General features: G+C 42.0%; 3 protein-coding genes across 12 annotated transcripts in view; all 3 read right to left on the bottom strand.

Annotated features, from left to right (window-relative positions):
- Positions 1-497: 497 nt before the first annotated feature.
- On the bottom strand, positions 498-157350 carry SPATA13 (spermatogenesis associated 13). 5 transcript variants are annotated; one of them, XM_086481825.1, is made up of 13 exons: positions 157273-157350; positions 42402-44192; positions 29213-29575; positions 25970-26114; positions 14615-14751; positions 14039-14218; positions 12792-12977; positions 9919-10098; positions 9026-9258; positions 6570-6699; positions 5662-6034; positions 2259-2333; positions 498-679 (listed from the first exon to the last, which is right to left on the bottom strand). In XM_086481825.1, exons 1-13 carry the CDS (start codon positions 157348-157350, stop codon positions 498-500), a joined length of 4053 nt encoding a protein of 1350 aa, XP_086337951.1. The 5 variants fall into 5 exon arrangements, with proteins under 5 accessions (XP_086337951.1, XP_009958115.1, XP_086337952.1 ...); XM_009959813.2 differs by lacking the exon at positions 157273-157350 and having other exon boundaries at positions 498-672; positions 2255-2333; positions 42402-43913; XM_086481826.1 differs by lacking the exons at positions 29213-29575; positions 42402-44192; positions 157273-157350 and having other exon boundaries at positions 498-636; positions 2255-2333; positions 25970-26030.
- Positions 157351-249193: 91843 nt separating this feature from the next.
- AMER2 (APC membrane recruitment protein 2) lies at positions 249194-251080 on the bottom strand. The gene has a single exon (XM_009952162.2). The coding sequence runs from the start codon at positions 251075-251077 to the stop codon at positions 249194-249196; it is 1884 nt and encodes a 627-aa protein (XP_009950464.2). The 5' UTR covers positions 251078-251080.
- A 34661-nt stretch (positions 251081-285741) lies between these two features.
- The window catches only part of MTMR6 (myotubularin related protein 6), a 23771-nt gene continuing 21154 nt past the window's right edge, over positions 285742-288358 (bottom strand). For all 6 annotated transcript variants that reach the window (XM_086476191.1, XM_086476205.1, XM_086476211.1 and 3 more), the window contains 3 exons: positions 288338-288358; positions 288132-288258; positions 285742-286171 (listed from right to left, as the gene is read on the bottom strand). The exon at positions 288338-288358 is cut by the window's right edge and continues 114 nt beyond it. In XM_086476191.1, the coding sequence (XP_086332317.1) occupies positions 285911-286171; positions 288132-288258; positions 288338-288358 (409 nt within the window). In that variant the 3' untranslated portion in view covers positions 285742-285910. The remainder of the gene's footprint in view (positions 286172-288131; positions 288259-288337) is intronic.

Raw genomic sequence — 288358 nt, forward strand, 5'->3', positions numbered from 1 at the left:
AGCTGGTTAATCACATAGGATGGCTCAATCTGATTTTAATGGGTAGTCTCTGCTCAGTGCTCCAAAAGGAAGGAGAAAACTCTCCTAAGATTCCTTGCTGATACACCCCTAAGGAAAAATTCCTTCCTATCCTAAATTTGGCCATCAATATAAGGTTAAGAAAAATGAAATGTTACAATGACCTGCACGATTCCATCACTACTTCAACATAACTGAGAAACAGAGATCAAATACTGCTGCTTCAGAGCAACAGCAAGTTGTCTTTGTCAGAAGGGAAACTGCTCTTCATCAGGAAATGCTGACACTTGGCAACATTGACTTCAGAGCAGTCTTGAGGAACTTCTTCTACACAAGGGTTGTATTTCTGGCTCAAGGGAGCCCAAGGTTTTCCCTCCAAAACTGGAGATTCACTGAGCTCAAATAAGCTTAACCATATCTCCAAGGTCCTTCCCTGGAGTAAGTCTCCACACCGATGTCCTTCCCAGGTCCACGGCCTCTCACTTTTTAAAGGGGGTGAGTTTGTTGAAGGTATGCCAAAAAAGGGATGGCTTCCGCTTGGGTTCTGCCAGGGCAAAAACCTGCTGCTGCGGGATGCTGGTAGGCACAGTGATGTGGCGCTGATGGATAGGATGCAGGCTTTGGTGTGGAGGAGGCACAGGACACCCGTTATAGCTTACACCTGCAAAAGGAACAGTTTAAGAAAGCGTATGGGTCAGCTAGCAGAGCGACCAATACCAGGAAAATTTAAGCACAGGACCATGAGACAAATTCCATGGGCAATAAAGCCGGTATGAATTTTGCCATGATCTTCAATGGAAGCACTACTAAAGGTTACCTTTTCTGATGTTCCAACTTTTTAACTGCTGCATTGATTTGGCTTAAGAAGAGATTAATACCAGTAAAAACATTACAGAATTTCCAAAAATAAGCAGCAGTTTCACATAGCCTGGCTATATTGTTTGCACAAGTAAATTCTGCTTTTTCAAAGGAATGACTTAACACAGTAGATATTCGTATTCTAGTCAACTCTCAGAATAAGGCTGGGTAAAATATTGCTACCACAAAAATATTACTTCTTGAATTTGGAAAATATTTTTCCAGGCTAATGTTCTCAGACTTTGACCTTTGTGCACTCTGAACAGAATCTCCTGATCACAATTTTCATCCACTGCCCTGAAAATCTGGACAGGTTTTATAGGTATCTAGTGATTGATAAAAAGAAAATGCTTTAATAATACTAATCTCAGGGAGCAGAGGACTACCTAGCATCAGCTCCTTCACTCCTAAATTCAGACTTAATCTGGTCCCACTTTCTCAATTTATTCTCTCAACACAATAGAGATTTACCCAAAATTGACTCTACGATGGAAAAGAACAAACTCACAACATATTCTGTGAGAGAGTTAAGGAATAAAAAAGCTGTTTCTGGAGATACACGTTTCTAGTCCATCCTGCCTTCTAGTCTAGGACAGAAGGAAGCCACTTTGAGTGTGTTATCATAAACAGAGCAAAAAGATCTTTAGGATATTTTAAACAAAGCACACAATTGCTAAAGAACAAGATGTTTGAGTAAAAGCAAAGGAAGGAATCAGTATCCCTCATTTCTAACTTAATCTCTGCATGCACTTTCTTACATCCTTAAATAAACCACTTGCCTCACCTCTTGAGTTTCTTCTCTAATACAGAGAATACTGACTTGCCTGCCTGAAGGAGACTGGAGAGCTGATTTAGCAGACAGTTTACAAAGGCATTGGAATTTCACAGAATCATAGAATCACAGAATGGTTTGGGTTGGAAAGGACCTCAAAGATCATCTAGTTCCGACCCCCCCGCCATGGGCAGGGACACCTCCCACCAGACCAGGTTGCTCAAAGCCCCATCCAGCCCGGCCTTGAACACTGCCAGGGAGGGGGCAGCCACAGCTTCTCTGGGCAACCTGTTCCTGTGCCTCACCACCCTCAGGGTGAAGAACTGCTTCCTTATATCTAGTCTAAGCCTACCCTCTCCCAGCTTCCAACCATTACACCTCGTCCCATCACTGCAGACCCTTGCAAAAAGTCCCTCCCCAGCCTTCTTGTAGGCCCCCTACAATATGATTTGGTATTAAAGTACAGGTTAATGGAAATCATCTGAACTCCGTGTAAACCATGAAAATTTTTTAGAAGCTTGAAGAACTCAACCATAGCCACATTGTGCTATTTCCTAACACAAAGAACACTGGAACACAGTAAGAATGTAAAGCAATTCTGAACACCTACCTTTAATTTTTCCATGCCTTGACTTACGGGCATTCTGCATGGCTTGTTTCTTCTGGGTTTCTGAGATTTCCATTCCTATATTAAAGTGTAAATTAGGGCACTGGTATAAAAACACCATATCTAATACCTGATTACATTAAATTAAAACAACTAAGCAAACTATATTTTAAACAATTTTTAGTAAATCTTAATTGTAATATACCTGAAGTTTTTAGAAGTATGTTTTATTTTGTCATTGTAAATTTAAAGACAGTTTTTCACTGGACTCACAGCAGGAACATTAATTTGCCTGTAGATTACTGGAAAAAGCTGCTTTTGAGTTCCTGCAAATGGCAATCACTGGGGAACTAACCACATAAAACGTACTCTTTATAGATAAGTCCAGATAACAAGAGATTAAAAAAAAATAAAAAAGTAAATTAACACTTGTGAAAGCTACAAGCCGCCAAGTAACATCACAAATACAGAATGTTTCTTTTTTCACTCACTCTGAGCTAACTTGGGGTAACAAATTGAAGTCCCTGATATTGCACTAGTCCAAATTCGGGTATCCTTCCCTCCACTCGGAGGAGACAGTATCACATAATCTGCCAGACACCAAAGCAGGCTGTGATGTGGTTGTGGCTGCATCAGACTGGGGCTGGATCCCTCGCTCTGGTTTCTCATGTACTTGTTTGCATACTTACATGATGCTATAGTATGTGGTCATCCCTACGCCATTTACTGCACATGAGAGGTGTGTGACTGATCTGTGCTGAGTACAGAGGTGCCAGACATCTGCTATGAAAGGTGACACCAGTGGCTGGCACTCCAGTTTCCTCTCCCTGTGTACATGACAGCTGAGTTACATGGATATGCTACGTTTGCACAAGGTGACAACAGGGTGCACATGCCATCGTCACTCATTTCACTCATGCACATAAAGCGCACAGAAGTTGTGTTTCAAAGTCAGAATGAAGTGTCTGGTTTGGTTCCATTTTGCATCTTCCTGCACTTCTCTATACTTTTAAAATTCCATTTACTTTTTTAGCTTGAACTTATGAAGAAGTTATTACAAATCAGCCTATTAACTTACAATACAACAGCAGTTAGCTATAACTTGAGAGGGCAGCAGAAATTTATTTTATTCTGCAGGGGTTTTTTCCTTTATAGAAACAAGGAAACAGATTAAAAAAAAAAGGGAAGTAATTTAATCAACAGAGATCAGACCACTTCTCTTAGAGTTACTATTATGGTTTGGAGAAGGATTTTCTGGATGTGGCCTTTTCTTCCCATATATTCAAAAAAGCTAAGAAAAGCTAGATTTGGTTTGGGAGACAGAGACTTGCACCAAAGTGTCTTTGAAAATAGAAATAAAATGCCATTTGCTGTTCTGAATCATAAGTGTATGTATTTGTTCTCTGAGTGGTTAGATTAGAGGCTTTGTGTGAAGTCCAGCAAGATAGCTTACAAAATCAACAAGATAAATTTAAACCTGAGGTTGAGAATACTGGCGCCTTTCCACTGGTTTTGGCTAAAGGAAATGTTCAATTATGCCCCCCAAAAAAAGAAATTTTAGAAAAGAAGCAGTCTTCTGGGTAATGGACAAAACATCCAAGCCACTGTGACTCACAAGACCAGATAGACATTAGCTATTACAACTCAACTATTGTTCTTCTAGCTCATGATACCTGTGCCAAAACAGTTGCATCAGAATAATGAGCTGTGACATTTGAAAAGCAAGTTTCCAGAAGGCTGGATGTTACATGGGCAAAAAAGACTGCATGTGCCTATGTGCCATTATCAAAAATACAGTTTCTTGTTATACAGAATTTTCTTTGCTCTGTTGCACAGTGCCTAAAGAGCAGCAAGTAGGATGGACCCTCCCTTGCAGTCCTTCTGCTCAGCACCATGGGAATTTGTGACCCAGCCCTTAATAAGGGTTAGTGCTATTACAAGTCTCATCGTTCACTGCCACTGCCACCACTGTTGAATGGTTACCCTTTTGGATATCATATGTTGATTTTCATGAGGTCCCAGTAGAATAAATAATGACATTTGGGGCTGTAGCTGCTACATCATTGCAGTTTCCTCATGCTTGGGGATTTCTGCGGCAGTGACACTCAGAAGGAATGGTAACACCCCACTGCCTGCGCAAGACAGACCTGCTGCTGCCCAGGTAAAGCACTAGTGTGAGCCTCAGAAGCATCCTGATATACAGCATTTAGCCTGCTCAACATACTCTCCCAGTGGTCTATAAAAGCAACCACTGCAGAAGGAGGTGTAGGTAGAGATTTGAAGAGCTCAAGAATGCTCCTCAGAAAGGGTGGGAATGGTAAATGTTCACATTTTATCTTCTTTTGCTCAGTTTTGCTCATAAAAGTGCAGGAGCTGTGATTTATTCCATATCATCCTTCCGTATGACTGTACGACGGTTCTTGTCACATGCTGGAGTGGAGGCTTGCTGTAACTTTGTAAGAGGGATTGTTTGGACATTCATCATCAGATCCTCTGCATTGTTTTATTACCTTCTGATTGCCTTCACCCTTCTGCGATATCGACTTTATTTTAGAGTTCTCTTTAGGTGAATTAGGAAAGGCAGCCACATAGATGGCTGTATAACAAATTCTGTATAACAATATTTTCACTACTTCTTTAGGAATATTAAAAAGTTTTATTTTCCTTGTTAGTGTTGCTATCTTCTTTGTGTATGTTTTGCCAACGAAATTTTGCTGGAGCCTTTGTCACTGATCTTAAAGGAAGCGTGAAACTTTAAAAAAAAAAATTAAATAACCATCCTAAATGTACATTCACAAATAAGACACTGTCCTTAGAGTGTCCCACAGGCTGTGGATCCAAATCTGATCCTAGGATTTGCTGCCTTTTTCCCTACTCACTCAAGGTTCAGCTTCATTTCTCTGTAAACTCCCCAGTGGTGCTATTGTTGAGTCTGTAACTAATGATACCATTATCATTAGCAACTGCACAGGTCTCCTGGATGCAGGAGGTGCCATTATATGACATAGACAGTATAAATCAACAATTATTGTTGCTTAGCTTCATAATAAAGTGTCCTTTATGAACAGATGTCTTGGGCCAATGATTCGCACAAAAGTGCTAGGCCTCTGTCAATTGCATCTTGTCATATCTCATATCTCATTCTGCTCCGTAATGCACCAGAATCACATGGGTTGCGCTGTGACACAATTGTCACAGTTAACTGCCCTGGACCTTTGGCCCACAATGACAGGGTAAACACACCTGAATAGGCTTCACTTACACAGCTAAAGGTCATGTCAGGTAAGAAAGAGACACCAGTCCCAGAAGGCAGAGTGCACATCTGCACAAAGCATAAACAAGTGCAAAAGCAAGAACATTTCCCTTTGTTTTTACCACCTTTTAGAGAGGAAATCCTTCCACTCACCCATTTCCTTGTCTTCCTGAACTCTTCTCCTTTCACTTTCGCATGCCTCCATCCATCTCTTTTTATCCTCCTGTTTTTTCGCACAGAACAAATGAATCTCTTCTGTTGCTCTGTTAATTATCTTAAAAGCATTCTTTACATTAATGTTAAAGTCTTTGTCTCTGCCATCTTCAGAGTCCACAATTTCCATCTCATCCATGTCAATACGATCTTTATAATACAAGATGTCCCTCCGCAGTAAGTCCTTCTTACAGAACACAAGCTGATGGTCAAAAAGGAAGAAAGTCCTCTGCTGGCTTTTGCCTTGCTTTGATATTTTGGTCAGTTCTCCTGAGTGGATCAGTTCTGAGCTTCTGGCTAACACATCTGGTCCCTAAGAAGATACATATAAATGCAGAAAGTAAATAATATTTTAAGATCTTACTGTGTGCCTAACCAGTCTCATTTCATAACGAAGTCTTAAGGTCATTAAGTTCATTAGATTTGAAAATGTCAAAGAATGTAGATAATCTCATGCAAGCAAACTCAATGGATGCAGTGCTGCTCTACTTTATCTCTGCATAAATCATTAAAGTCAGTGAAGTAGGTTCAAGTTCTGACAGAACTAATAGAAATCCAAAGGAGGTTCTATAGGTCTAACATTTTTAAAAAAATCCATTTTGTCATCTCAATCCAGTGTCATCTCAAAGACAAGTGTCCATGTTAACACACACTGCTCTTCCTGATTTACAAACAAGGTAATCAGTAACAGAATCACTGCAAATGAAGCAACTGGACTTTTAACTGAGCAATGACCAGTTGGAAATTAGACACCATAAACTCCCTACTATGCAGAAAGCCATCCTGTCGAGGACATGAAGTACTGTACACAGTACCTTTGCTCAGGAAAGGGACAGGCTGACACTTACCTCCCAATCTACGATAGAGACTTGCCAACGTGCAATCTTGTCTATGCTTTCTAGTCTTCGTTTTCGCTCATTGATCAGGCACGCTACGTTCTTCATAGCCTCATATGCAGCTTTTATGTTGTTATAATCACTGTGAAATGTAGACATGTTTCAAAGATCACTTATGCAATGGATATGATGCAATCACAAACTGTGACACAGTGCTTGAAGTATTAGCCCCCATCACCCATTTATCCCTCAGGGTACTTAAATGAGAGAAACCCTATTCTCAGCTATTCTGACCCTGTCACAGTGGTCAGTACAACTCAGTGCTGCTGTACTGCTAGGCTTTGTCCAGGAGCAAATTATTAAACTGATGGAAGGAGGCAGAGGAGGTAGATTAAAGAATTGCAGTACTGCCTACTGAAAACAGTGGTAGAACTCCCATTGACCTCAGTGATACCTACATTTCAACAAAGGAATTTGTTTTTAAGCAAGGCTATAGAGGGATTTTATTGGGAAGGGCATTCCTTTAATCATGTTTAACAACTGTACTTTCTCCTTCTTGCTCCCAATGGCTGGGGTCAATGAACGCAAACAGAGAATGCTACATGGGCAGAAAAAATACCAAAAGCAACCTCAAATAGGGCGAGCGAGGGACCCATGAACATGGGCACCGAAGAGAGGAACGAAAGGACACAATGCTGACAAAGTGGCCTGTTTTCATGGAACAAGCGTGTGATAGCCAAGATGGTCACCTTTGCCTGCCTACTCCAGGTCAAATGCAAGCCACCAGTCCTTCTTCCATTGCTCTGCTCCCCTCCTTCTTTCCCTGAGCTACCCACAAGCTTATGAATCTCCCCAACCTGTACGCAAGTTTTCATTCCCCTTTGAACAGCATCCCTCACTCCTTCACCCTTCTCAAATGGAGTCTCTGAGAAGAGAGAAGGGAAGAGAGGTATTTCTTGCCTTAAAAGTCCCAGCAGAGCAGCTGCCTTCCCTCCTTTATCAGAATGCCTCTTGCAGAAAAGGGAGCCAGAGGTAGAAAACAGCAGGAGCCAGAAATAAATCCTGCAAAGGGGTCAGCCTTGCTGTCCTTTTTATCTGCTTCTGTCTCAGTTCCTATTTTCATCAGCTGCTGCTGATGGATGCACTTGCTTCTAAACCTGCACATTACTCTCCTCCTTCTATTCATATCTACAGAAACTCTTTTCTGCCACACTGTATACAAAAAGTGACATTAACAATAACAGGATCCTACAAACATCAGGGAGATGTCCCACAGGGTGACTGCATGATATCCACGTTGCTGCTCTCGCCCTTCCTTATCTCACTTCCTTCTTTCTCTGTTGCTGTGTACATTACTCCACACTTGCTACATAACCTGTGGCCTTCACAGCAGGCTGTGCACATCAGATCTTCAGACTTTTTATGAAAAAACCCCCAAAAATCTACCAAACCAGTTGGCTGGAGCTTTACCGAGGCTCCATATGGGTGTAGGCCTGCCTGTTCGTGAGCATCTCTGAACCGGCAAGACCTTGCTGTCACTTCATCTGCAGGTTTAATAGCTCACAGAATAATCTTTCTAAAATTAGTAGCAGTGAAAGAGTTACCCATAATAGTAATTGCAGGACTTCCCAGGTAGCCACAGAACTGAACAGAGGCATTTCACACCTCCTGGTGTCAGTACTTCACCTTTATATTGTGCCCCTGGCAAAAATCCCATGGTCTCCGAGTGGAGTTTTCTCAGGGTTAAAGAAGTGCAGACCTTGACCAAGGAAGCATTGCCTCAGGCTGCATTTGGATTTTGAGCACAGCGGTCAGAATGGAACATTTTCCTTGCAGTTGTACAAGGTAAAAAGTCAGACATTTAAAGATAAAATCTTAATTTAGTCAAAGATTTAATCAGCTCAAGTGTATACTAGAAAGGCTAATAACCTGCAACTTCAATTCTTATTTATCCCAGCTGAAAATACAATATCCAGACTTCATTGCAAACAAAGGCAATGTTTATTACTAATAAGATTCTAAAAAACATTACCTCCAAACTTCCTCAGATTGTGTCTTTCTCTAAGGCCCTCTTTACCTTTTCTTGTGTCACATCATTTATGCAGATTCCCCCTTTCTCCTGTGGATTTCCTTCTCCTTCATTTCTTTGACACATTGGCTGTTTTTCACTCTGATTTACACATCCCTCCCTGCATTCTATTTCACCACCTTCTTCCCTTCCTTCTCCCTCTTTCACTTATTCCTTGTTCTGTCTTGCATCCTGTCAGTCCCCTGTGCTGCATTTTCAGATACTGGTTTTGTCAGTATTTGTGATCGTTCCAAGATGCCCATCTAGTAAGGAGCTCCTGCCTGTAGCGGTCAATGGGAGTTTTGTTCCTGATCTCAAAAGCTTCAGCGTTGTGTCACCGAGAAAGCTTCAGTATTAGGTGTTACTACTGTTACAAGATTTGTTTATTCCATTCTCTCACCTGTGCTCCTGAGTGGTGTATTTGAGCAATTCTGCAAGCTGCAGAGGGTATTTGCAGATTTTCTGAACAGGCGTGAGAAGAAAACCGTCAATGGCGATATCAATCATCTGCTGGAGCAAGCGACAGGCCTCGAAGAAGTGACGGTATTTGCCCTGTTTCATTAGTTTGGAAAGTTCAATGCAGGCACTGGGATGATTGTTACAGTACTCTGAATAAATAGCAAAGCCTTCTTGCTATTAAAAAAAAACAAAACAAAACACAAAAAAAAAAGTCAAAGCTTTAACTGAAGTATTTGTCTATAAAGGAGGAAAGATATTTCCGTAACATCTATTATATGTAACTAGATTAATTAATCCATTTCCTATATTGTTTCCAGGCTGATCAGACATGAAACTACGCAGAAATGTACTTTTTAACTGTCAAAACTATGTACGTTCTTTGTAAGAACACAGAAATAGAGGCCTCCATTGAGTCAGGATAATCAAACCCACTTTAAGAAGTACTCTTCTTTGGGGAAGACCGCCATAGGCTTAGTAAGTGTCTATCATGAAATCACAGCCTCTTTCCCCACCACCTTCATTCCTTATTTTCTTTAGGAAGTTTTTGCATGATCAATAGGAGATCACTGCAAATAGTCCAGCTCATCTGTGATCATTACAGTTTTGAAAGGAAACTTAAAACTGTGTACAAAGTTACATGCTTGCTAAAGATGAGGAGAAATCTAAAACATTTAAATAATTCTTAAATTGTAAATTATTTTATATTCTAAAATGCTATCTATACATAGTTTAGTATTTGATAGGCTCTTTTACTAAAATCCCCTCCTAACACAGTAACTTAGCATTTTCTTATTGCATTTTAATTCATAAATAAAATCAACTTTTGCAACATACATGTTGAAGAAAACATGACCCTATTTCACTTAGATGAGGTTCCTCTTTGTTGTACTGTTTCTCAAGATCCTTCAGAAACTTCCTTTGGAATTTGTAAATATCTTCAATATTTCCAAAAATGGTGCTTAACTGAGCTGCGGTGAACATTCCTGTATGTTTGCGACACTGCCGAATATAACCCTGGAAATGAAATAAAAACCTCTTCAGTTTGAAGTTGTGAAAACAGGTTCTACCCTGAACGAGCCCATCTGAGGTGGCAAATGCCCTGTGATCTATGGACAGGTGAGTGAGACCACCAGCCACACACACACAGGGACATGCATTTTCAGATTTGCATCTGAAATGTTTAAACATTGATTCTTGCAGTCCAACTTCTGTCTCACCATACCATAAATGAATCAGGGAACTAGAAACCTGCAGAGTGTGTAAAGCCCACATGTATCTCCTTGTTCAACAACTACCTGCCAAGCTTGAGGTGAGCCCAGTGTAAGGCCCCATGCATGCTACTACTTCAGCTGCCGCGCTTTTTCATCACCATTTTTCTGTGCTGCAACAGTTCTCCTCTATGCGGACAAGAACAAACCCTAAAACACTTAATAGAAAGACAATTTCCACCAGGGCTAAGTACTGGCTCCTTAATCAGTAGGTAAGTAAGGTACAGTCTAAGCCAGAGAATCAAAATTAAGAACATATTATAACACATTCAGAATGCTGCTGTTTGGTAAAATCCATGTGGTATTGGCACAAGGTCATAGCATTGACAAGACCGCACATAAAAATACAATCACTTTTCCAGTTTTTTTCTCTTTACTTGTAAGAACATCACAGGGGTCCAGTTCACTTTATTCTTATCCAGTGTTAAGTAGATACACAACTGAGTACTCCAGTTGTAAAACGCCCTCGGAGCAAATTCTGCTCTGCGTCAGTAACCAGCATTAGGTCGCATGGGCAGTCACATAGCTAAGAAACAAAGGTACGACCAGGGGCCTCTTAGGGCTGAAACACACAGCAGCAGCTGCCACGCACAGCCGGCACATCCTCAGGTACCTGGTCCACAAAGCCGAGCATGGCAAGGAGGATACAGTGCAGGGGCTGAATATCCAGGAATAGCTGCTGTGCTCATATCTTCTATCAGTTATGGCGCCGGGGTACAGATGAGTGTGAAGGTTAAATGGTGTGAGTGACAAGGGTTATCTGCCAGGCTCCTCCAATTGGCTGCTTTCAGGCAGGTTTCCCCCAAATCACTTTAGGAGCAGACAGCTGCAAAAAACTGTAAAAGGCCTTGCGATTGCTCCGGTGAGGTTTACCAGGAAGCAACCTTGGAACATTACTGGCACTGTTATGAATATTCCTGTCTCCTCCAGCCATCTGTTCTGAGAGCTGTGCAATGGCTACGCTGCAAGCCAGCTACCACATTTACTACTGTCAGGAGGATAACTCCAAAACTAATTCCTGTGCAGCTCTTGTAATGTGGACTGCAGGCACTTCTTGAATGTAAAACGTTTTTCTGGGCATACTCCAGCTTCACGATCCTGACTGCACCAGCCCTAGTGATTCATTCTGGCTTAGTCTTACTTGAGTATATTTTCAGCCTTATGTGCTGTTTGCACTACCCTACAGGTTCACTCTGAGGAAAGCAGACCATCTCTACCCCACATGTTGAACATGAAGCAACACTTCTCAACTTGGAAAATGTGTGTTTGTTCTCTTGTACTAAACTCACAGACATGTCAGATTTAAAAAAAGATGTATAGAACATATGTATTAGAGAGAATTAATTATTAATATCAGTCTAAGAATGAATAGGTCCGTAAAATATGAAAGTCATGTCCTAGAACTCAGCTAACCATGGCAGAGACACAGCTGCCTGTACAAATTTCCCCCTGATCTCTTAGGAACACAGTCAAGCTTACTAGCTTAAGTAAATAGTGAATCTAAATGACAAAACTTAGATTTAATGTTTTTTAAATTAACCTATTAGCAACTATTTTATTCCTTTTTCTTTCTTCAAAATGCATTAAAAAGGCCTGATGTAAAAAATAAATAAACAAAAAAATACTGCTGTCTTGTCTACTTAGTTGTCCATGAAAGAATTTAATGATGAGTGGTGGACTAAAGGGTGACAACACAACAAATACAGAGAGAGATCTAGCAAACTAAAAAGGAATATTTTGGTAGGTTGCTTAGCACCCTTCCAGATGCTGACCACAAATACAAGTCAAATACAGGTCAAATGCGTCACATTCCACGTCAGAAGAGGCAAACTTCAGTAAATTAAGCAGCTTTTTGTCCAAGCACGGGCCTCCAACAAAATCTGAACAAAAAGCAGAAACACACACACACCCCCACACACCCATTTTATGGTTAAAATAAGCAAGGTAGTTCTAAAATACCTTTAAAGACTTCTTTGTAGCTTCTAAGCATCCAGCAAAAATCTCTTTGTTGGAGAAAACAAACAAAAAAAAATCTCATCCAGCAAACGTTCTCTTTGCAAGTTACTTTCAAAAAGTTTTCTCCCCGAACTGTAACTGATTTTATTAAAGTTAGTGAAAGTTTTCTATCTAAACCAAGTGGTAAAAAGCTCTAAATAAACTGGATTTCCTTCTCTCATTATTATGGAAATAGCTGTTTAATAAGCAAAGCACTTTTTCCGTGTCAAAAGTGGAATTTTTTTTTTTTTTTTAAAAGGAAGCTGTGCCCTGTGGCAGTCGGCAGAGAGGAAAGCCATGAGAGTACAGAAGAAGGGTCTGACTGAGCGCCTCAGAAGTGCAATTGGGAATGTTTTGATATGAGAAAACACTCCGGTTCTCAACTTATATGGGATGTTTTGTTCACCTTAGGTCAGCAGAATGCCCTCAGGTTATAGCATGTACCTCACAGATGTCCTTGAGATGCTTGATATAGACGCGTTCTGTGTTCATAATTTCCTGTATAACATTGGTTCTCATTTGATCCTTGTTTTCAGCTATTTTCTGACGATGCTTGCTAATATCTGCATCTTGTTCTTCATCCTGGTTACTGCTACAATTTTCTGGCACTTCTTCCTGATTAACTCGCAGCTGCAGCCAGAACAAACAAAGCAAACTAGAGTAAAGCAGCAAACTTTTACAAAATGTGATAAAACTGTTACAAACTTCTTACAATTAAGAGAGGACTTGCTACAGAAATGTTCCCATTCTTACCTTACAGAGAGGGTTCCACAACAGGATTTATCTCATCATACCCACTGCATATTCAAATAAAGCGTTGAGATTTCTGTGTGGTTAAATACAGGGCTTTCTACTCACAGTATCCGAGAGATACCATGTTGTGTTGCCTGTGTATTTTTCAGACTTAAGCTTATTTCTGACCCTTACTAATAGTTTATGTGTTACTTTGGCCAAGCCAGCATATGGGTAAAAATTACAGAAGTAGACAACTCAAACACTTTTAAATAGTTTCCCTTTTCCCCAGTTCCCCATCTGTACGATGTGGGTAACAGCACCTTCTTTTTCAACTTTTGTCTGATGGCCCACATTGTCTGGAGATCTAGAAAGGGCAAAGGCAGGAACCATCTCTTGCACTTTGCGTAGTACTTCAGATGGTGTGGCCCAAGCTCTCAAAAAGTACTTTAATTTCTAAAACACAGTTCAATTTTATACCATTCAAGAGTTATACTGTCATTAATCTGGCTGAGTTCTGACTGGCGAGTTCATATTACGAACCAGACTCCTACACAATGTTGAGCTAATAAATTAAGCCTTATTTTACCAAGAAATCCCTGCAACATAGCTTTCCCCACTCCCTCACAAAAACTGCTGCGTACTCTCCATATACACAGGTTGCTCCTGGCTGAGCTTTCTGCTGCCCTCATTTCTGCTTGAGAAATTCCTTTGGTTACAAAAAGACCACACAAAGCAAGAAGCCAGAGTAAAAGGTGTCAGAGGAGCTAAGGGATCTTGGGGTGTGATTCTCTATTACTTTTTTCCTTGTGCAGTCATTGGGAGTTACACTGCTGATGTTCAGACACAAAGACACTGAGGAGGAGGCCCTTCACTTAAATGTAACGCCATGACAGCTGCTGTTGCACTCTGCTAGGAATCTTGCGGGACAATGGTGCAAAAGCAAGAGAGTTACTCACCCTGACAAAGCTAGCTGGAAACCAAGCTTCCTTGTCCTCGTTTCTTCCCCACCACCAGTCTTTGTTGGAAGCTTCTAGAACTCTAATGACATCTCCAGCTTTGAAGCCCAGCTCTTGATCATCCATAGTCACATGGTCCCAGAGAGCTTCTGCATAGACAATACTGCCATCGCTTATCAGCTGAGATGGGAAGAAAATGAGGTTGTGAAGGACAAAAGATAAACAATTAACTGTTTATAAAGTACTAAAAGATCAAAATACCACACTAGAGTGCCCATGATTACTCCTATTACAGGATAAAACTAAAATTCCGGATTTTCAGAAATCTATGTGTATATTTATTAGTGAGAACAATTAAGAGTTCTACTCCAGAGCAGTTACACACGCTAACGAGTTCCACTCCCAGTGAAGTACTAGTCACTGTCCTCTTCCCTTGGCATCTGCTCGTGGGCCCTGTCAGAGACAGGACACCATGGCTGGATTCTTCGCTACGCTGCCGTTGCACTTTTTATTAATATGAAACCTGTGGTAAATACACCCCCCGTCATAACAGCAATGCAAAGCCCAGGACGTTACCTCATTAATTGCTAGCTGTTCCCCTCCGGGCTGCAGGTACCTGGGAGTGGCTTGGCAGAGCTCCTCGTAACTGTAATCTTCCTCACTGCCATTGTCGTCCACTAAGGCCGAAGATTCAGTCCCACCATCTGCAGCAACTAAAACAAAGGTGCAACAGCTGTTTGCTTCATCACTTTTATGATTCCCAAAAAAAAACAATGCAAGAGGAATCACTGAGAAGTTGCTTTTGTTGTCACTAATACAACAATAACAGAAGTGGAGGGCAGCAGAGCCCTCAGGAAAACCGCTTTTCCGCCCTTAAATACTTTTTACTCTTCTTTGGAATTTTCTCATTTAGCAGCTGATGAAACTGAGAAATTCTCCTTTTTTGTGCACGAAAAATAGAACTACAACCACTATTCATTTATTTTTTATCCAGAGGAAATCTCAAATGACCTGAATCAGAAAGGAGGTCTCAATGCCATTTCCCAGATGGCAGATGAGAGAGCTCCAACGGGCCCCTGGCAGTCAGAGGGGTCCTCTGTCAGTTCCACACTGGGTGCCGTCACATCGTCACATCCCCTGCAGGGAAGTAACAACCCAACACCTCCGTGCCCACTCACGCAAGAGCACATGCCAGGGGAGGCACTGGCTGCACTGCAGTACCTATGGGGAGGGCCGAGGGAACAGGGAGTCTCGACTGAGCACGGTGTAACTGCCTGGGAAAAAACTTGTTCTTTCCCCAAATCACAAAAAATTCCTGGTCTGACAATTGTACATTTTCTGACCAGAGAGGCAGCTCTGCAAAGAAATAAGAGGCCAGAACTAAGATGGGCTTCATCTTATTACACAGCCACATAAACCCAGAGAAACATCGTGTGAGTGACTCATGATGCACATGTGAATCTGCAGTTATTGTATAAAACTGTAAAACCCATTTGGGGTACATCACTGGGTGGTAGATCCTTTTGGCGATCATCTCCGTCCTGGCAGATGAAGAGGAGTGGGGACTGATCTCAGGACCAAGTCATACTGACTGACTCACAACTGCACTGCTCAGTGCTAGGTCCTTTCAGAGTAGGTTTGCCTTTGAAAGCCAGTTGTAATGTTCAAACAGATCAGGGGATGAGCTAGTGACCAGGAAGTGTTCATCACCAGTGGCCCACTGCTTGAGGGCACTCTCTGGTCCTTGTTGATTTATCATTAAAGATCTATTTCTATGGCAGGCCCAAGCTGTGAATAACTAAAGAGTCTGAAGATCACACAGCGCTCAAAAATCCAATAAAAAATTAAAATAAAATAAATCTCCAATTCAGAATGGGCTGCTGGCAGCGAACTCCTCTTCTAACAGTCTCTGTGTCCCAGATAAGTTGACACACAGCCTGCAGAGCATCTCTCTCACTCCTGAGTGCCTGGGAAGGGACCTTTAAGTGGAGTTATTGAACCTGCCACTTCCACCTAGCAGCAAGGCTGAGCAGCAAGGCCCTGACCCCGCCTCTTCTCTGCCCTGCTTCAAGCTGGGTATCGCCTCCCTGCCGAGCTCTGGGCTCCAGATGGGCGAGAGTCACAAAAAGATGACTCCTGGCTTTGCTCCACACACCTACACAACTAACAGGCACGCCATTGCCTACCCGTTATCCACCTTACAGGGAGAAACACCCCAAGCCCCTCCTTATGGGCACGCATACCATCACTAGCATCGTCAGTCATTTCGGTATTCATTTGCAACAGAGATCAAAGCTGGTTACTGCACAGATTCACCAGAGAACTTGTGACACTTTTCTGTCCTTTAAAAGTGGAAAAATATGCCATAGTCTTGATGTAACAGAAGATGGCTATTCATCTGTTCTGTTCTACTCCTCAGCATTTTAAATATACACTCACATTAATGGTATAACCTGCCTAACAAGGGAGGATGCAGAATCTCTATTTAAAAAAACAAGATTTTTTCCCCTATAGACTCATAAATCTGAGCACTGATAGACTTTTAAAATACATCTTGTGAAAGTTACTGAAACTTCTTTATTAAAAAAATCTGCAAATAAATGATTCATTAAATCAATTTTCAGCTTACAAAGCAACACGAAAAAAATTATTCCCAGTGATCCTTTATACATCTCCACTGTACTATCAGTACTGCCTGTTGGTTTGTTCCAGTAACAACAGCAAATCAAAATAACCTAATTCATTTGGCTCCAGATGAAAAATGACTGCAATTTTGGGACCGATAACTGCTTATTATTCTGTACAAAATCAACAAGCTTACATTGTCTTTGCAGTTACACTCGAGCGAAAATCAGTCACTTGCATTCCGCACCTATTCGCCTATTGTTTACAGACTGAAATATCAGAGGTAGGGGTGGGTTTTCCCGATCGCACCGACGGGATGCAAAAACTTAAGCGACAGCCTGGGACTGCTTCTGATCTCCTGGCAGCTTTGTCACCAGTGTAAGGCAGCAGGCTCCCGTGGGTGACATGGTCTAAGTGTGATCAGAATCAGGCCTCCTGACTGCCACAGTTTATCAGTTCAATCTAAAAACAATATAAAAGAGAGAGAGAGAGAGAAAGAGAGAGAGAGCATGTTCTACTCACACATACCCATCTGAAGGCTCTCCAGACTCCAAAATCGTGCCATTCCCCCCCTGGCTACCATGCTGCCGTCAGACTCGACCCCAGGGGAAGGGTTTGACCTCTACCAGGTGATGCTCGGTCCCGAAGGGCTGGCGGAGGATCACAAAAGGCTCTGAGCTACGCACGGCACGGACAAACAGCCTGTTCACTGCCTTCAGCTCCCGGCTGCGCCTCCGAGGCTGAGCCCGGCTGGAAGCTGCCAGCGGCGGGCGAGCTCCCGGCTTGCTGACATCATGGGGTGCCCTTAGGGAGGAAGTTCCAGAAAAGAAACAAAAACCTGGCTGCCTGGCCCTGGCCACGCTGCGCCTGCCACTGCCACCCAGACTGCTCCCAAAGTGCCCGAGCGTGAGAACACAGCAAGCCAAGGAGCACATTTGTTTCTCATTAAAGCAGCTTAATGCGATTTCAATCTATATTCAAATGACTGCAATTCAAAGGAAAGACTATGTGGATGGGAGCTGGGAGTTCCTTGTATTACAACACTGTTCGGAATATTGGTCTATCTTTGTTATATTATACCTGTTAAAATTCCAGTAGAAGTAAACATTGATGGTATTTTTATTATGAAAACTTCTCTTGCTTCACAGGCAGATGCTGTTATCATTATTTAGGGCACAAGCACCCGAAGTGTTAAGGCTGCAGCAGACTGCTCCCAGGAAAGGAGCGGTGAATTGTGAAATTTTCTCACTGAAACTACAAACTTAATTCAGCTGCTTGAGAAAACAGAGAATGAAGCAGGAAAGCACCCAAACAGTCCAGCTTTCACTGGGATGGACCCAGCCAAAGCACAATCTCATCCATTCACCACATGCCAGCATTTAGCACCCTTACATCTGCGTTGTTCTGCAGGGAAGCTGGATCAGATTATGCACTGGAAGCAAAGGCAGAAGCTGCTCCCATCAGCAGAGCACACAGCCTGCTGCAACCTGCGCTTGTACGCAGCACTGCATATGGAAAGCAGCACTACATTTACCGTTTGGAAAGCTCTGTAATCACTATGGCTCATTCTTCACCTGCAAACTGCATTGCTCAGCTGAGCCTGTCCTGTAACTGGGGACTGCCTTCTCCAGCGATATGTTCACAAAACCCTGGAGGCACCTCTCAACACCCACTGAAATCACATGGTTTCCCCTAGCGCTGCCTCAGACAGAGAAGGAAAGGCCAAACATCGCCCTGCAATATTAATGCCATCTTCCTACAAAAATCCAGACTGTGCTGCTCTGCACAGAACACTGATAGGAATTCTCTTCTGAATCCCCAAATTTCCCTATTATTTCTTGCTACAAGGACACTTGTTGGACAGCACAGTAAAAAGAAATTACTACATATTATAAGATGTTTATACAGAGCCCCACACATTTTTCTTGGCACAAATCATTAAAGAAAAAACAACCCAGCAAACAGAACTGACACTGAAGCGCTGATGATCCTGGGACCCGCAAGTGAAGGCTTCACACTTTTCATCAGCCACAGCACAAGCTCTCTGCCCTGTCAAACCCCTACCGGCAGGGGAGAAACAGCCAAACTGCCAAAGGAAAATGAGATCAAACCCCACACAGCTCTTGTAGAACATATATTAAAAATGATCTCAAAAACAGTCATTTGGTTTGACTTTCACAGAACAGAATGGACTGTATGCTTTCGCCCGATGACTAACCCAGTGCCACCACAGGATGCTGCTGGTGGGGGAATCTGTTCTCTGCACAGGCACATCTAGCAACGGTGCAGCCACAAACTGAACCACCACAAAAGTACTCGTTGGGGGTGAGCTGATGGCGGGTTCCTTTCCTCGCAGGATCAGCTGGGGACAGGAGGAGGCACAGGCTGTCCTTTGCAGTGGCAGTCCACAGTGACCCTGTCCAAATGCATGCTGAGCCGGCCTACCCACTGCGCAGGGCACTCTGAAAGGGCTGTGGGTAGCACATACTAAAATACTAAAACTAAAAGCTAGTTTATCAGCCTTGAGAATATCCAGTTCTAGATACCCTTCTGGTATCATAGGACCCTCCACCCTGGGGCAGACCAAAGGTCCTCCCCACCCATGGCTCTGACAGCAGCCAGTAGCAGATGCCCAGGGAAGAACATAAAAATAGATGAGGCATGTAATGGCATCTTTGTGATGTACTTTCCTGAATTCCAGCTATCTGCAGGTCAGAGTCAGATCCCTCCTGGGTCAGAAGTGATATCTTCGTGTTTAATGAACGGAATTTTTCAAACCACTTCCCGAATTTCTGTAAACTTTGGGGATGTGAAATATCATGTGCAGCAATTAGTTTCATCGTTTAATTTTATAGAGTGTGAAAACTATCTTTTACGTTGAACTTGCTATCTGACGATTTCATTTGGTGCTCTTTCATTCTTTCATTACTGGAAACAATAACTATTATCTGTTCACTCTTCCTATGCCAGTCAGACTATTCCCCTATTGTCCTTTTTTCCAAGTTGCAGAGCCCTAGCCACATTAATTGTTCCTTACAGAGAGACATTGAGTAGGTTTTCTTGTCCTTTTGCCTTTCACTGTATTGTCCCCTGCAAAAAATGCCTTTTGAGGTGGAAAGGAACAGGGGATGGCCCCCACACGCCACACCAGTGGCACAATTGGGCTTTCTGTTTTGTTCTCTATTCCCTTCCTACAAATTCCTGCCCTCTTATTTACTGTTTTGACTGTTACTATGTACTGAACTGACACTTCAATTATCTGTCTGGATTCTTCCTGAATGGCTGTATCCAGCTCAAAGTCCATTCTTCTGCAAGCATACCAGGCTCGTGGTCCTCCACGTGCACTGCCTTGCCTTTATCAACAATGAATCCACCTGCTGCCAGTTTCAGTATTGTGAAATCCTCCTGCAACTCTGTTCAAGCAGCTTGTGCTTTTACTTCCGTAAATAATTTAGCAAGCAAGCAACAATTATAATTTCATTCTATACCTCCCTTCCCATGTTATTTGTGAAGACACATGTGACTCCACCGGTGATCTCTCTCCTTAAGAAAACCAGCTGCTTTCCTCCTCTCCGTTACCTAGTGCTTACTCACTTGTTAAAGCATGGGAGGATCTTCCCTCTTATCCCAGGCCTCTATTAAGAGACATCTGTAAGCGATCTCCTCAGAGGCCTTTTGGAGATCCAAGTACTCTATGCCTACTGAATCCCCTTGGTCACATCCTCAGTGATTTTGCTGAGAAAACCTAGTCCATTTGTGGGGCACAGCTTTCCTCTACTTAGGGCACACAGACTCTTCTTCATTATAAGGGTCCACCAGTCTGTTGATGTTACTCCCTGTTATAGTTTCTAAGTCCTAAATACATTCTTTATATATTCTACATACTGTTACGTCAGACTCGCTGATCTACTGCTCACTGGATGCCTCCTGATAGTTCTTTATAAATGGTTATCCCATGGCTGCCTTCTTCCCTATACTGAGGCAATTTTTGAGGAACGAATTCCATGCTGAGGCAGTAGCTCAGCAATTTCATTCTTAAATCCCTTCAGAAGTCTCGGTTCTGGCAATTTGTTACTATTCATTTAGTTACTCTAAAACTTTTACTGACATTTTGAGACAGATCCTCATCTAGTTTGAGCTCAGGTTTTATTTCTCAGTCACTTCTTACAAGGCCTACAAACTGTCTGGTAGTCTACCAGGTGCTCATACTTTTTAAAAAGGATGTTGTTTTTATATGTTTAGCAAATTGTTTCTATGCTTCCTGCAATTTAACAATCTGAAGGATGTCTTTTTTTTTTTTTTTTTTTTTTCTTCCTTCTGATAGGTTCTTTTCCCTTGTGTTTAATGACAAAACGCTTTTTGGTGTTTCCACATTCTAACATGAACTTGCTCTAAAAGTCTAACATGCTGTCCTTGAACACTCTCTGCTGCCTGTAAGCATTCAACACCTTTTTCTGCTCCTTTATATTCCTTCATTACATAAATGACTTCTCACTTTTATTTACTTTCCCTCTTAAATTTACTTTCCCTAAATTAAAACACATACTGTATTGGACTTTTTTTACTCTTCTCACCTCTGCAAGGATATTGGCTCAGCGTGTGTTATGGACACAGAGGGTAAGATTCATTATCTGTCTGTATTTGGTCAATGAACAGCACCCTAAATTATCTGTTTCTTCCAGTCAAGGTCATCTGGCTTAGCTAAGAAGTCTATAGAGTCAGATGAGACACATCCCACCCTTACAGAGTAGCTCTTACATGTGACCCTGCACACACCTCAGGAACGGTTCAAAAATTGTTCCCCTTCCTGTAGGTCTCCTGATTAGCTGCACCAAGGAGTTACTTATGGTGCACCTGAAAACGTAGCACGGTACCCCATTACAACGCTTAACCCACACGACAGCAATTTACGTCTGCGTTTATGACTGTGATTGCTGCCCTTGAAACTTCTCTGGTTTCCTTGGTTTGTCATATTTACTGTTACCATCCTGGTGATCTCAGGTGGTTCGTAATTTAACCTGTCACTACACTTTTTCACATTTAGGCATGGCATTCCAGTCCATGGATCAAGTGACACTTGATGATACAGTCCATTTGTTTACCTGATTAGGCTCTTAGTTTTTCTTTAGTACATTAGAGACCCTCTTCCACTGGTACAATCGTTTCTGTTATTCCTATACAGCTTGCTGTATAATATGCTGGTTATGCTCCACTGGTTATCTTCCTTCGACCAAGTTCCTGACATATGTCATCTAGCTTCTTTAAAAGTGCGTTTATTTCTTCACTTTACTTTTTAAACTTTCACTATTACCGGCAGGGTTGCCTGTTTTTCTAAATCCTCCTTAAACAACGTTTGTCCAACTGTTCCTGACTACTGCTTGCTTGAGTTTTGTCAGTTTGTGCCCCATCCTTCATTTGAGGATGCAGTGATCATTGTCATAACCTGTAAAGGATGTCTGGTCCTATACTGTATAGTATTTCACTTTGTTAGCTTTCTCCTAATTCTTTGTTTAGAAACTACTCCATAATCTCTTGATTTGCATGTCAGCAGCCTGCTTTTGTTTTGGTTTAGAAAACAAAGGATCTTTTTTATTTCAAACATTTCTCAGTTCATAAATAATCTAAATCTCCCTCTTTTTAATACAACTTTCTGGATGAAGGTGCCTGGAGGTAAAAAGGCCTCTTTGTCTGACACTGAGCGTGGTATTAGCAGCACTTTGGACAATTTTACCATTGGTAATTGGATCCTGGTCTTTAGCTTCTACCCGACAGCTTCAATTTTGCCTACAGTGCTTGCCTCCTGTCCATCTCACTCTCCTTGGCACCCACCTGCCCCACCAGCTATCACCTCCCCTCCAGAGTCCCTAGGACTGCCTAGGTGCTTCACCTGATGCACCAGCTGCTCCCAACACACTGCTAGGTCCTCTTTGCATCATCAAACCCAGCTATCTATGTGACTAACAATCCCATTATCCACCAGCACAGTTTTTGTTTTTTCCCATGAGTTGAGAGTCCTATCCTTCAAAGTGTCACATAGCCATCATCCTCGGGTCCAGAGGCTTTTCTTTCTGTCCCCAGCAACACTGGGACTGCTTAGCCTGCAGTAGTGGATTTCATGATGCCCTTTCAAGTCCTGTCCATGAGTCTTTCTGCCTCCCTGGTCTTTTCAGGCACTGGCTGCAGAATACAGTAAACACTATGGAGCTGCTTGCAACATCAGACACATTCCACCCACCTCCTAGTAATCACAAATATGGCACTCAGTGCAGTAACCCAGGAATTTGCGTTTCCTGCATATTGTCCTACTTACATCCTCACTCTTTTGGGGTGGGGGAGCCAGGACAGGGTAGCAAGGAGATGGTAGCAAGTAGGGAACTGTTTTCTCTCACAGAGTGATTAATGACTTCTGTTTGTTCATTTCCATGGCCAATAACCTATTTGGGGCAGGGTTTGTTTACTTGATCGGCGATAGGGATGGAGAACCCGAAAATCTCCACTCCCCAACAGCCAGTTTGTTTGCCCCTCAGTTCCTGAGCTGTGGTCCACACAGGCTGAAACCTACCCAGTTACCCAACCTTGATGAACTGGGAAAAGCTTGACAGTAGTTCAACACCGTATGTGAACATCCAGGACAAGCTACTACTTGAATTAAAGACATTTAAATTTATTAACCTAAATGCTGGAATCCACATTTGAGTGATCATCTAAATCAGCAGGTATTGGACAGAATTAAAAAGCTGAGAGAGTAATCCACCCCATCCAAAGGCAGTTCCTACTCTAACCTTCATTGACTACAATGGCTGGGGCCTCAGATCAGTTGATTAAACTTAGATACTTAGTGCCACTTTAAGTATTTTGAATATCCTGCTGGCCTCACGCTGCCACTGAAGAAAGGAATAGGTCTCCCATAGGTCCTCTGCCATATCTGTCAGATGCAGGCAGATGCTCAGGTACCCCACACAGCACTGGACCCTGGGGTGGGTAACTGAATGAAGCCCCAGTCCTCCACTGCCTGGAATGGGTGTTCTAATGTTTAACTCTTACATAGGTACCTACATTTAGACTAAATTTAGGTGACTTCAACTTGAGCTGAATCCCACCCCACCTACTCAGAGCTGAGCCTATCTAAAGAACTTCACCAATTAATTTAGCTAAATTAAATCCCACACTGCCATATGAAAAAAAAGATGGGTCAGTTTAAGATACTTATAAAAATTGCTCTACTGAGATAAATAGGTAACCTCTTTAATATAATTTAAAACTTGTAACCCTTCAAGCACAAGAGTATCAACATGAGTCTCAAGGGAAGTTTCCCTTACGTGTTGGCTGGTTGTTATTCTGTCTCCTACAGTATGATGATTTACTGTCTTGTAACAGATGTTTTTCTAAAAATTTGTATCTCCAATTCTATCTCCCACCGTTATAGAAGTAGACATGCAATGCACTAGGCTTTAGCAAGTAACTAAAATAAGACACCACTGATTTTCAGTGCTTGGGTTTAGAATTTCTTTCTATAATAAAGGGCTTTTGTGCTACCAAATTTCACTGTACATGAGCAAACAAAAAACTCTCACATGTTCAAAGACAAGGAAATGCCTTGTGAATTTAAGAGAAAAAGGAAAGAGAGCAGAATGTGTGACACTAGTCACTTTATTATTTTCTGCCGGAGTCACTTAACAGATCTCTGCAACTGTTCTCAATCTGCAAAGTCCATGATATTCCCCACTTGCCTTCAGGGCTTTGATTTCAGAAGCTTTTCATGCTCAACTTCTATGTTTATTGCAATGAGTCACAGAAGTCACATCTAGCATAATCGATATTGCTTTGGCTTCATTGTCTTGAAAAGTGTTAGAAGTCTTGCTTTACATATTCGTCATCCTAATGCTTATATTTAGGAGACCAGTTATTCGAAAGCTACATACCTGGAAAGATACTATTCTCAGGCAGTTGCCTAAGTAACTATTATTTCATGTGGTTTCCAAACATGAAATGGAAAGGATAACTAAAAACAGAAAAAGATTTGCCACTCTGTGATACTTAAACAGTCTCTTTTTATTTTTTTCCAAATTCATGGCAAACCTGATACATACAGCAAAGACACAATCCAGACATGGGTTTTGAAGTAGTTCCCAATATTTTACTACAATATAAATTAAAAGGAAAATACTAATATAGTATTTATAATGTATCTCAATGCTATAGTTAGAAATTCTCAAGTCTGTTCCTTGGAGAGCACCTTCTGAAGAAAACTGTCATGCTCTATTGAAGACTGAAAAATGCAGTTTTAACATGTTTTTACATAAATTAATTTGTAGTTGAGAGATTTCTTGAGCAGAATTTGGACATCATTGCAACTAAAACTTATCTTAGAACCATAAAAGCCAAGTGCTGACTAGTAAACATGTATAATTTTAACAAAGAAACATTGAAAATGCTCATGGCAAGCCCAGACACCTTTACTTACTCTCTCCACAGAGAGACAGTAAAGGTTCCCAACAGTGTTTTGTTCACTATTAGCAGTGAAGGATATAAAGTGAAAATTTTGCTTTTATTTCCAACCCTTGCCAGTGAAACATGAATAACTGTTCAGATTATGCTCAGTGATCTGAAAGAACACAAATGGCATTAACCTAAGTTCTTCTGGTCCCACCTGCCAAGAAACGTTCCACTAATACTAGATATGACTTTCTATTAACTCAAGATAGCATTGCATGCTAATAATAAACAATTACAGCAAAAATACGCACATCCAAGAGTCTGATAACGGCAATGCCTCCAAAAAGACAATCTTTTCCAAGAACCTGCCCGTCATGTACCAAAACCCTGGTTGGGCTACACTCACCATGGAGTAGGCAACTGCATACAGTTCTCTGAAACAAGCTGCTTAATTATTTAAGGCTTGCCTATCTAGGTAGTTAAGCTGAACGCATGGCAAACAGAAAATTAAAAATACATGTGTGGTATGGTTATGGTTCGGCTATGACCTCAAGCATATTAGACCTTACTTCCTTCATATTCCACTACTATCTTCAGGCAAGCATGTGAATAGAGAGTGCAAAATACAGGAGCGTAAGTGATACAGAAGAATAAACCATAGCAATGTCAAACAGTAGATTTGAAAAACAAGTTTCACATGAACACAGCAGCTACTAATGAGAAACTCACAAAACAAAGCAACTTAGCCGGGTACTACTTTGTCACTGAGCTGGTTTGCACCCTCTTGTGTTCCACATTATAATCTACTTCTTGATCAAGCTGGGGTATGAAGTTGAGATCTAGAAAGTTAAAAAGACTTGCCTGTCTTACCGTTTGATGTTCTCATCTGCTGCCTTCGTCCAACCCGGTCCAGGCCGATGGGAGTACTTTGTGAAAAGGTGAGCGGCCGGAACCTGGCTGAAACAGCTTTGTAAGGGGGCACCTGGTGCGCTGGAATGGGTGGCCGTGTTACAGGCTACAGAGAAAACAGGAAAATCCAGTATTAGTAAAGCTACCAGCAAGTCCAACTGAGCAAAACTCAGGTATGAAGTAAGGTTTCTTCAGATAGTCCAGCTAATTACAGGGGCAGTAAAACACCCTACTTTGAAGTGACATTGCTTAAACACTGCATGCCATATCCACCAGCATCACAGGCAATATTTTATTATACTCATTTACATTAGAAACTCCTTAGCCTTCTGTTATGATCAGACATGCTCTGTAATTTTCATCTGGTACTACTCCGTGCCCAAATGCTCTGGGATCTAACCACTTTGGGAACAGCCCACACAATGCCAGCTGGTGTTGTAAACACACATCTGAAGGGAAACCTGAGGTGAAAGAATGACCAGAAAAGCTACAGCTGGAAATCGTGTTCATTTCCTGGGACACTTGCTTTCTTCACATAAACGTATTGCTTTTAAGTAAAATAAACGTATTTTACAAGACAAAAATAATTGTCTAAATAATCCTCTGCTCTGAAGTTCCCAAGAGTCTCATTAAAAAGAGGTAATATTAAGTTTACTCATAACTTTATCTAGAAGCTGTTTTCTTTAGTTAAATCATTCATTTGCTTAATTATGATTATAGAACATACCCAGTTCATCTGCAAATTGAGTCTAATTTTATGTCATCTCTGAACAATTCCACATTAGCCAGGCTGAATGACCTTACATAAACATGCAATACTAAACAGCCAGACCTCATCACATGAGCTTCAGAGAAACTCATCTTTAGATCTTATTTTTCAGTTATTACTGTTCATAGGCCCTTCTATCAATTAATGTGAAACATCACGGACGTTTTTTTAATGACCTATCTCTTGACACTGTTATGAAACCAATGATTTAGTATTGTTTGAAAACATCTCACACCTAAGCTGTTAGACCAAAATAAAACACAACAAAGAAGGAATTAGCATTATACTTTTCAAATATTCCCAAGGGGTTTCAAAGCTTTTAAGAAAAAAAATCACCAATGTGAAGATCAGTCTTTGAAAGACTTCTTCACATAAAATACTTTTAGCATATGTATTCCTGCTTCATTAGTCCTTTTTTTACATTCCAGCTACAAATTTACTTTCTAATATGACTGCCAAAACCCTCAATGTATATTGAATACAATTTAACTACAACCTATCTTTAAACCTCATTTCCTCGGTGCTTTAGCAATATACCAGGATCCTATCGCTGAATAATACCACAAAGACTAAGTCCGATATATTGCATCAAATAGCTAACAGAAGTGATGGCAATCACTTTATGCAAATAACTAGCTGATTAAGCAACAAAGCTATTGGTTTCCAAGCAAATAAAATTTTCTTGTAAGGCTTCAGACCAGATCCCTTCCCCAGACAGACAAGGATGTGCTGTTACTCAGTGTCAGGCCTGGGATGGCCACCATTTGGGTTAAAAACGTGCCCTCGCTGGCAATGCTCCATAGCATTGGACCACAGTGATCCAGCAATGTGCTTGTTTAACCCCAGCCAGCCCTCATGGCAGCACTGCAGCACAGAAAGAGTCAACTCAAATAGCTGCCTTCATGCATGTTCCTTCATTAATAAACTGATGTGAGCAAGGTTTGAAGAGAGATCAGTTTGTTTTCAGCAGTAAATGAAGGGCTTGGAGAGTGTTAAATCACTTCCATGGTACAGCAAGGATTATTTGGGTTGCCAATACTTAGTGTCCCTTGAAATCCATCTATTATTCTTGAGTAAGATGGTCTAGAATTTACAACAATAATTTTCCTCCTTTTTTTTTCCTCCAAGCTAAGCAGTGATTAAATTAATTGTAAAATATCCAAATTACATAGGGTTTGAAACTATGGCCTGTGCCTGAGGAAGAAGTTCATTGGCTTCAGCTGGAGTTTTACTTCAAGATGCATTTTTTCATCAGGTAATGAGAAAAAATGTGCAATATACAATAACAATGTTCAAGTTAAAAATTGCTTTTCACAAGAGACTGAAGTCCTGCCATTGTTTCAGCATTTGATTTCAGTCAGAGGAGTACCACTAAACTTCCCAGCAGGAGATCAAGTGGCATGAAAAAGATTAAGAGCATTCAAATTCCATTAATAACCACTAGAATCACATTTTTTGAGGATGTAAATACTATTCCTTTTTTTCTGTGGCTTTACCAGCTTGGTAATCGCTTTAGGTAGGAGTCCTCCAGCTTTTCTGGAAAGCAGAAAACACCTGATCAGTGCAGTGTTACAAAAGCCCGTGAGCCTCAAGCTCTGTAAGCAACTGCAAGACAACTGGGGCCACCACTACCAATGCAACAGTACATTCCTCTACACATTGTACCCACTCAGGACTACCTCCAGGGGAAAAGGAGCTATTTTTATCTCTCAGAAGTTTTTTTATTTCTCAGTCTCATACCTAAGCCAACAAAGATGGCAAATAAATAAGTATATAGGTGCAGCTCAAGTGCTAACTCAACTGCAGGCTTCCTACGTTCGTTCCATCAGGTCAATTTAGTAGTACATAAGCAGACATTTTATTCATATTGACAGTTTTCTTAGATTCTTTATTTATTTCATTTATTTTTCAATTTATTACCAATTTTCTTAAGCAATGTCCTTATTAGCTTTAAGTATCTTCACTATGCCAATACCAAGATTTTGAACACCACAGAGAATGCCACAGGTTTTGAACAGGCCTGTTTTTGGAGAATTTGAAATGATCAATAAATAATGTGCTATGATTTGTACCCCTCTGTTCCTCAGGCCCTACACCCTGTAAGGAGACTGAACACACAGCTGTATTAAACACAAATGAGCTCTTATATACCAATTCGAGACATAATGACCATTCCAAGAAAGAAATACAGTTAATTTACAATACAGAAAAGCCTATCCCAAAGGCAGTATCAGTTTTACTCCATGCTGGTTTGTTTTTTAACAACAAGACAAAGTAATTAGTGACCAGGAAAGCAGATTTGTAAGTACACGATGTCAGCTTGACAAAAGGGAAGGAAGAGAAGGAAGCATCCATTCTATTTTCTAGGCTGAAGACAGAGACAAGGAAGTGAAAGGGTCTTTTGCAGTTTGCAGAGAGCACATCTCTTATCTTACTTGTGTCAGCAGACCTTCTATCTCTTCTGCCGGATTGCTTCCATAGAAATTGACCCCACCTATTACAGAGATGGGTCGTCTTTTTCGCCCTCTGTGGTAGCCTACTGTATTGCTTTGGATCACAGACCCGATGGAAGCCAGTCCTGGCTGATTTTCTCCATCCATGCAGTCTGTCTTCTGAGACTCTACCACAACTGCATCTTCTGGTATAGAGAAACTTCTGATCGACATCTGGCCATAGTCTGAGAGAGGTCTGGGACGTGATCTTTTTCCAGAGCTCCATCTCCTGGGTGTCACCTTTTGTGTGTCTGTCTTGTCTTCATCCTGGGATGGACACCTCTTCCAGTGGTCATCAGAAACAACCTTTTTAAATGTGAACAAGTCAAATAAGCCACAGAATTTTCTGACACTTAATCATTTGTGAGTTTTTCATATGGCAGGTCAACTTAACGTTGCTAAAAAGAAAGTATTACCATAATAAATACAATAATACAACTGACAATTCAAGAAGAGAGTAACTTTGCAAAGCAAAGACATCATGATGCTTGTGTTGAGGAAGGTTAACACTAAACCATCAGCACCTCTCAGGCAAATATGACTAGTAACACTAAAAACTCACCTATTACCTCAACAGTACAGATAGGCCCTATCATAAACACTGAATTCACCGAATGATGTCTTAGAAACACAGCTGTGGCACTCACAGGACTTGTTTCTGTGAACAAGTAGGATGCTGCATCTAACAGCGGTAAAAATAATTCAACGAGCGCACTGTGTTTCTGGACTTTCTACCAAGACCCATAGTGACAGAACAAGGGGCAATGGTTTCAAACTGTAAGAGGGGAGATTTAGATCAGATATTAGGAAGAAATTCTTTACCGTGGGGGTGGTGAGGCACTGGAAGAGGTTGCCCAGAGAAGCTGTGGCTGCCCCCTCCCTGGCAGTGTTCAAGGCCAGGCTGGATGGGGCTTTGAGAAACCTGGTCTGGTGGAAGGTGTCCCTGCCACGGCAGGGGGGTTGGAACTAGGTGATCTTTGAGGTCCCTTCCAACCCAAACCATTCTATGGTTCTGTGCTATTCAACTGCTTTACCTCTATTCAGTGATGAAAATAAACAGTAAGGCCGCAGTTTGCTTGTCGATCCCACGCTAACTGCAAGCCGATACCAAAACGTGCAGTTGCACTCCCTCCCACCAGTAACTCCCACACTCTCACTTGGGTCAGATCTAGAGATTGTATAGCCATGTGCAAATCGGGTGAGCAAGCTCCTCCAGTTTGGAAGGGAGAAGCTAATTTTTTATACACTCAGGGAGGTTATGGTCATACAGACTAGGACCAGAGGCACATTATAACACAAATACAGGAAAAACTGACGGTTTTAGAGAGGAAGCTTGAAAAATGAGCATGTTGCTCCTATTTAACAGCACATCTGGCTCACAGAGGTTAATGCCTACAGGTATCATAATTGCACTGGTACTACAACTTTGGAAATAAAATAACCTCAATTGAAACACTTGTTAGAGGGAACATTTTTAAGGATTTCAGTATTTGGAGTAATAGCTGTAAACTTTCCTAGCAAAACCCCTGCAGTTTTTGAGAAAAAATACTGCACATAAAATTTTTATTCACTTTCCTCTCAAATTTCCAAATTCTCAGTGTTTCCTTGGGTTTTCCTGGCTCCTCTATAAAGAACAGAAAAGAAACAGAGAAAGGAAGGTGGGCATTTCTGGGCTGAGTGGTAGCTTGCATGAATGCCTGACGGAGTGAATGACAAACTCCAAAGCACTGCTGAGCCATTGAACCCCGCCCCAAGTTCTCATACAATTTATGAACTAATTCTGACTTTTTAAAAAAAAAAAAAAATCAGCCTATTTATTTATTAGGATATCTTTAGACTATCCAAGTGCATTTCTGATGATGCTCAAAGCTAGGAATTATTCCAAAAAAGGCAGGCACCATTTTCTCTGTCTCTGGCTACATTTTGTTCAGATGAAAGCATTTCAGGTACTGCATATTCAAAGCAAACAGGCAGCCCAGGATCAGCCTTTTACAATGATGCCTGTGAAAGAGGACTTACTTCTGTCACCTTCTTCTCCACCTACCATTTTCAACCAGTACAACTCCTTCTTTAGAAGACCACCTGATACAGTGGCCAGATTTTGCTTTGTGTTTGAAAGACAGCTTAAGCCAAATTTCACTGTATGAAAGCACTTTAGCTAGTAGGCAAAGTTATTGAACAGCCAGAATTTGAACATGATTACTGCAATTAAGGTATGAAAAATTATCAATGTCATACATTGCTCTACATTAATTTTTTTAACTTACAGCACAAAATTTATTCTAAATAGAGCACTTGCATAAATTCTGATTTCTATGGCATCACACCTGTCATCAAGTATGCTTCAGCTTCTCTGCAGATTTCAGCTTAGGACCAGTTTTTTAACAGTATAAGCAATTCAGTAGAGAGTGAATCCCTGGCTGGTGCATTGACACAGCTTCAGCAAAGCTGTCATTTAAAGCACAGCCCCTCCGAGGTCAGAGCAGCAAAATCACAGGTTAAGTAAGGTTCTTACCTCAGAATCGGACACAGGTAAAGGATCTCCACATATGCAGTGACTGAGAAAGGAGCTCATGAGAGTCATTTTATGTTTTTGTTTTGCAGTCTTGTCTGTAAGAGCTACAAATGTGAGCACGCTCTCTGTGTAACCAGTCAGGCGAAGTTCATCCCATGATCCTGTACTTTTAGACTGAGGGAAGGACACGTCACATGTCATCGCCTAATCTGCTTTTTACACCCTTATCTTGAGCAATAACATTTGCAAAGGGAGGACTGCTCTCCCTCTGCAGCACTCCACCTACAGCAGTGATCCAAATGACAGCCAGATTAATCTCTGCTGTGCAATAAACAATGCTGAAGGACGTGTATTTTTAGGCTTAGACCTGTAAACTGCATTGAATAATACTAATAAAACAGAAAACTTAATTCTCTCATAGCAAAATTCAGAGGAAACCAGACTGATAACCTCACATTCCTCTATGTGACCTACTCAAGCAGGACCTGATCAAGTGACCACTTACTAGAAGGAATAAAATATCCAGCACACAAGTCATAGGCTCCAGTATTGCAGCCACTTAAGCATAAGTGTGATTCTTGACATCAATGAAAAAATTCTAAGGAAACAATTTTGTTCCACCTGTCACTGGCTTTATACTGGTGCAGCACAACTGACCTCAAATGACCTTCTCTTCATTAATCTTTATAAGCAAAATAAGGTTTATATTATACAATTATTATTGGTAACATCTATAGACATGAGTGGAGATATACATGAATATATATATATAGTATGAAAATCAAATTGTCATGCACCGACTCATGCATTATAAGTGTTGGTCAAAAATTTCAAGGACTTTCCAGATTTCTGGGACGTAAAAGTCTAAGCTCAATCCACATTGGATTTTCTGAAGTTCACATCTGCTAGTCTAGCAACAGCAAAGGATTGACAGCAATCGAGATTATTCACCTTGTCTTTTAAGCTGTATCCTCAGTTAGGTTTCCTCTGACACTACAAACACAAACAGCTCTACTTATTTATACTGATGCAAATAATTTAATTTTATCTGGACAGCTAAATTCCTACGACAGCGTATTAGTTAAATCATACTTTGATCATCTTCCTTTTTCCTGACAGCAGTATATCAACAAATACAACCATTTAAAACAAACATTTACTTTGATCCAGGCTACACTTCTATTTGCTATTGTTCCCATGTAATATGCCACTCTTAGGGTGGGATTCAGCTCCAGATTCCCATATCTAAATTTTTATGTCTGCAATGGACATGTCTGTATGTCAGCTAGACATCAAAGCTGTCATCGTAGCCTGTAGAAATCCGGGGTGAAATTTTGTTGCCCTAACATAGGCACCCAGCACCATTTCAAACGTTTTAAGGGATCTAAAATATCTCCATGTACATGCATTGTGCAAGCATGACACAGGACCTATGGAAGGCCCGGGACACCTAGAAGCAGCCCCTGGAGACAAGGAGGAACCAGTCGGGGCACCTCCAGCAGCACTGGGTGCTTATGTTCAGGAAATCTGGAGTTGAGCCCCTAAACGAGAGTGTTAGCCAAGCCTACAGAAGGGATCAGCCAGGCAGCACTACAGGCAGGAATCAGGCACCAAACCTGACTGCAGGCAGATGTAGATGGCACTACAGCCACGTCCCCCAACGCCCTGCAGAACCCTGCTTGGTCCCCATCTCCTGCTCCAGCAAGATGCAGCTTCCCCACTGGGTGCTTTCCAGCTGTGCACAGCTGTCTTGGATACCTGCCCCTCATTGCACTTGACAGCTATTTTTAGGTAACTCAGCTTAGATCTAGGTGCCCCCTTCAGGTGTGCTGTTTAGGGTGTGCTCCCCAAGGCCCCCCTTCCCAGGCTGCTCCAAGATAGACAACTACATGGCAGAGTCTGAGCTCAGCCAGACCAAATCTCTCCTTTGCCTGGGCCCAGACTGATTTCCCAATCCAGGCACAGCAGCTTCAAAGACTTGATCATGATCTCGCTCAGCTCAACCTGGCACTGGTACAACCCTGTAGCATTTAATGGCACATGACTGCTGTTGCCATTCCCTGTTACTCATTAATACCAATGTAAGCAACATCAGCATCAGGCGTTTAGCCACCGAAATCTTAGCTTAGCCTTTAGAACCAGATGAGAGCCAGGTTCTGCAACTATTACTCAAACTACAGTGTATATTTGATGAATTCAGCACCCAAAATTGTTTTCAGAGGGACTGCTGCCCTAGGAACATGAGATCTGATCTGTACAATATTGATAAAGTGTTGGTTATATGGATGCGACTTTTTTCAGTGAAATGGCAAAAACTGCCAATACCTGAAATTGCATGGCAGGACTTTTGCTGGCACAGTTATAACAACCATGAGTAACGCTTCATCCTATACCTGACCACACCCTCCACTGCAGAAAAAGCCCAAACTGTAAGTCTGACCCAACACAGCCCACTGCTGGTCAGCTTGCTGCTGTTGGTAGGCTTGTAAGGGCTGACATACTACTGCCACCACGACGGCAAAGGAAGAACAATCCCTGGGTGACTTTTTGTTAATGTACTCATGCCAATAAACTCCTAATGAAAATAAAATCACCACTCTGTAAATGTGTTGATGCCTGTATACATTGCTGAGGCTCCCTGCCCACTAATCCAGATCTCAGCCCCTACCATTTACCTATTTGAATTTTTATAATTTTATTTTAATGTTCTAAATGTACCAATACAATTAATGCTTCATAACACATACACATAGGCAAGCATGGCAGTATAAGAGGACACTTAAACCTCCTGAAAGTTTTTTCTCTCCCTGGCAATCCGCTGGGAAGTCACAGGTAGGTGCCTCTTGGACAAGGACCCCCAGCCTTGATGGCTGTCAGGGAAAGGTGCATCCCGGCCCCCTTCTGCCTTTTTTTTTTTTTTTCTTTAGCTCCACAGTAAGTTGCAATGCTTCTTGTTTTGGTATCTCTGCATTTTTGAGCTGCCTGGCTGAAATACAGCCTTGATAACTACAGGTGCCTTTTCTAATGCAGAGAAAGATGATAAACAAAATCTAATAATGTCTTTATGAGAATTGTATATTAATTTCCAAATGAGATTTATAAAAAGTACGATAAATGAAACAGATGACAATTCTGGCTGAGAGTAAGTTACAAGGAAAACCCGAGTAAGCTGAGAAGTTTCAGAGACAATTACTACCTATTCTCAATGAAAACTTGTGATGGATAATCAGTCATGTTCTTTAAATGACGAGGCTTAAAAGCCTCACAATACTTGTGCTATGTCATGTAGGTCTGTCTGTATTTTGATCACATGAGTACACATTTCTGTGTACATTTAGGGGTTTTATATAAAAATGGACAAACTTCTTATGCTAGTAATGACAGTTATATGCCAGTATTATAACTGCTGACTATTAAACAGCTGATATTCTGGATAACACAGTAACTGACAAATGCTAGGAACTCAGTAATAACATTAGAATTTATTTTTCAGTTCATATAAGCCACCAAAAATATAAATGACCAAGTGATCATGATCTAGCGGCCATAAATTATTTTATCACCTTCACTTAACAGAGTAAAAGTCCGGACAACATGTCTCCACCCAGGTACACGATAAAAGGCAACCTTTGCACTTTTTCTTTTTGCTAAATAGCAGTGGGGGAGCATTAGTGGAAGTTCATTTATCACCACTACTAACTGAGGTCAATAGCTTGTTTTATGCTTCATGGACACAATCAATATTTTTATTTGCAAACTGTTGTGACACACACAGAGATTATGAGACTCTGGACACAACACAGCCTCCCAGAGAAAATATATTTATTGCTTCCTTTCTGGATTTTATAAAGAGATCCTAAAGTGTTATGAGAGCCCAGTGATTCCCTGTCGATCCAACAGGCTGACAATTTCCAACAGTGATACCATCACAGCAATAGTTACCATGGAAATGATTGGTTTTACTGTAAAAGAACGCACTCATTCGGTCAGTGTTTGCATCTTCTATCACAAACTAACCAGAATTAACGAACCAGTCCAATTCACTTACAAGAAGAGAACTTCCATCTATTCCTTTCTAATTAACTGCAAATTGCACTACATTCTTTTTCTTTACATCTCTCTGCCTCCTCTGCCACTAGCATCTTTTCTTTCTAATGAGCCTTTGAGAAGACCCCAAATAAATGCATTGACTATCTATCCCTAGAATACACAGTGCTATTCAACCAGTGATCTGCAAGATGGGAGAATACAATCTGTGCAAAAAAAAATGTTGTAAGAACATATGCATTTACACCTATACAAACAAGGAAAGCAGAAGAAATCAAAGTAATACAACCATATTCAAAATTTAACATAAGTTTTAGCTGCTTGGAAGTTATAAACATTATAGCAAGATAATCTGCCTTTTCTTCCACACACACCTCCTAGAATTGGGTGGACCCACAGTAAAAATCTGCAAAGTACTGCTTCAAAGTGGGACCCTCTGAAGGAATACCACGGCACTATACTAGTATGAGCTCCTAGAATGGATGCAGGAAATACCATGCATTGTAATAAAAGTAAAATTAGATTACTGTGCCTTGTAATATGGTAAAATCAATCCCCATTAGCAACACAAACTACTGTGGTAAAATACTCATTTTGGAAGTTTCAGAAATTGGAAAAGATTTATATAATTCTACTCCTGGGATTTGCTGACACCAAAGCAATTGTGGTGTTCTAACTAACAAATACACCTATAAAACTGCATTAAAAGATCAGGCTATATAGACACAACCCCAAACAAAGTTTAGCCATATGTTTCTAAGGCATTTTTAATGGAGGGTTGCTTTTCATTTAACCTGATCCTTGAAAGCCTGCTTATCGTAATCAACAAGCATAATGCTTTCCCTCTCAGCAACACGCCTTACCAAGATTAGCGAGTTCACCTTCATAATATCCACATTTCAGAGATAAGGAGCAGACACAAAGCGGTTAAGTCATGTAAGTCACAGAGGAAACACAGGGCTGAACTGGAAACGACAAGCGGATCTCATGACTCTCAAATCTGTTCTTCAGCCTCAAGGATTTCCTTCATCCTCTCTCCTAACTCATTTCCAAAACCAAATCAGCTAACATATTTCCGACTGGCATAGAGGAGTTTGCAGAGAAATTATTTGCTTTGCAGAAATAATCTCATCAGTCATACAAAAATGCAAGCGTGCCTAAAACAGAAAACTGTTTCCACTAGTTTTCCAGTGACATGGGGGTGGCTGGGTGATGCTCTTAATGCTGTCCCTTCTTTACTTCAGTATCTAAACTGGAACACCAGGCGTGTAGTGTATAGTAAAGGAGTATTCATATTCTGCATCTCTTTTTAGAAGATGTTTAGGCATTAATAATCCCTATGTAATTTCTAAATTGACTCAGAACACCCCAGAGATCAAGTACCAGTTCTTAAAAAAACGAGCAACTTTTTCCAGGCTGTCTTTGTAACATCTGCTGGCAAACCTCAGAAGCCAGATGATAACCACAGGTTGAAAGTGGAACTTTATGCTAACAAAGCAAAACATAAAAAGTCATAGGCCTTTGCATCTCTTCAGTGTCTCTCCAGGCAGCGGTCCTCTGGTTCCTCCCTCTCTCTACCCTTCCAGAGCAAAGCCTCATTGCCCCTGCCCAAGCCCAAGCCCAAGCCCAGCCACCAGCAGGTCTCAGCAGCAGTCACGGACTCCAGTTTGCATGGGGTGGAGCTGCCTTGGGCAACTCTGCATCTGCAAACTATTACTTCCTAGAGCGTGGAGTAAGGGCGAGGCTGCTGTGGTTGAGCTTGGGAGTAGGAAGAGTCGAGGCTGCTGTGCTCAGTCTCCTCCAGCACCCAGCCAATCTCCCAACCTGCCACAGCATCCTGCTCAGCATCCCAGTACCACGAGCAGCACAGCAGCCTCCGGATGCCAGAAAGGGGAAATGCAGGCGGCTCAGAGGAAACTCTGCAGCTGCCTCTGCTCAATTTGGACATCACAACTTCCTACAGGCGAGATGGATTTTCAGTGCTGACAACTCAACACCGTGCTTGAATGTAAAAAAAAAATTACGTGGCCAGAAGTGCTGTTCCACTCTCTGGGGTACTGCGACTCCTGATCCCATGGTGAGCAGCGCCTGGGTATTACTCAGGTGTCAGAGGAGAACTACAGCAGAGTCAAGTATCGGACACTCTGGAAAAGCAGGGGAGCACAAATGCAGTAAAGGAAAGGGAGTAGCTTGCCCTGGGCTAATTGCAGTCCATCTCTGCTCCCCCTTTCAACCATCCACAGACCCTCTTGTAGGGATGACAGTAACTCCTGTGTTACCCTAGAGTTTTCAGGAATGGTCAATTTCATTCAGCACTGCAGTTACTCAGTCTAAAACTTGAACTGGTCCGAAATTCAGATTACTGTCACCGTTGCCTTGTTTTTCTTCTTCCTAGCAGAGGACACAGCAACAAATGATTACAGGCTGTACTGAATGGCAGACAGCTCTGCTGCAGTGTGTTGGAAGAGTTTTTGCTGCGATGGAAAGCTATTTGTGTCCTTCAGGTGCTCCCTTCTGCATCATTTCAGCGATGGGTTTGTAGCAATGTGCAGTGGTTTCTGGTTTAGCTCTGGGCAAGCCCTCCTGGAAGTCGCTCTTTGAGCAACTGTGGAGACATCCTGTGAATGTATCCCGATTTGTGCAGAGCAGCTCAGAGTTTAGTGTAAATCTAATGGCACCCAATCTAACTGAAACCTGTCTGCTGTCAGAGATGCTGTCGAGAGCCTGTGACAGTGCTCTGCTGCTCTGTCCTCAGGCCCTGTAGCCAACAAGAGCAGAGTGCCACTGGAGTGGTGAACCCTCGCTCCACATTACAAGCCCCACAGGATTAAACCCAGTTTAAGAAGTTTCCCCCCTTATTTACCTTACCTAGTTATCCTTCACAGCTTAGCACATTTTCAGTTATACTCATCAAGCTGATTAAGCCACACTCTAAATTGCATGTGGATGAACCAGAGGTGAATGAATCAAAAAAAGAAGAGTTCAGAGAGCTGAAAACAGCTAGCTTCCAGCAGGTGTGCTCATGCCCAGCCTCACAGCACTCAGGAGCTTCTGGTAGGTACCAAGGATGCCCATCCTCAGCTCCTGGCTGCTGCATGCTCCTTGCGGGTATTGAACATGACTGCATCCAGCCATCAACCTTTGGTTCTTCACTGTGAGGACTCTTTCTGAAGCAAGAAAGAGGGAGGATGAACAGTGAGGACAGACCTGAATCCCCTCCATATTCCCAACCACACCGCTCTTCTTCCTCTTCTCCTCCATAAGCTGTCCCTCAAGCTAAGCTGTCTGTGCTCAACATTCAGAGCCCAGAGACCTGTACGGGACAGACCAGCTCAACTCTGCCAACAGCTGAGTGCTGGGGATTAGTTAGGACCACTGACTTTGGCACGGCACAAACATAAACGAGTCAACAGACAGGTCTCAGAGAACTTAAAATACAGTCTGCAAACAAAATGTAACTCAACTCTAATTACAGTAGTTACCTCTTCACTTAATTTATCATTCACTTACAGTCATGCAGATAAGGTATATAAGTAACAAAAAGTCTGGTGTACTGTGAAGCCAGATGCCAGCAAGGCAACTTAAATAGCAGGTCCTCTAAGAGCTTGAGAAAGACTAGCTGAAATGTCAAATAACTCGATTTGTCTTTTTTCTAACAAATTCGAAACAGTGTTTTGTTTAGGCAGCCTTAGTGGCTAACACATGCCAGTCCAAAGCAACGAGTTTAAGTTCTCATTATTTATAGTAACATGGGGCTCTTCTTCAGGAAAGTAAAGACTATGTGAAACAGACCAAGTACAAACTTGTACTTAATCATCTCTTAATGCTACTTAAAAGCAACGTATTGAATATAAGTGACAGTGGCATAAAGCAGAGACTGTGAAAGCATGGGCTGTCACAGACCAGCTTTGGTGACTCACACCTCTCTAGCTTAAGAAGTGCTTGAGACATGGATCCAGGCTGTACTTAATTAGCTCTTCCCTGGGAAGCAACCTCTGGCAGGACCAACAACTGAGCAGGCCAAACACCTTCCCTGCTCCAGTCCAAATCTTGCATTTTGGTGAAACCAACAAAGCGACAGAAGTGACAGGATCTCAAGACTCAATCACATAGGGAAAAAAAAAAATCTCCAAAAGATCAATTAGCCCTTGTGTGAATACTGAAAAATCAGCTTTACAGTGTCAGGGAAATGCAAAGTAGAAATGTTTAGTTTCCACATTTGGGAGAATATAGAGATGGACCAAGTTCCACAGACTTCATGTGCCAACTAATCTACTAGATGAATGAGTAAGGGAATAAACTAGATTTGCTTCCAGCGACAGCACCCAGTCCTGAAAGGAGAACAGGTTTGAGTCTGACCGCCTAGCACCATGTGAGCTTTGTACTGAAATATGTCTCTAAGCCACAGAGATTTTAGTGGCTGTACCGGAATACATACTGGCTTTTACATGAAATCCATACAGAAAGAACACACATGAACATGGAAATAATGCAGAGTTTTTCGTCAATACAGTGTATTTAACGTTCAGAGAAAGTCTAAAAAGCTTGGAATTTGCATGGCTCAGCATTACATCTCAAATTATTGTTGAAAATGAACCAAGCGCTTGACTGTCACAGGAACAACTTGCTGGGTGCATACAGTTTGGTAACATGCAAGGTGTAAGGTAGAGTTAAAAATGAATTGTACTCAAGAGTTCAAACCCCAATGACCTCACTGGGTGAGTATGCATCATTTCAAAAGTGCCTGCGGGCTGAATAAACTCCAACTAAAAAAATAACCTGGCCTAAGTATGTTTGGTACCAAGCTACCTTCACACTGAGGGAAGCATGCTGCAAAGGAGGAGGAAATGAGCAATAAAACCCTCCAAAGAAATTGCAGGGAGAAACCATACCACTCTCCCCATTTAGACAGCTGAAGCGAGCACTAAAAGGCACTCACAATTAACCTAAAATATGTTATAATGTAAAGAGAAAGTTTAAATTGCATGTTAGATAATAACAGAATGTGGTGTTAAAACTAAAACTGCAGTAACTTTTATCCACCCAATGTACACATTCATTTAAAAACTGTACTGGTTTGTCGGGAGCCAAGGGGAGGGACGAGCTGAATTTCTCCTGGGTCATGATCGCAGATCACCACTAGATGGTAGATGAGTAGCATTAATTCTGCCTCCCATTTTACTCCCGAGAAATACAACTGAGGTACCTCCACACCAGCGTGCTCTCCTCGTCTGGCACTGTGAAAGCATCCCCTTGCATACACCCTTAAGTGAGAGTTTTGGAAAAGCTGGGGCAATTCTGGGACTCATTTATACACACTAGGTTTATTTTTACAATCTTACCATAGCTGCAAGCACTACAGTAAACAAACTCACGTTTCTCCAGAAGGACATATTAATTAAGCTCTTCCAGTACTTAAAGGGGGCCTACAGGAAAAGTGGGGAGGGACTCTGTCTGGGAGTGCAGCGATAGGACAAAGGGTAATGGTTTCAGACTGAAAGAGGGGAGACTTAGATTAGATATTAGGAAGAAGCTCTTTACTGTGAGGGTGGTGAGACACTGGCACAGGTTGCCCAGAGAAGCTGTGGTGCCCCCTCCCTGGCAGTGTTCAAGGCCAGGCTGGATGGGGCTTTGAGGAACCCGGTCTAGTGGAAGGTGTCCCTGCCCATGGCAGGGGGTTGGAACTAGATGGTTTTGAGGTCCCTTCCAACCCAAACCATTCCACGATACATTTGACACCTCTTCATCAACATTGCCAAATCACTGCAACTACTCCAGTGCCACCTCTCAGAGTGCTTTCGGTAAGGGCACAGGGTTATTATGTGAGCTGACCTCAGAGGTGCTGCAATATATCTATCTACCCATCTACTGAGAGTATGAAATCATGCATTAGGTGCAGTAAAACACTAGTGTCTTCACCAAAGCATCAGTAGCAACACACTCAACCCAGCATCTAAAGTACTGCTGTTTGAAATTTGCAGGCAAATAAATAACTAAACAGTTTGCCTCAGCATGGTCATCATTGCACAGTGAAAACATCGGATACAACCGAATGTTTAAAGTTCTATACTGTATCTTTCAGTCCACAAATGCTCTACAGCTACTACCACGTTCTGCATGGCTTTAAAAGGCCACAGCGTTTTACACTGAATCAACACTTACTTCAAAATACATAGACTCTTTAGAGACCTTTCAGCTTGGAAGGAAACACAGCCAGACCTTGCTTAGGCTGGTAAAATCCAAGACCACATGACAAGGCGGTGTATCTGCAGGGTGCAATTAGCTGCCCTTGAAAACGTACATGAATAGCTTTGCTGCCAAAACTTTCTTTGATATTAATGCACAAAGAAAAAACAATTTGACGTTAGCATCCAAAGAGAATATATTAAAGGAAATAATTGCTGTCAGCATATTTTAGCAATAACAAGCTACAATAGCCATTAGTATTCAGGTTATTTTGCATTGTTTGCATTGTTTTGCATTAATAAAGACAAAAACCTGATGTACATATATATATATACACACACACACACACATACCTCTTCTAAAGGATTTTGCTTTCTTTCTTACCTCTTCCTTTTTCTCTTCAGCACCAGAAGCTAAATTGAGGCTCAGCTGAGAGTGGCTGCTTATGCCACTGTCTTCATTTCCATCATCATAGTACACCGTTTGCACCGAGTCCTGGAAGCAAACAGGATTCCTGCCCAGCTTCAGCCCCGGTACCTCGACCCTCTCCTCACTCCCCGATGAGCTCAGTGACAATGTGCTATGATGGTTTGGGCACTGGAAATTCATATTGCACTTGACTTTCTCTGCAGTGGGACTTTGAGGCTTCGGAGTAGTCGGCCTGACCGGAACGTGAGGGTTTTCAGCTTCATATGTAAACTGCTGGGTAGCTTTTGGTTCATCCGAGTCTGAATAAAACACTTCATTGGGAAATGGACTTATGTCATTCAGTGTGGGTGAGAAGCTATCAGAGTCTGGGATACCTGATGACGTCCGGAGGCTTTTGTCTTCAGCAACAGCTACATTCATTTCAACCTTTTTATCCTGAGCAACTGCAGGGCTTTGCAGACAAGGTGTTCCTGGCAAGGAAGAGTCTGGACTAGATACTGGGGAGGTGCATCTCTTTCTGTCACGATCCGTGCTGCTGGAAACCCTGCGGGAGTAGTCATCATGCAGTCTGCTGTTTGATCTTGTTCTCTGGGACTGCTCGCTGGAAGAAGAAGCCGTGCTCTTAGGGCCATCCTTCTTCCATGCAACATCTGTAACATTACTGACAAGCTTCAAAACTCGGTCAAAATCCTTTGCCCTGATAGGGCTCTTCCATCGCTTGGATCTCCTCTCGGGGTTCCCACTGGTTTTGTCCAAGTCAGCAGAAGTAACACTCACTGTTGGCAGCTGTTTCTCATTTGCAACCTTGAGGTCGGCAAGGTTTGAGGTGGACTTCCGTTTGAACGAGCTTTTTTTAAGAAAGTTCAAATTATCTGAACTTTTGCTTCTCCGATAAATGATTCTGTTGTTTTCAGAGTCTTTCACCAAAATTTCACAGATCTTTGGCTCCGCGGTGACAGGAGATGTTGGCCTAGTACAGTTGGAATGACTCTCAACCTTATCCGTGTCCAGCAAGTTTATGCGGCCAGCACCATAAGCCCGCCTGATGCTGCGTGAGCGATGAGTATTCCGCAGGAAAGACTCATCGCTCTCCTCCGCATCAGAGCAGTCAGAAGCTAAACCATCCACTGCATTCTGGAAATCATGTAGAGGCCCCGAATAGGAATACCTGTTAGTCTGAACTCGCACCACAGTCCCGTTCGATCCATGCTTGCCTACACCATTCTCATTTAAGATGTCTGAGCATTCCCTTGTTTGAATTCCTTGCAGAACTGAAGATTTCAACTTCTTGAAAGATCCCATTTTTCTGATGGAAGACAAAGCATTCCACGTAGACGAGTTGCCCATCAAAACTAGAGAACGAGGCCTTTCAGAGCTGGAATTAGCCCGTTTCCGAGGAGTGGTGAAAAAGCGCATGATTTTGGAAGGGCTGAGTTTATCCTCTTGAATTTCCTCCTCGTTACTGTTGCTGGTGCTGTAGTCCCCATTATGACTGACACAGGTAGTCTGGTTTTGGGGCTCTTTATTATCCATAACTATACAAGTAACGGTGGTGCCATTTCCGCAGCCATTTGGAAACGTTGTCATGCTCTCTATGCTGTATGCATGGAGATGGAGGCTGGGGTAGCTCAAAGCTGCACTGCTGTCTCCACCAGCTGACCTCGCTGCCTCTCCTTCATCTGCTGCACCTTGCTTTGTCTTGCTTTCACATGGACTGGGTGAGCTGAGCTCCTCAGGCTGCACTGCCTGCATCAGGAAAACAACAGGAAAATAAATATTAGAAAAATTTCCTTAGAAGTCCCCAACTAAAAGAAGTTTGAGCCCCATCATAGGAAATAAAGACGTGCATGAAATGAAGTTCTTTTTCACTGAACACAGGTGTGTCACAGCGGTGAGAAGGCATTCCTAACTCCCCCAAAGAAGGCATTCATTAGCAATTTAAGAGACCAGAATAATTTCAATATGTTCTTGTTTCTCTAATGCTTAATAAGCTAGTAATTTCAGTACGACTACACCTGCCTGACAACACTAAATATAATCCACATACACACTTACAAGAGAAACCCCCAAAACCAGCAATCCAGTCTTCCTCCTCCCAGTGCCCAGTACTGAGCCCCAGGACACAGGAGAAGTTTTCATCCAAAAAACCCAAGCACTTCCATCAAGTGGCACCAAATGCTCAAACAGTAAGCAAAGAGGAGGAAAACATACTTCTTTTTATCTACACTTGCTGCTGTTGGAAGGCTGCATGACACTTGACTGTCTTGTCTGTCCCCTAGCAGGTAAATCCAAGAGTTACATCAAGCACATGGCAAAGCATTTTTTCCCTAGCCAAGGAAAACAAGATTCAGAAGTACGTAAAGCCAGAAGCCGGCCTATGCTGTTGTGACAGTGCGACGAAAACTTTAATTTGGAAGTGACCGGGGTCTCTGTCACTGGGATGTGCTGTATAAGGGATCTATCCATCATCCCATCCCATCTCCTCCCCTCCCCTCCCCGCCCCCAGCCGAGCGTGGGAGATGGAGCAACCCAAACCACGCGCCGGTGCTCGGGAAAGCCGTGTGGGGAGCCCCGGCCATGCCTCCCCTGCCCCGGCCAGGGGTCTCTGCCGGGCCGGCAGGTGTCTTTGCACCGCCGTGCTACCCGACGCCCAGAAAACACTGGGACGCCCAGTCCGAATTTGGCACCATCTTAAAAACAAAGGTCACAGCATGGTTCTCTCTGCAAGGGCCAGTGGTATCTTCATAAACCTGCCATTGTCTGGGGAGGGGGGGAAATGCTCCCACCCCCGAAACGAGGAGAGAAAACATACAGCCGTGCTTGAGCGAGAGGGCTAGCCCCGGCCCCTTCTTTTGTCTCCTTCCCACCCAAGTGGCCGCGGGGGCTCCGGGGGCCAGCGGGGGTGGCCCCTGGCAAGCGGAGGGGGCCGGGCAGAGCCCCGCAGCCTGCAGAGGGTGCAGGAGCCCGTCGGGGTTTTCCACGGCGGCGGGGCCGCAGCAGCAGAGCCCGCACGGGCAGAGCCCCGCCACCACGTGAAACGCGGGGGTCTTGGAGCCCCTGCCCGCTGCTTTTAGGGCTGCTCCCTCCCGAGTGCACTTGAGAAGGAGTTTTGCGAGCCTCGGTCCCCCTGGGGATAAAAGGATTTCCTTGTGTTTCAGCGAGACGCCTGGAGTCTCCCTCGCCGCTGTTTTTAATCCCCCTCATTCAGAGGGTCGCGGCGGGAGCCTGCCGGGCTGCAAGGCGGAGCCGAGCCAAGGCGGAGCGGAGCCGAGCCGGGCCGGGCCGGGCCGGGCCGAGCCTGGCCCCGCCACCGCGGCACCCGGGGCCGGACAAAAGCCCGCCGGGCACCCAAACCTCGGCCTGCCCTTGTGCTCTCGTACCGCTCGCGAATTTCCACGCGCAAAAAAGAGCATGTCAGAGTAAAAGAGAAGCAGGCGCTGCTCTCGGCAGAGAAGTTCCCGGAGAAAGCGGCTTTGGGAGCAGCTGCACCTGAGCAGCAGAAAGGCAGCGGGAGGGAGCGAGGCAGGAGAACAAACAACAATGAAATTAAATTTTAAAAATCACCTCACGGCGCCGAGTCCACAAGAAGTTCCCCGCGATGCTGCCGGGAGGCCACTCGTGGAGCAGCGCCCTTACCTGGGGGGAGTCGGGGAACGACGCCGCCGCCGCCCGCTCCCGCATCGCTATGGCAGCGGCCGCCGCGGAAGGCGGAGGGCGGCGGGGGACGGGCGGGGCGGGCGGGCGGAGAGCGCCGCGCACACGGGCAGCGCCGGCCGGGGGCGGTGGCCCGGCGGGGCGGGGCGGGAACCCGCGGCTCCCCCCCCCGGTCAGGGTCTGCTCTGTCCCGCTCGGCCCGAGGTGACTCCCGGCGGGTCTCCAGCGCTGCCGCTGGCGGGAAGGAGCCTCCCCTCCGCCGGCACCCGGCCACACAAGGATGATGGTGTTTGGTACCTTCAAAATGTCCCCGCCTGTGTACCATGCTGTCCCCGCCTCACCTCCCCGTTCACCGTGCGGTTCCAGGTGCCTGTGCCCGACTCACCGCCGCTTTTCGTCATGCAGCCCTGCTGCCCTGCCGTGCAGCGCGGCCCATAGGCCAGCACAGTTCTCACCCTTTCTCAAACACCAGTTTGTTTTCCCAATTATAATCTGTGCCTTAAACAGTGCGCTTCCTCACTGAGCGTAACTGATCCTCCTAGTAAGCCCAAAGTGTTTGAAAAAAGCCTCAGATCATCTGTCACTCTTTTTCACCCCAGCAGAGTATATGTAGTAGTTAGGCACTTATTTTTCTAACAAAACAATCCGTAACATGTACACCTTTTATCTAGTATTTAAATTGGACTGGGGCTCCGTTGTGTTTGTGGTGCCAAAGCCACATTTCTCACTGGTGAACAAATCAGCCTATTTTCCTAAAGCATGGTTTGCTTTGTTACGCTTGAAGACATAAATGCTGAAAAAGAAGTGCTCGCTGATCTGCTTAAGTTCTTTCAGGTACTCATGCTTGGTTCCCAGGCTGTCTTTCTGTTCTAAACCTGGACAGCTTTTTGGTTTGCTGCTGTTCCTCAGAGTTAACACCAAGAACATTTTATGCGCAATCTGAACAGCAGTCATATACTACAAAGAAAATTGTGTGAGACAATGCCTTACAGCTGTGTGTCATGACTCCTGACAAAGACCCGTAACAACTGGTAGTCCTTGCTCAAATAGTTTACTGTCTAAAATCTCTTGGACTGGAGCTGTAGGCATAATTTAAAGTCTTTTAATGTAGCCCAGGTAAAAGACAAAATGAAAATGGGACAACATAGAGTGCATGGCAGAACAGATACCCTAAAGAAGTAACGATGGCCATTAGCCCCACTGCCTCTCCTCTGAGACTGGTGTGACTCTACATGCTGTAATTACTTCTCTGGAGAGCAGAATAGACATACTCTCAAAGGCAAGGTGTAGTTAGGAGATGAGGCAAACAAATGGGCTCAAGGGATGTAGGTCAAATGAGGTAGCAAATAGCTCTGGGAGTGACCACAGGATTCTCTGGCAGTTAGCAGCAGCAGACACAGCCTGACACCAGCCCAGGTCTTGCTGGCCTCAGCTGTATGGTATGCCCCATGGAAGGAGTGAGTTTTGAAGAATTACTCAAATGAGGCAGTAAAGTGGTTGCTCTACAATGTTGGGCGTGGGAAGCAAAGGGGAAATGGATATTAGGACTGGAAATGCTGACACAGTATGGAGAAGGTCCATATGGACCGTGGCTGCTGATCTGTGTTAGCTTGGGACTACCTGGGAGGCGTTCTTAAGTCAGTGCAGGCAAGAAGTACCTGCTTCAGACCTTGGGGAAGGGAAGTCTTTGAAGGGGGACTCGGTGAAGGTACTGAAATGGCCAAGAGAATTACTTTAGCAGCATCATTGAGGGAAATATTATTTCATTTATGAGAGACGAAAAGTGTATCAGAAGCTACCTTTAAAAACACTTTCAACAAGTCTTGTAAGCTTGTCTCACAGCCTCCATAGTATATCTAGGGGTTTGTGCTGGTTGCTTAAAAACCTCTAACAGCACTATTCAAACCTGAATTTCAATGGATTTGTGTTCCTATGTTCCTTTACATTCCTTTCCATGAATATCCCAGGTATATCCATCACACTCATTTTTAATATTCTTTTTGATCCACAAGCCCCCCCAGTTCCTCCTGTGTCCTCTATCTACCAGACAGACAAAAAGACAAAGCTGAAAAAACTATTGAACTGAATTGAGCTATTAATTTGTGTCTCTCCTTTATCCAGCCAACAGTGTTTCTGAAACTTCAGAAATTCTGATAAATTTGAGATCTGAACCCTCCTTTTAAATGTATTTGAAGCTCATCAGCAGGTTGAAAACAGCTTGAAAAGATAGAAATTATGGAAGAAGTTATTGGAAGAATAGCAATGTGCTCGCAAGAACTTAATTTCCTTAGAAAGCCACGCTAAAATCTCAGTTTAGATAATTAGGTAAGAATACATTGTATGTTGTATTCTTTAAATGACAGTACATTTAATAAAGGAAATACCTAGAAAATTGCAATTACAGAGATAACAGTATTTAGTCAATTAGACATTTGTCAAGTTTCTAAAATAAATACTACAACTTTAATCTTCCAGACTTGTTTGTTACATGTATTCTACTGGTAGCACAGTTAAACCCTCTTCTAGCTCTCGCAGCTTCATTGAGTCAGCCTGTCCTTCTACATGTATTATTTAGTGAAGCACAGATGCAGCACACTAAAGTGTGTGTCTGAGAACAGGCTTAACTTCCTGTGCTGGAGACCAATAATTATCCAAATCTTTTCTTAATCTGAATATTTTTTTTTGTAAAGTCTAGGAAGTGTATATAGTATTCGGGTGCTGTCACACCAAGGTTTAGTAAAATGATGCAACACAAAATTTATCAACAGGACTGCCATGAGAAAGAAGGCAAATCACTCCTATGACTATAAACTTGAACACTTTCCAGTTTCTTACAACATTTGAAGAAAAACAAGCCATAGTTTTTCCTCCAAGTTGCAAACCAAAGTTTCAGTTGATTAGTCCTTCCTATATAAAGGTTTTTGTACAAACTTAAAAAAAGCAAAATGTCATCCAAATTTCTGATTTGAAAAAGGTGCTTTTGAAGCGACATTCCTGGCTGGTTTTCCAGCTTTTTTTTTTTTTTTTCTTGAGAGCATTAATACTATCTGCCACTGAGAATGCTTGAGATGGTGTAAATAAGAACAAATTCATAGCATTTTCATAGGTATTTCTGAAAAATTGAGCTATGTACTCTGTTATTTACAGGTTAATAATTTGACTCCAGATGAGTAACAAAGGCTGCAGGGAACTGAGAGGCAGTGCCAGTATTACATGTTATGGTTGACCAAGTACAGTAATTTATGAAAAGGACTCCAAGAATAAATTCCAGGTTGCTATGTGCGTGAGATTTTTAATAGTGATTTGACAACGGTCATCATGCTGCGACAAAAATGAAATGCTTGTTTTAGAAGCTCTAAGTCTGTAGTTTAAAAGAGGTTTAATGCGCATGTGACAAGGAATGAGAAGGATTATTCCAAGTGTAATACAGGTGGGAAAGGATTACAAAAAATGTGACATGGGAGAAAGAATATAGTTTTAATGATGAGGGAACAGTCACACATCCCCCCTCCCCCAACTTTTAGTAGGCAGAGATACATCTCTTCACTTTCTCAGAATAGTGAAGCGCACGTTTATGTAATAAAGTCACTCACTTGAATCTGAAAAGTCTAAATGAGAATGATTATTTCTACTTAGTTTAGAAATCCTCTCTTCCACTCCCACAACTCTATTATTTCTTTCATGGTTCTTTTATAAGCACTTTCTGAAAGTCTAGTTTAAAGTACTGATTTTTTTTTTTAAAAGGCACTCTTAAAAGAGAGTATGAAAAATAGCCAAAAAAATAATTTCTGGAAAACATTAAAGCATTTGTCCTACTTCAACAGCTATTAGGCAAGATGGCAAAGGAAGCGACTCTCTAAGACATACTCTAAATTAATGAGTGACCAAATTTAATTATTAAGATGGCAGGGTTACTGAAATAAGAGATCTCTGCTTTAAATGACAGTATCTTTTCCAGGCTGCAGTACACAGCTAATGCCCCAGTTCTGCAATTTGCACCTTCTTTTTACGACCCAGGCAAGGACTGTCCTGCAAGCAATTAACCTCCAAGGAATCTTTACACATTGACAGGTCCCACAGGGGGAATTGAGTCGTGTATCTGTTGAAGTTAAAGGCAACTCCCCCACAGACTCCACTGGGAGCAGGATCAAGATGTCAGTTTGTTCAGTTTCCAAATGAGGGAAGAGTAGTATGTTTGTGTATGCAAGCTCAAACTAACCTAGGCTGCTAATTGTTTTCATCTGTTTTGTATATAAACTGTGTGAAATTAATGTAGGATTTTTCCATTTGTGAATATCTGCAACCAAATTAGTAATAATAAATGAAAAGGGATTTTCCAAACTCAAGACCTTTGTCGTCTTGGCACTGAAAAAATCCATTCCAGATAATAAATCATGTTGCTAAGGAAAACACTCAAAGGACAGCTTGGGTTAAATTGCTGTATTAACTTCTTTATTTGCCCAGTGAAAGTCATCATTGCCCCTGTGCAGGAAGCTGGTATGCTACTTCCAATAAAGCCAGTTCCTGTTGCTTTTACTTTGCTGCTGATAAAGGAATTACTGACCAAAGTGAGCAAAGTTTATCACAATTTGGTCTAAATCACAACCAAAACATACTGGTTTTCCCTCTAATCTTCTTTTAAATGTGCTTTGCTGAGGTTGTTCCACTGAGCTTGCTTAGCTCTGTTAAACACAGAGACCTAATTTAGGGAGCACACAATAGCCCAATGGAGTGACGCCACCAATGAAAAATGACCCTTGTGTACCAGGTTACCATTATCCCATCTCTGAGTTGCTCTTACTCACCCACCTACACTACTACAGCTGCATGCAACTTAATGATGGCTTCAGCCTTTCAGGCTGCTAGAACGCTATTTATAACCCCCATGGGCTCTGACTGCGATGCTATTCTTTCTCCCTGTCCTCAAGAGGCATTATTCAGACAGCCTGACATGAAGAGATGGCTGGTACTACAGAAGAGCAGTTTCCAATAAACAGATCATTGTGTTTAAACATAAAGGAGACTTCCAGTCACCAATTAGGAAGGCTGAAGTCCACCTTTATTTCGTGTCTCACAAAGTGCAAGATGTAGGAAGGAAAAGGACCATAGAGATGTAAAGTAGATACAAATAGGAAGGAAAAAAGATTAGTCAAAAATGTCTTTTTTTTTTCTATACCATATTTCTTTTTCTTTTTATCTTGAAAAAACTTATATTAGATCTGTTAGAGATGTACATTAAAGTGATATGAACTAACTGGGAGGAAAAAGTGCCATCTCAGAAAGAGAGTTGGAATTGTCCCACTCTGCAGCCATTTGCTTTCTTGTCCTTCTCTGCTCTAGATCCATCCCTTCCGATATCACACCCCTCACTGCAGCATCTGGTGGCCCTACAGCCATTCTGTATTTGTTCTCCTTGCCTGAAATAATAGCACGCAAAAGCGACTATTAAGAGCTCTTTATCAACCTTCTTCCCCACTCACCTGATTACCCTGCGAACCCATCCTCTATATCCAAAACTGTCCTTCCAAAATTGCCTGAGGATATGAAGGTGCCTCATTATGCAACCAGGAGGCCAAAATAAATCAATGGAAGAATAAATACAGAGAAAAACGGCCTTGAGGAGTGTGTGCACTGCTCAGGCCAGGGGCTGGAGTGACAGTGAGGAGCTGGTGCACTTCATGCGTTCCTGTGTGTGAGCTGTAGCGAGGGGCTGTGCATGGGTTTATTTGATTTCTGAGCGATGGTGCTTCTCCCTGGGCTCAGGAGGAAACACAAGCAGCACTCAACCCACATTTAAATCATTCAGCTGTGCTGAAGGGAGCAGGGATACATTAACACCGCAGAGGGACAGAGTCCATTGGATATTAGAAAAGATGGAAATGCTTTGAAAGGGAAGCAGGTAGTGGACTTTGTTAGGAGTAATGCCACATCAGTAGAAATTATGCAAAGTTACACAGGATCATCTTTCTTCTGATGCTTATTATAAGAAAATAACAGGTCTCAGTAGAATAATTGGCCCAGCATGATGCAACAGATACCCAAGGGCTGATAGTGCAGCTGCTCACCTTAGTTAACTCCATGCTGGCCAGGGCAAAAAGCTTTTGATACATTCATGAGGTCAGAACAGTGAAAATCTCAGTGAGATTAAGAAAAGGAGAAACAGGTAGCATTGCGGGGGGGAGCACTGGGGTTTGTTGTTAGAAGGCTTCTAGGCAGTCCTGATTCGTTGTGCTTCAAGAACCACACAGGATTTTTAAAATTAGCATCAATACTTTTCTTTGTTCAGTCTCTTTTTACAATGACAAACTTGCTGTCTTTGTTACAGTCTGAACTAAATTGACATTCATGGGCACATTTCTTGTGCCAGAAGATTGAATTACCATCTCCACCATGTTTCTCTTCCTTTTTCAATAAAAACAGAGACATCTTCTTGCTAATTTGACCTCTAGTTTGTCATTAACTTCTACTTTTTGATTGAATTTACTCTATTGAAAATCCCGTGGAATGGAAAAGCTAGAAAAAAACAATTTGAACAAAGTGGATACAAATGAAGTGCTACACCATTTACATGCTGGGCCTTCTCAATAAAATACGTGCTCTGAATTTAGCCTGCCTGAAAACTTCAAAGCAATGATAAGCCTTTAACTAATAGTCATCCCACTCTTTCTCTGGTGCTGTAGTAACTACCTACCTTCTTCTTTATTAACACTAAAATCAAGAGTATTTTTTTAAAACATGGATGATAAAGTTTAAGCAAACTGTCTGTTTATTTGGCAGGAAAAGAAGTTACCTGATTTTAAAGATGCAGAAAACACAATGCTGCTCACTTGAAAACTTATTTGTGTGAACATGGAGTCAGGCACACACAAATTTATAAATTTTGGGCTAGCTTACTGGTCCTGTTAAAAACAACCCTACATATTAAAATAGAACTTTTATGAGCAAGATAGTCAAGAAAATCTCTTGCAGTCTGATGTTATTTGTAATATTATAATTGTTTCTAGGAAGCAATACAAAAAACACATGTTGACTGCCTCTGTAAGACATTGCAGCTGTGCAAGTCAGCCAGATTTTGGTTGGAAATCAGAAGATTGTTTAAGATCAGAACATTGGAATCATGCAACTGTCTTCCTATTAGAACAGTGTGGAAGAAAATCTACCTTAATTAGCCTGAGATGGAGTTAGTTATGTGTGTCTTGGGGTACGAAATGGCATAATTGTCTGAAATAAGGAGGACCGGAACCAGTGCCTCAAGAGACCTCTATGGCTCATACACCCATATGAGTAGAGGCTAAACAACTCTGGATTTTACCAGCCCTGAAAGGAATGGTAAATCATCTGAAAAAAAAAATGCAGGAAAAATGTCTTTATGACTGAGGCTAGAGAAGAGGGATTCTGGATTTTGTTTCTCTTTGACCTTGGCAGTTCAGCATACTTTTCTCAGCCTAAGTGCCATATGTGTAAAATAAGTGATGATAGGAGTAGTACCTTATAACCCGTGGGCCTGCAAGGACAAATCCATCAATGCTTCTCTGGCACTTTGGTGCTTATGATGATGAGAGCTATAGAAAGCATACACATGAGAAAATAATCCATTATCTACCAATGCAGAGGACAAACCCTAAAGTCCAATTTTTTGAAAAGAGTTCAGACTAAAGTGCCTGTTTCAAGACTGAATTGCCTATTTTGATGATGCTCCATTAATCTTCTAAACTGGACTAATAATTTATGTCTTGAAAGAGCACAGGGTGGATCTAAACCTGAAAGATTACACGTTTCCTTACTACTAAAGTGAATTTATGCTGGTGAACTGTTTTTGCCTAAACACTGCAAACAGCAAAATGGACATTTTGGTTCCTGTCAGTGGCACCGCCGTTTTTGAAAAGACCTTGTTAAAGTTCAGGTTAAGAAAATCTAACAAGAAAAACTTTAGAAGCCATTCCCTCAGCACGCTGGCTTACATAATTAAAATACTAAGCTGAAGCTGTGAGCTGTGTTTCCAGCTCCAGTATGAAAGGGAGGCCGTTGGCATCGATTCTGTCCTAGGGCTGTCTTTTGTCTAAGCAATACTAAATACCCGAGTCAGATCTATTCCCACCCTTTGCTTTTTATGACATAATTCCGCAAAATTTCTGTTTCTGTGTGAGGACTGGAATGGCTGCTTTGCTCTCTCCTGTTATCACATGCTGACCCGGAGATACTGTCGCTCCCCATAGACCACTTGCTGCTGCTCACATCGTCTCCTTCAATCTACCTGGTCTCTACAGATGAAGTAATGGCTTGAACCGATCTAAGAGCATGCCACCACGCAAAGGGAGAGATGCTGGCCCTCCCTTGTGCTTTTTCCTGCCAGGCTGTGAGTTAAACCAGCTCCCCTGGCTGCACCCGAGCTGTTGCAGGGCAGGAGGGGGAAGTCAGCATCCGAGGGCAGGGAGGAAAGCACGGGAAGACGAGTGGAAACTGCTTCGACAAGCAACAGGACTCCTGAAATGGCTCCAGACTCGAAGCTTGTCTCAGGAGCTGCCCAGGAGTGCTGTGAATTGGAAAGGGCTAGGGGAACAGGCAGTTGCCCTCAGCTTATTCCCCGTGTGTTGTGTTTCAAAGCCGTAGGGTGCCAGGAAGTGTGGGCATGAGGTGGGTGCTTGGGTGGTGGTGCTATGTGGGTGCCTGTAGTGGGTTTGCAAAAGAGACACAATGAAACACAAAATTCTGTGGCAACATCTCAAACAGGAAATATTTTTAAGTGTGTTCTCCGGAAAAACAGGAAAATACTTTCTCCAGAAAACAGTTAATTGAATTTTTTATGAAGCACTGTGATGTCAAATTCAGAGATTAAAATCAATCATTAGGATAAATAAAGATTTTAAACTGCTTTGCATTCAGTGTCTGATTCAGTTTCAGTTCTAGCCTCACCATAAAATAATACAAATATAGTCTCAATGCAAGGATATTGGGATTGCTGTCTACCTCAAAACCACAATTTGTAAAATAAATCAGTAAAGATTCCAGCTAACTCTTTCTTGATGTGGCAAAAATTTTGGCAGGCCAATCTATGCTTGAATAGTTATTCAGTGTTATTGGTAGGATGAATACTAAGTAGACCCTAACATTTAATATTGTGCTGAAATCAGTTGGTTTAAAACCTGTTTTCACCAGTCTCTGCAGCAGCAGGGAACAGGGCCTCCCTGTCCTGTGCTTGCAGCCAAGCCATATGCAGCATATGTTCAGCTGAGCCACTGGTGACACCCCCTGTCAGCATCTGGTAATTTTCCTAGCAGGGACAAGATTTGCATGAAAGCTTTAACTCTGAAACTCCTGAAGAGCCACAGACAAATACATTCCAGAATAATTGTTTTAACCAAAGAGTCAGAGGTGTACCTTTATAACGAGCCAATTTCAGCTGACTGTAGTAACAGCTTTATACTTCACCATACCAGGCCAAGAGAAGATGCTTTATTTATCAGAAATCCTGCTATCGTTCAGCTGATAAACAGCTCCCACTCAGCGTCCAGCTCTCACAGTCGAAGATGTTGCTGCCTGAGAAATACTGAAATAACAGCCATCCTGCTCCATGCACAATATTCTATGTCTTGATTCTCCAACACTTATGCAAAATACTTATCACGAACACTTGGAAATTACTCAAGATTGACTATTAGATATTTCATTGTTCTGAAGTCTAAGAGAACAGGGATGGAGGGAGTTCAGGCTCTTTGGAGAAAGAAATCCTTCCTAAGGTTTACAGTAAGACACAGCAACTTCTACTGAATCATTCAATATCCTAATGAAGCATATTCTCTTTTCTCACCAGTCTTGCTTCTCTCATTGCTTAGGGCACCAAAGCTACAACACTGTTAGTAGTAGAAACCAACATGTAATTTTTAGCCAAATCTCATTTTACTGGAACTTCTAAGCTTTTGAGAGCTTATTATTCCAGATTTAACCTGGTATTAAATGAGAAGAGAGTGAAATGCAGGCTTTACAGCAAGTATTAAACAGCTTTGTTAACACATAGTAATGAAAAGCAATTAGCATACAACCAACCCCAGCCTCATTTCCCCTAAAACAAGAGCTGTTTTCCCAGGGAGGATATTGAGTTCTTGTGACTACTTTCTGCTGCAATATTCTTACATGGGGTCATGTGGTGCCTTCATCCTATGCTGAAAGTTTTGGAAATACTTCACTGGCATCAGCAGTCCACTTTTGTTCCCATAAACTTCTACCTATTTCACCACTTTCTTTTAGTGGGTAAACAACTTTCAACTTCTTAGTGTTGCTAGCTTAGGTAACTGTGCTTAAAGTTGCACAGAAACCTCTCTAATTTACTAAAGACTCCTAAAAGCTCAGTTTTGGTTGGGTTTTTTGCTTATTCCCCAGAAAAAACACAGCAACCAACTTGACAACCGTTACTCTGAGAAAACTGGCAGTCAGCAAGTTGCTTAATCCTTAGTCTACTTAGGTACTGATTTCATACCCTGATTTCAGTTAGAGTGCATCACCAGAGCTGTGATCTTGCTAACATTTTATGTAGGTGATTCTCTGCTATTGCATGCTTAAAACCACACTGCTCTCAAGAGATAATCCACACATAAATGTGTGTGCAACTGATAGTTAACTTGTGGGAGTGAGGGCAAAGGCCAACAGTGTGGTTGCTTATTTTGAAAAAGACACGGTTAATGCACAGGTGTATTTGAATTAAATTGAGATTCTTCCAACATTCCCTAGAACAGAACTGTGCCTTGCTTTCTGGCCAACCTTAAATATAAGTCTGAGAGCAAAATTCGGGTTCAATTTTTAATTCCTAATTACTGCTATTTGCAGATAGCACTAGGACCAAAATCAAAGAGCGTCTCCTTGCTCATCTAGCATGGCAGGGTGTTATACAGGGAAGGCAGTGACTGCCTTTTTGGAAGTAATTTTCCTTGCTTGTAGATGGAATTAAACCCCCTTGCTTAAAGGTTTCAGGTCCTGGTTTTTTACTCGCAAACAATGGAAGATTATGATCTTCATCTGCATATAAAACAGGAAGAGTAACTTTTTAGAGACAGTATGTTACAGCACCTTTTCTGAGCCAAATACTTCTAAATGTACTACACAGTTTAAAGCCACACTCTTCTCCTGAAACAAGTTTCAGAGAAAGATAATAATTAATACTGTAGTTTGCACAGGCTACCCACATCTTGGTCTCATTAAAATAGATTTGGCCATGCAATAATAATCCTTCCCAAATGGAAGCATAAATGCTTCCCAAAATGTAAGCAACAGGTTCGCTTAGTATGCTTTGGTGAAGCCTACCCGTCAAAATGCCTGACTCGCAGCAGAGGACAGTCAGTGTTCCAGCCCAGTGCCACTGGTGACATTGCGCTGATGCAGGCAGCCGCCAGTGCCTTGGGTCTATGGTTGGACGGGCTTCTGCCCACAGGGGGTCCAGAAAGCTGAGTTAATGCCAGGGAATCTACCCCCAATGCCACTGTCAGTGGGGTCCCCTTGAAGTTGTAGTGCACAAAGCGCCCTGTTGTACAGTGCTGTAAGTGCAGGGATGAATAATGCCCAAATGGCTTTGCTAAATGAACTGCACGGATTATCTGCAACTCTGAAAACAGCATACACTTTAACAAAGGGGCAAAGCACACTGCAGCCAACACACAAAAGATTAGATATTAGTCTCAGTCATGGTTTTGCACTTAACTGGAACAACTAATAAAACTGTAATTGTAAAATATAATTAATTACCACCATACGTACCTAAATGTTTATGTCTTCCGGCAGCCATTAACTATGAGATCTGTTGTTCTGGATAAGATTTAATCTAAATGTATGAAAATCCATTGCACAAAATATTGCCCAGTCACAGTATGATCCTTGCTGCAGAAAAGCTGTTTGGTTTTTGAAAGAGCTTGTTGTTGCCCTGGTTCAGGGCTCAGTCCTGCTGGCTGCTGAGCACCCTGTGAGACCTTAAACACCACTGGGAGGGAAAGGGACTCAGCATGATCCAGAAGCAGTCAGTACCTTGTGGGATTGAGTCTCAAGTTAATATATAACACAGGGCTGCACAGCAGTGTGTGAAATCAGCAAGTTAAACATACACTTAAAATAACTGTAACAGGAGAGAAGCAAGCATATTTACAGGAGTGTTTCATTAAAATCTTTGTGCTGAATAGTCCCATATGCTGCATTCCTACATATTTACCATATGAAAGCAAAGGTTTGGGTAGTGTTCTGGTGGAAGTAAAATTAAGCAGTCAAGACAGAAATAATCTAGAGTTGCAACCAAAGACTTCTAGTTAAATACTGTGCAAACTGTGAGTTGGTTATTATCAGCTGGAATCTACCCTGAGCAAGCTGCACCTGACAGCGTGGACAAAATGGATGACCCAGAATGGCACATGCTAAACACACATCCGCAAAAATGAAAATAACAACAAACCTCAAAACTTTACCACCCAGTTCTAATATTTGCAAGTGTCAGCAGCAGAACCAAATGCCAGAATCATACCTGGCCGTTTAGTGTAACAAAGGAAAGAGGCAGAAACCAAAGGTATCATTACGTCTTTGAGAGCTGCAAAGCGCCAGAGGAAAGTAACCGGGTGTGCAGAAGGCACTGCAGTTGGGGAGCTGGGTTATACCAGCAGCAGAACACAGTGTGGAAAAGCAGATACAGTCCTGCCAGAAAGATGGGACCTGTTCTTCCCTGCGTTTGCTGCCTGGTGTACAGGGGGAGCAACTACACCCTCCTAGAGACCCACATTTATCCCAAGAGCCTGGCATCACATATGAAAATATAGAATGCCCCTGACTTTGTGCTCTCCAGTCAGTTAGAAGGACCTGTACAGCTTCCTCCTATATATCCCTTCCTATAGAGAAGACAAAATAATATATAGCAGAAGATCTGCTAGAATGTGGTTCGATAGTCAGTTCTCCTCCCCAGAAGAAAAAGCAAGTTCGAACTGCAATTTTTTCTGAATTATGAGTAGCAGGATGTGGAGAATAATTGCAATCCTGGATGCACGAGAACATTAATTCAAAGATAAATTAATTTCTGTCTTATGTTTCTTGGAGTTATTCTGCAAATAATCACAAGAAGAATTTTTAATGGGATTATTACATTCATTTCTTAAAAGTAGAAGTGCCCAACAGATTTACTTAATAATAGATTTACATATCCAAGATAATTTTCAAAACCTAATTAATAATTTATAAGGAAGTATGAGCCTTCATATATGTCTCATGCAATAATTTGCAAATCAGATATTATTGAATTCCCAATTATTAGCTACATTCATTTTAGCTGAAAGCTCTGCTGGAATCTCAGTGCCAAGAAAATTAACGACATGAGAATATAAATACAGAACTACAACTCCACAATGTTTGACTCATGCTCAAAGCCTTCAGTGAAAAGCAGAAAGCAAGTTCCTCACAACCATACTCTTCTCATACAAGGCTCAGCTTTTTCCATTTTGAGTCTTCTGAGTCAGATACAAGGTCCACTAAAGCTAAGGGGACTTTTCTCTGCTTCTATCAAGCTTTAAGTAAAGAATATCATAAAGGCTAAGTCCAGGTCATTTTCTCAGACTCACACCACTCACCGGGATGCTCATCTAGGATGTTGCCATATGAATGTTGATTTTGATCAGCGTCCTGGGGTGGGGAAGGAAATGAATAAAATATGACGGCTTGCTTTGTGGTTTGAAATTGGAGAAACTGAAATGCAAATAATACTACATGGCACAAGTCAACCTCCAGGCACTTGACAGGTGCAAAGAGAAGGGTTGGGATTCAGATCACACAGGAAAAATAAAAATTATTGACAAAGACACAAATGTGTGATAAATGCCTTTTCTTGCAGTTTCTGGTATTCCTGCCCATGAAACCTTGCTTTTGCTTAGAATATCAAATGCTGTTGTAGAAGATGGACCAAAGTTTAGAGAGCTATATGATGCTTAGCTTTCTGGCAAGACTGGCAGCAAAGTCCAGTCCAGTTTTGGCAATTCAGTAACTGAAGTATCTCGATGAGGTTCCTGCTTAGAGAACAATAGATCACTATATTTGTACCTGAATTGTACCTGAATTTAACCTGCAATCTCTGAATCTCCAAGCACTTGAGTAAGTTACAATTTTCATGTATATGAAGTCTGTTATAAAATTTTCAAATTTTTTTCATAATTTTCCTTTAAATTTTTAGCATTTCAGATTTCATCTGACGATTTGGGATGCTGACATCCAAAATGTGAAATAGTCAATAGATAAAAGCAGTGTTCAGTTTTTGGTGAAGAATATTATGGAGAATAATCTCCAGAACAAAGAGCAATCAACAGAGCAAACTTGTATTAAAAATTTATTTAGTGAAAATCTCAAGAGTTGATTAGGACAGAAACAACCAAAACAGCAAGAGGAACCTACAGAAGGCCAGGAATCAACCAGTCAGAATAACCCCGTTCAAAATCACCAGGAAATCAGAACTATCCAGGCCTAATGACCTCATTTTCAGAAGTTCAATACTGCACTGTACTACTTCCATTCTATGCTGTTGTATCCAGGTTTGTACTATAAACTATGAAAGCATATTTTTACAAAATCAGTGGGATTTACGGCTTATGTTACCTACACAAGTCAAAGCAGAAACAGGGTAAATACAACTCAATGGAAAATAACTTCCTTGTCCCAAAATGTCTTTTACTACCTGAAATTGTGACAAAGAGGTTTCAAATCACTACCAAGAGAAATATGAATATCTGGCTTATTGAAATCTAAGCATAGAAACCAAACAACAGTTGAGTGGAGTCTAGCAGAATTAAAAGTTAGATGGGTTGAGGTTGGAAGGCACCTCTGGAGATCATCTAGTCTAACCCCCGTGCTCAGAGCAGGGTCAGCTAGAGCAGTTTGCTCAGAGCCACATCCCGTCAGGTTTTAGAGTTTTTTGGAGTCTCCAAGGATGGAGACTCCACAGCCACTCTGAGTGGCCTGTTCAGTGTTTGACCACTCTCACCATAAAAAACATTTCTTCTTCTGCTTAAATGGAATTTCCTGTATTTTGCTTTATGCCCATTGCCTCTTGTCTTTTCACTGGATACCACTGAGAAGAGTCTGGCTCTGTCCTCTTTACCCTTTCACCCCCATCAGGTACACATTGGTAACATCCCTCTCAACATTCTCCGGGATGAATAGTCCCAGCTCTTTCAGCCTCTTGTCATATGTCAGATACTCTAGTGGATGTATCAGGTACTCCTCCCGGTTGTGTTTCCCCTGCAAACTTGCTGAGGGTGAACTCTGTCCCATCATACAGGTCATTAATGAAGATGTTAAACAGTATTGGCCCAGGTACTGATGCCCGAGGTACACCACTAGTGATTGGCTTCCAGATGGATTTCATGCCATTGATCACAAGTCTTAGAATCCAGCAGTTCAAGCCAGTTTTAAATCCACCTGACTGTCCACTTATCTAGTCCACACTTCGTCAGTTTGTCTATAAGCATGTTACCAGAGACAGTGTCAAAATCTTGCTAAAATCCATGCTCTTGTCCACTGAGCTGGTCATTTTGTTGTAGAAGGCTACCAAGTTGATCAGGTATGATTTTCCCTTTGTAAATCCATGTTGACTACTCCTAATCACTTTCGCATTCTTCATATATTTGGAAATAGTTTCCAGGAAGATTTGATCCACCTCCTTCCTGGGGACTCAGCTGAGGCTGATTAGCCTGTACTTCCCTAGATCCTCCTTGTTGCCCTTCTGGAAGACATGAGTAACATCTACTTTCTTTCAGTCCTCAGAAACCTCCCCCAGTCACCACAACCATTCAAAGATCCTCATGACTGGCCTTGCAATGACATCAGCCAGCTCCCTCAGCCCTCATAGGTGCGTCCCATCAAGTCCCACGGACTTGTGCATTCTGTTTTATTTAAATGTTCCCTGAACTAATCCTTACTGAGGATCAGTCTTCCTTTCTCCATGTGTTCCCACTGAAGGCCTGGGATGGCTGAAGGCTGGGAATACCAGTAAAGTCTGAGGTGAAGAAAGCACTGAGTACCTCAGCCTTCTCTATGTCCTTTGTTTCCAGGTCCCCTGCCACATTCATCTGTAGGCCCACATTTTCTCTAGTCTTACTTTTACTGCTGATACGCTTGTTGAAGCCTTCTTTGTTGTCCTTTATGTCCCTCACCAGATTCAATTCCCAGTGGGCTTTGCCTTTCCTAACTCCATCCCTGCATGCTTGGACAGAATCTCTGCACTCCTCCCAGGTGACCTGCCCCTGCTTCTACCTCTTGATTGTGGGTTGACCTTGGTTGGCTGTTAGATGCCCAAAGAGAAAATAAGATGGAAAAGCTCATAGGTCAAAATAAATACAGGGAGATCACTTACCAACTACTGTCATGGGCAAAACAGACTCCACTTGGGGAAAGTTAATTCAATTTATTACAACTAAAATAGGTTTGGTTAGTGAGAAACAAAGACAAATTAAAACAACACCTTTGCCCCATCCCTCCCTTTTTTCCAGGCTCAGCTTCATTCCTTCATTCCCCACTCTTCTACCCCACCCTGCCCAAGTGATGCAGGTGGATGGGGGATTGTCATGAGTTCTGGCCAGTCCACTGCAGTTCATCTCTGCTGCTCCTTCCTCCTCATGCTTTCCCTATGCACCAGCGTGGGTCCTTTCCATGAGCTGCAGTCCTTAAAGAACTGTTCCAGCATAGGTCCTCTCCATGGGCTTCAGTTCTTCAGGATCAACCTGCTCTAGCATGATTCCTCCATGGGCCACAGTTCCTGTTAGGAGAACCTGCTCGTGTGTAGGCTCTCAAAGGTCCACAGTTCCTTCAGGAAATATCTGCTTGCTCCAGGGTGGTCCTCTCCATGGCCTGCAGTGTGGATACCTGCTCCACCATAGTCACTCCATGGGCTGCAGGGGAATGTCTGCTCTGGCAACGGCAGCACCGCCTCCCCGTCCTTCTTCTCTGACCTTGGTGCTCACGGGGCTGTTTCTTACACTTTTGTCCTCACTCCTCACTGTCTGTGCAGTGTTTTGCCCATTTCTTAAGTATATTTTCCAAGGGGCACCACCAGCTTCCCTGATGGGCTCAGCTGTGTCCTGCAGCAGGTCCATTGTGAAGCTGGCTGGGACCATCTGTCGGGCATGAGGCAGCCCTAGCCTCTCTTCACAGAGGCCACCCTGCAGCCTACCACTGTCAAAACCCTGCCAGGTAAACCAAATATACTCCCATTTGATGTCTGAGTTTTGTCAGGAGCTCCTTGTTCATTCATGCAGGCCTCCTGCCATCTTTGCTCAATTCCCTACTTGTTGGACATTCTTGAGGTTGGAGGAAAAAGTAATTCTTCAAAGTCAATCAGCTCTCTTCTCTCCAGGATGTTCTCCCAGGGGATTCTTCCAGGTAGATTCCTGAAGAAGCCAAAGTCTGCTCTCTTGAAGCCCAGAGCTGTGATCCTGCTGTTAATTAATCCAGGCATGCACCATTCACAACACCAATTCATCACCAGGTCATACAAGGCAATCAGGCCTGGACACTAGATGCAGAGGTGAGCAGATTAACCACCACCTGAAAAGATGTTTTAAGCGATCCTGGTTTATTTTTAACAATATTTTAAAGCCTTTGAGAAGATTAATTCCTCAGCCCAAGAGCTCAGTACTTTGCTGCTGCTAAGGTAAACTGATGTACTAATTGAGTCCTCAGCACAGGAATATTCTCTGTTAGACTTGGGAGTGATACCGCTTTGATAATGCTATTGTCATAACACAAAAAACACCACCGGCCTTTGACTTGAAACTCTGATTTCTTCGCAACAAGATTAAAAAATTGTTACAATTTTCTCTCTCCCTCTTTGCCTTTCTCATGCAGTCATGCAGAAAACACACAACAGATTACATCCACAAGAACAAAATCTGTTTATGTATATTCTTCAATATTAAGAGCCTGATTCAGAAGGAAGGCTGTAAAACCCTCATCAAAGGCATTATCTCTTCAGTACTCAGTGGTAAATAAAGACCTTTCTAACGCTGACATCAAAGTGCAGCTGATAAAATACAAGAAATGTATCTATTTTGAAAGATACCAGGTGATATGTCAATATTTAAAGCAAAACTAGATACACTGGTGAAAGATCCAGGACAAGATTTTAGGCCAAATTTCTGAATCTCATTCTCAAGAGAAAGCTGTTAGGTAGGACCTGCTGCATTAGATTGGACCAAAAAAAAAAATCTAACCAACTCTCTTGTCTCCAAGTGGCTTAAGGAAGAACAAAACCGAGATGAATACAGAAAAATTTCCCCTCTCTTTTACTTTCCCATCTTCTGGCAATCTAAAGTTTAGAGTCTTCTGAAATCAGAGGCTGCATGCAGAGTACACTATTTTCTAGTTCTGTTGGGACACTCTTCCATGAATTTTTCTGCTTCCTTTCTATTTTCACCCTGGGTGAAATGTATTCCTTTTTGTTTGATTTTGATCTCCTGCCCAGATGATGCTGTGTCTGTTTGAAAACCTAGACCTGCCGGAGGGTGCTGAGAGCTGGGTGCCTCCAGCCTCACAGACATGGGTGTTGAAAGAGGTGAAGTAACAAACAGGAAGAATGGGTTTCCAGGAGAGAATGAGAAAGGGAAGCACATTTGGCAAGAGGACATACAGACAGATATGCAAGTAAGGTTTCTGGACTATTGCCCAAATATTTAAAATATGGTCATACTTGCTTCTTGTGCCATTAGGAGGGGGTTCTTGGTTTTTAACAGCCTCAATAACTGTGAAACATAAATCATAAATAAATAACTAATTCCTTAAAAGCGTGCTGTTCTTGATCTTTTTTTCCTACCTTTTCCACATGCTGCTCATCTTTTACGCTGTTGTTCAGGGTTTAAGCAACTTTCTTAGCTCACTCAAGTTTTTTACAAGCTGGAAAGTCAGAGCCCTACTGATGAATGCCACCAGTTCCCCCAAATCCATCGTTCCTCTCTCAGTGACCAGTGCACCAGAAGTATCATGCTCCATCTTAACCTTTTCTCTAGTGTGTTACGCAAGCATGTAACAGCAAGGTATTTAGCAAATTTGGCTATTTTCTTCCTGGATAGCTAAGCTCTTCCATCAGTAACATAAAAATGTTCTAACAACACGGTAACAAACCACGCAGCATGCCAAGGAGCCACAGAGCCCTTGGTTCATTGTTAGGAGGTTACTTTTAATTACAAGGTCCTGATTAACACACTGGAACAAGGCAACAGCTCACTTCCAAATTTCCAGTTCCAAATCATTGTACTTAAAAATGCTGACTCTTGTCATAAGCAAGGACAGCAAGTAACAAAGACAAAAAGAAAATTCTTTTAGCTCTGAATGAATTTGAGGTCCTATGACAGGTCTTTGCACAAACCCAGTAATATAGAAAAGCCAACTTTCAAACATTAATTTTGTAGAATCATAAACAGTCAAACTCTTCCAATTAGTCATCCAATTTCCAAATTGATGGTATCAGAGAGCAGAGAGAAACTTAATTTTAAATAAGGTTTCTTGTTTAAGCATTTTTAAAATTTTTGTATCGGTATTATTTTTCCAGTTGGTGCAACCTAAAATCATCATCATCATCATCATCATATTATTATTATTATTATTATTATTATTATTATTACTACTATGATTACTACTACTAGTACTACTACTATTATTATTATTTGGTTTATTTAGGCTGTTAACTGGTTCAACCATTTTACTCATGCTGTTTGCCCAGAGACAGTGTTATCTACTTCTTAGAAAAAGCATTCTGGTTGTAATTCAGGCTCTGCAACAGTATTAATGCAGGGACAGATCCTGGCTTCGTTTGAAGTTCTTAGCTTCAGTTCTTCCATATGCAAGTAGAACATGAAATTACCATAATTAAGAGCTAGTCAAAAATACAAGAGAATAAGGAAGTACACTCCTCATCATGGAAACACTAAGCATGGTAAAAATGAATCCAGGAGCTTTTGTAGAGAAATTTCCTTCATTAGAAAGAAGGAATCATCTGACAAAATATGTGGCTTAAGTTTAGCAGCTGCTGCAGTGTATCAGTCCTGCGCCAAGTGGGTGGTTGGGTGAGCTGTTGAACATCTGAACTTTGAACGCTACAACATACTCTGATTTTTGACTGCCCCACATGCATAAAAGCCTTCTTTATTTTCTCATCCTAGGAAATCAAGGACATATGAAAGAGAAAACTTCAGAATATGTAAGCAGTGCTGGGAAGTTTAATCTAGTTTGGGTGAGTGAAAGAAATGAGTTGGCTTTATGTGAGACAGCTAGTCCTTGCACACCAAATTAACTCTTACTTGATGCTACCTGTGCACACAGCAATGGGAAAAATGGCCTTGAAAAAGCAATGCTGGTTGCCAGGAGAATGTGTAAGTCCTGTGTAGAGCAAAGCCAGGTTACAGTGTAGTTAAACTGCTCTTGAATTTGTTTAATACAATTAAGCAAATTCAGTATGTTTTAAGAGAGCATAAAGCATTCACATAACAGAAGTATGAAAAAATACGGAAATGCCAAATATGACATTCTGGCTGTCTATGCAAAATCCAAGATGAGACCAAAGATTCTCGCCTTGAAGGCAGCGGCAATGGTCCCACAGACTCCATTAGAACCGTGGATCAGACACTTGCCAACTGCCTCTCAGATACGGAGGGAAGATGTAACAGAGACAGACATCTCAGACACAAGTGATACTGCTTGAGCGTTAATCTCTCACACCTCCTCCTGCTTAGACCCAGGCAGCTTGGACGAAGCTGTACGAATTAGCAGGGATTGAATTTGCTCCTGGTTGGAGCTAGGATAAATAAGCTGCTGGCACTGTAGATACCAGCCTTTCCCTGCCATTCTTATGTGCTGAGTATGGCTTATCTTTTTATCTGAACCTTGGACTCAATTGCTTCAGCAAATTGTACTAGAAAAGCTATGCAGATCTGTTAGAAAGCATAAAATAAGCAGGTAACACTAAACAACTTTGGCAAAATATGTGAAGCAAATTTCATTTGTGATGAAATCTCATTGACCTATCAGTTTCTATAAAGACTATTAAAACATAGACTTGCAAGAGACGATGCATAAGGACCAGCCTCTTGCAAGATCAGTGCCATAATATACCACATATCTGTCAAGCATGTGGGTGAATTCGTGTATTGTCACTGTTCAATTCACTTCTTCCCAAATGCAAATTTCTGCACATACTTGTGGGAGTGGTATAGTCTCCAATTCTCTGGTGACTTCTTTAGTGCTGTGCAAAAATGGTTCGCTGTTTAATGATATTCCAACATGAATGTGTCTCTAAAAGAAGGAAAAAATACTTCATTTAATCTGGTTTTTAATAACAGTGGTTTGCATTTTGGATCTAATTTAGCTAATGACCTAATAATTAGTTCTCTCTAAATAATAATTATTTATCTGTAGACCACAGTGATGTTAAACACATTATGTAGCAGTGCCTTGTTATCAAAGCAGGTCTGAGAACTTGAAAATGTGGCAATACCTTCCAGGAGAGGATAAAAGGTCAGCTGTTCTCTGTCATATCACTTGTGATTTTTGGTCAGTTTCCATTTGCAGCCTATCCATTTAGCTCTCAATAGTCATGCCCTTTCTCTTCCTGGGATTTCATTGTCTTCTACAATTTTTCATTTATCTTGCCAAACTTGGCCTTCCCATATTACTCTGCTAGAAAGCTTTCTCTTGCTGCCATCCTCATAACGGTACAGCATGGTCTGCATGGAAAACAAAACATGCTCTGGATTCCTACTTACAGTAGATTGATGGAAATATTTTCCATTGCCTTCAAACATAGGACTGTTAGACCCAATCTAAACAGACTAATCAAAGCAAGCTCTTCAGTTCAGTTGGGTCTCCATTTATGGTCACCCTACTTAGATTCAAAATATTCTTATAAAACCTGCTCAAAATTTATTCCGATTCAAAATCAAATGTTGCTGTGGAACCTGTGGTGAGAGCAATACTGAGGAACTTTACTGGTTCAGAGATAAAGTGTCCTAAATGGAGATCTTGGACAAAGCTGAATTTTCAGAAACTTCTTGGTGTTTTCATTAGCAAGAGGTATAATATTCTTCTTCGCTTCCAGTTTCCCACGAGGGAGACAAAAAAGGGAAAGAGATAAGGGAATTTTAAATAATGTAACATCTCAGACATATAATTCTTTGTAATGACATAGGTGTTTTCCTTGCTAATTTGTCATTATGTGCCAGCAGTATAAGTATGTACAGTTTTAAGAGACTTTTGTTTAAGAGAACTGTTTGTTCAACAGATTGGCTGTTGAAATCTGCATTCCCATATCGCTTGGAGCTAGCTTAAAGTTGTGTGACAAATAACTCGTCTTATCACAATAATGCATGTTATGATTTGTTAGCAGGGCTTTGTGTAATGACAATTTGGGGAGCAAAAGTAAATTATGTTATGTGTCCCTGTGGAGCCACTGTGGTATTTGACTGATACGAATTGGGGGTTCAGTCCAGTAAACTATTTTCCTTTTTTTTGAAGGTAATCCAATTAATATGAGTGGAACAGCTCCTCCAGGACCACATACCTACATACAATGTTAATACTTTGAGAACAACAGCAAAATCTATTTCTCGAACGACCAAATAATATAAGGGACAGCCTCTCTCTCAGAACACAGTATTAACCAAAATGAGACATTTCATGTGCATTAGCAAGGATGATTACTGACTGTTTCAAACAGACTGACACCATGTGACTGAAGAACAGAAAATATAATGATTATATTTAAAAAAGAGGAGGAGGGTTGCCTGAAAAATTACCTGGCTCTTTAGTCTGACTCTGAGTTTGGGAAGATTTTACAGTCAAATCTGAAGGCAAGATTGGTGAAAGAAAGCTGGGAAGCTTTGCCCCAAGTGAAGAAGAATCATGTACCATAAAGAAGTAGACAACAGGAGACAGGAGTGGTAGCTGTGCATAGTGAAAAGAGGAAGGTAATGCAATTTTGGGGATCAACGAGGGATCCAGGAGGAGGAAAACATGATGTGACAGGCTTTATGAATGTAGCAGGAAGGGCAGACACAACTGAGGCCTGAGGAAATCACTCACTCTATGTGTAATTATGCAGCCCTTTGCCCCTGCAGGTCACTGGGCTGCCGTCCCCTGAGTGAAGGTTACCCCTTCTCCCTGTCTCGTTGTTTATGAGCTTTGTTCTGTAAGAAGCTACAGACCGGGAGTCAGTGACAGAAAACACAGTTATTGTAGAAAACCTTTTTTAATGTAGAAAAAAGTGTTGTAGAGATAATTAATTCTGAGCCACAGACAGTTTACCTCCCTGCTTCTTCCCGATATGGACCATTCCCCTCTGGGGGGAACTCAGCATCTTTCACCGTTTTTTTTCTCTGTGGACTTCTTTCCCTAAGTAATACCTAGTCATTCATCACCATCAGATACCTCTTCTCCAGAGAAATACTTTTAATTATCCCCTGCACTATAGCTTCTCAGCCTGTCATTTTCATCTGAGGTGAGATCCCCAAAGCTAACAGTTTTCCCCCTGATTCTTCAGGTTGTTTTAGTTTTTTTCTTGGGGGGTGGGAGGGTCAAAATTGTTGGGTGTTTTTTCCACATGGATTCTTTTTCAGATGGTCCATATGGCTCAGCTGATGGACCAAAGGATCAATTTGGCCTGTCTTTTCCCCCAAAGTTCATAGGCAAAGGTTGCAAATAAACCCCAAAAGCCAAAAAAGTTTCTGCTGTTTCAGCCTTCACCTTGCCCAGCACAGAGCCTCTCAACTGGGCACTCTTAATGCCCTGAGATCTATAGTCACACCTCTCCTCACATACATAGGCTTAACACATGGGAGCTATTAAAACTCTGACTTTGGGGAATTCCTATAAGAAAGACTTGCAACCAATATAGCATGATACCCTTCACATTCTCATTACCTACCTAGTACATCTACCTGGTCTTCATCATTAAAATCATATATGTATCTTTGCATGTGCATGTATATAATTATCCATCACAGCATTATTCGATTATTATAGTGTAAGACCTAAACACACATGACATGAGCCAGGTTCACTCCTTGACTCCATGCTTGGCTCAGTATTTTGCAATTCAATGATATTCTAGTGGAGAACAGTCTTTCAATTTTCTGCAGGGAAAAAAAAAAAATCTATGTTGTTTTAATAAGCGGTGCCAGCTACTAAAGCTCTACACACAGACTGATAAAGCTGTCACATCTAGAAATAAAATATCTGAATCAGCAGATTTGAACTCCTGTGATTTTTCCTTTTGTTTCACTTTACTAATTAGTCAGTTGTGCTAGATACTTTGCTTAAATCTAAACCAGACAAGAAGACATAAAATAACATTTCAATGGTTCAGGTTGTGCAGTTTGGGCCACTAGTTTTACGTGGTGGAGATTTACATTGTATTGGCTAAACTTTGAATATATTGCCTTATAAAACTGGAGGTCTCTCTGTGAGCAGACTAGCTGTCTGCTGCTCCAACAGCGCAAAATACACACTAATATCCTTAAAGATGGGGTTGCATTTGCAAGTTGCAGAAAAGGGTCTTGAGCCTGCCTCTGTTAAATCAATTCATTACACAACTGCATTCAAAAGCTGTCCACGCTCCACGGAGCATATGAAGATAACTGCTGATGCCCTATACTGCCACAGGAGCTCACCCACAGCTGTAATTCTCATCTAGTTGGGAAGCTTGTTAAAATCCTCTAATTAAAAACCTCTATGGCCTTATTCAAGTCCATCTCGCAGCCCTTGACCTTTTCCCCTCAGCTGGGACACATATAGGTGTGGCAGTCTTTTGTATTGCAGCAGACAGGAAAAGCGTTACAGTGTCCATGTCCTAGAGACTTCATCTTCCCACAGATGCTTATGTCTTTGACGCTTATTTTTCCTTTGAATGCACTACAATGACACTATTTCATTAAATATAAAACTTCTGGATCACCTGTCTGCTGATCTACATTTGCATCACTACTAATTTCTTCCAAAAGAAGTGGAAATGTCAAGCTTTGGAATTATTAATTGAGCAGGGAACCGATGAAAATAATGCATCTGCATTCGCTTACAATTACAGTTTTAAAAGACTCACAAAATATTAATTTTTCTGATACAGTCATGTTAAATGGCTCTAATAAGTACAAATAATTTCCCTTTATTCCCTTCCCTTTAAGTATTCAATACGAAAAATACTCATCCAACTCATTAAGAGGCACCAACTTTTTCTCTGAATAACAATTTATCAGAGCTGCTTCATAAACTCTTGGAAATGAGTTCTGCTTATGCTCTTCTAGGGCTCTGGAAATGGAATATGCAGAGAGAGTGGCTTCAAGGACTGGCAAATCGCACTGTTCTTTGTGTGTTGGAATCTAAAGGACAGCTATATTTAGATGACAAAAACTCCACAAGAAACAGGGACTACTAACACATACAACAAATTGGTGATGTTCTTTTCAAACCTCATAGTACAACATGTCAGTATTCTTATGAGAGGAGAAACAAAATCATGTAATTAAATATGAGATTCTCCAACAAGATTTGTGGCCCCCCTGAGGACAGATGACACTTAATGCCACTATCAGAAATGATACCGCAAATTGGAAGAAAGGTGACAAGTTCCAATTAATCACTCACGACTTTGGCATGTTTGATTGCTCTTCATTCATTTGAGATCTGCTTGCCGATTGTACTAATCTACAGAAAGGCAAAAGGTTTTGGAAAGGATTTACAGAGTCTACAAAGAAATCTTAATTTACACCTCTCCCTGAGAAGTGCATCTAACTGTTCTTCAGAAATTATGCCCACCAATTCGCTTCACATAAGAGCATGAAAGAGGAGGGCAAGGAAAAACTAACTTCGTTTTAAGTTCCCTTGTTACCGTTACTTGCTCAAATAGTACATTCTTCCACCCACAAATGTAGTCTGATTGGAAAAGTAGGAATTAGACCACTTGCCAAAAATTTCTAGATGACAGGACACTGAGCCCACCAGAGGCTGCAATGAGCCAACAAGACCCTCAGGCATGCTGCTGTCCTGCACGTGCACATCCTGCACAGGGGATGTGGTGCATTATGGATACATAGCAAGTCCCAAGTTTTAGGGAGCGTAGCCCATCTTGTGCACAAGACAAAATCCCTGTTCATGGGCAGTCAGCTCTCAACAACAGAGTGCCCAAGGAAGTGTCTGTGTCACTGTCCATGGAAGTATTTAAAAGACGTGTAGATGTGGTGCTTAGGGACATGGTTTAGTGGTGGACTTGGCAGTGCTAGGTTAACAGTTGGACTCAATGATCTTAAAGGTCTTTTCCAACCTTAACAGTTCTATAACTCTGTGATATTTCCAGTTAGGTCTGGATGTGTCCATCGCTGGTCTGGGGTCTAACAGTGATCTATAGGTCAGTGTCCCAAAATGCCACATTTGGTTACATGTGCTGGGCAGACATTTTCCTGGTCTTGCAAGACAGCAGCACGATGCTTTGTAATTCAGTTATCAGTCAATTCATTAAAGTCATGCCCCATCTGAAAAGCATCTTCAACTTTTCATCTTTACTAAGGCTAGCTCTGAGAGGACCATTGTAAAATTGTGGTCATGGCTACACATGAACTACTCTCAGTGATGATCTATGAGTTACCTCAGTTTAATGCCAGATACCCTAGCCTTAGATTTGTCTGTTTCCCTTAGGTTTGACATCAGAAGAGCCTTGTCTACATATCAGAAGAGAAGTGTGTAACATCGTTCATGGAAGGAAGGCAAGGGCTCTCTATCTGTGGCTTTCCAATAGGTGAAGATCACGGTAGTTCCATTTCAAAAAAAAGGAGCAAATAAAAGGTAGATTCAGTCCCTGCATGTCAAGTTATGAACTGTTACAAATAATACTTCATTTCTTTTAATCAGAGAGGCAATTTTGGCTCTTCAGTCTAGTTTGGGATCTATGCATGGGTTTTACATTACTGATCCTGAGCAGTTTCAAAATCATTCCCTAATGCAGCAGGGGTTTTGAGTTTGAGGACTTAGAGTTTAATTTGTGTACTGAATTCACTTTTGCTTCACCCCAGATTCACAAACTGTCACATCCGTGTTAGGAGTAGGAGGCCTTGTGCAGTAGCTGCAAATCCCTGTTGAATAGCGACACAGTCTCTCTAATCCCTTAAGAAAATTTAAAACAATTTGCAACTGAAAGTGACCGTTCCTATGGTGTTTCTAACCACGTTTGATTGAACACAAAAACCCAGAGTCTTCATTCATGAATGACATCAGTTGCAACAATTCTTAATCAACAACTTCATGTGATTCCTCTGCTTCTAGGCTATGTCAGGATAAAACTAGTACAAAGAGGGAACAGAAATGTTACTCTAAGCCAAGCAGGGCTGGACCAGTCTCTTAGGAAATCATATGTGTGAGTACAGTGCAACCTGCTGTTGGAAAGAGACATGTGAGGGCCAAAGCACATGAGGCTCAGATAATGTCGCCCATTTGACCACCTTGTAGGAAGACAGGCAGTTTGCAGCACACAGGTATAAAAGAGCTTTTCGTTCAGTCGATTCAGTGTCACTGCAACACCCCCGCTGTTACGTGGGGCATTCTTATTGCAGAAGGAGAAGAATGTAATTGTGAAGGCACATACCCAAGATTGGCTGAGACCCAAAGTGAATCTAACAGTGAAGGTCCTGCCTGACAGTAAGGTTTATCATGGGAGAATTTAATACACATTTGAGGCAGAATCAAAGAAGCTGATCCTGGAGCACTTATCTGTGAGATTAGCTGCAATGAGGCAGAGTGGAAGCCCACCAAGATGAGTAGAAATTCAGTGAGCTTTGGATGAGATCCCATATGAGCAAAAGGCTGCAGAAGTGAGACTCAAAGCAGAGCACTGGCTTTTGCCTATATAGGAAAGTTAGTCAGGATCGTTCTATTACTGACACAGCTGTAGTGACACGGCACACAGTGGGGACGTCTTTGCTGGACTGCAGGTTTCCATGTGATGAATTAGAGGCCTGAACACAGACACTCAGTTGGGGAAGCAAATGGCAGGAGGTACTGGTGGCCCTGGCACATGGCACAGAGTGTGCACTGCATGGAGGGGGGCTGTAGGCTTTCACCCGCTCCCTCCAATCCCCTTGCAAACCCATACTTGAGCTGAAGGGGTATAAATTACTGCCACAGTTTTACTGATAAGTTTTCACAGGTATACAAATCCCCACACAACACAAATTAATTTTAGGATTTAGCTGTATAACAATTTAGAAGTGTTGATCACCCCTCAAGATCTGAGTTCATGGGCACACAGCTGTCAAAAAGCTTTAAGAAGAAATGTCAAAGGGAAGGGGAAAAAAGCAACCCTCCTTACGTTAAGCTTTGTACAGGCAGGGGAACCACTGTCCGCTTCTACAGCTGCTTGTGTGGAGGAAATGGGCTCAGAGGTCTGCATGAGTCCTGCATACCACACCCTGAAGCAAAGATAGAACCCCAGGCCGCGCTTTTTCCTTCACATGACATCGGTGTGGAGCCTGTGGCATTCCTCGGGAAACTTGTCATGACAGGGTGGCTGCAGGGAAGCCTCAGGGGAAATAATAGTCCCCAAAGTGGTGGCAGGGCAAGGAGGAGGGGTGGTGTGGTCTGGTGAGTGTAAGCACGCATGAAAGCAGCAGCAGGATACCGGTAGGAGAGCAGGAGTGGACCAGGCTAGGGGAGATGTGAGAGCCATGGGGAAGGACCATCACACCAAAAGAGGCTGGGGAGAGCAAGTGGGTGGGAGAAGAGAGCTTCAAAGAGGGCAGAGGGGCCTCCGGATGGTGATGGATAGGCAAGAGCAAGCCATCAAGGCACTGAGGGAAAACTTAGGGAAATATTCAGATTAAAGGAGCAAAGAGATACGGTAATGTAAAGAAAAAAAAAGACAGGTAGAAAGAAGAACACGTTACTGAAACAGTTTTCATATAGTTTTTCACAGTTTTGGGTTTTTTTTTAGAGTGAATAAAAACAAAGCAGCCCCAGACACTTCAAGCTCACTGGGCGAGCCAGGAAATATGCAGCTCACCTGAGGTCCCTCTGGCCTTGGCAGCACCACGAGTGTTTTATTTTCACATAGATAAACCATTCATGAACAATTTCTCCAATGCATTGAGTGTAAACAAGCTTTCCTTTTGCATAGGTAAGTATTTCTTCCTACCCCTATGATTTCCTCTCCTAAACCAAATATTTTTGTGTGTGGAACCACTGAAAGAAAACAAGTCTGAGGCTTCCCATTAATTACTCTGTTTTCCAAGACTTCTGCTTCAGTGTCTGGAGCCAGGGTCCCATGCCACACGTTTTATTTTGTGAAGTCTTTCCATTTTATGACTCTTGGAGCAACTGGTTGTGTTTATTGATCTTTCCATGCAGCTGTTCTGTTCCTGCAGGAGCACTGAGATGGATTTTCTGTGGCCTGATACGTGAGGCCCCGTGTGACTCTGTTCAAGCGGGTTTGTTGATGCCAGCCACAGGAGTCGAGGAGGCAGCAGCTTTTTAAGACTCAGAGTTTGTGGGTGTAAAGGAAGCAGAAAATGCTACACACTGGCTTCACTTTCACTGTAAAAAAATGTGCTTGTGTGATGAATTCCAAAATCCCGTGAACAAACTAGCTCAAATGAGACTAGCTGTGATACATAAGGAGGAATTGCAAGAGACCTATGCTGAAAAAGGAGGGGTGAGATGTGGGCAGCTGCACAAGAGAAGGGCAGTGGAGCATCCGCACAGAACAACTCCAGCTACACACGGGCAACTCCCAGCACATCTCCTCATGTCCCAGACAGCACTGAATTCCCCTCAGGAACTTCTACCATTCCTCACCCTTCCTAACTAATTTTACCAGATCAGACATGAACAGGAATGACCTCATATAGATCCGAGACGTATCTCATGCAATAACAAGAACCACAAGCGCTCACGACCCCAAAATAACCCCAACTGGGGATAGCATCAGTCGACCGTGGATTATGTTTCACAGTTTTCCAAGGGCCGTAGTTACACGGGACTCCAGAGCTGAACACTCGTGTGGCCGCGGCCGAGGTTCGGATCCGGAGGAGGGAGGCTGCCTGTCCCTAGGGCCACCTCTGCGGCCAGGGTGCCTCGCAAGCCGCAGCCACCCTGGGGACGCAGCAGCGGCGGCCCCGCAAGCGCGCTCGGAGGCTTGTGGATGTAACAGGACCAGGATGCCGGGGTGGGCTCCTAACTGCGGGAGTGAAGGGGGAAAGGGCAGGAAAGGAAACGCGTTAGAGAAAAAGTCTGTCTTACCTCTCTGCCGACTCCTCAGAAAGAACAGCAGACGCTTGCATGTACAAATCTTCGCACCCCCAAACAGATAAGGATCTCAGCTCAGCCCAAAGAAAAGCAGAGGTGCTCTCGTTCTCCCCCCCAAACACCCCAAGCAGCCCAGGTTACCCTCCGTGGGGAGACCCAGCCCCCCACGGCTCCACCGAGCGCTTGGGGGTCCCCGAAGGAGCCGCTGCACCCCGGAGCCGTTCCCGTGCCTGCCCTGCGCTCAGGGGGAGGAACAGCTGGAAGAGTGTCAGCACAACACGCTCCATAAATTTTCCCCCAGCCTTCTGCAGACGTAAGTCCTTGAGAAAAATGCCTAAATCCCGTCGTTTGTTGACATAGTAACCACATTTAAGTTTTTGCCCCTCTCAGAAGCCATCTCCATAAAACAATTAATTATGAGAAAGATATATCCAGCCTGCAGCGGGGCTGCTTTATGTGGTTTTATTTGTCTAAGGAAAAAACGAAGACAGTCAATGTTTATACACTAGAGACTTCACAACCAAGGGGTTGTTTCATTACAGCAGTAAGTATTAAAGACTTCCAAACTCTTTGAAGAAAGTGTATTACCAAGTAAAAGGAAAAAAATCCATTATTCAGATAAAGAGACCATTTCTAATGCGCAAGTGAAGTAAAACTTCAGGAACTTTTAAGGAGGTCCCAAAATGCTTTGCATTTTTCTCTAACTTATTCACATATATCTATCAGATTCCTCCAAAGATGCTGAAACATCTTAAAAATTCCCAATAAAGCTTATAAAGCCACAACAGACACTGGGAGAAACAGCAGCAGGTCAGAAACAAGTAAAGCCTGTGGAAAACTTTGCTTCCCCAGTCCTATGGAGATGAGCCCTATGGAGATGAGCTCTTTAGTCTCCGGGCGGTGGAGAGGAGAGAGATAAAAGAGAATTGTGCTGCAGGGATCACGTGGGCTTTAATGGGGTTTAATGCATCCTCTCATCCAAACTGCTGCCACCCTACGCAGACCTGCATTCAGATTTCTAGCCCTTTTCCCCGTAATTTAGGCTATGGGAGCAGACTGGCAGCATATGCAAAGCCATGCTGCCCTCCAGGGCTTTTTTGACCCCAGTTGCAAAAGGATGGGGGTGGGGGATAAAGTAACAAAGCCCGAACCTTGGTACTTGGAGTTGAAAAGAGCTTTATAAGCAATATTTCCGTGGTTTAACTCAACGTCGCCTTATAAAAACAGCCTTATTTACGAATGTCTTTAAGATTCTAATTGTGTATTATTCACTATGGAAAACTTATCCTTAAGCAGGTTAAATGTGTGCTCAAACCTTGGAAACAGAAGAGCAGCATAAAGAGTGAGAGATCTAGCATTTTGGAATTTATAACCTCTTTTCATCCAACCTTGCAATTCATTACAAGGGACCATAACATTCCCCCCAACACTGAGGCATCCTCATCTTCCTCATACCATCCCCTCTTCCCTCCCCCCCCCCCCAAATCCAATAAATTCTTCATCCACATCTTTTTTCTGGAGTATAGCTGAGAATTGTTAGTTATTTCCTGAATGTCATTTAAATGGGAAAATTCTTGGGAAGAGAAGAGAGAGAGAAAAGAGGTCTAAATGTGCATTCACAACTCATGATTTTGGAAGTCCTACCCTTTGGGGGTATTTTGGGGGTAAAAATTAAACTTTTTAAAAGGTAGATTCTGAAATATAGCCGCATCAGTACCTATTTCTCAAATCATCATCAGCCAATATCCTGACCCAATACCAAATATACAAATTTTATTTTAAATGTTGTAAATGTTTTAAGAAACTGGTAGGTATTATGAAGCTTGTAAAGCTATGGTACAAAACCATGCTGCTGTGCAATTTACGCTTACTGGGTATATGAAGACAAAATACTTTTGGCAGAGTTTTTAAAATATTTTGAAGCAACTCCAAAAGAGTGGACCACGAGCCCCTGCCCTGGCTCTATGAGTAATTCAGTGAAGCCCATGGAACAATTCAAATGTGTTTGTAGCTCTTGCGACACCAAAGTGGTGCACGGGAGCTACACTTCTGGCTAGGTCTTCTTTGGATTTGCTGTTGAGCTCAGTTTGACATTGCACCTGCAGCTGGTAATTGTGAGCTACAGGCTCAAGACGAGTTTGAGACAGCATCTGGAATATTGTGTGCAATTCTGGGCCCCTCAGTTCAAGAAGGACAGGGAACTGCTTGAAAGAGTCCAATGCAGAGCCACAAAGATGATGAAGGGGGTGGAACATCTCCCTTGTGATGAAAGGCTGAGGGAGCTGGGTCTCTTTAGCTTGGAGGAGACTGAGGGGTGACCTCATTAATGTTTATAAATACGTAAAGGGTGAATGTCAGGAGGATGGAGCTGGGCTCTTCTCGGTGATGGCCAATGACAGGACAAGGGGCAATGGGTGCAAGCTGGAGCACGGGAGGTTCCACATTAATATAAGGAAAAACTTTGTCACTGTGAGGGTGACAGAGCACTGGAACAAGCTGCCCAGAGAGGTTGTGGAGTCTCCTTCTCTGGAGACATTCCAAACCCGCCTGGATGTCTTCCTGTGTGACCTACTCTAGGTGGTCCTGCTTTGGCAGAGGGGTTGGACTAGATGATCTTTCGAGGTCCCTTCCAACCCCTAACAGTCTGTGATCCTGTGAGTGTCACCCTCATCTTTTCCTTGCATCCCCTACGTCAATCTGTGTTTGACTTGCACTGTGCCTGTGCTGGGGGCCGCCGGGACAACCGTTTCAGCAAGGTGATCCACTCAAAAACCAAGCCACCAAAAGCTGTAATTTTCCATTTGCTCAGCTCTTTAAGCTGATCTAGCTACAGCTGTGCAATTGCTGGATGCAGAGTCAGGCAGTGCAGGCAGCTGGGTGGGAAGTGCAGTGGGACTGTAGAACAGCAGCCCCCAGTTACACTAGATTAGATGTAATATTAAATTTCCTTCTAAGCCTTTTTGTACCTGTGCTCTCTCAGTCAAATGGGACAATACTCTTCCCTTATCTTACAGATCGTAAGCCACAGAAATGCTATTGCATTGCAGCCATGCATGTACCCGATGAATGTCAGTTGGCTGAGCTCAGAGAGTCTGCTTCAGGAGGTAACTGAGGTACAGTACCTGTGTTCCTCTACACAAGGTGTATAAAATCAGTGATCACAAAGTCAGAAAGTCAACTTCAAACAACATATTATCGTCTAGTAAAAAATGATAACATATACAAGAAGTAAACTAGATTTATTACTGTATGCAGTGCCTACCAAACAAATACTCTGCTGTTAGAAAGGCTATAAGTACAGAAGTCTCTCTGTTCTTTGGGAATTGAGCCTAGTTTCCATTAAATAAGCTACTAATTGGAAAAAACAGCGCCTGAAGGGGGCCTACAAGAAGGCTGGAAAAGGGCATGTGGTGATAGGACAAGGGGTAATGGTTGGAAGCTGGGAGAGGGCAGGTTTAGACTAGATCTAAGGAAGAAGTTCTTCACCATGAGGGTGGTGAGGCACTGGAACATGTTGCCTAAGGAAGTTGTGGCTGCCCCCTCCCTGGCAGTGTTCAAGGCCAGGTTGGATGGGGCTTTGAGCAACTTGGTCTGGTGGAAGGTGTCCCTGCCACGGCAGAGGGGTTGGAACTAGATGATCTTTGAGGTCCCTTCCAACCCAAACCATTCTATGATATGAGTCTATGAAAACAAAAACAAACGAACCAACAACAGTAGCATATATCCTATAAGTTATTTTTAACAGGTCTCTAGAAATACATTTCCTGGTAAATATACACAGTATGGTTTGTGCTATGACTGCTGAGCTTTGTTTTTCTGAATCTGTTTTTGACCAAATAATGATGGTATCCTGCTTGGACAGTTTCCTCAGAAATTGTATCACAATTAGACTGTTTTATCATACATAACTTAGAATTGTAGAAATTGGGCAACACATTCCACAGGATTTCACGAGATAACAGAAAGTTGCACAAGTACACTGCCTAGGACTGCTACTGAAGATGAACCACTATACTGATGAGATAGCAGAAAAGTCCGGTGTCCTTTTGTAATATTTTAGAAAGCAAAGGAGTGAAGGAACAGGAAAAATAGGCTCTGGCCCAGAGCTGCAAGCACAAAGCATTAACAGCTTTTTAGTGCTATGTTTGCAAATGCTCTGGTTCCTGTAGAACCACCTAATCCTTCCTGTATTCTGGCCAGCATTTATGGTTAAGTGCAGACAGTGAAAGACTGTTCTCGATTACCTGCTGCTTATCTGTATAGTCCATTTGGTGTGACAATGGGTTTTCAGCTAGTTTTTTAAAGCTTAATTATTCAGGCCACCACCTATTCGGCATTATTTACATTGCTATGTGCGACAAGGACCTGTTTGGTGGGGTGGGAAAGTTTCGGAATTGCTTTAGCCATAGGGAACAAAACAAAGCAGGGAGAACACAGGAAACTACAGAGCCCTTTAGCTACAGAGCCCTTAATGCCAATCATGAACTTTCTACAGGTGTCCTTGAACTATCCTATAGAATGTGATACCGACTTACCTCCAGCAGTGAGATTCTCAAATACAACTTCGAAAGTGTGTGGAGAAAACAGCAGATTGTCAGAGCTGGGACTGAGAACCCTTTTCCATTTCAGGGCCGACCTCCCCCACGTTCTAACCATAAGAATAATTTTTTTAGGATCCTACTCAGTCCAGCAGGATGCAGTCTGTAAGGCCTTCTCCATAAAATGTCACAAAATGCTGAGGCAAACTTAAAAGGCAAAATTCAGAATAAAAGCACACAGCAACAAAACAAGGTTTGTGGTCTGCCCTTGTAAAAGCTAAAGCTGAAATTCCTGCTCACTTTGAAGGGATACCCCTTACCCAAACCAGATCAATGAACTGAGCTCATTTTGTGGCTATTTCACTTGCTTAAGCTTTCTAAATTTTGTGCATGTACCCCTGTTCAGTATGGTGTTCTGGAAAATATCTGAGTATCACCTTCTTGATCTTTATTGAGTCTGGGCCCTAAATACCACAGTGGTGGATATATCAGCTATAGCAAATAGTTACACTGTGCCTGAAAAGACAGGCGCTCTATATACAAACTGGAGCGCAAGTGCAATGTCTTTGCTGCCTACAGCTCTTGACGACGAAGCTGTGCCACCCTTAACAGCAGCTGCTGTTGAAAGGGCTGTCCTCTGCCTATCTCTTTATGCTGGAGCTGGCGTTTGTCTGACTCCACCATTAGCTGATTTATCTTATTCAGTGAGCAGAAAAATCTTAAATTTCTTCCTGTTGGATTGTTTTACCCTGTATTAACTCCCTGACCTGTTCACCACAGAGTCAAGACAAGGATCAGTGCTGCTCCAGGGGAAACAGCAGGAGTGCACCCAAGTGGGAAGGACAAGGGGCTGCCTGGCACTTTTTGGCACTAGTTGTCTTTTAGCCCGGTTTAAATACACTGCATTGCTGTATCCTTAGGCCACAACCAGAGATGTTGTCCAGGCCACAGATGAGCAGGGTTAAGAGGTTATTTCTTTATCCCTTCCCACACTTCCCTGAAGATTACTATCTCCCCAGGTCTGCCAACAGGGTGGCACATTTTGTCCCCACCTTCTCAGTCTCAGAATGATATGGAAAATAATCTGCTGTGAAAATCCCTGAGGCTAGTAGAGATCATTTGCACAGAACTGTGCCAGGGAGTGACAAAATGACCAATTATATCACTACATCAGAGGGTAAGGTTTCACAAGGTACATGCCTTAGTTAATGCTCACTACCACTGAAACAGGGCAGCAAGTCTCCTCTCTCCCTTCTGGGCAGTGGTCTTCACCTCCACCTAATGCTAGCTCTGCTGTTCCTCTGATGAGCCAGTTTAGCTCACTGAACTGATAGAAAATTATTCTCTTTTTTTTTTTTTTTTTTTTTTTTTTCCTGTTTTTCTACAGCCTGTGAGATGAACTAGTTCATGCAGAAGTGACAGAGCATTCACAACATGCAGTCATGGACCAGGACCATGCTTGAGTTGGGATGCATCATGAAGGGAAAGAAGGGGAAGAAGTGCTCAGTGTACAATAACATTTTAACATGGGTCATGCCTTATCTTAACAATAACCGTTATTGCTTTTCCTAGCTGAGCCTGAGATCTGTCCCACCACATACTTTGCAAGCCATGGTGAGTTAGGATGGATGATTTGCACAATGCTGGAGACCTTTCATCTCCTCTCATGGAAAAGCTTTCTTGACATGGACAGGAACAACTCCCATGACAGTGTTAATTTGTTTAAACCTACTCCTTTGCCCTTCAGGACCCTGAGACCTTTGAGCCATCAATGAGTCTGTTCAGATGATACAATACTTGTACCTCACACATTGTCGGAGGACTCTGGTAGGAGAAAAATCAGGAAAAAAACAGCAGAAGATTCAATTTTCTCTTTCCATCGGACCTTGTATATTCATTTGAATTCCTGTCTTCTGATTTGCCAAACCATCTTGTGATTCTTGACTGCTTTGCTTACAAGCCTGCACCAGCTCCCACCCCAGCCCTGGTATGCTGACATCATCTTCCCCCTCCCCGGTGGTACTCACCCGCTGATGAAATACACCCGCAGAGAGAAGGAAGGAAACTCAGGGAGTGTCAAATATCAGACTAAGTGCCAGTATACCATAGCAGGCTGGTGCAGACACCCCTGGCTTTGCTTCAGAAGGATTTGGAGAATGTCACTTCTTTTTGTATTATATTTTGTAGCAAATACTTGTAGGCTGATATTATGCCTCCTCCCTTGCTGGTTTTTGCACTATGCAGGTTGCTGTAGCTGGTCATGCTTCAAAGAGGGCTGAACATTTGTGGGAGTGATTTCAAATTACTTTCTAAACGTCCTGCTTACAGGGAGGCATAATCTTTTAAGGAAGTAGTTTGCCTTCTAAAAAGGAAAATCTTTTCAAAGGTCTCCCAGTATTACTGTTCAAGTCTCTTGCTTAGCTGGCCCAGCAAGTCGAAAGACCAGTTTGCATCCTGCCTTGCCTGACAGTTTTGAATTTCCTCCTCTAACCATGAAACTTCTGGATGAAAATTGTTCAGAGAGGCAGGACGTGCAAGCTGGATGCTTTCCCAAGCACAGCCTTCTTGTAACACAGCATCAGTCAGTCAGTTAGTCAATTGATCAGAACCAGAACTTTGTTCTTTAAAGATGTGACGTATCTGCATATAGTCTAAGCTGTCATACCAACTCCACCAGCAGGCTCTGGAAAGAATTGTGCCAGAATCTGCTAGGTTTACTCATGCTGGAGAGTACCCCCAAAAAGACTAACAAACACAACTGCTGCTCAGGGGGGAAGTTGTGATTTCACATGACTGTTGAACCAAGTTAAAATCTGTCTGCCACAGAAATAAGGTCTTTGCTGTCCTCCTCTCCAGTTCTCCTTCCCTCCCACCCCCATTTCCAGCTGCACGTTCCTCCCTCTCCCTGTTCACTTGTTTTCCTGACTTAATTCTCTGCTGTTCTTGTGAGTTGAATCAGCTTATTCTGTAATTGGAGCAGTGCCAGAGCTGGCAACAAGGCGAGCAGCAAGGATACATGGTGAAGAAAAGTGGGAGGAAGAACAACTGAAGAAGCTGGATTTCGCTCTTTTGGCAATGCTCAAACATGAATGCAAAAATGCAATAGAAAGCAAGAATGCAGGGCACAAAGGGTCTAAAAACTACAGATACAATGAAGGTAGCAAATCACGCTGTCTGTGTCTATACAGGGTGCTATAGTCTGAGACACTCCCTGTGAGTAGCTGTTTTCCCATCCTGGTTATATACAGGTTCAAGCCAACATGGGAGCAAAGAGTTGACCATTGTCCACTCTCACATTCTAGGCAGTTTTGGCATCTCCTCTACACAGCATGCTTCACTCTTTGGCAAAGCACACGGATGAGCCTGGCCCCCCAGGCCCCTGGGAACACCAGCCTGCAGCTCTGGTGAGCTCTATGGACCTCAGCTGGTGGCTGCTGTCATGCTCCCCAGGGCTTTCCACACGACCTGCCTTATTTGGGATTTCCCATTAGCTGGGCTATCCCATACTGAATGGCTGATTAGCTCATCTCCCAGCTACAGTGGTCCCATCCCAAAAGAATGACTGAGAAAAATGACCCTGGAGCACAGAGAGATTGGCCATTTCTCAGCTGCCATGTGGGAATGGAGAGAAAGCCTTTGAGCAGCCAGACCTGGTGGTATCAGCACTGAGGTCCTGACGAGATGACTTCATATTTTCCTGCCCCGAGGCTTTTTGAGCAATATGTATATAAAAGCTGAAGCTAACCATATTTTAAAACTCATCAGTCCTATATGTAATCAAATTTCTAGCAATGCAAAGGGACTAATAGTTAATTGGAAGCTACTTGGAAGTAGCTTTTTCATTTTATGCTCATCAGTGTTTTTCCATGTTGCTCTACGTAACTAAATTAAGTGTTCTGATAACAGTGCTAAGAGCAGTGGAAAAGCCAACATATTAAATAAACTTGGCCACTTCTCATATTTTACATGCCATCTCTTGCTTACAGCCTGTGGGTTTAAATGCATGGCAGCAGGAGCCGAGGCAGTGAGCGGAGAGCCCTTGGCACTGGAATTCACTCTTCCTTGCTTCAGCTTAATCTGAGTTTCTTGGCCTTTGCTCTTATCTGTTTACTAAGGCAAGAAACACAGAGATTTTGGCAAGGTACTTCATACACTGATCTGCAGCCCAGGTGGTTGGAGGACTATTGGGACCAAAGGAGAGGAGTGGTTTAGACCTATCCTGAGAAGTCTTTGAACCTCAGAGCTGCAGGACAACTTCAGTACAACAGCAATGTACTGCAGCCATCCACTCCATCCACAACACTGCCAGGATGCCAAGAAAATCAGGAGATTTGTTTATTCTTAATGGATTGCCAGGACTATATTTTTCTGAACATATCTTTTCCGCTGGTGATATTTTGGAGTTTACAGCACAGGGTCTGTCACATTTTCTTTTCCACCTTTGGCTGTCAGTTGGGGGTGAGGAGATGGTCTCCCACGCTGTCTGCTCCTGGAGCCTGGCAAGTCAAGGCAATGTCAGTGGCCAGATACCCCCAAGCAGGGCCACAACTCATCCACCTGCACTTGAGGGCAGGAGCAGGTATGGGGAACAAAGTGGTCTCTTGTTCAGAACAGAAACTTGTTTACTCTGACACTCGTGACACATTGTGGGTGTTGTATTTACCATTCGTACATTCGTGTGAGTGCACTCAGTAAGTCCAAAATCAAATTAAATTGACTGTGTTATTTAGAAGACCTTTACTTCTACGTGGAGGTACTTGATTACTTTGTTGATGAGTGCTGTGGAAATGTTAGTCTATTAAGGAAGGTGAAGCAGAACTACTTACAGACCATAAAAGTTTAGTAGAGGGGTGATCCCTGCAGATTTTGGCAACATCACCAATGTGGAGACAGCACTGCTGTCCTGCTGCTCCTCTGGGAACTCGCCCTCGACAGCTCTGTAAGGTCAGCAAAGGCAGCGCATCCTCCCTCTTGTGATCTGTGGAGCGTATCCCATCAGGATTTTATCTTCTGTCCCTCTGTGAGTGGCCAACACTGCCTGCTTAACCCTGCTCACAAAAAAACATGGCTCAGCTCAGCCTTTGCAAAGCTCACTTAAGATTTTTGCTGGAATTGTTCTTTGAGCCACAGGGGCCCCAGTGACGTTTTCACCCTGTTTTGTTAAGTGGCAGTCCTGTGGCTCCTGCAGTTGGTCACATCGGGCCACACGTTTAGTTGTGGGTGAGTCAAGTATAGTGACTGTTGGATTATAATCAAACTGGTGCTACAACCATCAGCCAAATAGTTGACATAGGACCTCAGCCTCCTAAGAGTACCTTTTCCTTAGTTTGTAGAACGGTAGTTTTCTGAACAAAGAACTCGGCACATGCTTTTTATAAAGTCACAGGAAACTACTCAGAAAACAGTGTTTTTGTAGGGAAGCATGCTGCTGACAGAGGGAGAAGCATCATCTTTGTTTTAAAAGTAAATGGCACCCTGCACCTAGTGCCATTTACTTCGACTTTCTCAGCACACCCCAGGGTGTTTACCAGCAGGGATGAGAATCTGTACTGCTTAGGCCCCTCAGAGAAGTGACCGCAATGTAGATCAAACCACCCATAGTTTGCTTATGGCGATGGTTTCCCCAGAGACTTGTGTTTTGGTTTTAAGCAAACAAATAGCAATACAAGTAGGAGGATGATGACTCAGGCAAAAGCACACAGATCTGTTATATATAGTGAACATTATATCTGCTTAGGATTCCTCTGAGACTTTAAAAAGGACAGTTTAAAAGGACTGAACTATCACACTCTGAGACTCCATAGGTTCTAACTTAAACAACTACGATAAAGTTAATGTATTCATTTTTAAAGTGAAATACCTCTGCTTCTTTTGAACTAGGCCAAATGACACACTTCAGAATAAAATTTTATTACTTTGGACATAAATAGCCTGAATTTTATGCTCATATTTGGTGATTTCAGAAAACATGACACTTGGTTCTACCTAGAAAAGGAAAAGGGTGTGGGGTCCACCAACTAACACCTTTCCTGTTTGTACAAAACCCAAACCTCTGAGCTGGACTGGACCTCTAGGTCTTTCTGTGGGATGAAGGATTTCTGACAATACCTCCCTTTCATACCCATGCAAAACATTTCTCGGGCACAGAGTAGCCCATTCTTGAAATGTGCTTCTTCCCCACCTACCCTTATTCACAGGGCAGTGTACTTGGTCAAAACAGGAGACACACAGCAACTCAAAGGAAGGGCAGTCATGGAGTTATTTCCTTTTGCAAATAATTTAGTATAGGTCTTTTCGCCAATTTTTTACATCAGTGCATAGATGTATGTTTCAGTTCTGGTTATGGTCACCAGCAAATACAGCCATCCAAATGAAAACAACACAGTGATATACATTGGAATATACTTTTGCAAGCACAACTGCCTCTCTGGAAACTGGGCTTCTGCAGCAGTTTCCCAGGAAATACTAGGAAAAATACACCGAAACTTTGTTCTTTCTACCTACCCTAGCCATCTCCATGCTTTCCTTAGTGTATTCCCTCTGTAGTGCAGCAAGCAGATGGAGGGACACCCGCAAGAAGCAGAAGTCACAGCTTCTTCCCCATCCTCCCTCAGTGCTGCAGGCAGCATTTGCACAGTGAACAAGGGAGCGGTTGGGGTCCAGAAGACAGCTGTGTTTGCTCTCTTCCCCTTCATTATGTGTGCATGCATTACAGCCACCTTTAGGCAAAAAGTATCCTCAAGTTCTTCGTGCACATACACTGAGCTAAGATGGAGAGAAAGAAACCAATATGAAAGAAAAATAAGGCTTGTCATGAACAGACACATATGTTAATGCTGCCCTCAGCCACAGGGAGATATCAACTACCAACCACAGGTTTCCTTCTCCAAACTCTGGGAAAGGGACCCTGGACAAATGAGGGCAAGCCTCGGTCAGTGAAAGGAGGATATAGGTCTTTTAATGTGTAATGAGGCAGAATCTAAAAATCTACTGAAGACAAAGCAGCCAGGTCAATGAGGAGCATCAGATGCAGGCCTGAATCTGCTAGATACTATGATGAGGACAAAGCATATTCAAGACTCAGAGGTGACAGAGAGTCCATTAGCCGAATCCCAGTTTTCCTTTGCAATCCAGCAAAGTCCTAAACCACAGGGCACTGAGCTGCTCCCAGCATAGGGCTACCAGGAGAAACACCTCACTTGGCTTTGGGTCTGCGGTTTCTAGTTTGTGCTATAGTCCTGGGGCCATGAGGGGAGGCTTTGAGCTTCCTCATGAACTCCCAGATCCCACTCATTCCTGCCTGGGTGTCACTCATGCCCTCAGCGCATGTGTCTGGGAGTGGAGTCAGAAGGGGCAGGGGCAAGTGTGTGAAGATTAAGATATCTTCAGCATTTCTGGTAAATCCAGGCCTGCCTAATTTTACTTACAGGGATTAAAGATGCCAGTCCTGTATCTAGATGGTGATGTGCTGAAAGACTATGACAGACAGTCATGGACACCAAGCAGAGTGGTGCACTTGATATGCCTAAAGGATGGGGTGCCATCCAGAGGGATCTGGTCAAGCTTGAAAAGTGGGCCCACGTGAACCTCATGAAGTTTAACGATGCTATGTGCAAGGTCCTGCACTTGGATCAGGACAACCCCCAGTATCAATACAGGCTGGCGGACGAAGGGATTGAGAGCAGCCCTACCAAAAAGGGCTTGGGGGTATCAGTGGAAGAAAAGCTGGACATGAGCCAGCAATGTGCACTGGCAGCTCAGAAGGCCAACCATATCCTGGGCTGCATCAAGAGAAATTCTGCCCCTTTGCTCTGCTCTCATGAGACTCCACCTGCAGTACTGTGTCCATCTCTGGGGTCCTCAGCACAAGAAAGACATGGACCTGCTGGAACAGGTCCAGAGGAGGGCCATGAAGAAGATCAGGGGGCTGGAATGTCTCTCCTATGAGGAAAGACTGAGACAGTTGGCGTTGTTCAGCCTGGAGAAGAGAAGGCTCTGAGGAGACATCATTGTGGCCTTCCAGCACTTAAAGAGGGCCTACAGGAAAGATGGGGTCAATCTTTCTAGCAGGGCCTGTTGCGATAGGACACGGAGTAATTGTTTTAAACTAAAAGAAGGTGGATTTAGACCAGATATAAGGAAGAAGTTTTTTACGATGAGGGTGGTGAAACACTGGCACAGGTTGCCCAGAGAGATGGTAGAAGGCCCATCCGTGGAAACATTCAAGGCCAGGCTGGACAGGGCTCTGAGCAACCTGACCAATCTAAAGATGTCCCTGCTCACTGCAGGGGGTTTGGACTAGATGGCCTTTAATTGTCCCTTCCAGCCCAAACTACCCTATGATTCTATGACTCCAAAGACAGTTTTGAGCTGGAAACCACCTCGGAGATGGTCTAAACCTGTCATCTTGACACCTTCTCCAGAGTCTGGAGCTAGGCAGAAGCTAGCCTCAGCATTAGCAAAATAAGTGTAGATTAGTGCATTATTGGCAATTTCCATATAATTACTATTCCACAGGACATGAATAGAGCTGAAGCAAATGTGCCGCTACAGCATCTTCTCTCTTCATATAGTTATGTTACTTTACATAACATATGTTGGGCAAAATTGTCATGCTTTCAGAAAATGGCAGAGAGAGATGTAACAAGCCAAGAAAGGCCAAAGATGTAATATTGCTGCTAAGGAAGTAAGTGATACTGATGTCACTGATACTACATTTGCAGGAAAGCCTTTTGTCACTAACAGATTCATTGGAAAGGCACAAGCAATGTCACAGGCAACCATCTTGCAGGGTCAGGTTGGTCCCATGTCCCTAGAGTCTGCGCTCCTCATTGACCTGTATTTACAGAATGCCCGTCTTTAAGAATCAAGAAATGGAAATTAGAGGGTAGGATAAATGGGGAACAGACCCCTGCTGGCAACTTCAGAAATGGCTTGCATGGTATTTTCCCCTCAAGATTTGTCTGCCTGAAATAATCAGGTGATCAGAAGTTTCCAAATCACCTATGAACTCCTCACTGGGTCCTTCTTACCAGCTAGCATAGTTGGCACTGCCCCCAAATGATTATGTATACTAATGAAAACGTTTCTTTGGCATCACACTATAAATCCAAACATTGCATGTTTTAAATGGAAATGGTGGGTGACAACAGTCTTTTCATCTTCGTTTCACAGCATCCTTTAATCCTCACTAACAAAAAACTTGCTATTTTGTCATATTTCTGAAAGACTCAATGGAGACAGGAGTCAGAATTCATTAAAATGCTGAGCACGAAGCCAGCTCTTCACATACAATAAGAAACAATAAATAATGAATTAATTTAGTGCTTGTGAGAGGTGTCAGACTTAACTGTGCCAGAGAGTCAAATTCTTTATGTATCTAGTCTAGAAAGCAAATACAAGTAGTGGCAGCTCAAGTACACCCCTGCTGTCCAGGAGTGGCAGCCAGGCTTGGAAAGGCCATGTCTAAGCTCAATGACACTGAGATAACATATTGATACAGTCAATGGCCTGTCATTCTGATGAGTGGACATCTTTCTGCAGTGACCAATGACACTTCCACCTCATCTGCTGAAGTGCAGTCATTCATTGTGCATTACAGGGATGTGTGCAATCTCAAGCAAATGCTCCAATAAACCCATGCAAAATCCAGCAGCAAGTGGAAAAAAAATAAAGAGAAGTACTGAAAGGCATTCCCTTGTCTTTTCCTTTGCCCTGCAGCCAGGCAAAGGTATGAAAAGGGTTGTTGCTCAGAGTGCTGCTTTGTTCAGAGCAGTGGCTCAAGCCAGCGAGTCCTATAGCACTGGATTATTTGAATTATCCAGCTATGTGTGGATTGGTTTTGATTTTACCGTCTTATTACTCCCACTGATGTAGGAAATCCTGAGGAAACGGCACACAGACTCTCTATAATACAGTCTGTCTGATTCTCAGCCCCTGGAGCTGCAAATTTTGGGGAACACCTGCAATGTCTCAGGCAAACAAGATGCACTCTGGCCCTAGAAGTGAACCGGGAGCTGCCCGAGGGGACCAAGAGCACCAGCTGAAGAGACCAGCATCACGTTAAACCAGGCAGAAAGCAATCATGTGAGGAACAGCCTTTCCAGGGCCTGGATAGATACCAGCCATACATCTCCTCTTCTCAGTAGCCAAGAGCCAAAAACACTTACATTCCTCACATCTAGCGGCAAATCATGATAAGACATAATATTGATACCTAATGATAATGTACCATGGCTATTTGTGACCCTCCATAACTGCTTTGGCTCTTTATAACTGCCATAGTCTGGAACTGCTGCATCTGTGAAGGTATATGACAAAACACAGATGTATCTTCTTCCTCTTAAAACACTTCAGGTTACATGACACATTTCCATAGGGAAAGTGGCTACAAAGAAACACAACATCAAAGTCCTACAGGGATTGTAGAAAGCTAACATATTGAGAGCTGGCATTCTTACTCTGAATTGAAGATGACTTAAATTAAGTAATCAGCTAAAGGTATTTTGGTTAGGTATAGTAACACAGCTATTAAAAGTAACAAAGATCTTCTTGGCTCTGCTCAGGGTGGATGATATTCTAAATGTCTAATTTCAAGTTCAGAGAAGTTACTTGATTATACACAGCACAGCAGTAGACTCCTGGGCAAATCATTACAACCTCCTGCAAGGTACAGTGTGGAATGAGAACAAACTGTTTTTTCAGACATCTGCAGGTTGGGCAGCTTTTCATCTGGTCTTGATTACAGAGGAACAGATTCCCCACTTGCATGCTTAGCATTAGGTAATCAGCAATAACAAGCGCTTTGCACCCCTGTGCTCTAGCCCTGCTTGGAACAAGCAGAAGAGAGGAGAGATTAGCATCCTGCAAACATCTTCCCTTTATGGACCATGCATGAATAGCAATATGGTTGGAAGTTCATTCCAGGAGATGGTCTATTCCACATGCAGTAGTATTTCACATGCAGACAGCTCTGCAGCTCAGGTCTTCTGACCTGTCTTTGAGATGGAGTGTGATATGGACAATGCAATTACTATAATTACAGAAGGAAAAAAAAAGGACAAATAAATCCTGTAAAACTTGTATCTTACTGTTGCTCAGCCTCACCAATGTTATTTGTCTTTTTCTGTTTCTCAAGTGAGTGATAAAAATAATATGGCCCAAGAGAGCCAGAACACATCAGTGTTAGGTCCCTGCTAAAGCTATGAAGGTGAGAGCTTGGGAGGGTCGTCACACAGCAGCATGGAGCCTGCTGATTGTGTCTCCAAGCTGCAGTCCATTAACCATGGCACTCAGGAGCAGATCCCAAAGTGCGGCAGAGCTTGGCAACCTCTCTGCTGCTTGGCGCCTCTTAGGCAAGAGGCAGCAGGTTGCTGGACTGCAGATTATCTGCATCTGGCATGCAGGACCACAGGACAACAGAGGCTGCGGTGGAGCTGCAAATGCATGGATGTAGCAGAGTAGGAAACCAGAGACAATTATGTGAGCCTCATACTTAGCATATTAGATTCAGCAAACCTTCTGAGGCAATTTATTGTCCTGTAAGTCTACAATAAAATGCACAATAGAAAAAAATGTGATGGTAAAATATGTTATACAAACTGACTGATGAAGAACATACCAAGAGACCAGGACTGCAACTCCAAAAGGTGCACACTTGAGCAGAAGCAGCATAATACAGACATGCAAGGGAAACTCACCTCCCTGTACACCAATGCAAAGAGCAAGTACGGTCTGGCCATCTGTGAAAAACACAAACCATGGCATAAAAGTCGAGGAGAAAGTGTTAAATATCCTGCTGTGAGGGTCTCTGAGGGACTGCTAACTTTGGTGCCAAACTCTGGCTTTCGAGGGCTTTAAGTAAGTCTCTAATTCTGAAGTTAGCTGACATTTATTGAATCATCTCATGATTATGTGAAGCAGACTTCAAAGCTTACAGTGAACTGTCAAAGGCTTGGAGAAAAACCATGAAATCTAGTGTTGTCAAACCGAGTTATAAAAAAAAAAATCCCACACTAAGTGAGCATTTGACTATAGGAAAAGTTGAATTTGTTCTTTTAAGACAATATGTACATTCAGTGTATTCAATTTGAATTCTCCAGGCTAACTTCATGCACTTACAATCTTCTTTGAGACCCTAGAGAGATCCCCTAGAGAGATCCCCTAGGGATTAGACAGTGCAGAACAGGTAATCCAGATCTCTCATTGGGACTCTAGCAACCTAAATGCTATGGACTTTGTGATACATGACTCTACTATACACAGCTGTGCTAGCTTTACCCCTGGGATATTTGAAGAGTTCAGAGGGCCAAGGAGCTCTAAAGCAACCATGATGCTCTCCTGATCCAGGGCTAACCAGGGGCTGTTTCAGCCCTGGTGAACCTTAGTTCCCTGTCACCTACAGTGATGGAAGATTGGGCAGTGGTGCCCCAGTACACCTGCAGCACAACCATTTACTCCCCTACTCTTTGCCTATCAACTACACTTATTCAGGACCGACCTTCAGCTTCTTTCTTTGTGTCTTTAGAACAGTTTTCTGGTTTATTGAGGCATTGTGAGGTTAAGTACTGAGCTCTGTTTCAAGTGTTTCTTTCACAGGGATTCATGTAAAATGCACTGCACTGATGTGTGTTTTTAAATTCCCTCCTTGGGTAAGACTTAATGTTAGTTTGGAGACAGTGTGTACCTCCAGGCAATTCAAAGCAATCGCTATTTTGTTTTGAAGCAAAACATCCTATCACCTTAAGTCATGTGTGCATTGAACAAGGAGTCATTTAATGATACCTCAGTACTGGGTGAACTAGATATCCCTGTCTCAAGTCTATCTGGCTGGAGATACAAAAGATGTAAGTGGAGAAATCCCACATGCTGCCAGCACTACAGCACCTAAATGCAGAGAGCAAAAACTCAACCTAAAGAGACATCTCCCTGTTCTTCTCAGCCAGAAGGCAGACTATTATCAACATACAGTGGAAGGAGTAAACGTGATACCAGGTATCTGATGGAGTCACAGATGCTAAACAGGAACATAAGGTAGCAGCTGGCAGAGGCACCTACAGGACCAGAGAAGGCAACAGAGAAAAGGAATGGACCCAGCCAAAGATAGCATCTCATGGCTAAGAACTATGCACAGCGGGTGTCCCACTGGGGGGCACTGGGAGCTGGGACAATGCCCTGCAGCCAAGCTCACACCCTGCTGGGAAGATTTGCCTCCAAAGCTCAAAGGCAGGAGGGACAGCCTCCAAAGATCCCAAAGCAGAAGTCTTTGGACACCCAGCGAGCTCTGTACATCTTTCATTGACCAGCTACTTCCTTTCTCCCTCTCCTCTCTCACCCCACCATCACAGCCCCCCTCTCTTTACACCTCCTAGAGCTTCTCTCTCCTCTGTCCCGGCCCCATCTATGTTATTCCTTCTTTCACTTACCTCTCTAGCTATTTCATCCCCTCTAAGTAAGGCAACATGGATGTTTTTTGCTGCAAACTCACTGTGAGCTGTACCCTTTAGTACTGCCTCTCTCTCTCATGGCATGAGCATCATTTCAGATGTCAATGTCTGAGGTCCCCTGTCACTAGTGAGAAAAAGACATTCTAGGAGGAAATTTTTATGATGTCTAGTAGACCTCTATCTGTCTTTGGTCAGATGAGTGATATCTTCAATATCTGTTGCTTTTCTAAACCCATGAGGCTGAGCAGGGCTCTGTGCCATTCCAGTACAGTGCCTAGCACAGCAACAGTCCTTCAAGTTTACTGTTTCATCAGTCTCATGATAAACACAGTTAATAACACATTTCAGTTATACAGCAGTGTATAAAACATTAACTATCTCCTTTTTTAAAAAAGCATTTTTACAAACACTTTAACCAACTAATCCCTATGGTGCTTAGCTACCTTTCTCCCTAGTGGGGCCGTTGCACAGAGATGAAGGGATGAAAAGATTTATGGGGCCACAGAGAGAGAGTAAAAGGAACCTGACTGTACATCTTAATCAACCTATAGCTTACAAGTCTCTGCTCCCAGTACCACCAGTACATTTTGCACAATGATTTTTCCATGCAAAATGCATAATCTGTTCCTTCTGCAAAAAACAGAATGGAGCAGAGTCACAGAGCCAGGTTCCCCACAGTTTCTTCCCTTTCTCTGGGTTTCTGAAGTCTTCAGTCTTTTCTGTACAAAGGCTTCAACACTGGGCAGAAGTTCTGAAGAGCAATTTGCATTCCGTCTGATCTCAGGCCATGTCCTAGGTTGTTGAGCTGTGGGTTTGAATACCTTCAGGCTGACCTGGACCTCCTTTCCTTGATGACTCCGCTAACCCCAGGTTGGAGGTTTAAGGTTCTTGAGGTCCAAAAAAGAAGGTGCTGTTTCTGTTTTGTGTGGTACAGCTAAGGAGAGTACTTAACGTTGTCTTCAACCACCTAACAGAAAACTGCACAGAAGACAGAGCCAGATTCTTATTGAAGGTGCAGAGTAGAAGGGCAAGAAGCAATGGATACAAGATGTAACATGAGAAATTCTGACATGATAGAGATAAAATGTTTTTTACCTTGAGGATTTGCATTGCAGAGAGGTGGTAGAACTTCCATCTTTGGAGACATTCACAAGTTGACAGGACAAGGCCCTGAGCAACTTGCTCTCACGGGAGGTGTTTTGAGCAGGAAGTTGGACTAGAGACCTCCAGATGCCCCAGAGGTCACTTCCAGCCTTCCTGATTCAATGGAAATACTCCAGTTTAGATAATCCCTACAGGAAGAAAACTTCCCAGAAGACTCTCAAAGAGAAGTTCCAGGGACTGTGGGAGCACAGACAGTGTAGGACATATGCATTCACATTAACTTTAAGTGCTCAGAAGCCACACCAGATACTGGAAACCATTTGATTGTGGTACTGTAACACAGGCTAATTTGCATTGCTTCTTTTCAAAACCTGTGGTTCAGCTGAGGGCCTCTTTGTTTCCCTTCTGGCAGCAAATGCAAACTATACCAATATAGGGTGGTTTACAGTGTGAGGTCAACTACTTTAAAATGAGTGCACATTACTGATAAAAGGCTTGGTGGTAAATGTAGAACTTATAGGCTTGTCATTCTAAGCTCTCCTGCTTTTTGAAATGGTACTGTATTTATGACAAGGCTGAAACTAATTGTTCCTTGCCTCAGGGAAAACATCAGTTCTCTGTAGATTTTGAATTGGCTGAAAAATTTCTACGATCATTGCTAGAAACCCATTTCATTCTGCCGCCTACTGCTGAGCTTGCCACCCCTGGCCCCACGGAAGGCCACCTGAGAATCACAGGATCTCACTGCTTCTAGGATGTCATCAGAAAGCTTTCTTTATGAGTATATCACTGTCAGGTGTTAAACAGACAGTTATGATCACTTTACAGTCCTAACAGTACTTGTGTTTCTTTACTGTCTAATATTACAGTAAAAATTGGAGAGGGCACCAGTGAAGAATTAGTCTGCATGGGGTTCTTGCTAGTGCTTGTTGTTAATTAAGTGTTTTTCCTCTAAATAACAAGCACAGTCACATTTCTGAGGATAATTCATGCTGACCTGGTTTATTTAAATCAATTAGAAGAGTAATATTGCCATTAACTTAATGGAAGGTAGAAATAAACACCTTTGAAAATCCCACCTGCAGCAAAGATAGACACAGTACATTTATTGGTTTATTACTGAATTCAAAAAAGTGTTAAAAGCATATTTATGGTGGTGCAGGATCAGCACAGGCAATCTATTGTGCTGAGAGCAGGAATGGAACAGGTAATGCGGCAGAGTAACAGCACTTGTGGCCAGGTTACTGACGGGCATAAAAGGCAGAGGTCTCGGTCAGTAAAGCAGGCTAGGAATGGGGCAAGGTTGGGCCAGAACAGGACTGAGAGAAGAGCTTCTATATATATAGCTGCTGGGCAGATGCCTCAAGAAACGTGTTTGTATTAATTAGTCAGATTTACTCTATAATAGTTTTGCATTTAGGCATTTTTTTATGTCAGATATTTATATATGTAACTTAAATTGGACATTCTTTCTGTTTTTTCACTAGGACTTCCAAACTGTCTAGGTATTAGCTATCAGCCAGAAGTTTTCATGTTATTTGTGTGACATTTACTATAGGATTTTCCTCAGCTTAGAGAAGCTTGTTGCATGTTGGAGCAGTACAGTGAAATATTTATAATATTCTAAACAGACTAAATTGATGAAGGTTGGACAATTGCAGGCAGCCATAAAAACTAAATTGATATTCTGTGAGCATTGCAAGTTTTCTTACACTTGCAGACTGTGTGAGATCAGGTGTCAATAAAATTTTTTACTGATTATCAGATTCATAATTCAATTTTTTTATTAGTTTCATGTAGTACTGAATACATCTAACATACTACTGAAACGAGATGATTCACAAATTTGGAGGTAAAATATTCTGGGTTTTTTTTTAACTAGACAGCAACTGAGAACTGAACCTCATTGTGTTTACTACAGATACTCTCTACTAATTCCATGAACAAACTTACAGAATTGAATAATCTCCACAGGGAAGCTATCACCAGTGTATCATATATAATTCAGAATGACCTCCTTTTGTGAAGAAACCTGTTACAAAAGTCCCTCCTGCAAAGCTTTTGTGAAAAGCTATGTAAAAAATGCAATTATGTAGGCACTCTCCCTTTACCATGAGGTTCACCAGATTTATTTTAGAATATGCATCCTACTAAGGGTTTTCAGACTCCAGACATAACCTTAGCCAGACTTGCAATTGTCTCTCTGCTCTGTGTATTTGTGTGCTTCCCATTGGATCTGTATAACAATTTTGCTTCAAGGAAGTTCTAAGTAGTTTTAAGGGTATTTAAATTTTTTCCTTCAAATTAGTATAACAAACTGCCAAAAAAAAGTCTTCAGAAAGGCTGAGAGGCAAGATTTAATCTTGTTTGAATTATTTTATGCCAAAGGAAATTTTTACTGTTTCTCACCATCCAAATAATATTCTTTGAATAGCTTCTAAGGATTTATCTAAGGATCTTTAAAGTGGGATCCATCCTGCAGAGAAAACCAAATTATAAAAAGATCTCTCCAACCCTACCCTTCTTTGCAGCTCTGCTAAGCATGCAAGCTCTCCATGTGACAAATTAGTTCAGGAACTAGCAGAGGAACCATTTCAGAGATTCCCCAAAAACTGTCACTATTTGTTCTGAAAATAATGCACTTTCGCGTGTCAGAGCTGTATTAGCATCCATGCACAGATAATGGGCTTAGTAAATACATCAGTGCTGTAAATACTTCGGTGCTGTTTGGATAAGAAGCCAGTCATTGGACATACAGTATTTCTTTTTTATGCACTAAGCACACTGGTATTTTCTGTGCACAGTCCCTTGCTGATTAAGCCCAGAACATAAAGGGATTCACATTATGGGTTGCACAACATAAAGTCACAATGAAGACAATTTAGAGTTAAAAAAACCCTTAAGCCTGAGTTCACTCACAGTCAATCATATATGTAAGACAACAAAAAACTGTTGAAACTTTATGGGAAAATATCAACTTCACAACATTCTAGTCTGTTTTGGGTTCCATCTAGGTGGCATTTGGCAACATAATTCAGAGCAACCAGTACTCTGCCAGCATATGGCCAAAACCAATTTACAGAGTAAAATGGTTATCACAAGCAATTCCCAGATTCTTAAACCCTTGAAACAAGAGTTCCAGCCACAAATTTGAAGATCTGACATCTTTCCATGTAATTAAAGACTTACGCATATTCTTTCACTGCAGGCTGTAATTAATATCCCAAATTAAGCAGTGTTTAGATATGTATTACATGCAAGTGAGCTAGCTGATAATCCGATTAGTTGAGCAGTGGTTTTCCTCTGTGGTTTACAGATCCCTGAGGATCAAGGGACTACTTCTGAAGAATCTAGAGAGGACAGCTGTTGTACCGTCTCATATTACACCAAACCAATACAATTCCAAGGCAATCACCACAATAGGCTGCCTGACTGTCACCACCATGAGCTCCATCGCCTTTCTGCAGCCAGAAGCAGACACGCAATTGGGGAGCTGTATGGCAGGTCAGCTCAGCTTTCCCAACTTGAAAAAAAATTCACTTTGCCATGGAAATGACTCCGAGATCCAACTCAAAAAAAAACAGTAGGAAGTGGAGCAAAAGAGAAAGAAAGATGGGAGGAGGTTGGACTGTTGTAAGAAAGTCTGTAGTTACAGAACGTTAGATGCATTTAATGTGAAATTGCACCCACGCTACTGTCAACAGGCATACATGTTCACTACAGAAGGTTCCACACTCTCAGTGGAAAACACTGTTTCCCCAAGACAAAAAAGTTTGAAACCTTTTTATACCGAGCCTTCTCTTGTCTCAGTAAATCTGTAGTATTAAAAAAAATTAAGAAAATAAACAGAACTAGAGTAACTAATATGTTACTACTATAGTAATTTTGCTACAAAGCTGCAAAAATGCAAAATATGCCTTTGACTACCACAAAAGTCATTCGGTCTCAGCATCTCCTTGGTGGTGTATCTTTACTTTGCAAGATCACATACTCAATTCTCAGCAGCAATATTCTCCAAAATAATCCAGCACTACAGAAACTGAAAGCACATCAGAGATTCAGCAACCTGAAAGAGCAATCATTCTGCCAAGTAAGGCTTATCCTAGATCAGCAAACAGCCCATATCACATTGTGTACCCAGCAAAGAACACGTGATTATGTCATAGGCCCGAATATAACCTCCCCACCCTTCACAAAATTTATTGTAAGCATTCAAAGAGGGAACATAGACTAAAAGGCAAATAAAGCAGTTCTAAGACTTTGCAAGGTCTTGCTTTAAGTATCAAAAGTCTGCATCTCCATACTGGAGAGATAAAATGTCAAAATATTATTTCATCATGAAACCTCTCTGAAAGACCACTTGTCCTAACACAGCACAAATTGCAAATACTTGAAATGAGAGTCTCAAACATCAATGAAGTCTCAAACAACAACGGGAGTCTTAAACATCTGTTTGAGGTGCAGACTTTCCCTTCTGTACTTTTAAATCTTGAGCATTTGTGCGTATGCATCAGAGAGATGGGTGGAAATGCTCACCCACATACACAGAGAATTTTGCGGGAGTATAGGCCCCCTTTTGATAGTGTGTAGTTTCTCAGTCAATAATAGCTTTTCACTTCCAGAAAATTCCGAACTCTTGGGCCTCCTCTTGGACCCATAGGAAAACAAGAGTGGTTTGGGTGAAAACTAAAAAAGCCTGTTTGCCACTTAAGTGACCTCCAGGCTAAGATGAGGTTGAGGGGGTTTGAGCCGCATCCTGCTTTTCATACAGACAGAGGTTTAGAAAGGAGTTGATCATCCTTTGATTTCTCTGTGTTATGCTGAATTTGGGTCACTGTAATGCTGTATGACAGAAACGTTCTGCATGGCTGAATAAGAGCTGTGTTTGTTACCAACTTTGCCACAGATTTAAATCCGCACAGAAAGGATCAAACATGGGAAAGTCAGTGTCCCTCTCTTTTCCTCCCACACATGACAAACCTCTCACTTTGTTCTCCGAACACTAGCTGACCCCTCCACTTTTTGCTCTTTAACGTGTTCATATTAGGGGTACCCCTCATCTCTGAAATTTTTGTTTGTTCTTTAATTTCAAACCATGTTCTTCTTATACAATATGGCAGTGTCATACTCCATGGAAGTCCTGGAAGCACTAATTCAACACTGTTGAAAACATATAGTTTTTAATTCATTTTCAGGAAGAGTTTTTTGCACCATAGCTTATTCCAGCTCCCCAACTGCTTTTCATTGCCATTAGAACTGCCTAAAGACTCTTTATATTGCTAAAATAACATAAAAAAACTTTTCTATAAAAAATTATGAGCTCCTCTGTTTCCTTGCTGTCTTTCCATCCGTTTCTAAATGACATCTCTTCCAAACTCACTTTCTGGAGAGGACTGGGCTATGTTCTCATTGAACATAAGGAGTATAAAATTGTGGTCATATGTTATGCTCAGTCCACAGCATATCTCCCTCCACATCACAGAATACAGCCTGTTATGTGATAGCATGTTTTCAGGTTAGTATAACTAAGAGTGACTACAGCATCACATAGCAGAGAACATATACAGGGCATGTGTAGGATTTTTTTCTTGATTTGGAGCTACTTGTGCCACCCTGATGGTCCAGTAGTTGCACTAGTATTCCATTTATGTTTTCCATTTCTTATAACTTGTTATAACAAATTTATGCATGTAGGTAAGTACTTTTTTCTTCAATCTTACCATCTTGCTTTTTAAAAATTTGACCCTTTAGGTTCGTCAGTAGATACCTGTAGAGACAACACATTTCTGAGGGGCAGAGTGGTTGTCCTAGACTTGATTATACCAGTTTATTTGAGATATTTTTGAAATAATTGTTAGAGATTTACTCTGCCCTCTTTCCATCCCAACTAGAAGCTTACATTCTGAAAACCACCATTGTGAACTGCATAAGTATACCAGATATGCTGGTATATGCTCAAAGTTTGGTATGACTTATGTTGGTAGGATTTATATATTTCTGGAAATGATATCTTCCTGCTGCCATTCCTTGAGGGTCATGGGATTAATACAGCACAATAAAAATAATTTCAGCTGTTTGCTGTGAAATGGCACCTGCAGTGTGTTTAGACTAAGTGCTTCTACTTGACCATTACTGTATTCATAAAAAGTCAGTCACTCATGACAGGGTTTATGTAGGGAACAACTACTAAATCCAGTACTTCTGATACTGTAAATATACTATTGTTTTGTGCCTGTGGACAATCTGTGAGTTGTTACAATTCAGGTTGCCGTTCCTTTTTCCCTTGGACATCTCCCCTCTCCCTTTTCCCTTTCCCTTTCTCTATGTTGAGCTGAGCTCGGTGAGCTCTTTAGTGACATCATGATGTCACAATGCTGTAAGCCATTGCTACCCTTGTTCTCTCCCATCCTTGCTGCAACATACCTGGATTTATCATAGGTATGGTTTGACCTACAAAACCAGCTCTGCTGGGAATCCTTCAAACAGCCTATGGCAACACTCCTGCCATTGCATTGCTGTGCAGAAGATGACTCTTAAGGGCAGGAAAGTCATTATTAAAAACTTATGATTGCTGTGAAGCTGGACCTTGGCAGAAGTGAAAGTCCTAACCAAAACAGCATTCTCCATCAGTTGGGAATTCTCTTAGTAGCAAAAGCAGAATACCTTGGTGATACACAGCCTGTATGCCAAACAGCCCAATACCCCTTCTCTCTGTATCCTCAGTAAACAACTTTTTACAGAAGACGTTAGTCCCTATGGGCCATAAATACTCAAGGACTGTTGTTTTACAAATACATTTCAAAGCAGTGCCAGGAAGTTTAGTACTGAAGTATCATATTGTTTACTTCCAGAAATGATTTGCTGATCCTTTTGAGATAAATAGCTTTTAAAAATCTATTTTCCACGAGAGGAGAAAATAGCCCAGGTTTTTCAGTGGATTCCAGCTTCATGTTAAGTACATTACCTAGCAAACTTTTCTACTTTAGTCTACACATACTTTTAGTGGGTGAATCCATCCAGCCCCCAAGCACTGGAGCCGGATGAGCACTTCTCTACCCCACAGTGAGAAAAGGGAAGAAAGCTAGTGGAGAGTGGGATAGGAGAGATACTTTGCTGCTCCAATGCACCATAAAAACAGAAGCAACTGTCTCAGGAAAATGGCATAAGGGCTCTAGCTATAGAAAACTGAATAAGTAAATAAATAAAAATCCAAACCCACCAAGCACAAGCTTGGAAAGAATGGGAAAACAAGCCACTGCATATTAGGGGTGTGAACTGTCAGCCTATAAAAGTCTGGGGAGTGATTTGGAGTAAAAATCTTACTACAGTATTTACTAGAAAAAGTTATTGGTTTTGCACATAGAGCTTACACGTGACCTTGGAGCTCATCAGCCTTTGGGACTGCCACAAACAGGCCCTAGACCAGACTATACAAATGTTACCCAGAAATCTAAGCACAGAAAGCTATAAAATAATCAGATGTATTGGAGAGTTCCAGTCTTTTTAAAAGCTGTGCAGAATTGGATCTATGGGATATTCAGGTTAACTTATCTTGAAGTATCTTCTTTAACGTCCTCTGAAGACAGACAGGTTCAAATGAAACACGATTCAAGCAGAAATGCACTGCATTTAAATGTGAAAAAATCAACAATTATTGCCTTCCTTCCAGTATGTCAGATTGAAATTTTTTTTCTCTGCTATCCTTGGAAAGGAGCCTGCAAAATTCTCCAAAAAGAATGTTCTTGATAATAATCCATATTTAATGAAATTGCACAGTTGTTATATAACCAATGCTGATTTCATAAAGAACCTAATTTAGACTTCATAAAGTACATAATGTATGTGTTGGAAAAGCTTGAACATGTTTCACTAGGTCTGAACAGATACTGTTATTGGCAAGGGATAAATGTTTCAGACAATTTGGTGCTAATATTTGAAGTCTCTGCAGAAAAAAAATAGCAAAGGTACTAAAAGAAATAATGAACAAAATTCATCTTGGCTGCAGTTTTACTCCTTCTGATAGTGCTGAACAGTAGAATCATTCGATATTTTAATTACTCAATTCTGTACATTTGTTTCAGACAGTAAATCAGTTGATATAGATCACTAGTGGACTCATCTTGTAAAAAGACAAGCAGTAACAGATAAGCAACCAAGATAAGCATTTTGTTGCATGTAACTAATGTTCTGCAGAGGTGGGCTAAATCCTCATCAACCAAGGAGATAGCTGACTAGGACTTTAGAGAAAAAATAAAATGAAACATCTGTACAGATCTGCAAATATTTCACAATACATTACATAGAAAAGTTATTGTTGGCTGTGAGCCAGTGCTCCAGCAACAGTGCATGGAAGCTGCTCTGCCGGCACACTTTGGAAATGAACTTTGCTTGTTCCAGATGGCTGGTTGACTTGCAGAGCTGGTTTTAGAGTCTTGCTGGTAAGATGAAGATCTGGGATAGAGCCAGAATTTCTCATTTGTGAGGCTAGCTGTAAATAATGTAAATACAGGTCACACTGTGTGTAGTCAGATGCATGGCTGAATGAGATGTGGCTAGGTCTAGGAAAGACCTATAATGAACACAGAACCAGCTGATGGGATCAGCCTAGCTTAATTTATGCCAGTTAGTAAGTCTCCCAACTAAAAGTGTCTGTTTTGGTTCTTCAGCACGTAAAACACTCCCAGTTTAAAGTGCCTTGATTTGGGCCACTGTAAGAGGTATAAATCTATATAAAGTCTCATACCACAACAAAACTAACCAAGTTAAAGAGCTTCCAGTATGTGTGCCCCTCACCTGGCAAAAACATAGCTAAGATATAGCATGGAGACAACTAAGCAGGGCTTGATGTGGATTTGGATGTATGTGTGGATTTTAGTTGAGTTGAGCATAACACACAGAAAACCAATCTGTCTACACTCAGTCAAACCCAGGTTGTAGGGGCATTACAGAAGTGTCATAGCAGGCAGTACTGGAGCTTGTTATGTGCAGGCTGCAGAGAGGGCACTTATCTGGCTTTTATCAACATGGAGGTCATATAGATTACATGTACACAGTGTAAGTCACGCTTGACAGTAAGTTAAAGCTAAGCGGAACAAGAGCAGAGGTGCTGCTGGCAGGCAGAGAAGCATAAGCAAACCCAGTGAAGTTTCATTGCATTACAGATATGCAGCCACAATCAGTAGGCTGGCCTGCAGTTCAGATCTCCTGAAGTTCTTTCGCAGAAGCTAAGCTCTCCCAAAGCTGCATTATACCTAATTCCAGTCACCCTCTCCAGTCCAGGGGAGTTGGGAAATTCTGTTGCAGCTGAGTGGACATCTCCAGCTCTACTAGTGGCAATGTAATGTGTCTGGAGACTTCTGTAATCCACAGCTTGTCATCTTGAAACACAGAATACAAAGAGGGCATGATAAAAATCTCAACATTGTTTAGACAGTGAGAAAGACTAACCATATTACATAATGCTTTTAATGGAAGAAAATACTAAGAGGCAGCAAAGAAGAAAGTAAAAGAAACTTATCCATCTTCTTAATGAGTAAGGATGAGAAAAAGGATTTTACTTCATGGGTTTTGCTCCTGGAATGCCAAGGCACTGCCAGCATCTTCTGGAAATGGGATCCTGTCTGTACTGTAAGGTTTTGTGCTGTGCTTTCAGTTTTTTACCCAAATACAGACATTCATACGTAAATATATGAGTCACTACCCTGAACAGATAGCCGTATGCTGTCATGATGGTGTCATGTTTCATTTTCTTCAATAGCAGTATTTTTATTATTACATAAAAAAGGTTTTGTGAAAAATAATTTGGTCTTATCAAGAATAAGCAATAAAAGGTAAAATGCTAATTTCCAGACAGCTATTAATCCTATAGGCATATGTACCGTTGTGTTTGACTATACAAATTTGCCATAGTCAAAATTAACGTCTCTCCCAAAAATATATTTAAAAGCAGCTTCCAGGCAACACCTGGAAAATCACCATGCATATGAACTGCCTATGCAGTTGTGCCTTCTTCTGTCAGATCCTCTCTGTGAAGCCAGGTTTTTTCCAGACTGCTATTTTAGCTCTGGATTGCTCATATGTACTGAGGTATGGGGACAGGAAGACTTTGCATATGTTTAATAAGAAAGCATGGTTGATTCAGACTAGTGCCTTGTCAGTCACAGAATAATAAGTTGCTCCAGGGATGTACTGATTTTTTGCTGAATTTTTGATGAAGAACAAAATAATTTACAGTTGTCCTGAACAGATATAGGATGAAAATTATATTGAATTGGAAAAGCCACAAAAAAGAGCCTCAAAAGAATTGGAGAAAATGCCTTGCAGTGAGAGACTTAAAGGGATCCAATTATTTACTTTTTCAAAAAGTAGTTATACAGGAACTAGAGGAGTCTCTAATTTAACAGCAGAAACATAAGAATCAATGTCTCAAAGCTAAGACTAGGCAAACACAGAAATAAGGCCTATTTCCATGTCTAAAATGGGACGTAGGCAAAATTTAATTGTGTAAAGTGAAAACAAATGGAGCTTCTGCATCTTCTTTAGCATTTCCACACCAAGATGGCTGCTCAGCCTGAAATTTTTCCAGATGCCAGTGGTGGCTCATCTGTGGCTGCTGGATGCCTCAGAAATATGAGACTTAGCAGCGGGGCTAATCCAATGACCCACTGTTGCTGAAAGGGAAGGTCTTCACCCTCTTCCCAGAGGCATAGTGGTCCTTTCCACCACTTCCATATCTCAGACCTGTCTGCCAGGCAATTTAATTCATTTATCCAGCAAGGAGTTAGTAGGGTGTCTCACCTCATCTCATGGATTAGTGAGTTTACAGGTTCATAGGCTGCCCAAAGACTGGTGGGTTGGGCATAAAGTCAGTAGTGGAAGCAGGTGACCTTCTGCCTCTCAGTGGTGTTCATCTGTTAGATCAGGTAACCTGTCTCCTGAAGCCATCTTCAGCTTAATTGTCCAAAACAGTTAATTGCATCCCCTGGCAAAGTAGAATTCACATTCATATCTTATATCTCCTATGCAAGCCCCATAACCACGAGGCTACAGAAAAGAGAGATAGGAGTATCCTCCTAATGCAGCTGGGCTGCTGTGCCAGGACCTCAGGACCTGTGTGACCTGGAGGGGAGCAGGCCCGAGGATGCCTCATTGACAGACGCCAGAATCTTGGGTCCCTCATTTGGGTCCCTTACATAGGCTATGACTCACTTTGGATGCTCAAGGTATAAAACCACAAATAATCTAAAGGGTATAGAAAAGAACCCAAAACCCCTTCCTGAGGTAAGTGCTGTAGCTACTGGGCTGCCACCTCACACTCCTTCTCGCTTGCTCTCCTTCTGGCCCCAGGTCTCAGGTGCACACAGAGGCTGCAGTATCAGGGTTTCCTTTCAGAATGAAATTTCAGGCCTGCAAAACGAAGGGACTGCCTGTCTCAGCTTACCACCAGTAGCAATTCAGTTGTACTGATTATAAAGCTGCTCAGACATGTCTAAGCCAGCTTAAAATATGCTCATGCAGGTACTGGTAGCAGCCGTCCTGCCAGTGCTCAGGGCATGCCCATTTATCTTGCTGAGACACACTCTGCACTCTGCTGTGCTCTTGAGACATGCTCCTTGCACATAGTAGATGTTCCTTGCATTCCTCCAAGATCCCTCTGTGCCAGCCTTGCATCTTTCCAAGTATCAAGTTCATAATCTCTATTGGGAGAATAGGTAGACACAGTGGGCAGGAGGTGGGCTTTTAATGCTAGAATATGGTGTTGCTTCTTTCTCTGATTTCTATACAACCACAAATATCAATGAAGTTGTGACTCTGCTGAAAAAATGAAAGTTGAGCTTCCAATTTTAGAGTTTTTTCTTTTTTCTATTTTTTCTTAAATCAATAGCATTCTGCTCTTCACTGCCTAGCACTTTCCCTCAAACGCTAGATTAATGAGGCGCTGCATGCAAGAGTTACATGCGTTACAAAGGCAGGTAGATGAAAAATGCCACCCAACAGGGCTCTGCATCTTCATTCCATTTGACTGGAGAGTTTCTCTCTGCTACACTGAGCAGGAAGAGAAGAGGCTTTGTTCGACAGGCTGAATCTGGAAAGGCCATCCGGGCTCTGGGAAGAATCCCACCACAGTCCTTGCTCCTGGTCTTCTCCAGTGCTATGATGCTAACAGGATCAGAGGTCTCCTGGGCCCAGATCTACAGTCTTGGAATCTGAATTCTTGCTGCATTATCCTTTTCTCTCCTGTCACCAGAGATTATTGTCCTGCTCACACTCCTACAGAGCTGATCTCAGCTGCAATATATACTTCTCATTGTCACTCCCCCTTTTTAAAACAGAATCTCAAAGGCAGCAATGTTTTTTATTGAACAGGAAACTTTTTGACATTTGAATACTTTTTAAAACTGAATGACACAAGACATTGGAAGATATATATTTATTGTGATGGGAAAAAACATTGGGCCTAAGAATACTGGCAGGATTGATTTAGCCTTACTTTTTATTTTCGTACTTCCTATTAGTCTCATTCTTCTCTTTAATCTTTTGTGAAATCTGTTAACATGCACTGAAGGCTGTTTGTACAGAAGTCTTCTCCTTGAAAAACATGCCTGTCTTAGGGTTTTTACTGGAGGCAAAGATAATAAAAACAACACACAATAATGCTGAGGGAGAATATTTTCAAAGTGGGAGGGAAGCATATTTCCTTGGTATTTTCCAAAGTGTTCCAGCATATGAGATTATTTATGACAATGTAAACAGAAAAACCAATCTTCCTTATGAAGAATGCAGAATCATCCTTAGTTAATTAAACTCCTACTGTGAGCTCATAAATGTCAGGATGTTGAATTGCTGTATGTTAATAGAGACTGATTGTTTTTATTATTTATTCCAGGGAATAAAGTAAGGTTTCTGAAATTCACAGTAGCAGCAAGTTACAAACACGGTAGAAAGAAATCATATTCAATATGAAGCAAGGTGTTAGTCACTACCTCTGAACTCAGTGGATGTGGTAAGTCTGTCTGAGCCCTGTCTAAGCCGTTCTTTGGACGCAGAAGATGGGGGAGGGACTCTATGGGCTCAGAGCTGGGTGCTCATGCCTCCCCGTGTGGCTGTGATGGGAAAGGACCGTAGCCCTTCCCACACGATGAAGCCATGGCTGCCCACAGGAAGATGCCCTGCAAGAGTTGTTTGGGATGTGGGTCCAGCCCATGGCCAAGCAGGAGGACCACTTCATTCAAAGCCAGTGCACTCGGGCAAAAGGGCAAGCTTTCCTCAAAATAGTACGGCTGAGAGGGCAGGCAGGTTTACAGGACAAACACACGCACACCCAAACAGAACTCTGATTGAGGGATTCAGTTTATGCAGATGCATGTGCTGGGATATGATAAGACTTAGCTTTAGTGGTCTGCCAGCCCTGAAAAGTTCTCATCTTCCAAAGGAGCAGAAAGACAATACTGAGACACAATGATTTCTTTTACCTTTTCAGCTGTAGGGAAGACATTTGCAATTACAGCTGGCATCTCTTCTAGCAGGGAACACTGCTGGAAGCCAGAGAAGTTCAGTTCTCAGGAAATAAGTAGAAGCAATTTTAACTACACTTACTGCCTATTCCCTGAACCACAGGTCTAGCTGTTCATAGGAAGGAACTAGTGCTGGCAGAACTACCAGAGGAATGCGTTAGGCCATCATAACAAATGTGTCTGAGGAAGCGTGTGCGAACGAAGCCCCTTCCCGGCCCTGGCAGAACCAGCCCCAGTGGCACGTCGCCATCAGTGTGCCGGCGGGGTGGAAGGCGGCAGGCTCACCACACCTCAGAGGATCGCTGCGAGCCTCCAAGTGATTAGGCTGGAACGGAGAAAAGCCAAAGCCCAGCTCCTCCTTCCTCCTGTGCAGCTTAACAGCACTTGAATAGAAGTGAGAGGAGTCACTACCCTCGTTGAACCAGTGCAGCAAGTGTCGTTTGTTGAGCACGCTGGTAGCACCATGTGGGTATCAGCATGGTGAGTGCCTCTGCGTCGATGAACATTGTCTCCAGGGGCACTTGCTCAGAAGATGGCTCCCTCGGTCCCCTTGCCTCCTGTTATGCCCCTGATGCACAAGCTGTAACAGGAGCCAGCGGCTGTGCTTTTGCATTAGCCCTTCTGTAATGTCAGGGTTCAATCACCAGAGCTACAAGAGCTCCACTAGAAATGACCTGCTTAACAGTGCAAGTCAAATGAGATTGTTGATTTAATCCATCCAATTCACCGGAGCTGCTCCCAAACAACTTTCTGGACAGTTTAATTTTACCTGGAGCACTTCACCAGTCCAGTTCACTGTAAGACCAGAGAGACCTGTGCTAGCTCAGTGGTTAGACAACCCCGGAGCAGAAATGAGCAGCCTGGGAGGCAGGAAGGGGCCACTTCTTTCACCAGACAGGGACAGGTTTTGATAGTTCAAAGTGCTCTTGGAATAACAACACAAAGCCCAAAAAGTCAGCACTGTAAAGAAGCTGCACGTTTAAATTCCTTCATGGTTCTAGTGCTGTGAGAACAACGTGACACGCAAATGCTACACAGCTGAGTACCACTCCATCTAATACAACAATAAAATTAAAGCTTAGCTGATACCAGGCAAATCTTTATAACATAATTTCTGATGCTGATTCCTTATGAACTATTGTGTTGACTCATTTTATAAAAAGAATTGATTGACTCTGTGTAGCTTTCAAACACATTATTAGGGTGCTTTTTGTAACACTATATCCTTATAACTGTAAAGCAGAACTGGTAGACAGCCTGCAAAATTCCCACAAAAGTAAAAACATAATCCCTAAAAATATAAAAAAATTATGTAACTGCAAAACTCCTAAAAAACCCCAAACCAAACCTAAAAAATAACAGGAAACTTACATAACTAGGATTCAATTGCCTCCTCAGAAATTCACTGTCAATCTAAAAACCTGAGAATTTAAACAAAGAAGTGTATACTTAGAAATGCTGTAGGTGAGCAGTATCGTTTCTCTTTCAAAGGAAGATGATTAAGGCTGCATGAAGGATGAAGTATGAAAAATGCATTGGAATGCCTGTTAAAAGAGGCTGTCAGAAAGTGTGGTGTGTCTTGGATTATGTTCACTCAAGGACTGCCAAGGGCAAGAACTTTAATGGCATAAAAGCACTGAGAAAAGAAGGAGAAGTTCTGGGCCTTGAGAGCACAATACTGCACCAGAGTGTCTGATAGCAACGGGCAGGGCTCAAGAGGTTTGGATGGCTTCTCCAAACTGTGACTGCATAAAGAACACAACAGCTTCATCTCTGAATATTCTTCCAAAATACATTTTAAAACATCATTTACACCCCTGATGTTTCTCTATTGTTGATTACTACCCATATATGCAAATTCGAATAAGTCAGGATGATCAAAATGCACGTGATTAATGACTGATCTATAGCTCCCTGCCGGATGAAGCTTTCATTGTAAAACCGAGTGAAATGCGTAGCTCAAAACAGTACTCCTAGAGCTCTGATATCATGGCACTTTTTGAGTTGTAGTGAGATATTTGTGTTTTCTCTGTACTGCTGAGAAAGAAAGAAACTCTCATCTGTAACATAATCATATTTTGGTGCCCCAGCTGGAACTATGAAGAGGTCACACAAGTTTAATAGTAGGTGAAAGCAGTATCATCACCTGTAAGTCCTTGAAAAGCCTTTCTTTCCTGTTCCTAAATTGAAAAAAAAAACCTCTGATTTTATGAGTCATTAAAACTAATTAAATTAACTAACTATATTAAAACTAATTTTCTTTCATGTAGTTTGCTCCCCAAAATCTTCTTTTCTCTTCTTTTTTTAACATTTTCAAAATCTATGTTTTTCCATGGAAACATATTTTTAAAAAAGGTTAACTGTATCTTAAGATTATAACTGACTTCACTTCCTAGTGGAAGTCTTCGTCTCACATTTGTGGAATATTAATTTTGAAGAGGCAGGAACCCAAAATGTGGAGGCTGTTTCCCCACAATATACAGCTAATGTACGTTAATGGACATTATTTTACTTTTCCACTTAAGCAAGCTATAACAACAATACTCAAGACAAGTCTGTCATCTTGGGGACATGTTTTCAGTTATCTGCAGAACGAACAGATAGACAGTCACCTCTTTATCTTGCATCTGTGCTAGACTTTTTCCATTAAAACTTTCCAGAGTTCCTGCCAAAAGCAATTGCGCAGTTGAAGGTGAACAGAGCTTATCCACTTTTACTTGGGCAATAGAAATTTTAGCCACTTTTCACAGCCTGGGAAACAAAATATGTGAGTTTATCTACTTTTTTATGTACTGCTAAGATGCCAGTTTTCCCAGTATATCCTCACCAACACTAGCAATGGTGAAAAGGTGAAGTGGACCATGCACCTCTGTAGCAGTTGTGTTTGTGATACTGTGGTTTCTAACCTGCCTTATACCACAGCAGTAACTAAACTGCCAGTAGACCTCTTGTAATACCTGGAATATTCAATAAGGAAACAGTCTAATGTTGATAGAGCAACAGCTTAGCAAATTTAAAGTTCCTTTTGTAGTCGTAGAGGACATCATACTTTTTCAACTCTTTAGTCAATGCTGAACTGGTTATTTCATCTGCAGCGTTGCTTAGCATTTCTTTACAGTCCACGCACATACCCCTGTGGGAAACTCATATGTAGATCCTGTCCTGCTCTTCAAACTCATGAAGAATGAAGGTATAACATACCAAAGCCTCGAGCAATTGCATGAAAGGTCAACATTTTCTGACAAAACCCAAAACCTTTCATAGAAAAGGGAAGAAATTCTATATTGCTGTTATAAATGATCCTTGGCTGTCTAGATTTAGTTTTGAGACAGGCTGAGGACCTGCTTCATAGTGGGCTCTTCTGTGAGTCACCCTGATGGATGGATTGTACATGTTTACTGCAGGACAGGTATCCTCCTCAGTGTATGATGGCATGGCCTGTTATTCTATCCTGTCTCAACAGGCATATAAGCATATCCTTGCAAGAGTAAATCTATGGCATGTGATAGGATTATTCGCACATTTAGAGTTAGACACATGTCACAGTGTTTTGCTCCATCAGAGTTACATATTTTTCCTCTCTTCACATGGGAACACAGTGGGTAACTTTGTGTGTGATGGGATTTCAAATCCTGTTTTAAGCACTGGGTCCTTTTCTAGGTACTTTCAAACTACAAGGGACCAGTTATAAAAGATCCTCTATCAAAGTTACTAACACTTAAAGGAAGGGTTCTTGAATAGATAATATCCTTATACCAGTGCATTCACTCAATAGAAGTCAATCAGAACATCCAGAAGAATTAACAGTGGACATAAGATGTTAGTGTAATAAAGAATTTAGGAGTGTCAGACAGACAATAAGAAAATTAAAATATTTCCTTGGTTTGAAAGTTTTGGTGTCTAGTGCAAACACTTTTCCATCCACTCTCATCAGTCTTTAACAGATGTGTTGCAAACTGTTTTTTTTCCCCTCCTGTGCCTGCTATAGATATCCAAATTTCTAACAGTTACAATGCAGTAATGCCTAAGAAGATATCGCTGTTCTACAGAATAATTAGGAAAAGGAATTGTCGCAGCATCTGAAGTCCTCTTCTAAACTGTGTGTTGTCCCTCCCAGCCCACACCCAACTGATTGCTGACATCCTGCTGGACGTTAGCACCCCACATAGCTGTTACAGATACCTTTATGTGATCACTCCCTGATCTGCCTCCATCAGAATGAGCTGAATTACTGAAAGTATTTAACCCTGCTCATTTTGCCAGAAATGGCCTAGGGAGTGTTCACATAAGCAACAACAAGCAGGCGGAGGTGGAAATCTCTTTAGTACAGATGCTCTAGGAAGAGCACTTGACTACAACCTAAAGTGCTAATCCAAAGTGGTATTTGTACATGGTTTTATCTTTAATGGCATTGTCTTTTTGCAGGGATTTTTATTATCACTGTCACCACAGTATCCAAGTCCCTCCTAGCTATTTACACCCAAAACACTGAGAGCCTCTCTCATGCCAGGTTTCCTCTAGGCATCTTGCCCGTCCGCTGTGCCAGCGTGCCTGCCCCTCGTGTTGTGTCACTATGAGTGAGACCCACACGGCAAATGGTAAACACCTCTGCCAGAATCCACTGCCCATTAAGAAGGATGGGAACTCCAGGATACAAGCTGCATTTGTATCAGGGGGAGCATAACAGAAAATGTAATTGATTCACCTAACTACAACATCCCTCGCCCCTGTTTGCTGACTTACACAGTATCAGCCAGGAACTAGTAAAATTTGGTACATGTTGTAATACTGACACTCTTCTCCAAGCTATTCTCTATCTATTCTCAGTTTTTCAAAGATTCAGTGGAGTCAAATGGGATTTATAAGAGTCCATTAGCAATTATGGGAGAAAAAAAGAGTGTCTTGATGAGGAATCCAACTCCATCACTAATGAGTGTTTCTTCTGAAAACCTGTGAGCCTTCTCAGGCAGAGTTGCCTTTGAGAGCATGATTAGCATCCTTTGATGGACTAAGATCTTGAAACCACATGTTCCAGGAGATTAGTTTCTTCTCATGTTCTGACACAATTTTGATGACTTTTTTTTTTTCCGGAGAAAAAGAGTTTTAAGCTATATGGCTGCCACCACCTAGTCTTTTGGCTTCAAACATACATAAAAATTACCTGGAATTTCTTGCAAATGGTGCTTCATCATTTTTGGATTCTTTTAAGTTAAGGTTTCATAAGAATCAGATCAGTAAATAATTTTTGGATGAAAACCAGGTGTCATTCAAACTTGGTAATCCGAATTTATGTTTTCCTGGGGCTGGGGCTAACATATTTTGTTCTTGAATATGCTCCTCTCATTTCACTGTGTTGTTTTCAGTGCGTTATAAAAGCACTTTTGCACTCTAGATTAAATTTAGAGGAAACTAGCACTGGTTTTCAGCGTGAAATTTATGTGTGTGGTTGTTTAGGACTGTCTGTGCTATGAAAGGAAACTTCCATGTATGATGTGTATCAGTAAACTCATGCTTTGTGAACTGGGTATGTGCTAACAGCCCAGGTATTAAAGAGCTTGTCTTCTGTAAACAAATGGGAGTTCTGAGCTTTCAAAGAATATGGAGTTTCTTGCACCAAGTTAGATTTCCTTTATTGTAGTTTATGTGACAATTCTATTGAAAGAATAGCAATGACAGTGTCTTTACCACCATTGACTGATTGTCAAGGAAAAGAATGGAAGGAAAAAAACCTCATATATGAAATATGTCAGTCATGTCAAAGACACCACTAAGAGATATACAAACGTTATCCTTTCTGTAGGAAGTACTGCAAATTATATGAAATAGAAAAAATTATTGTTAAGACATCCTTCTTACTCCAGAATAATTTATTTCAAATCATTGTTCTTTTTTATCTTTTTATACACTATGCTAAATTACCACCTCTTCCTCTATATTACCAGTTCTCAGAAATATCCTTGCCAATTGTAGTATCCATTTCTCCCTTATTTTAATTTCCTTCTTAGGTATTCATGCAGCCATAGTCCCACAACCTTTTTACGAGGAAGACTCCTGTACTCCTGCTGATATCGAAAGGGAACAACACTGAGATATGAAGCTTCACTATCTCCTTCTTTAAAAGCTCCCCTACCTTTTTAGTTTACTATTGTCTTTTGGTTTGTATTTTTACGTGCACTCCAGAAATGTACCACAGTAAAGCTGACAGACTACTATCAACATACTGTGTTACAAGCAAATCTTCTTCATCACTTTGTCAACATGATCTGATGTTACTTTGAGAAAAGGAATAAAGAAAATAAAATAGCCATGAACAGTATGAAAGTACTAATTACTAAAAGCAAATTACCTCAGTAAAAACTACCTTAGCCCCCAGTGTTGACTCTTCCTGGCTTTGGATTAAAATTCTCTTCAGAACAGCATAGAGCACCTTTCTTAGTGTCACAGCTCATTTTCCAGCTCATCACGTTGATAGTTGCGAGAGGATACATGACCTCCTCATAATACTTCTGCCTGTATTGGCCTTTTAATGGAGCGATAAGCTCATTCACTAGTGAAGAGGACTAAAACAAGGCTGATGGCTCTCTTTCTCTTCAGAGAAGTAATTTTCTTTCCTCAGTTTCTGCAGCCAAAGCAGCTGTTACAGATTTTCCAAAGTACTGGAAATAACCTTACTTCCTCGGGGGCTACAGCCTCCTTCCAAAACATATATCAGCATCAAACCGGATTTTGAGACTACTTGGCAACAAATATAACAGGTATTGCAGACAAATATTTTTCAAACACCAAGCAACTGAGATGCTACAAATACTGAGCTAGGTCTTTCACTGCTCTCAAGAACCTAATTTTGCTCTTTATTAAGTCGGAGGGCAATTCTGGTCTTTACCTGTAAGTGTCTTTCTTACAGGTTTATTCTGCAAATACTTTATAAAAACCCTGTTAATCTTAATTGAATTTTTGCAATATCTGACATGAGCACTATATTTTCCAAACTGGTAAGGATTTAATGCATTACAGGAAGGTAATGAGTAAATCCTGTGACTCTACAATTATATCATGTACTTCCTGCAATAAGAAGCTTGAATCCATTTTTTGTCTTTATTGAAGAGCATTAATGAATATGATTCTTTATGACATTTCCAGGAAAGGTGGAACAGAACAAGAAAAGGTCTATTCTCTGTAAACAGACATTAGTTCACAAATAGTTTCAGGAAAGCGAACAGTTTGTCCATTCTTCTCCTGAGAAGTGGGTCAGAGTTGTCACTGCTAACTTAATCCCTACGGCTCAGCCCAACTGCCTTGCATCACAAAATGTTTCTGAAAATTTTCACTGTACCAAGCTACCTGATTGCTCTCCATATTTGAGCTGGCAACTCAACAGAGGAAGCCACACTGAGGCAACTAGCTGGGACTTCTGGGCCTCATGAAGCCTGTGTGCAGGAAGGGATGAGGACAAAGAGAGGACAACTTCAAGAAGCTCAAGAAAGCTCAGAAAAAATAAAATCACCTTTGAAAAATGTATCTAAGTAAGGCATCATTTCAACTACTCAAGACAGGCAGAGCTATGAAAACTATCACAAACACCTGAGCCAACTGTGGACACACAACTTCATGGATCTTGTGCTCTTTGCATCTTCCCCTTATACAGTAGTGGCCTCTAAGGATACATTTGTTCTAGTACAGCAAATAATGCCAGAGTTTGGTCTCTTGCCATGAAGGCAAGTGGCATAGTTTGACCATATCCATATTATAAAGCTTTCACGGCTTCCCACAAGGGGCTTCATACACGTTGCGTGGGTGCAGAGCAAGTGCTGGCTGGTCCGTGCCTGACCCACGCTGGGCAGCATCCTAACAAGCTGGTGATAAAGACAACTGTGACCCTGTGCATGAGCCTATGGCCTCTCCCTGAGTAAGTCTAGTATAGACATAGCTTATGCATATGTTTACTCTGAGGTACTTTACTTCTGTGTATACTTCCATTTACTTCACTGGAATTACCTAGGCAAATAAACCCATATAGAGGCGTGAAAGTTTTTAAGATTATGACCTATGTGCATCTTATAGATTGATGGTAGATTATAAGCGGTTAGCTTCCCGTGCCTTGCGGTGTGTGGAAGACATCATGAGCTTTGGGTTTTGTCAGTCCTCTTGCAGCTTGCCAGAGTTTTCAAATCTAACATTTTTCATTTGTCATATAAACTTCGGAATGAATTAAAAGGAGTTAAGAGGAGGAAAAAAATCTTTGCTGAAGAAAACGTAAATGGAAAACATCATATAAAAAGAAAGAGATAAAGGATATCTAAATAGAGATGTAAGAGGAGAGAAAAAACATCTGGGAGGCTGACTATTCAGGGACTTCAATCCACATTAAATTGTCAGGCAATCAATCACACTGCCTAAAATTCGTGAGGTTGGTAATTCCTTTCTATATAACCACCCAACAGCATAATTTATTAGTACAGTGTCAGTACCCTCCCCAACTATTATCTGATTCACTCCATAGACTAGCTGAAATGTAATATCTGAGTTGCACAAACCACACAAAAAGCTACTCAACCATTTTTACTTACACATAAACAGGTTAACGCTGTATTTTCTTGCTATGGTCTGTTTCTACAGCTCTTGTAGCAAATTAATTTGCTGTGACCGTTACTCTAACACTTGTGCTGTGGTTGCACTTACAAATTCCTCTCCAGATTGGTCTCAATGGTGTTAGCAAACAAACAGAAGGCAAGAGACAGTCCCCAAACTTATGTAGCCATGGAATTATTCCAAATAATGATATTGAAGTGAATATTATGGACTTGTGTAGAAAGCACACGCCAGACTGTGCTTTATAGAAAACCCGATATTGAGACTTATGATCAGGAATTAGGGAAGAGAATATAATACCGCTGAGTGGCAAAAATAATGCCTGTGCTGTGCAACTTCTCGCCATAGTTGAGCCATGGCATGTAATGCTGGTCACACAGCATCATCTGTGCTTCCCTGCACCGCACCTCTGCTGCAAAGACAGCATCTCGCCTACCTGCTGAGCTGCAAGTGCGGCACAGGAGAGGTAGCACTGTAAACCACTGTAAGCCAGAATATCCTCCATATTCATCCCTCAGTCCATCCACACACAGGCACACTGAATCCTCAGCCCTGAAGCACTGGGCGAGAGCTGTGTCCAGGAGGGTGAAGCAGGGAGCCTGAGCCGTGCACTGCCTTGCCCCCATGGCGCTGTGCACATGAAGATTGGAAGGACAGAGGCCCCGGAACTGCTGTCAGACTCCCTTCTGGATCCCAGGTAATAGCAGAGGGGACGGGACTTGCAGAAAACAACAAAAAGAAGTGCTGCCTGACGGTTTTTGGTACAAATCTCCCCCTTCTTTCATCTCCCAGATCTACAGTGATGCTGGGAATGGAGGGGGCAGGGAAGAAGATTGAGGCTGTGGGTGGGAGACTCACCCAGAAGAGGCTGGAAACCACAGATGCAATGAATTCTTCTTAGTAACAAAGCATAAAAAGAACGATTATCTTCAGAAATCACTAAGCAAATAAATTTTGAATAGAGAAGAAATACAATAAATTCACAGACAATTTAACAATAAGGGGAAAACGTTTGTCAGATTTTTTTCTCATCAATCTGGGTTTGTTCAATGCAGGCGCTTCTGCAAATAGCATTTACTAATTATCTTTGGTCACCAAGATCAATCACACAGCCTTTGTCTTTTTCTAAGACCGGCTTTGCAAATTCTCTTAATCTGCATGTAATTTGAGAAATCTTAATTTTCTATTATTAAAGCAAGCCCAATGTCCCTGTACTCTGTTTTTTAGACTATGAGGGCTGATGCTTCCCATCAGAGGAATAATTTCAGTTCAAAATTTGCACACCTTGCTATTGTTTCATTTTTGTGACAGAAATGAGAGAAGTGAGTGTGCCCATTTGGCAGCTGTCCTCTGAAAAATTCAGGTTATAGAACAAGCGGGGTTCTCTGCATTAAGTTATACTTTCTTGTCCTTTTAAGGTAGGTCTCCATACCTACTAAAGTGAGAAACAGGCTACTTTCCACCTAACTAGGGTTAGTCATGTAGTTGTGCAGGCACAAACACCCACAGTGTTACATCTCAGTTTTGTGTATTTTCCAAAAGGGGATCTACAGCAGCACAGGCTCCATCTCACTGTGCCCTGCGTCAACCATGTGCTGGTCCCAATGTAAGGGAGCCACTGCTGCTCCTGCCTCCAGCCTTCTTCAGGTTGAAGCCTGAAGTCCTGCATGCAATAACAGAGCATGCGAAGAGAGGAATAAATTATTAAGCAGATTTTTCTCCTCAAAAGATAATTTTTCAAAAAAAGCTGAAAGGCTTTGCATTTGTTTCAGTTAAAGCCCCAAACAGGAAGATTTAAATATCCTCGTCAGCCATTCTGGTGGAAAGAAGGCAGTTTACCTGGTGGCAGGTGAGTCTGGTCCAAATCCCTGCTGGTGAGTGAGGTCAGAGATGTCACACCCCACTCACCAGGCAAGCTAGGTCATGGAGCACCTCAGCTCAGCTTACCTGTATCGCAAGAGCTGTGGGAAAATCTTATTCCCATTCCCTGCCATTGGAGCCATCATTTCTAGCAAGCTTGTTGAGGCAGATGTACCAGGCTGTCACATGCTGCATTTCCTCACAGTTTGTCATCCAAGCAGCTGTGGAGTGGTTTTTTTGTGGGTTAAAATTAGGAGCCATACACTTGAGTGCCAGGGCTTTTTAAAAAACTGCTTCTGTTTCCAGGGAGGCAAACAAGAAATACCATCTTCAGTCTCTCAGCTTGTTGCAACTAGCGTGAGTGACACGCAGCAAAAGCCTGAGCTAGCACATGGCAAATACAGAAATCTCTTTTCAAATTTCAAAAGACCAAAATTTTTACTGCTCTTTTTTGTGAATAAATACAGAATCAAGAGGTCAATAAATGATTTCTGAAGAAAGCATGCAATGTTTCTGAAAGTGCCATGGTTAAGTGCATTTCTGTGTCATTTTTCCTCTAGTCAAATGGTTTATTTATTAAAAGATACCACAGCTACACTGGTCACTCATTTACCAATGTCATGCACTGGCAAAGCTCCTTTATTGAGGTGCACTTCATACTTTCAGCACCCCAAAAAACCCCAGTGTGTTTTTACTGTACCTGTCCATAGAAATCATGCCAGCTAAGTCCTCACTTTTCATAAGCACTACTTGGAAGATGACTGTATGACTATGTCAAAACAATCTCTTTTAGTTTTACTCAGCTTCCCAGGCACAGACTGGCAGGATGTTGCACGTCTATTTTGTGTAGATCTACAAATGCAGAAAAATCTTTAACGTAGGCATCGTGGGCAGCACTCTGAAATAATAAAGGTAAGATTCCTGGAAACCTTAAGCTGTAGTGGGATGTTTGACATTTCACCAAGCTTTGAACGTTCTGATAGCCTTTAAGCCATGAATCTGTGCCAGTTGGGAGACTGGTCTGGGAAGCATCCACGCTACCTTTCTCTGTTCCTCCTCTCCTCCCTGTGATCCCCTTTGGGCTAGAAGAGTGCTAGGCTAGGCGAACCTTTGCTAATCCATGGCGGACCTTCAGTGCTCACATATGAGTGAGACAGAAGCTAGCAGAGTTCTCCTGTGTCCTCTTACAGTCCCTTGTTCCCACTCCTGCCAGCCACAACCAGCCATCGAGGTACTCTGCATGGGTGGCAGTCTGCACTCTCTGTCCTTAGGCAGCCAGTACTTTCACAAATCCCAGCTCAAATTATTTCTATGGCACATGCACAAATGTTGCAACAGAGCAGAGAAATAAATCCATTTTTTCTTATCTCAGAGAGCTCCAGAGGCACTTGGACATCCTTCCTCACTTAGGACTATGCTTCAGGCTTCAGTGAACAGTCCCTTCTACTAAAAAATTTGTTTGTGTATGCCTGGCATAGTTAAAATTATCCTGAAGTGGGAGAATTTCTTCTTTTCCTCTGGAATAAAAAAATGGATTCTCTTTCAAAAAATGTAATTTAGAAAAGGAACACACTCCCCTACAGCATGCAGCAGTGTCAGAAAAGCATTAACTGCGAAGTGCATCTGTCTGCTCAGCACTCAGTGCCACTTGCCACAGCGTTCTTGGAGTAAAGATCTTACAGGCAGGGTCTGTACAAAACACTTCCCTGCTTCACTGAGACAAAGAGGCTGTCAGGAACACACCTAAAACAGACTACCTAGGATCCTGGCAGCCATAGGACTGTGATGCTTCAGAGTTCAGTGCCTGCTACAAAGCCCACCCTAATCAGGGTGGCAGCTTCTCGCTGAGCACTTCGCTGGCACAGCAACTCAAGCAGCAGCAACCAAGCTCACTCTTTTATGCTGCTTCGGGCTCAGGGCCATTTACGTGTTACAGTCACAGTAGCCACTGCGATGTGTATGTACATTTAGGGGTTGGCACCATCCAAAGTCAGTGGTTGGTATTCCTCTCTTCCATACACCTCTGGGGGAACCACCTCTGAGCACGAGGGTTACAGTAAGAGTTCATCCCTTTTAAGATGTAATCGTCTCTTCAAAAATAATTTTGGCTTTCTGACTCATTCTTTTCTCAGATGTTTCTGACTCAGAGCAGCAGAAGCGGGAAATGTATCTGCTAAAATGCATTTTTTTTCCCTGAAGATAAGATGGAGGGTCCAGTTGCACAAAAACAAACTTTTATATCTTTTCTTAAACTATTGATAATTGTTCAGAGAAGGATTTGACTGAACATCTTGGAAACTGAAGTAATCAGCTTTTCTGTATAAACCGAACTGCTAGCATCACACTGGAAGGGATTTCAGTAATCAAGTGATACCTTGCAGCTAAATATGACTTGATTAGATATATATTCTAGTCCAGACGAAGCTGGGAGCTCTCCTACCGTTTTATTCATGCAATTCATACATCCAGCCATTGGGTCACTGATTCTGTATTCTGATGCAAAAATGCACAATAAAGACACAGCTTGTAAAGAGTCAGTTACAGAGGACAGGTGTTAATCTAGATATTACAGGCTGATTTTCAGAAATTATTTGAAAGGCATAACATATGCATGTGGGGTACCTCAGATGAATGAATCTCTAAGCACTGTAACAGAAACAATTCCAGAAGAGAACTGAGTCACTGACCCTGCTTGGCACTATGGAAATATTTTTTAGATTTAGAGATGCAGCACAGCCCAGCTGTTAGGAAGTGGTCCAGGGATTCACTCTCATTGCTTCACATGAGGGTGTAAAACTGTCCAGCCCTGAAGTTAGGTTAGTTTGAATGAAAAATCCCAGGGTCAAAGTCTGCCAGCCACCTTGCTCGCACCACCTACTTACATGGAAGGGTGCAGATCAGTGTGAGTTAATGTGACAAAATCATACCGTAAGTTAACTTCTGATGTACTAAAATGTTCTAGTGTAAACAGAGGTCTTCCAAGGACTCTGGCAAGGGCTACGTAGAGGATATTTCTGTAATAATCAGTAGTAGAGATGCATATTTTGGCATTCCTCAAATCTGGTGCTCGAATTTGTCTTAAAAGCTTGTGCAGCTAGAAGTTCAGGCCCAATTCAAAGGAAAAGAACTTTTTAATCACCCTATGCAGGGTTGTTTAAGATCGTTTTCCTTACCTCCCACATGGTATATTCCTTCATACTATGTGCGTATCCTACTTGGATGGAGACAATAAAACCAACCAACCATGACATCTTGTTGAGTTCAGAAACACCTTTCCGGTATTATCCTGAAATTGTGAGACATTATCACAGAACTGCTGCTTTGACAGTGCAGGTATCTATCTCTGGAATAAAAGACCAAAACCACATCTCCTGTGTCTCTTAACTACCAAACACAGATTAGATGTTTCCTTGGATATCAGAATATGTGAGTCAAATTCTGTCTTTGTATGTGATGCTGCAATCAAAGAAGCCATGACAAAACAAAGGAGTAAGCAAGTTTTTCAATCAAGTTTAAAACGTGCATTATTTATTAGAAAATTTAAAATAGTAATTCAGTAAGCAATAGCAGTGTTAGTTTCTGCCATTCATGTAAAAATATGAAGACCTTACAGTCTTAGTTCTAACGTTGTAAATAACTGACCCTCACAGGTGAAAAAAATGTCTTTTACACAAGTGTGACCTTTCCAGAAGACCTGAGGATGCTCCAGCCTTCCCAATGGCACTGCCTGGAACAGCATGTGTGCTCCAAGTCACATGCCATACCCACCCAGATGTGCTGTCCCATTTCCCCTTTCCCATGTGTTCTCCATGCTGAAGCTCCTGTGTTTTTACACAGTGTTTTAATGCAGGTTGTAGAAGAATAGCTGTACTGGGGCAAGAGGAAGATTTATTTAGTTCAGTATCCTGTCTGGCCAAAAGTAAATGTCTAGCAAATAGTATAAAACTAAAAAATAGTAAAACCCCAGCAAGCGCATGGCGGTAATTCGTCAGAACGCTTTTCAGCCTTCAGGGACTTCATGAGCCAGAAGTTGTGTCCACATATGTAATAGCTCTTCATCACATATGTAATAGCTCTTCATGTATTTCTCTTGAATTTTGGTAAACTTGAAATATCCAGAACATCCTATAGCAAAACTACTCCACAGCTTAAGCTCATACTGGGTAACAAACCACCTCCTCTTCTTTATTCTTAACCTGTTGTATAAACAAGAGATTCCTATCCATCTCTTCATGGCACTCATTAGTTTCCTGATTTCTGCTGTATTTTCGCTTTTTTTGTCTGGTTTTTGCAGACTGAAGAATCGTAACTTATTTGCTCCTTACGTGGAAGCCACTGCATGATTTTCATCATTCTCGTGACTTGCCTCTGGATCTTTTCCAATGGCACGGTGTATTGTTGAGCTGGGGAGAGCAGAAGTCTGTACAGTATTCAAAGTGCAGGTGAAGCATGGATTTGTTTATACAAGAGCATCACAAGATTTTGTTCTTTATTCCTTTCTTAACAATTCTTAGAGTTTCATTTGGGTTTTGTTTTGATCTCTTTCTTTTTTTTTTTTTTTTTTTTGATTGGTACTGAACGTCAGGCTGACATTTTCACAGAACTGTGTACTAGAGTTCCAAGAACTTGGGCAAGAGAGTTTTACAACTATATAATAGTGATCACAGTGAGGTGCTGGAGAGTCTAGGGTTTCTGTGGGCCTCTCGAGTACAAATGGATACTTTCCAGTCAGCACTGACATGTATTTGACAGTAGTGCATGTGGGATTTTACATAAAGTGAAGAAGAATCTGAACAGACACATTTGTCTCACTTTGCCTTTGAAAGCGTATCACATGTATCCACTGTACATGGGCAGCTTGTGCATACTTTATTCTTCTTAAAACACAAAAATAGCATGAGACATTTTGAAAAGCTAGTTCATGCAGCTTTTCCAAGTTCCACAGACAATCCAGATTCCTAGTTTTATAAGAAAGTGTTTTCCTTTTGCCAAACATGTTGCTATGTAGCAAATTCAAATACATTATCTAAAACAGATTTTCAAGGCAAGAAAATTTCTGGATTATAAAATATCACGATTCTACACACACTCTGTTTTTTCTTTCCTTAGAAGAAAAACACTTTCCAAAGCATCCAGGGAAACATTCTTGTTTAAAATAACTGCATGTAGATATAACATATTGCGATGGAATTATACCTAATGGATTGAGTGGACTCTGTGGTAGTCCGTTATCCATCACTACTGAACACTTAAAATCAAGAAGCAGTCCAAGATTTTAAATGGATCTTCAAACTCCTCAACAAAAGCACCTGAACGCACCACATGATTACTTACCTGACTATATTACAATGGAGGAGATAGGACACAAGTGATTAAGAACTAAAGTGCTTTTAAACACAATGCAGTTAACATGTCATTCTGATAAATGTTTGGCTGGCTACAATATTTCAAAGCAGAAGACACAGTCTTCTGGTTTTGTGGATCACAGGCTCTCTTTGATGTCCCACAGCTATTCTTGCAGGGCAGCTCAGAAATGGTTCCATTTTAATCCATTCTGATTAATGCCACAAAATTAGTTTTCCTGACACTGGTAATTTTGCTCTGCTGGGGAGTGATTGAAGAGGATGGGCTTTCATCCCAGCACAGCAAATCACTGGCAGCCTGCTGCAACAAAGAGTTAACCATCTTCTTCAGCAAATGAGATGAAACTGTAACTTGTTTTCTTTTAATTAACTGCTCACTATATTGCTCCAGGTCCTTCTGGCACCCCTTAGCTTCGAGACAATAGCAGTGCTCCCTCCCAGCTAGGGTAGGATTTTGGAGCACTCAAGTTTCCTGGGAGTAGCCATGCTCTGCGTGAGTCAGGTCACGCTTTTCTCACGCTGTCTGATAATGCTTTTGGAGAGACTGATTGTGGGCACAAGGAAAGGCAAATGTATCTGGAGCCATTTAGACAGACTCAGCATGCTGGTGAGTCAGGATGACCAGCAAAGATAACACATCAGCAACCCACACCGACTCCACTGTTCATAATGAATTCCTTCCTCTGGGTTTACTTTCCACTGATTACTCCCTTGGTTTTCCAAGTTTAGCGTTACTGCTTTAGGACTCCGGATTCTATTTAGTCCCTGTGTGGGCTTGGTTGCTCTTTTCCACACAGTGTACTCTTAGACTGTGGGGCAAACCGCAAGGCTTATGAATGAGCCTTTAATGCACCAGGCTGTCATGTTAGTGTCTTCATACATGACCATTTAAGAACATTGCTGTTGTGCCAGAAGTTGGATCCAGAGAGGAGACTGTGATCAGGACTCCAGCACAGGCTCCTCCTGGGTAGGTGTTATACACATGGCGTCACTGTACACATCCAGAGCCTTCTGTACACATTATAGAGAGGACATTAATGCAGACAGTGCAAATGCTTCCTGCCAGGGACAGACACCAGTCCACAGCAAACAAAAATTCAGGAGAGACTTTCAGGAAGTAAGTGAAGCTAGGTACTGGAGTAAAATCTGTGTGCTCCTAGAAAATTTACAAAAAGCATGGAAAATGTGCTTATATGGATTTAACCTTATAGAAGAGCACAGGTGCTTATAGGTACCTACAAGTAGGTAAAGTGTGCCAGTACCATGCCTAGTTGGGTCTGCCATTCAGTGCAGTGAACAGACTGAACAGTCCGTTTGGACATGCGCTACTATAAGTGAATAAATCAGGTTTGGGACAAAATTTGTCATTAGTTTACAGTGGTGCAAACTTATCTCCCTCCCTCTCTGAAGTGAGGGTGATAAAAATGAACACAAAAAACAGAGGCCTAAATGAAAGGATAATCTAGGTCTTGTCCAGATAAGAAAATGTACAGTTCATTATACATAAGGAGAAGGTGTTCGGCTAGAGTGATGAATTCTTCCCACAAAACAGATACAAATCAGGTGTCTGAATCTGCATCTGGAGGTGCATTTCTCTTCATATTGAGTAGAAGGAGAACTTAGAAGGTCAGCTTATACTATGTGTCTAATTCATTTCAGAGCTCTACATTTAGGTGAGATCCCTCCCACTGAGGATAATATGAAGTCCAGTTAAGTCAATGTTAATTTTCCCTGGGCTCTAGAACATCAGATAGAAACCACTGTAACAGCTAAAATCTTATTATCTGTAAAGCATGGACTTCCAGAGAATCAGTGTGCAATTATCGCTAGTTTCATAACAATTCACTGTTGATCACTGGTGCAAAACACACAGTCTTCAGTAACACGTTACCCCCATATTCAGGCGACAAATACTGGTTTATTCTACTTAGTACCTTTCTCACAAGATACACCAAAATCACACCTGAAAATTAGGCTAAGTATCCCAAATGGAAAACAGGATGATATGAAAAGAGGTGAAGACTGTAAGCTTGATATCATTGGCAACATCAAGATTATACAGTTTTAAAATGTTGTAATAGTTCCTACATTCAAACAAAATAGGGAAAATTAATTTTGTCATAATTATGCTGTCTTTGAGATGCCAACACATAAATATTAATCTCTATTAGTTTAAACAACAGTTGAGGCAGCGATTAGGAAAGGATTAGAAAAGAGAATCAGTCTCTTCTAAAGGCAGCAAAAAGCCAGGCAGGAGCCTAGTGCTCAGGCACATCCAGTACCCCTCCACGCATGTTAACACCCTGTCCTGGATTTCCTTCACTCTAGATTGAGACATGTCCTGTCAGTCAAATGGGCCTGTCAGTCAAATCTGCACCACAAAATATCTGTTTGGTAGAGAGCAAAAAATAAATTTAATCTACATGGGTATAGCAGCAAAACACACCAGTGAACATGCACAATGGGAACATTTTTTTCAAATCATTTACTGAAAATCTGAGACGTGCTGCCCAGCTTTACAATTGGAGTGGTAGTCACAGTAGTTGAGGAAGATGTTTCAAAGTTTAAAGACTTAAATCAAAGTTAGGACAAAAGTTATTTTTTCAATCATTTAACATCTGTGTTTCTGTAACACAGATGGCTTTAAAAAAACAAGCCAATTTATGAGACTGAAATGAAACTTTAATTACATAATCTAGTTCTACATTGCCAGTATTAATTTATACGGACCCTAATATGCACTGATAACATGGGTTGCTTGAATCAGCAGGATTCAAGAGCTGGAATCAGTCCAGCACTTTGAAGTCTGACAGTCTGAAAGACTAGTTTTATTTTGGACTGTTTCTTGCCCTTCCCAGTTTTGGGAAGAATGATGAATTATCTACTACCTTTTAACTTCCTGCTCAACAGTTCAGTCAGGGACACCAAATGAAAAGACACTGAGGTAAGATATGTAATCTACCAGCAAAGAATCGTAAGTTGGGAGGGATCTGCAGAGATCTCTCTTCCAATTTCTTACTCAAAGCTGAACTAACTCAAGTAGTAAATCAGTTTCCTCAGGGTCTTGTCCAGTCAAATTTGAAAAGCATTAAGGAGGAAAATTCCAAAGTCTCTCTTTGCAACCTATTCCAGTCCTTCAAATCTCTCATAGTGAACACTTTTTTCTGTATATCTAGGCAAAATTAACCTTGCTACAACCTTCTGCCATGGCCTCTTGTCCTTTCATTGTGTACCTCTGAGAGTAGCCTGTCTCTACCTTTTCCATACCTCACCACTAGGTAGTGGGAGGCAGCAACTGAAGCCCCCTTACCCTTCTCCCCTCCGTGCTGGGAAAAGCCATTTTATTCAACAACCCTTTCTCTGCTGTGTGCATCAGCTCCTTGACCATCTGAGTGGCCCTTCTGCAGTCTCTCTGTAGTTCCTTGACACCCTTTTTGTACTGGAGACCCCAAAAGCAGACAGCATACTCCATATAGTAGCCTCATAAGCACTGAGCAGAGGGGAATGATCACATCTTTCAGTCTACTGGCAACAGTTCTGTTAATAGAGCCTCAGCAGATGTTTAACCATCATTGCTGGAATGGCCCACTGCTGATTCAGTAGCTTCAGCTTTATTAAGATATCAAATATGCCAATTTTAATTTCAATTTTCCAGAATTGCATAACACCAGCATCACCTGCCTTCCATCTTCATATCTACCATCATGACCATTATGCTTTTTATTATCAGTGGGTAGATTTCTGGTCTCTTCTGGAAGAGGATGTAGGCAAGACAAGCTTCATCAATTACCACTGAAGTGTCCAGGGAATAAACTTTCTCTGGCACTTCGATCTTTTTGATCCCAAGAGCACTTCTTTGTCCTTTTTAATATTATCAGTGTTACTATCACATAGCCATGAGCATAACATTCTCCTTCATCTTTTCAATTCTAACTCAAGATCAGAGTCTGAAGATGGAAAGTTATCTTCAACAGAATAAACAACATTCTTCTTTCTTTTTGGTGCTTTTGTATATATGGCTCACTGTAGAGCTAAAAGTTATAGAACATCTTCATTCTGAAAGTATATAACAACTGCTGAGCATACCAGACCCAAAGGATAACATTATGCTGATAGCGCTATGCTGTCCACAAAAAATAGATAGGTTCCAATGAGCATCTTGTTCAGGTAAAGCATGAAATCATAGAGAAGACTATAAAATTAATCATCAGATATTGCTGCACAGGCAATAGCTGCCAAGCTTACAAAGAGCTTGCTGCAGCTGGAACCTGTGGCCCCAGTTCAGCCATCTATTATCCCAAATGCAGCTTGGTGCAGCCAGACTGTATGACCTCAGTTTAGTTTTACTGTCAAAGTTGTTGCTAATGTTTTAAAAAGTACATGAGCTAAGGATTTTAAAAAAAAAAAAAAAAAAAAAAAGAAAAGAAAAATGCAAGATGAAGACACAGGCAGAGATTTAACTGTTGAATAGTAAGTGGTAATAGTTAGCAACTCAAATATTTGAGAGGAAAAATGGTGAACTAATATAAAATCCTAAGGAAAGAAAGTGGAAGGAAAGAAAGTGGAGCACTGGGAGATGGCAACTCAGTTACAGTTCCTATATTGACAGGCTAACTCTTCCCCACTTAACTGATGACTGGCTGGCCAATAAATGATACTCTTAAGCAGTGTATATCCTGCTTGCAAAATGTCTTTGTGCGTGGTAAAAACACCTGAACAAACACAATCGCAGTAAGGAGATGTTGCATGGCTGTCTTGGATAGCTTGAGACTGATACTAAGAAGCTCCAGAAGCAAATGTTCTCATTCACCAAAAAGTTCCCCAACATTTTTTAAGAATCACCACCAAACCAAGGAGTTTACTATTCATCTGGGCTATTAGCAAGAAAAGCATGTGCAAATAATGCCAGTGTCCACAGGATCTTCTGTCACATCTTGGCAATTAATTTTGTCATTTTTTATAATGTCTTAATGTGGAATTAGTTTTCCTACTGCAAAATGTTGTAAATTGCCTAGCTGTTCTGCAGTTTAACATCAAAAGCACATACTTTTCTTGTGGGAATGTATCTTCCTTACAGTTTTCATATCAGTTTAGCTTTATAATGTGCTATGGGCACTATCTATACGAAAACTATGATTGAAGGCATGTGTTAGAATATTACTGTCCCAATGACATGCAACATTTTCAGGAGTGAAACAGGGCATACTTTCAGTAGCAGTAGACAACAGTTTTTATCAAGATATTTAATAACTTTCTTAAAAAGAAAAGCAGGCATGTAACCTGGCATTTTTCTAGGTCGAAGCTGGTAATCCTTACTGTTATTCCAAGTGCTGCAAATTCATTAATGAGCACAAGCTGCCATTCACTTGATTTTCACGCAGCCCTGGTTACAAAATTATTTTCAATTACAGAGAAACAAGTTTGCTACTTCATATACAACTCTTCTAGATGTGAAACAGAAGATTTCCCTGACAAAGTCATCAGCCAGATCGTACTCAGTGCCTCCAGCATGGTATTCACTGTTTTATTAATTCCTGTCATAAGCTGCAGCATTTTCCTGACAGACAGCTGGTCTGTTCCCACTTTCAAAATAAGAGGCATCAGGACAATTGCTGATACGTTCTGAAGCTACAGTCAGTCCCTGGTGATATAGAAAGCTCCAGTTTCATTGCTCTCCCCACACTACTTTCTGCTAGGCTTTAAGGACAAGTTCATAAGGCATAGTTCTCACCTCCAGTAAACATGGAGCAAGTGAGAGGGCACAATAAAATGTATTAACAGCAAGGCTGAATAAAATAGCAGAACACTGTGGAGCTTTGTAATGTCCGAAACAGCAGTGTGTGAATGCCTAGCTAATTACCCTTGAAAATAAATCAGTCATAAGTATCTTTCTCTTTGCTGACCGAGAAATGAGTTTAGAGGGTCTGCATTTCCCTTTCAACGGCTGTTGGTAAAACAGGTAGTCTTGTGGCGGGTGACACACTAAATGTCAAAATCTTCCACTTGGTTGGGGCCAAACTGGAATGACTTTCACCAGTCTCCTCCGCTGCCCCAGTTCCAGGTGGCAGCAGTGCCAGTGGGCAGCACACCATCCATGGTCACTCAACAACAGGCCAGTTCCCAACTGATCTAGTACCCTGCCCCACACATTGTCCTTCTCCCTGCCTGATCGCTCCACATGTTGCTGAATGAAATCATGAGGAAAACAAGCAAATCAGTAGAGAGAAATTATTTGGGATGGATGAGAAAACAGACAGTGCCCAAAGAGAATCAGTTCCCATCTTTGTTTATCAAGTTAGCAAAACCACTAACTCAGGAAGATTGGCAAAGCATGAGAACGAGCAGTTTCAGTTCTTTTAGGTCTGAGCAAACAGATGGCTTGTTTTGGCTTCGCAATGGTATAAGGCCTTTGAGTTTCACTTTGAGATCAGCATTCAAAGCAAGCCAGAAGCTCAGAATGAACCTCAGCTGGAATCAATGATTTTTTCTGAGCTTCTACAAAACACTTTGTATTACTCAACACATATCCTAATTGAGCAATCTCTCTCCAGAGAAGGGAGAGAAGTTTTAGCCAGTTTTATTTGTTTTCAAGCAACACTTCAGACCATGCTCTTGTTTAATTGTACCAATAGAATTTTCACTTGGGTAAAACTTGGGTAAATTCAGGTTTTGATTTCCATCAGGCTGTATTTCAGTCCTTGTAACCAAAATGTCACAAGAAAACCAAGGACAAGCAAGACCCTAACACTAGAGAATGGAGTTTTCAGCTACATTATATGAATTGATTATACACTTTTTAATACCACTTTCTTTATAGAGTGCAACCCCCCAGGATATTTTATATATTTTGTTTCTCAAAATTTGCAATTCACTCTTTAGATTTATGTCTTTAGGAGAGAGATGTGTATGTTGTTTCAGCTTAATGAGAGTGAAAAATCAATGCAGTTGAATGAAATATAAAATGTGATTTTTTTTTTAATAAAAAAGGACATTCGACTGTAGATATTCTGTAAAGGTGCATATCCACTATGCCAAAGAACAACAGTATAAGCAGCTATTTCATTCAGCAAATCAAACAGCCAACAAAACTCTGTATATATCCTAGAAATATTCTATTTTTGTGCCTAACTTTGAAATTGCTTACAGTATTCTCATTTCAAGGTTTTATTCAAGATCCAAAAACACATTTGGAGACTTTGGGAGTTTTAATCAGTTTCATCTAGACAATCAGTAAAGATGATATATTTATATAAGCCCGGCTTGTCACCTTTGTCCAGATTCTCAATATACTACAGAGGCCTTGCACAACTCAGTATAGCACACACTTATGTGCTATAAAAGAAAGAGATTCTCTTAAAAATTAAAAATATTTTATCTCTATTTAGAACTGCATAAGACAAAGGGAAAAGGATCAAAATAGAAGATAACCCTGTAAGAACTAAGTTAATTCAAACCCTTTCAGAACAGTTCCTTCAGACACTTTCTGAAACATCCTGCGTTTGTACAGCTTTTACCCAGGTTCCATACTCTATAGAGTTGCTCAAGCTATCCTACAGTACGCCTCAAAGACCTGCAGACCTGATTTATTTTTGATTAGGACTCACAGAAGGAAGTTGGTTCTGCAGACAAACGGCAAATGGAAATTATCAATACATCTACAATATCCCTTTTAAAATAAGGTGATTGTTTAAGCAAACAGTTCATACAAGTGTGGTCTCTGGTACTGAAATCTTTAAAGCCCTTCCTGAATGTCTGCTCTAATTAAACCAAACATTTCCATAAGGCCTGTCTCCAAGGTAAGTACAACAAGGGGAGACATGCTTTTAAAATATTTGCATCCCAAGTATTTTCCTAATTTTCTTACTGCTCCAACATTACAAGCAGCAATGCTGTGTGATTGTCATTAAAGCAGTTCTGAACATAGTCAAGAAAGATCAGAAAGGACATTCATTCTTTCCCTTCAATGCTGAATCTCAGTGGGAATAGTTACATTAGTTTGGTGATACTTGAACCTTCACCAAAATATCTAGCTGGCCTTAAAAGCAGAGTTGAAAAGAAAAACCCTAAAATGTCGTATTTGTGCATACTGTAAATCATTCCTTGCTTCTTAACGGTCTTATTCTCATATTCCCTCAAAGGGCTTACTAGTTATTCATATCATCATCAACAACACTGTGCATCTGGTTAGAAATTATCATGCTTTGGGAATACAAATATTACGTAAGAAATTTTGCTCAGGAAATTCTGCCCATGTGATTAAAAATTAATTCATAAAGTTGACATATTGCTAATCATTTATGATGAGTGTTTTTTTGTTTAACTGGTGAGGTTCTACAGTTACCTTACACGTATACATTTGTGTGCATTTTCTGAAATAACTTGTTGCTTCTCTTCAGTATTGGCCATTTAAATGAAACATGCAAATTTAATTTTACTAATCATATTTGATTTACTTTAGATAAGGAAAACTGTCTTAGCTCTGTTCTTTGTGGTACCTCTAGTATAACTATTGATTTGCAGTAAATAGCACGTGTTTCAATTCCAGATCTGAGCAATCTCCACCTCAAATGCACATTAGTATTGATCCTCCTTTGTGGTTGTTTTGCCTGTTGCTTTCCACCACAATCTCTAGTCCTGTCGCTGAAGGTCATTTTCAGAATCATTTTCCTAATGAGATAAATTCAATTAAGTCATCTTACAATTCAAAGACAATTTAAAATAATAGGTTTTCAGAGCAGGAAAATGTCACTGCAAATGTGAAGACCAGAGTCTCGTTTAGGGCCCGATTCAAGCGCTGAGCTCCTCTAAACCTAAACCTTTGAATATATTGGTAGAGCAAAGCGGAGGTGTGCCTCACTCCTCCACATGAAAAGCCAGAGGAGTTTGCAGTCCATGACAACACAGGTTCATGGACAGGAACTAAAAACTGTACAAGGTCAGAAACTGGTCAGCAAAGTGTTCTCATTAAAGAGCTTCATTTTGATCTTGTAGATTTTTCATAGCTTTAAGTTGTATTTTTATGTGATTACCTAACAAAAAAAAAAGGATGTTAATTCTCTCCATCCTTGGCAAACTCATCACTGTGCTCCAAAGCAACAGTCATGGTGTAACTCATACTAATAACAGGCAACTGATACTAATAACTCACATTGTTCTGGAGATGTTTTCCTGCGGGTGTATTGAGAGCTGATATGCAAAGACCCTGACAAAGTATCTGACCAGAGAATATTGGCATTTAGCCACAGTAAGTTTGCAGCTGTCTCCATGCCAGCATCAAAGCATTGCTTTGACAAGGGAAAAAAAGGACAACAGGTCTGAGTGTCAGGGTGTACTCTTCCTAGCCCCTGCCAGCAGAGAGCCTGCAATGAAAAGAGCTATTATTGGAGACTTTCAAGCCAGCATTTGTAATGTAACTCCGCTAACTGAGTCATGTCCTCCTTTCAAATACAGAAGAACATTTTAAAAGCAACTTTACCCAAAATGCCAAAAATTTGTAGTCTGTTTACTGCTCTGGTTACTGGTTGCTAACGATGCCAGAGGGCACAGACAAGTTTCCTAACTACTGAAGCTGGCACTTCTTATAAGCCACTTACACAAAGCACAACTTTTGCTGAGAATGTCAGGGTGAAAGGCCACAGTCCCATCCAACCATGTGCTGCACTGGAAAAATGCGTCATCTTTTTTCTTTCCAATATCGAATACTGCTCTAGTGCTACTGGTGTGTGGTCAGATATAGTGTGTCCACAAACTAGTTCTGCACCTCTTGGGGAAAAATTGGTCATTCACACTGAATGGTTCAACACAGTAGCAGTTTTCTTCACTCACACCTTGCTTGCTGGCCTGTCAGCTCAGGTACTTGGGCAAAATCTTTAAAAAGTAACCTTTGTGCCACAGCCAGAGACTCTGCTAAGTCTCACCTGGAGAAGCAGGGTCTGGTTTGTTGGCTTTCGTTTAAATGACAGTGAGCAAATAGCTCTTTCCCTCACTCTCTTCCAAAACCAGGCACCCAGATAGAAGCAATGGACCAGTGCTGGCAGCAGCATGGTAAGGATGGGATCTATTGGATGAACCAGAGATTTTGCCATACTCTGTGCAGTACTGGTAGCAAACTTCAGTTCCTTTACCACCTGCAAGCAAACCTCTTCCTATGTGAAACACACAGTCTCCAGCAACTCTCAGCAACAATAAAATGCTTCCGATTTCTAGGAAATGCCAAACCCAGTTCATCTGTGGCCTAAACCATCTATATAATATCCCCAAAAATTTATAGGACTATTAGGTAACATATATTGCAATAAAATTGTGAATACCTATACGTAAGAAACATTTCTGTTCAGCTTCTGATGTTTCTACTATGAATAACCTTTGTGAAAGCAACAAAGCAAGAATTTAAGCAACCCAACAGTGTGTATTTTCTCATCTTCCAGCCCAAGCAAATAGATGGCCACTGCTCACCACAGACCGTACCTGAAGATGGTTCTGAAGTCTGTCTCCTAGAAATGTCTGTTTTCTTGCATCGATTTACCAAACTTTCCTCAAATTTCCCTCCACTGACCCCATTCACTGTGTTGTCCCCATGTGTACAGTTAGTCATCTGAAGCTCTGTGGCAGGCTTGGAGGGCTGCTGTGATAGGGAGCTGTGGAAAACCAGCATAGTTGCAAAATATGACTGAGAGCATATGCTGGAGATAGCAGCAGGACATAACCATCTACCCAATGAAGGAATGGTGTGTTCATGCTACAACACTACATAGAATTTCTTTGCTTCTGTTATTTTGGGATAGATGTGTGCCACTTCACAAGTGGATTTGACTGCTTCAATCTCTTAGTTTAGTGCTTTAATAATCCATTCACTCAGCAGAAGTATGAGCTGGAGCTCAGTGCCATGCCGTCCTAGTTGGTGCATCTAAAAGAGCTATAGATTCATGCACATACAAAATTTTTGCACTTCAAGTCCAAACCTAAACTACTTTGTGCAGGTGTTTCTTCCCTAATAAGCAGAATAACATTATTTTCCCACACCAACAAATGCATCTTTATTGGTAAATTCTTCTAAAATTCTCTGATTTTTAGCCAGTAAAAGCAACAAATCTTCAACCATTTGATGCGGAAGCTTTAAAAAGTCTTGTTTATATTTCTATTTTCAATATAATTTTTTTAGAACTCTATCTACATTTAAATTTTAAAGAAGCAAAAGCAAACCAAATATAAGACTTCTTTAATTTGATGTCAACTACACTATTGTTTTGTAAATTAAATGATGATTTTAAGAAGTAGCAGAAGCAGTTTCCTGAGTTTCTCATCTGACTTGAGAGTCAACAAGTCAATTCCTTACACAGTTGAACCTGTAAGGATTTCATCAGTCTTGAAGAAAACTCAAAAAACCACGGTCCCAGACATATCTGTAGACACAGTATCTCAAATATTTAACACTCTATTTCCTGAAACAAATTATGAACCATGAATTTAAAAGGTTGAGTTCATAAACATCTTAACCATAAATGTTAGGAGATATATTTAACCCAAAAGAATTTGAGCGATTTATTTATTGCTATACTGCAGATAACCCATTTTCTGAACAGAAGATGAGATCTTTCATAAAATATATGTTAAACTGAAAGCATATTTTATGGCATGGCTGCTGGAAACAATGAATTTCCATAATTTTTCCTTACATATATAATTTATAAGCATATGTAAGAAATATTATTATTTCCAAACATTCTAGCTTCATCCTGTTCCACAAATAGATTAATTCTTTTCTAGCAAGATATTTGAACAATACTTTACTGTGGACAAAACTTTAAATAACACAAGTGTGATGAAACCTGCAGTATTCATGCACAAAAAAGATAAATTATTCTCTCCTCTGCATTTCATTGACAGAGCTTTTCATTGGAAATAATTATCTACAAAAACATAATAATTTTGTGTCGGGGTAGCTATGTTCAACTGTAGGCTAAGTTCATCACATTTCATTATTATTCTATTTTGTTGGGGATAGTAAAATCTACAATACATATAGAATTTTTATCGTAAAACTGACAGACTATATTCTCAGTATCAAACTAAACTCTTCAACTACAGCTATTTTTTTCAAAGGAGCCTATGATTAAACCAAAGGCCAAGACTAATCAAAAGATCTTAACTAATGTGATCATGTGTTTGGGGGCCTTGTTGAGCATGGCAGAATCTCATTAATCAGCTTTGGAGAGCCTAATGAATTTTGTGTAAAGTAAACTCATAAACAGCATATAGGTGCAAAATGTCTTTCTCCTGCAGATGCACATCAGTAAGTTACAAGCATTGTGAAGTAAACCAGGCCGTGGTTGCCCATTTCTGATGAAAACAAAATCATCACGTCACATGTCTTTTCCAACCTAAATGATTCTACGATTCTGTAACAGTAAACTTCTAAAATGAAAGGCCCCCCACTTCCCCATGCTTCCTTCTCTACCTGGCTGAGGTGACAGGGACTCCAATACCATCTCCTGTTCAGGGAGAGGAAAGAAACAAAAGTGATCTCCTTCCTTCTGCCCAAGTACTCTGATGATTCCCGTACCTCATCATCCTCTACATACCCTCACATCTGCTGATTTGCCCCTACTTCTGGCCCTCTTTTTCAGGAAAGAAAACCTCTCAGTTCCAGACTATCATCCTCATCCTTCTCTCTCCCTTTGATTATATTCCCACACCACACCTCCAGGCTCTCTGCTTACTCATCCTTGGTCCACTCCTAGCTCTTCATATCCCGTCTCTCCCCAGTCTCCCTGTATTCTGTTGAATCTCTCCCCAGGCTTCCGCTTGCCCCCTTTATATCCCCAATATGGTTTATCTGCACCTACAGAAATACCCATCCAGTCACTTAGGCATCATGGCGGGCAGGTAGGTAGGCAGACTTGCACTCCTTTTAAGGGAAGGGAAACAGGTGCCTCTTTTAGTAGGCACATTGTTATAAGAAGGGCAATAGAGTCCAGCATCACGCTGTCTTCAGAAGTACTCTTAATAGTTTACACATGACAGAAAAATGTAGAGAAGATTTTAATGGGAGTGCAAAGTAGCACAGAGCAATTCAAACCTTAAACACAAGGAAGGGTAAGATATACAAGCTCAACTTGTGAAATCATCTGCTGCCAGCTACCAAAGGCCAGAGGAATAGAGGTCCAGTCATCCACAAGCTCCACAGAGTCCAGAGCCCCAGGTTATCAAAATAAATCTCTTTAACTGAGAAAGTATTACGCTGACTTGACATGATTCAGTGTTGTTCTTCAGTTGTTCTTGCAGGAATGCTGGCATAAAATGGAAGCTTGCCAACATAAAGATGGATGACAGCAGAAGTTACTGTGGGCAGGAGGTCACATCCAAAGCAGACTCCAACATACTGTAGGAAATTGCTGCAGATAATGAGAAAGACAGTCCAGCAGAAGTTGGGAAACTTTGCACTACTGCTGTTTTCAGAGTAGGTCACAAGTTTCATATCTCAAGGGAGGCAGCTCATGCATATAACAAGATGCGTATATTTTTAATCAGAACATGATCTGTGGAAATATTTTGAGAAACTGAAACAAACCTCTGTAGTCCTCCGTATTTGAAGAACATCAAGAGGAGGCCTGTCAACAAGGACAATTCTTGTGCCCTACATCTCAAACTTTCTCTGGAAAACTGGAAAACTCTGTGGACCAGAAACTCAGAAAACTTACAGCTGTTGACATTCTTACCAAAGGACAATCCACTGAGTGCTGCTGCTGGCACCTTCTCCAAGCCACTGTGCAAAACAAACCACAGGACAACCCAAACGTATGTCTTAGATCTGCTGTTACTAAGACAACACCAAAGCTTCAGCACACAGATATTCATTAGATTGTCTCAGGAAGAATTGAAGACCTTGAGAGATATGGTAAGATAAGGCTGCCCAAAGCAAAAAGAGACTCTTATAAATTCTACATTTCTAGATCATTTATGACCAATTTGGCTGCAAAAATATCAAGTAGATTTCAAGGACAACTTGGATGCGGTGCCATCCCAGTCCCAGCCAACAATGGCCTGTGCTCAGATCAGAGACGCTTCAGCAAGCTCTTCTCATAAAGGTAAGAAAAACATAATCACAGGGAACAGAATGAGATAATGTTTAGACAATGTTTTCGAAACCTAATTCAATTGAACCTCTGAATAAGCACCTAGAAATGGGAAGGAGAGGCAATTTCACAAGGTCCTTTGAGGACAGGAAATCACTGCTCACAAGAAGTATATTGCATCTGTTCACCATCTCTGTGGATTAGGGTGAAAAAAGAACAAATAATGCAGACAGTAGAGCTACTCTGGCTTTGAATTTGCAATGTCACCTCTACAGGGACAGTTAATATTGCCACCCGAAAAATGCACATGGATCCCACTGAGAGCATTAGTAGAAGTTTGTATTTTCACAGTGTAGTCAGAAATCTGATGGAAAATATAAGGCTCGGGCTACTGTTGTCTTAAGAGCTTGCCTAAAAGCAACAAAAGTACAAACTCTGTAGAGAGGTCACACAAAATAAATACAGTCCTTTAATTGCAGGGAACAACTTCAAAAAGAGAAGTAGAAATGTCATTCAGTTAATTTACTGAGAAGCTAAATATTTTTAGAGTGCTTTAAAAGTGTACTAGTACTTCTAAAGCTAATTATACAGATTTATCACTTCCTAGTATGTGCTAAATAAAGGGATCAGAAACAGGTCTTCAGAACTTTGGAAAGTACCAAAATCCTGACCTTTAGGAAGACAAAAACCTCAGCCAATGGCTATGCAGAAATTGACAGTTATGCTGGGTTATAGGACTAGATTGGCAGAACATTTGTTCCATTGATCCTTGTTGTTCTTCTTCAGGGTTTTGTGTTGATTCTTGGGCTGAAGCCTTTTGTGCTGGTAAATAGCTTCAGGAGAAGAGAAAGGATTCAACAAAGGCATTTAGCTTTTGAAGGAGCCTTTTCATTAGGTTATTTCTGAAAACAAAGAGAAGATAATCAATCCGCTGGTGTTCACAGGATATCACCACTTTCTTCATTCTGTCTTCCTATTGTTTCAACTTGACTCGGATTTTAGAAAACGCAGCACCGAGGAGAAAATAAAACCTGTGACCAATAAAATTATCCAACACCAGAATTATTCAGACTAATTGGATTCATATTTTGTTTTGCTCCAAAAGCAGCAGAGGAAATGTTATTGTTCTGATGTTTTCTAAATAATGTCTGAGAAGTATAATGCCGGGAACAAGATGCTTCAGAAACCTATGATTCATCGCTCTTCTTTGAAAAGCTAAACATGAGAAGAACACAATGAGGAATTTATTTATACTGTTAATGTCAGAAGAAATATTTCAGAGGTTCTGAAACAAATCCGAGTTTCACATCTAGCAGTGTAACGCACACAGTTCTAATTGAGGAGTCAAAAGCAGCAGGAAAACAAAAGGAACGTTTTCTGGGTATCCCACAGTACCGGCTGTGACGCGCTTCCCGCACCACGACCTCTAGCGATGCACCAGCTACTTGCAGCCTAAGGCTCCGTCCCAGCACGGTCAGCAACAGCCTGAGAAGTCAGGTTTGCACATATGTTTGGCATTTTGCATGTAAACAACTACTGCACCTGCACTAGATTAAGGACGCTTAGGAAGTGAGTGGGTATTTGACTGGGGAGTTTGATGCAGCCTGGTACAAAGCGAAAGGTCATTCACAAACCCTCCATCAGAAGAGTTTTTGACTCCCACACAATGACCAGGGTCATTCTGATCTGTGCGTTTGATTTGTGCCTATACCCACTCTGGATAAGATGACAGTTTAATAGGGTTGAGAGAGCACATTTGAACTAATAATCTGTCTAAAAGGATCATTTGTAACTTGATTTGAAACAGCTATTTCTATAGTGTGGTGAGAGAGGAAAGTTTATATGCTATGTCTGTTTAACTTCCCATTTCCTCCACACTTTCTGGCTTTATTCAGAAACAAATGTAGAAACATCAAAACACCGCAAAAATAAAATGTGTGCTTATTTTTAACATTGGAAATGGAATTCCTGCAGAGTGCCTGTTCACAAAAAGCATCCAAAACCGTTCCTGAGAGGAAATATTCCAGAGAGGTTATGGTAGATCATTAGATCCTGGAGTCCTAGCCATAGCAAAACTGGTTTTGAGATTTATTGCTTTTAGTACTTAGGTGCTTCTGTAGTTGTATTCCTTGCTGCAACAGTAAAGGCAACACCATGGTAATGTTTAAGGATTCTGCTGCACCGCTGGGCTGCAGCAATTCCCACCCCAGTGAGTCCAAATCACCCACACTACAGTGGCGGTTCAGTAGTCCAGTTCACAAATACTGAACCAACATATGATAAATCCCACTGTGTTAAGGACAGATGAAATCAGAGCTGCTTTCCTTTATATGCCAGACTGTATTTCTGTAACAAGAGCTGAGCCATCCCCACTTTGGTGGGAAGCTCACGTGTTGTAAGCTCATAGAACTGCACCTTTCCTGAAACAGGCCTCATGTCTTGTTAAAGGAAATCTGTGTTTCAGGAGTCCATAAAACATAACAGTAAATTGTTCTAAAGCAAGCAATACTCAATAAGCTCTCAAAGTACATTTACAAAGAGTATGAACACATCTGGTTGCAAAGTGTCTTCTTACCAGAAGTCAAGTAAGCTGTCCCTTGATCTTTGCTAATGTTCTCCACACTTTTCTACACAATCTGTGCTGCAACTACATTATTTCAGGGTCAGCTAGTTCTAAAGGTCATGGAGGGAAAAAACTCACATTAGTATCTTCCTTACAAAGATAAAATTCTGGACCTATTAAAGGAATTGCTACTGATTTCAATAGTTCTAGGATTTCAATAATAAAATCTGCTGGGTTGATTGCATGTAGGTTCCAAATCTATTTTCCAAGTACTCTGTTTGAAAATAAACTGCAGAAAAGGTGCTTTACCACGATTTCATATATGGGTATTATTGGTACGCACATTATGAATGAAGCTCAGTAAAGGAAAAATCAGATCAAATAACAAATGGAATTTCCTAAAAACAAAGACAATGGGATAGTTTCTTAAAAGAAAAAAAAAAACCCCGACACTAAGCCCATTTAAAATTACTCACAGAACAATCTCCCACTCCCCACCCCAGACAGATCTTTCTTGTCTCTAAACTAAGTGAATTTGATGGTGGCTTGGATAGCAAGGGTGAAACATGGTGATGCAGTCTCGCTTTCACAAGAGCCCTCTTTGTGATCAAGTGAAGCTCTGCTCACAGAACACAGGCAGCAGCCTTGCAAGCCCCTGAACTTCCAGTCCCAAGTGAAACAAATCTTGGTTACTGAGAACTAAATATATCCAACAGCTATCAGACAAGCAGGTCAGTAGCTTGTTCAAACCAAGCCTTGTTTTAGCTCAGGCAATTCCTTTCCCAGCCTGTCAAAAAATACAGAAGTCATTACAGACTATAAGTGGGAAACAGACTTCCAAAGGCTTTGCTTACTAAATAACTTCTGTTTAAGCCAAACTAGAATTATTGATTTATGAATCCTTTGGTGCAGAAATTCTTCCCATCTGTGTGGATAACATCTAACAGAATGCAGCTCCATTACAAACATATTTTTTGGATGTAAAACACTCTGTGATGGTAACTAAATATTAAAACATATCTCCATGCATAGATATGTCAGAAAGCACCATATGCTATCAAGGTCAGCATTTTGCCCCAAACTTTATCGCCCCCTGCCATTGGTTTTACTGTGATTCATCAGAACTCAGCCTGCAGCTCTGAAGCACAAAGATGGTGCAGTAGTGCATCCATCCCTCTACCTATACAAGCATACGTGTCCTGCCCAGTTTGGTAAGTATATTTCATAGCAATATCGTAATATTCAAGTTTTATCTTGTTTAGACCTCAAACCAAGTAATGCTGGAAGTAGACCAGGTGAGTTCCCATTTGCTTTCTTCTCCCATATTCAACAGATAATTGTTGTAAGTTTAAAACACAAAATGTGTTCTAAAACCAGAGAACTTTAAGATAGGAGGTGACTCAGCCCCCTATACCAAATCAGCATCATCCCTGCCTGCTTGTGATGCTACCATTAACACAAACGTCTTATACAAGTGTATTTCACCAAGGGGCAAAACAAGAATTTCAATGCTGCAAACTGCTCTTGTAAGTTACTAGAGTAACAACGGCAGGAGGGAATGGTCCATTAACCTCGAAGGGTTTGCACTGACACAGCTACATTAAAAATAACCTTCAGTGCAGGCGATGCTGAAGATTTCTATATCTTCCTTCCCAATACTAGCTCCATAACTTCTGCTTCTTTTTAAGGTCTGAATTCACAGCTTTTTAAATGTATCATGACACTCAGATCCAGAAGCACAAATGGTCCAACCAGGACATCCCAAAGCTGAAGCAGACCATCCCTTTATCTAGAAGGAAAGAGTGGCCAAGGGATACATTTCTAATCCCTTACGAAGCCTTGTAAGCATGTGTGCTTAAACCAGCTTCAGTGCAAAGGATTTTAAATTGCATTGTAGTTACTGTGTCTCTTGACAGGCTGGATCTGCACTGCTTGTCTGACCATGCTGTCAGTAGATGCAATGCTGTGGTCATAATAATTTTAAGAGGATACATCTGCACACCCATCCTGACTCTTTGGACTAGACATTATCTTGAGGGTTCTGAAATAAATGTTCTCTTTTTCTGCTTGCCTGAAAGAATACGGCAGCTCCTTTGTCACCTGCCTGTGTTTTTGTTTGGGAAACAGATCCAGCTTGACTTGACACTGAATTACATCTCAAAAGAGTGCTCCAAAGCCTGTAAAGCTTCTCCCTAGATTTATAAGGCTTTAGATTAGACCTCAAATATCCAGAGCACTGTTTCCTTTCAGCAGCTGAGATATTCAAACCTGTGCCCATCAGGGACCACGTAAGATAATGACTATCAGAGGGTGCCTTTCCCAGGTTAACTGGCCAGTTTAGAAGAAAACTTTCCCTCACTTAGGCTTTAGCCATTTTAAAGGAATTCAAATGATCAAAATTACCTGAAGTTGAAATTTTCTTTTATTGGGTTAGACTCATTCTGACTTAGTCACAATTTCTCTGCTTTCCAAAGTCCTGTAACAGAATCACAGAATGGTAGGAGTTGGAAGGGACCTCTGGAGACCATCTAGTCCAACTCCCCCACCAAAGCAGGTTAGCCTACAGCCTAGAACAGTAGAGCAGCTGTGGGAGTTTGGATGTGATGAGCTCAGTACATTTCTTGGAACCTGCTCTTTATTGTATAAAGCATATGGATTTGAGAATGGAAAAGCTGCCAGGATATTGTAAGAGCTACCAACCACTTGGGCATCCAACCAATACTGGACATCAAGCAATATTTGGAAAACTTGGATAAATTGTTTCATTCTTGCTCCAGCTTTGCACTATCCCTGGCTGGGACAAGAAATTACAATACTTTGAAAATGCATCTCGCTAATACGACTGTTTAGATAAATATCCATCTTTCTGGATACGTGATAAAACTGAGGCCCATTTCTGAGCTTTTTGAAATCCACGTTAATGGTGATTACATGCTGTGAAGTGTATATTTGACCGACAGACAACTTTTTTTTGTGTTTGTAATAACTCTACTTGCCTTGGCGGAAACCTAACGAGGAGCCTGTTAACATTCTTCAATAGTTTCTCTCAGCTAATAACATTTGCTTTACTTTAGGCTGCAGGAAATAGTTTTTCGTAAGGATGAGTTTTCATGTGTCTGGGTAGACTTTAAAGTGAATTTCTTTAGCAATATTTGAAATTACTGCTTTCTGCTTAGAGCATTAAAACGCACGAGAACAGAGGTACTGGGAAATCCTAATACAAACAGCCGAAAAGGTCAGGCTTTCACAGAAAATTTCCGTAATTCATTATGGATTCACTACACACGGACAGGCTGCAGTAAATTGTCCTGCTGACAAAACTGCAAAGAGCAGTGAATGGAACAAACTGAACTGCTCACCACACAAGGACAGCAATGAGATCTCTAATTGGAGAAAATTAATTCCTCAGAAGAGTTCAGCCTGCAATCTTGGATTCCGGGTTTTTCAGATAAAAGAAGGCAATTACAATATTCCAAGTGATTCAGGTCATGTTACTTGAGCTGTACATTATGCTTTATGCCTAAATTTTTCTAAATTATGGATTCAGTAAGTTATAAATGGTCCCCTCCACTTAAAGCAAGAGCTATCTTACAATGTATGCGGTACAACTGAGAGAAGGAGGCAGTGGCAGCTTTCAAAAGCAGCTGAATACTTTCTTGTACCCTGGCTAAAGCCAGGCCTTTGTCCTGTTGCTTTAATGGGTTTACTCTGTTGTTTCTTTACTTCAATGTGGTATAAATGATTCCCTCTTGCTGGTGAGCTTTGGGGGTAGAACTGGGCAAAATCTCAAAGTCTGGAGATCATTTACTAAACCTACATCTTTTCAGACGGGCTAAACATCGGCACAAACAAGAACATTAGTCACCGTCATGACTAATGTTCGTTAGTAACATTTTTAAGCCCAGAAACACAGCAACTCAGGTTATCCATCAGCTTAGACAATAAGTCTTTCAGCTACTGGACAAATGAACTGTGCATTGCTTACAGGTAGATATGTTATTTTCCTCCTGCTTTATAAATCTGATATTTGACAATATTTAACCTGGGGACTGGGAATGTTTCCCACCTCTTGCATCAAGGTCCGTTCTCTGGCTGAGTACTGAAAGTTTGTTGAGATAAAACCCAAATGTATACCATTGCCCCTCCAGCATCACACTACTTCCACCAGAAAAATATGAGTAAGTGGGATGCACTGCACAGTCCAACATGTCTCCCTATAAAGACGACTGAGGGACCAGGGCTTTTGGGACACCTGTAGAGCATGCCAGGCCCATAGCTTGGAGACAGCAATGATTCTGCCTAGTAAGAGAGGGCTAAGCACATACAGGCCTTCCTAGCCTTCCTCTGGAAGTGAAAACACTATGTGCTTCTGAACAGAATCACAGAATGGTGGGAGTTGGAAGTGACCTCTGGAGATCATCTAGTCCAACCTCACTGCCAGAGAAGGCTCACCTAGAGCAGGTTGCGCAGGACTGCATCCAGGCAGGTTTTGAATAGAGATGGAGACTCCACAACCTCCCTGGGCAGCCTGTTCCAGTGCTCTGCTACCCTCAGAGTGAATAAGTTCCTCCTCATGTTCAGGTGGAACTTCGTGTGCCCCTGTTTGTGCCCATTGCCTCTTGTCCTGTCACTGGGCACCACTGAAAAGAGCCTGGCTTCATCCTCTTGACATCCCCCCTTAAGATATTGATAAGCATTGATAAGATCCTCTCTCAGCCTTCTCTTCTCCAGGCTAAACAGACCCAGGTCTCACCCTTTCCTCATAAAAGAGATGCTCCAGTCCCCTCATCATCTGCGTGGCCCTCTGCTGGACTCTCTCCAGTAGTTCCCTGTCCCTCTTGAACTGGGGGGCCCAGAACTGGACACAGTACTCTAGATGTGCCCTCACCAGGGCAGAGTAGAGGGGGAGGAGAATCTCCCTCAACCTCCTGGCCAACCTAGAAACTTGGTCCTTACAGATGTCACTTCAAGCCTGCAATCAGCGACCACTTCAAAGTTGGTCTGAAAAATACTAAGATAAAATTGCAAAGACGTTTTGTATCATGTCAAAAAATCAGTAGATATCCCAAGGACTCAGTAACTGAATTGAATGATGCGTGAGTTTCACGATGGTTAATGTTTTTTTGTAATTCAGGGACAAACCCTGGTCCAAAATCCTTGGAGGTAATGGGCATTGGACCCACTGAGTGCTCCAATTTCTTCAGAATACAGAGATTCATTGTGTTGAGGAGTCACTAATTAATGGTTATAAGTGTACAATAATAGTATGTTACTGGAATAGCTAATCTGCGTTTGTAGAAGGCAAACAACTGCAAACAGCTGAGCTTGTCGTTGCTTTCTAATATAGTGATAAAGGTCAAAATGGCAGCTTTTTAAAGTGAAGAATTGTCTGGTTTAATGTTGAACTGAAGAAAGTATTAAACCCCACATACTTTAATACTCTAACAAAGCAAAATCCGCATGCTACACACAGACACATTACTGATCTCTCAAAACACAATTTCAGGGCTCTCTACTTGCAGAAGCCCTGTGCTGTCACCAGGGGAAGGACGTAGCAGCCGTAGTGTTAAATGCTAGTGCAACACCTTTGCTTTCAGAGTGGTCAAATTTTGGCACTCAAATGAAAGAGAACATTTTCATAAGTGGTTGTTTATGTAACTTTTGGTCTGTGTAAATCTCCTGTTAATGCATTAGCAACTTAAAGAGGTTTAAATGGCAAAAGCCTCTCAGCTTATCTTTGAGCTTACCTGGAGTTACAGTGTTCATCCAGAGCTTGGTTATATTACTGCCTGAAGGGTGGCCAAGACAGTTAGACAAGCGATAACAAGAAGTCTGTCACATTGCATACTCTATACCCTGGGCTATGCACAGCTCACTCGTTCATTCATTTTATCTAGTGATTTATAAACTTTAAATGGAAAACTCTTTACTCACTCCAATTCCCTCTGTTAAACCCTAAGGAAGCCATTCTGCCCCTCCTTTCCTATCACAGAGGACCCCACGGCCAGTAGGAAGGACACATTTCCATCTGTGTGTGAAAGTAGTGAAACCTGAGGAACTCTATGCTGTATTTCCTAACCCTCGGGATCAGTAACAACTGTGGAATCAGTGTAGTCTGATCCGTGATCACAGATATACTGGCTAGCTTCCTTGTGAAACAGGTGAATATTGCACTATAGATCCTCAGTAACTGCCAGAAGCTCACTAAGGCAAAAGCATTATTTTTCTCCAGTTGTAGATAAAGGTTTCTAAACTATACTTTTCTGTCTAGCTCTCAAGGAGGAGGTGTTGCCAGGGAACATTTTTTTGTGAAAGATGCTCTTAGCTTCAATGTTACAGTCAATGACACTGCTAAACGTTCCCCGCTGCTGAGACTGGCTTTGCAAGGTGATTTACAGGTCTGATTAGAAGTTTCTGGCCTTATAAGAAACTTGAATAATTTGATTACAGCTCAGGAAATATTTCTACCACATTTTGTGGCCACATTGGGAGTTAAACAATGTATGTAATACACGTTTTCTCAACTGCCCGCCCCTCAGCACTTGGAGGTCCCTGTCCCTGCTGCAGGGGTTGCTGAAGTTCTTCTAAAGCAGCAGGGAAATCATTGTGATTTACAGTATGGCATATTAAGATAAAACGACACCTATTTCTTTAATGCCCCAGATTGTGATGTGATTCACAAGAGCTCTTACCAAAAGTAAAAAATGAAGCTGTCATCAGTCAGAACACTTTCAATGCCAGTTAATATGTCACACAACCCTTGCTTCTGCAAAAGATTAGGCTAACTTCAAAAAAAGAGTGTGGGGGGCTGGACACAGTTTAATGCTCAGGTTGTGTAAACATCACACCAGAGTGCTCTCTTTAGAGGAACTCTGAGTCTCACTCATCCCTGCACCATCTCACACTCATTTCTCACATGTCTTCTGTCATGTCTGATCTAAAGCAGAAAGCACTTTAGGCCAGGGACCATGTCTTTTTATATTTTGTAAAGCACCTAGGATGCTTTTAGTTGCATTAAGACAATGGATCTTGTATAAAGAGGAATGAATCATCACTGTTGTGGAAGGACATTTCTACACACTGCCCTAAGTTTGTGACTGCTTGTTTTATAATAATGAGAAGAGCTTCAGATACTGTTAAATAAGGCATGAAGTGTCTGAGTGCGTTATAATACCATGGTACTACTATGATTATCAAGCACTAAAGATCTGCACTGGAACAGAAACTGAATCCCATGGGCAAAATACGTAGCTGCTCTACCATTTCATAATGTATGAATTTGCTATCAAATTCAGTGTTTCACGTAAGTAGGTTGATTCTTTTTGGACAGAATCTAAAACTTCACTTCTACAAGACAAACCTTAAACTTCCCTTGTACACACACCCTTTTGTTTTGGTGCTGTGTTGTCACATTTTCCAGTCTCCATACTGCTCAAATCAACTCTTCTTTGTCTTCAACAAGGACCTTGCAAATCCCACTTGTCATTTACTGGGCATTCTCTCTAATAACAGCTTTCAGTTCCCATGTATTTGCTCTTCCCCTCCTATTTCTTACCCAAATTAATCTTATAAGACTACCACCTCTGACCCCCTTTCCTGATATCTGATCGGGCTAGTAAAGGATGACTAAAGCTAGAGCTGATGTTAACTAATAAATGCACACATTTTGAGTTTAGTATTTGAAGCAGCACACATCCATCAGTATGTGTTTGCAGCTGTATTGTTTGCACCTCTCTTAACAGATTCTCTGAACGTTGCTTACCTGCTTAAATTTTTAGCAATTTGGAGGAAAAATTAGCACTTGTCATTTGGGAAAGCAAGTGTGATCAAGCAGAGGCTTGACTTCAGTTTGCATTTGACATCAGCTTCTTGTACGACTGCATTTATGCATTTAGGTTGTGGTTCCATGACAGCACGTCTAAGCACCACCAACAGTATAAAATGGATCCTGTCAGACTTGAGAACATGACTGCAGTTCAGACAGATTAAAGGCACTATATAGGAGAGAGTTTAAGCTCCCTAATGGTTTCATCATTTAGTGGAGGCTTTATGCTGGTTGTGGGACAGCAGATATTCCTTGACCTAGCATAAAAATGGAAAAGTGCAGACAGATGATACCTGATTGGGCATAAAGCCTGACAAATAGATCCATCAGTGTTTTTGAACAAATTTGAATAAGCAGTGAGTTTGTGTTAAATCAAAGCTTGGCTTCAGATCACCGTGGCGTTTCTGGTGAAACATGAGGATCCCTGAAAGGAGATTTACCATATTGCCAGACCATGATGTTCAAGTCATTGACACATGCACTCTTCTAGTTCTAGCTCTGTCAGATTAGGTTGTTAGTTCAGGCCTTTCCCAGTGCATGTCCCTGCTGAAGGATATGGACCGAAAACTCCCAAGCAAAATTTTGGGTTGTCCCTGGAACTGACTGATGATCACCTCTGCCAGGAGCACTGCTATAGGAGACGAGTGTTGTCACACTGGGAGGACTTTATCCCCTGCCCATGTAGTTCAACACGACATACATGAACACTAACACCGCTGACTGATGCTAATGGAGCTGAAAAGACTCAGGCCAGCTATATCTCCCAAAGGCACAGCAGGTATTTAGATATTTCTAATAATTGCAAGAAAATAGAAAGACCTAAGGCCAAAGCCAAATCCTGACGACTTCAGCTGAAATCCTCAGATGTGTGGCACAAGCACTGACAGAGATATAGCCAGTCCCACTTGCATTCTGCACTGCTTTCCAGAGCAAGCCACTCTGTGAAAGAGCAGCACGATATGGTAACAGATTTCCTTCCTTTCTCTTTCAATTCTTAAACTTAGCCAATAGAGATGTTCTGGCTCAGAATACAGTAAGCACTGGAGAAGGAATACATTTTTATACCCATAAAAAGCCATTGTCTTGTTTCAAATGATAATTAAATGACCTTTTCTTCATATCCAGCAAATAAGCATAGAAATCAGTTTCAATATCCAGCCAGAACCAACTCTTAGGATTTTGGTCACCAAACACTTATTGATGGAGAAATGAGCACAAAGGGAATGCTTCCGAGAAACTGCTTACAGAATTGAACAGTATTTGTGTGAAAGAGCCAAAGAATTTCGAATCTCCAGTAAGGTAGTTATAAGTAGAGGTGCTACACTTGAAACAGTGATGGCAACATTCATCCAGTGATTTTGGAGAAGTAGTTTGCCCAGCTCCAACTGTACTGTCTTATAAGTGAAGAGACATTTCCTTATGGGAATTACAGCACAGTTTATCAGCTTTAACTTTATCCTGTCCCTCTTTCCCTTCCATCTCTCAGTTTAACTGATATCAGGAAAAAGCAGAAGTGAGAAGTGCTGTCACTACAAGCCGTTTGAATGAGTAGCATAAAAAAGTGAGTAAGAGAAAGTGGTAATCAACAGCCCATATAAAATATAAAAGAACTGGAGCTGGTACAGCTCAGAAGAAAAACAAATAAATTACTAGAAACAGCCTCTTGAACTATCCATGTCTTCAGTGCAAAGTCAAAGGGTCAACATTCACAGGCAGAGTGGACCCAAAGCAGTTTCGACTTTATCGTGCTGCTCTGAGCGTTGTTCATTTGCTACACTGCAAATAATAGTCCCTTTTTGTCACCACAGGAACAATAACGGTGACACTAAAATGCTTCTCATGCCATTCAGTGCAAGTCACTGCAGTGATTTTGTTCCGGCCTTTACTTAATTCTTCTGTCCCGATTGCAGCAATATTTCCGTGGTTTCTGTGGTTCTTCTCCCTTGTACCGAGTTGCACAACTACTTTGTTTACAGCTAATTTCTTCTTGCTGGAAATAAACGACTCGGATGAGGCACTCCAGCCCTTTCGAATTCAGAGAACCCCAAAAGGAAACTCACAGGGAAGGAGATGTTTGCTACCATCTGCTGGTGAACCAGAGTTGGGAATCAAACAAGCATCACAACTTGATTTTCTGCATTACCTGACCCCTCAGCAAGAATCTGGTGATCCATTCGAGTGACATTCATGTGAGGGTTTAGTGGGAGGGTAAGAAAATACTGCTATTTTTGTTGTGCAGCAAGAAGCTAGTAAAGGTGGGCATGTTATATTGTGAGAAAAATAATAAGAGAGAGATGGAGAGAGGGATTTCAGTCCTCTAAAGATGAGCAAATCTCTGCTAGCAAGACCTTTGAGGAGACATGTGGGATCTACAGAACTCCCAGAATTATGATGACAGGAAGAAAATCTTGGTCTGTCATCATGGCTTAGATTGATAAAGCCCCGAGATTGTTGCTAGAAATAACAATAATTCATCACCTCAAAAAGTACTTGCTTCTATGGCAGTAGCTCCCAAATCAGACATAATCCCAAAGGTGGTTGTAGCAGTGTGCAGTGGGGTTCAGGTTGCTGAGACAAGTATTTGGGGTCACAGACTATCACTGGACTGTGAATATTGTGAAGAGTGAGGGGAATTTGTCAACCTCTCTTTTGCATGCATCAAAAAGTGATCTAACAAATCAACTAACAAATATACAAGATGGGGTGCGTCTGTGCTCATTGAGCAGGGAGTTCAAAGTTGATAGAAGCTGATGTACAAATGTCTGCTGTAATATATCGGGGAGCTCTTTAAAAGCAAAGTGAAAAAAAGCACCTCAAATGAAGACTGAGAGCAATAGCTGTTTCTGGATGTTTTTTCAGGGAAGTTATACTTGGAAGCATTTAACAGCTTTACATTTAACAGGTAGAAATGAAGTGGTTACTGTTCAAGGAGAAATGTACTGTTCTATAAGCTGAAAACAATGTCCAAGTAAAGAACAAGTTGAAATTCTTCCCCACAGGTGCTGAGCCTCCTCAGCTCCATGATCTCCCCAGCTTTAACAGGATCTAGGGAGCAAAGCAGCTCCTTGGAACAATTCAAGTGCTAGAGTAATCTGTTGCAGCATGTGCCACACTCACACTGCCCTCCTGCACTCACTTCTCTCCCAGGTGCCATCACACGAGGGTGATATTTGTCGTCAGCACACTGTCCTGCTCATGGTCTGGTCCTTCGCTAGGATGCACTAAATCCATAGATAAGCCTGTTTCTGTTTGTACTGTATTTACCACCTTGGTTTTTGACACTGAGGGTGTATTTAGGCATTAACACAACAAAGTAGTAACAAACTGTTCACTAATGTGCACTTGCTGAACAGGGCAGATGACTGTAGCTCTATGTAAGTCTATCTGAGCTTCCTAAAAAAGCAGCAGGGAAGGTTATTCTGAGCCAGAAAAGCTGCATGTTACCACCTGCTTCTCACACCTCCCATCCTGCCTTCCCAGTGGCCCTTCATAAGTAGAAACACTGTATTCAACTTGCTGCAGAAAGAAAAGTTCACTAAGCTCCTGATTTTTCTAGTTTCCTTATCACAGATATTGCTGCCTTCATTGGATTCGAACATTGTTCCCACATCCTTAGGGAGGAGTTTACATCATTATTTCTTAGCAGCCTTTCAGATCACAGGTCCCTGCCCCAACGGCTGTAACTGCCAGGGAGAGCAAGCCATTGTGCAGCTTTCGAAAGCTGGCAACAACATGTTTGGGTCGGGCTCCAACCGCCTACAAAGCTGCCCCCAGCTCGTTTATCTATCCATGTCAGGGAGATAAAGTGCAGCATCAACTGGCAAGAAAGCCCCGAGCTAGGCTGATGCCCATCAAGTGCATTTCCTGGCCTTGAATAGAAAGCCACAAACCAGCAGTTTTTGCTGCTTCTGCCGTACAGTTCAGACAGGATTGAACAAAACCAAACCACCAATGGTAAAACAAAATCAATAGGATTCAAGTGTAGCTAATCCTCAATGAGTGAGTACAATTCTGTAACTAAATCTGCTTGTACTCTGTGAATTTGAATTGCATTCATCTAAGCAGCATGCCATCTATTCACAGGTTTGGAAACGAGTGGTAGGAGTTTGTTGGTATATCAATAGCTGCATGATTTTTTTATCTGTTCTTAAAGTCAGGTATAGGACACAAAGAGGTGCAACTCCCTGAACATTAGCAGCAACTGATTGAAAATGCAACAGTAATTCACGTGAGTGAAACCTGAAAAGGCCTTTAAAGAGGGACCCTAGCCAAGCTGATACTGGCCACAGTCTGATTTGTGTAACCCACACACATCTCAAAGTACTCAGCCCTCGGCTCTGCCGAGCAGCACCATGCCTGTCACAGAATCACAGAATCACAGACTGTTAGGGGTCGGAAGGGACCTCGAAAGATCATCTAGTCCAACTCCCTTGCCAAAGCAGGACCACCTAGAGTAGGTCACACAGGAATGCATCCAGGTTGGTTTTGAATGTCTCCAGAGAAGGAGACTCCACAACCTCTCTGGGCAGCCTGTTCCAGTGCTCTGTCACCCTCACAGTGAAAAAGTTTTTCCTTATGTTAATGTGGAACCTCCTGTGCTCCAGCTTGCACCCATTGCCCCTTGTCCTGTCATTGGCCATCACCGAGAAGAGCCCGGCTCCATCCTCCTGACATTCACCCTTTACGTATTTATAAACATTAATGAGGTCACCCCTCAGTCTCCTCCAAGCTAAAGAGACCCAGCTCCCTCAGCCTTTCATCACAAGGGAGATGTTCCACCCCCTTCATCATCTTTGTGGCTCTGCATTGGACTCTTTCAAGCAGTTCCCTGTCCTTCTTGAACTGAGGGGCCCAGAATTGGACACAATATTCCAGATGTGGGCAGAGTAGAGGGGGAGGAGAACCTCTCTTGACCTACTGACCATACCCCTTCTAATACACCCCAGGCTGCCATTGGCCTTCTTGGCCACGAGGGCACATTGCTGGCTCATGGTCATCCTGCTGTCCACCAGGACCCCCAGGTCCCTTTCCCCTACACTACTCTCTAACAGCTCAGTTCCCAGCCTATACTGGTCCATGGGGTTGTTCTTTCCCAGATGCAAGACTCTACACTTGCCCTTGTTGTAGTTCATTACATCTCTCCCCGCCCAGCTCTCCAGCCTGTCCAGGTCTCGCTGAATCAAAAAGTACCAGCAGCTTTTCTCTAAGGAGCAGGGAAATGAGCAGAGGCAAACTGACAGAGAGGTCAGAAAGAGCAGTCCAGTTCCCTCCTCCAGGCTTTATAATAAATATGGTCATAGCTTATAATAAAGATGCTTCTTGCTTTGGTTTTCAAGCATTGGTGCCTATGTGAAAAGTCATGTTCAACTCTGAGCCCTTCACACCTGTCAACAGCCTTTTCAGCTGTCACTTCCCTCTAGTTGTCCTGTATCCATACCCTCACCCGCTTCTAATTAAACTAGTTTTTACAAAACAATGTTTTGACAAAAGCAATGGGGTTTATGCCCTACAGACTGTGAAATGTCTGTAGCTGGAAACCTGTCTTTCTTCCACTAAAATATCATATAAGTGAGTATTTTACATCAGTAGGCTTTGGCCAGAGTATTTTTTCACCAGTACTTCTAGTAAGGAATTCATTTCTAACAGAAGTGAAAACTGCGTATCATAGGGCAGAAAAAGAACATTTTGGGACAGTACTTGCACCATTCCTCCCAGCCCCAAGACATCTGCTACAGAGCTACCATATCCTCCTGGCTTCACCACACTGTGCAAGACTCATCTGCTGGTCATGCTGTGGCATGTGGAAAAGTAGAACAACTCAGAGTTATCTGCAGGCTGGGCCACTTACTCTTGAAAGAAAAAGAATTAGTCTGAAAGTTGATGTCTGTGTCGTCCCTCCTCCAGCAGTGATGTGGCTTCTTTTATCTTCAAAGTATTTAAATTAACTTGCAGTACCAGTGCTGTTCTGGCTGATATAAGGACATAAGCAAGGTAAGATTGTAAGGAAACATCATCTTTCATTAGCCTCCTACTGTCAAAATGGAAGGCTTGTGTGCCTCAAACATTGGCAGATTTTTCCAAATGTAAGAGTTGGTCAATAAAAAATACCAGCTCCCTCCACAAAGCTTTCCTTAAATTAACTTAGCATTGCTTATGTAAGCTTTACTGCAGATCCATCTCTTCTGCTGGCTTGGCATCCCATCTTGGTTTTCCATATAATTGTGCCCATCTTCTCCTGTATTTTTTTACTTAATTCATCAATAAATGTACTACATTTCAGGAAGTTCCACTGTACCATCATTTCTTTTATCTTTTACTTTTAAGTATTTGCTCATGTTTGTACATTGCACATATCAAATAGTTTAAATTATGCACATAATAGGAGAGCTGGGGAACTGGAAAAGTGTGCCAGGACGCACTTTTCAGTACTTGCCAGTTTGTTCCAGAGGATTTACTACAATGCACTTATGTCTAACAGCCCTCAGCAATGTAATAAATGAGCACTGAAATGCAGCACCCAGCTGGGTTATATTCGCATCCATATTTGCTGTACCGAGAGCTCATGAGCCAGGATCAGGTAGGAACACTGCAGCATGGTAAGACCCAGTACCCTTTTCCATTTCAATCCCCTTTTCTAAGTGTCTTGAACTCTAAAGACAGAGAGTTTTAAGTCCTTACAATTATGACATGAAAACAGAAAAGTCTTTAACACACCATTAGCAAGCACAGGTAAAGCCATTTTCTGTTGTGTTGAAATGGTGTTTTCATTACCATTTAGCAAATATGCATGTTTGAGAAGGTAAATTTTCCTAATAAACAGGGAAACTGAAGCAGTATCACCATAAACACTCCCACAGAGAGAGGGTGTCCAGTAAAATTCGTTTTGTGTGAATTTTACTCCAAACATGTTTTGCCCCTGTAGGTGTTTTTTTATTTAGCATATGATGCTACAAGTAGCACAGATCTGGGCTGGGGCCACACTGTACCAGGCCCTTTAAAGACTTTCTAATAACAGCTTCTGGGCAGTGTCTACCTCACAAGCCAAGAGAAAAGACAGATCTAAGACTGAGAAAACAATACAGCCAAGATATATGACAACTACTCATGCAGCATAATGAATCATGAACAGCTAAAGCAAGAGCAATTACCTTGCTCTGCCACTGTATCTCATTATTCATAATTGTCTCATATCTGAAAGGCACAGTAACAGACAGAGGCGAGGTTCCTACAGTAACTGCTCTGTTAAGTAACAGGCTCTAAATGAAGTTTTTAAAGAAACACTCCAGAAGATAGTGGCTGTCTTCTCCAACTGCACTACAGTGAAAGCACACGCTCACTAGAAGAGAAAGGAAAGGCAGTGAACCTGGTCTCATCTCATCGTGACAATGCTAGTCTCTTCAAGATGAGATGAGAACATTTGTCTCAAGGAACTGAAGATCTGAACTGAATCGCTGAATGGGAGAAGGAGCTGATGTGCAAAGGATCTCTGGCTTCTGGCAAATTTTATCTCAATCCCATGCCAGTTAAATTACGCATCCAGGGTTTTTTTGCATCAAGTCCCTTTTCACAGTAATGCAAATGTCTCTAATTTATTGTGCCTTGGTACAGTTCACAAATCGTTGCAACCCCTACATTATCCAGGAAGTTTAAAAGCTTTCCCCAAACAGTGTCCCCTCCTTACAAGAATGAGTACCTTGTGTTTATATACCTCTCTGGATTTGCTGTTAATATAAATACAGTGGCATTTCCAGACCAGAATGAGGAAATTGACTGTGAATTTGGCTATTTTAAAAGTCAAATGAGAAAAACTTGAAAAGGCAATGAATAACCTGTTCGCTAGAACCAGATCCCTTCAGTCTGTCTAACTCCAACCAGTCATGCACACACCAGTTTGTGGTGCAGTTCCCTTAAAACATTATTACTCCCTTTAAGTTTTGTAAACACAGCCTACGGTTCAGAAAACAGTTTAGATATACTCATTTTCCTGTACCATCAACCTTTTTACTTGGTGCATATCTAAGCTTACCTTCCATGTGACGGAGGGGCAGGCTGCCAAGTTGAAGGTAACTTTCTCTGTCACTACATTAAAGGTGACACGAAACATGGTTTGTATTCCAGTGGCCTCAGACCCGGAGTAGAAATCTTCAGTGACGGTCACACTGCTCACTTGTGTACATGCTGCTGGGCTCCTGTCACACCGCGCTATACATTCAGTAAACCTGTAACATTATGATCGAAGCTGAAGCCTGAAACAGCTGTAAGGGTCCAGCTTTTCCCAGCAGCCTTGCTCCTGTGTGTCAGAACTAATCAGATTAGCTGGTCTTACTTGTCTGAGTTGGGACTAACAGGTTAGCAGAACAGTTTGGTTGGGGGAAGGGAGCAGTAAATAAATCAAATTAGGGCATTTACTAAGCAGCTGAGATTTCCTTCCTGCTCGCCTTTGTCTCTCTACAGGACTCACACAGAGCCAGGACAATGCACCACAAAAACTCAGCTTTGTTTTAGAGCAGCTCTTTGTATACGAGAATTTCTCTAATTTTGCCTTGATTTGATTCGTTTTTGTTGCCAGTGATCACCAAGAGGAGAGCTCTCCCACAGCAGCCTGGATGTCATGCAGACAAACAAGTCTCAGGCAGAAAAGGCATGTATTGTACTTTTTTCATCCCACACTACCCTCCAAGGCAACACACTGTCTGTGCCAAGAGATCAGTCACACGATCTGCTCTGCAGAGTACTAGATAAAAAGATTCAGAGATGGCCTAAAACGGAGACTAGGGCAAAAGGGTCAGAGGTACACAACAGGACAGGAAAGGTACCACTTCAGAATCCTCAGACCGCTTCAGAGTACTTTTTCCATCTCTGTTTCTGACTGAGGCAGATTTACCCTCATGGGAAGGAAAATTTAAAAGAAAAAAGAAAAAAGGAAAATCAAGTAGTGTAATAGCCACCATTAAGAGTGGTTGACTGGATGCATGGACTGTGCTACATGTCGCGGGAGATGCTGCATGTGGGAGACACTTCCCTCATGAATACAGCAGATGCTGTCAGTTCTGACCAACATCATCATGTAATAGTAGCAGCGTGCAAAGAACAGACTTCATTTGGGTATCTTGTCTTTCATCTATATTTATCTTTCCAAAATTAGGTCTTTAGTTCATTAGTCACCTAATTTCCTCCCTTGCCAACAGAGAAAGATAGGTGGGATCAACTTCCCTCTGAACCTGCCTCTTTCTCACCGCTGGCTAAAGAGAGGAAGCCTATGTATTGCCATTTCAGAAAGCTGATGTGACTTGAAATTAGTACCTACCTTGAAAACTTCTATTGAGTGTTAAGACCACATCCAAAGATACACTGACTTTCTCCTACTTGCTCTGTGGGTCTGGTCTGTGACTATAGACAGATGTTTGCTACTGAATGAGGAGGCCATCAAAATGTTCTGAGTATGTTTCATTCTACTAGTCAGTAACTGTACTGTGAGTAACACATTCGTACTGTTGGAAAGAGGCCAGGCTGAAAACCCTTTATTCTTGCCAATGAATACCTACCCATACAAATTTGCACCGCCATTGGACAGATTAGACACGTGAAAACCCACCAAGGGGAGTAGTACATTGACAATCTGACTCTAAGAATTCATTTATTCTAGTAATCTAATTCTTGTGGCCCGGAAGCAGCCATGCACCATGCAAAAGCTAAGGAATGCCCCAAACCTTTTGATGACGGCATATGGCTGGATTCCTGTACATTAGTACCTGCACTGGCAGAACTGAAGCCCACAGTGTTTAAAGGGCACAAAAGCCACATCATAAAACTGTTACTCAAAATAAAAAAGTAACCCCATAGCTCAACTCTCAGTACCAGGATCTCTCCCAAGAAGGTAAACAAACCAACCAGCCAGTGTCCAATTACCTTTAACCCAAAAAGGAGGAAAAAGAAGAATTTTGTAGGAGGCCCACTCTGGAACAGAAGTACAGATCTGATGCACACCTATAAAGGACAGAATGATATGTGCTGTCACCTAAGCCAGGGCTGACTGGACAAACAGACATCATCTGTTTACTGGGATTAGGTCGTAAAGGGGCTTTGTTGTCTTCATAAAGAGAAAATAAGATTCAGCTCCCTGTAAATAGTATCTTGATAGCAACATTTCTGAAGAGAATTGTGCACAGTGAAAGGTGTTTCTTTCCTCTCCACAACTGACTTCCTACAACCTGTTTTCAGTGACTTGTCTATCTAGATTCTTTCAGGACTATTCAAGTATCAGTCTTGAAGTGGAGGCAAAATAATATGAAGTATCTTCTGGCCTTAATTTTATAAAGGCTACATTTTTTATTTTCATTAAAGTACAGGTTTACTGAGAGTCTGAAGCAGACGTTTCCTTTGTGAGAAAAGAGACGTTTCCAAGATGGTTTCCCTGTAAACTCTCTTCCAAGTGCCAACAATCCTGTTGCTCCTATGAGATGTAGTTGTTGCAGAAAGTCAGGCTCATGTTGGGACAGGTTCTCTGGTAGCTTGTGCCACACTGATAGAGAGCTCTGTGGATGAAAGTCCATAGCATGAAGGCAAGTGAATTTTAGGCTGATATGGTCTTAGTGCCCACTGTGTGCTGAAGATAGAGATTGGTGGTTGTTTCTATTTTTAATCAAAGCAACAGTCTCTTAACTCCAGAAAATTACAATAATCAGAATTCAAGGTCATTACAGATGCATAGCTTGTTGTAACCTATTCCCACGTCCCAAAACAAAGAGCACAGGGCACATTAAACTGTTTTTGGAAGAAGAAATCTCTATGAGATACTGCTAAAAATGAAAAGCAAAGTATTTACATTTATATAATATTATCCACAAATTACTTCTGGGAGTAGTCTCACTGTATAAATAAACAGGATTTGGGTCATAATAAAATGAGAAACGTATTTTATTCTGGAACTGCTAAATCTAGAAAGTGTCTTTGACATGTAACTCATTCCCTATAGTACGTGTTCTTTGTAATCATTTTCCAACTGTTTTATCTTCTATTTCAATCATGCAGATTAAATCTGAGACAAGGATCACCTTCAATTTCCATCTTTGCACAGCAAAGCATCTAGGACAAGATCATCACCTCTGAAAAGGGCTACTGAACATCATCATGGTAAGAAAAACAAAGGAAGAGCCCAACATATGAAACCTCCAAACTAGATGCCCAGCCAACTCTGTATACCTTTTCCTCCTCTCCATGCTATCCTTCAGCTTGTCCCTGTTCCTTTCCCTCCTCCTATGTTATGATTTATACCCACTTTCATATCTTGTTACCATTTTTACTGTAAGCTCCTCAGGACATTATTTGATTTATTCTACATACAGCCCTGAACTTACGCCTGAGTACTAGCAGAGTCCCCTGAGTGCAAATGCATTATAAATTGAGAAACTCAACATTAAGAAAAGCCAGTGCTGAGATCAGTCAGCCTGAACTACTACCTAAAAGTATTTAGAACAGTTATTCCTCAGATACCTTTTCTCCTCCTGTTAATCCAAAGACATGCATAATACCTACATTTACAACAAAAATTCTTTTAATATGCTGAATATATTGATTTAGCAAATTGTATAGGACATCACAACTGGGAGCTTCATGACAAATGCTGTTTGATGGCATACTCAGAAATAACCACTACTGATCATTACTTCCCTTTCCTTTGCCTACAGCCCGTATGTGTCAGCATGCATCCTGTTCTTCAATGACACCCCACACTTCTTCCTTCCCGAAGAGATGAGCAGATCCAGAAGAACATCCCAGTCAGATGAAAGAAAGTGTAAATGGAAGACAGGCAGAATAACATCTTTCTGTGGGTGTAAAATTTTGTGGTCAAATAAAAAGTGCAAACCTCACAGAGGGAAGGCTATTTATAAATCCCAATACTTCATTTTATGAATCTGATCATGAGACACCTGTGTTGGGCTAATAAACAATTAAACATCTTCCTGTCATCTCAGAAAACATGTAAGAGGTGACTGGTGCATTTTGATTGCCAGTGAGCTTGGGTAAACAGAATTTCAGGTTTTATTTATCCTTATGGACATCGCCATTAGCCCTCTCAAGTGTTTTGCAGTTCTGTTAGCCTAACATCTCGCAGCTGACCTAATGAAAAATGGCAGATTCCATGCTCCCTGTGCTTTGAAAATATATGGTTAAACCTGCCTCAATGAGTTTCCCATCTCTCTGGATTTGGTTAGCGTTTGCTAGTATATGTTTAAGGAATGTTGCCTGAAATCTCTCCTCGAAACATCTTAAACCCTGTAAAGTCAGTTTTGATTACTACAATACAGTGGATCAGAAAAAGATGCAGACTCTAAATGAGAATTTGCTCTGTGGCTCAGAGCTGGACTTTGCAAGGAAAACAGTATGCCTGCTCCATTATCCTACTGCTTCCCTTGCTGTATGAGGAATTCCTGCTTTGAAGGCAAGGCATTTTGAATTCAATAGCTCCTTCTGGTGGTCTGAAAGAAAATGCTTGGTTACAGTCGTCTCGCAGTAATGCAGGACTAATGCACAATTCGTTCAGTAATCATATGTATCAGAAGAGCTAGAGGTTATGCCACAAATAAAACAAACATTAAAGTTATGATTTAAAAAATATGCCATGCCAACTATATTCTACATTATTGTCACAAAAGAGACAATGTTTTTAGGAAATCCTCCTTTCCTCCCATTCAACTACAATATCGCCATGTATTTTCTTCCATACAGTAACTAAGGAAACATGAAGAAAAGTGATGGAATGAAAAGCGGCAGAAGTCACAAATTCTGGGCTACTGGCCCAGCAAATTTAAGAGAAGTCCTTAATGAAGTATTTGGCAAGACACATCTCAGAGCCAGTGGTTCTGATTTTGAAGGGATGATTAATTTATAAGGGAGGGATTTGATCCAAACGTGTCTGAAGACAGAAGGGCATCCTCTAGCAATAGGAATGTGCTTTTGGTCAGGCTCAAGGACACCACCTTCAAGGAGGAAGAATACGTTACAATGATGATCAACAGACCTTGAGATGATCAAGAGTTTTTGTTTTTTTTCTTTTTATCCTCAGATTTTCCAGTGTTAAGACAGATACCATCCTCATTTAGGCTCACCTTTTAAAGTGTAACAACCCCACAGCATTTACAAGGAAAGCATTCTGTCCTAGCCAATCTTGGTAGCATTACATCATTCCCCAGCTATCCAAACAAAACATTGCCTTGGGAGTTATAAGCAGCAGTCCCTAGCCTTGTTTCTAAATGATGCATTGTTTTTAATTAACAAAATTCGCTGTCAGGGATTTACAAATATGTTTCCTATCTGATGGTTCTTTTAAGACTTATCTGGTGAGACATTCATGGTTGCTGTCAGAGGCTTCTAGAAAAGATCTTTCACATCACACCTCCAGCAGTGACAACTCCACTCACCTGGACCCCTGTTGTCTTAGATTCTGCCTAAGCAAAACACCAATCAGAGCTTCAAGTTAAATCAACAAGAGAAATATTATTTGAAAATGCAACTGAGCCACAGTCTGCCCACCCTTTCACTAAACTTTATACCTGGGAAAAACAAAGATTTTACAAAAGTAATGAATAAGACAGATGTTTAAATGGACTTTAAAAGCCACAACACTTATCTTTCTAAATATAATTTCTTTTAAAATATTTGCAATCCTGATTTTGCTGAAAGCCAATATCACTAGTATAAACTTTATACTAGTTTATACTAGTGATATCAGTCTCTTTTTGCCCCAAAATATACACTTAAAAAAACAGTACTAAGGGCAAAAGACCTAAAATCAGAATCTAACCAACAGTTCCATTTTTCTAATCTACCTATCTTTCCAGTCAACAGCCCTCATTGATGTCATTTTAGAGTATGGCCTGGCTGGTACCATCACTGAGGTACCAAAGGACACCTAATCTCTCACATTAAAAAGTGATTATTTTTTAACTTGATGCTAATATTTAGTCTGGAGCTTACTCAGAGTACTGGGGAAAAATCAGTTTTGAGGTTCACTGCTGATGCTTTGCTACCAAGTGATTCAAACTCTTTCTGGATGCCAATTCAGCATTAGCTATTCACTACAAAGGGTGCTCCACATTATACAAGAAAGCGGCAGGGATGTTCCTGAATTGGGGGAGCTAGCAAGAAGCAATCAGCGAATGCACCCCTGTGAAACCCAGGGAATGGTTCTGTGCCAGGAAGAATCTTCTCCCTTCCTGGATGGCATGTGTGAGGCTTGTGTCTCTGGAACACTGGAAGAAGCATGCTCTGAGAGAGGTTTTGAAAGAAGCAGCTTGCAGTCAGAGTGCCTAGTGCTAGTCAGTACCTACTTTTGCGGGCAATGAAGAACTGTGTGGCCCTAAGTGAGAGCTTTGAAGGTGGAAGAGCTAGAGAAAAGAAAAAACATGGCAGGTTCCCATGCAAATAACAGCAGGGCTCTAGCTGTGGGATGAGCATGTCAGACTAGATTCTGTGTTTACTGTGCACATTTGCAATTGCCTCTTACCTAGCTATTAGTTACAATATGTATGAAAGTAACATATGAAGCCCTAGGGAGCAGTCAGGGGCCCATCCTATTCCATTAGAGACAGTACATCCACAGAGCAAGCAAAAAGTCTGTCTCAAGCAGCCTTCAATGAATACACACATAAATCCAAAATCAACCAGAAGACTAGTGGCCTGAGTCTGCAGTCACCAAGAGTGCATCAACAGATACAGAGGTTCAAACCGAAGGTCTGCCTAGCCAGCTTCGAGACTCCACTGCTGGGGACTTCTGAAAAAGTAAAGAACAGGGCTAGTTTACCATAGTTTTTTCATAGATATTTTTGTATTTGGTAATATTTGACGGTTGTTCTTCCTCTGACTTTGCCTACTTACTCTCTAAAGTCATTTACATTTGTGGTTGCTACAGTGCCTGTGCGATGACTAGTTCTATAATTGAATTATAAGACTGTATAATAAAGTACTCAGTCTTGCTTATTTTTCTGTCTTGATACCTTGTAATTTCATTGGACACTAAATCATGGTTGTCTATTCCACCTCCACATGACATTCATAACTCCATAGATTGTTGTTACGCTGTCACTCTGTTTTTTCATTTCTAGCCTGAAGACAAAAATGAGCTGAACTCGTTTTCCTCATAGAGATATTTCTCTAGCCCACTACACATTTAGTGACCCAGAGGTCCAGCTCTAAAGGGCTATTCAGTAGTCCATTTCTTTGGTAAGGTGAGGGATTGTTTGCTCCCTCCTAACTATCCCAAACTATCCCAAGAGCAGTGACCAAGCCTGAAATCAATGAGTTCACTGTGCCCAGTGGGATGCCCTACTCCTTTTGATTTGTCGTTGAGAGACTTGTAATTGGTGTGACTGACATAATCATTGACTGAGCCAGCAGGTAGTAAAAACAGATTATAGTTACCTCTCTTATCATGAAGACTGGCCATTTATTCATAACTCTTTGATTCCTACCTTTTAATCAGTTAACTGCTTTGTTCCTTAAAGAGCCTCTGGTAAGGCAGGAACATATCAAAGGACTTTCAGAAATAAAGAAAGCCAAACCAACCAAATCATTCTTTTTCATACGTTCATTGACTCCAGTACCCTGCTCTATTTGTGAAGTTTGATTTCCTGCTATAAAGCCACCACAAGTCTTTTCTCCTATACTGTATTTATTTGACTGTCTACCATGGGCACACCAGTGAATAGCTACAAACAGGAAAATTCTGTTTGGAGAGAACATGTGAAACTAGTCGTCTAGATAAAAACCAAATGTGTATATGACAATACAAATGGGAGAGAACAAGGCATGCATTAACTGGAAGGCTCTTAAAGTGAGATCAGTAACAGCAGGCACCACAGACTGGAGCTGTGTTCCTCTCCCTGTTGCTGACCTGGTAGATGAGCTAAAATAAGCCACTTTGCAACTCTGTTCTTTCCTCCCACTCCTTTCTGAAACCTCTTTAAGGTCAGGATTGTTTCTTGTACAATGCTTACTGCTGAGGTTCTGTGAGGATTAACCCAAGGCCATGAGTTCCAACAGACTGAACAGAAAGTCTCCTGTTTGTGCAAATCCAAAAGAAGATCCATAAGCTATGCCTTCATGTCACTGAAGGCAGAGAGAGACTCACTGGGGGAAAAAAGATTGTGAGTTGTAGACTTGTGCTTTTTGACAGAACAGCTTGCCTGTGGCCATAGAGGAAGCCTGTAGCAGCTACAGGAGGTGAACCCAGACACCTTCCACAGTTCAGCTCAGTTCCTTGCCTGCAAGACTTTATTCCTTCCCTCCACAGCATGTGCAAGAGGGAACCTTTGTTTCAAAATATCTCTAGTCTGAAACCAGACATCTGGTATAATGTTCTTAGAAGGTGTCATGGTTTAAACCCAGCCAGCACTAAGCACCACCAGCCACTCGCTCGCTCCTGCCCACTCCTAGTGAGACAGGGAGGAGAATCGGAAAAAAAGTAAAACTCATTAGTTGAGATAAGAGCAGTTTAATAACTAAAATAATACCAATAACAGTAATGATGATGATGATGACAGTGAATATAACAGAAAGACAGTGATATAAAACCTGAGAAAAGACAAGTGATGTGCACTGCAATTGCTCACCACCTACTGACAGATGCCTGAGCAGCGATTGGCCCCTCCTGGTCAACTCCCCCCAGTTTATATACTGAGCATGATGTTCTGTGAGTATGGAATATGCCTTTGGCTAGTTCAGGTCAGCTGTCCTGGCCATGTTCCCTCACAGCTTCTTGTGCACCTGCTTATTGGCAGAGAATGGGAAACTGAAAAATCTTTAACTTAGGATAAGCGCTACTCAGCAACAACTAAAACGTCAGTGTGTTATCAACGTTAATTCTCACACTAAATCCAAAACACAGCCATGTACCAGCTACTAGGAAGAAAATTAACTCTATCCCAGCCAAAACCAGGACAGAAGGTTAGTAATGTCACTAGCAGCTGAACTGAGTTTAAGTAAATGACAACGTATGTGTTAGAAAGATAACTGTGTCCCTATGGAGAATTAGTATGTCAAAGCACATTTATTTCATCAGCTGAACTATAATCACCAGAAATTCTAACTCTTATTTGAGCAAAAAACCTCTATTATTTCTTTGGAAAGTATTTTTATCCTGCTTGCTCTAACATACCCTTTTCCATTGTCACTGGTAGAAAAGTGTCTCTGGGAACACATTTCTTAGCCAAAACCATTAAATGTTCTAGATTATTTGAATAAAGAAATAAAGCCAATCATTTTTATATAGTTTGTTAAAACCTGATAACATTTAAAATGTATTATAAGGGCTCAATTTTTTGTGATTTGGACTGGGCTACTTGACAGGCTAGCAAGAAGGTGCAAGTACCTCTTTCTGAAGTCTACTACAGCTGAGAAATTATATTCTAAGAAACTCTTCAGAGTGATTGAAACCAGTCATAAGTACCCAAAGCTTATAGCCAAATAAGGCAACAGAAACAGAATGATTAAACTTGATTGAAAAAATTATACACATCAAAACAAAACAACAAACAAAATGTTGGATAATCAACTATCTACAGAATCCAGAAATTGTTCATCAGTGAGTTTTAGATAACTTAACTAGACTTGGGAATGTGATCTGCACTTTTTCTGGCTTGTGGAAGAGAGATTTAAACAAATGGCATTCTCTGTGATTCAAAGAGTCTATGGCCTGTTTGAAAAGGAAATTTTGTCTTCCTCCTGAATGCACAAAATAAGCTAAAGTAAGCCACTCCAAATAAACCACTTCTTAGACTCTACATCGAACAAGTCTAGCACACTACCCCTTCAGGTGTACTGGCCCCTGGCGTATGACTGTGCCCCTGCCTCTCACATGACCCACTGCCTGGTTTAGATCGTGAACAGCAAGGTCTTCATATCAAAGCTGAAACTGAGGAAGGATGTGGGTGATGCGTCTCAAGAAAAGTAGTTCCAAAAAATGTGCAAAATAGTTTCAATTTCTTTACTCGCAAATCACACTTGCATCCACAACTGACCATTTCAGTGTGTCACCTCACAGCACTCCTGCATCCAGAGCTAATCACAGCTAACGCAGGTTTTCACACACCACCACCACAGGTTACACTTGCTACTGTCCCAGTCAGCTACAAAATTCTCTTCTGGCCCAACAGGTGATAAAAGTGCCTCTGTAGCTCATGCCTTCGTCAGAGCTCATTTAGATTACAGGATTAATGCACACATCCATTTTGGAAATCCAGTTGGTACATTCAGCTTAGCTCCTTGACCAAGTTTCTGACATGAACAGACAGAATCTGTCCTTCACTCTCACTGTCCCACTTCCCAAACACTGATTAGATGTCTGTCCTCATCTTTAGGACTCTCTGTGGATTGGTCCCAGCTCAAGGATGAAGACTGGGGTTTACAACTGTTACAGCAATGCAAAAAGGCACAAAACACAAAACGCTTGTATGTAGAATTATCAAAGCTGTGCAACCGAATGGCTTGAGATTGTTAGCTGATAAGCAGATAGGTAAAGGATTAATGATCAAGATGTCTGTAGACCATCAAAGAGCTATCAAAAGTTTACACAAGATACTTCTAGTGTGGCTTGTCTCATCGATTAAAGTGTAACTACGATAAGGATAACAGACGAGAAGACATCCGAATGTGAACTCACAGTGCTGACAGTGTTTAGAGTTTGGTTAGTACATGGATAAAATAAAATACCATCTAAAAATGTACAACAAACACACGTGATCAGGTAAATGAAGAACTGCTTAAATATTTACACAGGAATAACTCCATACACAGGGAAGAAATCTGTCTCATGGTTGTCCAGACACCTCTGGGAGCAACCTGATCAGCAAAAGAGAATTGTGTTTGTTACTTAATAAATGAAAGGCTGAATAAAAGAACTTGAGTGCTTGTATCAGTCCCTGAACTACTACACATTTCCAGACAAGGACGCAAGGGTAGATGATTTTGATAGTAGGTTATTGCCCAACCCCATAGTGGTATCAGTTTGCTGGATATGGTGAAGTGTCAGTAATCCCTGGAGTACCAAGACTGCCAGCCATGATTAGTGATCAGAAGGAGCAAGCAAGGTCTTTAGTCCTCTAACACAAAGGAATTTTATACGAGAAGAAATTCTTATAGCAAACACATCTCTCAGGTCTTGGTCCAAAAATCGAAGGATAAATTTCCACAGGAAATTCAGAGCATCACAAAGCCCAAAAAGATAATGAAATTCTTTAGCCCTGCCCTGTTCTACACAAACCAGTAATGTTTTAATGTTTTGATATAATAAACTCTCCACTGCCACAGTTCTCTCCCCAGAGACGATTCTGAAAGATGTGCTGTAAATGCTAGTCCCATCACCGTACTCACTACTAATGCAAAGAGTTCTGAAGATAAAACAATGCACATTGAGCAAAAAACCCTCCATGATAACATACCCCTCAAAACTCCAAAGACTGGGAATAAAAAGCCCAACCACTGTAGTTTCAGCTTTACCACCATCACCAGATAATCAGTGCCTGGAAATGGAGAATTGTGGTAATTATCTGCAAGAGCTGCTGCTGCTTTTGATCAAAGGTATGCACACAGTGTCCTTTGTATTAGCAACAGATAGGAAACCTGTAGGTGTGATAGCATTTATTGCTGTGCATAAGATCCTGGCTATGGTGGAAGTGTTCACTGCCCAGATACTCATATAAACAGAGCAACAGGCAAGCCATGTTAAATCTTATTTCTAATTCCTACTCATTTCTCAGCCCAGTCCAAAACAATTTCTTCCATCCTGCTTCAACTTTCCTGTGTTATTTTTTTTGCTAATCTAAACTGGGCCATCTCTCCAGGCTTAATTTATACCCCCAGATAATTTGCCTTGGGTCTCATCCTTCTCTCTGTTCTGCTGTCTGTTTCTTCAAACTTCTCATTTCCCTTTCCTGCACACATTCTTTATGCTGATGCTGAAAATGTCTCCTCTTCCACTGTTCTTATGAGCCAGAAAACTCCTGTCTGTCAGCTCAGTTCACCTTTTATTCTGATCAGAAGGCATTTACTGTCTTGTGCCTCTTGCCATCTCTGAAGTGGTTGCATAACTACTCTTACTAGATGCAAGAAGACAGTCTGACTTAAAGATGATGTCCCAAATGCAGCTACACCATACGTACATTCATGTGCTATTTTCATCCCCACTGTGCAGCTCAGGTGGCTGTGACAGTCTCACAAGGCAGAAACATAAATACACTTAGAACATCTAAGATCCTCTGATACTCTCTCCTGCTATTTATGTTTGCTCTCACCTACTCTGCATGGCAGATGTCTCCTCTAGATCTCTCTCTCCTGTATTGAGTAATTCCACACACATTAGTACTTTCCCCAGCTCCCACTCCAAGGCAAATAATCTCACGTGTACCACTGCTACGGTGAAGGAAAATCACATGCTGGTACTCAAAGGTCTCAGGCAGGACTAGGCACAATAAAGACACAACTCATTCAGCTTAATATTCAGCCAAATTAGTTCTGAAGGACCATACTCTGCCGTCTTACACAAAGAAAGTTACTGAGCTGGTGAATGAAAGAATTCCTGTTGCAGGACCTAACTCTGTGAAGACATTCCTGGTACATTTGCTTCTGGCACAAGACAGTGAAACTATTTTGTACATATGCAGAATGTGAGAGACATCCCCTTCTTCCCTCCATCAGTAGATGTTTTGTACTGTTGTTTCCCAGAGCTTGTTTATGTCATCATTCCAAACACATGATGCCTGTTGTGCTAACAGCCACTGTGCTCTTTGTCTTCTTTACAGGAGGCAGGCTTAAGAAGGAAATTTAGTAGAATGGTTTATTATAATCCTTCAGAGTCAGAGAGCAGAACTCTCAAACCTTCTCAGCTTGAGCCTTTCCCTGTATGATTTAAACCAGACTGATTTATCTTGTTCCTACTTATGTAATTCTTAAAAGACCAGGACAAGGGTGCTGAGAGCATTTTGGCAGCCTGTGGTCTGGCCTGAATCAGGCCTGGAATTTTCCCTGCTGTTGCCCACTATTGTGATTTTTGCAGAAATTTTCACACCTCCGTTTCTTTGCAAAGCCAAGCCAGCTGCACTACAACTCCCTGCTCTGCCATCAGCTGGTAAGAATAGCCTGTTTGTCTTTATGTCAACAGACAGTTCCTGAAATCTCCTTGTCATGATAACAAAGCAATATAGTTGAGACCACAAGTCTGCCTTGAAAACTTGTAAGCAAGGCTGTGAGCTTGCCCTGTGAAGTGGCCTGCGAGAATGCAGAACTGCCTCAGCAAGAGCCGGCCCTGGAGCATCACAGCTCCTGCTGCTTCCACCGCAGGACGGATAAACTACCCTGCAGGCAGGCCTGTCACTTTAAAGACGTGATAGCCTGGGTTTCTTTAACCTTCTTGTAGGACAGGAATACAATGGTAGCGATGAGCTTTGCCCAGCCACTTCTGTGCCTGTTGCACACGTTGACTAGAGTACTAAGTCTCTCAACTAATTTGCTTTTCTATCTGATCATGTTTTCATTTCTAGCAAATTCTAAAAATTACCTTTTCAAATGTGACCATGTGAACTTATTTAATCTACCTAAAAGATAAAGTTCGTTTAACTGAAGAGTTTCTACTTGCTCAGTAAACTTCACCACCTCCATATAAACATATTTATTTATAAACATAGAGCTTAAAAAGCAAACACTGACTACAGGATTTTGAGGTGCTTTTGGTTTGGTTTGTTAATTTGTTTTTATAGGAATTTATTGATTCAGAAATACTGCAATCTGAAAAAGCCTAAAAAAATTTGCATTGCCCCATAGCTTTCTGGTAATTTAAATCGCTGTGTAACGTTGTAATTTTGCAGTGTAAGAAACACCATTTCACTTCCTGACTAACTGATCTGCATTGAATTAATTTTTAAAGCTGTTGAATTATGTTAGCAAGATCACAATAATTGAAAGAGCTTCAGGGGCAAGAGGATAGAGTTGGGAGTTAGCTCTGCTGTGCCCGAGAAAAGATTCATATTTCCTCTTGAGCTACTTTAAGCTAGCGATACAAATCCTCAGAGCTCACATTAATACAAGCCTGACTGACAACCTACCATTCAGAGCAACCATCTCAGATTTCTGCAATTAGCATGTGCTCTAAAATTTCTGATTCTGTAGGCTTGGTCTCGAATTTACATTTTGAAAAGGCTCTTAAGAATGAAGATGCCAAGACTGAGCAAATTCACTGCTCTTGAGACACATTCTGCATATCTGCAAGTGCAGTAAAAGTGTGTCTCTGTTAAAATCAATAGGATAAGTATCACATGGGAAAAAACTGACTGTTCTTACCAAGTTGGGAGCACTGACGGCTTTCATGGAGAAACTCTGGAAAGAGACAAAAGAAACTAGTTAATGCACTGAAATAGGGAGACAGTGTATTAAGTAATGCAGCAAGTCCCAGACAGCACTTGCTAATCCCTGAAAATCTCTTCATGGCCCTAATAGCAGCTTTTTATATGGAAAAATGTATATTCAAGATGTCTACATAAAACTTAATCACAGAAAAAAGAGAAAGCCAAAGATACACTAGACATATCGTCCCATCTGCTGTCAGTGACTGATTCTTTTCTTTGTTGAGGTTTGCTTTAGAAGACCCAAGTAATCACATTATTTATTGCTTACCCAGGAAGATTATTTCACATTTTAAGAACATTTTGCTGAAGAATAAGAGGCTTAAAAATCAATAAAATACAATCTGTAACCATCAATGCCTAAATAGGTCCCATATTGGGATGCTGAAGTCAGCACATACTGGATAAAACAATATTGGTGAGATCAGTTTCTCACATTTTGATCATGAATCAGACAAATGTTACATACTTGAAGCTCCAGCAATTGCACCCTAGTTTTCCTGGACCTGAGCTACAATTTGTGTTAGGTCAGGTTCTTAACAAATAAAGGTGCCAAATTATCTAGGCCATTTTTAATAATGATGCCTTCGTTGTGTGAGCTTAGTCAAGTCATTCATTCAACTATTTAGACTATCCATTTACACAGGATGACTTGCTTTTTTGGTGCCCACATGAAGTAGGAAAAGAAAAGAATAAGGAAAAAAGGCCCATTTAAGTGGCTTTTCACATAACAATGACACTACCTGCTCTCTGTTTAACTTTCAGTATGCTATTTAACCAACTCAAAGAATTAAACAATGTCTGAATGAATAACATTTAGTACTGTGTAGCTGTTCACTATGCTGACATCCACTTTGCTGTATCTGATAATAAATTTAAATGCAGGCATTTATTATTAGAATATATGAATGGATTAACATGACTGCATTTTCCCCACACAGAAAATCAGCTAAAATATTTACAGTTATCATCTTCTTCTTCCACCTCTTTTATGCAGGAAGCTTACATTTTAACTCTCTGATTAAAATGACTTTGAAAATCTGTGTTACACGTTCCTACGGTAATTACACAGTGCACTGCATTAGCATGCACATAACCAGCAAGTTAAGGGACACGATCGTTCCTTCCTGCTCATCATCTGGAGTATCGTGTCCAGTTTCAGAGTCCTCAGCAAAAGAGATGTTGAAAAACTGGGATGTTCACCTACATCTGTGGGCTAAACCAGGCCAAGGCACAGATTCGAAGTCACACTATGGTCACCCTGTGAGCATGCCGTTCATTTACACACTCCGTGGCATGATTTTGGCCTAAGCCAACTACCACCTTCTTATGCCACACCAAGGTGGAGATAGCAGAGGAATAATGCCCAATAAGCACTGTGGATGAAGGCGTCCAGTTTTGGGAAGGGGGCTAGAGAGTTTAGCTGCAGGAATGCAAGCTAAACCATATTGTTCGCCCTTCAGCCAGTGACTCTTGTCCCATTTCATTCACTAGTACAGATGTCACCATCAGACCAATAAAGGCCGAGTTATGAAGAGCGCCTCTCAGCTTCACTGTCACACATGTACTAACTAAAATAAGCCCTTAATGGATCACAGCAGGATTTTTATCTCCAGGCTTTAACTCAGCACTAAACAAATTAACGTTAATTTTTTTCCCATGGAGTAAAAATTAAGAAAATATCTTAAGAACACGGAATACAGCTTGGACCTTTAATGGATAAAGCATGAAAATAATCTGATGCATATAAATGCAGTTTCTGCAGTTCAGGGAAAGGCTCAATGAATACAGTGTAGGATCTTAGCTAGTCTGCCACTTCGTCTTCACAGTTCCAATAATTTTGACAGTAACACCATATTTCTTTACCATTAAAGACTTGGCAAACCTCACACAAGGTTTAGAATTATAAATACAGATGATCTCAATCAGAAATTATTATTTCACTGTAATTGCTGAATCTTTTTAGATTAAAGCTATCATATACATTACAGATCAATAAAGCTGCCGAACAGTTTTTAATTTTTTATATCACAATAATTAAGTTCTAGTAAACGGACAACAACAGAGCTGTTCTTCACCCCCTATCTATGGCTCCCTGCCTGTGATCCAGCAGCCCAGCTTATCTGTACCAGTTACAGGCAGACATTGACAGTAAGAGAAGCCAATAAACAAAGAAACAAGCAAAGTGAAGAGAGGGCAGGAGGAGGAAAAGAGAAAGCAGTGATCGATTTTTGTTAAGCCACTCATGAGTTTGAATAATTAAGGCTAGTTCACCACAAGTCAGCTATGCTGCTGTCCCCTGTGCAACCTCCCAGCTGCCATATCAGGTCCACACAGAAGCTACTTTCTGGTTTTTAAGTAAAAATAAAGTTACTGAAACAAGACTCTGAGCAGAAGTGGGGTCCCAGAAATTTCAGATTGCATACACCATTTTTTTAAACCACCAGTGATGTTCTATATTTGTAATGCAATGTTGTTGTAGTTTGCGATGCTCCAAGGATACAAACAAGACAATGTTTATAAAGATAACTTTGATTGATAGAGCTGGAAAAAAATCACAAGCTCTCAAGCACATATAAACTCTTTTTCAGTTCTAAATCTCCAAGCTGTACCAAAAGCATGAATCACTGCTCTGATTTTAATTTAATTGAATTAGCCCTTTTCAGGGAAAAAGATGGTTGGTACCAAGGGAGCAGAAGAGAATGTTAGCAGAAACAGAGGTGATAATATTTTAGGCACTGTGGGACCAGAAATCAGTAATTACTGCCCACAGAACAGTGAGCTCTTAATGGAGTGTATGGTGTGGAGGAAACACTGCCAACCAGTTTTTCTATTGAGTCCATGATTTTTAGTATCCACTAAAATTGTGAATTTTAGTTCCCAGGCTAATTTCCAGAGGCATTTTTCATCCCTCACTTAAGGATCAAGAGTAAGAAATCAAACTGTGGCTTAGTGAAACATTTTCTTACTTTCTGCTGGAGATTTCTGGGTTTTTACAATTATCTGTGTGAACTAATTCTTCTGCTTAATTCTTGTTCCATTTTATTCGACAGTCTTCACTTCGCACTCTGGATAAAGCATATCGTCACATCCTGGGACGTGAGATCCATACATCCAAGGCTGGGAGGAGAGGTGGTGGGAAGCTCTATTGCAGGGTACGATCTTCTTCCAAGACAGTGTTGGCTTACAGTAAGATGCGACACCAGTGTAGGTGAAGTCAGTAAATGAGGGAGGAGAGCAATTTTGAGCTACAGCGAGTCTGTACATGGTATTATCTAATGATCCCAGACTCAGATCTCATATTGGAGTAAGGAGGAAGCAATTTTTTTATACATATCATACCTAATCAGCTACTAATGAGGTGGAAGAATTAGCATCACTGTAGCAATGCTAATCTATTCCCCAAGTAGTGCAGAAGCTGATCTGACAAACACCAGACCCAAGCAAGCATGCACTTGCCTTATTAGCCTTTTAAAGTTGAACTTAACACTCTTGTGAGCTTTTCTGATATGCAAAGTACTTTAGTCACAGGAAAGAAGATGCTAACAAGTTTAAAGGAAGCTATTTAAAAGTGCACTCTCTATACAAAATAAGCAGGTTGATTTAAAATGCTAACAAGATTAGGCCTGTGAATCACCATATCTTTCACTCCAGCCTTTACCAACTTACATTTGTGTGTGGTGTGTGAGGCACACGTGCTGCAGAAAGATCATCACCATCCCTCTTTATATGTTCTTTTTTATAAAATCCAAATTCCTAGAGGCAAGAAATTCTGATTATCCGCATTATGTCCTGTAGGTTTCTTTATGGACTTCGGGTGCAGCCTGTCTAGGTAATACAACAGAGACACTGCATGTTCCCATTGCTGCAATGGATTTTCCTTTTGAAAGCAGTATCTCTTTTGCCACGTGTTGGAGTAGACAAAGAAGGGGCAGGGGCCCAGCAACAAACACCATAACAGCTCTGGTCATATCTACTCACATCAAACTGCTTATATGACCTCGATCAACCTTAATGCGTTCTGCAGGCAAGAGAACATTTATGTAGTAAGTTGAGCAGGCAGTCCATGACTGATAAACATGTTAAATAAGCACGTCAGGCCTTTTCTGGCACAGGTAGTCACCAAGTGCTTTGCACTACTAGGCCTACTTCCCAAGCTAACCCATAGCTAGATTCATCTTTTAAAGGACAAGCTGTTTTCCCAGATGCCCACAACATCCCTAGCTCCTCCCTGGAGGAGGAGGAACGTGCTGCCTTTCCCCTGAGCCACCCAGCACAGAGACCTGCCACATCCCCTTGTGAGGCCTGGGTGAGGAGGCCACGGGTCCCAGCTTCACAGGAGTGTGGTCAGCAGCCCGCTAGGTCCCTACCTCCACAGCCATTGCCCTGTCACGCCTGCCTGTGCACCAGCGGGGTGCTGGCTCCCGAGAGGAGCTCGACACCCTACTGCTCATCCCTGTGCCTGTGGGAAGCCTGGGACTGAGCAGAAACCACTGTGGCAGAGTAGTTTGTATAAAGTTTTTTGAACACTAAAAGCTCTGAATGGGTATCTCTTAATCTAAATTAGTTCCGTTAAACCAATGGTAAATTCTATTATCGCTAAAGTCTGTTATTGCATGCCAATTTTCTATTTCAAATTAGCCAAGATGCAAGGGACTGGATTAGAAATCTCTAGTGCTGCAGCATGTCTCTGTGGTACGCAATATAGCAGGCATAGGTATAACAGACAGAAGGCAACTCCATTCAAGGCAATTCCAGTGAATTACACAAAAACTAAATGGAGGAAAAACCTGTTAATGCAATAAGAACTCTGTGCATGAACCAGCATCACTCAGTGGAGCTCATGGCACTGAAAATCCTTCTGGGGCAGCGTGGGAGCAAACAAAACACATTTCGAGTTGAGTATCGACTGCTTTGGAGATGATTAGTGTCTGTATCTGTAGGGAATGTGGCTTTGTTTTCTTTCACAAAAGAATAATATCTTCTATCAGCACACATCACTCTGTGTTAGGTGTTTAAAACCTTTGAGAAAAGGAAAAATGGATTTTAGTCAGGTAAAAGTAAACTTTATTTCTCTGATTTTCCTTCTTGTTTGTCATTAAAAATATTCACAAAAGGATTTTTTTAAGTTAATCATAATTGAAATTACTTAGAATTCTGCTTCTATATCAGTAATAAACTGAACAAATATTTCTTTGAGATACTTGATATTCAAACTTCAACACTACAACAGTACAACTATTTTCCCTAATGCTTCAATACAGATTCAAACTGTAAAAAATACAGCTGAACACACAATCTGAAAATTGGTTATAGTCAGTAGTCTGCCCAAAAGGTTTAAATCTTCATATCTGTACAGACAGTTGAGAACAAAGGAGTTGTGACCAGTGAAATGAAAATAATTATTTGGTTTTCAAGTATTTATGGAAAAAAAAATCTTCCATTTGTCTCTCAAACATTGATGCTGAGTGTTTAAAGATAACATGAAACCTTATTTTTTGCTGAAACAAGAGGAGGAATATTCAATGTACAATTAGTGCGCTGTGTATTCACTGCTCACGATAAACCAAGAGGATTCAAAGAAAATTATACAAATTTTCTTTGCAAGAAAGATCTCCAATACAATTTTTTTTGTCCACCCGATCGTGTCTAAATGACATTTATTTCACGCACACAAGTGTAGAGAAGAAAAACATGCACATGTTAGACTAAAATCCAAGACATTGAGTGGAAATGCCACCTGACTTTCACTCTACCAGGAATCAGGAGAACAAAAAGGGTACTCTTAATTTTTGTCACCTGCTTTGAAATTCAGAAAAAAAGCATCATCAGCCCCACAAATGCTGAGATACGTAATATTTACACAGAAAAACTTCCCATGGCACTTGGAGAGGAAATGGAAACCAGTTTTCACTGCCTTATCCAAGAATTACTGCAAAATATCAGCCAAAAGAAAAGTGGAAGAAGGCAATAAATACTCATGATTGTTCTCTGGATTTACAAATATCAGTAGTAAAACTCCCATTCATTCAAGCACCCAGAATTTCACTAGGAAGGAAGGGAATGTAGAGTTGGAGGAGGAGCTTTGTCCTTTTGAATTGTCACTAGGTAATTAGTTAAGCTTCAATAATTTTCAATACAGGTCATAATTGCTTGAAAGTGCTATACTCACGTGTTCAGTGTCTTTTGCAGACAATGCTGCTCCACAGGGAATAGCCAACGCAATTACATGGCACAGTTTGGCTCAAATTAATAGTTCTGAGAGTTCAGGTTAAAACAGATTAGATTTCAAAGTTGTCTAAATCAGGTGCCTAGAAATGCCTTTTTTTGTCTTAGATTTTTGTAAAATAAAATAATAACCTACAAAATTATTTTGCTCATACAGGGATGCAGACTTTCCAGCATTGCTTGGAGTTGAGCACTCTGTGATTAACACTGCTCTGAGACATTTCAATATGAGTAGCAATGGCCACAGGAGTTTTCACATGAGTATCCTTTACCCTCCAGAAGTTCTCTCCGCCTGACTGCACCCATTGGAGAGCTGACACAATACTTTTTTTACCATAGGCAAGAAAAGTGAGGGTGGCAGCTAGATCTGATATACAATATCTCCTGTCCTGGGACCCTGTTTCCAAGTCTTCAGTGCTTGCCAGATGCCAGCTGCTGAGTTAGAGAGCTCCCTCATGGCTGAATTTTTTGATGGGAAGTTTTAATCAAAACAGTTCACATTTTTTTCAGGCTGAGATTACAGAAAATTACAGTCTTCTCAACAGCTCTTGTTAAGAATCTCTAGCAGCACTTTCTTTGGGACATAGACTTGAAATCTGGTTTTAGTGAATTGTCTGGCCACAGGCATAGGCTTTCTTTACTGTACAGAAGTGAGCACACTCTCCCCTGTGTTCTTACAACCAGCTTTATTGATGAGCTGGAAAAAGCTGGATTTGAGCATGGGGTGATAAGAAAAGCAAGGAGAATTACAGTAACAGAATAAAAGCAAGTGGATGAGGGTGGCAGAGGGGGCAAACAGCCAAAGAACAAAAAGGCCTATATGCCCAGAATAGAAAGAAGCGAGCAGGAGAGAAAGGAGAGAAGTTCAAGGGGAAAACATCTGTAACTACTAATAAACTCCAAATTTTAGAACTTAGAGTGGATCCTAGGTTTCCCTATCAGTGGGACAACTGTTTTATGCATTAATAAGCATCTCATGTTTTAAAAGCTGTTCAACAAGAGGTAGAAAAATACTACCAGGGTAATTCAGTCCATCAACTCTACAGATGGAGGTCTGTGATGCAAATCTTTGTAGTATCAAAGTTTAAACCACAATGACTGAATCAGAGTATCAGCAGCAATCCAAAGGATAAACTAACAAAAAAACATCCCTCTGTATGTGTGAGTTCCTATTTGAAAGGACAGGAACATAGCAGAGAGAAATTTTTAAAGTTAGGAAATGAGGGATTAAGTTTTGACCATGTAACCTTGTTTTGGCACAACAGGGCCTGAGCTGTGTTGCTGACACAGAGGAAGGGAACACCAAGACCAGTGTCTGGATCAAGTCCTCTCTTCTCAGATCTTCCACTTTACTCTTCCCACACCAACACTGCTGACAAAACTCCTCAGTCATTATCTTTACCAAGCTGAAGGCTTCTAGCAGTGTGGTTTACCACAGAAATCAGGGAACTTTCTGTAAGGTTTTTTTTGTCTTCCCATTGTGGATTTAAGGTCATAGTTCAAAATTTGGGCATTACTCAAATTCTCAAAGCCATTGACGGTTTCCTACCAGATTTTCTCCATTTCGTACTGTCCTTTGAGGTACCTAGCTTTCCTAGTTGTCTACATTTTTCTTGGTAAAATCTCCATGTCACTGACACATCTGCTGCTGGATAGGCACCATATGCTTCTCCTTCTCTCCAAGAAAAACAGTTACCTAAGTTTAAGCTGTGAAGTTATCCAGTGCAGGGTAATTTCATTGGTCTTTTGCAACATGGAAATGTTGCTTATAATTGTTTTCCTTACAGAATCCTAATAATTATCCTAATAGGCCTATTTCTAGCAGTAAATTAAGTCCAATGAAAACATAAAATACATGCATGACTAGAGAGATCTTAATTAACTTTCAGATGATTAAACTCCTTTCAGACGATTAACCCAGTTTGGGGATTTATATGGACAGTGTATCAAAATATGCCAAAAGGTAACAAAACCATTATGAATATTCATTCCTAAATGGTCCACAACAAACAATTACAGAGCCCAGGAGACATCCCACACTTGTCAGACTTCTGCGGGGACTTGTATTATCAAACTTCTTGAAAATATCCCCCCCATCACTGCACTGACACAGTGTAATTAGTGATTGTCATTTTTATATATAGATATTGTAGCAGGTGGTACACTCAGGATCTCTGTGTTTGAACTAGCAGGAAATATTCCATTAAACATTTTTAAATGAAAGTGGGATTTCTATCAAAAAAACCTAGCATAATAAATCTTACTCTTGGGTGGGAAGTTGATGGATGAACACATTTATGTCACCAATAGTATTTTAATATCTTGACAGCAATTTGTTCTAAAATCTTTTCTCTGCAGTAGAGTAGAAGTGAGTATTTCCCCAAGATACACATCTTCTCTATAAGACAGAGAACACATGAAAATATATTCAGTTCTATTCAGGATTCACTACACAAGCTAATGAAATTCAGTCCAATAATAGGGTTGCTAATGTTAGGCAACCTCCTTTCCTGCAGCCTCTGCGTATACTCAAAGTACAGTTCTGTCATCTCTGACTTAGGCACATAAAGAGAATAGAGAAAATATGAGAATAAGACTGGTCAAGTCAGGTTTCAGTTACCTCTACTGCTACAAATAATTTTTACAATTCCCCCCTACACCTTTTTTTCCCTTTTTTTTTTTTATTAACTACAGCACGAACACAAACAAGCACTAAAATCATTGAAGTTCTCATGCGGTTCTCCACCTAAAGAATGATACATTTCCAGATCTAGTAAACTGAAAACATCACTCCAGAACTACACTCATTTCAGACAAGTGAGAAAGTAAATATGGCTGTTATCAGTGAAAAACCATGGGACAGAAGCTCTCTGCAGCACAAAAGGGTTACTACGAGAGGCAGACAGAGCAGAACTCTACTGCAGGTCTTCACAATCCTACTGAAACAAGGTACAGTGACAATATCAGCAGAGCTGTTTGCCGTCATTAGTTAACAGGAAAACTGTGTTAATGTATGAAGGGTGTTTCTTCTCAGAAATAGGTAGCTAAGAAGTTGGATGTACAAGGATTTCCTTTGATCAGAAAAAACCTAGTTGACATATCTTTCTGGCAATGTCCATGTTATTTTAATCTCCTTAACCTCTCTAAACAGTAAAAATAAAACACTCTCAAAATGAACATCACGTTCTTTTAAGCACCACATGTCAAATTGCTACCCGAGGAATATTTCAGCAACTGTTGAGTAGCAGCATACTCCCAAATTGTATTTTGGCAACTACAGAGAAACTATTATCCAATAGTTAATCAGCCTCAACCCGTGACATACAGTTATACGGCTATGCTGTTCTTTGTCTCTGAGAAGTGCTCCTTCCCAGCAGATTGCCAGGTAACGTGGGAAGCTCATTCCTCACTTCCATCAAACCCTCGTCTTCTGATGAGTAGAGGACAGTTCCAGCATTACCAACATGAGCATTAAATTGTCTTAACTTTATCTGAACCAGATTTTTTTGTTTTAATATTATTTTCACTGATAGCATCCTCTGAGGATCTGTTTGAAAAGGAAAACTGATCAGAAGCCCATATGCCAGGGTTTAACAGCTAAATGGAGTGAGAAAATCTTCAATTAGCTGAAAGTTATTTCAGCCAGGCAGGCTGTGAAATGTCAGTCTACTGACTGAAAAGCTGCAAAAGCTAATTTAGCAGTCATTACATTTTCTACTTACTGAACTGTAGCTGAACATCAGATATTTAGTACCATTAACTGAAAAAAAAACCCAAACAAAAAAAAACTAAACCAAAAAAGCCCAAAACCCAAACACTAATACACCCAATTATTTAAATATTGGAGTTGTTTTGGATAGCACAAGCATCAAACTTGATAGGAAAGTGGGAATGAAGCACTCTACTAAATCAAACAAACTGGCCAGATTCCAACATCAAATAACTGCTTGTATTTTGGGCATATCAAAAGAAATACTCTTATTCTCAGTGATCAGTTACAAGCCAGTTTTACATGCAGTCTTTGTAAAGTTATTTTGGTGTTATTAGAAAAAAAGAGAGAGAACAGAGTAGGGAATTTTAAAGACATTTAGATGAACAATTAACTGATAGTTTTTTGTCAAAACAGAAATAATCCTCCCCTATATGGTTTAATATTATTTCTGTTGCAGTAGTGCTTTGAGATGTAGTCATGGCACAGATTCCCTTTGTGCTAGACACTGTACATGGAACAAAAAGATAATCCTTGTCTTGAAGAACTTACAGGCAAACACGTGGCCATTTGCTAGACAATGGATTTTAGATGATAATTACCTCATTTGTTCCAACCCTGATCATCTCTTTCTTAATGGAATCAAGTTATTGACATCACAGTTGCTGGCTACGGAGTATGGGCTTACATGAGACCGTATTCACAGTTAATATCAGAGGTCTGCAAAGTTGTTACTAAATTCCTTATTTATTTAGAAAGCATACAATTTCTTTGGCTTTGACACACTAAGCAAGAACTGACAAGTCAGGTATTCTTCTCTGAAAATATTTAATCAGACAAAGCTAATTCAGCTTTGCTGTCCATGAGCATCTGCGCATTCAGCCATCTGCTTTTAGGGGGGAATGGGAGAGGTAAAAAAGCAGGTCAGTTGTCAGTAGAAAGAAGTTAAATAAACCTCAGTTTGATTAAATACAATGCCAAATTATAAGTTGATTGAGACATAAGTAAATTGAAATTATTGCCTACTGTCATTTCTAAGACATTATGGCTTATCATTTATAAGCACCATATCTGTGCAAGAGCACCCTCATCAACCCCTGCCAGCATTAGCTGCAAATTGTAATTTTCATTATTGCCACATGCACCTTCTTAAACTTGTACTCATCAAAGCAGCAGAATTTCAACAACATTAAGTCTAATCACATTTCTTAACCATAGTCAAAGATTAATTTGTCCTGTCCTGTCTATCATTGCAGAAGATATAAATTTGGCCTCTTAATTCCTGCTTTCTTTTGTTCTCTCTACCAGATTCTGGAAGAAAATGTCATTGTTTTTTCAACATAAATAGAAAGATCTTTGTTTCCACCATAGCCATGAGGAGATTTACAGTCAGTTTCACAGAAGTCAGAATTTCCTTGAGATTTAAATATGACCAGTTTTTGCTTATTCCTTTATTCTCTAAATCTTTTACAGTGGAAGACAAATCATGTTTCAACAAATCTTAGTTAAAGAGAGCACATATTTCAAAAGATAATGTCCTCTCTCAGGACATTTTTTACTTCATCAGGGAAATTCTCCCTTTCGTCAGTACAGAAAATACTACTCACCACTGTTCATCTTCCTCTGCTTTACTCTATTCTTCATCAAATCATACTCTTAAATGAAAGTACCTGTATTGGCATGCTCCTGAGTAATCCTTCACCTCTTGTCCTTAAAATTTGCTACCCCTGCACTTAACTGTGGAGAAGAATAAGGTCACAGCAACCTAGGTTTTATGTGATATCAGTTTAAAAAAAAAAAAGAAAAGCAAAACCCACAACAACAGTCTACACTGTTAGACTTCTAAGTCAGTTTCTGTAAGAAAAAAACCTGCTCTTTTATTGGCTTTGCAAAAAGAATTAGCATGCAATGGAACGTCATCATCTTTGCCAAGCAAATAGCTGTAGATATGTATTAAACACTCCTAAGTCTCTGCGATCCCATTTACTCTCCACCTGTCTCTCAAACTAAGCATCCCATTCAGGCAGAAGCACAAATACCACACTGAGTAATACAGAATACAAATCTGTGTATTTTAAACACATAACTTCTTGCCCTGCTGTTCCTAGTGTTTGCATGAAAAGCACAGAGGTAGTCAAGAGATGGTAAAACATACAATTAGTGTGTATATAAAACAGCACTCAGCTTGACAAATCAATGGTATTTACACGTTTTCTGCAAGTTATCCTCCTTTTAGAGACTCTGCCGTACGGACAAAGCAGAGGGTGACTGGTTCTGAATAAAAGTAATGGTATGTGTTCTTATGTATATGTCACTGTATATACTCTGCTGCATGCCAGACAATGTTAAGAGCAGCAAAATACAATTTTCAGCACCCAGAGTGGTGTTGATATTCTTTTGAATAAGCAGTGGGTTTTGAATCTCTGTCACCAAGCACACATATATTCACAAACATACGTGATGTATTTGCTGTTTGTACAACAAACACTCTACCTGAACAACAGAAGTCAGAATAACAGCAATGAGACTGTTCATAAAATAGTTCATTCTTTTACAGAAATTTTAGTGTAGGTTAATGCCCCCCCCCAAGGCACACCACCTTTTTCACATATTTTCATATTGCAAAATACATCTCAACTCTAAATTTTTGGAAGTTCTTACTGAAACACATTTCACAGGACCCACAATCATTCAGTTGTGAAAAAACAGCACTGAACAAAGTAGCAAAAGAGCATGGTTTTCCTCCTGCTATCTAAGGGCTCTTCTGTTACCTGGGTTTTGCAGACAGAGCCGACACCACCACTGAATCCAAATTTTCAGGACTCCCTTTCTGCACCAGCTGCACCAGGACTACGGGGTGCCAGGTGTTTCCCTTCTCCCCACCAACATGCAGTGGTATTTTTCCAGTATTGAAATTAATGGACTTAATTAATGGAGAGCTCCTTTACCAGTCCTCCTTCTCGCATTTGGTATTGTCTACAGACTAAACAACACATCCTACACTTTCAAAAATACACTGTTTAAAAAAAAAAAGGATTAAAAAAAAAAAAAGCATACCAAACACCACCCAAAACTGCTGCTATTTATGACTGATTCCTTGCTTTGCTCTAGTTTTACATTAATGTGTTAGGGAACTTGAAGGCACCAACAGGCCCTGCCAGGACTCCCAGAACCTCCCTCCACCTGCTTATAGCCCAGGACCCCATTTCAACCCCCAGGGCCATCAGTCCCTGTCCCAGTGACATCCCAGCAGGGCTGGTCTTCAGCTCCCCACAGCCTTGCCCTGCTCAGCCAGGGGCCCCACCGAGCCAGGCCCACCAACAGGCCAATGTCCTGGCCTGGCCTTGGCCCAGCCCTTTCCCCATGGAGGTGTGTGATGACCCAGGTTGGAGCTGTGGGACAGGCCCTGGCTGCCAGGCACTGCCATGCCACCCCAGGGTGTCCCCAATGCTGCCAGCCCGCGGGAAGCCCCTGACGCCCACGATGCTCTGATGTACTGCTCCAGATTGACAGGAAGGCGTTTCAAACTATGGGAAGGCCAGAAGTCTTTCATTTTCTGAAGTATAACTTCTTAACAAAAACGACCCATACATCTTACAGTTCTAGCTTTTTCTGTGCTTTTAGTTCCAGAAATTATTAATTTGCTTCTATCCCCAATGGTGACTGACGCAAAGTCTTGAAATCCAAAATACATAGAGAGCATCTTTGCTTCTCAAAGTCTGAAGCCAAAGCAAGACACATCCTAACAATACCTATGCCTTTTCACAGAAACCCCCACAGTGGCACTTGTGTCAATCATCTGACACTGACTGATATTTTCACCTCGGGATCACGAGTTAAAGAAAGCAGCACTTCACTTGCATATACAAATGTACAGCAAAAATTACACATTTAGGACAACATCTCTGGCAGGAACAGCTATTATTACTTTCTCTTACTGTAAGATGCAAAAGATCACCAAAGGACTATTTCTTGCCACTTTTTTACCCACATTGTAAAATTGGTACCTAATTTTAGTGTTACTTTGCATTTTCCTTTTATCCCTGAGATCACACTGCTCCAATATCAGCAAAGAGGTGAAAATAAAAGAAAGCAAAAAATCCTTGGCTGGTTATTTTAATGCCTAAACTGCAGAATGCTTAATTATTTTCAGAATTGTTTCATCATGATTAGGTGTTTCCTATCCAGTTTTCAAAATTAAAGCATTCTTACAAAAATACAAAGTTTTCAGGTTTAGAATTATTTGGGGTAACAAGATTTCTATGCTTTTTTTGATCAAGAACGATATAAAATTAATTACATACATTTTCTGTTGGAGCGCTGACAGGTCTTGACCCACATACTTTCTATCAAACAGTTTTTTAAATAGCTAGGTTTCTCAGGAACTGAGTTAGAAGTAGTTAACGTTATTGCTGTTTCTGGCACGTCTCTTCCTACCACAGCAATATTTATTAATAGTTAACCTGCTATTTTTCCAAATCTTGTAACATCTCTTATGGGCGTTAGAGTAAATATATTTCCTTCATTCACAGTGTTGCAGAAATGGTCTTTTGATTGCTGTAGTCAATTTTTCATCTTTTACTGTAACAAAATTAAATATTAATCAGAACTTCAAGATTTAAAACAACCCTGGCAAGAACTTGTTCTCCAGAAGTCTCATTAATGAGCAATAGAATACCCTACCTCTGACAATTACAGGTTTGGTGGGTTTTTTTTTGCTTTAAAAAAAAAGACAACTCTACTTAGTTATTTTTAAAATCCTTTGTTGTGGCAAGTGATGAGAATTATATTGATACTTTTACTTGTCTTGTAGATGAAGGTGTCTTTGATCATGTAAGTATCATGAATTCCCATAGCAATATTTTAATATTCCTTTTCCTATTCCTGATCCCAAAGTACAAACAGCTGCTATAGGGGAATAAGAGTGTTGTTTATATTAGGAAGATCATTAAATGTTGATTCTCAAGACCAGTTTCCTTTGAAAAAGAATACAGAAAAAACCCTAAAATAACTGTGACATGAGTTACAGGGGAACCACTTGCAGAAAGGAAAGACAGTCCTGTAAATGACAAGCTCTCGAACAAAAGGATTTTGTATTTTTCTATAGGCGACACAATGCTTAGTGATATGCTGATTTTATAAAAACATAAGACTCTAACTCAGTATTTCATTAAAACCAAAAGTGAACATCCAAGGTAAGACTGGAGAGCAATACATCAGCCTCATGCCTTTGCTGACTGTTCTTAAAATGGAAAGATATCCCTGTTTGCCTATAGACTGTATGGCGGGATTCATCTGACCTACTTTCAGGTGTCTAAAGGTTAACTGCCTCAATCTAAACTAGTCACGTAGACTCACCGAATCATCGAATCATCAAATATCTCAAGTTGGAAGGGACCCATAAGGATCATCGAGTCCAAGTCCCTGCTCCTTGCAGGGCTGCCTAAAGCTAAATCATATGACCAAGAGTGTCATCCAGACACTCCTCGAACTCTGACCACCTCGGTGCTGTGACCACTTCCCTGGGAAGCCTGTTCCAGTGACCGACCAGCCTCTCAGTGACTCCTCAGATAATTAATGGAGAAAACCAGGTACCAACAGAAGGTGAATCATCACGTGTTCCATTTTTATTATTTATTTTGCTCAACTTGCACACTTATGTGGCTAATCACAGCTAGCCATCCCTATCAATAGGGCAACAGGCACCTTCTGAAGCATCTAAAAAGATAAAAACTCAAGAAAGGAAGTAACCCTATTTCTTTCCACTAGAAGTACAGCAGCCTCCTTCTGGGCAGCTAAAGTCAGGACATTCATTCCTTTTGTCAGTCTCCTGATTTGTGAAGGTAATATGATGACATATTTTATCCAAAATCGCATAGCCTTGTTTCTTTCTAAAAGACATGTAAACAGGACACAGAACCCAGTTTCTTACATGATGACAGAAAAACTGAAGGATCATGCAGGACCAAAAGATCCTAAACACAGAAGGGAACAACCATGTAGAAAAAGTAATTTGCGTAATGGATGCAGATTTGTGTAAAAAGGTGAAAAGATTGACGTTTAGTGTCCCTTTCCTACTCTTTAAACGGCTTGTTTCAGAAAGAAGGCTTAATTATTCATTGTACATAACATTCTAAGCAATAGTCAAAAACTGCAGGGATTGTGGGCATAATCTGAAAACGCTGCTTGGAAAGCACTATAGGAGGCTACACCACACCAGTCAGAACTGACAAAGAATATCAGAGAAAGAGATTTAGCGTCCAAAAATATTCTTTAAAATAGCCTTTTCATTTTTATAATCTGTTAAAGTAAGAAAGACTCACATCTCTGGTAAGACAAGGAACATACAAAACCAAGTCAGAGCTTAAAAAGAAATGAAAGGATCTTTGCAAATCAGTCACATGAATATTTATACCCATAACAGGCAGTATGGTCAATTTCCAGTTACCATGTAGGTAGATCAGCAGTTTATAACAAATTTCTGAATGAAAGTGCACACCATGCAATTTCTGTAGTTTCTGTTTCTATATGGCTAATAGAACACCTGGTGTAAAATTGCTCTTTGAAGTCAATTAGCCTTCAATTATCACCAGTTACATTTCCAGCTGTTCTGTTTCATCCTAGACTTCTTAATTTATTCATCTGGCATATTCAGATCTCTTTCCTCCACAGACATATGTTCATAACAAGAAGAAGGAAGAAACCCTTTTTCTGGGGAATTAATCCCTCATCTGTCAGATTCCTGATTGCAACTTCATTGGTACTCAGGTGCTAGTAAGCATGCAATTTACAGTAATTATATTTCTACATGGAATCAAGCCAGCTCTTTGCTTAGTTGTTTAGGGATATATATTCCAATAAAACTCATGAAAATGAATCTGTATCATTTGCGGAATCTAAGGTACACATTTTTACCATTGCTTTTACAATGAAGGTCAGATAAACCTTGATATACTCCAAAGCTGTAAAATTAAATTCTTAAGTAAAATACTAAGAATTAAGCGAATACAACGTATGCCCTTTGCAGCTAAACAAAAGAAAAAATAAAACTTTTTTTTATCTGGCATGTAATGATATGCCAGATATTTATTAAAAAAATCAAGAGAGAAAATTAAGTAGTCCTCTCGTGTCATGAAATATATCCAAATAACACTAATTTCCTCAAATATGGTAATTATTCCAACTTGCTTCATGCGTCTAATTTTAACTTTTTCCTTACTGACCTTGAATATTGGAAATTTGAATATTTTCCAAGGCAATTAATTACATAAGCCAATTGTTGTTTCTGTCCTTTAATTGGATGGCAATTTAATCATTCCTTCAAGTGCAAATTCAGAGTTAGGGTTTGTGAAACACTACTCATCTGCATGATTAGAATTAACTTTCTGTGAATGCTTGTGCAAACAAAACTCTATGGCTCAGATGTCACCCAAAAATGCACATAAGAGCAGCATGATGGGAGGAACCATATGTAAATTGTATGAACACTACTGCATTTCTTAGTAGTTGCACCAGCTTCCCCAAAGGAAATCCCCACACAGCCTTTCTTCCCTCATGCTCCACGCACAGCACGGTTGCCAGTAGCTCTGGTATTACTTTTATCTGAAAGAAGGGGGATGTCAGCCCTCTATACTACTGGATTCCCACAGCTTCCTCCTGGACAAACTGGCAAGATGAAGCCTGAATGGGTTGTCTGCAAGATAGGTAGGAAATTGGCTCACAGACTGCACTTGGAGGGTGGTGATCAACGGTTTTTGCTCAGGCTGGAATCCTTTCACATGTGGGATTGATTCCCCCAGTGAATTGATACTGGGCCACAGGCTGTTCAACATCTTGTTAAATGATCTGGACAATGGGATTGAAACCTCACCAGGTTTGCTGATGACAGTAAACTGGCTGGTGAGATGGACACAACAGAAGGGCAAGCCATCTTACAGACAGACCTGGACAGGCTGAAAGAGTGGGCTAGCAAGAGCTGTATGAAGTTTAACGAAGACAAGTGCAAGGTCCTGCGTCTGGGATGACATAAAAAAAGGGCCCAGTACAGGCTAGAATCTGTGTGGCTGGGGAGCAGCCTTGCTGAAGGGGACCTGGGGATCCTGGTGGACAGCAAGCCGAACATGAGTCTGCAGTGCACCACTGCAGCAATGAAGGCAAATCGGATCCTGGTCTGCATCTGCAGGTGCATTACTAGCAGAGATAGAGACATGATCATCCCGCTGTACCCAGTGCCTGTCAGACCGCACCTGGAGTACTGTGTCCGGTTCTGGTCCCCACAATTCAAGAAAGACACAGACAGACTGGAGACCGAAGGAGGGCCATAAAGATGATCAAAGGGCTGACGAACCTGCCCTATGACAAAAGACTGAAGGAGTTAGGTCTCTTCTCCCTGGAGAAGAGAAGGCTCAGGAGGGACCTCATCACAGTACTCCAGTACTTAAAGGACAGCTACAAAGAGGATGGAGGCTCTCTCTTCACAAGGCAACACATGGAGGGGACAAGAGGCAATGGGTTCAAGTCGCGTTGGGAGAGGTTTCATCTTGATACAAGAAGGACATTTTTCACAGCAAGAACAACTAATCACTAGAATGACTTCCTCATGCATGTAAGAGTCCCCACCACTGGAGGATTTCAAGACATGACGGAAAATGTTGCTAGATAATGTCATCTAGGCTCCCTTTTCTAAAAAAAGTTGGACCAGATGATCTTTCAATGTCCCTTCAACCTAGGCAGTTCTATGTATATTTGCATAATTAGTCTTATGTTCTCAGAGTGGATATTTTTGTACTTCTATTGTCAGGTGTTGAACTACCAAACAAGTCCTGGTATGACAGTCCTTTCTGAGTCAAATCTCTGCTTGACCCCAAACTCTGCCAATGTTGGAATTTTGTTTGAGTAATAAATAGAGATTTAGGCTGAGATTAACATATGCATATATTAGGGGTATAGCTGAGTCGCAGAGACTCCCCTTCCCACTACAAGTTTCCTACAGCTAATGGACAGATCTGAAGCGCCACCTGAAAGTGTAGTCTTTCTATTGACTAGAGAGGAAGTGAGGGACGGCTCAGGCTCTTAACTCGCTTGCTTATTCAATATATCTAGCTTAAATGGGAATATAAAGGCCTCAGTTAACAATGAGTAGTTGGCAGTTAAGATGAGTTGTACTCACAATTTCTTCCTCCTGATTGTGATAAGAGAAATACTAATTTTCAAGAGACCCTGTTTTATGTAACTGTGGGTTTCAGTCACCTAGTTACTTGCAGACTCCCACTCTGCAGTCTTAGCTGATTTGTTGAGCTGATACAAATGCATTACGTATTTTTGCAATTGTTTAGAATTCCTTTCCTGTTGAAGAACTAAAATATATATCTATAGCTATGCAAGACTGTCAAAGGTGTGTTTTCTAATTCTAAACATGCAATACTTGACTAACCCGTAAGTGGCAATTACATTTCTAACATAATGTCTCTAACTAAGCCTTTCTTCTCCCTTCTTAGCTGTGTACAAAACTTGACAAGCAGTTCAATTTTCCAGTGTTTGTACTGTAATAATTATCAGAAATAGCTTTCTGGGGTCTGCACATAAGACCAGTCATACTGGGTGGTACCTCGGCACCTCTCTTGCCACCAACAACTATTACAAACAGCCTGTCATCTGGTTTGTGGGAGCTTGGCATCCTCTTAGCTTTTGTGTTCCCATGTTCTCCTGCCTTTTTTTCTCAGAGTATTATTTCTCTGCAAAGGGCAGGGAAGCTGCAACAAACTTACCTGGCCAAGCCTCCAAAAAGTTGCAGAGGAGGACAGGTAGATGCTCCACGAAGGTAGAGGAAGGGAAACGATGTAAGAGACCACCTGCCCCCCCATCCCCCCTTTCCAAAAGAGGTTGAAAGAAAAAGTGAAGGTGAGAAGTTCAGATATAGGCCAGAGGATATGCTAATTTTCTTCCCTTGTTGCCTTCTGTTGGGTGAGAATTGCTCTTTGCCCAACGTAGAGGGTTCAGGAAAAAAAAATAAAAGGCTTATTTGTAACTTCTTCCTATGGGAGGAACACGGCAAGACAATTTTTTCTCCATTTGACTTCATATCCCATGAGAGTTGGAGTCTTGCAGGTGTCTCTGCAGCTAAGGGGAATAATGGGGAAGGATACTGTTACACTCCCAAAGGAAAGAAGACATCTGCAGATGCCATAATACAGAACATACAACTGCCTAAATGTAGAAAGTGTTTACATTAAGGTAGAGTTGCAAGTGGTAGCTGTGAAAAGGAAGGGCAGTGCATGTGGTTCAGGTTAGTTGAGGGCAACCTCAAGGTTGATCCTAAGTATTAGGGGACGTCAGAATTGCTGGAAGTGAGCAAGGGCAAAATCTTCTAGTTCTACCCGTGGACTGGGCACATCAAAGACAGCTACCCTTAATTCCACAAAGGATAACTAAATAATTCAGTAACACAGTACCAGTCAGTGATTTTTCGATGCGTCTGCCATGAATATTGGTCATATAAATCTAAGAAAAGATTCCATGTGGTTTATGTGAACATGTTAGTTTATTCAGCCCCCTTTGGATTGCTTCACACTAAACAAATCATATTACACTAAACAAATCATATTACACTAAACAAATCATATTGCACTAATATTGGCACATTAAGATATGGAGTAAAAGGAGTGTGTAGAACGGGGTATTTAGATTCCTCAGAATTAAGGACCAAAAAACATTACCAATATTAGATGATAGACGTGCACAGAAACCGAATTGTGCCTGTTTGTTAGTGGAGGAGAGCAGTCTGATAGTGATATGTATCCACTCATTGTAATCAAACCAATGTTAACGTATTCCAAAGTGAAGGGATTACGGACATCTTATCAGAAAGCTCTGTCATTCAATCATGTGAATCCTATTTATACCTGTCTGACAGAAATTAAAATTCATAAAAAAAACCCCGTGTGCACATTTGTTTGTTTAATTAAAATTACTTATACGATTCTGTGCTCCAAGCTACCAGTGTGAGCGATATGCCTTGCATGAACATTACACCAGTGTGAGCGGTATGCCTTGCATGAACATTACAAAACTGAAAAAAAGAAAACTAAATTCTCAAGCTAACAGCAACTGACCTAGTTGTTGTAGGTCAGGTCCTGATCTGAATAACTCTTCTGACATCTGTGCAGATACAGAGACCAATGAAAATGTTAGTTAATGTTTATTTAAAAAAAAAAAGTTGAAGATCAAAAGATGAGCATATCACATTAAAAGTATATAATATTCTTCTTGCTAAATATTTTATATTAAAACATTAAATTATTTCTAATATTTAAATTTTATCACTGTATTTAAAACTGGCATGTGTTTAATTTATAGCTAATGTACTTAATATAAAGCATGTTAAACAGTTAAATTCAGAACAACTAAGCACCTAGAAGACAAAAAAAATATTGTTTTTACTTCCTGCTTTAACAGGTAGCTGGCTTAAGTTCATAGTTGATAAGAAGAAAGCAGGACCTGTAATATGACTTAGCTTCAGTTAAGTTTCAGTTACTGGGCTGTGTTCTGGGAACCCAAAATGTTTGACTACAGGACTTGTGTACCATACTAAGCACGTAACTTCAGGACAGCAATTTAAACCATGTACTAGCAATGGGCGCTGAACCCTGAAGGCCCCTAAAACTAGAGTTAGATTCCAAAGTTCCCTGTATTCCTAAATACAGACTTTCAGACAAGACTTGAAATTTCCTTGTGTAAGATTGTAGATGCCAAAGATCCCCTGTGATCTGAAGACAAACAGGGAGGCTCTCCGCCACCTAAGAGTTCCCAAGAGCTACCTCTGCTCAACCCGCTTTGGTTGAGCAGTGGTCCTGCCACCCTGTCTGATGGTTAGAGCAATTCACTGGGAAATGGGTTCCAGGTGCTCCCGTGCCTGAGGGGGCTGAAGTTGTAGCTTCTCGTTCCCAGCAGTAGTTTTCTGTGGCCCCTACCTTTCCCATGGGTTAAAGCAAAGCTGGAGTACGACAGTTTGATGGAGCCAAAGCACCATCAAACTGAGAGCTGTGTGGCCAAAATATTGTAGCTCAGCCCTTCCCTGTCTAAAGAGACTGCAGCATGTTCTCACTATGACTAACTGATGCTGAGTAGTATAGTACAAACAGGTGCTAATAAAAAGACTGCACCAGACAGACTAATCTACATTTCTATATTGTCCCATGTTATTTCCATATCATATTTCCAATTAATGGTCTGCATCAAAGATGTTTTGCAGTCCCAGGACAAGTTAGCAAATTGTAAAGAGTCCAGCGCAGAGCCACAAAGATGATTAAGGGGGTGGAACATCTCCCTTATAATTGATGAAAGGCTGAGGGAGCTGGGTCTTTTTAGCTTGGAGAAGAGGAGACTGAGGGGTGACCTCATTAATGTTTATAAATACATAAAGGGTGAGTGTCAGGAGGATGGAGTCAGGCTCTTCTCAGTGGTGTCCAATGATAGGACAAGGGGCAACAGGTGCAAGCTGGAGCACAGGAGGTTCCACATTAACATAAGGAAAAACTTTTTCACTGTGACTGTGGCAGAGCACTGGAACAGGCTGCCCAGAGAGGTTGTGGAGTCTCCTTCTCTGGAGACATTCAAAACCCGCCTGGACGCGTTCCTGTGTGACCTGCTCTAGGTGGTCCTGCTTTGGCAGGGGGGTTGGACTAGATGATCTTTCGAGGTCCCTTCCAACCCCTAACAGTCTGTGATTCTGTTATTCTGATTCTGTAATATGAAGATATCTGTGAAGAGGTCTAGTGACACAGTGTGTAGGTTCCTATAGTACCCATCACTGTGACCAGAGAATAGGCACAAGCACCTCCAGAACAAGAGTGGAACCAAGAGACCTGGAGCATGTGCTTAGCTTTGCAAAAAACTTTAGGCTTATCACCTGATCTCCCTGTGCTTCTATCATCCATCTATAAAACTAAACAATTGCTTCAGTACCTCTCATGAGTGTGTTGTGAGTTTACAAAGCTTCACATGTTATGGGAATGAGCACACCAGAAAAGAATTAATGAGTAAGGATTGGTTCTGCTGATGCCACTATGTGCTCCTGCCTGCAGTACCTGTCAAATGAAGTTAGCATCGTTAAGGCTCTCCCCGTTGTAACATGACACAGAAACGAGACCTAATGAAATTCGTAGAAAAGAAGTAATGTTCCTCTTCACAGCAACTGCTCAACCAGAAACTCGGGTAAAGGGAACTAATGGACCTTTCTGTTTTTACTTTTGAATTTTAAAATGTAGAATGTTACAGATCGCTACCTACTTACATCACTGCATTTCTCATTTGCTAATAGCAACATTTCTCCTCACTGCATCCAGGATTAATTCTTGTAGTTAAGCAAGGAAAATAAAGTGGCTAATTTACATTTGTTATTTAATTAACTTGCATGTGCTATTTATGAGCAAAAGGTAAATGTAACTATTGCCATTTCTGTGTGCTTCTCCAGCATGACCACTCTGAAAAACCAGAACTGTTTGCTCATCTACTTATATTTGGTACAATTACATTAGAAATTTGGATTTTTACAGAGGCAATAGCCTGTCATAATCTCTCTGTCTTCTGCAGTGTTTGTATATGTAAATTCTTCTAGCCTACATATGCTATACGTGTAGATTTACCCTGAGCCTTTACTTCAACTATTGTGCTTATTATTTGGCAAGAATCTAGCTGTCACAGATAAAGACACAGAAGCCCCTGTCTCCATCTCATGCAGTCTATGGAAAAATTGAAATGCACTGGGAGACCCAGTTCTGTCAAAGGACTACTCTTTCTTGAGTAGCTTGTTTGATTTTGAATTCTCTTTAATGCCAGGCTCAGGTGATGGGAGATTCATAAAAGTAGTTTAGGATAAAAATTTGAAAAAGCTTTTATTAAATGACAATCAGAATGATGTCTCTGTGATGCCAGCCCCAATAGGCTACCGAACAGGCCAATAAGACAACATGTTCTTAGAAAATGGCAACAAAAAAACCTTTGTTTCTGGGAATTCCTGCACTTGCTTTCAATTTTATTTTTAAAATAACTGCCTCTGGCATCCATCCCACATTAATTAAGAATTTGTTACTCCTGAATACTGTCACGCTTTAATTCACAGGGAACCTTTCACTTCCGAACCTCCTTGCCAGATTTAATTCCTCCTCAGAAAGCCATTTTAATCAGCAAAAAAAAGATACTTCTGGTTTTCTTCTGGAAAACAACATACTGACCACCTTTGACATTACAGGTCTTTTTCATAGGAATTAATAACCAATCATTAGTTGTTTTATTGTGTGCTTTATGAATGTTGTAAATCCTAATAAATCAGCATGTTGCTGGCGGTAATCTGCAAAAGCTTCTACTCTTCGGTTTATTACCATCAACATTACACTTGTTTTTAACAAACAGGAATTGTTCATTCATCCTTTATTAAAAACCTTGCTATAAATTGCAAGCATGGAACAGATATTGCTGCCAAAGTCACCCCAGAAACTTGCAAAAGTGTAAGTTAAACAGGTACCTGGCTGGAGGCCCTGTAGCTTCAAAAGCCAGAGGTTCTCTCCAGTCAGTGACAAGTAAGAAAGTTGTTTTCTGGTCATTCATTGTGCTAGTGGTCTAAGAAAGTGCAAAAACCCCACCCCAACCTGACTCCCTCGATTATGATCCCCCCTTGATTATCTTCACTCAAGTTCACACCCCTGAGTGCTCTATACCCCTGAGATCTAACTGTGAAAATCCTTCTTTAATCATTCATGGTGAGAATGAAAGTTCACCTGAGCTCAGTGCCCCTCTTCAGCCAGTGTTGAACGAATTTCTGCACCTTTCTTTGCTGCCTGAGGGATGTTATGGTGACATCTCTGCACTACTGCTGAATTCCAAAGGGTCAGTGCTGCAGCCTGCAGTGGCAGAATCATAGAATTACAGAATCATTAAGGTTGGAAAAGACGTCTAAGATTGTCAAGTCCAACCATCAACCCAACACTACCATGCCCACTAAACCATGTCCCAAAGTGCCACATCTACATGGTGTTTTTGAACACCTCCAGGGATGGTGACCCCACCCCTTCCCTGGGAAGCCTGTTCCAATGCTTGACCACTCTAATATCCAATCTAAACCTCCCCTGGCACAACTTGAGGCCATTTCCTCTCATCCTATCACTTGTTACTTGTGAGAAGAAACCAACACCCATCTCAATACAGCCTCCTTTCAGGTAGTTGCCAGAAGCCAAGGTGAATTCCTGACTTCAGTGTTGACAACTGAATCTAATGCCATGTGCCCCTGACTTTCTTCCTTTTTGCAAAATGCATGCTGATGCCACACTAACTATTCCATGATTTGGCTTTAGTTCAGTAATTTTAAATCTTTTAAAATCAGTTGGGAAACTCATGTTTATTTCTGTAGCAGTAGAATTAGGCTCTATAGCTCACCTAATAGGAAACATAAAAATAAGATGTGGTGTGTAATTAGCTATGTTTCTCTAGGCAAAAAACAAACAGATCTGATATAACAGTGGGTGCATCTGTGCCACCCTGCTTCTGCATGAAAAGGTTAAAATCAGTCCAGCCAGTGCCCAGTGAGATGTTTCCACCTTATAGCTTGAATTAGATATTTTTCAAGTAACTTCAGCCACAAAGTATGCTGAAGCGAATGATTTGAACTAAAGCCATACTATTAGTTAAGAAACTGGAGTAAGTACAACATATCAGGCACAGTAAAGACCTGTACATCATGAAACCTGAATTTCTTTACTGATCTACTGGATCATGTCAGGCTGGATCATCTCAGGCTGGATCATCTCATTTCAACTCTCCAGATCTGTTTTATCTTCTCCACTTTACCTGCTGAGATCTGTAGGCTCTTAGGAACAGGGATCAGCTACAAACTGTCTCTCATGCTGTGCATTCGAGCACAAGAAGACACTAGCATAGTTCCATTTTCTCTGAGGCCCCTAAAAGCCACGACATAAATAAGTAATAATGATGTAGTCCACAGTAACTGTTTAAGAAATAGGTGGATACTTTAAATTAAGTTCAAAGAAAGTGATTTTAACATGTTTTCAATAGTGGGAAAAGGTTGATTAGGTTGGGAGCTGGTCTTGGTTAGCCAAATGCTGAACCGATTCTCTTGATTTGACATACCCTTTCCCAGCATAAGAATAAATAATAATGACAAACTTTATTTTTAGTCACTGAAACTCACACTAACTGTGCAGAGTGAAACTTTATCAATTCTGCTGCATTTTGTGAAGAAAAGGACTAAAACAGAGTCACCTCAAGGAACTGGAAATAAGTATAATTATCTTCTGAATGAGTTGTCCTCAAGAAAAAAGTATTAAAAAACTGGAAGAAAGAAATCAGGGCTGGCATTGACAGTAGTGCTTGAACCCAGAGAGATCTGGGTTTATATTCAGACCCTAACGTGTCATTCAAAATCAAAGCAAGGTGGGGTATGCTGAAGAGTATAGGAACAGTGTGTGTATCCACAAAAGAGTCTCTTATTTTAAGGGTTGTGCTGACCGCTTGAGAAGAGACGTGACCTCCACCCTTGACAGAGAGGTGCTTTTCTAGCTTTTCCTTTGCTTTTCTAGCAGATGTTTTGACATGTCCCAGAGTGCAGAGTTATCACTGGAACTTTATGTTACCCTGAACTCCTTAAAATCCAGATTTACGCTTTACTCCTCATACTAGATATCATTGCCTCAAAAATCCTTCTGATTTCGACGTTGTTTTTCATAAGATTGGGAAGACGAAGGCCAATTAGTTCCACTTTGTCAAGCTTGAGATATTCCAAGGGAGTTTAACAAAGGCTCTTTAAGCAGTAGAAATATCCCAGTTTCACGGAGGAGCACGGCAAGTTTCCCTGGGTCCCTTGTAGAGACCTGCCTGTTAACTATTAACACCTACCGTGGGACATCCAGCCCACATCAGAGTAACACCCGGCCAGGAAAAGCCCTTCCCCCTTCTCTCCCCATGCGTCCCTTAGCGTTTCCTAATTAGCACCCTGGAAAGGAGTCAGGCCATTTTAAACCCAAGGTCAAGGGAAACTGTTAACTGAGAAAATCACGAGGTTGCTTTGGGGCAGGATCAAGCTGGGCAGAGGGAGAGGGCAGCCCTGGCCAGCCTAGGACTCTCAGTGTGCCTTGGGGCCTCCCTCCTGCTGCCCCCACCCAGTAACCCCAGCAACCCACTGGCAGGCCCCAGCGATGCCGTAGGGTTTCTCTCGGGCAGGCCTGCCGAAGGGTTACCATCGCCACCCGCTCCATGGCCATCCACAGCCAGGCTGCTGGGGGGAGGCCTTGTGTGGCAAATGGGCAGTGGCACCTGCCTGCCATCCCACCCCTGTGCGATGGGCTTTCCTCCCCACCTGTTCCCTGTAACTTCTGCCACTGCACGCACAAAGTTACCTGATTCTCTCCTCTTTTATTTTTTTTTTCCTTTCCACAGGTGTTTAAAAATTTGGCTTAAGAGAAAAAAATAATCTTACCTATCCCAACACTCCCAACGCAGGCTTCAAGGCTGGTCCCTGGAGCAGCTAAGCCACCCCTCAAAGAGTTAAAAAGTGTACTAGCCCAATGAAGAAAACAAACCCAATAAAAGACGCTGTTTTGTGGCTGAAGTGAACTCTTTGGAGATGTCATTGGCCCTGTGGACAGCCAGATCCCCAGCATGGTGAGAGAACCAGCTGTGGAGGGCACTGTCCCCATAGCTGTGCCCCTCTGAGCTCCAGCAGCCCTGGACCCTGAGCACCAGCTTTTGCTCAGGGCTGGACACAGGAAGGCTATTCCACAATGAGCAGCTGCCACATGCCCATAGTCAAGGGGACACACCAAGGACTACTCAGCGGCAGGCTGAAAGCCTGATCTTTCACCCTCTCTACTTCCAGGGCTGATACATAATGCATCAAAAGGTGGAGCCAGGCTTCATCCCCATTAATCACTTAGGGATGGGAAATCGGAGATTGCTTTTGAATTGGAAATGGTGCCGACAGTCTTTTGAGGAGTAAATCTATCCTGAGCAAATACATAGAAAGGGAAAACTTTTTTTCCTTCCTGCCAAGGGTCTAGTTTCAAGGCAGTTTCATTCTAGCTGTGCTCCATTCACAAAATCACAGTTTTCAGTAGAATACATTTTTTGGAAAGATTTATATGGAAAAAAAGTCACATTTGTTTTGTATGTTTCCCTTTCATACCAGGAAAGAAACTGCTCCATGCAATTTCTCCAGCTAGCAGTACTCCTTCCATACCACTTACTATTTAAGTGCACACTGAGACCCATGAAAAATAACCCATTTATTCGACAAACATGTTCCCTCATTTTTAAGTATATGTGGCCCCAGGCTTGCAAACTACTCTTTGTAGATACAGAGATCTGTGAAAAGTAGCTTGCAGGTTCACAGCTCATGTTGGAAATCTGCTGTCACAAGGTGAACCAAACGATAAGACTGATGGACTCTAAAGTATACTTTCCATTGTCGTTGTTATTACATACTGAAGAGTGCTCACAGGAGTGCCATTTTACAAATAAACAGTAATGCCTGCCCTGAGCAATTTAAACTTAAGCCTTTGCCTGTATAGCAGCTTTCATTCTAGGAACTCAGTCCTTTAAACATTCACAAATTTCCTTTTGCAGTCATAAATGAATAGATGAGTAAATCGAGCCTTAGAGAACTGAAGCCTCTTCCACAAAAGTTACAAAAGGGCTCTGCAGGGCTGCCTTCAGGAACTTTGGGTCCTAGGCATGCAGGTGCTGCTACTGCTCGGGAAGAACAGAGAGTGCAGCATGTTAGAAATACTCAGCACAACTCTGCCTCGCAACCTGCTGAGATCCCAGGGCATGGGGCAGCAAACACTGCCTTTCAAACTCTGTTCAGGCTGGCAAGCCACACTTTTGCATGGCACTGTATCCCTGACAGACTCAAAATACCTGCAGATCCTGCACACCTCAGCAGCCCTGGACAGCTCTACTGACCAGAAACCTTCTGTAAGTGATGTATAAAGTCACGCTTCTTTGAGAATGATCTTTACCATGTTCAGACTTTGTACATTTGAAATACCTTCCTAGGTAGTTTGTATTGGGTTTACGTGGCAAGGTTTTAATAGCAGGGGTGCTGCAGGGGTGGCTTCTGTGAGGAGACACAAGAAGCTGCTCCCATGTTGGACAGAGCCAGTTGCACCAGCCTCCAAGATGGACCCACTGCTGGCCAAAGCTGAGCCCATCAGCAACACTCTGATAACATATTTAAGAAAGACTTAAAAATGCTGTGCAGGAGCTGTGTGAGAGAGGAGCGAGAAAAATGTGAGAGAAACAACCCTGTATACACTCAGATCAGTGAAGAAGATAGCAGTGCTCCAGGCACTGAAGCAGATTCCCCTGCAGCCTGTGGAGACAACCATGGTGAAACAGGTTGTCTCGCTGCAGCCCATGGAGGACCCTGGTGGAGAAGATATTCACACTGCAGCCCACGGAGAGCCCATGCAGGAGAGGGCTCCTGGTAGCACCTGTGGCCCCACAGGAGACCCATGCTGGAGCAGTCCATTCCTGAAGGACTGTACCCTGTGGAAAGGACCCACGCTGGAGCAGTTTGTGAAGAGCTGCAGGTTCCAAAAGTTCCGATGCTGCTCTACCAGCTGCCCTATCATACAATGCACAGAATATTGAACACTATATACATAAATCTGTCTCTACTATAGCTCATGAACCGTGAAAAATATGTGGGTGGAGAAGGAATCCTTCTGATTTGTTTGAGCCATGCTCAATAAATTCACTCTCAGTGACTCCTAGAAGGTTTGGTCAATGCATGTACTCTTGCAGTTCTTTTCTCTTTCTGTATGTGTGTTCTTGAAGGAAAGCCTTTCCATACAATGCACTCAGTGTCATAGGGCAAGCCGAGCATCTTTAAAGCACCAGAACTGTAGGATTTTTATTTGACTCTTAAGCAGGGCACAAAAGCCTTTGCTAACCTCCCACTAGTATTTCCACACCTACACAAAGCCGAGAGCATGGGTTCCTGTGACAGGCACTTACTCAGTTTTCAGTTACTGACTGCTTCTTCTAAACCTGCCTCTGTGCACCAGAGACTTCTTATATTCTCTCTGCACCAGAAACATGTGAATTCTCTGAAGGTGGGGATGGAATTTGCAACTCCCTGGACCTATAGCATGTTAAAACTGCCACTTTTGAAAGTGGTATTACATTTCCCATGAAATCTCCTCACTTTACCACCTCAGCAAAAAAGCAAGACCTGGGAGCTTTCATCTTGGAGCCTTGCTCCAAAAAGAACTTACTATCAAAGCTCTCTGAACAAGTTTCACAAGTTTAAGTTATAAATAACACTGTTTGCTGTGATCTTAACAAGTAAAAAAGAAAGAGCATCTCTAAGCTTTCCCTGAAAGAAAGCACAGTGTGTCTCTGCAAGCTGTTCCTGAACAGAACAGCACGTAGCAACTTCCTCCTTCAGCCTTGTGAGAACATGAAGGTGAAGGTCATGGATAACAGAAGACCTGGTTAAGAAATGCACAGGGATCATGCAATGATGATATAGGCTCATCCTGTATATGCAGAACACAGGCTTAAAAGGGAGCTCCTGAGACACTGTGTCCAGTACCCAATTGTCACAGGAAACCATGATGCCCTGAGACTTTTTCGTAAGTATATGAAGTTCAGTGAGAATTTGTTTGGTTTTTTGCCCCCATGACCTTAGACGAAGGCTCCTTTAAAGTCAGACTGCTCTGACAGTTAAAAATCATCTTATAATTTCCTGCAGTTAATACTCTCTTGCTCTTTCACCAACATTACCCCTTGGCTCAGACAGCTCTCACCTCTCCTGTCAGGTTTATAGAAAGCAACTATGTCTCGCTGCAATTCCGAAGGAAGCTGCTCCTCTCCCCTTCTCCTTCTTCTGCTTCTCCTCCAGCAGATTAGTGCAGATCAGAGACAAAAAAGTCAAGGCCACATTAAGCCAACCATCTTCTTTCCCTTCATAATTGTAAATTCATCACAAACTGTTGGTGCATGTACTAGGCAGAAGTGTACTCCATTCACAGATCTACCAAATTCCCTGAGGGAATGACAGCCATGCTAGGGTCAGCTGAAATATCACCCCACAGAGCAGATGTTTTCTAGCAAAATAAGGAAAGAGGGCCAACAACTGACAAATAAATGGTATGGACAGTCACAGGGTAGTGCTCAAGCCAGTTCCCAAGCACCATCAAATTTGCTAATACAGGCAGTTTCTGCCACCTAATGAAAGCACACGCCTTAAAATGAATCATCTTTCTTGGGATGTTATTTATCAATAGAAATGTTTTTTACAAGTATTGCAAAGGGTACATTACCTGCGTCATATCTACCCTGCTCTCACTACCTTTTCGTAAATCCAGAGCAATGAGGGCATTCACTGCTTACTGCTGATTGCAGCCAAAGATCTCTTTGAATGGAAGAGAGAAGGTTCTGCTAAAGAGTGGAATGCAGCCCAGATAATATATGGATGCATGGGGCCGCAGCAGTGTGTGTCAGCCCTCATAGAACCATAGAATCATAGATTTAGGTTGCAAAAGACCTTTAAGATTATCTACCTAAAAGTATCAAAGTGTGTGATTCTTTAAAAGAAAGCTAACAGCATCTGACTCTCAGCTCCTTTGCTTGAAAAACGTGAGCCTGTGATCAATAGTATTGATGAATGGGTTCATTATTTTTACTAACAGAGAAAGTTGCTATAGCCCATGTGAGCAGGTCAATATTTTGCACCTGATAAGTGAAAAAAAAAAAAATAGAATAAATATTATTAAATAGGCTTTGGAAGAGGTTGAATAAAAAACGAGGTTTATGCTATTTTGGCACCTGTGTAGTACTTTTTCTTTTGGTAGTTTTCCTTCTGAGAGAATTTAGTGCTTATAAAAGAGAAAGGTTGACAGCCAAGGAAAGATACCTATTCTTTTCACTCACGGACTGGGTACATCGGAAGCATCTGGCTTATTCTGAGCTTTTGAAGATAAATATCCACTTTGAAGTTTGCCTTTTCTGTCAATGAAGCCAGCAGTTTTTCATTTCTGTCAGCGGAAACCTTGAAGAACTTTGAAGTTTTCTTTTTGTGACATTATTAGCAGCACTTTAAATCTACGTATTATAAAAGATACGTTTTTTTTAAACATTCTCATGATTCTCTATGAGAATATTCAATGTGGGTATATAATTTATTTCTGTGTTTCAGAGTAATGGCCTATTTTTCCTTTAAAGCATGGTCTGAAAGATAGATACAGCCTGACAAGTCATTTTGAGTCTTACCTGTTGGAATGCAAACACCACTTTAAACCTACATAAGAGACTAATGAAGGAATTAATTCTAACAATTTATGTTATTATAACTATTATAATCATTAGTAAAACAATAAAAGAACATTAATTGATGTTAAAATTATAAGTATAGTAAGTATCGTGTTTTATTCATATATTCCTACATATGTTATGAAAACGGAGGGAATGGCATTGTATAACTGCATTGATCTAACTTAGACAAAGCAGACAGTCATGTCAATGGCTAAACCTAAGGTATCACAACATCTGAGAATAAACTACAGAAACAAAGAGCAAAAAAAGAGAACACAAAGTTCTAAACAATTTTACTAGTTCAAATGTTGCATATTTCTGAATTTCAAGATGATGACTGTCAGATCCCTCTGTTTAATCTAAGCCTTTTTAACTGTAGTACATCAGATTACTGCCATACATTCCATTTCCATGGATTGCTTGAGGACAGGAACATAGAAGTTTATCTCAGCTTCTAATGATATTTAGAAGACTATTGAAATGCATTTCAGCTAAGTGAAAGGGAAAGCCATTCGTCTGAGAACAAATAATTAATGTAAGAGATGAGAGAATGAAAATACAGGAAATTTAATTTAAACATGTAAAACCCCTTTTTTTTTTACTGGAGGGTGGTTAAACACCGGAACTGGTGGCCCTGAGAAGCTGTAAAGTCTCCATCCTTGGAGATATTCAAAACCCTGGACACGGTCCTGAACAACCTGCTGGAGTTGATCATGCTTTAATCAGGGGGATTGGACTAGACAGTCTCCAGAGATGTCTTCCAACCACAACTTTTCTGTTAACTTGTGAATAATGGTGACTTACTGTCTCACAGTATGTCCCAGTGTGATGCTGTTGCTAATGTAAATGTGGTTGAACACAAAAGCAGTAAAATACCATGAACGAGTAGGGAAACATGTAGGGCACTGATGAAATAAGTGCCTGAATTCTTAGCTCTGTTCTGAATCCCCATCTCAAAAACAATGTTCAAAACCTGGAAAGGATTCAAAAAGAGGTACACAGATGATTAGTCACCTGAAAAAAACCCAACATATTTCATAATCAGAACTCTTTCTGCTTGCTTTACTGACAAGATGGCTTGCTCACAGTCCTACGAGTTTATGCAGCAGGGTTTTCCAGTAGTGGAGAGCTTTATAACACACACACACACACACAAAAAAAAAAAATTCCTTAACATTTGGATGACTTAAATCCTGGGAGAGTGCTATGGTTTACATAATGCAGAAGATAATCTTGAATGACCATTTCTGGTCTTAAAATCCTCTATATCTAATAGCATACACTGCACTAGAAAAGTCTGGACTGTTTCTTTCTTGGCATGTCTACCCAAATAGCTGAGAATCATGGCCCTGCTTCATTGAGAAATCTATATTGCAGAAGTAAATTGGAAGTATTGCATGGTAGACTATAGATAGATGATATTTAGACTGTAGACTATAGGCAGTCTACAGACAGTCTTTGTATCTTTAAAATACCAAACCTCTGAGGGTACTGCTGGTTCAGAGCAGTGTATGTCTGACTATACATGTAATCACATTACGGTATGCTTCATTTCAAAAGCTGTGATTGTTATTACCAGATCACGTTTGCTTTGTGTTATGACTTACACACAAAATTAGCCCAAGGATATTACAGGGTGTTGATCTATCTGTGGAGGAGAAAACTGGGAGGACCAGTAATGCCAAAACATGAATAAAAATGGAAGGAGTAGCTCAGTGTATAGGGATCCAAATTTAATGGCGTATCAGGGTCACTCAAATACTCTAGATAAGATCAGAGCAGCAAATGAATGCAAGACTTATGCCCACACAAAGAGGCCATTCTTTGCAGAGATACAAGTATTACACAAAGTGAGTGGGCAAAGTTTGCCTCCCACATTTCTTTCATTACTCATACCTAACACCTGCTAGTTAACTAACATCCATTTTTCATACTAGCCTGCTCTGGTTCCACTGAACATTAATGTCAGTAAAACAATCTCTCACTTCATGTTACCTTGCACAGATAAAAATAGTAGTGCTGCCAAAGCCATGCAACCTGAATTCAGAGGTATTTACCAGTTTTAAAGCAGGATGTACCCTATTCTCAACCCCCAACGAGAGACAGGGTTGCTATCAAATTACGGGGAAAAAGAAAGCAGCTGTCTAACTATACCCAGCAACGACATGTGACTGCATAGAGCTCAAAAAGAACTGTGCACTGGAAGCAAACAAAACTTCAAATAGGCAGAGTGGCAATTTTCCAGTTTGGGATGTAAGTAGGACACCAGACTTCATTAGCATTACACTTCCTCATGGAACAGTTACTGTAAATACAAAATCACAGTTGGAAAACATCATATATAGCACCTGAGGACACCTTTGCACTGAAATGACCCTTGACAGAACAGTGACTCAGAGGAACTGTGTCTGGTTAATTTATTACCATCAATATCTAAAGCAGAAGAATATTCTCAAAATCACCTGCAGTTTTTGCACCAGCTTGCAAGAGCTTGGCAGATTGCAGCATGACCGCATGTGGCTTTGGTCTCGAGACCTAACTCTAAATCAACACTACTCTGATGACTTCAGGGAGGCTGTAGTGATTTACACTGCCTGAGAGTATAAACACGTCAATCTAGAGGGTCAGAAAATGGATCAGTTTCTACACCTTTTACAATATGGTATGGCATCGTGTAGTCTACAGCAGAAAGGAAGTTGCTGATGAGGCAGAGAAAAGGATCCTGTCCACATCTACTCCTCTGAATCGAAAAAAATGGAGGATACCCTCGCAACCTTTGCTTTCTAGTGTGGCCAAACAAAATGTGGTTAGACACATTTATTCTGTAGTCTCTAACCATGCTGACAAGACTTTGATGAATGAGAATTGCCCCGAGCACAATATTCTCTTTTTTCCATTGTCGGTGACTCTCCACATAAGCTGTCTTTCATGCCCTAATTCTTTATGCTGGTCTGTTTGCATTCTGGGCTGTGGTGCTTTGACATGCTAATGAATTTTGCTATGCTGTTAATAACTCTAGGCTACAGGACATCCTGTGATATCACCATTACCAGCCTGCGTACGGTTGTTTTGTCTTCTTGCCGAATTTTAGTCTAGCATTTTCAGCTGGGAAAAAAACAGCGTGCCCATCTGGGAGGACAGGTAAGGGGTATTTGGCGTGATCCCTGCATTGCACCAACCTACATTGCTTGTGAGAGCTAAGGCACACGACCTGTATGTTGGGAGTACAAGTTTAGCAAAGGCAGTCGCTTGCAGGGAAGGGACTATCCTTTGGCTATTTTTTATTGTTTTCCAAATGAACTTTGTGCTGGGAGGAAGGGAGTGGAAAAAAACTGCGTTTGCTGAATGTGGGTAGTGCTGGCACATTTAGCACAAGTATTCCCAGGTAGCACCACCAGCCTGCCCCTGACCTGACGGAGCTGACGGAATAGGGAAGCTTTTGTGACAGCCTACGCCTTTCATTCAGAAACTGCCAGTTGCTCCCGGGTAAGTTTTTATTGTTCCCCTCCAGCAGTGAGACTGAGAGCCTAATTTCATTTCACACGGGTCCAGACCCCCATATCAGCACTTTTATAGCAAGCTTGAACTTTCAAAACAGCATATAATCATTAACATTAAACCCTACAGTTGCCCACTGAGATGTTATCGCCAGAGTTTTCTAATAGGAAGGACATGCAAGAGGTTGTGCCTGGTGCCGCACAGTGACTTTGGTGGTCACAGCTCCCAGACTGTATTCTTAATGTATTAACTTTATGGTTGACTGACTTTGGAATAATATAAAATACATTTATGCATTTTATATATTTATAATATTTATGTATTTATAACATCTATATATTTATATGTTTATAGTATAAAATACATTTGTGCCCCTGTACTCAGCACTGGTGAGATCACACCTTGAGTACTGTGTCCAGTTTTGGGCACCAGAATATAAGACAGACGTTGAGTTGCTGGAGTGTGTGCAGAGAAGGGCAACGAAGTTGGTGAGGGGTCTGGAAAACATGTCTTATGAGGAGCGGCTGAGGGAACTGAGACTTTATCACCCTCTACAACTACCTAAAAAGAGGTTGTTGTGAGGCCGGTGTTGGTCTCTTCTCCCAAGTAACTAATGACAAGACAAGAGGTAATGGCCTCAAGCTGTGCCAGGGGAGATTTAGATTGAATATTAGGAAAAATGTCTTTACTGAAAGAGTGGTTAGACATTGGAACAGGCTGCCCAGGGAAGTGGTGGAGTCACCGTCCCTGGAGGTGTTCAAAAGACATATAGATGTGGTGCTTAAGGACATGGTTTAGTGGTGGGCTTGGTAGTGTTAGGATAACGGTTGGACTTGATGATCTTAAAGTTCTTTTCCAACCAAAATGATTCCATGATTCTATGATTCTATTCTATGATTAGCACAAAAAAATCCAGGAAACTCATTGAAATGCCTTGGTTTTACCTGGTGGTCATAATTCTCAAAGAGCTTTCTGATGAAGGTGAGCACTTTAATGCCCGTTACAAGAATGGGTAAAAAGAAAGACTTGAAGACGAAGGGATTTTCCCACCCACATTCAGTCATTCAGCAATCACATGGGATGCATCTAGGTCCCCTGGGTCCAGTTCAGTGCATTTTCCCAGGTCTCATGCTGCTTTACACTAGTAGTCTCACTAGCTTGCCTCAGAACACACTGTGGTGCCTCCTAAGATCCACAATGCTGTGCAAGTTTGTGATACTCAGCATCACAGAGAATTAGGTCATTAGTTTTAGATTTGGAGTTTAGTCTATGTTTGCTGTTCAGATTACTGTGTGAGGAGCATGGAAGACTCTCCCTGTATTTCCTGCAGAGCTAAGAGCTAGTCCAGGGTTCCTCAGCTGCACAGCCAAAAGCAATTTTTTTCCGCGCCGAATACTAGAGGAAAATAAATCCCTGATATTTTTTTTCTCTTCTCATATCTCTCCATTTTCCAAAAGTACAAGATCCCATTGCTTCTCACTTCCTGAGATACAGTAACGTGTCACCCCATGCAGCCCAGCCCTATGCCATCTCACACCAGTTCCCATGAGAAGCTACATTCCTTCTCCTACCAGTGGGTGGTCCCTACTTCTACTCCAGCATTGCTGTCACTCAAATGAAGAAATCCAGGTTCAGACCAGATCTTGTTCTTGTGTCTGATGTTATCCCATCAGAGAAAGGGAAGCCAGAATAGAGACCTAGAGGGGTGGAGTCGACCGCTCCTGTTGTCTTGGGGGACATCAAAGACACAGACACTGTGCACATTGCTCCTAGTCATCCTGGTACCCTCCTTTCACACCTCCTTCTTCTCCACTGGGGGTGACAGCCACACAGTGGGAAGAGGAATGTGGAAGCCAGATGCTCATCTCAGTTCCTCAGCCACCACACAGTACCAGGCAGCTCGTTCTGACCTTTTGCAGTGCAGGCAGTGGGATGGTGGCTGATGCCAACCACCGGCCAGCCCAGGAGGGAGGCAGTGCTATGGCTGAGCTTTATTGGGACAAATACTGAAACCTTCATTCTCTGTATTGCGCTCTATCCTTCTCTTGCTTTTTGCATTGCATACTACTAGTAGACCAGACATGTCAGGTAGATACTATTTGTAGAAACCATGCCTCTTAGTTAACTCAAAGCTCTTGAATAAAACTCATAAATAAAAATAAAAATCCCATCCCATTTTATACCCATTCTCTATCTTTCACAAACATGTTTTTCTGTTGGTCACAAACTGCATTATCACACCACTGCTGATTATTTAAAATACAAAGCTTCATGCTAGTTGAAGCAAATATGTAGTGAGGATACAACAATATGAAAGCACCCACCTTTCTTAATACTGCAACTTTGAAAAGTCCCTTGTTTTCCCTGTCGCCTGAAGAGCGCCAAAACAGAGTGCAAATGTAATGCTTCTGCTTATCAGTTACCTGTGTGGCATTTAGTTGGCAGAATTTAGACTTGGCCAGCCATCTGCTGCTGTGGTCCCTATATGTGCAGTATGTCCTATATAGGGATTTGCAGCTGTGAAGGTTACACTGCTGATCGTGTCACTTTTTTCTTTTATGACTTCAAATCTCGGAGGATGCCACACATGACTGAGGAGGAGCAGAGCTTTTAAGAGCTCAAGACAACTTTCAGATGTTATTTTTCTTGGGAGTCTACTGCAGTATCACTTACAGGTGTAGAAGCCCCCTGACCCAAAGCATCTGCATGATGACATCCAGTGGATGAAGGCACTAGCGTCACAGCCTAAGGAGTCACAGCCATTGTCATACCTTGTCCTGGCATCACAGCTAAAAGGTGTTGGAAATATGACGAGGAGTTTTCTTAAATATATCTTTTAGATGCTTCTAGAGTCTGAGTTAGTTGATTTTTCTCTTTTAATAAGAAAATTGAAATCAGGTGAGGGTTGCAGATCAAAAAAAGGAAAACATTACCGTGTAAAATTAAAAAATATTAAAAAATTCAAGAATAATCTGAAAAGCTGGAGAAAAAATATTTTATTTTAAGCCATTACAAGTAAAGGAGGAGCTGCCACAGTAGTCTCACTAATAAACTGGCAGTCAGGTCACCTCCATATCTGAATTGCAGTTGGGTCACATAAAAATTGACGTCTTATCAGACTTTGCTACTGATCCAAGGCCTTGACTGTAATACCACTTCTTCCTAGCTCCATACTACTTTTCAGTTCCAGGTCAAGAGGCCTTCAGGTTTTTTTTACATCAGTGAAAAGAATATGCTTTAAAAAATAATAATTTTGTTAATATAAGGTATTTTTATCACTTCTGTTATTGTTGCTAATAGTAGCAACAGTAAAAATTTATTTACAACTTTACACTATATGAGTAAGTCTGTTGGCTCACATTAAAGATCCAGCTAGCTCATAGAAGTCAGTACTTTAAGGAAGAGTATAAGAATAGGACATGCATGGCACCTTCCAAGTTTCAGCTGTTCAGGGAAGATCCTCATCAAAAAGTTGTGATTGTAGTTATTTCTGTTGTCAGTGGTTCTATCTTCTACAAATTTACGGAATGAACTCATCATTCAGCATCCAAAGTACTCTACGTGTGAGTTCCACCCTTTGGCCATGTGCTATATGAAAAGTACACCCTTTTGACTGTTTGGAATTGAACAGTGTTGAACATAACAAGTTAATTTTATAGCTATGATTTCTGAATTACGAGAAATGGTGAATAGCACTCCATGCTTAATCTCTTTTTGTCACTCAGACTTTGTAGACCAATATGATACCACCCTCCCTCCTGAAAGTGTTTGGAGACTCTTGGATGGTACACTCATCCCTAATAGAGGTGCCCTTCCTTTGACCTCTTCTGCTTCCCTTCTTTGACTCTTCCATATCCTTGGTGTGACAGAGGGGGTTGAAGAGCCTACAGTGTTGAAGGTGTAGGTGCATTATGAATTTATTTAGCAATGTAATGACACTTTTTGTGTTGTTTTCTATTTCTGTATTAAGAATCCTTAATTTTAAATAGTTTCTTTGCCTCTCTGTAAAAGCAAAAAAGGCTGTGCTACGGGAGTCTCCAAGAACTCTGCTATGGTGAACACTGACACAAATAATACATTACAATAATACCATCCTGATGGATGGTGGGATGATGCACTGCCTGAACTAATGATTAGAAGAGTTCCATTTCCCAATTTAATGAGAGACAATGATGTAAGCAGATTTGACAGTTCTCTCCTGAGAGGCCGCCTGCCCCTTGTTGAAAGGCTTCCTTGCCTAATGTTTCAGAAGAGAGAGAGAGAGACATCATTTATGTGGGTGTTTTCTTGCTCTGCAGGCAGCCAATTATTGCCTATCACATCTCACACAGCTGCTATTTTGCACACACAAGCCCAGGCAGATGTCACATCCTATTTTCACAACTCCAACCAACCAATCAAGTCAAACATGGAAAATGCAAAATTCCGGGCCTTGCAGGTGGAGTCTGCATTACCGCCAATTATAATATTCTCCCCTAGGTTATGCAGCAGTCTGACCATTAACAGTAACATAAGCATGTAGCTAATGTCCTACTGAGCAACAAGGTAAGGATTACATGTAAAAATTCTTACCACTTTAAAGTTTTAGACATATGTGGGAAAATGGGGTTTATTTCCAAATACTGAAGGTAGAAATGGGCTCAGATGAATATTTTAAACTATACTTAGATCTTAAAAAGCACTAATTCAGATTTCTGATCTGGGGGTATCTTGGCTTGTAATCACTGCACTGTACTCTGTAATCAAGTGCCTGCCACAGATACTTTCTTGAGGCTTTGATTATGTGTCATCATATGCTATCCAGCTTTGACTGCAGGTGGTGAGGTACTTCCTATGTGTGCAAGGCCAATAAGTAAAGTTTCTGCAATAGCATCTCTCAGTGGTAAAGACATTTTTCTAAAATTTTGTAGAAATAAAGAACCAGTGGCACTGCTGACAGTCTGCAATAATTGATAATTGACAAGAATCTTGAATCCCTTTCTTTTCCATAGTCAGTAGTTCAGACTGAAACGAATGCCCAACTTTTATTGCCAGACTTCCTAAACAGCTCTCTGACATTTTTTTTCGTTCAGTGTTTTTGTGGCTCTGAGAGAGCTGATCCCACTGTGTTCAAAGACAGCCCCTGCCTCACTGGACATGCACTCTGCACTCGCACAAAGGTTTGCAGGTATTTTCATACATAGCATCACTGCTGGAACGAGCAGTGGCATGTTCTGTGGAAACAGAAGGCATTGGGGAAATCAAAATAGCAGCCTCCTGCATGTATCCTGTTCCACATGGCCAGACCAGGAACACGCTGACAAAAAGACAGCACTTGCAGATGCAGGGTCTCAGCACCCAATGGGAGCTGATGGCATCAAGGCCTTACAGACCGAGCGCACACGTATTGAGAAGCCAATTTGTCCACAAACTTGAACTTTTGATTGTTCCACAGGGACGTAAATAAGAGTGGTTTAAGCTCTTGTAATACACCACAGCTTGTACTGAATAAAGGACTCTCTTTCGAGGGCACTGGTGTCCATTTAACATACGGGAACATCTGCCATACCTCAGATGGAGTAGCTAAATTATTTTCTATTTTGAACCTCAGTGGAAGTACAACTATCTATAGTGAACAAAACCACTTTCTGATAGCGTGCATAGGAAAAGTCCATTAACATATTTCCTCAGTGTCATGAGCAACCGAGTGGTTTTCCCAGGCAAAACTCAAAATGTTTCTATCAAAGTTTTTACAGATATTTTTATAGGTAATGTTCAGCTACTCTGATTTGATCAGGAAATCAAAGTTTGCATGAAGATGGATTTTTAGGCATTATCAAGATAGCATCAGCGTACAGGGATTTTGTTTCATTTTTTTCAACAATATGTATTCCTTCCATGCAGGGATTTTTCCAAGTAGCACTAACTATTTCTATAGCAAAATTAAATTAAAAGGGAGAGAGATTACTTTATTGGCTGGCCCCATTGGCTGAGTGGAATAAAGAAGGCATTAGTTCAGTTGTTATTAATGATAACAATCATGTATTATGTAAAAGCTCTCTCTACTGAGAAAACGTGATTTGAACCTTGTTTTTAAATACAGCAAAACAGGGAAGATCATTCAATCCTACCTGTAGTCATGTGCAGATGTGTGACTGAATGGTACTTGTAGTGCTGTCTACTCTGGTTTCATAAATGTCTCTCTCCCCAGCTCTAAGGAGATATATGCATTTATTACCTTTAGATGGTTTTGTTCTATGAAAACTTGTATTACAGGATTACAACACTTAAGGTTGTAAAATACACCCTGTAAAAAATACAGGGTGAAAGTCTCCACATCTCTGACCTAACTTGTCTTTTTGATTGCAAACCTTTTTTTTCTTACGTACTAGTTCAGGTTATCTCTAAAAATCAACTGGAAATCCCGTTGGTTCTCAGGACTTAGGATGATACCAGCTTTTGAACAGCCTTTTCTCTCTCTTGCATGGCCAATAGACTACTCAAACCATGCCGGTATTTTTTATAGTTTGCGTCATCATGATCCATTGCATCTTCATTAATGCAAGCAATAGGCAGATCTTTGTAAAATCAGTTGAATTCTGTTGCCATAACTCTGGAGTAACTCAGTGATGAATCAGGTGACATGTTTGTGTTACACAGGATGAATAACTGCACAGCAGGGACTTACAACTGTTTTCTGAAGCAGCCATGTGTGGGAAGGTGCAGCTCTGATCATTAGAAGCCCTGAGAGATGTTCTTCTCCCTTTCTGACAACTGACAGACACCTCACAAATTATTATTTCGACTAGATTACTTAGGTCTTACGTGGCTTACTAGAGGTACACAGGGTAAGACCATATTAGCTGTGGTTATTGTCACAGTTAATCACATAGGATTTGATCTTCAACTAGTGTCAATCTGCCCAGGCTCATTGAAGAAATTAAGAAACACTCATTGATAGCAGCTGAAGAGAAGAAGATAAGTAAGATAACAAGATAAATAACTTCTTGTGGAAACGATTGTATGACTATCCTAAGCTATTTCCATGCCACAGGCATGAATAAAGTTGGAAAAAATGAATGGTACAAAATAAACGCAACATTAGCATGTTTTGCATTACACACATTTTTTTTTATATCCAGTGAAAACCAGAAATTTCTTGAACTGCTGAATGTGTTAACTGGAGACTTATGAATCCTGTCAGGCAAAAGCATACAGCTTGGCCCAGGGAGAAGAAACTGTCCAGAGTTCATCATTCTCAAGCGAAAGGCACACTGCTATGATGCATTGCACAATCAAAGCATTTGAGGAGCTCTAGCTAGAAAAAGGCACCTGGTTCTTCAGCAGTAGTTACAGAAAGACATTCCAGGGCAAGTCATCCCCAATGAAGCGAAGAGTGTGAAGTACATGGCTGAGGGGATAAACACTGTCATCTATAGATATATTGCACTGGGTTTATACCACACATAATATCACACACTGTCAAAACCAGCATCTGGTTTGCATCACACAGGAGTGTTTTCAGGTCTGTCCTCTTAAAGTGATGGAAAAGTATAGATAGAATTGCTTCAAATCTCTCTGAAGCGAGACTGAAATGCAATGACATTCATGAGCATACAGCAAAGTAAGGCAACTGGTTAGGTCAGAACTTGAAGAAGGGCAGGACTTGTCATGCCAAAGCTCAGCAAATGTATTGACAGTCATGTCAGATAGTAAAACTTGAGAATATGGTCTGGTAACCATATTAAGTTATTACTGCAGAAGGGGACACAGACTCAGTGACAACGCCTCATTTCTTGGCTTTTCCTTCTGTGATAACAGCCTCAATCGAACACGCTGTCTCTTGGCATCACTGTGTCCTTTGATAGCTGACACCTGCTAAGCTGTGGGTGAAGCTGACAGACTCATAGCCAAAGACCTTTGGGGTGGAGTGAAACTGTTGAACATTCATTAACTGATGAATACCTCATAGAATCATAGAATATTCCCACTGCAGACTCTCTCTGCTTCTCCTGAGCTTTAAAATGTAGTCTGCACTGGGAGAAATTATTCCAGTATGAATAGATGTGGTTTTTATTTAAAACAAATGATCCTTGAAATTCAGTATATGTTCACCGTATTGGATAGTTATATATATGGACATTTACAGAAATACGTTATCTTTTCTTATGGATCAGATGGAACACTAGTATTGTGAAGATAATAACAAATAGAGCAACATGATTTTTTTCTAAAAGTGTACTTGCATATAATAAGGTACATTCTGCACTTGATACTGCTTTCCATTAGGATGAAAGGCAGTCATGCGTTCACGTTTCACGGAAGGACGCCTGTCATAGTTGATGCCGCTGTTAAAAATGACACCTTTTGAAAAATCTGCCTCTTTTGAAACAAAAACATGGCTTGAAACAAAAGCCTGTGGACAAAAAAAGGTTCTAATCGTGCTTTACTGCTGCCATCTTCTGACATCGGGTTAAATTGCAGGGTTTTGAAAGGATGAAGTTAGTTAGCCCAGGCTATTTTTTCCTAATGTGCTTTGCGTAAATGCCATTACATCGGTGATAAAACAGAGTAGGATTACAGATATATGCCTTTGACTTGCACAGAATGTTTAGCAAAGTGAACTGTGGCTGCGCAATGTACACTCATATATACGCTCTACAGACTCCAAGATGGCAAAGACAGGACCTGAATTTCATTCTGAATCTTCTTGGTTAGACGCACTCCAATAGGAGCATAGAGCTACAAAGAAAGAATCTAATGTCCTGAGTTTTTTATTCTTTTTATTAATCACTATAATCTAAAGTAATCTCCTTGGTCAAAGGGTTGGGCTGTGGAACATATTTCTAAAAGAAACTGTGAATTCTAGTAGCTGATCATCAACCATCCTCAAAGCTATTTGTCCATTGGGAGCATAATTACACAGTAAAACCTGCTCACCAAGCACAGAAGGATTAAAAAGAGAAGGAAAAAAGCAGAAAAACTGAAGCCCTCCTTCTACAGGGAGGGGAAAAATCCACGGATTAACTACAAGTATTTACTAGAATTCCATTGTTCTATTGACTATAGGGCTCAGATACCATGTTAAGGGATTTTATGAAATCTTAAGATAGGTATAGTCGGTGTGAACTTTGTATGAATGGCACTACACTCACGTATCCTTCACAATTAGATGCTGCAGTGATGTAGACGAATGCTTTCACGGTATCCATTTCCTATGTCCTACTCAGACATTTGGACTCCTGGTACTTTGGCTCTAAGAAGATGTCAAGGCAATGAATTCAGCAAAAATCTGTGCCAGAGGCTGTGGCCAGATTACTCTCGCACCAGAATACTCACATTCCCCTCCTCAAGTGATGCTTGACTTGCAGCCACTTTGTATATGCCTGCCTTGCAGCGAGCTCAATTAATGCAAGGTTCAATGCAGTCTGCACTAACAGTTTCCTTTGAATCATTTGTGCTGGAGCCTTGGAAGAGTGAGTAGCACGGGATTAATCTGTGCTTCTTAGTAAAACAAAGCCCAAGGCACATTTAACCACAGCTGTAACCAAAATCCTATAGAGCAGCTGATTTTGTAATAACTTCTAAAACACAATGTTTGCTTTTGTAAAGGTGGATGGAGATGAGTGACGATGGTTTAGTTTTCATTTTAAAAATAATTACTTCCAGTTCTCAGTAAAGTTATCCCAGCCTCAGCAATAAGACAAGGCAGCACATCAGACATCCAGCAGGCTCCAGTCAGCCCTCATACCAGTGGGAGGGAGACAGCACTGGTTCGCTTCTAGTTGCTCTTCAGTCCTGCTCCCCATGACAAAGCCCAGTCTTCCCACTGTCTTGATGCTGTTGCGAATCGTGATGTGTTTACTGGGAGTTTGTCTTGCACAAATTTATTTCTCAGAGTATGCTGGTAAACATCTGTTGTCATATGCTACCACCGATGCGCTGTGGCTGATTTCTAGCAAGTGGTCCAGACCTAAGCCTCCCAGGGAATGTGGTTAAAGGGGGATGCTTCTTCTAGACACCTGATTACAGCAAGCACTAGCTCTGTATCATTCGTCATACCCATCAGCCAGGTTATTTTAAGGACTGTTCCGACACTTCTGCTCCAGTGTATTTCTAAGGCTCTCTTTTCTACCCTGTTTGTTTACCATGTGTTCTTTCCTCCTCACCTCTTCTGCCTTTCTCCTCTAACGCAAAAAATGCTTGCTCTCCTTTGTGTTCACATTCAATGTCTGTATAAACAGAAAAGGAAATCTTGTAGATAAGAAATCCATGCACATTTTACTATTTCCCACCCTTTTTGTGTCATATTATAAACTGCATGGAGGAAATAATCCCTTATGGATCAGTGCAGCCCTTGTCAGACCCCAATCCTGTTTGGAAATAGTGAGTGTAGTTTCAAACATTGTTAATTTTAGGGTTAAGAACTGGGTAGAGATTTTGCAGGATGAGGGCTTAATTTTGCTGGAGATTCCTCTTAACTCCTTTGTTTAGCAGAAATCAGTTTCTACTTTCTTTTCTTTCCACACCAGTAAAATCTCTAGCGAAGTAATAATCCCACGTGATTTACTGGTACTTTGGATTGATGCCAGCTTTGTTTTAATCCCAGCTGCTGCTTTATCCTCCGGGTATTTCAGTTCTAGTAAAGTGCACAGCACAGTCCACAGAATCACGTGTGAGCACAGATTTCAATATTTGTATTCGGTCCCTTTGTTTCATCCCTCATGGCAGAGCTCTGCTGGTCCTCAAACTAGACCAATTTTATTACATTTAAACTATCTTTAAACAGATGCATCCCCTGGGTGAAACTTCTTCCCTGATTAGGCTGGATGGGAAGCATCTGTTTTCCCTCTGGTAATGAGAGTTCCTAAAATCAAAGCACAAAGACAGGCACTGGTCATGTCGCGTGGCGTTGGCTGAAGTCCAGCAAGCATGTGGTACAGCAGTGGAACTTGAATTTGGGCAGGTTGACCCAAAGACATTAGCACAACCATCCTAAATATGCAAAAAACAACCCCAGAGTAACACACCTAACAAACGCAGTGATCTCAAGCCACAGCAATGCTTTTGTCCTTAGTGATGGGGAATGTATCAACACTGTGGCAAATGTCACAACCCAAAATACATAAAATGCTAAAACCAGCAGTATTACTAGCCGAGAGCTATTGCCACTGTATCTGCAGGAGCATCATGCTCCCTTCTGTCCCCTTCCCTGCCTGGGGTCTGGCCCTGCTGTGTCTCGAGACCACTCTCTCCCTTTCTAGGGTCAAAATGTGCCCATCTTCTCTGCACCACAGTGGAGATGGGGAGGTGATGCAGCCAGGTCCCACTCACCTTTTCCTGCCAACACTGTGCCTTGCAGGACTCCCTGGCACCCCTTCAAGGAAAGGCTGGAGCAGACTAGAGGTGACTTGTGTCCTAGAGATATGGGAGAAGTGGGAAAGGGAGAGTTAGAAGTGTCCTGCCCTCCAAGATGGGATGTTGAGGAAGAAAATAGGATCTCGATGCACGGTACAGTGCTGTGCTACGTTTGCCACCATTGCCCAGGGGCAGATCTTCTGCTGAGGAAAGTGGGTGAGTCGAGCAATAACTTGGAGGGAACCAGTCAGCTTACTCTGGAGATGCATCTGAGATTAAATTTATACCTATGTGATGTGAACTGGAGTCTGTCATAGGGCTCTGCAGATGTACCCTGGACCTACGCAATCCAGTGAAGAGAGGACTGCATACACTTCTTTTGACCCCAACTTGTCCTTCCAAAATCACTTTTCTTCTTCACCTCTGGAAACAGGTCAGTCTTCTTGTTTGCAGTGATTTTGTGACCCACAAAATCAGCTCTTTCTTTCTCAAACTCTCTTGCACCCAGACCACACAGGCCAATGACCCCAAGTCAGCCTAGTTAGCTGATATGTCGGTGTGCTCCAAGATGATGCCTGGAGACATGGAAAGGGAGAGAGAGGTGGCCCTGCTGCTGTGCACCAGCAGCTGTGTTGCTTATGAGGCACAAGGCACATGAGATGAGCAGTCCACTAACATCTTGATGCCCTAGTGACATACTAAGGACTCCACGTGGCCTCACATGCATAGCTCAGGCACCAGGAGGAAGGTTCTGGAGGGACCTGAGCAGTATTTCCCTACCACCAAGAAAACCTCAAAGATTTATGGATTAAAAAAAAAAAATCTGACAAACGATAGGCTTGATTATAAACCAAATCCCTGGCTGAGTCTTGTAGCTAGGAAACTGTGAGCTGGGGATTCTCTGGGGCAGATGGCTTCAAGGGCTGATTGCTCCCAGGAGGGGTGGGCATCAGGAGAGGAACGCCCAACCTGAAATTTTTCTTAATTGCCAGGTGTGTTTTGCTGTTGTTACTTAGTTCAAGCAGATCTACACTGATGTCCCTGTGATTCCTTGGAGGCTTTCTTCACTTACAAGTTATTATTTCCTGGTATTTGTTCCTGTCGTAGTTCTTTTGGTCTCCTCTCCTGTCCATTTCCCTGCAGTGTTGAAAAAGCCAGTGAAGAGACAAGGTTAGCACAGACTTCAATGATGTGCAACCTGGGAACCAACCAGTAATGCCTGCTCTGGTAGGAGAGTGAGTTGCAAGGAAATTTTCAACACAAAACTGTCATTTCAATAATACAGAACCACTCCAGAGTGGCTCCTGAGCAAAGACTTTGAAGCTCTTTTAGTGAGGCAGCATCATGCTCACTTGAGGAGAGAGAAAGCCTGAGGGCAAGGAGCAGAGCTGTTTGCATGTATTTGGTACACAGCTTGTCCTTGGAGTCCTCTCCATCCCCTCAAAACATGAGAGTGAAAAACTCTGGGTTATGCCGGCTAGTTGAAGCACAGTGCGCTGGAGACAATGTTTGGACAAAAAATTGTGTTTTGTCCTTGCTAGAAGATTTTTAAAGCAGCAGTAACGGCCATAAAATGATAATGGGAGGCAACAATAGTTCTAGTCAATTTACAAGTGAACGCATCTTCCTTCTCTTTGTCCAGATTGCTCTTTACAGAGTACCTCTGTGCATTGCATATTAACAGGGGAAGTTTTAAGTTTGTCCAACAGGCATAATTGTACTGGGCATCTTTGTGCATCTTTCCCTAAGGTCCAACATGCTGGATGGTCTTGTGTTTTGCTGCTTGTTCTCAGCCTTCTGTCCTCCTGCAGCCATACCTACTTGAATGAAAACACATACACACACAAAAATTTAAACATTTTTGGATTTAAAAAATTAAATCCAGCTCTGAGGAACCTGGGGAGAGTTTCCACTGTGCAAATACATTCACGGGCACATACACTGTAAGTATCTGATTAAATGCCTGCCACAAGTAGGCCAGAGCCAGATGCTGCTGTGATGGTGCTGGGGGATGTCAGCTCCTCTAGCCCATCTGGATCAGATACCACAGACCATTGCAGATTCTAAATAAATCAAGATTATTTGGGAGAAAAACATAATAAACTGTACATTAAAAAGGCCACACCACAAAGATAATTTTTTCCAGTACTTAAGATGAGGTCTGATGTGGAAATCTGAGTGGGGAGTCAGACCTGTGAACCAAAGCAGATCTGCTGGAGAATGGCAATGCTCCTGTGACCAGGTCACTGAGGGCTGGATCCAGGAAAGCTGTGCCAGTGCCAGCATGCTTGGGACCCTCCCTGCAGCATCACCACATGCAAGACTGTCTGCCTTGGAGGTCTCCCTGGCTGAGCTGATGGTTCTCTCTGGTTTAGCTGCTGCTAAAGTCCACAGGATGAAGAAACCAGTTGGACCTGGTGGACCAGGTGGAAGAAACCTGGTGGCCTTCTACAATGGGATTACAGCATTGGTGGAAAAGGGAACAGCAACTGACATCATCTACCTGGATTTATGCAAAGCATCTGACACCATCCCACATGACATCCTTGTCTCTAAATTAGAGACAAGGATTTGATGGATGGATCACTCAGTGGATAAGGAATTGTCTAGATGTTCGCACTCAAAGAGTCACAGTCAACATCTCAGCGTCCAAGTGGAGACCACTGACGAGTAGTGTTCCTGAAGGTTAGGTACTGGGACCAGTGCTGTTTACCATCTTTGTTGGCGACATGGACAGTGGAATCAAGTACAACCTCAGCAAGTTTGCTGACGACATCAAGCTGTGTGGTGCAGTCAACACGCTAGAAGGAAGGGAGGCCATCCAGAGGGACCTGGACAGGCTGGAGAGGTGGGCCTGTGCAAAACTCATGAAGTTCCACAAGGCCAAGTGCAAGGTCCTGCACCTGGGTCGGGGCAATCCCAAGCAGAAACACAAGCTGGGCAGAGAATGGATTGAGAGCAGCCCTGCAGAGAAGGACTTGGGGGTGCTGGTGGATGAAAAACTGAATATGAGCCAGCAATGTGCGCTCACAGCCCAGAAAGCCAATCGCATCCTGGGCTGCATCAAGAGAAGTGTGGCCAGCAGGTCGAGAGAGGTGATTCTGCCCCTCTGCTCTGCTCTGGTGAGACCCCACCTGCAGTGCTGCGTCCAGCTCTGGAGTCCCCAGTGTAAGAAAGACATGGACATGCTTGAGCAGGTCCAGAGGAAGGTCATGAGGACAATCATGGGGCTGGAGCACCTCCCCTGTGAGGACAGGCTGAGAGAGTTGGGGTTGTTCAGCCTGGAGAAGAAAAGGCTCTGGGGAGACATTATAGCGGCCTTCTGGTACTTAAAGGGGGCCTACAGGAAAGGTGGGGAGGGACTCTTGATCAGGGAGTGTAGTGATAGAACAAGGGGTAATGGTTTCAAACTGAAAGAGGGGAGATTTAGATTAGACATTAGGTAGAAATTCTATACTGCGAGGGTGGTGAGGCACAGCAACAGGTTGCCCAGAGAAGCTGTGGCTGCCCCCTCCCTGGCAGTGTTCAAGGCCAGGCTGGATGGGGCTTTGAGCAACCTGGTCTGGTGGAAGGTGTCCCTGCCCATGGTGGGAGAGTTGGAACTAGATGGTTTTTAAGGTCCCTTCCAACCCAAACCATTCTATGGTTCTATGACTGGCACCCACAGGATGGACCCATGCTCAGAGGCAAAGAGTATGTGGTTTTTGGCCACATCAAGGAACTACTGGACTATTTCAGACGAGATCCTGAGACAAACCGAGCACCTATAACTCCATTTACTGATATGCATCACCTTTCAGAAACAGGTACCACGGCTGGGAAGCCATAAATTAAACAGACACCCATTACACGACTCATGCACAAAATCACATTAACTTAATCAGATGTTAAGAAAAAAAGCCAGAAATTACACAAGGTTATTGCCTGTGCCTTTCAGAGCGGCACACTGAGCCCGTGCTCCCCAGCACCTAGGGCTGCGCACAGCTCTGAGATTGGGGGACAGATGGATTATGCAGATGAGGACAAATCAAATGCCATGTAGCTGCAAGAAGACGCATATAGAATTTACCCTAGAGCTGCTAGAATTAGTGGACCAATGACAACCATCACTGAAAACACAGCAAACAAGGTTTCAAGCTGAGAGACTCAGAAATAGGGCTGTAGGCATGTAATCTGTTTGCGGTAAAACAGCCCCAGTGCCTGAAAATATTGTTATTCCTTAAAATCAACTTCTCTTTTATGGCACTAAAATACTTTTCAGATACTGAGTACATGATGACTAGTTGAAACCCCCTGTTCAAGTATATGCTTATGTATGTATTTACCTTCATGTGAGAATAAATCAGTAGAACATAAATGTCTTTTGAAATGTTCTTCAAGGCTGCTGCCCTGGATCAGGTATTAGGACAGAAGAGGTAGCAGTGCTTATATGAAAGAGAATGCGGATCTCCATCACATCCTGGGAGGAATGAATGCTTACATGTAATCTTTGACAGATGGGGATGTTAATGCTCTCATTTTATGGATAAAGATGGCAGATATGAGATGATTGCTGTGTATTACACAGTAGTGAAAGCTCTGTGATGAGGATAAAATTCTGGTCTTTTACGGAGGAAACCTCTTTTCCGTAGTTCAAGTGGAGAGCCTTTGTGAAAGGGATGATTTGCAGAGGGGAGGCAGTAGCAATGCTGGCAGCACTCACATCTGAGGAAGGATCCAAGAGTGAATTACAGGAGGAGAGGTACAGAGAACAGGTCATAGGATACTGATATTTTAGTGAGATTCATTATTTTTTGAAAAAATAACTCTGGGTTTAGAGACAAGGGTTGGGAAGAGCAATAAAACTTCATGTCCCAAAACTACTTGAGATGGTTTTTTTTGTTGCAACAAAATCCTGAAACACATCCACACAAGCACATGCTGTTAAATTAATCACTGTCATGACCTGTGCCTTGATCATCCTTCTTCCTCCTTCTCCGTCATTCCCAGCTTCCTAGATGAATACAGATTGCCCAATGTTTAAATGACAAATTTTGCAGAAACTGGAATATGTATGTGAGTGGAGTTTATAGCCAGGATGTTTATTACTGTACTCAAAGTCAATTTATTTGCCCATTCTGACCTCCTCTCCTGGAGCTACCAATCCTGCCAGAATGACTGACAACAAGTGGGTCTAGAGCCCTACTATAATGTGGGAGAAAAATGGCAAAATTGCAGCCTCTGTACCAAAAGGGAAGCTTTTTCCCAGGGCTTTTTAAAGAGCTTCAATTCCCCTTGAAATAACAGACAGGAACGTACCCAAGAGGAAACAAATACTGGGGAAGGTCAGTGCTGCAAACACTAAAGGCGCACATGGGTATTGGAAAGAGGAAACTTAAGAGAATACTAAAAGGGAAAGAAAAGGAGAAAAAGTGCTTTTGGAGGTCAATGTTCACATACAGCAATTGCTACTACCGCGGCAAATACACCAGCAGTCCCAGGAAGTTTATGGGATCCGATGATGTTGCTACAGAATAATAAAGTATTCTTGAAAGCAACACTGCTAGTTGCTCAGTTTGGTGGTGCTTCTCCTGCCCCTGTGGCAGTCCCAGTTGAGATAAATGAAGGTAAACCAGTCTCTGAGCTGAGCTTTGTCAACCTGGTTTTATTTGTGTGCTTCGAAAACACTTCAAATCAGGTCAGGATTAGTAGCAGTTGCCGGGATTTCAAAAACACTCTGTTAGCAGTGACCTACCAAGGAAAACAAAAAAATTGGCTTGTGCTTTTGCTTGTGCTTTTATTTCTATAGAAAAACAAGGCGTAAGAGGATTGGGACTGCTTCTTATCGTTCTAAAAGAAAGATACATGTAAAATGTCAGCGTTGGCTTTCCCTATTTTTGCAGGATGTCTCAGATAGTGGTTGCCCAACTCTTAGCTGAGATGGCAGAATTATCCAATCATTTAACAAGAACCTATTTTCTCCTACATATTTTTAGGCATTTCAATGAAACAGAACAAAAATCCCCAAAGGACATTAATAGTCTTAATGAAAAACTGTTACTCCTCTAAGCAAAGCAATTTTTATATATATTTGTATTACTCCAGTTACCCAGCAAGTCTATTAGGACAAGCCCTAGAGTTATTATAAAAAGAAAGCAAGAGAATATTACTGGATAAAGAGGAGGAAATCTTTTAGGCCTGCTCCATGCAGCATAAACAAGGGAAGAAAGCAAACATAATTCTTTTTTCCCCTTGACAGGGCACCCTTAGATGGAGCTCAAGACATCTACTAGAGATGAGATATGGGGGAAAAAATGGGTCAGAGCCTAAGAAGAGAAGGAATGGAAAAAGAGGATAATTTCCATTATGGTCTGTATTTAGACCTCTGTTGTCTTCACTCTTATACATGGCTGACACAGACAGTCTTGAGGCCTATTTCCAGATCCTAGTGAAACGAGATGTAGACTGATGCACCGAGGTTGCTCCAAGTGAAATTCAACAGGATGTTGATCTTGCTGACAAATGGCAAGTAAGGCTGAATATTAAATGAAATGTTCATTAAAAACCTCCCAAAACAAACAATAAATGCTCTATACATCTAGGCTGAATGTGATCAGACCATGACAGCTGAAAGGACTACTACACAAAAGACACACTGTAAAATGCTGTGTAGCAATTGACTAACAAAAGCTCGCATGCAGAAAGAACAAAAGAAGAGAATTTGGAGGAAATCATAGATTTCAATGTAAAATCTCTGTTCATGCATTTTAACTCTGAGAATTATACCCCAAAACATCGAGTTAATGCACTCACCCTGATAGTCCTACTCCCACAGCTTCCCTCCCCGTCCTGTGCCAGCACACAGAGGGCCAAATTCTGCCTGTAGGTACAGGACTCAGTTACATCACTGAAATACTGCCATGGTGCTCCTTTATAATGGAAATAACAGATAATGGTCAGGCTCCCCTTATTTCTCCACTGTTTTTTCCTTTTTCAGACAAGCACAGCACTTCTCAGAAGCCTACAGAGATGACAGCAAAAAAAAAAAAAAAAAAGAGATGAGAAGGTGGTCTGGGGAATAATCGGACAAGAGTGGTCCAGCATGGACGTTAAGTAAACCTGTGCTCCTGCAAGCCAAGGAGGGCTAGTGCCTGGGGTACCACCAGAGAGCTGTATTCTGTTGCATTTGCATTGCAGTTGATTTCTAAGCATAACCCACTGATTCAAGCAGACTCTTCTTGGACAGACATGGCACTTGGGCATATTTACTAGCAGAGGAGAGGTAAATAGTTGCATTTCCCCCACCCAACAGCCTTCCCTTCCCATCCTCCCGCCTCCTGCTCCTGCATTGCATCCATGGCAATGCAGATGGCTGCCTACGGCATGGCAGGGCAGCTCCCCTCCGACAAGATGGGGAGAAACCACAGCCCTGCACAGCAACCAGGCAGAGCAGTCATCACATTGGGGCTCATTACTTGCAAATCACCCTTGCAAACCACCCCAGCAGAGCATCTCCCACCCATGCGATGCTCTTGGCAGGGAGGCCAGCATAGGGTGGGAGCTGCCCACAGGAAGGCACTTAGCCCCCACTGCGCGCCTGGGCTACGTATTCCTCTGCACGGCTTGCAAAGTGCAAACAGCCAGGCAGGGTTGTGGCAAATCATCCCATTCACTTCAGGCCAGACATCGCAAGGGACACTGGAGAGTGTCACGAGTCGTTCCAGACGGTTCCTCAACAGCAGCTAGAAGATAATGGCAACAACATTAATTAAAAAAAAAAAAAAATTAATTAAAGAGGGAAGATTCAGCTTGGAAGACTCAGACACTTCCCAGAACACTGTTCAATGCTGGGAGAAAACAGTAATTTCTGATCCTAAACACAAAAGACACTGTGTGGGACTGCTACTTTTATACAAACTGCAGGAGTGGGAATTTAGCCACCAAGCAGTCAGGAGAGCTCCAAACTGAGAAGGGTTTAACTAGATGAGCATTTATTTTCCATATTCAGAAATTCTTCTTTCCAGTTGTGAAATCTATTATTAATTCCCCACTATGCCTCTCTCTGCAGCCTCTGCTCGACGAGCCTTTGAACTCCTTCTCCCCCCACCCTCATGAGGTTTCTTCCCCTGCGTACGCCCCTTGGAGCTGCAGAGGGAACAGAGCACGACTGGGGGCAGGATTGGTGCAGGGCTCTGTAGCAGCCAGAGAAGGCAGCAGCACCGCCAGGCACCCACAAGGAGCGCGCATCAGGGAGATGACCAGCTTAGCAAGGCGAGGAGACGGCAGCTTGCATGCAGAAGTCGGTCTCCCCGTGTCTGCCGTCCTTCCTGCCACACCAGCTGCCGAGGGTCAGCTCCTGGGGTTTGGCTCCTGGGCTCACCGGCTGCAGGGGAGGAAGCAAATGTTGCCAAAACCATAGCCCTGGCACCTCCTCTTGGGCTATGGGTGCAGCCTGCACTCTGCAGGGGCACTTATTAAATAAGCCTTTCAGTTCTTGAATGTGTTGGGCACATCAGGCACGAGTCAGAATAGTTTCATTTGAAAGAGCATTCTTATAAATTTGACAAGCAGGAGATGTGGTGGCTTGTGTGCTCTTCTTCCTCAGTTCCAAGGCAGGAGCAGGAGCAAAGCTCAGCTCCCAAGTGGCCAGCAGGTGCCCGCAGTATGGCAGGGCAGCGTGGCAGGGCAGCATGACAGGCAGCGTGACACGGCAGCAGTGCATTTCATCCGCATAGCATCAGCGAGCGGCTGGGTGAACTCTGCCTGCTCCACTAGCAGGAAGGAGACAGCAAAAAGATGGTGTCAGAAATGCAACCCAAAGGCCAACTCCCACAGGCCCTAGCAAAGCCCCAGAGTGGTGGTTTCAGGGGGAGAAGAGCAGAGAAAGCTCTGACTACAATCCTCTTGGTTATACAAGTTTTAAAACATAATCCGAAATTCTCTCAAAAATGCACTTGAAATGCATCATAGCTTAAAAAGAGATGGGATCACCAGTAGACAGGTGTGGACAAAGGTAGGGTGTAGAATATAGGACAAACTAGAGTTGTGTACTTGCAAGTCTAAGGGTTACCACCCCCAGCTGTTTACACAACACACAGTTCTCCCAGGCGCTACAGAGTCGCCTCCCTCAGATTGTCTGGGCTGGAAGCTCCTATGCAGCTCCTCTGCCCAGGAGGAATTCTCCATGGGCCATCTCCAGCCAGATTTCTAATGCTGGTAAAGCATCTTTATCATACATCAGGGTCCTAACACCTGTTTTTTGCAGTCTTTACATCTGATGCAGTTGCCATTCAATAACTTGCAAGCTGGGTGAACAAAGGGTCTAAGGAAAAAGGAAAATCAAGTTTGGTGAAAATGAGAAATGAAAGTCATGGCTGACAAATCAAGTAGTGGATATTACAATTCCCTGCATCTCTGGTGGGGCAGGTAGTGTCAAGTTTATTGGGGACATGCATTTTTGCATGTTAATATCATCAACCTTTTTGACCCAGAGTAAATAGATTTGGCTATTTCCTGGATGACAGTTTCAAAGTCTCCCACGTGTTTTGTGGAAGGTTTCTGGGGTGTTCAGGAGAACTGAGATCTACTGTACAAATAACTAATGTCTCAGGCGACATTGCCCTGGGGTTTGGATTACTGGTGATCAATCAGCAGATCAGAGAGAAAAGATTAGACTAGGTCCTACTACCTTGGATGGTTGCTGGCAGCTGCCTTGCAACACACAGCCCATGTGCTGGGAACTGCTCGGACAGACAGTGCTACCCGTAAAACCACCAGTGAAACCCTTAAGTCAAGCTCCTTTACATCAGCCATAGCTCTGAAGAGAAAACAGGTTTGTACAGGGACCCAAGAATAATGTATGTGGCAGAAGGGTGTTGAAAACCATCCTCTGACCTGGCTGAGCAATAACTTCTCCTACAGTCTTAGGGATGCCCAAGATCAATGACAATTTTCCATGAAGAGAGGTGTCTGGAGAGGTATAGCAATGTTTTACAACATCCACAGTTGGCACTGATGTTAAGGAAAAGAGCTATGAGGTAAAACTTCCCAAATCAGTGTGTTAATTTCTCTTCAGCCCTCTTACAGAGCAATTGCAGAGATCCCAGGCACTGGGGAAAGGCTCGCATCTCTCAAACTGCACCTAATTCAACCACAAACTTAATTTGCAGCAGCAGCAGAAGCTGTCCAGGTTTTCCCTCATTCGTGGGCCTTAGATGTGACTGCCATTAATGCATTATATCCATGCACATATTTACCCAAACCACCTGTGAGGGATGAGAGCTAAGTGAGACATCAGAGAAGATGCTGGTCAGTGTGGGATGCCCAGCTGCTTCCTCATGGATGAGCTGGCCTCTGACGGTGGCATGAGCTGACAAGAGAGCACAGCACTGGAGATTAATTGCTTCTAATGAGCAGCACTGCAGCACTCAGAAAAGGATGAATTCGGGACTGCCTCAGGAATTACAGCACTTTAACCCTCTATGGTGTGAGTACACTCACTGGAAGCTTTTTGGGCACAACATCCCCACACCTGAGAGGGAGACAGGATTTCTGCGGAGGTCTGTCTCCAACAGCAAAGAGAGAGGTGGAATCACAGCTCAGCTCACTCGGGAGGTACAGCCATGGCACTGTGCATAACACTGGTCCTGTCACGAGCTCCCAGACCCAGCAGGAATTTGTAAAAAACTCCCCTTTCAGGGCAGCCTTGTTTTCTGATCCTGACGCAACCTCCCTGTTCCCTGAGCACTTATGCTGCACAACTGCAGCAGCTCTGCCAGCCAGGGCTGCTCGCACACCAGAGTAAATCAAGGGTAACTCTGCAGATAGTAAGAAGTTTACCCCTCCGAGAAGGAGCCTGGGCTTGGATATTTGCCATCTGGAAGAGCTGTATGAAATTACCCTCTCTCACTGCCTCCCTTTTTTTCTTTTCCCTTTCTGTAGCTCTTTCTTTGTCAGTACATTCTTCATGAAACAGAAAAAAACAAAACCCAGAAACAGAGCGTTCCCGTGTCAGTGCAGCTATCTGGGGTAGCCATGAAAATAGCAGCAAACGCTGGGTAGCTCAGGGTTTAGATCAGGTCAGCAGCTCAAGGTCAGCCACCATTTCTCTTTCAGGCAATTTCTGCAGGGTTCATCAAGTTTGCCATCAGGTCCATCAGGGTTCATCAGGTCAGTGCACAGAAGCACAAAAACTATTCCTGTGCTATCGCCCTTTTGGAAAATCTCTAAGGTTCCAGTGAAAGCAAGGAGAGGAGACAGCATGGTTTTACATACATGGGAGGAAACCTTCAGGCCAGCGGGTATCAGATCCATCGTCAGGACCCCCACCCCTGGCATGTGTGTTCAGGCTGGGCTCAGCTGCCCAAGAGCTGGTGCCCTGCCACCTTGCTGAGCAGAGCCGGGGGGAGACCCCTGCTGGGACGGAGGCTTCCGGGCTGGGAGAACCAGTCCTCTTGGTGGCCGTCCTCACTGGGATGAAATGGAAGGAGAGAAGCAAATGAGCTGCAAATTTTCACAAAATTAATATTTGTAGTTTCAGTGGGCAGAGCAAAACCCAAGTGACTTGATCATTTGAGTTAAACCCAGGGAACTGTCTTAGCTGGAAAAAGAAATCGAGGAAGAAAAAAGTCAGCCATTGAGTTGTGACAGTTCGGTGGAAAATCACTAGGGCTTTTCTGGGCTGTTTTCATGTCAGAACTGACCTACTTTTTTAAATGCTAAAGAGGTGGGGGCATTACTGGGCTGCAGAAGAGCCAAGCTATCCCAGGCTGAGCAGAATCACAATTTGGGGGGATTTTTCTTGTTTAAGTCAACCCAGACTGAACTTGTTGGGAAACTGTAGTTGGTGGATCTTGCTTTGTCTTTAGGGATATGGGCAGAGAACATTTTCTGGAGAGTTGAGCATGAATGGGTGATGATATGGACGCCTGCAGAGGGAAGTTAGGCACTGCCTGAGCCACCCGACAGCTGGTTCTGGGCAGATGTCAGTCACTTAGGGACTGGTGACAACAGAGCCCACTAATTAGGGCACCAAATCACTAACCATAGAAAAGAGATCAATCCACTTTGTGACATGAATAAAACTGAAGGTTTGTGCTGTGCTGTTTATTAGGACACATTCACCTTTCCCTCTGGGCAAGGACACAAGGCTAAGAAACGTTTTTCTAGAAACCCTCAAGCTACAGCCATTCCAAGCAACTTCGCCCAATTCAACAGTTGCTCCACAAATCTTTCCTACTGATTTCAATCTTGGATAAGAGACTTGGGATTCTCATTAATGTTTTTCTGAAAACAGGAGAGGGTGCTTCTTTCCACCTGGTTCTTTTTGTACTCCGAGATCATGGTCGATGGAATGACAGGAACTGTAGTTTAGCTATTCCCTAAGAGTTTCTACTGAACATACCCTACATCATATAATCAAAAAAAGTATTCCATTTGGAACATTTATTGTTAAAATAATTTAAATTGCATCTAATCATGAAACATGTAAAAATACATATTTTATTTATTTTATATATTTTTTAAATAACTATAGTAATCACATTCATATATAAATGAAAACAATAATGTAATAATTTTCAATGCTTTGGTGTTGAACTAACTCGACTCCAAGCTGTAATTTATATTTTTATAAAGTAACATAATTTTAAATTATTCCTGAATCAAATAAAATTATTTATAAAACTAACATTTAAAAATAGTTCAAGTGCTTCCTCTAGTGATAAAAGCCACGTATCTTTGACTAGATTAACTGACAGGGTGGTGTCTTTTTGTGTAAGAAACAGCTGCTCTAGAGCATGCTAAGCTCATCCTTATTTTAGATGGTAGTAGTAAAAACAAACCAGACTGTTACATACCGTAAGTTTCCTTAAATAATGTATCTTATAATACAGTCTCCAAGGAGAAAACAGGAACACCTTACACGCAAGAGGAGCTGTGTAACTGAGATTTGCTTATTTTGTTTGGTTTTGTTTTGTTTTGTTTTTCTCCACGTATTACTGATAAAGAACGTGCTTTTAAGAAACTACAGGCTAATGCGTGGACATGGGAAAATGCCCTGCTACAATAAATGAGAAGTCTCTCATTAGCAAACTGCTTGAGTGCTACTATAAGGCATTAGTGCAGCTGGCACAGTTCCTGAGAATAGAATTATTCATTGCCATGGTTACCCATGCTAGAAATATTACCCTCTGCAATCATTGTAAACAAAGACCCTTTCACAACGGTGTAAAAATTAGAGCTCTTTAAGCAATTAAAGGAAATTATAAATTGCACAGAAGTTGAAGTTGTGCCTTGTAAGCACTGTAGCTTCTCTAACACTGGAGGAGTTTGAAAACCCTCTGCAAAGATCTGATCCTCTCTCAGCCTAAATGACTTGCAAAGCTCCCATCCACCACCGAGAACAGGGTCAGAGCCTAATGAGAGCCAGAGCACCTCAGCACGCAAGCCCTTCCACAGAGTTGCAGGTCATCAGTGGAAGTACGCTGTTAAAATCACACAGGAGGGTCTGATAATAGCTGCACAGAGGAATATAAGAGGTGGGAAGTTATCACACGTGTTGCTGGTGGAACTCTCCCAGTGAAGAGTATCATGAAGCTAATTTGTGTCAGACCTTTGACTCATAGGGGAGAATGATCCCTGGAGCTAGCACAAGCTTTGACACAAACAGCAGCCACAAACTAGGCTCCTCTCCTGCACCCACACTTGGACAGCTGGAGCAGCAGATACTCCAACAAGTGACATTTGCACTGTGCAAATGCCCAGCAAGGAGGTGGGCTGGTTCACACACAGATAGGCAGCAGGTGGGTGGGAGAAGCAGGAGTAAAAACACAGGTGTCCTTTGGTCCTGCAAGTGCCTTTTCCACTTGAGCACATTTCCTCAGGGCGGACTCAGCCTCTCCAGATGCCCATGCCTTCTGTCTGGTCTATCAGCACTGTAAAACCACAGGGGCTGTGGCTCTGGCACAGCACCAGCCTGGAGAGGCCCTCATCCTGTTGGGGGTCCACAGCAGAGTACAAAGACATCTTAAATAAATCATTTGCTCTTCACAGTCAGGAGCATGCTGGGCTATGCCTCACCTTTCATAAAGGAAATGATCTGTTTGTGGGAGTATCTGACAGGAAAAAGAAGGGTGATCTGGGACTTGGAGAAAAGCAATAGTGTTCACATGCGCTGCCAGCAGCAGCATCTTCACTGTACCTGCTGTGAGGAGGTGCACGGAGCTCGTTCAGGCCATCATGCACCAGTTTGTGGCAGAACAAGCAGGTGCTGCTGCCTAGAAAGAAATGTCTCTACCCCTCCATCACCTCTCAGCTCCAAGCCACCACCATGCACAACACAAGGGCTTGTGTGTCGCTTCTCTTCCTGTTGGGACAGCACATGGTCCTACAAGTTCTCCAGGTTCACTGGCGCCCAGGCAGGCACCCATGCATGCCTGCTGTGGGGCAGAGCATGGTGTGGGGCTGAGGTGGGACAGTCCTCAACCCCAACACATTTCTCCAGTGTGGTTCTAGCAGTGCTGTGACCTGTGACACTTCTAGAAAACATCTCTCTTGTTCAGGCTGGAGAAGAGGAGGCTTAGGGGAATCTCATCAATGTATATAAACACCTGAAGGGAGGACAGAGCCAGGCTATTCTCAGTGGTGCCATGACAGTACCAGAGGCAATGGGCACAAACTGAAATACAGGATGTTCCCTCTGAACACCAGGAAACACTGTTCTACTGTGAGGGTGACTGAGAGCTTAACAGGTTGTCCCTCCTCAAAAGCCTATCTAGATACGGTCCTGGGCAACTGGCTTTGGGTGGCCCTATTTGAGTAGGGGAGTTGGACCAGATGAACTCCAGAGGTGCCTTCCCACCTCAACCCCTCTGCAATTCTGTGGCTCTGTAAGCGGCAGCCCAAGTAGACCCAAGAGGAGGGGCCTCACTGAGGCGGGGATTGCACTCAGGCAGATATAGGCTGAGCTGAGGAGCCCTCAGGACACTGCTCTGGGACCAAAACCGGTCACTGAAATAGAGCCCACAAAACCTTCTTAACTTAACAAACATGTCTCCCACGGGATACCACATCTAATGAATAGACCTTGGCAAGGGGTGATTTACCAGAGAGCTAAGGCAGCAGCTTTCCCCTGCCAAGATGCTGCCGCCACCGGCTGCTTGACACCCCAGCCATGGCAGCACCCAGCTCTCCAATGCTGACCCTTGAAACACAGGAGGTGAATAAACTCACCCGGGAGCTGGTTATAAACTACTAGAGCATGAAGCACCACGTGATTTGGAATCAAAGGCTTTCTGAATTAGGTTTCCCAGTATCTCCATTTCATACCACCGCACTTCTCCTGCCTGCCGGGCAGGAAGGGAAGGCGAAAGTCACAGCAGCACAGCCCAGCCGGCTCTGCCCAGCGCAGGAGGGAAGCTATGCTGGGTCACCGTCATCCCCAGTCCTGGCTGCCAGCTGAGGGCCTGGAGATCCCTTTTGTCTCCAGATCAATATCCCTAAAAAATTTTTACTTTTTCCTTTGTCAATGCATGAGTCATGCATGAATAATGAGGCCATTTTGAACAACCTCATGGCAACATAATACACCTCATTGGGATGTTCTTCTCTCACCTTTCTTTCTTTTTGAGCCTCCCCAATTAAAAATTGATTACTTAGCACATAAAATTTCCTTGGCGTTTCCCTTACATCTCGTAAGGTGTTTTTTTCCTTTCTTTTAGTGAAGTATAATGAATGTATGGAACTCATAGCCACAGGACACTGGTGAAGAAAAGAACCTCAAAAGGTTCCCTAAAAGTGATTATTTATGCAGGTCGGAATAATTTCCTTGGTGGTAACAAGCCATACAAACAATTTTCATCAAAACACAGACATATCACTACCTGAAGTTACAAAGGTACCTCTACTGCCAAACAGACAGTGCATAATTATTCACAATAGCATGTCATGTGTCTTTGTAGAATTATCTCCTCTGCTGGCAGCTGTGGACAGCAATAGACTGCTTGATCCGGCAGGTCACCTGTTCAACAAATATATCAGTTCCTGCATTGCCCCTTTCCAGAGCCATGGCACCACATCGCTCTACAAGGCTCAATGCCTGGCTCACCAAACCCCAAGGATGGCTGCCTTCTGGCTGCATGGTGGGAGCAATGAATAACTACTGCTGCCATCTCTATCAGAAAACTGGAAGTGAAGGAGGAAGCAGAACATCCCTTTATGACTGGTATTACTTCCTACTGTTGTGTTTCTTCAATCAGTTTCATGAAAGTGGAGAGTCACTGACCATCAGCAGGCCAAAGCTGTGCCAGACACTGCAGAAAGGTCACCTTGTGGCAAATGCATCTGTAGCCAGGTCTAAGGACAGAAATACCAAGAGGCTCAAAATGTTTTAGCCCCCACATCTCTCCTTCTCCTGCCCCTGACAGGGGAAGAATCCACACTGTGTGGCTTCTGTGGGCTATGACACCCCGCTCCCACTGCTCCATGACACTGCTGATTCCCCTTGACACCCTTCCTCTCCAGCTCTTTAATCCCACATTTGCAGAGCCTCAAGGGCAGCAGCACTATAGCCAAGAAGATGTGAAGGCAGCTTCACAGCCCCTATCCAGCCAAATTCTCACCCTGGGAACTTACCACTGCCATCCCATGCAAAAAATAGGGGAAAGAGGATTTTTCTTCTCATTCAGGTCACAGCCACATCTGCCGCTGGTGAATCTGGGCAAGATGGGATGAATGACAGAGTGCTGCTGTCGCACCATACACCGACCCACGTCTCAAATTGCTTCACAGGCAGTGGGGTAAAATGTGAAGGATTTGGCCACATGCAACCTTTCCTATAGAAGGATCGCAGTCGCCATTTAGAGGTGGAAAAAGCAAAGAGGTGGAGTTTTGCTCTGAAGGTCACAGAGGACGTGTGAAAGGATATCACAGCCTGAGTCCAAATCCCTGCCCTGTTCTCCAGTCATTCTCCTCCTTCCCAAGCCATGTTAAACAGCTCCATAACAGCGCCGGGGAGCCTTGAGAAGCCCTGTGGAGAAGCTCTAGGGAGGAAAGAGTAAGCCCAGTGATGCAGAACGACACAAGGAAACAAGCAGCCTGCAAACCTCAACAAAGTGGTCCTTACCTCTGCTCGGCAGCTGGGGCAGGGGCTGTCACTGACACACCAGAGCATTAGTGATCCTCACTGCCTCACTCACAGGGACACTTTTGGACAGGGGAGGTTTGAAATGGCCATGGGAGCTGCAGGTTGGTAACCTCTTGAAGAAGCATTACATCTCGTGCTCCTGCACATCATCCAACTGGAGAAAAACAGATGTGACAAGATAACATTGAAATGAAATCTCAAGGGGGAAAGAGAAATTGGGGAGCTTGTTAAGAAGGCCACTGCCATCTGGAAGGCAGGAAGAGGCACGCATCTGTGAGAAGGTGGCATCTCTGGGGAAAGTCTGGGTGCTTGCAGCTGGCACAGCGAGAAGAAAGGATGGGGACTAGCTGATGGGCCTGCCCTGCCCTGGAAATCAGATCAGAGGATGAAGGGAGGGTTAGTTTTCATTTTCATGAGACTTCAGGGTATGTAGCAGAATCTAAAATAATCACCTCATGCTGATTGTTGTCCTTGGCAGGAACAGTAACTTTGTGGCCCAAAGGACTTAACTGAAGATACAAGAGGGGAAATGAGAGCACATTGGGCTCTTGATTTGCTAATAGGAGTCTTTTGTGCTGTTTATTGGTTCAGAGCCATCTCCTAGGTCTTAACCCTTTACTCCTTAGTTGCCATGAAACACGTGTTCTTCCTTGACTATGCATTTTATTTTTCAGAAGTAAGAACTGTTCTTTTTGAGCTTTCACTAAGCTCCCATCATTGGTACTAAATCTGGGGCATGGAGAGGGAAGAGGAGACCTATGCCATGGTAACAGATGCCTTTGAATTAGTAAGTGGTTTTCTAGTAACTGATAATTTCTGTAATTCAGCCCAGTGGACACCAGCTTCACACTGGCCTTCTCTTATGGAAACGAAGTACAAAAGGCTTTTGCTTTTGGTTAGTCATGTAAATCCTCCGATGAAGCCTATTCTAACAGAAGGGTAGTAAAAGGCTGTGCTATAAATAGTGCTGTGTGTTTGTGTGCACTGAGGCAGAAATGTAAGGTTTCATAGCTCGGATTGAGGGTCCCAGTTGTTTCAGAGCCAGGGGCTGACATTTGCCTTTATGCTTATGCTCTGATGTCTGTTTTGTTTTCCGATACAGTCATTTATTCTAAATCGGTCTTGAATACATGTTACATCTTGAGAGAGAATTAAGATCTGGCACAGACAAGTTAACTTAACTGTGTAATCTGGTCCAACTGTCTTTTCATAAAACTTGCAGATTTATGGAGTTTTCTGTCAGGTCCTAGGAAAAAAAAAAACAGGCAAATTCAACATCATGTAGTGACAATAGACATAAATATTCTAAGCCCCTGAGAAAGCAGCAATAGGCAGCTCTGCAAAGGACGCAAGCACCATTTCTGCAGTTGCTGGATATGAGCATTTCTCACTGATTTGAATGAAGCTGTTCAGACGCAGCAGCTGCGTAATCAGACCCTAAATGTGGCATGATAATGACTGGATATGGTCTATTTGGAAGGATCAAAAGCTTAATTTGTTAACACGGGGGAAAAAAAAAGACATCTATAAGCAAAAGAGTAGCAGGACTGATTTCTTCACTGTAAGTGCTGCATTTTTGTACGATTTGTTATCTGTCAGTAAATAAAATCTATTAGTGCAGAATGTGAAGGGTAGAAACTTAGAGAAAGACAGATGTAGATGTAAGCTATCCCTACTTAAAGATAGACCAAGACTAGTCGAACTCTTATCTGTCTCTATTTTTCCTTCAGAAATACTCAGAACAATCAATTTGATTTTTGTTACCGTCATTTTTCTGATCCTCTACATCATTTTAGTAGAACAGATGTTTTTTTCATGTCCACTTTAGATTGTGGCCAGTATCTTCACAGCCATAATCAAGAGCAGGTTTTTCACCACTCATATTTACTAAGACACATTTGCCTTTGTTCATTCAAACCTACTTTGTTGCAAAATTAGGTTGTGTTTTCATCTTTACGGGTGAACAAATGGAACTGGGCAGGAATGGAAGAGATTTGCTTTACATGACATACAGATTTAGTATAATTTCTGTCCTTAAAATACTGTTTGGTCATAGAATTTTTGTTTACTTTGCATTCCACGTGTCACCCAGCTCCATGCAGGAAGCTCAGCAACATTTGTTCCCACGCTGTGGCAGCCTGCAGTTGAACATGTTCTTGAAGCACCTTGAGCCACATAGGTGCCCTGGAGGCAACCATCTCCCTGTGAAGCAGGAGAGAACACTGCTGCCCACAGGGCTTCTGGCTGCCCTAGGTTTAGCTGCCTCAACATCTCCCACCACCTCCACGGTGCTGCCACACTTCTACCTAGTCAATCTCTGCTTATTCAGGACCTTCACCCAGAGGATCTTTACTCAAGTCTCTCCTCTGGCCAAGGGAGCTACAAATTTAGTCTTTGGAGTAGCTGTGGACAGTTGTACTTCAACAGACTCCTTTCATTTGTCTTGTTCTATTTAGGGTAGCAGCTATGGGACTCCATCTATATCTTTAAAAAAAAAAAAAAAAAAAACACATTTTTCTTAAGCTGGAAAAAATACACATATTGGTCAAGGACAAGTCTCCTTCATTAGTCACAACACAGGAGACCTCCTGTTCCCAGGGTCTGACTGAGTATCTGAGCCAAGTGCCAAGGGTCTTTGCAGAGCAAAAGGAATGATGTGTCATTAAGAGATGAAGCAGGTTCTTAGTCCTCAGCTGACACAGGGGCATCCATGGCTGCTGAAATAAGTCTTTGCAGAAACTTTGAGCCTCCTTCCCATCCCCCTCTGGGCACTGTGGAACGGTTTTAATTGGAAGCAGATGTGCAACGTGGTAGGTAGGAGCAAGCGTCTGCTCAATGTGAGCTCCTAGTAAATAACTCCTGTATGATCACTTTGAAAGGGAAAAATACCATGATTCAAGGGAAAGGATTTAAAATGAGACTAGTACTCACTCACAGTCAGTTGACTTGTCCCTTAGTCGTGCCAATATTCCTTACTAATTATTAGGAGTCAAGAATATTCTCTTCTCTTTCTTGCTTGATAGATTTGCAAATTGGATGGAGCACTCATCTTCAACAAGTGGGTCACAGGGAGATTTCCAGGTCATCACTCCCATTGCAAACACTTTTCCAGTAAGGTGGCTGTGAAAATCATAGAGATGTACTGTTGGGAATGACTGATCTTGGTTTTAATTGAGAAGGGACTTTTAGCTCGATATTAGAAAATCAGCCTCTTCATCTTGATTTCAAAAAGAGTATTTGGGCCAAATCTCCTGGTTTCAGGAGACTTCAATTTTTTCAGTCACAGTGGATCTACCAGGCTACTGCAGTCTGGTTTTGTGGAAGGTGTTAACAGCTGCATCACATAGGTCTACAGTTATCAAGATTCATAAGTTTGCTGTACTTTTGCTCTGCCTTTCATTGCAACCCCTTTGCCCCAAAGAATCCCAATAGCTATACTTGGACATAAGCAAGGTGTCCAGGCAATCTTCTGCGCCAGGGAATAATTTATACCACAACTCCTCTGCTTCCAGATACTTAGGATAAAAGACACGAATGCGCAATAGGGGACACAGGCTGAGAAGGTCTGAATCTAAAATTGTCTGTGCATTAAATCACTGGGAAAAAGTTTCTTCAGCTTCATTCCAGCTATTGGAAAGAGGAATTATGCTTTTGTGAACACAGGATCAATTTACACTGTGTCAAGATGTCCTGCTCCTGACTTGCATAATAAGCTTTTCATACCTTTTGCTTTGTTGTTCCTTGAAAACTTTTCAGCTGATTTTATTCCAGCTCTTATTCTGGCTGGTTCAGTATCTTCCACGGACAAGTAGTAACATGGGAGAACCCTTAGCAAAGCAGTGCTGCTTAGCTAAGTGAAGTAAATAAACTTAAGCATTAAAGTAGACTGATGCAAATGCTTTATGCATTTTCTAAATGCAAGAAATTTAGAGAAAGTTGCAAAACAGAGGTTCCAATAAACCATGGAACCATAGAATACGAGGTTGGAAGGGACCTCAAAGATCATCTGGTCCAACCTTTCTTCGTAAAAGCACGGTTTAGACAAGACAGCCCAGCACCCTGTCCAGCTGAATCTTAAAAGCATCCAATGTTGGGGAATCCACCACTTCCCTGGGGAGATTATTCCAATGGCTGATTTGTTCTCATTGTGAAGAAATTTCCTTGCATCCAATCAGAATGTGCCCCGGAGTAACTTGTACCCATTACCCCTTGTCTTTTCCATGTGACTTCTTGTAAAAACAGAGTCTCCATCTTCTTTGTAGCCACCCTCTAAATACTGGAACATGTAAATGTCACTTCATAGTCATAGCAGTCAAATCGCAGTTTTAAAGGTGGGCAATGTAGCTTACAGCAGACTGCATTTTCTAGCTGTCACACCAAAACTACAACTCCAAAGTAAATCTGTGCCAAGAACCAGCTTCCCTGCTGGCTTCCAGACCAGGAGAACCAGGAAGCAAAGCTGATTTGAAAACCAGAATGAAACTCAGTCCATTTCCATTGTCTAAGTGGTTTAAAGGGGAAAAACATGCTGATGAAACAGAAGACCAAAACTCTCTCGTTTATGAAAGCCCTCCTCTAAATAATGAATTTAGTATAGTTACTCTATGACGTTATTAGTAAAACTGCTAAAGGCACTTCTACATAAAAATGAAAGTGTACACATGCCCAACTATTCTCTTTTATGTTATTTTTGGGATATAATTCCCTAATGTCTTGCTTTCAAAAGCCTAGTATTTTCCAGTGCACTGAATAGATTGGCTCTATCTCTAGTTCGAACATCAAAAAGTAACCTTCACATTCATCAATGAAAAGTGACAACTGATTTTATTAACTGTATTCATTATAACACATAATATGACAGTGGGAATATTTTTCACTGTAAGGTTTTTGAATGGAAGAAAAGTGCAGTTAGTCTGAGTTCCTTACATTCATTAGAAGCAAGACTATTGAAACCATCAACATTTACAATGACACATAAGCAAACACCAGAATCAGTGCCAATAAATACACAGAGTACCAAAATAAATATTTACAGAATTAAAAATATAATAAACACTGATTAGTATATCCTTGTGAACTGCCAGGGAAGAGAGACATCTATTGCTATCAGTTAGGTTGTAAATACGTTAAGAATACAGTGATTCGAGGAGACACATACTCAGCGAAGTTTATAGAGTTGGAAAGGAGCAGAGTGTGTCTAACAGTCTGTTATAAAAACACCCCCTGGAATGTCGTGAGCTTTCACTAAGAAAAAGTCAGTGCACACAGACTCGCCAGATTATTAGCAGTTAGTTAAGAAGAGTGAGGAGTTCTGTCTTTACTCACTCATTATCTTGAATAAGATGCTACCTTACTGGAGGTGGCTGACACAAAAAAAATACGAGGGAAAATTGTAATTAACAGTGATCTGTCAGCTATAGCACATATTATAGAAACAGGTTAAGTGACTTCTAACAGGACACATCTGTCCCTTTCAGCACGTAGGAAACCCCAAGAGCATCAGTTTGTCAGATGCAGTGTGGAGCAGTCCCTGCTATGTTTTCCTCAGGCACACCATGACATCTAAGCAGAGTGTGGCTATGATAAAAGACTGAAGCCACTCCGTGTTTTCTGGACTTATTTAATCTGTATTTTCCACCAACCACATTCATACCTCATCCCCCATTTCAACAGGGCCACAAGTCTCAACACCAGAGCTTTGCTGAGACAGACTCTGCTGACAAACATAGCAAGGAAAATGGGGGGGGGGGGGGGGGGGGGGGCGGCAAACTATGGGATCTTCAGTCAATAACAACTGACACCACTAATAGATCCACTGATTTCAGAGGGAATACTCGTGGACTGAGATATTGTCCAGCTGTTGCAATCTGTCCAATGGCAGAGGATTTACTCCAATTTTACACGAAGGTAACAGCTTTTGTCTTGCTCCCTCTTTCGAAAAGCAGGTTAACATTGCTTTTATCAAGCCACATGCTGCAGAAAGTTACTTGCACTCTACCTAGGACTTGGTGGTGCTGCTGCACAATGTGTCTCACATTCTCTCCCCCCTTGCTCTTGGGCTGCAACCGTGCAGCCAATGGTCACCACTCTGCCAAGGGCTTGGGTCTCCACATCCCCCTGGCAAAATGAGGATGGAAGAGTAGTGAGATGCCAGAGGTCGGTGGTGGGCTTTGTGGAAGTCTCTGTGCTAAAACTGCCTTCAGAAAGGCACTGGGCACTGAGGCTCAGGTCACGCTGTAGTCCAGCAGCAGGAGCACTGGCTTGAGCACACCCAGACTCACAGAGTCTGGCTCGTAACACAGTGTAACAGCAATCTGAGCATCGACACAAGAAAAAAAGGAGCAGACTTTATAGGTGTATGTTTAACTCTCCTTTTCCACAAGGACCAGAGGTCCAGCCCTTGCTTGCATCCCATCTCCAGCCACCCTATCAACCCTCCCACCCCAGCACAGCACCACCACCCTGGCTTTTGCTGCTGCTGTCCAATCTGGCAGACATCTCCCCACAGTGATACCTGGCACCCCTCTGTGGGGACCACACATCAGGGTCAGACATCAAATTCTCCTGGTGACAGCGCTTTACTCCCCGAGTCTGCAGGGTGCAGATGAGTTGGGGCAGAACTTCCCCTTTGCTGCCATTAACCAAAAAAGATCACCAGATGTGTAGTATTTTACATTTTAAGGTCAGGCTTAATTCAAAGCAGATGCAGCCAATTTTCTTTTACGAGCACATTATGTTCAAAGCTTCCAACGCATCTGCATAAAAAGCCCATGGAAACAACCTGATACTGAAATAGCAACTGTTTTGATGCAACATCATCCAAAATAATAAAAATCTGCTAAGAGATCTTACCCTACATACTGTTTTCCCTAAAACCAGATTTAAAACGTGGCTGTGTAATAATTAAAGGGAGGCATCATTAGTCACCATATCAAAAAACATGAACAACGAGACAATAAACAGGGGGTTTACCACTCTGGAAAGGATCTGGTCTTGGCTTTGCCATCACAAGTTAAATTAAGGAAGTCAGTGATTGTGTTAGCTGTAATTTAAACGCGCTGAGCACTGGAGTTATATGTGGGAGTGGCTGCTTGTTAAGATGGAAAAACAATGGAAAGACATGTTTTGCACCTAGATCAGTGAAAATACTACTACAGTAATATAAAACACTGCACAATCACCTGAATAATGTTCATCTTTAAAAAAGGGAAGACTTATTTAAGAAACACTTCCTATTTCCTTAAAATAAAGAGATTAAGGACCTTTGCCAATTCCTACTGGAGTCAGTGGAAGCTTTGCCACAGCAGAACTGGATCTTGGAAAGAGATTGTCACGTAGCAAATGCCAGTTTTCTAACTTTGTGGCCCTAGCTGGATTAGCTTCTATTGCAAAGCGTTGCTTGGATGTGATGTTAAAATAGGCAAAGCAATCTTTTACTTTTAGCCATTGCTACAAGAAGCCTTTCAGCCTAGCAGTTTAAACTCCTCGCCCTGTTAGTCATAACCTTTTCGTCCTTCCACTACAACTTTGGTTCTAATTTATTTAAATACGTACAGAAAGGAAAAAGAAAAGCAGTTCCTACCAAAGATAAACTGGGCACTGTCTCCATAACAAACAGCCTGTGGGCTTACCTACAAGACTGACATGCTTCCCTGCTAGATTTGCTAAATTGTCCAAAACAGGAAAGTGAAGGGATACATTCCACTCTGTGTAAAATACCACTCAACATCCTCACCCACGTGTATGAGATCACACAGCAGAGATCTCAATTTTAAATATCTTTGCTGTTTGTTCTGAAGGTGAATTAATTTTTTCAAGACCAAGAAGTAGGACCAAAGACCTCCTCAAGAACACACTGGCAGCAGCTCCTCTTTTCTAGCACTGGAAGGCTAGATCAAAACTCTTGGTTTCTCAAGCAACTGCAGTATAGCTGAGAGGGAATGAGAGACATAGGAAAAAAAAAAGGTGGAGAGGGTGTCCCAGGCAATAGCACTCTACTGTTTTGGATGGAGAAGCCCTCTAAGACAAGAAGAGCTTTAACAACATGCTTTCGCAGGAATAAAGGCCCCCAGGATGTGGCTCGAGTGGTTATAGCTCTTATTCTTTTGCATATTACAAGTTCTCCCATTTCTCTCTATGTGAAATGGACCTAGGAAACACCAGATCAACGCTGACCGCTCCTAGCCTAGAGATGCTCACAAGGAAGACAAGATGTGAGCTACCAATGAGCTAAAAATTTCCTGTGAGTCAAATTAAAAATAAACTGTCCTCCGAACACAAACAGCACGACAGATTCAGATACCACCTGCTCACAGTAAACAGCATGTGGTCTCATGACGCGGGAACCCCCTCATCCCATCCCTCCCATCCCTCAATGGAAGAGAGGGACGTTCAGCGGGAACCAGTCCGAGGCCACTGAAGAGAACTGACAGTGTATTCTACACTGAACCTCTGAAGAGTCAGTTGTGCAATTCTGCTCAGACACATGGGGTTATGTCATTGTAATGAAAACATAAACAAAGCAAAAGAAAAAAAAAAAAAAGGAAAGGCCAAAATAAAAAACCAACAAACCCTGCAGAAGCTGTCACGTGTAAACTCTGCCAAGACTCGTTTCTGCAGCATCTCTGAGTCGGCGTCAATTTGCTTTTCCAGACAGAAGCCTCAGCCTTTCATATCAGTAACTATGAAAATACATTTTCAGGCCACCTTGCTTAGAGTCCCCCATTGTGGCTGTTAGATAACCATCTGCCTTGTAAGTGGCTATTGTTACTGTGAACTGTCCTTTTCATACCATTATCTCGCTGAAAAGCCTTTTCTGAAAGTAGTCCATTAGAGCAGGGAAAAAAAAACCTCCGAGCATGGCCATGTAGCAGAATCAATGGCTCCCTTTGATCTGCAAGCTCAGTCAGTACTACAAATTTAAGAAACAACAAGGTTTTGCTTTGCTAAGCAAAGCCTGTTAATTTGGCTCATCTGCACTTATAGCATCTTACTGAAAATGCCATCTGTATCAGACATTTTGAAGACTTTGGTGCAATATTCACTTAGCTTAGATAAATAATTCAGTAAGATTCATTAAAAAATAATCAGTGAATTAATCTTCATAGTGTACATCTACGCATGTAATTTTTATAATTCTGTCCTCTACTACCCTGAACGGCGGTGAGGATATTCACAGTGGATGAAGAAAATGCTGGTGACTGATGGAATAAGACTGAACATAGATTTTTCTTATTCTAGTCATGGAATTTCTTCTGAATCTACTACATGTGTTTGAGTCCTATTACTGGCAAGAGCAAAATGCACCCGCGCTACAGGGAAAGTAAGACCCTTTATGTCTGTTGAGGCCACACATATAGTACAGGAAACTTAACTCCTATCATGACAAAAGAAGTCCACAAAAACATCATTTCATGCTACCAAAAGGAAATCTTTTGTGCTGATATATAGGACAGGAATGTATATCACTGAAATCACTGTAGATAGATATAAAACACTACACAATATATAGAAATATCCTAAGAACATACAAAATTTACCAGTAGCGACCTGAAAGTGCAAAGAGTACATACAACTAAATGCCAAGTCCTGATCTATAAAATCCTTTATGAATGATATACAAGCTGATAATTACAAAGCATCATCCAGACCACAAAATAACAAATAAAACAAATAAAGAAAAGTATTCTTTAAGAAAAATCAAAACAACGACAGCATTGGGAATGTTATCTTTGGGACTCAGAACACCATTTCTACCTTGATACCTACCAAAGCCAAGGAAAATGTATGCTTGAACAGGGTTAACATAAACAAGAATGCAAACCACCACAGAATGCCTCAGGACTATTTCCTCTTTATGTCTCAGCCTTTAAATCCAGCAAGCCATTAACTGTTTGTTCTTAGGCATCTCACAGTATTTTACAGGGATCTTTCAGGAATTAAATATAGGTCTAAAAAAAGCCTTCGAACCTCCTTCCAATGATTGTGTTAGGCATTGTGTGGAGTTATACAAATATATTTCTATGAAAATGGAAAGCCCTAGTAAATATTAAATTTTCTATTACCTCTCAAAATAAAAAACACGGATGGCTTAAAGACGAAAGTCAGTTTTATAAATACATTAATTTGAGCATTAGATTGTATTTTCACTCTCACACAACCATTACCCTGAATCGACGTCAGTATGTCGCAATGATTCAAAATACTGACGCCCTACTACAAGCTACTTTCCCATTTTCCTTTTAAGGATATGATTGTCCTTAAAATATGTACATAGCAAGCAGCCAAACGAACCGCCAAGAGATTTGCAAAATGTACTTACGCTGGGTATGTGATAGAAAGCTGGAGAGAGCGACTGGGGAGCACCTGGCCTCCCCAGGCAGCATGGCCACCCTCCCACCCCACGCTCGGCTGCCAGCCCAGGGCTCCCCGCTCTGCTCCGCACCGGGGCTTAGCACTGAGGAAGAAGCTGCCCGCCAGCATGCAGAGGACGGAGGAAAAATGGGGCAGAAAACAAAGGAGAGAGAGAAAAATGAAGGGAAGCCAAAGCATTTTAATGATGATTCGTGTTAGTCATTACGTGAGAGGGAGCTAGTCTAGTGTCATTCTACTGGTTTCTCAATACAGACATGCCACAATGCAAACAAAATGCATATGATGAATAATTTGCCACACACAAGTCCTGTAGAGATGGTAGCCGCTATCTTCTAGTGGTTTTAAAGATGCATCACTCCCACTACCTGTACTCAGTGCTCCCAGTTTTTATGGCACTACCCCAAGCTCACCACATCCTCCCTCCCTCCCAACTTCCAGCACCTACAGAATCTCTCTGCACAATTTGTCCTTACAACAAAATAGGGAATTATGATTTTTCTGCAGAGTTGTCATGCAAGGAAAGATGCGTCCCTTACAGTCAAACAAAAACAAAAGGACAGAAAAAGGAATGTTAGGTTTAGGGCTGAGGACCAGGGTAATGTTCCATGTTCTGTACTTTCATCCTTTTTGCAGGTATTTCAGCTTTAACTTTCTAAAATGCACAAGCAGAATCAGGCCAAATGCAAATCCCTTTCTCAGGCAAAGGAAACGATCGCCAGCGTGCTCAGAGACAGATCTACAGCACGTCCCCTCTGCCTGTGCGTGGGAGCGTGCACGCGTGGCTGCATTCACACGAGTGCGAGTGTGCACGGGTGTGCGCCTTCGCCCGGGTGCGTGTCCCCCAGGAGGAGGTGCGTTCTGACTACACATGCATATGTACAACACATCTGTGTGAGCAGGCATATAGAAAACCACACACATATACGTTAGAAAGAAAACATATAAAATAAGTTTCTTTGAAGTGTATTAAGGTTCTTACTCAAACCATGAAAACAGGGACTGGTCAGGAAAATGTACACTTTCTCCCTCTTCACTGGGGCGTTGCAGTTCGGTATTAAATCATGCAGTAATTGCAGAACTAGATGCCAATTTTAGCCTTGTGACTATAAGGTCATTTCCCCAGTGAACCACACATACAAGTGTATAACACTCTTATTATGGTATTTCCTGGCTTTTTATGGTTTATCTCTAACCTTAATATCCTTCAAACATATATTCTGTATATTTATTTTCCTTTTCTTCTTTCAATTTAAGAGACAATAAAACCAACTGCTATGTAAGATCAGACCCATTAGCTTCAATGATGTGAATTTAGGATTCTCTGCATAATATAGACATGTATATTTTTAAAATGTATATTATTTTTCAGATACACTGGAGCATATATTTTATATTAACTGTAGTCTGATGATTAAATACTCGTATCAAAATATTTTGTAAATACATAACATTTACCTTTAGAATTCAGTGATTTTTGGAGCTATTTCAGTGTATCATAAAAATATGTCCTCAGGCACATTAAACCCCTATTAAATTTCTTTGAAATGCTGTCAATGCCCATGTACAGTAGCCACTATTCAAAAATGTCCTAGCCATTAATATTTTCTTATAAGATCCAAGCTCATCAGACCATTTTATGTACCACTAGCTTAGCATATTTCTTTTTCTCTCTTAAAGTAAAATTATTCTGACGTTATTAAGAATGAAAATAAAAAGCAACAAGAACCCAAACTCTCTTTAAATAGTCAAAAACTAATTTTATATTATTTTAAAAAATAATAATTAAAAAACAGGTTTCTTTCCTGGGTTCCTTCTCTGTAAGGTTTAAGCCCAGAGCAACTTTGTCTAAACCCCTGAAAATAGAGGTTTGCAGTGGCAATGCTGTCAGAACCTCAGCTCTGACCCATGGAATGTGCCACTGGAATAAAATCAGCACTTCAGACTTACTTATCTGGGGACGCATGAGCCCATACAAAACAGAGTTTTGCTCTAATTTAAGGTACTTACACAAAGTTCTATCATTTTAGAACTGTAAAATTATCTACCTATAAAAACTAACTCTTGCTTAAACTCTAGATAATACAGACGGGTGATTTTTTTTTTAATAAAAAATCTGTAGCGTTGAGTAAATCTGCTAAAATATGTATATATTTACACATGGCGAACACGTTACTGTATAAATGTGAACAGTGTGTATATATTGGCATTTAGTAAAATGTTTCCCTGAACCTGATTGTATGCGTTATTGGACAAGTATTGATGTAAACATCTGAACCTATGTCAGGTGTCTCTGTTACCCATTTACATTAAACCAGATCAAAACCAACCAGACAGACAAATAAAAATATGTTTTCCTGTTAGGCAAGTCCACCTAACTCCTTAGTTAGCTACTGCACGCAAGTCATCAAGTCTGCTGATGAGCAGTGCTCTCATTCCTATAGCAGGTAAAATACCTGTTAGGTTGGTTGTTTTTTGCTTGGCATTTTTTCCAACATTTTGTAGAGCAAACACCATTTTCGGAGCCAGGCACCCACCCTCCACTCCTCCCCCAGAAATGATTAAAAGATAAGTGTATCGGAGAACCTCTCGTGTCGCTTCGTTTGTAACTGTTCCCTTGAAGAACTCATGGCACTGCTTTGCATGAGGAAGGATGCTCATTTAGGTTCATAATCCAAGTCCTGCTTCCAAAAAGGCATGTAAAAATGAACCTCCCCAGTGTTTAGTGCTGCAGAAAAAAGATACAAATGTAAAAAAAGTGCTCAAAAAGAAGTCGACCTTTTATATTCAGCCATACAGTCTAGTAAGAAGGGATTCAGAAGTGCAGGCCCATGGAATATAGTGAAGTAAGCCTTTTAGGTGCCTTTCTTCAGGTGATGCAAAACTAATTCATTATCTGTGGTCTCCTACGCAGACTTTCACACACTGACCTTGCTGTCCGTCTTTGTCTCCACCTCTTATTCAACTACTTTTTGGCACTGTCCTGGTACGTGGCAGCTTTCACTGTTGTCCCTGCTAAGCCCCTGTTACTGACCCGGCGTACCAGTACTTTGGAGACAGGGATTTTTGTTCTGTGCATCTCGCTTTTGGCCAGGTGATGGTGTGCAACGTGATGGCTGTTGCTGGCGTCTGCTCCATGGCTGGCAGGATGCGACGAAAGGTGTTTAATGCTGATGGGTATCTTGGAGTCCTTCACTGTGCTTGAGGGTGTCTTCAGTGAGCATGTGGTCGTTATCGGAGACACGGGCTTGGAGCGTGGCACGCAGGTGACCTCTTCGTCCGTGGGCCCTGCTGGTGGGTTCTCATCCGGCTCGGCATAGAGATCATAGAGAGCATCCCCACTGTAGCTGTCTCTGGGAATGGTCTCCTTCTGGATGCTTGTGGAACCATCTTCCTCGGGACCAGGGGTGGTGGAATCCCAGTAGCCCTCGTCGCTGTTTGGGACGCCTTCATGCTGCTCCTTCTCCCTGCCCTTCTGCTCCTCTTTGTGGTTGAGATGAATGGGGATCTGGTGAAGGCCACCACGTTTCACCACCACCTTGTTCTGAGCCCCCTCGCTACCTCGGTTCTCCTTCGACCCCTCGGGCTTCTTTATCCCTCCTCCTCCTCCTTCAGGCTGGGTCTCCTCTGTCTGCGACAGCATATCCCAGAACTCCTGCAGGTAGGTGTCGTCCACCTGGTCCGGGCTGGCCATCTCCTCCCCTCCTCCCTGGTAGGCCACCATGGTGGGGTGCTTCTTGGAGGCACCCAGTTTGCCGGCCCCGGGGGTGCTCTTCTCACAGCTGCCACTCCCGCCGCCCACATCCTCCTCGTGGTCCGCAATAATATCTCCACAGCCTGTAAGAGAGTCAAAGCTTTTCAGTGAAGTCACGTCAGCAAACATCAAACAAATACGATCAATCGATTGCTCTGAGGGTGGATCAACAGAGGAAGGGTCAGGGGCGGCTGCCGGCTCTTGACCGCTATCACAGTGAGGTTCAACAGGGGGGATAGTCGTTATTGGAATGTCACCTGTTATGGCCGCATCCTTCGCGGATGTCCCAACCTCTCCGGCGCCCGGGTCCGGCGGCTGGCGGCAGAGCTCCTCGGGTCGCCCTCCGGCAGCGGCAGGGTCCTCCCCGGGCGGGGGTCCGCTCTCCCGCCTCTCCCCACCTCCCGCTGCGGGCTCCTGGGCCGAGGCGAGCGCCTCGCCGCTCCGCTTCTCCCGCGGCGGCTCCGGCCCGCTCTCCCCTGCGCTGGCCGGGCTTTCGGACAAAGGTTTTGGCGTCTCCTCTTTGATGCACTCCAGGCTGGCTGTCAAAGACCCCGGCATAATAAGCCCGGGCTGGATCTCCGAGCTTTCCCCCCTCTCCTCCTTGCCATTTTTGTCCTTTTTGTGCCACCGCATGCTGCTGAAGATCCCTTTCAGCCCCTTCTTTTGTCTGCCGCCGGCCCGCTGCTCCGCGCTCTCCGCCTTGCCGTTCTCCGGCCTGCCGTTCTTCCTCAGCAGGGAGAAGAAGCTGTGCGACTTGGCCACCGAGCTGCCGCCGGAGACGCCGAGGCTGCCGCCCGCCCGGCCCTGCGCCTCCTTGCTCGGCGGGTCGCTGCCGCCGCCGCCGCTGCCGCCGCCCGGTTCCTCCTTCTTGCTGCTCTCCAGCACGGCGTCGGCCAAGCCGTCGTGCGTCCGGCTCCGCACCATCCCCGCTTTGCTGGCGCCCTTCCCCTCCCCGCCTTTGCTCCTCACCCCGAAGATGCTCGGCATGGTGCCCCCGGATTTCCTCCTCTTGAACAGTTTGAAGGCGGTTTTGTTAATCCTCCCCGACGGCTGCTCGGCGGCCGGAGGCTCGGCACAGTCGCAGTGCGAGTCCATCTCTGCCGCTGCTGCCGCCGTCGCCGCGGCCTCCCCTCCGCCGCCGCCGCCGCCCCGGTGCCCGGTGCGATCCCTCACTGACAGCCCCGCCGCCGCCGCCCGCCCGTCTCCATGGCAACCCGGGGTGGTGGTGAAGGGGGGGGTATAAGCCGCTTTTCCTCCGCCGCGGGCCTGCGCCAGGCCGCCGTCGCCCACTCTGAATCAACCTGAGCCGCCGCAGCTCCGCCGGCAGCGCCCCTGCCTCCACCCCTCCCCAAAAGGGCTTACATAACTTAACCCCTTTCCTCCCGGCGCCGCACGCCCGCGCAGGGCCGCGGCCGGGCCCGCCGCACGGCGCCGGGGGAGGCTCCGCGCCTGGGGGGCGAGGGCGACACCGCCCCGACGCCCGCCGAGCGTGGCCGCGGGGGCCGACGGGCGAGGCCGCAGCTCAGCGCGGGGCCCGCCGCTCCCTCAGAGCGACTGTTGTTCCGTTCTCCGCGCTTGTTCCCCTCTCCCCGCAAAGCCGGGTGCCGGGGAGGGGGCTCGGCTTTTGTTTACAAGAGCGTTTTGCGTCGCCTCTGTGTCCCCCCGGCACGGCCACACCGCGCGTTAGACCGCGGGCACGGCGTGACACAAACCACGCCATGTGAAATGCTGCGAAGCACCAGCAGCGCCGAGAGAAAGCGGGGGGCGGGGGACACGACACGACAGTCTGCAGGTGACAATGCACCACACGGCGGGGACAGACGGGTGGGAACGCGGGACACCCCCACCGAACCCGGGAGATGTATACCCGAGGGGCAGAGGCAAAGGATGCCAACTTCGCCCCCCCCCCGCCCCGACTTGCTTCCCTCTCTCCCACCTCACTGGGACGACTCGCACCGCCCCCCGTGTCCCTGTCCCTCTCCAGTGCCACACGTCCCCACTGCCAACGACCAGAGGGGAGCAGCGGCACACGCTGGGGCACAGCCCAGCCCTCACTCTGCTCGCCTCCTCTGCCACGGAGGGGGAGCATAGCAGCAGCCCCCACGCCAGCCTTGCCCCAGGCCCGGCATCCCCTGCGCACAGCCATGACACGCAAATCGGGCCCGTGGTGCGCTGGCACCGGGGATGATGGCCAATAGCACAGCCACGTCGAGGTGGCTGGTGGCACCCTGGTCATGAGCCCCCTCACTGCCTGCAAATCTATCCCAGATGCGAAGAAAATTAGGATGGGATAGGAGAGAGGAGGAAGAGAGGCGAGGAGAGGCGAGGAGTGGAGAAGCGAAGAGAGGAGAGGCAAGGAGAAGAGAGGCGAGGAGAGGAGAGACGAGGAGAGGAGAGGCGAGGAGAGGAGAGGCGAGGAGAGGAGAGGCGAGGAGAGGAGAGGCGAGGAGAGGAGAGGCAAGGAGAGGAGACAAAGAAGAGAAGAAAAAAAGAGAGAAGAAGAGAATAGTTCAGCTGCAAGGGACCTTCAATGACCATCTAGTCCAACTGCCTGACCACTTTAGGGCTGACCAAAAGTTAAAGCATGTTGTTAAGGGCATTGTCCAAATGCCTCTTAAACACTGTCAGGCTGGGGGCATCGACCACCTCTCTAGGAAGGCTGTTCCAGTGTTTGACCACTCTCTTGGTAAAGAAATGCTTCCTAATGTGCAGTCTAAACCTCCCCATTCCCATGCATTCTGTCACAGGATCCCAGGGAGAAGAGCTCAGCACCTCCCTCTCTGCTTCCCCTCCTTAGGAAGGTCACCCATCAGCTTCCTTTCCTCCAAACTAGACAAACCTGGCCAAATTAACCTGCCCTGAGCTCCAGGCTCACTAAACAACACCTCTACCTCAGCTCTCTCTTGGTTACTTCAGCTTGCGGGCACTGCTCTGCGCCACGGCTGCAGAGCAGACCTGCTTTCAGCTGGAGCTGTAATAGTGCATGTGCCCTGGCAGCCCAACTCTGCTATACAGCATTAGTCTGGGCTCCTCGAAACATAAATGCTTGTCTGGGTTTTAGCCCTAAATGCAAGTGAGAACCACTAAAGAGAAGTCGTATGTGGGCCCTCTGGCTCAGTGTTAGGTTCTGCTCCCTTTGAAGTCAGTAAAAGGTTTTGCCATTGACTTCACCGGTTGGAAGAATTAGTTGTGGGGATTTTTTTACCATCATCAGACATTCATTGCACTCTCCCACGAGAGCAGGTTGAATTATCAGTTGTGAATAATTTATCCAGTGAATTTAGTCCTTTTTCTGTTCGTGTATAAAAAGTGCCATTTGCATTCAGAATTACAAGCGTTCAATAAGAGCAATATGAGTACATCATTCAATTTACAGGTCTCTCTGCCTTCTGCAAGAGGCAGAGGAAAGGACAGATGAGATAGAAGCCAAGATTTTGTCTGGAAGAGGAGGAGTGAGTTAGATTTTACAGAGTGCAGTTCATAAACATGCCCAGCTCCCAGAAGCCATGGAGACAGGAGGTCAGACCAGAACCTCGACCCATAGGCGTAAGTTTCTCACCTTGCCTGTGCCTCCGTCCGTTGTGCCACATCATGAGTTCCTCCATCACTTGGTAATATTTCTACTCTTTAGACAGATGAAGGAGTTGCTAAAAAAACAGAAAATACCAGATGCTCTTGTGCAAATGCAAATACACAGAACCAGGTGTCCTTTGGAAATTTGAAAGAACAAACCTGTTTATGTATTTTGGGAAAAAGTGGACAAAAATGCCAAGAAGTAAGACACGGCCACACAGCTGAACTTACCAATTTTTGCTTTTTCATATTGATGCTTTGCTGCATTTCACCAATCCTTTTTATTTCACCAATTCTTCTTGCAAGCATGAAGTCCAAAGGAAGGAGATACAGAGATACAAAAGGCAGAGGACAGATGACTTAATGCTTCACAGCTGTGTGGAACAGACAAGTTATTGTGCCCTCTTTCTTTTTGTGTGAATATCTGCAGCCATGACGGAAAGGGTGGACTTTCAGCTTGGTTTTCAGTCAACTTAAAATCTGAGTGTTAATGGAGGAAAGTGACTTGAGGTCAACCTGAAATTACTACTTTTGAAATGTTTTGACAAATTGAATTATTTTCTACACGTTTGGTTTCAATCCTTTTTGCATATTTTAAAATATGATCTAAATAACCTTGAAGTACCTCTGGAAATGGATAGTCATTCTAAAATGAAATATTAAAGCACTGAATTTTGAAAACGACAAATCAAACATTCCCATTTTTTCTTTTCTCTTTTATCATTTTGTTTTAACTTGAAGACATCTATGGATTCATCATGAACTCGTGACATGCTTTGGTCAGCCTGCCCTTGCAGGGCTCAACAGGAAAAGCTTTAGACAAAACGTTCACCAGCTTCTAACTGAAGAAGAGTAATGCTGAAAGGTGGTCATATTCATGCAAAATAGCTCTTACATCTAGGGATGTTTGGACACCTGAGTGCTGTGCGATCAAGGAGGTTGGGAGAAAATGTTCTCTGCCACATCTGTTGTGCCCATGTCTTCATGTGCAATGGGAACTTCACGTGGAGAGTTGAGTGGTGTTCCCTTGCCCTTTTGGTTCCCCCTGCTTTTGGCTGGGATGTCCCTTGGGAGCAAATGTCATGGTGTCATTTCTGCAGTACTGTGAAGGGGTATGGGACCAGCTGTGTGAACGGCCTTCCAAGGTGTGTAAGGGTGGGTTCTGGAAAAAGATGGTGAAGAGGAGCTGGATGAAATGGAGCCAGAGACATTTTCTTCCATGTGGTCCTTTTTTATTCTTTCTCGTTTTACATTCTAGGAAGCTTGCACAGAGCCTATGTAAACAAAACCTACTACTCACTGTTTTTCTCAGATGTCTAAAGCTCAGTCCCCTGAATTATGGTAGGAATTTCTTTATGGTTTCCCTTCATCTCTGTAGGTCTCAAATGGAAGTCTGCTTCTAACAGTGAAAAATGTCATTACCCTGTCTTCCTGGCGAGGGGGAAGACTGACAGACACCTTGCAAAGTGAAAACAAATGAGGAGCTCTAATTTAAAAGCACAGAGAGACTCCACAGTCAGCTGAGAGCTCTTGATGACCTGCAGACAAGAAGCAGCTGAGCAGCTGTGGTGGAAGAGCTGTTTCTACTGCAACCCCCCCCACCTGGCTTAGCCCGAGGGCCATCTGACACGGTGGAAGAGATCCCATGCTGAGCTGCACTGCACGGCCCAGCCACACCAGCAGGTTTATTCTAGCTGAAGGGGATATTGAAAAGGGTCTGTGGAAGAAATGTTTTTGAGGGTGGATTTTTTTCTTCTTTAGAATTAATATGAATGAAGACGAACAGACAAGAAACACTATATAACAAAATTATTCAGAAAAGGTAATTTAAAAAACATTAGCATCTATAGGTATATGCTTTCTTATAGAAATTAAGGACTTTGAGGTGAAAGCTATCCCCTCCTTGTTCCCTGGACATACCCTATAGCTTTATTGGGCTGCTTGCTGAAGGTTACTGTCATGGACTGGTGATCCAGCTCCCCTTGGCTCCACCACTGGCCTGTGCTGTGATGCTCAGGAAGACGCTGCTTCGCTTCATTTCAGCCGAGGGTGCCTTCTTCAGTGATCCACAGGCACCACAGTTCTGTCCCAGTTTTGCTCCCTACAGAGTGCTGGAGCCACAGGGACACCTCCATAGCTGGAGCCATCAGGTGGAGCAGCAGCAGCAGCAAAAAAAAACAAACCAGCCGGCAGAGCCTCACCCAGATTTCCCCCAATGATTACACCAGGCTCTCAGTGTCTGTGGAGACTGCAGTATATGGAACAGAATGGATACTGAATAAAAATCCTAGGATTCACCGAGTATGAATTAGTGATGGAAGTGACAGCTAGCAAACCATCTTGTCGCTCATTTTGTCAGAAGTCCCAGAGTTTTTTGGTGTTGCAAGGCTGCCTAACATGCTGAACAGGAGCACCGAGCACAGGGTGACAGGACAGAGGTGTCTGAAAATCTCTGCAGGAATTTTTTACTTCATGCTTCATTTCTAAGTAGCTTTGGTGACTGCAGAGAGTCAGGAGCAGCCCTCTCAAAGTAATACCCAGGATGTGCTCAGTTTTGAGCCAGAGTTTACCCATTTTCTGCTGAAGTTCTTTACCTTATTTTTGGTTTTTGTTGTGAGGTTGGTTTTTTTTTTGTTAGCATTCTCAACAACTGTATTTTTACCATTATATACTATAGCGTACATATAATTCATGGGCCTTGAAGATGCTACATCGGTTTAAAACTAGTAGGTCTTCCTAATGATAAGCAGTGAATCTAAATTGCAGAAAGTGAATTGCAAGACTTTGGCGGGCACAGTGCCTGCATCTAGGCCCCAGATGGTGATGGGAGAAAGTCAGCAGGCTTTTAAAAAGCCATAGATAATTACCATGCCAGGGTCTAGAATTTAAGGATGAATACAGGGCGGCCCAGAGAAATAACAGGTTCATAGGGAAAACAGGCCCACTACCTGAGAAGTTACTTCAAACACAACAGTTTCTTCTTAGATGGTTAGGTGTGCGACTGCACAGATAAACTCTTCAATGCATTTACAGTATCAGGAAATGGAAGACATGCTGTTTGCGGGACTACAAAATCAATGGGCTCATTAAAGAAGACATAAGTAATGTTAGATCTCTGCTGATACATTAAGATCTGCCCAGGGAATCACTGGGACTAAAAAAAAAGAAAACAGGTAAAAACAAACAAAAAAAAATCAGACAAAGAAATAGGGGATTAAAGAATCCCTCTTATTTTCCGTGTGAGCCTTCTTGCTATAATGCTTATCAGTGGGAAGTACCTGCTCATACAGCTACAGAGGAAAAGCATCTGGATTTCCAGCACTTGCCACTTGTTTGCATCTGTCCCCCAACAGGTCCATGTCCTCTAATACTCCTTCTTCCCTCTCCAGCCTATGTGGCAGCAGCTGGGACCTCCTCAGGACCATTTGCTTTGTTACTCTTCTGTCTCTTTTCCCAGGCCAGACCATTTTCCCCATCCATTTCTGCAACCCAAACTCTCCCCAGCTGCAGGAGCATAAAGAGCGTAAATGTGCAGTTCAGCATGTCCAGAGTCTGGCTGACCCTCACTCTCAGGCAGATCACACTTGGGGATGTCTCAGAGAAAAGGTTCTTAAAGGAATCTAAAAAATGTGATGGATGGAAGGAAGAATAAAGAGTGGCAAGTAGAAGATGAGGGATAAAGTGAGTTTCCTACACGCTATCAGACTCTCATCTCTGCACAGGCTTCATGCTCACCAGAAACTGCCCGATTAACACATGAAAAACTGTTACTGGGAAAATCTGGTATTAGTGCAATGTACAGATAGCAAAGATCATCATGACTAGGAGATGCGCAAGTCCCTATAAAGTATATCTCCAATCTCCTGTGAGGTAATAAACTGTCATTACTTTGTTTGCAGCTGAAGAGCTGCAGTAGTGGGAAGTGTACAGTGAGCAGAACGAGACCTATTTCTCAAAATAGAGACCTAGACTCTGTTTTCGGAAAATTATGTCTGAACCCCACAAACATACAGCATTTGGAAGTGCCCAGTGCAGAACTGTGCGATTTAAGTAACCAAAATGGCCTCTAAATCTCCAAGAAATCACTCTAAATGAGAGCTGAGGTCCAGATTCTTGAGCAGGTAAATGATTGTGCCCTTCTGCAGCGTGAATGTGGAGGAAAGAAAAAACAGCCACTGACTTTTCACGTATTTAAACACTGGTTCAGACTAGCCAAAATGGGAAGAAGTCTCATTTTGTGAGCCTGGAAGACTGTGTATTAGACCAGAGACCTGTTAGTGAGGGCTTCTCAAGGAGGAATACTTCTTGTTCTCACCAATAATTTCCTTGCAGCAAAGGCCAACAACACCTTTGAATGTCAAAGGAATCCTGTCGACTCTGTGAGGTTTTCTTTTATTACTGTCACTCAGCCCCAGCATCCCCTCCGGGTGCAAGAAATAGATGTTCAAGTTGAGCAAAGCAGTCATGGGGTTTCTGAAATCAAGTAAAAAAATCTGAGCTGAGAAAGGATGAAGTTACAGTATTTTGTTCAAGATTTTTGTAGGGTTTTTTGTTGTTGAAACAACTTTTCTGTACAAATGGCATGTGTTTTGCTGTTTTAAAGAGCAAAATAGGAAAATAACAGTAACCCTCCCAAAATGAAGCAAAACACAAGCTTGACCCAAAAGAAAATTATTGAATGTTTTCCAGTTCAGCCAACAGACTGAAAAAAATCAATTGTCTGCATATGATCTCTGTGTTATCCAACTGTTCTTCCCAATGCAAAACAAAAGGATTACAGAGAAATAAGGAAGCAACTGAGAAACTGAAAGGGAGAAAATATCCGTCATTTGTCTTAAAGCTAAATATGAATTAAAAATGCAGGCAGTTCATGTAGTCCCCCAAGGGACAGATTTACTTCTAATTAATATGTTAGTGCCCTAGCCTTCTGCATTAAAAAGCCCCCAAACCCTCTAGATTAATCCTGTTGTAATATTGTAGCTAGAACCTCTAAGAATTAACCCAGCCCAATCCCAGATTTACTTGCACTGTAATTACTGGAAATGTGGAGTTTGTTTTCCTCCATATGCTGAACTGAAAAGAGAAATGTTAAAAAAAAATCCCATAAATATGGGGGTTTTATGTGCATATGCAGCCATTCGCTTTCTTCTTTAGATGTTTGCGATATCCCAGACATAATAAACAACTTGGGTTTTATTTCTAATTTTGCTAGTTAAGATTTTCTGCTTCAAAAATCAATGAGAATAAAATCTTGGCTGTGCAGTCCCAGCAGACCTGACAGACAATAGTACCACAGGAGCGATGGGTCTTCCCCACTACCTTTAATTAAAAGCCCAAATAAGAGTGTAAGCAGATTAGGGGGACGATGGGGAATACTGGGTCAGAATGTGTTTTTCAAACAGCTGAGAATGATTTTTGGAAGACGAGGACATTTTGACCAAGAGGTAAGCATTCAAAAAACTTTCATCGCATTGGAAATGCCTGAGTTTTTTCCTCACCCTTGTACTATCTCAGACCTTTCCACTGGCTTCAGCAGAAATGCTTCTGATTAGTGTTAGCGTATGTAAAAGTCAGAATCAGGCCCTTAATTAACGATTCAGGTTCCCTAAATAGGATACCTAGATAGATGTGATCACGTTACTTGTGCTTTTTTTTTTAAATAAGAAATACTTCTTTAGTTCACCAGCAAGGCTATTGCCAGATTCAGCTGCTGCAAATAAAAAAAAAAAAGTCATTTCATTACAATTAGTGATAGATACTTTATTAGTTTGATTTCAGGAGTGCTCTGTCTCACTTTCCTTCTTTCTCCTCATTTCACCATGTATAAAGCAACCAGCCCCTGGACAGAACATCAGTCAGGGCAGTTGGATGCCAGCATTGTGGTAGCACGTGGAAGGCTTCAGGCTCAGGTGAAAGGACTCGGAGGCCAAATGTGAAAGAGGGAGAAGAAACACACATGTGAAACACACAGGCTGAGAGGGGATTTCTGAAAAGCTTTAGGACTAAGTCTGGGCCTTGGAACACTGTGGGAGAGGAGAGAAATAACTGTGCTTTTTATTATGACAAATTTCCAAAACTGGTGACAGATTTCACTGTCAGGATTTTTTTCAGGAGCCCGAAAGCTGCAACTACTCCTGTATGAGCTGCTCTTAATCAGGCAGACACTATGTATTTTGTATTTGAAATAGGGTATGTCTCAGCAGCTTCCCAAAGGGTTGAATATAAGATGCTATACAAAACTAGGCCATGCTTTGCAAACCTGTAGGAACCACTGGTTTGCATCTGTTTCAAACCAAAGGGTAGGTTTCATCTCCCCGTGCTTTAACCAGATGCAGGGTAAATAGCTGCTCAGCTAATTAGCTTAAATCCCCTTTCTCTAATGTGGCAAAAGACAGATATTCTTAGGGTGCAGTTCATTTGACCTGTTTTACTTGTCAGCTTAAGAGTGAATGAGGTAGATCTTATCCTAAAAGCTCTAAGCCCAAGTTAAAAGTTCAGAGAAAAACACGTACTTTTGCTCAAATCAGCCCTTCTCCAAGTGTTTCAGCATTTGTGGATTTTAAGTTATTTCTTCCCTTTCCCCAAAATATCAGCCAATGTTTTTCACCTTTCAGTTTCTCCATTTGGGGAAAACATTTTTCATCATCTCTAATGCAAGCATGTGCTTTGCTCAATGCATGTGCACGTGGCGATGCCTATTTCTTGCACCAGGGGAGCTACTAAGACCATCAGGAGTTTGCAGGAGTGGGACTCTGGTCAAAGTTACACCATGGGAAAGGCTTGGTGCAGCCTGGATTTTGGTTGTATCAGGCCCTCAGAGCTGTGAGAGTTTCTAAAGAAGCCTGACCCTATTCGTTCTTTCTAAAAATGATGCCTTGATGCCCACCAGTGAACTCGTTAGTTGGAAGCAGCCAATAGGGATGCTGGTAGCTTGTAGAGAAGCACACGATTCATTTCACACAGGGGACTTTCGCTGATCTTTTTTTAATATTGGTCTCTGATGCCCTGCTCTCACTAAAGAGCATTGTGTGGTACACGCGATACAAATAACACCAGAGGTTTTTTTCCAAAGGGCTATTTTTGACAAGAGCTGTTGCTCTGACAGCAGATTGTTCGATCAATTCTAACTGAATGTCAGCTAAAGGACAGCTTTTCAGTTTTTTCTTTCTCCTTTTTTTTTCATCACTAAGAAAAATGAAGCAGTGGGTGTTGATTTATGACAGTTTTACTAAAATATCTAGAGAGTACAGTTCAGTTTAAGAACAGATTAGTACCAAGAGGAATAATCACTGGGTCTTCCACTCCTGCTCTTCTTCTTGCTTGGACAAAACAGGTTTCCAGAGAAGCACCATTTGCAAAGGAGCATGTAAGAAACGTAGGATTAGGACCTTTGGGTTGGCTGGTAGGGTACCCGTGGTGCAGAGCAAGCATGCCCCAGCCCCTTGGGACCTGGAGGGGTCTCCTCAGTGGTGTTTCCACACGCAATAGCAGAATTCAGCATCTACCATGGACAACTGCAAAACTCCCACCAAGCTCCATGGTGCTGGAGTGTGGCCAGGGGCAAACAAGCTGGAAACCAGCAGCACAGATTTGCCTGGTGTTACTGGCTGGTTGGGAAAACCCATTTCTCTTGACTCCTGGCCAGGGTATATAGTCCCCTGCTTCCAGCAAAACCCAATGGGAAAACCATGCAACAATCCAAAAGATGTCATATGTATCAAATAGGACAGTGAAGATCATCCAGTTCTTTTTGTGGAGTTTTTCCATGGAGCTTCACAAAAATAGGCTGACAGGTGGTCACAGAGCTTTGCCTGAACTCGTGGATTACCAGGCCCGAAAGAAGCATCCTGTGACTGCCAGATCTGCAGTCTTGGAAGACACAAGCTGGAGAAAATGACCTGATTCTTTTCAAAAACACGTGCCTATGGCTGGTCTCTCTTTTTACTTGCTTACTTCATAAGACACATGCACACACATGTGCATATCTAAACACACTGAAGTCCCGAAGCATTTTTTTCAGAGAGATTCTTCCTTATCACACTGTGGTCTTACTTGAACATGCCTAAGAGTTTACACTCTCTCAAAATAACTCTATATTACTTTTTTGAAGTGCAGTTGTATCTATGGAATAGTAAAGGGGATAAATGGACAACAAACTGCATCCTTTACTAACACTTATCTCAGATCAATTGATAATCCCTTGTCAGGCTGATTGCTGTCAAAACCATGACAAGGAAAGGCATTTTTCATTCCCACCATTGCAGCTGTTGTCTTTTTCTGTTAGCCCAATTAAGCAAAGTGAAAAGGAGTAGCACCATATCAGAGCCAGTTTGCCTTAGGATATAAATTGTCGTCTTCTATTTGTCCATAGCCAACACTGCAAGAATAAAAAAGCGATGCCATAAAACTCAACCACTGTGCTGAAAACACAAAGGAACCATTTTTTCCCCTCCAACTCAACATGGCATCCAGCCATGATGCCCCATGACAGGCACCAGCTCTCCCTCAGCCCAGCGGATAGCAGGGCTGTGCACAGCCACCCTGTGTTGCCTGTGGCCAGCCCCATGCCCGTGCTGCTGGGGGTCGGGGCTCAGCCTCGCTCAGCCTGAGCCCAGCAGAGTCAGACTCCTTTCCCCCAACCACTCCAGAGCTGGGGGGTTTTGCTGGGCGCTGTCATGAAAGCTGTTTTCCCTCCTCCACCTCTCCTCCACACTTGGCAGGAGAGAGCCCTACACCTTTCAGCTTGGAAAACAAGAGGGAATCCATAATTTTCTCTGGTGTTGTTAGCCAAAGCCCTCCTGGAAATGAGCTGACGCTATTGTTGTAGAAGTGTAGCTGACTTCTGGCAACAAATGCCAAAGTGCATCACCCTTGTGGCTTGTTGTCTACATGGCAGGACACCCTGTCGTGTGCTGGATTGTCATATGTAATCTATGCAAATGCAGTCATTAGCTTTAGCAGATGTTTTTTTATCATGTGGCTTCAAAACTGAAAAGGATCAGCAGGAGTTTTTGTTTCCTTACCTAGATTTTTGAGGAACAGAATAAATTGCAACCACCTGTTGTTAATGTGAGCGCACCCTTCCTGGTATATAAGGCTGCGCACCGACTTCCAGTCTACGTAAGAACATTATATTTATTGTTTTTCATTACCTTGATCTAATTTTTAACAAAAATCCTTGTAACAGCGTTAGGAAAGTAGGTTTGTGCTTATTGTCTGCCTGTGACACATGGAGACAAACAGATACATTATCGAAGTATCAAAGATGAGAATCAATGTTAGCAGCAGATTCCTGGTCTTTGCCCTTCATTACAAAACACTCTTTTTGCTCTCCGTAAGCTCATTCATCTCAGTTATGTGCCCATGATAGATATCAGAGTGGTGGACAAGGTAGTTTGGATGCAGCTGCTTGGTTTGGGGGCATGAGGGTTTAATGGCACAAATGCAGACCCATCACCAGGCAGGACCCTGTGCAGAGACTAGATACAACCTCAACATCCCATCCTTGAGCTGTGGTCAGGCCATGAGAGCTCCGGAGTCACAACCACCATCTGACAGCAGGAGCTTGTGGTGGGAATTGATACTGGAGCAGGGACCAAGACAAGAGCGACATCAAAGAGGCAAGAAAGAGGGTGAAGCTGAACTAAGAGGATTTGCTGGGGGCTGTGCCAGGAAGCCCCTGGAGCAGCCATATGGTTGCAGGCAGTGCCGAGCACCACAAGCCGCCGCTGCCCTTGTGACCGTACAAGCAGCTTCTTCTCAGCAGCATGGCAGTGGTCCTGCTGGGGTGGCACTGGGCTCCCTGCCTGCCTTCCCTACGCTCTGCAGCTGCTTGCCCGGGGCAGCCGAGTCTCAGCAAGGTGTGCGGAGTGGCGGACAAGGGGAGAAGGGAGTGGAGGGCTGGAGCAGCCCAGCAGAGCTCTGCACCCCACAGCCCTCCCCATCAGCCCCCCAGCACAAGCCCACCACCCGTGGGCACAGAAGAGGGCATTAGGCTGCACTACGGTAATTAAGTGTGGATCATGCACGTATCTCCTGGATGTTTAAATGTGAACCAGTATAATTGAGTTTAATTAAAGCTGTTGCGCTCCTTCAGTTCTCTAGGAAGATTTTGACTGCAGTGGTAGGATGCTACCTCACAGAGGCAGGAGGGTTTGAGCCGGTTAATTGTCAGAGACATGTGAAAACCTAAATATGCTGACCCAAATGCAGCTCTTGGAAAGGGCTCAACTCTTGTGTCCTTGGAAATCAGTGAGCCCAATTGGTCTGGCAATGGAGTCCCACAGGGACTGGAGGTGTTCAGCCTTACAACTCCCTGTCGCAAGTGTAAGGTACACTTTCTCCCTCTGTTTTGTCCAATGTAAATAAATAGTTTTATATATCCTAAAGAAAACCAACTCTACCGAAATATTCCATTGCATAAATAAAAGGGAAGGGTAAGAAAAAGACCATATCGCATCAATTAGCTCCCTTACCAAACAATTGGAAAGCACTTAGTGATAGGAAGGCATATAAAATAAGATAAAGCTGAACACATGAGCATAGAGCACTAATGTAAATTTGGTGTCACTCCAACATCTGACTTGCCTTTTGCACTGCAAATATGGTGAAGCATTTTAAGGCAATTATGCTTTTCTGTTAATCATTTATAGTATTGAACATTATGGATGTTCTGTTATAATAAAGTGTTGCAAACTATTTGCTTCTAGCTAGGGAGGAAGATTTCCAGGGAAGTTTCTCTTAACATCAAAAGTGAAGTCATTTACACTAAGGAAATGCATTAACCCGCTACCAGTTAAGAGCGTATACTATTCTCAAGGGATTTCTGAAAATTTTAAGCATCTTAGCATCTAATAGTAAATTATTATCTTGTAATAATTTTTTTGTGCATAGTTTGTACTATACCTCCTGGGCCATGTTTGATACACCTCACACTTACCAGTTTTGGGTCTTCTCCCTAGGCTGATGCTTATAATTTATATATTTATATATACTATAATTAAAGAGAAGAAGAATGACACAGCACACTTATAATGGCAGGAAGCAATAATCAAACACTTCCGTCCGCCTTCATTTCACACTTGTAACATGTTTTTCACTCTCGTGTTTGAAAGAGAGAAGACTAGAACATGCCACTATGAATGTCTGTTCAGTGTGATTCTCTTTACTGAGAGTTTCCTGCTATAAGCCATAGCTGGACAATCATACTACAGGGCTAAATTACAAAGGCAGGGCTTTAAAATTTAGTTATTTTTATACAACATCTGTAACATCAAGATCAAGCAGAACCCTGGGGACCTGGTTGTGTAAGACAGTGCTATCAAAGATGTAGAAAGCTGCGCTTGCCAGCACATCAACACATTTTCAAGTGAGAAGTACAGATCTAGACAATGTATAAATCATAACTTGAGTGCCTACATTTGCATTTAAGCATTTTAATAAACAGCTAAATGAAAGCACCAAAAATCAAAGTCGTAATACAAAAATACCAGCTGACTTAACTCGGAGCTCAGCCAGGTCCTGCAAAGCCTGAGCCAAAGACCAAGCACAGCAGTGAGGCTACACACTTTGGTGTGGGGATGTTGGAACGGGCGGCTGGATGCACTGTGGCTAGCCCTGGGTTGACTCAGAAGACGGTTCCCGAAATTCTGGTTCCCCACTGCTCCCATTCTCCGTGGCTGAAGACCCCTGAGGAGCACCAAGGAGAATTCTCTTGCACAGTGCCAGGGAAATATGGGGTTGGAGGTGCCACAGGGAGCCAGGAGAGGATTTCCCTTTCCTGTAGGTCTCATGAGGACTGCAGGAGAAGCAAACGCCTCTAATCCCAGCCCCTCAGCCCTCTCCCAGAGGAGCGAGGCACCTCCAGGGGAAGAAGCCAAGGGAAAAGGAGAGACATGGAAAGCATGGAGAGAGTTGCCAAATTCATCCTTCCTAGTAAGGCACATTGTGCCCAAGTTACACCTGTCGCTGCCAGGAGCCTCCTGGACCACATCTGATACACCTCACACTTACCAGTCTTGAGTCTTCACCCCAGGCTCATACTTTCTGTCAGTAACAAAGAGGAAGACATAAAAAAAGATTGGATATTACTGAATTATAGAAAGTACTGATCTCATATGTATCACATCATACATCATTTACATATGTGCAAAGACATCAGTATTACCACCTGGAATGCTCCGTTCAGCTCTGGAGCCCCCAGCACAAGACAGACACAGAGCTGTTGGAGCAAGTCCAGAGGGGGGCTACCAAGATGGTCAGAGGATTGGACCACCTCCCCTGTGAGGACAAGCTGAGAGAGTTGGGCTTGTTCAGCCTGGAAAAGAGAAGGCTTCGGGGAGATCTTATAGTGGCCTTCCAGTACTTAAAGGGGGCCTACAGGAAAGCTGGGGAGGGACTTTTTACAAGGGCCTGCAGTGATAGGATGAGGTGTAATGGTTGGAAGCTGGGAGAGGGCAGGCTTAGACTAGGTACCAGGAAGAAGTTCTTCACCCTGAGGGTGGTGAGACACTGGAACAGGTTGCCTGAGGAAGTTGTGGATGCTCCATCCCTGGCAGTGTTCAAGGCCAGGCTGGATGGGTCTTTGAGCAACCTGGTCTAGTGGGAGGTGTTCCTGCCCATGGCAGGGGGGTTGGAACTAGATGATCTTTAAGATCCCTTCCAACCCAAACCGTTCTGTGATTCTGTGATTCATTCTATTAGTGATATGCAGGCTCCATATAGTAAACAGTGATTGTTGAAAAGGTATTTTTCCTGCCTCTCTGCTCATTTAAGCAGTTTTCTGTAAAAACTCAGCTGGGAATTTCCTAAAGAGACTAAAAGAGACTAAAACTACCAGACCAGTTTAATCCCTGCTTGTTTCATCTGCATTTCTAAGTCTCAAAATTATTTAATTAGTAACCAGTATTACAGCATGTGTGGACTGCTGTCCTATTAAGATAACTTTTTTTTTTTCAGCAGGATTATAAAAATAAATTTGCAAAACACCTTTGCTCTGTCCCAGTCCCCAGCCACTCAGCTGGACAAATGGGGGCTCATGTGTTTGTGAAACAGTCTTATTTCTGAGAACATTTCTTGAGGTTTTGGACCAGGGAACTACAGAATTTTGAAAATCTTTTTGTTGCTTCTCTAGAAGATGAAGTGTATCATGAACCACTGTTATCAAAATAGAAATGGCTGTTGGTTTTTTTTTTCTTTTGCCGTAAGTATACAAATAACTTTATTGAACCCTAGGTCAGAAACAGTAATCTCTCCTGACATTTTGCAAAGCATGAGAGCTGGTGTATGCTGGCAGGTCCGTGTGAGTGGATACAGCCCCACGCTCCTGGAGGCTCTGCAGGACTTGCCTTGCCATCTACATTTTCACTTGTGCAAATCTTAGCCACTAATTTTATTTGCAGCAAATGACACAAGACAGTCAGTTCTGCTCTGGGGAGAATCAGCTCTCGCAGACAGCTCTCATATTTAGCATGATTTCTTTTCAATTGTTTTCCACCTTCTCCTCGAAAGCTGAACAAAGCCATAGATTTTGGCATGAAATATAACTGCAGCAGCTGTCTTCCTCATTTCAGCAGCAGAACAGTCACGAGTCACCATGGAGTGGCTACACGTACATTAAGGGCACTGGTTTATGCCAGTAAAATTGGCATCACTGCGAAGGAACATTCATGTCTGATTCTGCAAAACTTTGCTATTGAAATAAAAAAAAATGCACAAAAAAATGCACCCTCATTAATTAGGAAGGTACCTGATCTTTGAAGTAATGGAAAGTAGGACCAGAGTGCTGTTGGCTTTGTAGTCCATGGAGGATAAGCTGGAAAAGGAGCTGGAGGTAGCAAAGAAGGTCCTGGGGAGACAGAGCTCAGTGTCACTCGTGAGACCTCCGTGGGCTCTGGTGGCTCCGCACCAAACTGATTTCTTAGGTGGGCTAAGAAATACCTCCGTTTGCATAAGCTAAGCCTATTGGAGTTCTCTCTAACACCCAAAGGGCTCCCGGGTTTGCCTGCCACAAGCCAAATTCCAGCTGATGTCCTTATTGCCATGCCTGACCGCAAAGGCATCATTACTAGTTCAACTAGTATTATGAGCTAGTTCAACTCACAAGTTACTGACCTTCTGGCCCTTCCAGATTTTTGTCTCATAGTTTCCTCTTGCTGTTAAAAGGCAACACCATCAAGAGAGGAATCTGGCAGCATGGGAAGTGGCTGAGCTTCACAAGAAGTCCCAGGTAAAACCCCTTCATCTGATTTCTGTTTCTGATCACTTCCTTATTTACAACCATTTCTCAGCTGTGTCCTTTAAAAATTCCTTGAGGGAAAAATATACCCTGTAAAATTATCCTTGATAGTCTTGAAAGGTCGAGTGTCACACAGGTAGTTTGTTCACTGCTTTTCTTTTGTGAGACATTGTGTTCAACATTATTTTCAAACACAGATGCTTCATGTGCTTGTCCTCAAAAGTAGCACACACCTTCATTCCTTTATTTCTTTGAAGCAGTAAAGAAAAAACAGGCAAGGGCAAGGTTTTTTGAGGACCACCTCCAGGAGCAAAGGATAAAATGCAGTGCCCAAAATGGGCCAGTTATAAAAAAGAGCAAGAGAAAACCAGGAGTAACAAGTGGAGGGGAGGGGAGAACAACCTGTGTGTGTGCAGCAGCAGTCTGACAAAAGGTGCAGACATTAAACAGATGGGCTGGAAAGCCAAGCAAAAGGCCAAAACAGCTGCACTACAGTGCTGCATCCCGAGATGGTCCCCCCAGTACCTGGGGTGACTCAAAGGAGAGGAGCAAGGACACCCGTAACCAAAGCCAGCGGCTTCTCTAACATGCACACTGATGGAAGAGTTGTCACCACCACGCCCATGCTGCAAAGGCAGCCACACCGTTTCTCTCTGGAGCTGAAAAGGGCATCAGAAACCCTTTGAAGTTAAATAGCTAGTATGTAACACACACACACATATATGTCTATGTCCCTTGCTTGAGGATATGATTGATTCAATGGCCATGTGTGATTTGAGTGACCACAGAATTCAGAGCCAAACTGATGTGTCTGTGACAGACATTTTCATTAAAAAACAAAAAAAAACCCTCCAGAATTGCTACTTTTTCTAAGTGGTGAAGACTTAGAGAGTCAACAAGCAATTCACAAGAGCTCACTGAAAAACAAAACCTCAAACCCAAGAGCTCCAGCTGACAAGAGCAGCCTGGAATTATTTGTCTCAATTAGTTAAATTTGTGATTTCACTTCCCCCAGGGTGTTTTTTTGTACGTTTACAAAGCAACTTCCTTAAATTTTGGCAGAACAGCTGAATGTCAATTTATATTACTTTTTCTTTTTTGTGTGAGAACACAGGCACATCATTTCAGTACTGAGGTTTCTGTTTCTCCAGCTATTCAGCAGATTGATTAGTAATAGGGTGAATTTATGTTTTTATGGTCATTTACATTCTTTAAATTGATGATGTTGTGTGAGTGGAAAAAATAATTAGTATGAGACCTCCTGGTACCCATAAAACTCACTGCAATTGTGGCTGTAGAAGGTCATTAGTTTTTGTTTACTATAGAATTTGCAGGTTAATGTATTGAGACTTTTTTTTTTTCTTGCTGTTAGCGGTTTCGTCTGTGTCAGAGCTGTAAGAGGCTGTGGCTGTTTCTTGCTTTCCAGGTACAGAAATACAGTCTGTTCCAGCATAACAATTTTTATATTTATGTTAGTTGCTGTAAGGCTGTGCCTATTTGCCCTTGATTATGTGTTTAATTAGGTCTACAATATTCCATTATTAATCTCTTAAACAAGATCTGAAATGGAGATTAGTTCTTGTTGGGATTCTCAGTTTACTCATCTCTTTTTACTACATGAAAGAGCCAACGCATTTAGCTCAGATACTCTGTTAACTCTTCGTGCTGTTGCCCTAGTCCAAATATTCCTTCCAACACTTCTAATCAATATACACTAAAAAAGTTTGGCAATCAAAAAAAAAAAAAAAAAGCAGCTAGCAGCATTCTGAGATGGGATGGATTTTCTCTCTAGCCAGGCTCATACCTATAAAATTTCTTCCACCCGCAGGTCTCCTGCATGCCCTTCACTCTCATTGAAGGAAAAGAAAAAACAGCCTGCATGATCGCTCTGCTGCAAATTTTCCCTCTTTCCACCCCAGCTCCCAGCTTGAATGTGCTTTGTCTGGGCTGCTGCTTTGATGTTGCATCAGGCAGCTTTGAAACAATAACTTGAAGACAGCATTAAAGCCAGCCAAGGGTGAAACATCCAGCCGCTACTGTGCAATTGTGCAGATACATGCCGTGGCTTTGCAGAGAAGCTGGAGATGGCCACATAAGCCCCCAAACTCGAGACCGTGGGCTGCCTGGCTGCCTCTTGCAAGGAGCTCTGTGAAGGCCTGACATGAGCAAAGATCCATCCTCCCATTTTGAACCGTTCATTACTTTGAGTGCAAACAGGATGGATACAGCCCTGCCAGAGCTGTCATCACATGTTGTTTTTGAACAATGGGGGATTGAGAGGGGGAAAAAAAGTTGTTTATGTGTGTGCATCTGTCAATAAGGGAGCTTAAGTTGGGGATGAGAGGTACTCAGGGAGATTAAGTGTAGCAGATTTATAGGTGAAATCCGGTTAGCGTTGATGTGTTGATGCAAAAGGTTGTGGGGGAGATTTTCAAAAGCACGTGTGGGAGGAGACTGCTTGCATACTATCGATTCTCTATTTTGGTGCCTGGCTCTCGTTGCTATATGACAGTCTTGTGAAGCACTGGAGCTCCTAGAAGATGCCCATGAAGCAAGCAGGTTGATGAGTCAACACTGACACTATCATTGACTGGAGAAAGGCAGGGGGAGAGAACCATGGGAAAGACACCCCGTTCTCCCCACATTGCAAAGTGCATTGGTCCCTACTCCCTCCATCTTTTCCAAATAAGTGGTAGCTTAGGTGGAGGTCAAAGAGGAGGTACATCATTCAAGAGGTGTGGGCATGTTTCCAGCTTTGCAAGCAGGAATCATCTCTGCATCAGGGAGCGCTAACAGAAGGGAGTGCAGCCCTTGAGTCCACTTTCCCCTGTAATTAACTCATCGTCTTCTACAGGAAATCCCTTCTCCTCTGTTTTGTCCAGACCTGGGTGATGGCACCCAAGCACCAGCAGCAGAGATAGGGCTGCAGCACCTGCCCACATGCACGGAAGGTGAAGAGAGAGGATGTAAAAGCAGGAATGGGTTTAGCAAAGCTCTGAACCGGGGGCACTACAGCTCTTTGCTCAGTGTCAGGAAACAGCAGCTGCTGCTCCACCACGTGCGCTTTGTTTTTTTTCTGAGGGCAGAAAAATAAAGTAGGTCACTATTTTATTTACCAGAAGCAGAGATTAAGGATATTAGGAAAGGGCACAGTATAGTGTAAGCTGCTGCTGAAAACACTGGAAATCCAGGCTGCACCGGTTTATATGACATGAATGAGAAACTCTGTTGCCAACATGAAAAACAGAAATCATATTTAGGTCCTACATGAAGAAAAGTTGTCAGGTGTGCTGGTGATAGAGAAAATATGCATTAATTAGAGACTATTAAAGCAAAGATGTAAGGTTTATTGCTTTTGAAAAAACAGGAGACAAAGTAGAAAAAGATTAGCTGTCACCGAGGTTGAAGTGTGCTAATCAAGTCCTTAAGAGGTCTCAGTTTCTAACTGCACACCTACAAAGTCTCTTCAAGCTGGTGAGAGCTGTGGGTAACCAACAGCATTTAAGATGACTAAACTAGTGCAGGGAGCAGCAGGACATCATCTGTAGGACCAATGCTATAAATCCGTAGCCATTAGGCATAACAAGCATTGTTGTATGCAAAGAACTCAGGTGTTTTGCCATTAAATCTTCACACACTGAGATGGTAATTGTTCATGCTCCTCATTCAGGCATGTCCCATCCAGCAAGAAACAGGGAACGGTATATCTAAGACAAGTCCAATTACAAACAATTGTCAAATTCTAGGAAAATGAGAAATGACTTGCAACCCACCAGGAGGAGGTGGCAGCTCCCATTAGCAGGATAATCAGAGCAAGAGTTTTGGTCAAAGGCAGAGAAATCTGTCTCCTTGATGTTATTTATCTGATTCGGAACAGTTTTGTGGAAAATTTTTTGTTGTTCTCATCTTCGTTAACTACTGCTTAATTTTGTCCTTCCAAGTTTCTCCAAGGTCTCTAGATATAACAATTTGGGGGTTTTTGTTTACAAAGGAAAGCTAATGCATTAAACCAATGTATTGACCTTCCATTCACTTCAGAATTTTGTTTAGTGTGAAGTTCTTATTCTTCCTTAGTTTTGACTCATAAGCTAATGGAAGAGAAAGATTTAGTATCTTTATTTTTACTGGTATTTAGCATATTTTCTTACCTGATGGATCAGCTGGGACTGGTAATGAGGGGCAATGCTACTGTCTAGCTACTGCAGAACTTACCTTTTCTTCTTTACAAGCTTGTTAAGACATAAAAACCACCAGCCATCTTAGAGTAAAAACATCACTTTAGCATAAAATATTCAGACTGTGCCAACATTGGGGACCTTCATCTGCCAGCTGTATGATGTTGTTCTAATCATCTAGATATAATATTGCCATTCTGCAATTTGATAGAAATTTTAAGCAGTTTGGGAGGAATTGTTATTCATTGTGATTTTACTACCTTTTCATGGAATTATAGATATATTCCAGATAATACTATTAGAAAATAGATCTATCTATAAATCAGGCTTCAGGGCCCTCAGTGAAATTGGTCCGTATAAATGCCATATGAAATAAGACTAAGTCTTTGACCTGAATAGATTGCAATCCAAGCAAACCAAAGGGAGAACTGATGAAAAGAGGCTATTATCTCAGTTTTCCACAGGCAACAGCAGTAACAGAGATTAAAAGACTTATCTGAGGTCAGAGAGCGCCTGCAGCAGACCCTGCCATCCAACTCACATCTCCCAAAGTCCACATTTAACTATGAAGCCATCTTCCTACTCTCATACAATCATAAGAGATAATTAAAAAAAGATAGAGAATTAACCCTCGGTTTATTACCATCTGGAAATTATTACAATATCTCTAAGAGAAACCAAATATCTTTCTCTGAATCATGTATCTGCTAGTAATTTAACAGTTTTTCCAGAGAGCTAGAACACAATAAAATTTTTTGCTTGCTCCACGTAAAGAATCTGGCATATAGGAATATTTACAGACTACTTAAGATGCTTTGGTGAAAGCAAATCATATAGTTCATGTCATCTATTTTGTTAGACTTGCCACATAAAAAGGAAATATTGCTTTTCTATACCAATTGCTACATTATTCCACACTTACCATGAATGAAGACCAAAACTAATAGGTAACAAATTAATATCTTTGGTGTATAGCACAATTGCTGGCTATCACACAATTTATATCCATGTTTCAAACTCTGCGTTTTCAGAAAGAAGGGAGAGGAGGATTTCCTACATGCCCAAGGGAATAAAAGCCTCACCTCTACACAACCCATAGGGCTTCGTCACTGGTGAGGAGCGCATCAACGTAGTCAGCACTGCAGACCCTGCTCTTCCACTTCCCAGTTCAATGTACTCAACTGTTGGCATCACTTCTTGCCCCCAGACCTTGGTATACCTGTGGTGTCATGGCACATCTGGAACATGCCCTGGAAATAATGAGGATCCAACACCAATATCACTGAGCCCTTTGGGAAACACAGGGGTTTCGGGGAGCAGTATTCCTTGGGGACTAAGGTTAAGCACACAAAGTACATCTTTCAGCATTGCAAAGCCCTGCAGAAACCTGCTTTTCAGTTCTAGCCCGGCTTTCCCAGTAACATACTGACAGCACAGACCACTTTTCAGAGCCAACTCATCTGTTTAGAATAGTCTCCTCTGGCCCATTAGGCTCAAATCTCCCTACCTGAGGTAGGGACTGTGCTTCAAAGCCTTCTCCCCATATCCAGGCTGGTCTCATTGCATCCCCTGAGCCCCAAGGAGTCTCAGAGCACTTGGCCAGGAAGATGAAGTCTAGGATTTCACAGTGATCTTAGCCCAAGTACCCTCAGACTTGTGCTCCCTCTCATGCCCCTTTCTTTCTCTTTACTTCATGTGTCTTGATTAGTTATCTGGAAGCCAGCTTTGCACCACTGGTGGGATGAAAAGCATTATGGTGCTCCACAGCAAGCTTTAGTCATCACAGAGAGGCCCAAGGAGAGACCAAAGATGAGAGGGGGCTGCTCTCAAGCTTTCCGCTGTGCTGCAACCCTGCTCAGCCCAGCAGGCAGCGTGAGCACCAGGACAGCCCTGCCAGGGAGGTGTCTGTCTGAACCCACCCAGGTCCCTTAGGAAAGTGAGCTGGGGCCTCCCCTTTCACCCACAACCCTTAACCAGTACATTAATAGCTAAAAGGCAGCAGAGAAATGGCAGGATTTGGCACCCAACCTCCTTGCACCTTTCACCAAGCACCAGCACGTCTTGCTGACAGTCTTCAACCAGCTCCCTGCTCAGCACACCAGTTTTTTTAATCCTGTTCTTCAGCTTCTCTTGACAGCCAGACAAGATAAAACCCGCCCTGGGCTGCAGCCCAAGCCGTGCTACCAGTAGGATGAGACTTCAGTCACTGGTGTCTATTAATAGCACCCTGTGAGTCCCCCAACACTCCATGAACAGCACAGGGTGTCCAGGTGCCTTGCAAGTGCCGCTCTGGAAGCCACTGCCATGAAGAGCTCCAACAAGTAACCACAGCAATGTTGAACATCTAGGCACCTTGCTCCTTCACCAGCCCTTATGTTCCCAGGCATGTTTTTGAGCTACTCCAGATTCTAGACTTTTAGCCTGTAAAAGCAGCAGGGACGTGACTCACAGTGCCTGACTTCACACACGACCAAGTGGGTCACCCGAGGCTCCCTACAGTCAAGTGACAGAAACAGGCATTTTCACCACGTGATTCGCATGACCCATTTCAGATATGCACCTTCGCCTGAGGGCAGCTGTGCACCAGAAGCAGCTGTTTATCTGCATGAGGAGCCAAGGGTGACCAGCTCAGAGGTGATGTCTGCGCAAAAGCAGGCAGACAAAGCTGGAGATGAATCCCACCGGGCACCCACTGGGACCTGGGTACATGCCAGCAGCTTGTGATTCCTCCTTCAGGTTTGCTGGAAAGAGTGCTCAAGGGTTTTAGTAATTTGCATGGATACTGGCCTAACTGGGAAGAATAATTTCATCTCTCTTTCCATTGCTTTTCTATGATTTGGAGCTTTGACATGTATTTCTGCATTGCCTTCGTTTTATTAAATCACTGCTAGGATCTCTTGAGGCAACTTTAAAGTACTTCACACAACTAACCTAACATTACTTGCTTGCTCAGGTTCTCATATGAAAGTCACTTGTATTCCACACACCTCTTCTAGCCAGTACAAATCCATTATGCTGGAAATGACTGAGATGTTCAGGATTGATGAAATGTTCAGTAACCTCATCGTTATTCTGCAGGTTTTCAGTCCTATTTGTGGTCTTACAGGACTTGATAAGAAAAAGTAATCAGTGAGCATCTTCCCTACGAAGTTATATAGATAGCTTTCCTTGATATATTTGTGGCTTTCAGTTTTAAATAAAATCTGTTTTTCAGAAATCAACTTACCCAACTAAATAAAGTCTGATAAAATATAACCAACTGCATATTAAAGCCTACAAAAATGGCAGAAAGAAGGTAAGAGGGCAGTTGCTATTATCTTTGTGCTACAGAAAGGAAAAAAGTAATTTGATTTGTTGGTCCTTTAAGCATTACTGCTGAAAATTATAGTGTCACAGGAACATAACTGCATTATATAAGTAGCCTCAGGCTCTTCCTGTAGTTCTAACTCAGTCTAGATGGCACATAAAAGCTCATCCAACAAGGACAACAGTGGGTCCGTGCCTCCAATTACACTGTCGTTTTAATGGCAGTAAAACCAAGGAACTAAATAGTGATGAGAGCTGCCTCTCAAACTCAGATTAACAGTAGCTAATGTTTCAAGTCACCATAAAGACCAGTTCCAAGTATTTTATGTTCTAGTAACAAGGTATACTTAGCTTCAACAGATTTTTTTTCTGTAGAAGCTCTCTTTTCCCCCACCCACCCCCATTCTGCTTAGCTTTCTGTCCAGAGAGCCAGGGTCCCTAAAGAACAGCAAGAGCTGCATTTCTCTGCTGAGTCCTTCACCCTCAATGAAGGTTTAAAAGAGAAATGAGGCTTCATTTAATTTTTAACATGAACCAGTGTAAACGCTTCACAGGTCCCTCTCCTAAACTTCTGTATATTTGAAGACTTACACTCCAAAATGGGCAATTAAAGCGTTGTGGAGTACATGTCACTATCATAGATCACATTATTTCATAGATATTAACAAAATTATTTCCCAACAAAGTAAAAAATAATTGGAAAAAGGAAGAGATTGTGCATACATCCCTCACTTTACCCAAAATGAGCCACTGCAGAAGATCAGGGTAGGAACACGTTCAAGACAACAGATCATTTTGAAACAACTCATGCGTACAGGAAACCATCCCGTTCCTAATAAAGTGACAAATGTTGAGGTCACAGTGTTCATTATATTGTCTTCAGAGAAGCATTACTCACCCACTTTAGGGAGTGTGAATCCACTATAAAGAAAAGTATTTTAAAAATTACACCAAATTCACGATATTATTTTCAGAGTTGAGCCAAAAGGTGTCTGTATTGGTTTGGGGTTTTTTTCTTTCTTTCTTAAAACTATATGGATTAAAAAGATGTTTTACACAAAGTGCTACCAGTTTTAAATTGCTACATTAAATTCAAAAACTATTTAATAGACATGGGAACATCTTGGATTTTTTTTCCCCTCCTATAAAGCATACTGTCATTTGGAGCCGAATACAGAATATTGTTTATCCAAAGTTGAAAACTCAGTTTAGCCCAACCTCTACCAGAGAGCTGGAAGTGAAGCTTTTCCTTGTTTTGGAAACAGGAATTAACATGAAAAGTTGGGAGAAGAGGTGAACGTGATTTAGTAATGAGCCCAAAAGTCACTCTGGAGCTGGTAGAGACTCATTCAGTGGTGTAGCTGTATTTCTGTTTAATGGCCCAAAGGCTGCTAGAAAACCAAGTTCCCTTGACCTTGTAAGACCTGAGATGCCTTAACTCTTTCTAGGCTGTGATTGCTGATTGCTAAAAACCTCCCCAGGGAAAGAGCATGTCCTCAATACGCATGCTGCCTGTTTAACTAACACTGAAGGCACCCCCATTATGTGTTACACTAATAAGCCTACAAAGCAACCGACTGAGCATGAGCAGCACAATTTCAGAATGCCTGTTAATTGCAGTAAATCAGAGCAGCTCTCCCTAATCCTTCACAATGACAGAACACCACACTCTTCACATCCTCAAGTGCTGCTCAGAAGTGCTGCTCTTCCAGCACTTGCCTAATGGTCCTTTTCAGAATGGGGTCAGGTCATTAGCTCTTCTGCAGACCTGCCATAATACCAGTTTCCAAATTACTACACTGTTGTGCAGCTCAGACCAAGCACAGTGCACTGTTTCTAGAAGTCCCAAATGGTGGGTTTCTACCTTGCTGACTTGGATAGCTGTTAACAAGACAAGCAGCTCAGTAGTAAACCGCTGTCCCTTGGCTGACCTCTGCAGCTATGTATGAGCAGCTCTTCTCAGCCTCAGTTGCCTTAGAGTCTGACTGAATATAGACAGATAAGAGAGAAAAAGCCAAAAAATAGCAGAAATGACCAGAAACTGAATAGCCACAAATGCACTAACCGCAACAGAGCATACAGGACTCAATGCAAATCTACAGATAAGAGAGCAGTCTCTGCCAAGTTGTGCTTTTTAAATAAACTTTTGGCAAGACTTTAGGATAGCAAAGCAGAATTTTAAATATGGATTCTCATCTTGAAATAGAATGATCCAAATTGAGACCCAGGAATTTGAATTTTTAGGGCTATATATAACTCAGTTATGGGTTATATAAACAGCTCAGTTCATACGTTACAATACCTCAAACACCAATAAGTTAAAGTAGCTTTTATGGCTAGCCCTAATCCTTTCCCTATTGCTGAACTCCAGCTGACCAGCCTTTCTCCTGCAATGGTCTAAGTAGAAATTCATTCTCTTATAACCTCATGAGCTACTCTTGGCATACAATCATCTCCACATGCTTGGGAAGCAGCTCTCCTTTCCTTTTCTTGGTTCGTGTCAGCAAATAGCTAGATACCAGTTATCTCTCTTTCCCAGGCTGTCCTTTGGCACTGTGGATGGACCTGTGTGCTATGGGATAAAGGCAGCAGCGAAGGAATTAGAGCATAGTTCAGCCTCATTTTTTTCACAGCTACCAAAACCTCAGTACTCTTCTCTGCACCGTATTTCACAAAATTCACAGTGATGGTTACATCCAGTTGTGCTCCATATTCCCCTTTACATTTTCCTGCCCAAAACCACTTCCATCATCCAAGGTCAACTCACCAGATATTGTTAAAAAGAACCACTAAATTAATATTTACAAAGCTTTGCCTTGATAAATCACCAGGCACTAAGAGTGTTTATGCTTCTCTTCTGAGACACTACTAACCACACACCTCTATCATTCTAGCTGCATTCACACTGGGATTTAAATCACCTATGAAGTAGAGTTAAAAACAAAACCCTTCTAAATGTCGATTTAACATCTACATAATCATTCATCTTTTTTCTTCCCCTAATAATTTCTTTTCAATACACTTCATAACAGCTGTCAGTAGTCTCCTTTGACATTTCCTGCATCCACAATGAGCATTTAAAAGCCATTCAAATAAATGATACAATAGCAAATTGGAACATTTCTCCTGCTCATGTGCTGTCCTTATCACATTCAAGAGAAAAAAAGTAATCAAAGCTATTATGCTATCACAGTGTTAAGTGTTAAACAGTTATCACAGCAAAGAAAGTCACACTTATATTATTGACTAATGGGACACTTGCATGTCGCCAGATAACCTAGAACATTAGAAAGACAGTGCACATGCAAAGTTCAGCAAGTAAGAAGAAAAGCAAGCATTTGGTTTATTAAGAACTGTTTCTTCCACCAGCATACTATTAAAAACAAGTTTACTAAAAGATTAAAGTGGGATTAAAAAAATAAAGAATCCAATCACCAAGAGCACTTCTTTTACTAAAGCATTCTCACATGAATCTCAGAGCATTAAGCTGCAGCAGTCTCGTGCTTTCATAGAGGGACTCAGCCAAAGCAGCTAGTATCGTAGCTGAGGAACACTGCTGAACAACATCCACACTCTTGAATATTCAGTGAACAGCCCTGTCCTCTCCCAAGCCATATTCATGCAAGAATGCAGCCACTTTCAGTGTTTTACCCAGGGCAGTTTGAGGCAGTGGAAAATAAACACAAAGTAGACAGCAACATTTTTAGGATCAATCTTGCATCAGATTCTGGAACTAGCTTAGCCATCATCACAGCTCTCAAGCCACTGCAGTATCAGCCCTTCTTCCCACAGTCCAGTGCAGCCACCACAAAGGTCGAGAATGACATATCCATCTCCATTTTTACTTTTATATAGTTTTTATGTCCCACCCGTTTCTTTTCAAACATTCTGCCCAGCAGCCAGCTGATTCTCACACATGCTGTCTCTTCTCAGTTCAAACATGCATGCTCCAAGTAGTGCCTAGACCTAGGCAGGTGGCAGTTGTAGACAAGTGAGGCAATGAATGGTCCCCATACTAAGTCAGTCAAATAAATTATCCAGCCTTCAGGCTATACCAGGAGCTGAAGTTAAACTTACGTACACACATATAAAACTGTACTTTCACTACATCCAGCAGCAACACCCATGTGCTAGAAGCACATGTGGATGAACGTGTTCATGCACTTCAGGTAGCAGCTACTGCTGCTGGATACAGAACCCAACTGACAGAAGTTATGATTGTGGTGGCACATGGTTAAAACATACTGCTATGAATTAGCAGGAGTTTTGACATTTTCCCCTAATGCTGCTAACCAGATTCTCCCATGTGCATTCTGGCACACAGCCTGCCTACCTGAAAGGAAAATACTTGAATAAAAACCTCCAATGGATTGAAGAGAGCCTTTTACGTTGCATCTACCTGCAACAGGAGGGTCCCATTCTGTAACAAAGATCACAACATTGACTATACGTTGCGTAGTCCAGTGCTCCAGTACACTAGTTTCCATCCGTGCTATGAAGAGAAACCATATACTCAGTGCAGATCAAGGTGGATCTGGATGTACATGAAGTAAATATGAGCAAACTGCTGCTGGAAGAAGCTTGAGCATTGTGTAGCAAGCAGTAGTTAGGGAGCGCTTTATTCCATGACAAAAAATCAATTGCTATCTTTAATAAATGAAGAATACAGCTATATAGTCCTAAGAAGCCTCAGAACTAAGAACTAAAGGAAATGGAAGAGAAGCTGGTGTTTTCAGAAAATTATTCCAATTTCCTAACCAGATTTGTTGCAGCTGTTGAAAACACTAAGCTGGATTACCAAGTATGGAGTAATGGTAATGCTAAGTAAACACAGAGCTCTTCTCCTGACACTTAACTCTTAAATTAAGCACAGAATAGTGTTTGTAATTAATAGTCCAGCAGTCTAGAGTCAATAACACAAAGCTGAGAGTCTCCCATACCTAGAAGTTACAGAATCATTCAAGACATGAATAAATAGGCCAAGTCATTTCTGTACTCTATAGTCTGTACTAAGTAAGATTCAACCATAAAATGAAAATTTTATTCAATATGTTTAATGGTCATACCCCACGATTATAAACAGACTATTTAATGCCCAGTTAGATTGGCAATAGTAAGATCATTTTATTTTAAGCTTTATGGATTTTCAAAACACATACAAATAAAATACTTATTACAAAATTTCATTTGCTAAATTTTCTTCAGGAATACACATGAAGCATGATCCCAGCACACAGATAAATGACTTTTACAGAGAGCATTACAGAGCAATAAATGCTAGTGAAACAGCCAGTCTTTCCAGATACATTACAATGAAAACAGGTTTTTTCCCCTATGCAACATCCAACATCTGAACAATTTTTTTTTTTTTTTCTTTTAATAGCCAGGTCTGAAGATCAAACATGTAAGTAAACACTGTGAAGTCAACAGGCACTCAGAAGCCCTGAAAGGGAGAATAAGCAGTATTTTTTCAAGTTCACTAGTTCAGGGATAAAAAAAAACCCTGAGACGGAAAAACAACAAACCCGTTTTCTTTGATGGAAAGATGTTTGTTAAGGGACATTGCCAACAAACCGCTGTAAAGGTAAACTATAAGATTGAAGACCAACAGTAAGACAGATCAAGGAAACCAGTCTGTACTGCTAGGTAATGAGAAATGCCTTTGTGGGGCAGCACGGGACTTCACCAAGTCTGCCTACTTGCAAGAAAAGTATTCAGGAGAAATATATGCAGATAGAAAGCACGAGATATGTACATGCTAACCTTGTCATTAAGATGAGAAAGATTTTTATAGTATGTGTCAAAACCTATAATCCCACTTAATTATAAACAGTATACAACTGACCTCAAGAGTTAAACTATAAACAAGAAGAAAATATTGCACCCCGATTTCAAAGTCACCCCCAAGCCATTTGTTACTTGAAGCCAGTAAGTCAAGAAACACAGATCCCCATATATTTTCTGTTGCTTGATGCCAGTACAGAATTTCTCAGCTACAAGTATTTACTAGACCAGGTCACTGAATTCTCTGGGACCTGGAAACTGCTCTCAGAAGCAGCATGCATCTGACCTTCCACCTCAAGTCCCTGAGCTGCTGCTGGACATCAAACAGCTCTACTGCTTCTACTTTTATGAGTCATACCCCAGCAGGGTCCTGTTCCTTGCTACGTGCTGTGACAAGGGTCCCGACTACACCGCCTTCCTTAAGCCTATTGTGCATACAGAAGTCGCACCGCTGAATGAAGACGCCGTGCTGATTTTCAATGCTCTTTAACGCACAGGCAGGTCAAGCTAGCTAGATCAAACATAAGCTCACCCATACTGTTCGCTAATCTGAGCCTTCAGAATAGCGGAAGAAAATTGCAGTACTCCCAGGTTTTTGAAACATCCAAAGCATTAAGAAGCCTGCTACATCTGAAAGACAGGTATCAAGTGCCACGAGCCACACTTGGAGAAAAGTATAGCACAAATGGTGACAGCAAGTCAAAGCAGACTTCGGTCTAGTCTAAAAATCTAATCCTAAAGGTTAATATAGGTTTCACAGCCACTATACTTAAGTCTATGATCAGCTACAGGTTTAGAACTACTAGCAACTAAACAAGTTTTAAGAGCGACCTTTAGGCTCTGACCTAAAGATCTATAAATTACTACTGTGGAGGGATGATCTAGTTTGAAATCAGATTATCTTTAAACTAACTAGAAAGCAATCCTCATGCTTATGCGAGGCCCTCATGTTAGCCACACTCGCTCAAGAGCAGGGCAGGACTCTAAAGAACAGATGTTGATAGCACGTGTCCTGTGCTATTTTAACATCAAATTTCTTTATATTATTTATGTTGCTTCCTTAAGAGGATAATAGTTAAGCCAAGCTACCCCAGCCCCACTTCAGCGCAACTGGGCATCCAGTTACGTGCTTAGTTTACGAGAACGGGAGTAGCACGTTCTCAGATTTGCTGATGTGTTACTTCATCATAAAGCCTCAGGAAAAGAGCAGCTACGGAGGAAGGACCCATCACCTTTCCCAGCAAGGCATTCTCCAGTGCGCTTATCCTGACGAAGAGACACCTCAAACTGTCACAGCTTGATTTGTGATAGCTTTCCCTCTAACAGAACATTGTGTTAGGGCATTTGTTCCACCCAGGGATATGCGGTTTTATGGAAGGACTGCTGTTCCAATTCTCTAAATGGACTCTGCAGACTTCAGGCTTTTGCCCTAGATTTAGGTCACTAGTAATTGGACATGTGTGGAAAGTGCACAGGCTCAGTTCAGCGTTGCTTAATTAATTTCTTAGTCTGTTGATTTGGCAGTCATCCCACAAAACAGAACAGTTGGATATTTAAACTTGTATTGAAGAATGCATTATGACAATAGCAAGCCTCCCCAAAATAAGCCCAACTCTTTTGGTACTAGTGAAAAAAATGTTTTAAATTGCCTGAAGTAGAGAGTGAAATCAGTTTTAGTTGTTCAGGTGAGACTATTGGCTTGGTTAATTAAAAGGAATTATTTCTCTTTTATAGCATTCAGATTGGGAAAAAGATCAAGCACAGCACAAAACACAGAAACCTAAAGACTTTACCAAGACCTTCTCAAGATGAAACACAGAATTGGCAGGTGTCAAAGTCTTGCAGCCAATGGAGCAGAATCACCTACAGCAAGTTTCTGTCCAGGACATTACATTCCCAACCAACTGCTGAGTGCACCAACTACAAGTCAATGCTGCAGCTTGAAAGACAAAGAGTTCTGCACATTATTTTGAGCTGCACCAGGCACCTTTCGGTATTGTAACTGCTCTTGAAGCAGCATGTTCATGATGAAGAAAAGCTCATCCACTGAAATAAGAATTAACGTTCTTTCTGCTCCCAGAAGGCTTCTGACAGTTTTTTTTAGTCAGCTTGCTTGATGTTTTTTAAACCCTTCTTGAAGGACACAGAACAGCCCCACTGTGCTGAGTCCCGGCCATCCTGCCAAGCTTTCTGTGGGAGCTCACTTCGCTACCATCTATTTACTTCACCAGAGGTCCCATGTGCTTTAGGTAGTTTTGGCTTAAGCCTAAACAGCAAATGAGCAGAGACAGCTGCCTCTCCACAGGAACTTTTCTCACTGGTGACCCTGGGGGGGCTGAGTTGGCAGAGCTATCTGGGCTTTGTAAAACAGCCTTTAAAACTCTATTCACACATTAACTGGAGTAAGAGATTTGCTTCAGATCAGGAAGTACTGTGGTTTTTTGATGAAGAAACAGGTTCTGTGCTTGAGCAGACAGTTTCATGGCATTTTAAAGCTGACCTAACATGCCTACCTTGATTGAAAATAAAAAGGCATCCCAATACCTTTTGCCAAGAAGTGAACTCTGACAATAAAAAAAGCCTGAAGACTGAAATAAAGTCACTTTACCAGTACTGAAAGGGAACAGACCTTCTCTTTAAAAGCCTTGTATAGAGGGGTATTCAGATGGTTGTTAAAGTAAAAACAACATACAACAATATTTGCAAAACAGCTTAATATAATCTTTTGGGTCTATAAACTCTAAACAATAAATATGGAAAGTGTACATGGCACACCAGAGCAGCTAAATATTAAAACAAGTAAGTACAAATTGATAACACTTACCTATAGTGTCAGTGATAAACTTGTCACTACAGTGATACAACACAAGTTTAATATACAATATGTTTTTCCAAAGGAAAACTACAGAAACAAGTTGATACAGAAGGTGAGGGAGAGGGGGAGACGATAAACAACAAGGCACAAAAAACCTCTCTTGCTGCAACCCTGTAAGGCACCACTGTGCAAACATGAAACTATCAATCAAAGCCTGTAGTGGAGAAATTCTAAACATGTTTAAATGATTTGATAATGTACTTTAAAGATGACACTATGTTCATCCTTTGGGAATAAAAATACTTATGAACCTTTATTTACACTTACAGGCTTTTAAAAAACAAGTTAGTGAAACACGTGAATTCATACTCAAACAGAGGAGTCACAGTTAATTTCCCCCAGACAGCTTCACAAGTGCAACTCGATCATGACCTATACTGGCCTTCTTGGGAGTCCTGGATCCAATATTGTGCAGAGGGAAATGCTGCCAACTATGTCCAATTGTGTGTGGCACACCAGTAATTTTAACAAAACAGACTTCAGAGATTGGGACAAGAATAAACTCATTTTCACCTGTAACCAAAAGCTATTTAAGTCCAGAGATAAAAGGCCAGCAGCATTAATCTAACATCATACCTACAGATCTTAATACCCAAGGTTATAATTTATACCTCTAAGAAGTGGCATTTGTCTTCCCTATTCTGTTATCTGCTCAGAAAATCCATCATGGGACAGTCTTCAGCAAAAAACCTTCTCCCTTACTAGAAGGTCACAGATACAAAATTAAGCTCACAAACTAAGTCTCCCCATTTTTCTTATGTCCCACGATCTCTACTACATCCTGCTAGAAGAAGTTTTTGTCCTCTCTCCAATGACATAAAAGTCTCCAGACTGTACTGAAATTACTTAAAATATGCACAGATTGGAAAAGGTTTTTTTACAAGGTAAGAAGGGTGCTTCTCTAAAAACTAAAAAATTTCTTCTAATGAAAGATTCAGGAGGCACACAGTTTCTCATGAGCTTTGGACACACAAATGACTTTTTTTGTACTTGGGAACAATGCCAGTAGACTACACTTCCAAAGCTTCTGCTTCCATTCTTGCAACTTGGAACAACTGCACAGCACATAGTAAACAATCTGAATGAACTTGACATTCAGTTATGGGCTAAGTGTTGTTTTCTTACACGACCTATTTTGCTTTTTACTCTACACTTACATACCTTGCCACAAATCAAAACATCTAAGGTTGGACATAGCCTGTAGCTTCAATGATCCTCAATCTACTGAGCTGCCAGAGAAGAAAATCAGGCCAACCCATTACATTTTAAATAAGAGGAACTGGAAAAGAGAACAGTTTTCAGTGCTATGTTAACATTCATATAGCTATTTGCCAAAAGGCTGTGCCAGCTTAGGCATGCTTCACTCCTTATATTCAGTCCTGTTTTAAGGAAATAATGATTTGGGCAAATACAATGTAAACAGATCCAGGTAGACTGCAATAGTAAAGGACAGTATCATTGATCCGACAGGTTTAAGGCCAATTATTTGTGATTTGAAATATAGCGTACTTTCCATGGCACTTAATACACTGAAAGTTAGTACCAGGTGACATTAAACAAAGGTATACATATTCATATGTGATATATACATGTAGCTTCAGTTCCTAAAATAGAAAGTTCAAGTTTTCTTGCCCAAATAAAACCAATCCATGAAAGACCACCTGTGTTTTCCTATATTAAATAAAGTAATATTACGGTTTTAATCAATTTAGTGCAAACTGACTTGAGTCCAAAGACATACTATTCCTTGATTTTTAGTCACTACTTACCAAATGCCCCTATTTCTTTTAAAACACAACTAAACTTTTTTTTTTTTCTTAAAAGAACAGCAAACACTTGACAACTAGCATGCTGTTCTAGTCTACGTTAACAAAACTTGCTGATATACAGATCATGTTTTGGTCATGCAGCACAGACCCATCCTCAAAATAATCCAGCTCTTAATCAGTCTAGAAGAGGAGCACAGCGCTGGATTTTAACTAGCAGGTCATCCTGGCCACTCCATACTCCAAGCTGACAACAGCAGGCTCAGCTTTCGAGAACTCTTCGACGAATTCAGTGTAGCGATTGTCTGCTGTGTTGCTGCCCTCTATAGTTCTTACAGCATCATTCACAGGGATCACCGGCTGCTCCTTCTTGAAGCATGGAGGGGTTTTCAGCACCACGGGTGCGGGATGAGCAGACTGCTGATGTTCCTTCACAAGGACTGCATCCAACTGCCCACTCCTCTGCTTTATTTTCTGAAATGTAGAGAACAATTACAAACTGTGAGCATGACTGCTTTACTGAAAATACTCTGCTTTGAAAGGAAGTGAATCCACTTCTTTTGCTGGCCAACTTGGCATCTGCAGAACCCTGCATTACATACCCTAGGTTAGATATCTAACAGTTACTAAATGTTAGGCCATTGGAGAAGACGTTTTTCCCCACAGTTTACAGCAGGTGCTACAAGCACCGTGTGCTTAAAATTTGCAGATGAGCAGAAGGCAGAAATGTTGCCTGTCAATGTCCATAGAGAAGGAGAGGTCCTTCCAGGCTTGCCCCTTGTTTGGTTGCTCCAACCAGGGGTGTATGTGTGTGTACACGCACGCACACACACACAACTCTCCATGAATACAGGCAGAGGAAGACAGGCCTTGGTACTATTAGAAAGCAGGGAGCTTACAGTAGACCATGAGTCTCTTCAGAGCTCAGGTATGAAACTGCTCTTTGTCTTTATGTCCTTCCTAAAAACCTTCTAAAGAACTTTTCCTTTAGATCTGAAAAATGCCAACAGTTTAAGTGCAGGAATACAATAAAAGATATAAACTAGAAAGCAGGACTGGACAAAAGGACCTATCTGCAAGCACTTAGCAAGAGAAGAAGCAAGAGTTGGATTAAGGTTTGTTGTTTGAATTTAAAAAAACCACAACAATCTCACCCAGTAAGTGGGAGCTTGAACTAGTTAACTGAACTGATTTTTTGTGATGTGTATGTGCTCTATTACAACTGAGACTGATCCCAGAAGACTTTGATGTCTCTTGACATCAGCATTTTGAAGATGGAAACAACAGTAAGAAATCTTCATGTAGACTTTTCAACAACTACATCTAAAGTGAGAAATGTGGGCTCAGGTGAAGTTAACACCTTGGAACAAGGTTCTAGAAAATTCAAAACTGAGATTACATCACGCTTATTCTTCAGCTTGCTTCAGCTTGAGTTTTCATCTTGCTGCTTCAATTGTATAAAAACTTTTAAATTCTACAAGTAAGATTTGAAACAGTTTAAGTGACCTGCATTCATTATATTACAGTAGGATAAAAATCTTTCCTCCTAGAAAAGCTGTACTTCCCCTGCCCACCCCCAACATAACAGAGTTGTGTTACCATTCCTGGCCACACAAAGAAGTAAACTTGATAATTAGAAGACTTTTGCATTACCTAAAAGGTATTATTCTGAAGTTTCAGCACTTTAACTGACTACAATATAGTAACAATTAAAAGCCACTGATTAAGTCACACTAGAATAGAGTGAGATACACTGGTCACAGAATCACTGGTCACAGAATCACAGAATGTCAGGGGTTGGAAGGGACCTCAAAAGATCATCTAGTCCAACCCCCCCTGCCAGAGCAGGACCACCTAGAGCAGATCAGGTCAGTCTTTGCTGGCTGTTCACTGTTGCACCTAGTAGAAGTCTTTTACAGTAATCTGGTCCCTGGATTTAGCCCCGTCTTCAAATAAGCATTACAGTGTATATGCCCCATAATTACAGTGACTTACAACAGCATGCACCTGTATATGAAGTTAAAAGAACAATACTTACTGCTTCCATTTTAGTAGCTATAATGGAAATAAAACATTTTCAGTCTCCTTCGTTTAGCAACACAGCTACAGCTATGATGGGTACCTTGTTATCTAAGGTAGGTTTCACATAAATTTAACCTACTTCAAGCCATCTTCAGTAATGCTTTGACAGTAAGAGCACTTTTACATAATACAGCTCATCAGTAAAGCAAAATAAATTGTGCCTAAGAGCTTTGCATTGGCTGCATAGTCTGGCATTCAGCATAGAAGCATACGGTGAAAGTCAAAGTCAACAGTACATAGAAAAAGTGCTAGGCCATACAGCAGAGACGTTCATGTGAAAGCTAGCAGCATTATTACAGACTATAAATGTGAATTTGAAGAACAAATTACACACTTATTTTGTAATACTTACAGCTTCCAGTTCTTTAATATCTTCCTCCAGTTGTTTATTTTGTTCACTCATGTTCATTATAAGATTGAACACAGATTGCCTGGGATGCATGCTTCGATCAAACTGATGGTACATATTTCTCCAGAACCTGTATGAAGCAGACAGCTTTAACTATACAGGATAAAGACAGAATTGGAGAAGAGACACTGTATATAATTTAAACTTACTTAAAATTGAATGATACCGTA

The sequence above is a fragment of the Leptosomus discolor genome, chromosome 1 (assembly GCF_034619465.1).
Source record: "Leptosomus discolor isolate bLepDis1 chromosome 1, bLepDis1.hap2, whole genome shotgun sequence".
In the NCBI taxonomy this organism is placed as follows: Eukaryota; Metazoa; Chordata; class Aves; order Leptosomiformes; family Leptosomidae; genus Leptosomus; species Leptosomus discolor.

What these genes read in the sequence shown, in the direction of transcription:
- SPATA13 (XM_086481825.1), bottom strand. Translation starts at nt 157,350, where the DNA reads ATGTTTCGTGTCACCTTTAATGTAGTGACAGAGAAAGTTACCTTCAAC. An exon ending in TAGAAGGTCTGCTGACACAA is followed by an intron (nt 26,115 to 29,212) that starts GTAAGATAAGAG and finishes TTTTCTCTGTAG; the next exon opens with CCTGTAACACGGCCACCCAT. An exon ending in TCTCTATCGTAGATTGGGAG is followed by an intron (nt 6,035 to 6,569) that starts GTAAGTGTCAGC and finishes GTATCTTCTTAG; the next exon opens with GGACCAGATGTGTTAGCCAG.
- AMER2 (XM_009952162.2), bottom strand. Translation starts at nt 251,077, where the DNA reads ATGGACTCGCACTGCGACTGTGCCGAGCCTCCGGCCGCCGAGCAGCCG.